Genomic DNA, 255162 nt, shown 5'->3' with positions numbered 1-255162 from the left:
AAGGAAAAAATAAAAATATTTTCTCAAAATTTTTGATTTTGCCGAATATCTCCAAAAGTCATCACAATTTTTCAAATTTTTAAGCAGCTCATTTTTGAACTCCAAATAGCGCAATTTGCTCCAATTTAACTGACATCGTTCTTTTATGATTACCGAGATCCTCATGATTGAACCCCAAAGGCCAGCACGCTGTATATCATTGAACGCCATCGGCAAAAGAACTGTGGCAGTTCTGATGAGGACGAACTATTTCCATTGAAATATGAAAATGCAAGTCCATGTAAGATTGTTTCAAGGAGGTTTAGGATCAAATTATTAATATCCTGCCAACTTTAACTGCAAGCCAACTTCCACATACAGAGAAATATTAAAATACAGTCTGCGTATGGGCGAGATTCCTGGTAATACCTGAAGGTGAACGCTAATACCACATTGTTAATTCAGTTTTAAACGAAAATCCGATTTGCTGAAAATTTGAACATCGATTACTTTATCATATCACCAATTTATCATTGTGCTGCCAAGAGCGATGGAAATCTGACAGAAATAGGGAAACACGTGAACTAATCGGGAGGTTCCAGATAAGCTTATTAAAAGTGGACAAAAGGGGCATTAGCCATGGTGGATTGGCCCCTCATATGGTTGGGATATGCTCTAAAATAGGGCGGTAAAGCGTGTGTAAATGGGATTAAAGTCGAATTAAATTGTTTTGGACACTTGAGATATATCTAGAGATCAACCAAATATGCCAAGTTTCACTGTTAAGTTACTATTGAAATCTAAATTAGACCTTCATTGAATGAAGTCCTAAATTTAAGCAAAAGTCCGTGTTGAAGCACGTATCAGCTTAGTTCTAACAGGAATTCTGGATAGTCAGAAAAACTCAGAAATATGGGCAAAAAGTCAAGAGCGATGTATTACGCATATTTCTGACCGTTTCTGATAGTCCGGAAGCCGTTTACCTCTCTGTTGGATCGACGTGCGTTGTAGTAGACGGAGCTTCTGACGTCAAGATAATATTTTGTGAGCCACATTTAAATTTCATTGGGGTTTGGGGTTTTTTAAACCGACAGTGATCGGGCCAGTCAAGGTTAGGTCAGGTATTAAATATACAGCGTGTCTTGCATGCCCACAATTGCTCTGAAACGACAGGAGTTACAAAAATCGATTAAGGGGAAAAAAGTTGCAATTTTTGGAAACTTTTAATATCCATAAACAAAGTTGACAAATTCATTTTAATTTCCGAGATTTTAGAAAAAAATGAGAAATTTACTGGAAGTATTTTTAATCGAAAACATTAAAAAAAACTATTAATTGGTCAATAAAAATTTTAAACATATTTTGGAAAAATCCATTAGTATCATGTCGGGATTATTAGCCGGCCAACTAAAAAGAAGTGCATAAATAATATTTTAATACCCTGCAAATACAAGAAAAGCTCCAAATTGAACCCAAATTGAACTCTCCAATTTATCTCCGTAATTGTTAAAATATTTTCTAATTGTTTTTCAGTTTTTCTCATAAGTAATAATGTAATCGGATCAAAATGCATTATGATGTAAAAATCACGTAATTTTTAACGTTAATACGATTGAGCTGACTTTTAAATTAGAACGGGTTTCTATTCGAAACCACATATCACATGTTTACAATAAGAACTTTTTCCACTATTATCATATTTACTTTCGGTTGGTACTGAAATACACTTGAGGTACAGAAATCAACTTGTCATTGAATGAATCACTATTCTATATTCTGTACGGAAAGTTCTAAGACGTACTTAACTAAATTACCGCATTACTAATTTACGAATCTTAATTATTCGGATTTTCGAAGAAATAAGTTTGAAATCAAAAAGTAAGTTACACAATGCAACAGGAATCTTTTGAAGGAAGGTTGAAAGTACACGAGAACTAAGAAACATAAAACTTCTAATGACAAGAATTAACAAAATTTGTTTATTATGAATGGAAGGTTTTGGTAGAAGGTACCACATGTCACTTAAGTACAGATCTCTATTTATTGGATTAGGTTTGGTCAAAAAGTGTTAATAGGTTTAATTCTATTGACAAAATGGTGAACAGATATTTAAAAATAAATTACATTGGTGAGTGTTTTGAATTATGTTTACTTTTAGATTTGCATCCTTAAACTTAATTTAAGTTTGAATCTCTCCCCAAAAGGCCTCAAAGTCGCCTCTATCTATAGCTCTCGTTGGCTAACACCTGTTGACATCACGACGGAGGTAATGCGTAATCCGTCTCATGATGATCTATAAGATTGTTCATACGTACACAAAAGGTATTCAATAAGAATATTAATCTCTTACACTTGTTGAGGTGTGCCAAACTCAAAAATTCATAAAAAAATCGACTAAGGTTAAAAAATTGAATTTTTTTAATGAGGAAAAAATCAGAAATTGGCCGTGTTCAGTGAACTTTGTGCGCATCCCCGACTGATGTCAACAAGACATCCTTTTCCTGAAGTAATCAGAAAAAGAACTAGATAGCATTTCTGATGTTTTAACTGCATTCTTCCAAACTGATGACCTGCAAGGGAGACAGCCGACGAAGAAAAAAGCATTCATGACGCCAGAACAGCCCCATATCGGAGAATGAAATGCAAGCTAGACACTCGACCTAGATTCTCGAGAGACTGAACTAAGGGTGAAAAAAGGATAATTTTCCTGAAAAAGATCAATCTGGGTCTACAGTGATAGCAGAGTAAAAAATGGCAGTCCCACTTGTCTCTGTTGGCAGGCGCTAAAAATCCATTGAAGACAGATAGAGGATAAGGGGATCAGGCCCAAAATTCTCACAAAACTCAGATTTTATTAGTGGACAAAAATCTCACACAGACCGCTTTCGTGAGCTCTAATAACCTCCTACCGAGGTGATTCATTATCCCGGGAGTCGCGTTTCCCGTGCACCTATGTCAAACTTTTACGCATATTTGCACATAAAGTGTATTGCAATTTTACGCAAATACAGGGTTTTGGAAAAGTTGGTACAAAACTTGAGGAGCTGAATGTACAGCCAAAAATAATAAAAAAGTTCCTACAAATATTGGTCCGACGGAGCACCGTTACTGAGATATAGCCCTCCAAAGGGATCATTTGGATATTTTTTAATATAACTTTCTTTCTTATTAAAATAATGGATTGAAAATTGTAAGTAATAAGCATACCGTATCAGTTTTTTAACTACCCTTGACAGAAATTTTTCGATTTTTTTTAATTCCTTTGAATTATCGAGCAGATAATATTATTTTTTAATGAATTAGACTTTTTTGAAGAAAAAATGTTTCTACTTTTTTAAAAATTTTGTGTAGTTTAATCAGAAATAATAATTTTTTAAATAATGTATGACTCAGAACAGTAACATTTTTTAAATATTTTCACATAGTAGGTATCTTTTACGGTTTTCATTGCAGCGATTGTCACTTTCATGTGCTATCATTTAAATTCTTATGTTTCTTTAATTTCTTAGTTGTGATCTTTGTGTTTGACTTTGCATTACATTTGATTTTTTTACGACCATCGACTATTATACTTTTACTAGCCGTGAGTACAGTTGTAATATATTTGTTAAAAATGTGAAAGCGACAATTACTATAATGACAATTACTATAATGAGTATGAGAGATGCCTGATATGTGAAAATGTTAAAAAGTATTACGGTTCTGAGTTATACATTATTTTGAAAATAATTATTTCGGATTAAACTACGCAAAATTCGAAAAAAAAGTAGAGAAATGACAGCAACATTTTTTTTCTTCAAAAAAGTCTAATTCGTTAAAAAATAGTATTATTTGCTTGATAGTTCAAAAGAATTTAAAAAAATCGAAAAATTTCTGTTAATGGTTGTTTATAATGGATTTTCATAAAACTTATGATAGTCAAAGACCCTTATGGTGTGATTATTATCTACAATTTTAATTCTGTTATCTTAATCAAAAATAATGTTATTTTAAAACATACCTAAATGATAGGACCTCTTTGGAGAGCTATATTTCAGTAACGGTACTCCGTCGGACCAATGTTTATAGGAACTTTTTTTACTATTTTTGACTCTACTTTCACCTCCTTAAGTTCTGTACCAACTTTTCCAAACACCCTGTATGCATAAGATCCTGACCAAAAACCGAAATGGTACGCCATTGCAAAAACCTTAGGCGGCACCGCTGGCATTTCTAATCTCTACATATCGAACATCGTTCAACCGTTTACGCTCAGGTATCCCCCACTACCCCTTCGGACTCGTGCAGAATGAAAATGTTTAAATTATTCGTTAACTGACCGCTTTATTTAGTCCTTAGAAGATTTTAGTGTACGTTGCACCCCGTGGGCACTACCAAACTCCTGCAGTCGCACTAAAATTTTCTAAAATTGGCAGTTTTCAACTAGTGTGGTGGTTTTGGGTGGAAGATCACTTTTCCTAAGAAAACGTAAGTTTTTTGTTTGTTTTCAATTTTAGTGAATGTTTACTAAAATTTCTCAAAAAGGTTTCAATCACCCTGTTGGTGATTGAAAATCGCCGTTTTATATTGACTTATTCGCATATTCGATTATTACCTATTCAAACACACTTTGAAATGCGCCGCTGGGCTTTATATTGTTATGCAAAAGAAACGGTACTTGTCCTATTTGCCAACCAACGGCATAATCATTACAAATCACATAAGCAAATTGTTTATAGCTTTCCAAATTTTGTTATGCAATCAGGAAGTGAGAAGACATCTTTCACTCTTGTAGTTATGTAGTGCTCGATAGTATATCTAAGAAATCTACAGCAAATTACGTCATAGTGAAAATGAGCAACCCAAATTTTAGGTTCATTTTAACTTGTGTTATGACATAAAACATTTTTTATTTCATGTACATTAAGAGCAGGTGTTGGGCTAAGTATAGTCCAATGTACAGAGTGTCCCTGAAATGACTATACAACGCTTGACCAAAAATTCTTTAATGAAAAATAAGGCGTTTTAGGCAAACTTACCTATATCCGATGTTGCTTCGTTTTGCCGCTACCGGACGCCAAAGTTCTCAAAACGATATCGTCTTTTTCGAAAATCGATGAAGCTAAACGCTTTCATCGATTTTCACTAATTTTAGAACTAAGTTAGAGAAGAGCTAATACATAAATCGGCTAAGCCTTACTTTTTATGCATAGTATTTTTTCTTCCATTTTCTCCGCTATTTATTTAATTTTAATTTTAAAATTGATAGCAAAACCATCGCCATCTTGGTTTCGAAAAGTCGAAAATATCGAAAAAGTGAAATTGGACTTTGATACAGATTTGCGGCAAAATCGAGTGAAGTAGTTTGGATTTTTCTGCATAATGAGTTAAAGCGCAATTAACTATAATTAATCATAATTGTCACTTATTTATTGCCAGACGTGTATCAATCATTCTTAAATATCTCGCCCAATAAGTAGAGAAAAGATAAAAACGCTTTTTCAAAGTTTCACTTTTTTTCGAGTATCTCCGAAATTTTTCGAATTTTATATTGGCACATTCTTGACCCCCACATTGCGCATTTTGCTTCGATTAACTGACTTCTAATCTTTTATGTTTACCAAAGTCCCCATGGCTGAACTTCACAAACAAACACTCTATATACAGGGTTTAACGCATCATCAAGGAGATATTTCAAGGAGTGATAGTACTCTGCAAAACAATAAAAAACTGCTAATAGACCCATTGTCAAAAAGACATCATTTTCCATATATAGGATGGTAAAGTTTCACATTTTTTGTCATATTTTGCGTTTTTTCTCCTGTATTTCTTTGAGCGAAATTTTTAAATTTTCATTCTCCTAGTTCCTATAAGACTCTCCACAATAAAATGTCAAAATTGTCGATAGCCATATACAGGGTATCATTTTTTTGAGTCACGTACTATTCTATGATTATATTTCTTTTTTGTAATACCCTGTATGAAGAATTCTAATGCCATATTAAAATTTCTTCTTCGATTCTTTAGCTTTTTGGTCTCTTACAGTATTTTCGTATTTTTAATCGTTTTCATAGAATTTGCAAAACTTTTCTTAATTTGTATCTATCGATACAAATTAAGAAAGTCCATTCTACATATCCCGGTTTGTAATCAAGGATGCCATGGCTGAAGTTCAGCCAATTTAATAATTTTGTTTTACATTTTCAAAACTTTAATTCAAGAAATACGTGAGAAAAATGCAAAATATGAGATAAAATGTGAAACTTTGCCACCCTATACATCGAAAATGGTGCCTTTATGACCATGGGTCTATTAGCATTTTTTTGTTATTTTGTAGAGCGCTATCACCCCCTGAAATATTTCCATAACGATATGTAACACCCTGTATATACCCAAAAATAAAAAAAGAATAACTATAGAAATTTGTCCCATGCACTGAAGTATTAAAAAAGTAGTTGATACTAACATTTCTGGTTTTCATTTTTTTTATGGCGGAAAAACGCTATTTGCGATTTGTTGCAAAGAAAATCGTGTAGTATGCAAGTTATAATAAAAGAATGTATTATAATTACACCAGGAAATTTAAGTTAACAAGTAATAAAGGTTACGTGATCGGTGTTATATCTGATTTCGATGTTTATATGGGTCGATGTTGGTGATAAGCTCAATAATAGTCCAATTATTGGGATTAAGTGTTACGTTGCTCGGTTCCATTTCACTAAATACTAAACAATATTTGCACATTTCGATGAATCGCACGTAAGATCCCGGCGAATGTGGCAAATTACTTCCTCAGGCCTCGCACATTCTTCAGTACGATTTTCGAACAAAAATCTTCTAAATATGGCATAGTTTAAAGTAGGTACTGCTTACATTATTCTCTACTTATCTTGTGCTAATTGGATGATTTCCGTTGGTCTCGTTAAAAGCCCGTGTCCGATCGTCAAATAAAAGTTTGATGTTGAAAATTCAAATTTAATCTGTGCTTAAACGGAACTTTGAAGAGGTAAGAGTTGTTAATTATTTACATACTGAAATTACACAATACAATATTACATATTACACAACTGAAAATGCCCTTAGTAGAAACAAGAAAAGGGCTCTAAGAGAACCTTCCCCTCCCCCCACCTTCCCCCCTAAGTCCCAATGGTGTTCGGAATTACAAGAGATAATTTAAAGTGTATTACCTACCCTCACGATAAGGTTGATGAGGGTCTAGAAGAACTATTCTTGTTTATACGGAATTTCCTATATGTTTGAGACTTTGGGACAATGGTGATTTTTGCTGTTAATAGAACAGTGACCCACCGACAATCGTCAGAAAACTGAAACTCCCCTAATTAAAATCCAATAAAATCTCGCGCAGAATACCAAAGTAGATGAATCAAAACACCTCGAGAATAATAAAAACAATCGTCCTCTACATATTTATTATTGTTGCACAAAATATCGGACATTGAGCACGTTTCAAGACACTTGGCAATGAAACACTAAATTTGACCTATATTCACCTGCATTTTTGGACAATAATAATACACCTCAAATAACAATAGACGATGGTATTGACCCAAAGGTGTATTTTTCTATTATGGGGACCAGGGGTTGAATAAAGTGATGTTCAGTATTTTTTATCGCTGCATAAAAATGAATATGCAGAAGTCAGGAGCTTTTAATGGAGAAAAGTGCTTGACTAAAAATGACGCATGAATGCACGTGCTATTAGATGCAGATACGCGTGATGATATTAGTACTGTACAGAATATTTTAACATAAAGTTTTGGGTTTTTTCCATTGTCAAGTAAAATTCTCATCGGACCTGAAGGTATTCGATTCTTTCCCAGCCTCATACGTGAAGCTATTTGACAAACAAGTCTGTTTTTGTCTTTTATAAGTATGAACAAGGCATACATAAATATTGCATGAATAAATTTACTTTGACAACGTGCTTTTTGCGCTTTTTTGCCTTTTACTTGACCATCCAACAAGCCGTTTCCCTATCTATTTAAATTTAAGAATTAGTAGTAATTTAATTACTTTCATGTCTTGAAAATAGCTAAAAAGTGTTGACGAAACGTCAAAAACATCGCACAGTCGGCTTTTTTGAAACATGCGCAGATCAGCACAGATGGAGTAGTGTCACATTTCGTCTTCAAATCCCGGTCGGGTAAACGTCTTCAATTAATTTCTAACAACAATTTTAAACAACTAAAATTTTTTGCGAGTTTCATTCAACAGTTTTTCTCCAAATCCAACAATTTGTGAAAAATAAAAGGAATTCACTGCTGTCAGGGCCGGCCTTAGCAAGTCTGGCGCCTTGAACGAAATTTTTAATCACTGTCCCCTGCCCCCAAGAAAAACCGTCGACCAGAAAAGTCTGCCGTCGCCCTCGTGGACCCCTACTGTTTACTGCAGGCATTTTGATATCAAATACCGACAAAAAGTTTCCACATGAACACATGCCACTTTGATTTGTGTTAAGTAAAAACTATTTACCGCAGGCGTGTGGTAAAGTGCTCCTTTCAACTCGCAAAACCAAGGGATAAAGCTCCTTTTTCGCAAACTCGTAGGAAACATAATGAAACTTCTTGCAAAAAAGTCATTTTGTATTTATAAAAGAACACAATTCTGTATAAGGGCATTCTCCCACTTTGAGCGGCATATCGCTGTCACACTCTAATAGCGAGTATTTAATATTATGAGTATTCAGTGATTTACGGATGCAAATCATGACACGTTCGAATCAATCATCATGATCATCAGAGATGTCCCTCACGCGTACACGACCAATAAAAATGCGTCAGAACTCTCCATATTTGTGACGCAATGTTCACCTTTGAGAGTTTGAAATTGGATGTAGTGCCTGAGCTAGTGTATTTATTAGTCAGATTTATTAAGTCAGGACACTTAATCCTCAAAAACTCAAATTTTGAACTTCGTGATGGTAGCGATTTCAAAGCAGTATGAAGGCATTAAAGTTTGGAATAGTTGCTGGGTTATATACAGGATGATCGGTTTTGTGTCTGCAAAAAAGAAATGTGTGAAACTACATCCTAAATGGAGTAAAACCCCATCAAGAGCATCAGTCTGTCTCAATCCGTTCCAGAGATACAATCTTTCCAAAGTTTTATCCAGAAAACCACGTCTTTTGTAATAAGAACACATATCGTCCATTTTAACCAAATGTTTCTCCACTTTGGACTACATTTTCGAAAGCAGGGTTAAATTTTCTATTAGATTAGTATATTTTCATGTTTCAAGAGTGCTAATTTACAGACCAAATTCTCAACGCAAAAATTAAAAATTTCAAAAAGTCAAAATTTACGATTATCTTTTATGGACGGAACTATTGTTGCTGTGGATATCATAGATATCAATAAACAAAGATTGTGTTTACACTTGTTGAAGCGTTTATAGTCAGAAAACTTAGTATTTTGATTTAATTTTCAATCACACAAGATGGCCTCTTTTATTACTCGGGAATACGTTGACATGCATTTCATTTATGGATTATGTAATGGGAATGCCCTTGCAGCTGAGTGGGAGTACAGAAATCGGTATCTAGGAGCTCCTCCGCATTATTCTGTTGCCGTTCGACAATGGATAAGTGAAAATTATCCTACTTAGATAGGTCGAAGAGGTGTAACCGCTTGGCCAGGAAGGTCCCCGGACCTAAGTCCAATGGACTTCTTTTTGTGGGACTTCGTGAAGCAACAAATATACTCTACTGCTATTAATACAGCAGAGGAATTATGCGAAAGAATTGAGGTGGCGGCAGCACGGGTTAGGCAGATTTTAACATTTGATGTAACTATTAAAGAAATGAGGAAACGTGCAAGAGCACGTGTGAGAAACAATGGGAGACATTTTCAACATTTACTGTAATGCTAATTTTTATTTATTTATTAAAAAAATGTAATTCAAGAAAATTGTAGTATTAAAAATATATTATATAATTAAATACAATGTCAATAAAATAGTTAATTTCTAAGTTTTAAAGTATGTTTTAATTAATTGACTTGCAATTTCTAATGTATTCCGCTATTAATTGAGTAAGCGATACCATGTTTTTGTTTAATTAATAATAGAAAATGAATGTTCAAAATAGATCTCTATTCACGAACTTTCTTATATCATCTCTTCAAAACTTTGGAAAGATTATATCTCTGGAACGGATTGAGATAGACCGATGCACTTGATGAAGTTTTATTCCATCTAGGATGTAGTTTCACACATTTTTTTTTTACAGACACAAAACTGACCACCCTGTATATAGAAGCCGTGTTAAGTAGTGGGCCATAAAAATTAAAAAACGACCGGAAACCATAACGAATTCGCCTAAATTGAGAAATTATTGACGTGATACCACATGATGAGAGGCTCCACATGTCGACATTTTATGATTTACCTACTTTTAATGGTCTTCAACCGAGTTCCCAACATTTCTTTCATAGTAATTTAGATGGATTTTTCCAGAATTTATACTTAGAATAACTTTTTAAAACAGCAGTAAAATTCGTGAATTTTCTGCTTCGAAATTATCATCTATTCTGGAGCCAGTTTATCTAGGACTTATCGAGAATGCAGGCTGAATTTTGCTTTTTAAAAAATTTTATGTGCCAAAATTTTTGCGAATGGAATACTGGACTGTATCACATGTTCCATCCGGAATACGAAGCTTCTTCACGGGCGCTACACATTTTAACTCATCTAGTTATCTGCCGAATTTTCTCCCTTCATGATTCAATGGCGTTCTTCTTAATAGAGAAAAATTATACGTTGATTATGAGTAGGATCGGTTTTAGCGAGTCTGGCGTCCTGGGTAAACTTCACCCGCCCTCGTACTCCCAAGAAAAATATTGTAGCTGACCAGGAAAGTTCACCGCCCTGAGCCGTCGCCTAACCTTGCCCTCCTCTCCCCTCCTACCCTTAAGGCCGGTACCGGTTATGAGCTATGGAAGTTACTTATCAAGTGATTTGCATGGGAAAGACCCTGCTGATTACATGGTTTGCACATTAAGCACTGCTAACATAAATACAACTATATCAATACCAATTATACGACCATTGATTGAGTCGTGCTTTGATTGTGGAACATATACGCTCATTAGTGCGTCAAACTACGACACCTCGGTAAATATGAGTTAAACAAATGTATCAAATCAAAATTTTTTATCATTAAGAGGTGCGTATTTTAAAATTATTTTCAAATGTACAGGGTGCGCCATAAAAGCGTGGTAGAACCAAATTATGTTTTTTTTGTGGAACCTCTCAATTTTTTTGCCATTTTCGGATTATCTTCAAATTTTAACGTTAATTTGTGTAAAGAGCCTTATGTCAAAAATTTATCGTTTCGTTATTCGGGAAAATTCGAAAATTTTAATTAGCAAGATTTCACAGAAATCGATGCTGTATTCTAACCACTGCGAATTTCAGAAACGATTTTATGAGGCTCCAAGAAAACCTAATAAGATACGTTTTGATGTTTTTTAATAAAAAAAAAAAGTTTTCCATAACACCTGAAAAGGCCTCCGAAGTTACATTACTTCAAACCTCAATAACTACTTTACTTCAAATGGAATACCCCAATTTCCTCGACAACGTCGTGTTTAAAATCCAAAAATTAACAACTTTTGTCAGCATTACCTTATCCATACAGTTCCCGAAAATGGTTCCTTTTTGGTTTCTAAATGTTTCAAAAGTCACAACGGTGACGTCATTATACGTAAATGTTGCGAGACACTCGGTAACGTCTGGCGTCATTTAGACATTTTTCATGACTATCAATTACCGTATTATTATTTTATTTCCGGAATCGCGCGTTAATTATATTGTATTTGTCGTTAATATTATCGTTAATATTTCGTTAATAATCGAAACGGCAACTGTGTTCTGATCAAAATGGCGGACAATCTTAGAATTTGTTATGAATAGCTCATTTGCATAAAAATAAAATATTTTCCTGTTGGTTTTCTCATTTTTGGGTTTTTAATACGATGTCGTTGAGAAAATTGGGGCATTTCATTTGAAATAAGCAAGTTATGGACGTTTGAGCTCATGCAACTTTGGAGGCGTATATCGGGGGTTATGGAAAACTGTTTTTTAAGTAAGACACGTCCAAACATAGCTTATTGAGTCTTCTTGTAGTCCCATAAGACTGATTCCGAAATTCACAGCAGTTAGAATAGAGCACTGATTTCTGTAAGACCTTGCAACTATCAAAATTTTCGAACCGTAAATTTTTGACATAAGACTTTTTACATAAACTGCCCTTAAGTTTTGATAATAAATCCGAAAATGGCTAAAAAAATTGAGGGGTTCTATTAAAAAAAATATAATAAATTGGTCCTGCCACATTTTTTTAGGGACCCTGTACATTTGAAAATAATTTTAAAATACGCACCTTTCAATAACCAAAAACTTTAGTATAAAACGTTTCCTTCTAAAACTCATATTTACTGAGATACCGCACCTTGACGCACTAATCGGTAACCCTGTATATGATATTTTAATACACCATCCCACTAATCTATGGAAGACGTATGTGTTGGATGCACCTTTTGGCCTGGATCGCGTTGAGTTCTCGCGTCCCAAAACTTCAGAACCAAACTTCAATTACTTCTAAATCTACCTTAAATGCTAATAATCGTTATGATAACTAAAACCAGAACCTTGAATTGACATAAGCATTATCCACGCTTTTTATAGAAATAAGAAAGTTAAACACAATAATAGTTAATAATTATTGTATAGCTTACATTCTCCATCGCTCAAATTACTAGTTATTACCCAACAGACCACTTATCTGTAAACAGTTGTTCCCCTTTGCAGACCAAAACCATGGAGAAGGTGCAGGGTAAGTCGGAGATTCAGGAGTTCTACAAGGGGACCAACGTCTTCGTAACTGGTGGAACTGGGTTCATGGGTAAAATCTTAATCGAGAAGCTGCTGAGGGACACTGAGATCGAAACCATTTACGTGCTGATTCGAGAAAAGAAGGGGAAGACTCCTCACATGAGGATAGACTCCTTGTTTGATGACGTGGTAGGTGTGAACAAAAAACTCCAAATTTTGCCGTTTATTAATCTAATTTTCTTAAGATATTTGATCGGGTTAAGGCGGAAAAACCAAAATGCCGGAATAAAATTGAAGCCATCCCTGGTGACTGTTCCTTAGCAGGTATGCATTCGTAATTATCCAGACTTATTTATGAGTTTAACACATATTCTCAGGACTCGGGATTTCAATAACAGACAGGCAGAAGCTCATCTCGAACATTAATGTCGTATTCCATGTAGCGGCAACAGTTAACTTTAACGAGCAAATAAAGTTGGCCTACAACATCAACGTAAACGGCACTAAAAATCTCTTGAATTTGGCCAGAGAAATGACGAGTCTCAAGGTAAAATGAAACAACAATTATGGTAGACAATTATCTAATAAAATTACAAAACCATTTAGTCAGTAATGCACGTATCGACTGCATTTTCCAACTGCACACGACTGGAAATCGATGAGCAAATCTACGACCATCCTTTACGATGTTCCGATGTTGAGGCTGTGTTAGAAAAAATGAGTGAGCACGAATCGGATTTGTGTACTTCTCAGTGAGTTGCCCCAAGAACCCACTACAGTAAATGTTTAAAGGTTTTATCTTTTTGACCAGGTTTCTAGGGAATTGGCCCAACACGTACACCTTCACCAAAGCGATGGCGGAATCGCTCATTAAAGACATATCCAATGGAATTCCTATAGGAATTTTTCGGCCAGGAATAGGTGAGTATACAGGGTGATTCGCAATGCAATGGATATGAGTGAAGAGTACCTCTAAAGAGGTGGATGTTTTATTAAATTATTTACTCAGCGATTGCTCAAATAATTGCCTCAAAAAATGTCTTCAAAAGTCCGAAAAAAAACCCGTATTTCGGTAATAGAACAACTAAATTGTTAAAATGCAGTAATCTTATTTGGTAGAAACGCGAAGTAACTGGCGCTCAAGAAGGGCTTAAGAGAGCGCCACCCCTAAAACATTAAGACTTTTTTAACCCTAATTTTATTCACAATTAAGGTATACCAGTTACATAATCATTTCATTTTACGCTTCTTGTTTTTGTCAATTTTTCCGTCCGTTATTAATTACGAATTCGTTTAAAGTCCGCCAGAGAAAAAGTCACACTGATTTAAATCTGGTGATCACAGTGGCCACTGTTAAGGGCAGTTATTTTCACGACCTATTCATCAGCTTGGAAATTATTAGTTTACTCTGCACGCACCCGTTCTGTGTCCACTACATTGCGAAGCACCCTGTATAGCAAAGTTATTCGTTTATTATTAACCTAATTATTGTAATTTTTTAAAAGTTGTATCAACATACAAAGAACCCTTCACTGGCTGGATAGACAACCTCTATGGGCCTACAGGGATGACGGTAGGCACAATTTCAGGGTTTCTCAGAGTTTCATTTGCCGATGAAATGCAACAGGCCGATATAGTGCCTGTAGACACATGTGTGGCTGGTCTGATTGCTGCTGCCTGGAATACTGCTCAAAGAAATATCGAAAGGTAGGACATTCTCATTGTTTGATAGTGAAGTGCTGATGATTTGCAACTCACCAGGAAAACGGAAAATATCCCGGTGTTCAACTATGTTTCCTCCCCGGAAAATCCCATTATATGGCGAGAGTTTAGGGACTTGAACATGATTTATGGAAATACCTACGCGTCTTGCAATGCCATTTGGTGCCCCTTTAATATTTCGACTGTCAATCCCTATGTGTATTCCATATTAGTTTTCTTTTTGCACATTTTGCCTGCAGCTGTGATGGACTTATTTTCTTTGTTAATTGGAAGGAAGCCAACGTAAGTCTCCATACACAATAGCTATACCAGATGAAATGTATTTTCTGGTTTTTTGCAGATTACTAAAAGTATACAAAAAAATCCACAAATTTTCGAATATCCTCCAGTTTTTCTGCACGAGAGAGTGGAAATTCAGCAACAAAAACACCCAAGCGTTGTGGCTGAAAATGAACAAAACGGATCAAGAGTTGTTTCCGTTTAGCATGAAACACGTGCTGTGGTCACAATTCTTCAAGAGATACTTGAAAGGAATCAGGAAGTACTTGCTGAAGGAACCGGAGAGTACTTTGAAGTCTGGGAAATTACGAATCGAAAGGTAAAAGCTGCTTATCTTCTAATAAGGAATAAATGTAATATGAGAATCTGCCATTCCAGGTTCATCATACTGCACCACATCATTAAGAACGTAACTGTGTATTTGGTAATATCATTAGCTTTATCTCTTCTTAAGAATACCTGGAACGTTATATTCGGTTGAACACTAATTTAAGGTAAAAATTAATTTTGTAAATCTGATGTAAATTGTACAGCGAAAGGTGCCGGTAAACATGAAAAACCCCCTAAGATTGACATCTTATCTTTAAGTCCTACTTGATCATCCTATCAACTGAGTTTTCTAACATTTTTTTGTTTATTTGTTAGTGACCAAACAGTCATATTAGTAGATGGCCATAAAACCTATTTGTACATAAAATACTTATTTATACCTACAATTAATCATTGTATTTTATGTAGGGGAATGTTATAATCATATTGTGATGAACGTATTTTAGATCCTTTAATATAATGATTTTATTTTATGTTTTATTTTATGCCAAGGCAGCGTTGCGCAACCGAGGCTTTCAGTTTGAATTTGTTCAAAAAAATGGAAAAAATCTAATAGTTCACATATGCAATTTCCCCAGATCTGGGGAAGAGTTGCGCAACTTCGCAACGTCGCACTAAAGGACGTCCCAAGCTCATATTCTCAAGAAAATCTCAATATTCTAGGCATTTACACGTTGCTTGTCATCTTAGATTTGCGTCGTATGTTTAAAAAGCACCCTGTATAATGTGCCAGATAAGGAAGAATTATTTAGGCAAGAGCTAGTGTGAACGAGACAGACGGGTAGGTTCATTCGCTTAAATACCCTTTTTCGTGAATATCCTTACTTTTTGACCGCATATGTAAAGTCTGTAGCTTTAAGAGGTCAAACAAAAACGAAATTCGGTAAAGGAAAAATACAGACTCTCATTTCAAAAATTAAGGTAATGAAGAAATCGCAAAGTAGAAACGTCGCATCTGGCACCTTAATTGAATGTATCCATGACAATTTTTTTAACATTATTTTCAAATAAAGCCTAAATGGAATGAAAACGGTGTTGTAATATATCATATATTTTCACAGATCTTAAGGACTCATGGGAATTTTCTTAATTTCAAAATTGCATGTGATTGAGCAAGCAATTACGCAACTCTGCCACGATTCAACCGACCCTAAATCTCATACAATTTTCGAGGTCCTAATGATCTCGCTTGAATTTGAGACACTTTGTATACTATTTTTCTATCATTTTTTCTATTTTCCATTCTTCAACATTAATTTATTTAAATAAATCTTTATAACCATGTCGCTTTGTTTTCGAGTAACAAGGGGATTAATAAGAAGCGCGTTTTCAACGCTTTTTAAAGGGAGTTTTAGCAACGATAGCTCCTTTAAAATCCAGAAACTACATTTTTCCCAAGTGATGTAGAGGAGAGCGGGATGGAGAAATTCTCTACTTGAATAAATAAAAACGACGAGTTTATACAAAATCACTCTATCATATATTTATTAAATCACAGAATCTATGTTAATACCTAAACGTCCCTTTCCTCACAGTCGCACATCCAACACGTTGTCTTTATCCGATTTAAAATACTCCTCGATTTCATGCAAAGTTTTCCCTCTGGTTTCCGGCAAAAACATGTAAACAAAAACAGTACCAAACAGCGTCATACTGCCGTAAATCGCAAAGGTACCATCGGTGCCCAGGCTCTCCACCATGGCCGGCATCGTCTTAACCACACTGAACATTGAAATGTACGCTACAAATGAAGCGACTCCACTGCCGAGGCTTTTCTTGGACATTGGAAGTAGTTCCCCCATTAAATTCCAAGGGAGAGTTACAAATCCGGTGGTTACGAAGAAAGTATAAGTTAAAAGGCAAGTTATAGGCACTGCAGCTAACGCTGGAGTTGAGGTCTGTATGTATAATTCTCTGGTAAAATAGATGAATGCGCTTAAAATGAAAAGAGGAAGGAAGGTCAATACTCCACCCATTAGAGCCAGCTGCCTTCTGCCGATTTTTTTTAAGAGAATGCACGCCACTACTGATCCTATCAGCCTTACGCAATCTATGATGAACGTGGCCAAATACTCATTTAGAGCATCTCCTAGGGTATTCTTCATAAAAGACACAGAATAGAAGCTCACAGCATTTACACCTGCCCACTGACTGGTAATAAAGAACACCAGTAAGATCAAAACGGGCTTCCAGAACTCTGGAGCAGAAACATCCTTAAACCACCTTTTCAATCCAGTTTCACTCTCACGTTGCTGCTGTTGTTGCTGAGTCTCTTTATGCCTGGCTAAAATCTGCTCTAATTCGTGTTTAGCCTCATCGGAGAACCCTCTGAGCCAAAAAAATGAATTTTGAGCGTTTTTCGTTAAGCCCTTTTGGGCTAGCCAAGCCGGCGATTCTGGGGTGAAAACCATTAATAGCCAACTAACCAAGGGAAACACGCTTATCACTAACGCCGCAGTTTGCCAAGTGAGGAATGTGCCCAAGAGGTGGCTGCCGAGGAGGCCGATAGAGACGCATAAAGGGATTCCTCCTGAAATGCAAATGAAACGCTTTGAGCGGTCATGTCACTAATGCTCAGTTGACATTTATATCATGTTATTTTGATGACGTAATTCGAAGAGAATGTCGCGTATTTGTGACGTGATGTGAATGTCAAAAAATTAAGTCACATCATATTAACGTAATGAAATCAAATGAACATCAAATTGATGTTGTTTAGATGGCGCCATATTCACGTGAGAATGTGGCCTAATCGATGTACAGATTTGGCCCTCATGTATACGACAATGCCGTGTCGTTATTAATTAATGTAAATATGTTTTCTTCATGCCTTACTCCCAACCCGATATCTGAATCAAAGTAATTCTTACCTAAAAGCACGCCTCTGTATTTAGGATCGCTAGTTTCTCCAACATACACTACGGTAGCAGGTCCTAGTACCCCAGATGAGAGTCCAGTTAGAAACCTCCCTGTCAAAAGCATCTCCAAATTCATGGCAAAATGCATCAGAATCCATCCCAGAAAATAAGGAACACAAGTGATAACCTGCGTTCTCTTGCGGCCGTATTTCTGTATGAAAAAACCCCCAATAAGGGTTCCCACTGCCATGGGGATGACCGCTAGGGATGCTGCGTTTAGCGAATAAAATTTATTTACGGCTGATGGCAAAGGAGGAAGACCTCTTACCTACCCATGATGCTTCTTCCTTGGTTATTCTTATAGACTGTGGTGTATTGGAGGGGTCTTGGAGCTGGGGTAGGAGCACCGCTGAATAGCCTAAAGTCATCCCCACGACGATTGTGAGGAGAAGGGGGCCTAGGGCTGCCACACTCTAAAGAAATGAAAATGACACGTTAAATACATCAGTGATTGGTAATGTAAATAATAAATGGTTAGGGGCAACATGAAGGCAATTATGCCAAATCTGTGAAACGAATAATAGCTGATGTCGTTCATAAAGCATTTTCAAGCTGCTTAACTATGATGTAGGTTAATTGCCCAGAAGTTCGTTACATTTTTTTGGAAATCAGCGTCCTTATCAAGACAAAAGTAATAAACCAATATTTAATGAAGGAAATGCTGAATTACAATAGATGAGTTTATCGTTGTCTTTATTAAGAATATACAAGGTGCAACATATCATCATGGAGATATTTCAGGAGGCGAGAGTATTCTGCAAAATAAAGAAACGCATCATTCTCGATATGGTGGCATGTTTATATACATATTTTTGCTCATATTTTAAGTTTTTCTGAGGTATTGTTTTGATTTTTGACGTTTTACATTTTCAAAAATTTAACTCAAGGAATACGTGAAAAAACGCAAAATATTTTTAAAAATGTAAAACTTTACCACCCTGTATATCAAAAAAACGGTACGTTTTTAACAATGGGTTTATTAGCATTTTTTATTGTTTTGCAGAATATTATCGCTCCTTAAAATATTTCCAAGATAATATGTTACACCCTGTATATACAGGGTGCCCTCGAATTGCGTGGCCAAAATGATACCGCAGATTATTTGAGTGAAAATAAGTCGATTTAACTAAACTTGCCTTAGTATAAAAGTTGATAATCACGGAGTTGCAGAGTTTTAAAGTTAAAAAAATAAATCACATTTTCTTTAATATCTTTCGATTTCTTTGAGCTAATCTTATGAAATTTCGTATCTGAGGGTGTTTTAGAATGCGAAATTCAAATTTATTAACGATTTAGTTATTTTTTCTAGACGGCGCTACAAACGACCATTAGGACACATTTAAACCTCTGCTTCTTTTTTGTGCCACGGTGTATATTATTTTGGCATTGAAAAATCTTTTTCCTTAACTTTTATACTTAGAAAAGGTATATCTTCTTGACGTCGCTAGAAGCAATGGTTTCTGAGAAAAATGCATCTAAAACTGATGATGCATACAAATTATCTTAAAATGATTTCCCGTTCAAAAAAAAGTGTTAAAGTTTTTCAAAAACAATTATTATTAAAGATAAAACAAAAATAATAATTAACAAAGAAACAACATGGGGGAACAAAATGAACTGAATTAATTAAATAAACATATGTGCATTTTTGGTTTAATTGTTTTTTTTATTTAGTTTGCCATCACAACAAATGTTCAAAATGTTCACCATTTTCCTATATGCATAAGTTAATTCTTTTTAACAAATTATATTGTACTCTAAACAATATTTCAGCAGCATTCTTCAATAATTCCGCTTCATGAATTATTCTTGCCTCCAATTCTTGTTGTGTACGAACTGGAGGTGCATTAACCTTTGCTTTCCAGTCACCCAAAAAAAAATCATAAGGTGTCAAGTCTGGTGATCAAATCGGCTAAATCACAATTGTATCACGTCTTCTAATCCAGCGTTGTAGGCATTTCTTATTTAAATGTTATCTTACATTTAAAGTAAAATGAGAAGGTGCGCCTTTTTGCATAAATCAAAAGTGACGACAAAGAAGTAAGGGTAAATCTTCTAATAAAATAGATAGATTTTATGCTAAAAAGTAGTTATGTATAAGTAATCAAGTAGTTATCATAATTCAACGTATCTGGTATTACAAAAGAATCAACAATAAAATTATCTATAACTTCATCCCAGACATTTACTTTAAATTAATGTTGATAATGAGTCACTGTTGCCTCTTGAAGATTTTCATAATCATAAACGTGTTCATTATGCACATTAAAAATACCGCTTCTAGTGAAAACAGCTTCATGTGTAAACAACATTTTCTTACTAAAATTTGGATTTTCGATTCTTCTGTGTATTATAAACCGACAAAAAGTTAAACGTTGAACAAGATCCACGGGCAATATGTCTTGGGCTTTTTGAATATGATAGGGGTGCAATAATTATTCTTGAAAACCTTTATGAACTAATGATTTCGAAACTCCCAAATGCAGTACTACACCTCGTGTACTGGCTTTTGGATTTCTTTAAACAGCATCCAAAATCTCTTCCATTTCTACCGTACTTATTGTTCGTCTGCGTTCAGAATTTATATGGCTAGGTTCAAACATGCCATTTTCGCGGAAACGCCTTTCGATATTAGCAAAAGTTCTCCGATTTGGAATTCTACGAAAAGGATATTTTTCCTTGTAAACTCATACACTTTTTTGACCATTACAATGGCAAAGTCCATAGACTAACAGCATATTCACTAGTTCAGAATAAGTGAAATTATTAGCCATAGTTATGGATATTTACCAACAGGAAGCGAAAGAACAAACTTACATTTGAGGAATTAATTCAAATGTCAACTAAAAAACATAGCCAACTAACAAGGGAAGGGACCCAAGTGTCCCATGATTTTAATAAAATTTTGCAGAGAAGTAGTTTAGACCTATCTAAAAATACTGATACATATTTTACGTGCCATTTTCAAGCATTAATGGGTAAAAACTACCCCTAAAGTTTCGCCAATTTTTCGGTTTTTGACAATAACTTTTGATCCAGATGAGTTAGAACAACAAAAAAAAAATGTTCCTTTTTCAATTCGCCATTAACATGTCAAGGTCCGGAAAATATTTCACTTTTAGTTTTATTTTTTGAAAATTGCACTTTTTTTTGGCACCGTTTTTACACGCGTGCAGCTGTTTCGTTCAATTTTTTTGCCATTTTATAGAGAAGACATTTCTCAATAGAATGGTATAAAGCAGAGCTCAATACCATGTTTCTAATAAAAGTTATAATTGTTTGTATAAAAGTGTGCATGTCATGTTCGACCGCTTATAACCGCAGGTCGCAGAGGAAAATTTCTCATAATAAAAAAGGCTTCATATAATGAATATTCAAAAATGATACTATCAAAAATATATTTTCAATTGAAAATTAGATTAACATTCCCTCTGTACTTAAAGTATTATGCGTTATGCATCAGAGTAGGACATTTTTCCATATATGAATAATATACAACTAAGAGAATATTTCATTGGTATCTATGGATTATATGTTTTACAGTAATGATGTTTATTGAAAAAATGTTTAAAACATATTTTTTTACACCATGAACATCTAAATACTGCAACTTGGTCACATAAATTATAAAAATATAAATAATAAAATTTATGTTCTATATATTTTTTCGATTATAACTTTTTTTTACAATTATAACTTTATATCATAATCAATATATCATAATAAAAAAATCAAAATATATCATATATCAAGCTCTGTTTTATACCATTCCATTTAGAAATTTTTTCTCTATAAAAATAGTAAAAAATTAAACGAGACAGTTGGACACATGTAAAAACGGAGCCAAAAAAAGTAAAATTTTCAAAAAATAAAACTAAAAGTGAAATATTTTCCGGACCTTGATATTGATGGCGAATTGAAGAAAAAACGTTTTGCTTTTTTTTGATATTCTAACTCATCTGGATCAAAAGTTATCGTCAAAAACCGAAAAATTGGCGAAACTTTAGGGGTAGTTTTTACCCATTAAAACTTGATGATGGCACGTAAAATATGGATCAGTATTTTTAGATAGGTCTAAACTACTTCTCTGCAAAATTTCATTACGATCAGGAGGGAATACATGGGTCTTTTCCCTTAGAAGTTATTTACTTAAAAGCGCTAACGCAAACGTGCGGCGCATTAGAATTATACGTTTTTTTCGGAAACTGTTGCTTCTAGCGATGTCAAGAAGATGCATCTTTTCTAAGCACAAAAGGTAGGGAAAAAGATCTTTGAATGCCAAAATAATATACACCGTGGCACAAAAAAGTTGCAGAGATTTAAATGTGTCCTAATGGTCGTTTGTGGCGCCCTCTAGAAGAAACAACTAAATCGTTAATAAATTTGAATTTCGCATTCTAAAACACCCTCAGATACGAAATTTCGTGAGATTAGCTCAAATAAAACGAAAGGTATTTAAAAAAAACGTGATTTATTTTTTCAACCCTGTGGCTCCATGATTATCAACTTTTGGACTGATGCAAGTTCAGTTAAATCGACTTATTTTTACTCAAATAATCTGCAGTATCATTTTGACCATGCAATTCGAGGGCACTCTGTAGAGTGAGTAATTTGTATGCATAACTAAGTGAAGACATTTTCAATCTCGTGTACAATAACGTTACGAAAGGTATACAACCAGGGCCGGCCTTAGCAAGTCGGGCTCCCTGGGCAAAGTTTTTAATCACCACCTTCTACCCCTAAGAAAAGCCATTAACCAGGAAAGTCCGAAGTCCTTTCTGGTCTACCACTCTGGGCTGTCGCCCAACTTCGCCCTTCATACGGTACTGTGCACAACCTAAATTTGAACACCTTGTACCCAATACCACTTTAAGGATGAATAATGACTGATAAGGGGGGGATAGGACCAGGTTTTTCTTGGAAATCTCCAAGAAAAAACCTGGACTACTACAATAAATCTTATTTCAAAATAATCATTTTCAAGAACAGAAGTACTCACTTGTCTAAGGTACGGTGGGAAAACCTCGACTGGGTGCGGTCCATTTGGGTCATCAGTCCTCCTCTTCTTGAACGCAGAGCGTATAATTGACGAAACATCAACTCTAAGACCACAAAACGTTTATTAACTTACAATAATTACACATAATTACTTACGTCAATAATTTCGGAGACAGTGAAAGCAATACCAAATATTATTTAATTTCACTTTCTTTCAATTATGCGTTACAACAAGGAAATGGTTTTGCGGCGTTACAGGACCAAATTCCGCAATAATATTATGCCGCCTAATGAGCGAGACATACTTTACATTAAAAAATTGTGTTACTGTTACTTATCTGCTCGCAAATTTCCTTTTAGTAACTTTCTTGGTTACTTCACGCTCCTGCGTAAATTACACCTTATGATGCATTCCTGTCCACGTAGAAAGCAACGTAATCGCCTTTAAATGCAATGACCAGCGCTGATTGGAAAAAATTGTTCTTTTGTAAGTGAATGATTAAACCTGGACTTGAGACCTTGCAGAATTAAGTAGCAGTGATTACTATCACGTACATTCAATAATGTTGGGCAACACTTAACAGGTGATAATTGAGAAAACATCGCAGAAGAAGGTGAACCGTAAACGTAGGGTGGTGATTGCTGTTTGCCACAATGCCCATTGGCCTTTGCTGCTTGGCACAGAGTAATAGATGAGTTTATCAAAGACATTCCTCTGATGCTTTAAGGTTTTTTAACGATTTATACAATATGCGAAAGTTTTAATGCGCGTTCAAGCCTTTACGGAGATCTTAAGTGTCAGGCTCCGTGACTCATGATATGCGTAAACTCCCCAATAATCTGTTTGACGTTTGTCAAATTTTTGATTACATTCGTAATTGATCATCGAGCGTAACAAATCTGCGGTTTTTCAGTTAATAGACAAATTCATTTTATGCGTAAATTTTGAGTAACAATAAACCAAAAGAGAAATTAAGATTGTGGAACGTTAAACCCACATTTTGTCTCGCAGAGCGGAAAAAATGCTCCACTTTTCGGTAATTATCTGCTACGACAAATTATGGATTTCTCGACACGTGATGCGACCTACAAATTATCTACACGAAGTAATAATCTTAAACAAGTTCAATGTCCAAGAGTCAGTTAAAACCAAATCCAAACTAAACGGCTCAACAACACTACTTCAGACAAAACCAAACACTCACATTACAATTAATTTCTTACCTGGTCATTTTGGCCCAAACACGCTATTAGCAATAAAATGAATAATTACAAACAATTCGAATTAACCCGCCACTTCAGCATAGTGGCACTAAATTGAGATAAAACGATTTCCTATTATTATTATTATTATTATTATTATTATTATTATTATTATTACGTACTATAAGAACCGTCTATACTATCGCCCATCAACGCGTCACGACTGTACCATTCGCGAAAGTTTAACGACTCAATCGTGGCTGAAGGTGATCAGGAGAAGGAGAACCCATAACGATGATTTTTGGTTGTTTAACACGATTTTTAAATCAAGAAATTCGTTGTAAAACAGCGCTACTGGGGTCATCGGAGGTGAGCAAAAAGTTGCCCCCTAATACACGATCACACCTTGAAGGATGCCATCATTTGGGAAAATACACAGACGAGCACATGTCCGAATATAGTGAGAAAAAGGAGCTTTGGAAACAAAATGTAATTGGTTCGTTTTACTACTGACCTAACTGCACTTCAAATCCACTGAACATATTGAGAGAAAGATAAGTTTATGCGATATGGATTATATATGCTAATTAACGCAATGGACACCACAGTTTAAGAGATGTTTAACTTTAAACAAATTTACAATAGCGGGGAGAACTGTTATAATACACAATCGACTATTGAATATTATAGTAAAGAACTAACCTCAGAGAGTTATTAGGGATAGCGATATTTTAAGTAGTCTGAGTGTTTTTGAAATTTCTGGAATGAAACTACAGAAAATGCTAAGAAATAAAGTATATTTTCAACTTAATAACATTAATATTTCTATTTTTAAACTGTTGAACTGTACATGATATTAAACCCAATGAACACTTTATGGTTTAAGAACAATTATCTCTAAATATCTAAATCATCATCTGGATCCTCCTCATCCCAGTCATCAACTTCATCAAACTGATAAAATATATGGCCTTCAATTGAAGGCTCCTCTTTGTTAGCACTAAAAAAAACACCACTGTTTATCTAGTAAAAATATTGCTTCTATAGCACCTACCTGGGTAAATATGGCAAAACCACTCTATCTCTAGAAAGCTTCTCCTCATCAGTCAACCCTATTTTAAATGTAGTTAAATCTTCAGGATTCATTGAATTAGGAGTTATTTTAGCCAATAACTTATCAGCATCTGGCTTGGCCACTTTGCTAGTTATCAAACTTTCCCCTTCAAACTTGTATTCTTCAATCTACGATAATTGTGTTGCAGAGCTGTAGTTCCTATTTTATGCTAACAAACCTCAGAAATTATCCTACCTCCTGATTTTTTGTACTGATAACACAATCGGAGAGAATCTGTCATAAACTTTGCTTGGACATCTATGTTCAATGTAACCAAATTGTTGAAATATAAATTTGCTTGAGATAAATCACTTAAGAGGAGGTCCTTGTGTAGAACTGTGATTATTTGTTTTAATGCTACAACATGAAATGGTGTTTGCAACCTTTTTAAATTATTACTCGGGTTAAAAATACCTTTATTATTTTTTAAAAAATTAAAAATCTTGTAACACGGTGAGAGGCCATACTGCAATATTACATTTGCCAATGAGTCAATAATGACTACCTCATTATTAAGGAAGCCTGAACACAACTCCTCAAAAGCTTGATGATCCCTCAATTTATCACCACTCGATACAAAGTTGTGAAGTGTGATATTTGTACTGGATTGAAACTTATCTTGGGCCTTTTTAAAAACTCCTTCGAACACACATAAGTGTATTTTATGGTTTTGAGCCAAATGTCCTTTCACTAAACAGTCAAGCAGCTTAACGTCTCGATTTTCGAGTGAATCTAAAAAGTAATAATGCAGATATTAGTAATTGGAGTCCTAAAAGGGCATTATTTGATCAAATATGCAATTCTGTTACTATAAAATTTACTACTAAAGTTTACTCTCAAAGTACCTGTTAGCAGAATAAACTTGGTACAAGGAACTGCACTAATATATGACCTTAACATACTAATTCCCAAATATATTGTCTCTAAAATAAAATCTCTAAGAGAGAATTTTGGAGAAAATCAAGATAATCTTCAAATGTTGAAAACATAAACATCAAACCCCTCTAACAAACACGCGGCAAATTGAGGTTATGTTGTTATATTTTTTTGGGAATGTTTGACGTTTAAATGTCCAAACATTGAGTTTTGTTCGCACGACCTAGAATGTTTTCTTTCCTCTAGTTACGTATGATAGTAAAAGACAGAAAACTCTTGATACGTTGAGAGTAGGATCCACTTTCCTAGAACAAGATGTCAGTGTCAGGTAAATTGTCATTTGTGTATTTGTATTTATGATTCTTCTCAAATTAATTTTTGCATGTTTTTTAACTAAAAGAGAAAATTTGACAGAATTTTCTCAATAAAAAGTTATCCTCAGAGCTAATTCCCACTTAGTATAAGTCTTACCTATAGTTATGTACGATTCGTTTGATTTGAATACCATTCTAAATTTTTACTTCTCAATTGAATAACAGGGAAAAGACATTTTGATTTTTTTCACCATGTCTTTGTCTGGAAGCACAGGAAGTCCATCAAAGGATTCCGGTACTTCTGCAAATAGCAGTATGGCTGGCAGTGACCCCCATTTACCAAGAGATTTTAGCCGGTAAGAATCTTTTTCACTTCTATTAAGCTCTACTACTGGTCTACAAAACATAGTCTTTGCTAAAGTTTTCAGTTTTTGCCTGGAAAATGTCCTTTATGGCTATTTTTAAATAAAAGTATTGAAAATCAAGAATGCACCATTTGTGTTTTAGGGTATTTTTAGAATAGAGTGAGATTTGTACTTGTATTTTAGACATACATTCATCCATTAGATTCTCCTATCTACTTAATAACATGATTTACTTTATGAACTTTAATTTTAGATTGTCATTGTTTTCCTCTGGATCTGCAACATCTCAAGATGAACATTTCAGTTGTGTGGGACATGCAGAGCACAGCTTATCATGTATGAAGAAATATTTACAGGCAGGCAAATTGTGCGATGTTGTACTGATAGCAGGTCAAAATGGCCGCAGAGTGTCTGCCCACAGGTTCGTTTAATTTCCTTTTTTGATTTTAACACCAATTCAAACCACTATAGGTTGGTTCTATCTGCTGCCAGTGAATATTTTGCAACAATGTTCACTGGCAGCCTCAGCAATGATGATCAAAGAGAAATTACGTTAGTTGATATTAATGGAGATGTTTTGCAAACAGTGGTCAATTACTGCTACACTGGAACTATTGAAATCAGGTTTGTTAATAATTCTCAGTCATCTAAAAACATTTCATTCTAAATTCACTCTTTGCAGAGAGGACAATGTAGAAACTTTATTGGCAACTGCCTGTCTTATGCTTTTACATGAGGTAGTTGAGGCCTGCTCAAGATTTCTAGGGCATCAATTACACCCAAGCAATTGTTTGGGAATTGCAATTTTTGCTGAACATCAATCATGTACAAGTTTGCTCAATGAGGCCAATGCCTATACTCATCAGCATTTTATGCAGGTAGTTATGATTGATCTGGTTTGTTAGTAGAGAGACTGAGGACCTTTTTTAGGTGATTTTAAATCAAGAATTTCTTCAATTAAATGTGGATCAGATGGGTAATTTGTTGAATAGTGATGATCTTAATGTTAGCACTGAAGAGCAGGTCTTTAATGCTTTAATGAGTTGGATTCAACATGATCCAGTGAAAAGGTAAGATATGTGGTCAATAAAATAGATTGTAAACATTGAATATTTGGGCAGAAAAGAGAGGTCTCTTCGCCATTTAGTCAGGAAATTGAGCTTTGAGTATTCCTGTAAATGTATAAAAACTTTATATGTAATAAGAAGACACAACAGCTAGAGTTATTTAAATATAACCAAAAAGTGTGAACTTTTCAGAATTTTTCTTTAAAACCATTCTGCGGTTTTAAGGTGGAACCTAGTGACCCGTAGCTGGCAGTACGTAGTTCCAATGCAAAATCAGCGCTGTTCGGCAGGAGTAACTGTGCTCAGAGCAATTATTTTAAATTCGTTTTTCATACATTCTACTTTCTTTAATTCATATATGTGATCTTTTAGAATATCTACTACTAAATTATTATCTTGATTCTTCCTCACAGTATCACAAAAATAGAAATTGTTATTGTTTGTGATTAATACAGACAAATTAATTTACTATGTGGTCAAACTTGCAATGTAAACTTTTAACAAAAGGATACTTCTTGGGGTGGGAGACTTATTTTGTTTCAATTCTGGCATTTCATATTAAAATTTAATAAATATTCCAACTAAATAGATATTTTTGATTTTTAAGAAAGAAACATGTCGGTCGGCTACTAGCGTTAGTGAAACTGCCATTTTTGACTCCTGCATTTCTCTCGGACCAAGTCGAACCGGCCATCGGTGTTGACACCACTTGTCAGAAACTCATAATGGAAGCCATGAAGTGGCATCTGCTTCCAGAGAGGCGCTTACAAATGGCCTGTGCTAGAAGTAGGCCGCGAAAAGCCACTATTGGAAGATTGATGGTTGTTGGTGAGTAGATAGTTTGTAGAAAATTGATTGATTTTTAGCTATGTAATGCAAGATTAAATACATTTAATAACAAAATATTCGCAAACGTATCATTTTTATAATACAACTTGAAGTGTAACATAATCATATTAATACCTTGTATATATACACATAAATATAAAAGTTTTTTTTGTTTAAGGGGGTATGGACAATAGCAAAGGTGCAACAACAATAGAAAGTTATGATCCGAGATCTGATACCTGGATTGTAGCTCATCATATGAGTGGAAGAAGACTACAGTTCGGCATAGCTCTAATGTACGACAAGTTGCTTGTTGTTGGAGGTAATTTCTCCTTGCAAACGCTCCCAATAACTTTGCGAACATTAATTTTTTTAGGCCGTGATGGTTTGAAAACTCTGAACACCATGGAATGTCTGGATTTGGAGAGTGGCGCCTGGACTCAACTCTCCCCCATGAACACACACCGTCATGGATTAGGTGTAGCGGTCTTGGGAGGAACTTTATATGCAGTAGGAGGACATGACGGCTGGAGTTATTTGAATACAGTCGAAAGGTGTGAGCTTTTCAGAGTGTTTCTTTAAAACCATTCTGCGGTTTTAAGGTGGGACCCAGCAACCCGTAGCTGGCAGTACGTAGCTCCAATGCAAAATCAGCGCTGTTCGGCAGGAGTAGCCGTGCTCAAAGGACGTTTATATGCAGTGGGAGGCCGTGATGGAGCAAGTTGCCTGCGCACAGTAGAATGCTATGATCCCTATACGAATAAATGGACTTTAGCTGCCCCATTAGCGAGACGTAAAGGATGTGTAGGAGTAGCTACCGCTGATGGTTACTTGTATGTAATGGGGGGCCAAGATGCTCCTGCCAACAACCCCACTGCTTCAAGGTGAGTTTTAGTTTCTTTGCAATTATTTGTCTATGTTTGGAGTCATTTTTAGGTTTGACTGCGTGGAACGATACGATCCCACTACAGATACCTGGACTACTGTAAGCACTCTTTCGAGCAAACGTGACGCCATCGCTTGTACCCTCTTTGGGGATAAGCTGTACTCTGTGGGGGGTTACGACGGAAATATGTACCTCAGAAATGTGGAGGCTTATGATCCCATTGCCAACGAATGGGCGGTTTTGTCCCCACTCAAAACAGGAAGAGCAGGTGCATGTGCAATTGCTGTCTCAAATCAAGTGTTCGAAAGAGGAGAATAACGACGGGCTGAGGGCAGGTACTTCAAGTTGGAAAGTATCTGATCATTAGTAAAGGTACTCTCCAACTTGAAGGATGGTTGCTAATGGTGAGTATTAATAGTGCCAACAATTACTGTTCAGTGGTGCCTATTTTTAGTTTTTGTTATGTAATAGCAGTTTTAAACTATAACACTGCATTTTAATTCATTGCAATTCAATTTTTTACTGAAGACTGAAAACATCAAACAGCATTTATTTTTTTCTAAAAGTTTTCCAATGTTTTGAGACTGAATTTTGTGTTTAATGTGGTGCAGGATTTATCACTGATGATCGTCAATCACAATGATATTTCAATTTTATGTTAGAATTTAAGGGGCGTATTTTTTATTTATTATAGTTCTGTGTTTTTTAAGTAGGCACAAAGTTTGAACTAAACATAAAATATTCTCTTTAGTAGATATTTAAGTTTAGAAACGTACTGTTAAGATAATGCTTTAATTAAAAGGTTCTTTAATTCGATCGTGAATGATCATGCAAAATTTCCTGTGATAATCTTGTAGTAATTCAGTAATTTGAGATTTAGATTTATTTTAAATAACTATTTTAATATGTTTAGTTGATCGAAATATACTTTTTCAGTAATTATTAAAAATAAACAAACATCTTCATAAACACGTACATATTTGTGTTTTAATTTTATTCCTGTTCTAATAATGAATTTAAAAAATATGTTATGTTAACTAGAATTTTAGCATCTGAATTATGTCATAGATATTTCTCAATTTTTATTGGTCAAAATTGTTTGTCAACGTCAAGCGTCGTTTACGTCTACATGATTCTAATATCACTTTAACAATTTACGGTTATGTTCCGTTGGGTGTTGTTTATTTGTATCTTATTTTTATTTATAATTTTATAGGAATACATTACTGTTTACAAAACTAGAAAACTGTAAATTAAATAATAATTATGGGCTTTCAATGATCATCCTCCTACATCTGTTGATATCAGAGAATGTCAGCTGCGAACATGGGTGGAGCAGGCGTTTGTTGTATATGCCTTCAGGAGTATATGCTCCTTCAAAACCTTACTGAAAGTGACCCTGGAAGGGTGAAAACTATAGAAAAACTTTGCCTATGTTTTCCTAATCATGTGAGTATAGCAACTAGCACCTATTATTATGACAGCAACCTGACAAAAATAAATTCCTTATGGGTATTCATACTTAAGAGTTGGGTTAAGCAGACCTCAGCTTAAGACATGATTTGGTAACTTAATCCTTGTTCTATATTTATTGTTATGCCTGAATGAAATTCCCTTCTAGAGTTAAATATATGCTTACTATAGTCCTATTAATTTCTCAATTTTAATATCTTTTGGCCAGGATAGTTTAATTGATTGTAGTTGTCTTAAATATTTTGTCATGAACATTATTTTAAACCAATAAAATTATTTAATGTCTACTTAAAATGGTTGCATCAAAAACAGTCTAAATATGAGGCAACATGCTGTCATATTACCTACCCATTATATACCCATATACCTTATATTATTTAGTCTCTCTTATTACATTTTCAGCAATGGCATGATACATTTACAATCTGTTCAGAATGTTTGGAAAAATTAGAAAGCACATACCAGTTTATACAACTATGCATAAAAAGTGAACATTACCGAAAAGAGCAATTGAAGAGCTTTGATCCAACACCCTTAGATGATCATGAGTTGAAAGCTTGCTTTACATGTTTCGACTGTAACAAATCATTCAGGTTTAACTTCTTTTTTACCCTACAATATTAAATCAAATAATATTTAATAATAATTTTAGATTAAAGCGCACTTTGATCCTTCATATTACAAGGATACATATCAAACCCAAAAGACATTCCAGAGAAAAGCATTCCGAATTAGATGATGTGTTTGGTCTCCAGGACAGTGGAAAACTTCAAGCTAAAGAGGAACTTAAAGTTGATATAGATGAGGTGAAAAATGAGTTACTTTTAGATTCCAAAAATGAACATCTGCATTTAAAATCTGAGGAAAATTACTGTAGTGAACAGGAAGGTGGTAATGATGAGATTAATGGAAGTGGATCTTCTAGGTGAGGTAGTATTTAGTAGTAAAATTAAAGTTATAAAGAAGTTTATTTAGTGATGATGAAATTCTGAAAGAAAAAGAATGCAACAAAGGCAAGAAACGTGGACCAAAACTAAAATCTCTTCAAAAATGTCCCTATTGTACCTTAGAGTTTAATCGAACAGACAGATATGTTCACCATGTCCGCTCAAAACACACATTTGAGAAACCTTTCAGGTGCAGTCTTTGTGAAGCCAAGTGAGAGACTTCGTGAGATTCGTGTAGGTTATCTCTCAGTTATTTTGTATTTGCAGATATTGCAGCCAACACAACTTAAACATACACATGCGGAAGCATCGGAATGAAAAACCATTTGTTTGTTCCACGTGTGGTAAGTGCTTTACTTCCTCCAACGATTTGTGGCAGCACAATAAGATCCATGACCAAGTGAGGCAGTATGGTTGTGATGAATGCGAGAGGTGCTTCAAGACTCATAGTAACTTAAGGTTGTTTTTGTTTGCATTATGAATTAGGGATTAGACAAGATTTCTGGTTTCAGAACTCATAAGCTGCAGATGCACCAAGACCCGAGCGTATGGAAATTCGTATGTACAGTTTGCGGCAAAAAGTTTCCTCTTAATAATAATCTCGTTAAACACATGCGTCGTCATGAAGGTGCGTTTTATACAATTTTTTTTGCGTCATCTTTTTTACACTAATTTTTCAGGTATAAAGGACTTCTTATGTCACTTATGTGACAAGAAGTTCGTTGAGAAAATAGACCTACAGTCCCACCTTCTCAGCCATTCTAACGAAAGACATTTTAAGTGCGAATTGTGTTACAAAGAGTACAAGAAGAAAGAGACTTTGAGGCGTCATATGAAGATCGAACATGGTCTGGGCAATTTCGTGGTCAAAAAACCGGAAAAGAAGTTGCAGTGTCCTATGTGTCCCAAAATATTTGCGTTTAACAATAAGTTGCAACGACACATTTTGACGCATACTGGAGAAAAACCCTACAAATGCGAATATTGCGACAAGAGATTTAGGGATAGTTACGATAGAAATAGTCATATCAGGCAAGCGCATAACTTTGAACCGAAAAATTCTTTGTAACTTGAGCCAGCCTCGTGTACAAATTTGTTTATTGTCCATTCCAGTATGTAAGTTTTTCTAGTAAATATTTACCTTTATTAGATTGATTTCTGTTTAACACAAATTTCCGAAATTGTTCCCTTTACTTTCCTTATATCCATAACTTGACTACTTAGATAATTTCTATACCCGGAAAAGAGGCCCCATGCAGACATGTCATAAAGTATGAGATGTACAGAGGTATTTAAATTAGAATAAATCCCTTATTGAACTATGTTTTAAAATTTAAAAAATCAATTAATTTTTGTCAAGAAATTCGGATTTTTTTCGTTTGTCCGAAAAAGTGGCGTTCTAGTGTAAGTCAATTTTTTTCTTTGGCTCTATGATCTAAGGAATCTATATAGAGCGCAGTCTTATTTTTCGGATTCTTTTTCACTATAGACTGGGAAGAGAAAAGTTCTCAGGTCTTCATACTTTGCTTCGTGAGTATAAAGTTCAAATTTCATATTATTAAAGCCTATCACTACACAAATAGCCTTTCTTCCGACATTCTCTCGATTTGAAGTAATGCTTTTGATAACCATCGCGATAAATAGTATAGTTGTTAATTTAGTCTATGAACGGAAAATTGGGAAGAGTTCTGAGTGAAAAAAAACAGAATTTATCATAATTTATTTGTGTATAATCTTTACAGAATAATGTTAAAAGTCTGTACAAAAAAGCCTGTTCTCACACATTCCAAACCTATCCGACCTCCCACAGTTCACACATTATTTACAGCAAAACCCAGAGGCGTAAGGAGTACCTAACTACTTGATAAGTATATTGTAGAGAATCAACAAAATCTTCACAATACACAATGAGGCTTATTTCACAGATCACGTGACGTTAATTTCTTCGTCACTATCATTGGAACTATCATACTCTATGCCATCATATGCTGCGTTCTGGTATCCTGGCGACATAACGTGGGGGTGACTAGTCTCTGGAACACTTAAGTCTTGGTTAGACAGATGGCGGTCTTCGGAGGGTGAGTTTGCTGGAGATATGTCCTGCAAAGACCGATTCTGTAATTTTAATATTTTCTAGAACCAAATCTTAGAAATTTTAATGAATTTGGACTCACCTGGACGTCAGACAAGTCAAGCTTGGGCCTGTCCCCATCGGCATCGCTTAAATCTGGATGAGGGTTGTTTTTGTTGGGCAGGGTTTGTTCGCGTGAGCCCCCTGAAGCCAACAATTCGCGCTCTTTGGAGTTTCTCCACTTCATTCTACGGTTTTGGAACCAGATTTTCACCTAAAAACCATGAAAAATTCAATATTATAAAATTGAATGAATTTATTAACGTTTGGTCCGATAAAATTATCAGCATTCCTCCATAGTCCATGAACTGGCCCGTTTTTCAAACCCCACTCCCCCCTCCCAGAAGAGGGCGCACTCAACCACCCGCTCGTACCGGGGAGGGGCGAACGTCCTCCTGCCATTGGCCGCTTCGTTTTCTTACATTGTCTTAAACCCCGCCCCTCTCTGTTCAGGGTCTGGGGGTGATCAGATCGCAACCCCCGTCGAGCTCCTTAAATACTCGTTTAAATAGGCGCCTTTGCGATTAAAATCTAATTTAATAGTAGTTTAGCCAGATTGCGACTGAGTTGATTGTTTAATACGATTGAAATTAGGGTGGTGGGGGCAAGACGGGGGGAGGATCACGTTTATGACGTCTTGCGAACGGGAAATGCACGGTGATTTCGCGAAAATGGGTATTGTGATGACGATTGTAGGATTCTGAAAGGGCTGGCGTCGATTTTGGGGGTGATTTATTTGCAGTTCAAGTGGGTTTTGATGGCACATAGAGAGATGTTTATTGTTTCATGTAAAATACGTCACTAAACCAGTCACGCATTGAATGAGGGTGGCAATAGCGATGACTATAAAAGAAAACTGCGAATCTAAAATTGTCTTTCCCTGAGAAATATCTGCACTTTATCGATCTTTATAAGGGTCGGCCACGACAATTTCCCTTTAAGGGCGCATAATAATTTCTATTGGGTGCACGTGTCTCTTTGAAGTGGAGCCTTTGTAATGTAGAGCTGTGCCAGTGACAGTAAATTCATGGTCTTAAGTTCTATTAGCGAATCAGATCCGCAGATTACGGTCGTAAAGGACAGTTATTGCATGGTTTTTAGAGGTTTTAGAGTAAATATGCTCAGTTTTTTGTCGATGAGAAGAAAAGTGCTCTTAATTTTGAGGTAATGTGATTTGTTTTATATTAATTCGACTACTGATTTTAAAGTTCCAAATAAATTTGTATCGATAACCACCACTAATATGTCAAAAATCAATGACATCTGAAACGATGACAAATATCAACTGGGTGATGATCGTTCTTGTCATGGTAACTTAAGGCAAAACGTCAACTAGTTTTTATTAATTACTTTTTATATAGTTTCACCGTCATTTTGTTTGTCGCACTCCGGGGGATGATCGTTCTTGTCGTAGCAACATAGGACGAAATGGTAATTAATTTTTATTCATTATTTTTTGTAGTTTCGCCGCCATTTCCTTTGTAGCACCCCGGGGATGATCGTTCTTGTCTTGGTAGCATGGGACGAAATGGTAATTCATTTTTATGAATTATTTTTTGTGAAGTTCCGTCGCCATTTCCTTGTGCGCGACATTTCATCAGATTTAAATTGAATTTTGTCGGAAAACTAATCGTGGTATGTATCTCATGTATGATAGAATTCCTTAATCTTTTAATTTGTGGTCCACAATAAATTCACATTTAAAATTCGCTTTTTGGGGCCAATTTTCCATCGAGTGATCAGCAGTGGCTCTCTGAATTTGGAGGCATTCAGTAACCGGTAGTGAACAGAGTATATGTATAGAGAGAGCTCTATTTTCTCTCTAAAAATACTCTCAATAGAAGGCTATTTTTGTCCCTAAGGTTCAATTTGTTAATGAACTGACATTTTTATCATGAAAATAATTTCTGTAGAATTTAAGACTAACTGGGGTAAATCGTCATTTCCTCGGTTCATGTCTACTGGACGGCAAGTAATTTGCCCCTCAAATATTTGTTTCTCGAAACAAAAATAATAAAATACGGGTAAATGAAGAAAAATCTGATCATATAAATAAGAAAATATCATCTGCTGTGCCTCCCCTCGCAGATAATATAATTTATTTGACCGAAATCGGCGACTTCTGGCGTTGACGTTTCTTTTATTCCCGACAATATAATCGGGCCTGCGATTTTACGGCAATTTACAAGTGTGTTTGTGATTTGTATACTAAACACAAAGTAATATATCTTGAGCCGTTTAACTCCCGAGGGGTGCCCGATATTGGGCCTACGCTTTCCCATCGCAGGCCAGAAGTTTACATCCCTTGATGCTTTCAAAAACCACTGATTATGCCTCATTTATAAACCTTCAAACATTTCAACTTTTTTTTGTTTGCTTTTTTGAACGATCAATTATTGAGGTTTAAAAATCCATAAATTATTAAATAATTGAGGGTATGCAGTTTATCCACATTCAAACTACATTATGATATCTCCAATTTTTACCATCAAATCTCTAATAGTTCTTTAACGGGACCAGTTAATATCCGGAGTAACCGAACGCGAAAAGTATTTTTCCGTGTCGAAAGATAGAGACCAAAGCGAACGAAAGACGGCAAACCCACACCCTCGTTAGTGCCTATCAAAAACATATGTTGCCTATCTAACGCACTGGATAATAACGGAGCAGAGACTTTTGGGGAGGCATTCCGGAGCCAAAGAGCCATTCCGAGTGACGCGCAATCGATCAGAGCCCAGAAATCTGATACACCGCTTTATTGTACCCCGTATTATTTTCGCTGATGCTTTTTGTAAACGATGGAGTGAATGGGGGATGATTTGAATCCCTTTTGTTGCCTATGAGAGCGATACTAACCTGACTGTCTTTGAGGCCCAATTTCTCAGCCAGCTTCTTCCTATCGGGCTTACTGATGTATTTCTGTATTTGAAACCGACGTTCCAAGCCTTTTCGTTGCAAATCGCTGAAGACAGCCCTGCGCATCATACCACGTCGAGGTTTTCCCCGACCGCTGTGTGCCCATGGGAACGTACCGGGCAGTGGGAACACAGCCGATTGAGCTCCAGACACTGGAGTTGAAACTATAAATAATACGTCGGCGATGAAATTGTTCAAAAATTTCATTAAAATCTGAGATATTTGCTCAACGAATCGATGTTATAAAATCTTACCTGTGAGATAAGGCTGAGGTCTACAATGAGCTAGAAGGAGGTGAGGGTTAAATTGGGGGGGTCTGCTTGGTACTGGTTTTGCTATCGAGGGTGAATGGCCGGGGGTTCCTCCATTGCCGAGGTACGATTGCAAGCCCAGGAGATTGGGGTGTGCTACGTGGATGAAGTTTTCTGGAAAATGGACTGTCTCTTTATGAAGTATCAATCAAAGGAAAGATTTGAGTTTGAAAATATCTCTTCAGGGAAAATATTCGGTTGTAAAATTCAATACATAGAAATTTTCTTCAAGTTTGTTCTGTGCTGCCAAGGAGATTTGGTTGTCGTTAGATCATAATCAATTACTATAGTTTTTCTTTACATCATATTAAAAACTACTGGTATATTTTCAAAGTCCATTACGTCACGTCTCAGTGACTTCTCCGTATTTTCACGCTTCTCCCACAAGTGTTAGAGCGCTCCCGCTGGCAGCACCCAAGGAGGAAATGACGTCACACACCTCAACACCTCCGTCAAGTGCTGCGACGCCTCGGTTTCGCTTTCGGCTTTGTTGTACGTCCGTCTCGCTTTATTCTCCACAAAGCGCCCTTTTGGGGGTTTATCCAGAGAATTTATGTTGTTTTCTATGAAGTCCACGTTTTGTGGAAGCTGATAAATATTGCCTATTAGATATTTCAAGTTTCAAGAATGCTCTCTACAGCTATTTTTAAACCGGAATAAAATATCTCACCTACGTTTCTCCCTCGAAAAGGAAAACGATCCGTTTCAAAAGCCAGACGTCAAGAAATTGAAGGAAAATCTCTATAATAATCATATCAGACGAAACCTCAATAAAGTGAAAATTCCCGCAATTTTCCCTTGATATCGTATGTATGGAAATCATCGAAAATGGGAAAGGAGAAGAAAATAAAATGGAAATATCCAGGCGGGTTTTATCCCCACAGTGAATGTCAATTCGTTTGTTGTTTCCAGATTTAGCATACTGAACGCCATGGAATTTGAATTAATGCGAATTATTACGGATCTGGAATGTCGACTTTTCGGCATTTGGATGTAGGGCACGGAGTCTGTTGGTGACGTAGGGCTGTAATATGATTACTTGTATATTACGTATTGTGTGCTGTAAGAAGCTACGACCCCAAACAAACGTAATCATGTCAAACATAAATAGGATTCGGGATAATAAATGTTCACACATGCACAGAAATTCTTAACACACACGTGTTTTGGGAAAAACAAATGAATGCTAGACACTGCGCAACGCATTTCCGTAATAATATAAAAAATGTTAAAATCATCGTCTAGTCGACCATTATGAAAATGCTCATGCGCAGTTACGTTGAAATTTAAAATTGCAGCATTTGTTTGAAGTGGCCCACTCGCTCTTGGTTGTACCGTTTGTAATCACGACCACCTTGACCACTATCACAATGTATGTTTGGTTTACCGTGCCTAAGGACATCCCTTTGAAGGAACTCTATAATTGTGCCCTAAGATTCGGCGTTTGAGACCTCAATTTCAAGAAAAGAGGAATGTTGCAATATTATGGTGCCTTTGAAATTCTATATCTAAATCTACCTGTCTGGGGTATTCGATGGTTGTTGGATTTTGAGGGTTATTTCGGAAAATGGCTCATTTCAAAATCCCATACCAAAATCCTAATAACAGTTTTCCTACCCAAACAAAGAACTCCATGCACATAAAAATTATCTCCCAATATTTTTCCAAGGAATTAAATAAACCCTCCGGGACAAACCACCCAGATTCGAAACTCCCCATTTTATAACACCTTATAAAAACATCCCATTATGTATCTATCTATTAACAATGCGTTACAAACCACCAAGCACAGAAGGGCAAACAAAGGGCTTTTTTAAGGCTAATCCTCGGCCACTATTTACCATGAGGCTTAAGAAACCCCTGCCTTCGATACTGTTAAATGGGCGTGTTATTTTTATAGCCTAACCATGTATTTTCATTATTAAAGGGATTGCTCTTTTTAATACCCCGTGTATTCACGGCCATAAAACCTGGCCCTGAATGATTCAGAGATATTTTTTTATCCGTGATAGGCGTACATAATAAAAAAAAATCCGTTTTGATATAAAGGGAAATTGTATCGTTTTGTTCAAACAGAATTATGTATATGTTTCTCAAGGTTTTGAGCCCTTGATTAATGCAATATTTAATAATAATTTTCAAAATATCCTGTTAGGCAACCAATAATGCATCAAAATACATTGCTTTGAAAATAATAACAAAAATAAAGAGTGCCATGAACATTGTTTCCATGGCCACGTGACAGGAAATGTCAAACAATTTTTGTTGATACGCCTCCATTTAGTGGATTTAATAGAGTAAAATTTAGTCTTTGTATGAACTGTAAAGTGATTTTTTTCAAGAAAATAATCATGACAGGTAAATAATTGTTGAATAATAACAGGCTCCCAATGTTCACATTTATGTACCTACAAAAATTGGCATCCAAATCTCGTTTTTTTGAGTAATTTTTCTATTATTAAATTCCGCTCAAAAACCTTTTTAGGTTGCCAAACATTTCGTCTATAAATTATGGAGTATTGAATTTCTCTTGAGCTCATGTTTCGCATCGAATATTTAGTGAAAATGAGAGCTGAAACTGGGATAATACTAGAATTTGAACTGGATTGCATTTCATCACTTCAACCTCAAGGAAACGGTTGTAAACCTCCATGAAAATATTGTGTGTGTCTGATTACTGCGCTCTTCGTTTATCTCATTTCATTATTGCTTCATAAATAAAGATTTTCTTTGAAAAAATTAAAGAAAATAAAAAAGCAACATAATCGAAGTAAAAACTTGATTTAGCCTGTCAGTTGCTGACAAAATACGCTGTACAGGGTGTCTCAAATCGGATGGTTTATCGAAGTGTCTCAGTTATCACTGACGTTAGAACATGACTCTCGCAATCGTCTACTCGATTTTTATGAAACGACAATTGACAGAAATGTCGCCATCTTAGTTTTGTAGTTACGAAGTGTTTTCCCTTTAAGGCTGAGTTGTTGAATCAGATCGTGGTGCACCTAAACTCAAGCCTAAACTCGTTATTTTGATATCCAACTGAAATGAATTGCTGTCACAATAACAACAATCTGAGCAATTTGACAGAAATAAATTCCTTTATTCAACGGCACTATAAACATTAATAATGAAAATTACGATATCATTTTGACATTTTCAAAAAGCGTGTTTGCTGCCGTTTTCAATCCAAATATCAACTTAAAAATTTTATGTTAATGGTACCAAACATCATAATAAAACAAAGCCGACCATATTGGCGCACTGAGCGCGCTCTCATGCGGGTGCCGGTATTTGCCATTGTACATATTTAAAATAGTAAAGCTGAAGTCACTCTCTGTTAAACCGAAAGTCACAAATAAGTGTCACATACGTCAAAAATGGTAAATTGTGAATGAAGGTAGCCATTTTACAGAAACAACCGACATACGAAAACGAGAGTTAGGTTTGGCAGAACTAAGGTCATAATGAGCATGATTGAACCGCTTAGCCCTGAAAGTAATAATTTAGGGTTTTCACATAATTCTAGTGCGAATCATCTAGGTACAGAGTGATTCACAAATACTGCGAAAAATTCAGGGGTACATTCCTTACATTAAAGTAATAGTTGTTTTGTGATTTGTGAGGTCATAGTGTGAATATCCTTAAGATCAATACTCAACTACAATATGATAAATGAGGAAAAATACAGTATATTTGAATACTTCAGCGTTTACGAATCACCCTGTATTTATCCGAATCTCCCTGACGACGTATCCAGTGTTAATGTTTCATACATAAGTTTAATTAATTCTTTACTCATTTCTATCGTCTTTCAGCACAACTTAATTCGTAAAATCAATATTTTAATCTAAAATACTACTCAATATATAATTATCTGAAACTTCTGCATCTGCCCTCCCCAACAACTTAATTCTCTCTCTCTTCTTCTCAATCGGGAGTTTGCCAGTTGCAAACTCTAATTTCAGTCGATAATTTCGACAAATGGCTGAGAACTTTCTGACATGTTATTGTGGAATTGAAATTGCCCTAATTCGTGCCAATCTGAATAATAAACTGTCTGTTTCTCTACTTGATGTTTCTATTCCAATTTTATGACGATAATGAGCCCTTTAGGGTAAAAGTACCCTTAATACTCACCACTACATCCATTCCTCTGCACCTCCCTCTTCTCGTCCCCAAGTATTGCACTAACACTAAATTTCAATACAGGTTTGTTGTCCTTGATTAAAGTGTCACTATTAAGTCTGCATTGTAAATAATTACAGTCAAAACGTCCACAGTTGGAGCAAATTCTATTCCGAAGACAATTAAATCTACTAAAGAAATCTCCATGGTTGGGAGATAGCCTTTCTTCAGTGTGGTCGCTGAGTTCGTCTTCCTGTTTCGGAGAGCTTGGGCTGTAGCTGCTTCTTTTGAAGTCCGAGTCGGTAAGGTCTTCTGCACGATTGGACTCACATTCCAGCTCCATTTCGGGGGAGATTTTACCATTAGAGAGGAGGTTGTCCATGGAGAAGGGGTTTTGGTTGTTATTCAGACTTTTTAGCATTTTGGTCCGATGGCCGACGAATTGCAAGGTGTTTTGGAACATCTAGAATGAAAGTTGGTGTGATTTTGTGAAAATAATCACTATATTCTTTGTTAGTAAAGTTAGAGCCAAGTATTAATGTTTAATTAACTTTAACATCAAGGTTAGTTTCCAGAGACACCAGGACTATTCTCGCCGATACCCAGGCTGTGTTTCAAAATTTCGATAGAAATTTGTTAATAGTTAAAGTTAAGCAAAATAAATAATCATTCAACACTTCAGAAGACTAAAATTTCTCTTCTATTTGTCTTTTAATCTTCTTCTCTTTCTCTCTTTCTCTCTGAATTCAAACAGTTTGCAAAAAATTTAATTTGTGGTTTTAGAGTGGTCATTACTCTCTAACGAGAATACAATTAAATTTCTCAAATGGAGAAACTCCAGAAAGGGGACATTAAAGTGAATTAAAATTAAAAATTTTAAATGCAACGTAAAAACACAACAGTTAATTTGTAGAGTTTTAATTTAGCATCGATCATTAGACTGCATTACTCATTAGTGACATACTTAGGCATACCAAGAAAATGTTTTGGGGCGAAACAATGGGATTGGATCCTAAAATTTATCTGACAAATATCTCAAAAACTGTACGAGAAAACATTAAATTTCTACACCAACATAATGTATGTTTATAAAACTTTCTTGTATATTTATAAAACTCTGAAGTCACATTTCAGTTTCTTAATAATTATATTATGATCAATAACAGTTCACCTTTATAAACCTTTACTCAAATTAAATTTCTCCTTAATGGCGATCCACCGTCTCAGCACTGTCTACTTTTGAGCAACACAAACCTCCTAAGAGCATTGTTTCTTCGAATTCAATAATAAAGTGATAAATTTTTTCTAAACTTATGTTATTAATAATAAGCCAGCCAGCCGCCTGATGGGCCACCTGTAACGTGACGTCCCCAAAAGCAGGCGTCGCGACGCACTGTATCTCGCGCCGTCCACCGATCACTCTGTACACGACTGATATATTTGCCGGCTGTTCAAAACCACCCTTAACGTTTAAAAAGGGGCAGGCCCAGCGCTATTTTCGAGGGGTGGAGTTTTCTTCTCTATCTTTCCCGTCGAATTGTGCCTCTGACGCGCGGACTCCCTTTTCCTCCGATTTTTGTTTTATTGCGTTATATGAGATGATGATGGGGGTTAGGATTTGAATGTAGCGTGTAGCAATAATTATTATTGCGATACGGGGGCCCCGCTACAGGGTTCATGCAATAGGAAGTGTCTATGTACGAGAGAAAAAGGCCTAGTGAGTATACTGCGTTCTTTACTGCAAACCTGAGCAATGATGTTAGGCGCAAAAGCTTAACTACCGAAAATGATCCATCGTTAAAAAAATTATATTTTCTGCTCAAGTTATCAAGTACTGGTCAAAAAAACTTCAGTTCCATTCGTGGGCAATAGATGGCTGTGTGCGAACGCCATCTCTGAGCCACACGCACAACTCCCTAAGCCATAATACTCCATGGGCAATTCTCGAGAACCTACAGAAGTTCCTCGAAAGCCAGATCTCCTAAGGGGCACGAGGCTTCCGCCCATCGCTCCCAATACCGAATCTCCCCGTCATGCTTTATTTATAATACGTAAACTACGACGGTTTGCTATTATTCTTCTTGCGCCCGGCCTGCTGCGGTAGCAGGGGCAATAAAACTCGAATAAAAGACGAAATAAAAACATAAGAGGCATATTTACAAAGGCGGGCCCGCTCGTGATGCATCGCCATTGGCCGGCAGCCAGAGGGCCCCCGGGCCTCCCCTGGCGCCCCCTGCAACTGCCAAGTCTTGCACTAAATCAATGATTTTTTATAATGCCCTGGAATGAATTTCATTTTTGCCCGGGAATTGGGAAGCGGACGAATTCGACCTGTACTTACCACCAATCAAAAATTTTTGCCCCATTGGTAGCTTGAATATATACAACTGTCCTTTTTAAGTTGGTCCATTCATTTCGATTGTAAATTTAGATCGTGTCGAATAGTATCGGTAGTATCGAATTCATGGAGAAGAAATTTTAGGCTCTTCAGAGTAAATCATCTCTTCAATGTAATCTTCCCTGGTTCCTGGGATATAAGACAAAATAAGAATTGAAAATAGCGATTATTTTCGTTATTTAGGTGTTAAATTTCAAAGTGATGGAAGGCAGTTTAGTATTTGAAATTTTAATACATTTTAGAAACGATAAACATTCCAGAAAATTCTATAATAGGAATAAGGTTTAGGCAATCAGTATTGACAATGATATCGCAGGTTTTCATCTTTCTTAACATATAGATCATAGTCAGTCATAGTTAGTCCTTATTTTCTAAACAATAAATTAAAATTTGTTTGTACTAGAACGCATTGATTCGAGATGCGGCGGTTAGGTAACGAATTAAATCTGAACTACGTGTATTATTGGTTGCATAACATGCCCATTCCTTAAAGTTTACGCGTTACTTACCCACAACACACTTATCCCTTAAAACTCATTATATTTCTTGTAATAACAAAATGGGATGAAAAGTCACATTAGTGAAAATTGTCACTTAAGGATTTCGGTGGGCGCAAAACACACCTGTAAAACTGACCTTTCAATTATGTTATTTCCAAATGAGTTAAAAATGAGAACTCCTTTTATTATATATGTTTTTATTGCGATGTTTCAGGTCAATTTTGATACCATTGTATGAAGGTATATTTTACCATAACAATTTGTTTTGCATATATTCAATAAAAAAACAATAAACTGATTTTCATTCAGAGGTCATCAATGTTACATATGCGCTATTATATTATTTTTTAAAATTATTGGCAGCATTTTAAATGTTGGCAGTAAAAAATCCTGCATGGAAAGTGCTTTTTTGCATGCAAAATAGGGTTGGTTTAGGGGAGTTCGCTCACATCCCCCCATTATTTTAACTCGACTGTTTTACCCTTTTTTTGGTTCAATCTATGTAAGCAAATCGAAAATTAGTCAACCGTTATAATGTTCGAAAAACGCGATCTCGCCTGCGTTTGATTTAATTTGTGATCAAAAAAGTTGTTCGCTCTTTTACGTTGCAAAACGAGTCTCAAAATAGTTTTTCATCCCCTGAAGACTGAAACAATCCTCTAAAAAGACGAAGACGAGAAATGTTTTTTGAACAAACCTTCTCACGTGTGGGTTTCCTAACATCAAGGGATAAATTGCCGTACAAACACACTTAAAAAATTCCCTTTGGATCGAGAAAATAATGATAAATGCGCATTGTTGCCGACTGAAAAAAGACTACAAAACAAACAATTTGTCAAACAAAACGTTGAAAAGAGCTAATCGCTCTCAACGCCCTTTTAAAACCTTTTGAAACCGGTGCGAGCCCAGAGGGTTAAAATTAGACCACCCTGGGTTTGATGGTGCTTAAAGGTAGATAGCCCTATTCTAAACCTCATCAATATCTCAAAAATGCGCCCTAGAACCATTAGACTGTCATCAAGTTTTTTCAGTTTGGTTTCAAGTCAGCTTAGAACCGATCAAGTTCAATTAATTGCGTTGTTTGTTAAGTTGTTAAGGGTTTTGTTAAGTTCAATAAATAGTTTTTCACACTTCTATGAAATTTGAAGACTATAATGGGTCGTGAGAACTCCACCAAGTGGTAGCAAGATACATTACGGAGGTAGACGTAAATATTTGCCGACATATGTTTCGCAAAGTCCTGAAGGATGCGCAAATATTTGGTGCACTTTTGCACAGGGCTCCGGTTACAAATGGATCCTCCCTCATCTAATAGCCTAATAGATTAGAAGGGATTTCCTTTATTTCTGTTGCAAGCTTCATTATTCTCGTGGCTTTGCTTAATTTAAATATTAGAAGGATACATGAATCGATTCGAATCAAAACAATACAAAGCCGTATGATTGCAAAGGGTAAATATTAGTACAAGGACTGGAGGGTCACGTGCGATGTTCTCCATAACAGGAGCTGGTTTCTGAATTTGCATATTTGAATATGGCCCAGAAATATGTAACAAAGCCACTGTGTTTAAAATAAACATGAAGGATTTTTTCACTTTTTATCCGCATGGATTGTTATTGAAATCGACTGTGTGAGTTTTTAAGCCAAACGTGACCCCAAGACAAACCTTTTCAAAAATTCATCCCCGACATTAAAATTCGTTTCACTTTTTACCCATTGCTGCAAAGCACAATTGCGACACAGCTCCCATTCGTAAACTTTCTATCAATCATCTTAATCGAAACTGATTTGTCATCATTTCTATTGTGAGCCCAGTTTTGCGACAAAAGAGGCAACAATACGCAGTCAGACCGATACAATGCGACAAACGAAAAGGCTCTATCCATCATTTTTCTTTTTATCGTTGATAATGATACGCTTGTTAAAAGTGTATCAATTCATTTACAGATTTCCAGCCACTGGCTTGGCAATTACATCTGCAGTCACTTTTGCGAGGATACACATTTACTAATTACTGCTGAAAAGTTTATAACCAATTGGGAAACATCATAATAATTAATAAACCCAGAACAATCAACCGAACGCGAAAATAATGAAAGGACGCTGCTATGGGACGTATTCGTGTTGGCCGCTACATTTTAATGAAACAGTATCTGTCTCTATAAATTTATTATTTATATACCGAAAATCAACAATTAAAATGGTTCATTAATGGGCTGATTGACGGGCGAGAGATGAAATCGCATCGCCATTTTAATTCTGGGGTGGAATTTGAATTTGTTGTTTTGGTCCATGCAGTAGCGTTACCATTGAATACAAATTCAGCAACGAAAACGTTCAATTTCATTTTATTACAAGTTAAAAACGTCATCAATATTACAAGTTAATTTCTGTTTCTGTTGAAGATTAATCAAACGGGAAGATTAACCGAACTAACTTGGACTTTTTTGTCACGAAGAAAATCTTCAAAAGACTCCTGGCCTGGTGCTCTGGCGGTCGGGTAATGTGGGATTTCCCGAAACGCCTACTCTCTGCAAACTTCGGGATAATTCGCCGAATCTGGAACTGTCCCTGAGGGATATATCTTCAGAGTCAGAGGGAACTGCGAGTAGCTAGTATTTATTCCACTTGTCTTCTGCTAGTTGGTTCCGCGCTCTCCTCATCTGTTGTATTTTTAGGACATCTATTGTCTCTTTGGGTCATTTCAGTCTTGTTATACTTCTTTTCGACTTTCATGTAATCGAGAGGACTTTTATGATGGTTTCGCGGCTCCCTATGTTCAGATTGTGTCCTTTCAAGTCACGAAGCAACATCAATCTTCCTTTTTCCAAACACTTTGTCCATGCATGTGAGAGGAATTTTTGCTTTTTCCTTTGAAAATGAAAATTGTTCTTACATGTTTGCATTTGCCCCTGAGATGCTTCGCTTTGCGTTGTGGCATCCATGTCTGTATGGTCATCCTTGGGTGTTTGGTCCTTTCCCCTTGACGTTCTATAACCTTTCCTATCATGTTTGCCCCAAGGGTTGGTTTCTGATAGTGCAATAGGTCGTTCTTTCAGCTGGCTCGTATCCTGGCCCTTCCCGGTTTTACACTTTGAACGTCCATACTTTTGCCGTTCGCGCCTGTTAGCTCTCTTTCCCTTCTTCAAATTTGGTTACCTAGTCTCGGGAGAAGAGGCATCCAGGGATCACCACGTGGATTTGCCGATTGATCTTTGACCCCCAACTAACCAAAACTAATCTTTTCTAATCAACAATGTGGGACAATCTATTTTACTATGTTCGTCAGGTTAATTTAAGTTAGTCAACCCTCATTGGAAAATCCTCTATGGATAATGGAAGAACATTTTTTTTCCACAACTCCTCTCTTTAAATGGAAATCGATATCACAGTCCAGTGTACGCATACAGGGTGGTCAGATTTGAACTCCTTTTCCAGAACGGGTAAACGAAACAACAAAACCAGTATCGTAAATGTAGTACTCTTAAAAAGTGCCTTAAGAAATAGTTAATGAAATTTTACTCTTATATGAAATAAGAGAATAATAAGCGTTTTTCAGAATTAGCTCAAATCTAAGGACACTCTGTATCTTAACAAGTATTTCGTTAAAAATAGAACAATGACATTTTCACCGATTCATACATTTTTTTACGGTTATACGTTACTGCACTCGAGTCATTATTTTGAATAGAACCACCTACATATTTTGATAGAAAAATGTCTCTTTCAGTCTAATTTTTTCAACTCACTTTTTTAATACGGCCCTGGCATTTTATTTCATATTTTGAAAGTGTTGTTGTAAATGTGTAAATGTATGGAAAAAAATTTCAGGTCCGTATTAAAAAAAAAGGTGAATTAGTATTGATATCCTGAACGCCTAACACCATATAGGTATGATAATGAATATGATAACGAAAAAAATATTAAACTTTTTTGATAAACATGTTTATGAAATATTTTTAATTCACCATTTAACCGATTTTCTAACTTTCATTAAAAAGAGACTCCCTGTATAGTGTGTTCTATTTGGCGAAAGGCCAGTTTTGATATGACACGGCCATGAATGAATGAAAGTACCCCGCATAGGCATATTTTGTATTTAACATTTTTTCGAAAATCTGCGAGGTATCCGAAGAAGAGCGTTGGAAATTTTATTTCGGACACCGTGCAGTCGTTTCATGATGAAAATTAGAGAAAATTTGATTATCTGCATTCTTCTTTCTCTCTTGATTAGAGAAGATGTCCTTGGTACTTAGTTTTCAAGTGGTTGTTCATTAGGTTACCCATGTGTTTCTTCTTTACATGGCAAATTTTTTCTTTGGCGTGGGATACAACTTGACATGGGATCGCAATTTTCCTGCTGCGCCCATGAAATTCATTTCTCAATTCCCCTAAAACACAATGGAACAATAAAATATCATCCGCTTTAAGTATTTGAATGGCACCTGCCAGTTGCATCCAGTTAAGCATTCATGGAATAACAAAAACATTAAAAGTTTGTACCAAAAAACTGTAAGTTATGAACTTGTACATTCGCGATTTAATAAACAGTATACAATAGATATGATTCAGATAAATTAATATCGAAAATCACAATTAGTCGTGGAAAGAGGCAATGAAAGCGATTCGACTTGGCGATGCCAAAATGAAATCATAATAAGGTCCCGGATGGCCGTCGCCGCTTTTTGCCGTCTGCGCCATGTGCCTTTATAATCTTATATTAATAATTCAATGTTCCCTCCATTATAGTAATAAAGTAATATGTCATAAAGAAGCCCCGAACTCCGAAAGACCAGATGTTGAAGATTTAATATCACTGACGGACCTTCTATACTCCGATACGGCCAGACGTTCCTTCAACAAATATTCAACCCTGAAAACCATAGATTCGCCAAGTCATTTTCTCATGATCAAAAATCTAACCGAAATATACTTTAATGTTAATTCTTATGTCCAATCAGGATGGTTATAGCGATGCTTTGAGCTGCCCACAGCATCCACTTGTCGTATTAGTGGGTCTTTACTAAAGTCCATTTAGGGGCGATTATCGTCGGCTATCATCGCAATCCTTCGTGTACGTCCGCCACCCCCGCAGGCAATAATATTTGACAAAGATAATAGGGAATTTATTAAAATCCCCGTCGAAGATTATAACTCCATTTCCGGGATTTGAAAGGATTTATGCCGGGAGAAAAACCGGAACTGATTTATAAATCGGCGCGACGGACCGGGAGGAAGGAAAATTTTAATTAAATCTGGATTTGAATTTAAAAATCAAGTTATGGAAAAAGAAGGCGAAGAGGTTGGATAAAAATGCGGAGTGAAATCGGAGGAGAGGGCGAATGTGATCGGTTCCTGATAGGCGTAATTGTGGTCTAAGTGGTTATCGATGGGAAATTAATTCGATTCGTTGCGGGCAGCGCCTAATTAGGCGCCTTAGGAATTTTAAATTAAAACCCCATTTCAGATGGGGATTAAACTTTTTATGTGAGAAATTGGGATGCTTTCAATTTCACTTGTGTTTCTTAACAAAATGGTGTAGAATTTTCTTTCTATAAAAATTGTGTCTTTTTTAACAATTGCCTTGACAGTATCTCCAAATTCCTTTTTTAGTTTTTCTCATAAAGTGTTAAACATGCACCCTAATTGGGGCGGTAAATTGACGTCAATTACATAGGCATAAAAGTCTTTACTTTAGGAATTTTTATGTACCAATTGCACAAAGCTAGAGCGCAGACAATTAGGCTCGCTTTTCTTGATAAAATAGTGAAATCTATTTGCATAAAAAAATAATTTTTGTGGCTTGAAAGTATCACCGCCTCCCTTTACTTTCCTATAGGCTGTCACGCACCCTAAATGGGGTGGACAAGAAGAGCACCCACGTATAAAGCTTTACGGCCACATCTAATGATCTTTTATTAAAATGTTTTGAGGATAATTAAAAGGGCGCTACGCCCTATTAGACGGTTTAAATTTGCATACGCTTAATTTGGAACCTTCCGGGCACATATGCCCTTAACGTCCACCTCTAATCCCGTATTAGAACGTTTGATGCGCCTCTTCTGGCCCATTTACCGTAAATCAAAAATTCTTTAAGGAAGCATCGAAGCAGAGCACACAACAAATAAATCAGCCCCAACACGAATCCAATATATGGCGGCGCTTTTTTCGTATACAAGGGGGGCCATATTTCAGAAATGTAAGCAACATACACTTGTGAAAGGCCATATATCACTTCGCCGCTTTACAATTTTTTGTCCACATAAATTTAAAACCCTTTCTTCCGATACAGACTCGATTTGGTCGCCGATTCCGGACCAATAAATACTGATTTACGCACTAATAGCCGGGGAAAAAAGTGTTTTATTTTGCTATAAAGCGTCATAAATCCCGGAGGACAAATTTAGGGACTGTCGAACGTATCTGTTGAATATTAAGGGATGCTTGTTTCGACGATCACGTATATCACGGGAAAAATTATGTACTGCAAAAGATTCGTAGGTATTTAAATAAACCCGTCTACTCACTTTTAAGGGGATGAACGTGTTCAGTTTCACGCGGTACAGAGGCGTAGCAAATAGGTTTAAAAATATAAATTAATAAGTATCAAAACAACAATGACACGCGTCCTCACACGTGCCCTTTCCTCACTTATTGCCTCGCATTTAATATCTACGATGTCAGTCTTTTTATTGGATTTTATCCGGTGGTTGGCATCCCTTTATTTCAACCCCTTTACGCTAATTCGATGCGTATTTAGGATTTTGTTAAAAAAGAGCTGATTGGTTACAGTGAAAAAACAATTCGTTACGGCGAGGGCTTTAAACTTTTCAAAGGGATGTTCATTGTGGGGGATGTTACCGTTTATAATTGCCAGATGCTGCTGATATCGGTGCGGCCTTTTTTATTATCTATATGGAAAGGAGATGGGTGATTTGCGGAATTTTTTAAATTATAATTAAATCTGGAAAGTGTTTAATAATTTATTTTTGAAGTTTGAGGAAGTGCAGCTTAAACCCCTCGCTAATTTGAGGAGATTCGAATACGCTTCGGGCACTCTTTTAATGAGCCTTTTTTGCTATTTTAATTATAATATAAACAAGCTTGAAGGCTTTCGCCTGGATTGTGCTGAAGCCTAATTTAATCAAACGTTTTAATTAAGAAAAATTGCCACCCATCCTTTGAATAAAGAGTTTAAAAAAGCAATTAAATAAGGGCCACGAATTTAAAAATTAAGACATGCAGGACCGGATTAAGTTTCAATGAGAGCCACCCAATCACGTTTCCATATTTAAAAGTTGTTTGTGCACAGATTTTTAGTTTCGCACGTTGCCCTGACCAGTTCTACAGGAGGATTTTTCAAGGGAGTTTTAGCGAGCTTCAGCCCGGCCCTGTAATCCAAAAAACTCGTGCCTCGCCCCTCGAACGGCTTAAAGAACGAGGGCAAAAAGAAAAAGATTAATTTAGTAAATGAGGAATAATTAAACACAGCCCTATACAATTTTTTACTTGTCAAATGCAACCGATTCGCTCGCTCAAGATCCGCTCTCGGACTCTTGATGAGGAAATACGGGGAAACACAAATGATCCTCTTGCCTAATGGAAAAAAGGAAATGGCCCCGGGCCCGGAATTAAGAAAAAGTTTTCTTTGTTAATCAAGGGTGGTTGCTATCTATCGTGCGTTTTTCCACTTTTTTTTGTTCCTCAGAGGCAGAATACTCTACGTAAAACCGTAACAGTACCCGAGAATCAAATATCTCCATGCCTACCTTAGTAACAGCTTTCAGACCAGGAAAAACCCTTAATGTTTTGGCAATTCTAAACGCATTATTAGGGGTAGCTAGAATTATTCGGAATCGCTGGGGCGAAAAATGGAATCGCAACGACAAAGGATCGCGTCAAAAAGGGCTTAAGTCAAGCGGCTAATTGTTGATTAATTGACGTGTTTATATGCAAAACGTTTACGGCGTGCATCGTCGGCTATTATAAGAGTTCAGGTTTCAAATCGCACGTTACCGGTTTAACGAAACAGAGGTACTCCAATTAATATGTCAACCATCAAAGGAGTGAGTTTATTTATGGCTTAAAGGTACAGTCAACAAAAACGCTGAGAAAAAGTTATATAAACGTCGATTCAACTGAACCAGAATTGCCACTTGAACTATCCCATAAAGACATCATTGCAGTCAAATTAGTTTACTTTGCCATTCTTTAAAATTAAGAAGTCGTGAGTAGGAGAACTGGCAACACTTCGTACAGCAACATACAGGGTATTCCATAAAATATGTCAAAAATTGAAGAGATGAATTTGTGGATAATTTTAAGAAAAAAGTTGACTTGAATATGGGTCTATTTTCGCTTCGTGTCTGATATATAGGATGATAAATAATTAAGTTTTTAAAATTTTTTGCTTAATAAGTCCGTTTCTGGGCTACATATTTTGTGTACTACCTTGAATTGGTAACAATGCGTGTAATAACACGCGTATGGTAAGGTGGGTTACCTACGTATTACCCGATAGGCATCGTGGAATTCAAGAAGCGCCGTTGCCGTTGTTCATTTTAATTAAGAAATTCCCCGATTTTATGTGAATTTGGTTATGATAGTGATAGCAATAGGACCTACTTACGGGTTAAGTATTTTTCCAGCAAATTATTTTTATCCGTGGTCACGCTGTTGTCAGTTCTCGTAATTGTAGGTAGAGAAATTACGAGTGCTGAGAGAGAAAGATGGTGGTGAAATGTGTTTTTATTCTTCCCTCGTTTTCATATACCATGCAAAGAATTGAAAATACATGTATTATCCAGTTATGTAATCAAAAAAGACCAGCGATACATTCCGAGTTCCTCCCCCCGCGCAAAAAAACCGTAACGATGGGCCTAATCTTCCGTGAACCCCCATGATTAATCTCGTCCAGTCAAAAACAATACTGAATGCATTGCTTGCGGTAAAAATCAATCAAGACCCGTTGGCGGCCTGCAAAAACTCACAACAAGCAGGAGGCGATAATCGTATTACTAATAGTCCGCCTGCGATAATATTATAAGGGATCGCAGGACCGCCAGCAGGTCGCGCGATCCTGCTAGTGACAGCTTTTGTAAGGGTGCTGGAGCCCCGCTGCTGCCTCAAACCCAGCGGCGTCCCTCCTTATGGGGTGCTGAGACGGAAAAGTAGCCCTTTGGCGCTTGACCTGAAACTGCAAATAATCCGCGAAGCAAAGGCTTCAACAACAAGGATAACGTGTAGTTCTGACTCTTCTTTGTATGTGAAAAGATTCGATTTCAACAACACGTAGGCCTTTAAATGTTTCCTACGGAGTTCATTTGCTGCCCTAAAACTTTTTATTTCTGTGTATAAAAGTTAAATCGCCAATAAACGGGAGCCGACGTCACGTCAATAAAGTAAAACGAAGAAAATAAAAACGTGTTTCGCGGAATGGAAACTGGACTATTCCGGGAGAAATGTATTTCCATCGGGAAAGCGTGTAGCGAGTGTACGTGACGGTGCGATTTTTCACTTTGATATTTTGACAGGGGTGTAAAGTGACCAAAGGAAACGGCCCCTTTATACAGCCAGACCCCCGGTCAAGGCGCGATACATTTGTGTATCCTGGGAGTTTTCACGCTTTTTGGAGTTACAGCAAAATTACTTATTAATATAATGTATAGTTGAATATTTTATTCCAAAATAACATTGAACGTATCCACATAAGCGTAGGGACGAGGGGAAAAAGAAGGGGGGGGGGGAGGGAAATGGGAAATAATCGCTTGAGAAAATACTCTTAAAGTGTATCCATAATTTCAAGAATTAAAGTGAATAAAGGCAACGGCGCTCTTCCTAGGCCAGTTCCGGAGTCCGAGGCAGCTTTGCGGTAGTATCGTATGTTATTGCAAACATTGTTGCCAATGCTTACACCGCTTTTCCCTTAATTTTAAAGTAGCATGTTTTTATTTAAGATTCAGTTTTCAAAAATTTCAAAAATCTGGAATAAATATAGATTTTGAGATTCTAATTGCTAGTTCAAAACATCAAAAATTCTCCAATTTGAGTGAGAATTCCAAATCTTTGCTGCTTCATTTCGCAGATAAAATCTACAAACCTTAAAATTCCTTTGGAAAACAAAATTTAGTACTTCCAATTTCTGGTACAAAAATCCAAAAATCTTTTAAAAATGGAAAATTACAGTCAAAGTTACGTGCTTTTTGTTTTTGCTTTGTGCTTTAAATGGCTAAAGATTTGGAAACTTAGTGAAAAACTAAATTTTATTATTCCAATCGGACACTTACAATAAGGAAATTAGTGGTGCGGGAACTGGCAACAATGCGCTTAAAAGACGTACGGCAACGTTGTCACATATTACAGTAAAACTGTTATAGAATTAAAAGAGCCTCATTGTCGTCAATTACTTTCCACGTAAAAAATCCAGAATTTAAATCAACTTGAATATGACGATAGTACCGGCATTATGGATGAAGGAAGGGGAGGTGAGGTTGGGCAACGGATTTGCCTGGTCAGCGGTTTTTCTTGACCAAGAAGGCGGTGAGTAAAAATTTCTCCCAGTGCTCCAAATTTTGTAAGGCCGGCCCTGGTGCTAAATTATAGTTTTCACCAACTCTTAGATTGCCCATTTCCCGATCTATTTGTATTTCCGTGCCTCCATTTTCTCGCTATCGAAATGATTTTAGCAATCAGTCTTTCATCCATATTTACTAACATGCATGTCTAGATGAAGATCAAATCTAAATTTCGTCAGTCTCTCCCTGACTGATCATCACTATGTCGTCTGCAAAATTAGTTCCAGTTCTCTGCCTTGCTTCTTTGTCCTGCAAAGTGAACTTATTTTCGTTCTTTTTTCATGGAGAATTTTAAATTTTCCTTCCCATAAAGTTACGTTCCTATCTGTCGGGAAACTGAATGCTGACTTAATGGGCATACAAACCCAACTGTGAAGAGGAGCACTAAAGAGAAATAATAGGATACAATAGCATCGCTTCAATAATTACAAAGCTGTTAATTAACGGCGGGAAAACAATAAAAGCAGGAAGCGAACTGAGCGGCTGGCTTTATCCTGAGCCCGTTTTTCTCCTCAGTTATAATATCCAATATAATATACATCAACCGCAGAAGTAGGAAGATTAATATCATACTAAGGCGGAAGCTGGAGCGTCGATTTTCGACGACTGCGTCCCAAAATGACGGCGAATAGCTCTATTATCCCTTCAACCCCTTAGTACTATTACTACTGTTACTATGTTATTTCGCGTTTTCTCTAATAAAGAACATAATAATTTAAAAAAAGCTACAAGTAAACGTTGAAGTATCAGAGGGGCGTCATGTGTTGTCAGATAATTAATTGTCAGATAACTTATTGTCAGATAACAGATTGTCAGGTGTTTGATGGTAAATAACAAATGGCGACGTTTACGGTTCACCACCTGCTGCGAATTTTTAAAAAATAATCACCAATTAGTTTGGATTAAACATTTTAGATACGGGAAGTTACTCATGGGCACTATGGAGGGTTGGAGTATAACGAACCTGTAACATGATGAGAGGCAACAACCGCTATAAATACTTCAGGCACACACTCAGATAGAGAAAACATCATCGCGTAACTTTTTTGCAATATGACATTATATATGCATTATAATGCGGTCCAGAAAATGCCGATGGATCCAAGCTCGCCTGTCTAAAGAAAGAACGAACAGGGCGGCTGCAGAGCGCGCGGGTAAAGTTAGAGCATTCATATTATATAGAGAGTTAACGTTCAAATATGCCACGAACAGAAATTGAAGCGAATCCGATGTATGTTTTAGTTTTTTGCCTCCGGGGCCTTCCGGCCGGAGCCGCCTCGACTCCTGGAAATGGTTATAGTTCCGCTATGTTGAATTTATCTCTCTGTTGTTGAATTATTTTTCTTGCTTCTTTAGTTTCCAAACTGTATACAGGGTGTCCCAGAAACAATAGTACTAATGAGGGTTGAGAGCTAAAGGGTAAAAAAATAGAGCGTTTCTAAAAACTACACTAAAAAACCTTAAACAGAAGTTGCAGGTTTCCATTATACAGGACGACAAAAATAAATTAACAACCAGTAAAATGAAAACAAGCAACTTCTGTTTAAGACTGTTTAATTTAGCTGAATTGCTCTATTTTTTAACCCTCTAGCAATCAAATTCTCACTGGTCCTATTGCGTCTGATACACTCTGTACAAATAAATCAGGTTGACAAATACATGATATTCAAAGTGGACCTTGTGAACATGAAAGCAAAGCAAATCCGGGTACTAAATGAGGTTTTTAATCTAAGAGCCACGTGGCCAAGCGACCGCGGACATAAATGTCAGAGGCACGTCTTCTCGGGGCATTAAACGCGTCGCGACGCCTTCGGGTAATCGCCGCCATCGTTAATGGGCTGCGTGCGACGGACAGCGTCGACCAAAGCTGTTATGGACACGATAATGAGCTTTCCGGGTCTGCTCTTCTAATATTAACCATTTACTTAGTTGGGTATTCGACGCGAAACTACGTTATTTACTTCACTGCTTGAAGGGCAAAAATATCCATAGCTAAAGCCTGAGAAAAGCAGAAAAGCGAGCCATTTCTAAATTTTCAGAAAAAATTCTATTATGAATCACAAAAGGTTTATTTGCTCCGGACAGGCAAAATGTTTGCGATTTTTAAGCTTTTTTACGAAACAAATTTTTGCCTATACTCCCTGAAAAGACAATTTTCAAAATTTTTAAGAGATGCTTAACAGAACGTAGGAAGGCAACGTTTGAGGATTTTCATTAAATCTGACTAGTCAAGCGGAATTCTTGGGATTTTCGTCAACTCAGACTAACTCAAATGAAAGCTTCTCGCGATTTTCCAATAGATTTTTTTTAAAGAGTCGTAATTGGATTTTCAGAGTCTGTTTTAGCGTGATAAACGCAGTCAAATTTAATAAAACATCCCCTAATTGCAGGTAACCACAACAATGTTATTTAAATCTCTACTCTTCTATTATTATAATATTATATATTATAATATATACAATGTGGATATTTTAGACGGAACAGTCCATATAACTAAGATGCCGAACATATACGACCAAAATCCTCGGACATGTCGATTTTTATTTTTCCTTGCGGTTTTTTTTATAGTAAATTCATGTATACAGGGTAGTCAAAAAATCAGGTACGACCACCAACTTTGTTTTTTCAAATGGAAACACCTATTTATTATTTTATTTTTGAATTCTACGCAAAATTCTAAGTGTTTCATATACCATGTCTTATACCTAAACGCAACAGGTCTTGAGAAATTTACAATTGAACATATCAAAAACTAAAACTTTTGATTTATTTTAAACTTTCTTTGGCCTAAAAAGGACCGATTTAATACAAAATAAAATAACAAGCAACAATTAAATTAAATGTTCAAATTGGATCCCACCTACTTCTTGACAATAAGCAAGACGATGAATGAACTCCTGTGTGCCATTTTGAAGCATTTCTGGGGTAATTGTTCTTATTTCATTACGGATTCTTTCTTTTAAGGCTTCGATAATTATTGGTTGATTAAACTATATTTAAGATAACCCCATAGGAAGTAATCTAAAAGCGTGAGGTCAGGTGATCGTGCCGGCCATTTAACTACCCCTCGTCTCCCAATCCAACGTTCATAAAAAATGTCATTTAAATAAACCTTAACATCAATGTGGTAATGAGGGGGTTCTCCATCATATTAAAACCATAAAGTATCACTGGAAACATCAGGATGATGCTCATTTGGATATAGTTCAACAAGAGCAGCAACAACATCTATGAGCAATTCTAAATAGTTTTCACTCGTTAATGTTCCGTTAATGAAATGGGGTCCTAAAATTCTGTTGTCAACTATTTCGGTTCTAACATTTACTTTTTTTGGAAATTGTGTGTGGGTCTCCATCAACCACTGAGGATTCTGGTGCGCCTAATAGCAACAGTAGAGTATAGACCTGTTGCATTTAGGTATAAGACATGGTACATGAAACACACTTAGAATTTTGCGTAGAATTCAAAAATGAAATAAAAAATAAGTGTTTCCATTTGAAAAAACAAAGTTGGTGGTCGTACTCGATTTTTTGACTACCCTGTATACATGAATTTACTATGAAAAAAAAACGCAAAAAAAATAAAAAATCGACGTGTCCGAGGATTTTAGCCGCATATGTTCGTCATCTTAGTTATATGGATTGTTCCATCAACACTTCTACACTGTATAATGTCTGTTGAACATCACGTGATGAAATGAGTACGGTTGCGTTTTTTGTGGAATATTCTGAAATATCAAATCAGATATAGAAATGAATTAAGTACGTATAGACATAGAATCTGTTGCAACGGAGTAAACGCAGACAAATAAATGTAGTATAACCAGAGATATAGAGATTATATTGGGTCATTTCGGTTTTTTTTTGGGTCTTCGCTCCTATTTCCATTAAAGTGTTGGCTCTTTTTCGCTTAATGCTCGATCTACATTCCATATTGTGCCTAAATACCTCTATTGAGAGCCACAGTCCTACACACCAGAATTAAAGCAATCACTTCCTTTTGAGACATTGGTAAAATCACGAAAATCCAACGAAACTTTACTGGAATGGATCATTTTAGGGTAATCTGCAAGCTCAACCAAATTCGAACACTAACAAAAAACTTTTTGCCCTTTTGACGTAAACTTCGTGCGAAAGGCGTGACCCCATGATGAATGACTATAATTTCGCCCTGAAACGCCCCATATTCAGTAAATTTATATCCCCGTGGACGAGGAATAATTGAATGATTATGTTTAAATGTGACTTTTTTTATGGCGAATCCCGGTTTTTACCCCAAAAAAGAGTCAAATTGCTTATTTAATCATGCGGTACAATGGGGGTCAACCCTGAATAGTTACAATAGAGTCGATGACGGGGTTTGCGTAAACGCGATTGGTAAAAGCGAAAAAAGCGTGGAAAATGCACCACTGAAAGTTTTAATTATTTCAGGAAAAGTGCTGGATGGGTGCGGAAATACGCTTTTCATTTGTGATTAAATTTAAAAGTAAATGACAGGTCGGGTGCGACACAAAAAGGTCGGCGGCGCCTGGGGGCACTGGAAATGCGCAAATCGTATTTTTTTCGCAGTCTGAAACGTTGACAACCGATGGAGCTGAAGGGCTATTAATTTGATATTTCCGAACAAGGGATTTTTTGACTCATTATAACAAGCCGAAATTACTTGGAATTACCATGTCAGCTCAAAAAGGACATTTGGAATTCGCTGCAAAAATCACTATTGGGGGTGCAATTAAAATATCTTATGAAAACATAGGGATGGCTGTTTTTCTTTTACTGATCAACCACAAACACGGGTGCTCCCTAAAAATATTTCTAGCAACTGAGGGCTCCGAATCGGTAATACACGATTCTAAGAAAATGGTTGTAACACTCTGAAAGCAGAAATAAATCAGAAAAACAGCACAATTTTCATGAATTTTGTATACGTTTGCAATAAATCTCTCCATAGCTTTCATGTACTTTTTTGATGTTCAGGGACCTATTGCAGCAGTTATACATGAAACAGCTCGTGTGATACGCCCCTGACGAAACCAGTGTCTTTTCAGTCCCATACACCTATTTGATTATCTAATAATAAAAATAAACTAAACTATTGACAAATATTTACCTTTTGATTGCACCTATTGCAGCAAACCGTACATTGATCCCTAATTTGAGATATTTTGGGTTTTGATTGGGAATTTTGATTCTCGCCTATACAGTATTTCAAGGTTTGACAAGTACGAAATGCAGGAGGGCTTTTTCTACCATTTCGTAGAGTCTTCTTGAAAATTGCAAAATGAAATTAGCCAGTGGATAGCTGAGCTATACTCAGGCACTCAGATTACAATGAGAATTTAGCGTCAATAAATGGTTAAAGTTATTGATGAACGTCAATAAACGCATATTACATGACCAATATGAAATGGCAATAGTACGACCAATATTTGACTTGAGAAACATCACGTTTTATTAACGTCAAATTGTCGTATTACTTTGACAGCCCCATTGCCAGGCACTTATGTATATCAAACGTCTGTGCGTGCAACGCTTGTTCTTTGATAGTGAGATGATGTTGCGAAACCAACGATTCCTTATAAAAATAATTCAAACGTTGAAAGAGTACGAATAACTGAAATTTTACAAAACGTACTGTTATTTCGTACCTCAATTTTCAGATTTTGATACAAATTTCATTCAAATTCCTGAACCTGAAGACAAAATAGAAAGTCAACTAAACTTATCGTAGCTTCGAAATTCAGTGATCGTAAAAAGTGGTTTTGCTGATTTTGACGAATAATGTAATCAAAATGGATGACTAAACTTAGTTTTAAGTACCAATGTGATGGAAATGATGTCATTCAAAGATGTCATTATTTGATCATATTTATATTATCAAATGTGAACCAGGTGTCCCAAGAAAGTGGCTTACATTAAGGTGGCCATGATAGTAAATAATGTAGTTTTAAAACCTAAACCTGCTCTGGAAATTTGGTTTTAAAAAATAGTAAAAATGTATAAACCCGAGACCCTTACTTGGGACACCCGTGCGTTGCGTGGTTGCCTGGGCTGTCACACCAAGAAATTACTTACCTGCTCATAGCAACCTTTAATTCTCCCAGGACAACATTTGGGAGGGAGTGAAAGTGCCTTTGCAAGGAGCGCAATTAGATAGGACTCCTCCAGTCGTTGGAGGACACTTTGGTTGGCAGCATTCGACAGGCACACAATTTTTGGAGACAACTCTAAGGTGTCGGTCGGCATTTCGGTGTGCAGCATCTTATTTGGTCGCGGTGGCATTGAAGGAGAAGAGAACATGATGGTGGAGCACACCAAAAATATTAATTTATTTTCTGATGGGTTTAGTGGAAGGGTTCGTAAGACATAATTACCGCACAAGGTAGGATTCTATATAGTTATCTTCAACCTCACAACAGTGAGCACATCCTTTAGTGACAACAGTACTACATGGTGGAGGATGGGGTTTAGGGCAGCAAATTTCCTCTGGTGAACTAACAAATAAAAATATATATCAATTTTTCTATCTGCTGATACAATTTTTATGTTCTCTACCTGCCTTTTGGTGCACAGGAATTGCAACAACACTGCGGTTTTAAAGTGGGAATCTGAATCGGGCACCTGGCCGCTGCATAACTGCAACATTTCCTGCAAGAGCACGCAGGGCATCCTGACTGAATGCAGAATTTAGCAGAACCTCTGAAATATTCAGATGTAGCGCAATTTAAGCTCAGGATAGAAAGAAAGTAAGTTTACTTGGCTTTTGTCTGCATGCGTGATCGGTTATTATAATTTGCTACTTTTCTTAGAATGGGAAAAACATAGCAGTGCATATTCTTAGGGCGGTATTCGTTGGAAATACAGTTGCATGACTGTACGTTCCTTGGAGGGCAACTCTGGAATTTAAACATTTTTTTACTTTAAACTTTAGCAAAACTGTGTTACGATTTTTAGGGTAAGGGAACAATAATCGGTAGTCTTGCCGTATGCAGGACTTTCCTGGATAAGGCTGCACGACTGTTTCAAGATCTCAATGCAGTTCTTGTTCACAGAGCAACTGAGAGTGGATGTGACCGTACTAGACTTGTGAACTCCTGACGTGGAAACCACCTTTAAGGTAATGATACTCATACTTCCCTTGTTTGATAATTGGCTTCGTTCTAAAAGACGCCTTTACTTCGAAAAATGTTTCAATTACGCAACTATAGCAGCACTAGCAAAAGAGCTCTCCTTGGAAAACTTTCGTGATGTTTTTATTGAGACGCGCGTTGCACTGATCTAGGAAGGAAACGAGGAATTCTTTTAGCGGTACGGAAAATGACACAAAGTTTAGAATTAAATTAAAACAGTTCAAACGTGGTGTTCAATTCAGAAAATTTTGAAAAAGGCAGATCTTTAGAACCGTTAGCACCAAAAGAAATTTTTAAATACACGTAAAGGGGCCCTTGATCATAAGACTCCTCTTAACTTAAGGTATATCTATAGCGTTTTTTAGCGACAGAACTAGTGTTGTATTTCTGTAAAATGCGTGGTCTATTTACAGTTCAAATGCGAAAAATTATTGCCTCCAGATTTTAAATTTGAAAATTTAGTATAACCACACCACCATCTGGCGGGCAACGTTGTAAATAACGCCACCTATCATAAAGCTCTTTCTAGCGCTGCTTACATTAATGTATAATTAAGCTACTAATTTACAGATGTCGCACTAGTAAATTTTAAGGAAAACTTATATATCATTAAAATGTGCTTTTCTAACATAAAATTTTATTATAATTGATAAGTAAACTATGTTAATGGCACTGATTTATCTATTATGTCAAAAACGTACTTACAATAAGTGAAACAATTGGTGTGCTACATTTTATTCAGCGATATGAAATTTTCAGTTTTATAAACCTTGCATCCATATCGAGCGCACGACATTGTTCTTCAATTCATAAACCAGAAAAAACATTTATCTCCCTTTTTATTCCTAAAATTACGTATACCAATTATCAAAACTGAAAATTTTGCAAATTTTTAACCAGGCAATAAATACTTTACTTATCACGAAGATGTACATGCCATTTTGAAATTTGGCGCTAATCAGGAGTGTCAAATGCGCATCAACCCTCTTGCCATCTGGCGTTGACGTTTAGAATAGGATTTGATGCTTGTAAAGTGACATTATTCGGTCATAACCAAAAATATTTTAATGGCAAAGCAAAAGGTGAATAAATAAAAGGAAAAGTTTATTAAAAGTGTGTTAATTTGAAGATTCTTTTAAGTAAAAGTGCCTACTTTTGATGATAAAAGGTAAGTGTTTCCTGTTGTTCTGCGAAAAAGATAAATCGTACGTGGGTGTTTCATGGCCTCAAACTCACAGATAATTTTATCTCGATTTTACCCAAAAATAATAAATTAATCAATATAAACAATTTATTTATTTGGAACCTGCTTCAAAATAGTTATGAAAATAAATCAATAGCACATTAGAACTGCATCTCCAACTTTTTTTACAAGGCAGCTCCCTAATTATCATCTACTTCAATTAGTAATGCCCTGCTTTCCATGAAGATTTTTCTTCCAAGAATGCACTTCCTCCCTTTCCTTCAATACCTACATTAAAACAGTTTTTTTAGCTCTTTCCATTGCTATAAGTGCTAAATGTTTTACACTCTCCTTTTTTGATCAGACATGAGTCATTCCATTGACCTTAAAAATTAAATTTGCATCCATGTGAACTAGTCTTGAATAGTTTAATAAATAATTATGTTCAATCCCAATTTGTCTTAATTAATCCTAGTAGGCTCATGCACCGTCCTTACCACATAAAAGAGTAGGTTTGAGATTTATTGTTTAATTGGAAGCTTAACTACAATTGTGTGTGTAATAGTTGTGAAGTATGGTTGTGGAAAAATTGGATAGTGGATAGATTATATGCTAAATTTAGTGGAAAAGGGGATTGTTAATCTTGGAACTTTAGTAGTTCATTGAGCTGTAGGTTTCCCCAACTAAATATTAAAAAAGTAGCTATATTTTTATCACTGACAATCAGGAATAGGCACAACAGATTACATTAGTAACAAAATTAATAATATGAGTATCAAAAGTTAACAATAAAAATAAAAAATTCCTCTCTAACATCTACTTTAATCTGCACTGCCAAGTAGTACAATTGCATGGTTTACATGATATGAGCTACTCACATAACAGAGACATTAGGTAGCTCCTTTGCGAGTTACTTGCACCATATAAGCTCCTCAAAGCAGAGAAAGGAACTCTAAACTTTATGAGTGTCTTTATTTCCATCTGAATTTAACGTCATATTATTATCTAGATTCAATATAAAAATAAATTGGGATGGTCCCCAAAAATCATGGAGTCCTTGCACTCAAAAGGTTTGAAGTTGGGAATCTCCATGGACATAGAAGGATTAATTTCCTAATTTCATTGTTTCAACAATCCCCAGTAGTGTGTTAAGTATTAATGCTAAAAAATTTAAGAAAGAACAAACAATTCACGTCAAATTTGTAGCATATATGTATACATATTTGATTTTTTCTTGTGCTTGTTATTTTAATATTTAAAAAAGAAAATTAAAAAACAGTGTGAAAATATGTTCAAAAATTTTTAAATAAAATAATGCACTGCGTCAAGTTGTGCTTGGCAATTGAGCTGGGTTTATGAGGTCAGGATAAAAGTTATGCATTTGAAAATACAGGAGTATTTCACGGTTTAATAACAAACACAGTAGGTAGATACATTGATTGAGATATCTTTAATTAATGTGATTTAAATGAATGCGTTTTTCAGCATTTTGCCGAAACGAAAAAAGTGCGAATCGACTTAAAATATAAGACCATTTAATTTTAATAAAATGCGAAACAAGCATGTGCTTAATGCTCTTGCTCAAATGACCCCATCGTGGCAACGACTACGAACCGCTACTGTTGGTACATACAGAGTAGCAAATGGCTTAATCAACGCCTTAGTTTCACTGCCTACGGCGAGGTATTTTTTAATGACTATCCGTTACAATGATCTTAAGAAAAGGGAAGGGAAACTGAGCTCAAGTGATATTTTGGAGGTTCTTGTGTCCTATTGGGGTCCTGTGGTTATCCTTCTAGTATTAATGTTGGAACACCTTATTCATTGTTATTTGTATTTGTATTCATATCCAATAGGCATTTTCCCACATTAAGTTCTTATGTAGATGTTAATCATACTAATAGTGCTTATAATAAATTCCCAAGTATGTAATTAAGTTTTATACGGGGTGTAACATATTATCATGGAGATATTTCAGCGAGCGATAGTATTCTGCAAAATAAAAAAAAACTGTTAATAGACCTATGGTCCAGTACAGAGTGGCAAAGTTTCAAATTTTTTCTCATATTTTGCGTTTTTCTCACGTATATCTTGAATTAAATTTTTGAAATTTTCTCATTCAGAACATCTATTTCCTTAGACTCTCTAGGACAAAATGTCAAAATCATGGGTAACCATATACAGGGTGTTGTGTTTTTTTAAGTCATGTATTATTTTATGCTTTTTATCTTTTTTGGAACACCCAGTATAAATTCTGATACTAAATTTAAATTTCTTCTTCAACTCTTTAGGTTTTTGGTTTCTTGTAGTACTTTTGTTTTTTTCATCGTTTTTGTAGAATTAGAAAATATGTCTCAATGCAAATTAAGAATGTAAAGTAAGGAAAAAAATTATCATCCGGCTCAGTTATCAACTATCTGAAACAATTCATAATATTTTATCAATTTTTTTAATATAAAAATAAATCTAAACGAAAACAGAATTATAAAAACTGTTGAAAATGTCCTACTAAAATGCAAGACTCCACTATTTGCCTCATAGCCCAACGGACTCTCTCAAATATTCCAGGAGTACTGTAGATGATGTTGCATGAATCCACTATTCTGTATTGCAATTTATTTTCTGTTTCAATTGGGGTTTTATACACTATTGATTTCAGGTGTTCCTAAAAAAAAGGTCCAGACTATTCAGATCGGGGAATTTAAGAGGCCATGACTAGGGCCCCCTTGACTTATCCAATAGTAGTTAAATTGTTGGTTTAGGAACTCCCTCACTTCCATATTGAAATTGATGCCCATACTGAATTTTTTTTAGAACACCCTGTATGAAAATGTTTTAAAATTATTTTGCAGAATACTATCACTCCCTGAAATATCTCCATGCTGATATATTACGCCGTGTATAAATTCGGCCATGTATGCTTTCTTGAGTACTAAGCTCTTTGATAGATGGGTTCAGTGATTATTTATTTAAGTTGTGCAGGTACACACAATTCAGGACATAGGACTCTACTGCACATTTTGCACATACCGCAGTATATTATTTTCTTATGAATTTGTCCACGAATAATCAGTGTTAATTTACTTTTCGCGTTGCATTGAATTCATGTTATTCACAACTTACTTGAAAAAACGCATTTCGCTACCTGACGACAACCGTTTATACAACTATTAATAAATCAGTTTGTTATCAACGACATCAAACATCACCAACTGAAATGTTTACATTTTTTTAGCGAATTCACTGGCTACTATGGCAGACGTCCAAATAGTCCCAATAAACTTTGTAAACATCCACGTACTTACTTGAGAGAAGGTAATTTGCACAGATCGGCATGATGTAGTAAGGCTCTTTCAACACCTCCGCAAAACATATAAGACTGGAGTTTAATGAAATTGCAAAGCGTCCTATTGACAAATAAGTTTAGATTTATATATTGAGTCGATTCATGATGGCAGAGGACAGGAAGAAGTTTTACTGCAGAGAGTGGGCTTTCCAGAAGCTCTTGCATTGCTTGGATCAGCGGCCTGTATCCAAAACCTGTGGAGCCTTGCTGCTTGGAAGTTCGGGTTGTGGTAAAACTACGTTTTGTTCAGAGCTTTGTTGGCCCTCGCAAGGACCTTCGGGCAGGCAACAAAGGGCTCTGAACCGTAGACTGTTGGGCTACCATTTTTTGCAAGGGCACAATGAGAAGAGTTTATCATTAAGTGAGTTTGTGCGTTCACTGGTCACTCAGATTTTGAACCACTCGACTGAAAGTCACAGAGAGAGAAGCATGAGGCGAAGATTAGCGCAAGCCAAAGAAAAGGGGAAGGCTGTAAGTCCCAAAAGCACTTACGAGCAAGCTCTGCCAGAAAACTGCAACTTACCTCAGGAAAGTCTGTATAGCAATGTGTATTCAGAGAATTTGTTGTCACCTACCTTGGAAGCGAAACGAGTGCCTGAGCCGGCTCCAGTTCCTAATATGCCCGTGAATCCTCGGACTATGATCGCTGACGCGTACCTAGAGAAACTCAAGTCTGACCCGGAAATCCAAATAGCCCTTCGAGCCAAGAACATTGAAAACAACCCTGACGATTGCCTGAAGCGGGCATTGCTGTTTCCGCTACTGGAAATCGACCCCCCTAAGACCTCTCTCTTTATAATCATAGATTCAATAGACGAGCACTCTTTTATATACTCAAACTCCACTTTGACACGCTCCAAACCTCGAGAGAGGAGCTCACAATCTCGCACTATTGCCGAACTCCTTGCAAATCATCACCATTTATTCCCTCAATGGCTACTTTTAGTGTGCACGGCTAAAAAGCAATCCAAAAGTATTGCAAAAATGTTCACGGGATTCAGGAAATTGAGTTTGGATGACTTAAGGAAAACCCAAGTTGTGCGGGATGTTCAGCAATATATTTTAGCAAGATTGGATCAGGAAAATAGCCTTCGTCAGCACATCAGCAGAGATACTGCGGAGATGTTGAATCAACTACATATAAAGAGCAATGGATGTTTCCTGTACCTTGAGAAGGTTCTGGATGGGGTAGCCGAGAATTTTATTGTTTTAAGGGAGGTTAGAGAGATTCCGGGAACCTTGAATGGACTGTATTTGTGGCTGTGTCAGAGGTTATTCAATAGGAGGCAATTTGCTAAGGTGCAGCCTTTGTTAAATGTAATACTGGCTGCAAAATGTGCTTTAAATGACGCTTTGCTTTTCGACATAATCAAAGTTAATAACTCTAAGATTACCATTGAGGACTTTAGGAAAAGGTTCAATTTGCTGAAAAAGGTGTTGGTAATGTCTAAAAATGGAACCATAAGACTCTTTCACCATTCCTTTGCTGAATGGCTGCTAGATATAAAGCACTGCACCCAAAAGTATTTGTGCAACATATTCCATGGGCATTGCATTCTTGCCATGTATTATACTCTACATGCACAAGTGCTCAATAATCAGGAGATCTACGACTATGCCTTCCACTTGACGAGAATGGAGCAGTTTTTAAGCGAGAAACCTAATCAAAAGTGCCCTACTTTAATGTACAAATTATCCCAAGAGAAAGCCAATTCCTTGGGGGGTAACTCACTCGAGAAGACTTCTACGGAGATTTATTCTGATTTAAAGGCTTTGCAGGTGAGACGTTTGAAGTTTAACGGGAGGATGAGGAGAATTGAGGGGATGTTTCAGGAACTTACTAAAACCTACGAGAAGGAGTTGGCTTTTGAAATTAACAACGTGGAGACTTTGGAGAGCAGTTTTGCAGACACCGAGGCCAGTCAGAATAATTTGGATAGCACCAGCTTTGAAGCGAAACTGGAGACTAACTTTGAGAATATCAATTTAAAGAGTCCGGTTTCTGAGAAGGATCCTATTTATGCCGAAGTCAACAAGTTGAAGAAGAAGTCCAATCAGGTGAGTTTAACCCCAAAAACAGATTTTTTCTACGGCTTTTCGTACTTTTTTCCAACAAACTCTTCTACAGCTGAATGTTTTGTTTCCAGCCCAAAGATACCGACATGACAACCAGCTGTGAGAACAACCTCCTGGTAGCCGACTACACCAATACCGCCTCATCCCTCAACAATACGGCCACTTCTTGCACCATGCTGGAGGGGGTCCTGAACAGCAAAACCAACCAACACCCCATCTTGGATCTGCACACTTTAACTGTGTTGTGGCTGGTTAATAGCGGTTGTAACGTCGAGGAATGTCTGTTGGAGGGCAATGAAATGGCTGGTGTCAATTTCGGAGCTTTCCTACCTACGGATCAGAAGGTTCTAAAGCTGCTATTGGAGGCCGGAGCTGTGGAGCAGCAGGACGTTGCTGGCTGCGAGTATGAGAGTCAGGTGAGTGGGTTTTATTTTCATGGCAGGCAGGTCAGATGTGTGTTTGATCGGTTTTTATAGTCGCATTAAACTCAAACAATGTATAAAGCGGGGCGTGGGAGATTAATTTTAGTCAGTTGACGATAATTTCCAACAACTTACCAGTTGTTTTAGGTCGCATTAGGGCCGGTTATTTTGAATTTATCACAATTTTTCTTGTGTCATTTGTGCTGCGTTATATTGGGACTGCCATTAGGTGTAAACATTGATTACTCGCCCAATACATAGAAATTGTGAAAATCCACTACCAGTACAGTGAGAATTTCCCGAAGACGATTCGAAAATGTGGATTTTCCAGTCATATTAACGCACCTTTTTGCAGTACAGTGGTGCGATCAATCGAAAAGTTTGAAACGATTGGGTCAGTTCAAACCCAGAAGAGACCCGTCCGTGATTGTCCATCTCGGTCTAATGAAAACATTGCGGCATTTAGGGAGAGTTTTGAACAGAATCCTTTCACCTCGATTCGCTATCGTTCTCAACAGTTGAGAGTCTCTTGCAGCAGTTTATAACGAATTTTGACTGAAGATCTGCATGTGCAAGCCTAGAATGTTCAATTGACACAACATTTAAAGCCAGCACAACGCCGAACATTCACAGAATGGATGTTACGATAACAAGTGAATGGTGCAAGTATAAAATAGTGCATCACCTGAAAAAATATAACATCTTCTATATGACTACCGACGATCGTGACATTTTATTGTAGAGCGTCTTCAAGAAAATAGGTGCACGAAATTTCAAGAAATGACATGCATATGCAAGTTAGACGCAAAATATGAGAAAAATATGAAACTTTGCCATCATGTATATCGAAAACGGTGTGGTTTTCACCATGGGTCTATTAATATTTTTTTTATTATCTTGCAGAGTACTGTCACGACCTGAAATATCTCCATGATAATATGTTACACTCTGTATAAGTGTTTTTGTTATAATACGTAGTTCATACGTGGGATTTTCTGCCTATGACGCAGCCAAATGAGTGCTCCTTAAGTCGCAATTAACTGCAACTTGTTTGTAACATCTTCGAAGAGAAAAATACCCAAATGTAACACTTAATAACATGTCTGCTGCAGTTATTTCCGTCGTCTTAAGGGGCCCATATCTATTTTTACTGCATAAAATGCGGAAACACCTAAAGTCAAAGACTGATTCTGAGATGCACTCATTTATTGCCATAATGAATTGATGACACTTCAAAGTGTTTCGTTTCTGCTCGGTGATTTGTAGTCATAAGTTTTTTTCTACAGGGAAAAATCTTAACAAGAAAGTAGCAGTCATTAGTCATGATTGCGTATTATACCTTGATTGGAGGCGAAAATACTTTGTAGTCCGCAGTTCTCGGTGAGCGGTAACGGTAGGTATTTGCGTCGCGTGTTAGTTCTTAGGCGTATTAATAAGTTAACTTAAACTTCCAAGGTGTTTATAATACCATAAATATGCCGGTACATCGCCAACAGCAAACCGCTTTACGACATATTTGTTTATGGGCTGGGCGGATCTAATAGTTTGTTTTTAGGCGGATCAGAGCGATTTCGTTATCTCGCGGGAACGGTGAAAGGACTAGCATTGTGTGTCGTGCAAAAAAAAAAACATTTCGTGAGTGCGGTGAAATATGAAAAATCCATCGTAAGTTATTCTTGGATTAACACTTAATCGCCTACGAAACTGGGGAAAAAATCGAACAATAAGACACCCACATCGAAGCGTGGCGTTACATAAACGCAACAATTATTTAACCAGATGACACGAATGCACATACATCAAACCGCTTTCATTGGAACACTCGAAGCAATATTTAGCATTCTTGTAAGATACTTAATTGCGCGATTTCAATGGTGCTTGTCGAGTTCTTTGCATTGTGGCCTGCCACTCTTGATGGTTTTTTTTACATGAATGGTAAATTTGTTTTGATTTGCGGGTAATTAGGAAGAATTGACAGTGAGATTTATTGTTATTAAAATTTTTTCTCAATTAGGCCGTCTGAGAAGACTCGGCGGAACACTTCCCGGAGATAACTTCCTGAATCTCGTTGATAGGAAGGTCTTGACTTTAATAGTTTCTGTGTTTTTGCGCAAAAATTGTTTTTTTTTTGCAAAATAATTATGCTTTGTGTTTGAGTGCTGCAAAAGTGGCAACTTCAATGTGAGTTACTCAAGGGGTAAACGACTTATTGTGATGTTTCCTTTTACCGTTTTGAAGATAACTCCGTATGCAGGGTGTCCAAAAAACGCCCATATTGGCCCGGGAAATATTAGAATGATCTGAATAGAATTCGACGCTTTTACCGGTTTCATTGGTGAACCATGACTGGGAATTCAACAGGGAAATCCAACGATGAGTGTTTAAACGACGAGACGACTGACTTCCCTATTTTCAACAGAATACCAATTAATTTTAAAAGTGTGTTTGTTTATGGGTGGGCCTCTCAACAGTTGGCAACAACATCATTACTACCTAATTTAAAATATGGTTTGACCCATAAATACAAAATTTTTCCCAAATGGTTCCTGCGTTGTCTGAGATAGTGACCGATCATTTACATTTTTTTTAAATAACTTCATTGTATTTTAAATTTGTTGGTAATTAATTGCAGTCATGACAAGTTCCCTTACAGAGGTCATTTCTTTCTAAATAGAAAAATCTACAAGATTGATTTTTGCCAGGGACATACTAATATACAGAGTACTCTTGAATGTGGCATAGTAATACATCTTTTTGACATTAGTTACAGCAAAAAAATAAATAATTGTAAAAATTATAAAGTAGCGGAAACGATCAACCATACAGTATTTTCAAATATACAAGGAGGCTCAATAAAGTTTAAAAAGTAATTTTTGCGGGATTCCTTCTATTTACACAGGGTGTTTGGAAAACTTGATACAGAACTTAAGGAGGTGAAAGTAGAGCCAAAAATAGTAAAAAAGTTCCTATAAACATTGATTTAACGGAGCACCGTTACTGAGATATAGCTTTCCAAAGGGGTATTATCATTTGGATATTTTTTAAAGTAACTTTCTGACTAAGATAATTGAATGAAAATTATAGATAATAATCATATGATAAAGGTCTTTAATTATCATAAGTTTCGTCAAAATTGTTTATAAATAAGGGTAGTTTTCTATATAACTATCATTGATAGAAATTTTTCGATTTTTTTAAATTCCTTTGAATTATCGAGCAGATGATATTATTTTTTAATGAATTAGAGTTTTAAAGAAAAAAATTGTATATATTTTTTTCGAATTCTGCGTAGTTTAGTCCGGAAGAATTACTTTTTAAATGATGTATGACTTGGAACAGTAACATTTCTTAACATTTTCATTTAGTAGACCTCTTTCATGGTGACAGTTTCATTATAGTAATTGCCACTTTCACATTTTTAATAAATATTTCATATTTTATATTCATATTCAGGGTTAATAAAAGCATGAGAGTCGATGGTTGTAAAAAATTTAATGTGATGCAAAGTCAAGCACAAAGATCACAACTAAAAATCTAAAGAAATGTAAGAATTTAAATGATAGCACACAAAAGTGACAATCACTACAAAGAAAACTGTGAAAGATACCTACTATGTGAAACATAGTAAAACATTGTTGTGCTGTAGATTTTTTAAAAAATAATTATTTCTGTCCAAACTACGCAAAATTCGAAAAAAAATTAGAGACACTTTGTCTTCAGAAAAGTCTAATTCATTAAAAAATAATATTATTTGCTTGATAATTTAAATGAATAAAAAAATTCGAAAAATTTTTGTTGATGGTAGTTAGGAAACTACCTTTATTTATAATCGATTTTGATGAAACTTATGAAAGTTAAAAACCATTATAGTATGATTATTATCTACGATGTTCTTTCTATTATTTTAATGAGAAAGAATGTTATTTTAAAAAATACCAAATTGTTGCGTCCGATAAAGGGAGTTGCAATAGAAAAAGACCACAGGAAATACTGTTCATTCGTAAGAAGAGTATTTACAAATATGTACAAGATAACTGCTCACTCAATAATGACCGCATATTGGTTCCTGCATGTATTTATATATTATTCCAGGCTTCAAGATCTAAGGCACTGAAATATTCCTGAACACAGTTGTAGAACGCCTCAACGTCCAGATTACGACTGAGGAGTTTTCGCATGCCCGTTAGTTATTATTTGTAACACGAATAATAAAACTTCATTGGAAAGCCATGTCTCAGTAATGGTGCTCCGTTGGATCAATGTTTATAGGAACTTTATTCACTATTTTTGGCTCTACATTCACTTTCTTAAGTTTTGTACCAACTTACTCCAAGCACCCTGTATTATAAGATGAAGTATTTCAATTTTTGAATTTTACCGGAAATTGAAAGATTGTCAGCATGGGGATCTTGTCAACGGTAATAGATACAGACTTTGTTAAATGGAAGAAAAGTTGCGCTTTCAAGGGAGTAGTGTCGCGATGCAAGTAAACCTACAAGATTATTGTTTATTTTCAGTTGTTTCAAAAAAACTGAAATTTTCAAATATTTTTATTATTTTTTCCCGAATTATGACAAAAAATAGATGAAAACTAAAATCACTTTTCTATTGCAGTTTTCTATAAGCTTCAGCAAGACAGTCTTGATTTCATTCTTTGGTATTTTGTTTGTCAAGAACGATCGTGAATTTTTTTCCTAATTACTACCTTTGTAAATGTTTTATCGATTTTATGACAAGAAACGCACCACTTTTCTCTTATTTATCAAAATCTGTAGGTATTTATTGCCATTTACGAGATCGTCATGCTGGACATTTTTTTTTTGGACACACTGTATTTAAACCTCCCCAAGGTCCTGGATTGTATAATTGTATTTTCACAAATATAGCTGCATTCTTGAAACATATTTACATAATTCCAACTAAATATTTTATTTTCCTGACATCGATTCTCACGCTCACATAAAACATGTAACTGCCAGGAACGCGATAAACTTTGTTGCCAACTAATATCAGCATTTTTACAGAGTACTCCATTGTGGGTGACTATTTTTCCTCGAGTAGAGACAATGCGTCATTTTTCCATTTAGACAAAGCTGCGGATTAATCGCAGATGCTAATTAAGATAGGCTCAATTAAATATGTATGTCGGCACGAAAAATGGCCTTACAATTAACATTCCGTTGTCGGACAACCACACGTTGCGTAACGAAATACTTAGCGGTCATCTAGCGATATCAGCTTATTGCACATATGAAGTGAATGTCATGTTTGAGATAGGCGAGTAGCCAGGATAGTTTTTATCTCTCAATTGATAAAAGAGTGGACCGAGTTGAACAACAATTAGAATTTATGTCATTGTAAACGATATCGGTCTGGTGCACAGCTGTTCTGCACTCGTAGTGGCAATAATAGGGAAAAAAGGCTTCGATGAACGACTGGTTGATTTATTCGCAGGAAGCCAAAATGGGTTGTGTCTTTTCTGTTGCGTGTCTGGGTATTTTGTGTATGTTTATAAATGGCTAAAACCCAGGTCAAGAAAAGTCGGTTTCGTGTACGTATCGTCCCTGAAATCCCTGATCGGAGAGGTTTTTTTCTAAATCACCTCTAATGGATTAATTTTTGTAACTAGTGTGAGTGCGACAATAATCGGCCTATTTAAATAATTGAATCACTCGAATACTTCCTATAATTGAATGGTTTTTGAATTCTCTATTCGAATGAGATCATCGCTATTTTGTTGTCTATTTCATTTTTCATGCCATTGCGTGCAGAGGACAGATCTTTTTTATACTCAAATTTCAATATATAGTTCAACTATTCAAAATTTCTTAAAATTACTTATTTTGCCCTTAAATGGTTTGAGGAATTTAGGTTTGTTAACGGGTAGTTATTATTCAAAATAGAAAAATATACGTCGACTATACCAAGTAAAAATTCTCACTTATAATCCTACTAGCGTCTGAATTATTTCCGGACATATGTGGTGTCTGTGAGAACGCGAATTTTATGACAATCTGTTCGAGCCGAACGCGAGAGAAAATTTTACTAAATATTCTTGTTACAAAAAAAATTTCAGGTTACTTTTTCTTCAAGAGTTCAAACACGCGTGGTGCTCGGTCAGAAAATATATTTTTTAGTGATCGTTTTGAAAATCTTAAAAGAACGTCATATACAGTAATGGACAAAAGTATATAGACAAATAAGATTCTTTATAAAAATGTACCAAATAATTGAATTTGAACTTCCTTTTTTGGTAAAAAATATGGGTAGCTACAAGGAATAATATTTTTAAAATGTTTATATTTTTTTGCATAGCAATAAATATTTAATAAAATAATATAGTGTTTTGCTTGGACAAAAGTATATAGACTGGCAGTTCATATCGTTTATTTGTTGAATATACAATATTAGAATTGTTTCATTTTTTCAAAAAATTAAGTTCTACAATGCCCCGCGGTGCTCAAGTATCTTTTGAAATCAGAACAAAAATTATAGAGCTGTATAATAGTGGTTTACGACAAGTAGACATCGCAAAAAGTTTAAATTTGAAGCGGAAGACAGTTTGGGCTATTATCAGTCAATTTAAAAAAAAAAGGCTCCGTGGAAGTTGCTCACCGAACTGGTCGACCTAGAAAACTTCAAGCTAGGACCCTTCGTTTGATTAAGACAATTTCTTCCAAAGATCCATTTAAAACGCCAAGACAAATTAAAAATGAGATTACCGCTGAGGGCGTTCCCAGTGTTTCAACTAAGACCATAAAACGAAGGCTGGATGATCTTAATTTATTTGCACGTCGTCCCATCAAAAAGCCATTGCTTAGTAAGAAGAACAGGAAGGCCCGACTAGAATTTGCACGCAACCATCTGCACTGGACCTTTAACGATTGGAAAAGAGTGTGTTTTTCGGATGAATCGAAATTTAATCTGCATGGAACTGACGGGATCAATTATGTGCGACGTCCATGTGGCAAAAGAATGGATCCCAAGTACATGTTGTCCACCGTTAAACATGGAGGTGGGTCTGTGATGGTGTGGGGATGTTTCTCGGGATTTGGAATGGGTTCGTTACATCGTATTGAAGGAATTATGGACAGATTGACGTATAGGGATATACTAAGAGATGTCTTGTTACCTTATATGGAAGATCATATGCCCCTACGATCCACCTTTCAACAAGATAATGACCCAAAACACACTTCTAGGCTGGCAAAACAATACCTGTTAGATGAAAAAATTCGCATTTTACAGTGGCCATCGCAGTCACCGGATTTAAATCCGATTGAAAATATGTCGGAACATCTCAAAAGACTAGTTGAAACCAAACACTGCTCCAATAAAGATGAACTCTATAATCAATTGGAAGAAACATGGAAGAAAATCGATCTGGATTACATCAACAAGCTTTTAGAGTCCATGCCTAGGCGATGCCAAGCAGTAATTGACAATAATGGGTACTCCACTAAGTATTAGAATAGAATTTCATAAAAAATAATATTTTGTTAATATATTAATTCATGATAACCTTTTATTTTAGAAATTTCTGATTTGTCTATATAATTTTGTCCAACCAAAATTGATTAAATAAAACTTATTTTTTTAAATTGAAATGTTTGAAAATTGGGGTTTCTGTCTCAACACGCACCCATTGCCAGGCAACTTTATAAATAACCATCTTTTAAAAAAATCTCTGGAAATAAGAATTTTTCCCAAAATTTATTTGTCTATATACTTTTGTCCATTACTGTATGTAGTATCGGGTTTTGATACTACTGTAGATATAGGATGGTGTTTATATCTTATAATAAAATCACAGATAGGAAAGGACTATAAGTATGCGTTTATTAATGTAAAGTGAACAAAAGAGAGTATAAAGTAACTTGTGAGTTTAGCGAGCGCGGACGCGACTTCTGAGTTACCAACGACAACCGAACCCAGAAGAAAAGAGGGCTTGTACATGCCCTGCAAAATCTTAAATACTAAAACTCATGGTGATAAACCATGGGCGTACCCTGGCTAGGGTGCCGTCTGCACCACCCGCCGCATCAAACCGTTACATCTTAAGCTGGGAATTGGAACTGCCACTATAGGGCCAACGAAATTTATCAAGGGCAATTCAAATGCCGACAAAGTATATTACAAGCAGTTCCAATGCCGACCCGGTTTATTGCGGGGATTTCCAACACCGACAAGGCATGGCATGGGAAGTTCTCATGCCCCAACTAATGCCCACCAGAGTCGTACCCCAGGGGTATAACAATCTTACAGTTAATTCTTACTATCTAATATGTATCTAACTTAACAGTAACACCTATCTACAAGGGACGCGATCCTACATATAGTCGTAATCTTTTGAGACTTCTTTCTTTGATTTTGTTGTTAACTAAAAATAACATTCACACTTTACTAAGAGTTCGAAGGGAAACCCTTGTTAAAGTTTTCAGAAACAAGGGACCGCTAACACGTTGTCGATTAATATTTGATTTCGTATGACAATTTTGTTTGTTGCCGTGCTAGCACTCGGCTGAATCAATTAAAAATTTATATCGATTCAAAACATGCAAAAAACTTTACAGCCCACTTTCCGCAAAGGTGCAGCTCATCGGTCGTATCGCATATAAAGGACGATATTTCCGCCTAATGATAATATGGAAAGTTAATTCGAGAAATGAAATTACACTTGAAAAGGGACAAAAAAACACAATTTGGGGCTTTCTTTGAACACCCTACTGGAAAATAACAAATAGTTTAATGACACTTTGATAAGACAATAATTGAGGTTTCTGAGCTACAGCGAATAAGGAATTGAAGTCATAACAATTAAATTCCTTTCATAATAGTTAATTTTTTGTTAAACGTTGTGGCACCAGCAGTCTAAAAATTTAATTTGCCAATATAGTTGACGACAAATTTATATTATCGGCATAGGACTCGTGTCAGTTGTTTCAGGTGGCCGCGTTCGAAATTACACTTTCGATACTACATTTGCAAAATCAAATTTTATAAATTACAAAACTTTTTAATACCATACATAGCAGCTATATCGGATCAAAATGTTTACAGAATTAAAAAAATTACTTCAACTATATGGAGAATAAAAACAAGTAATTTTTATATAAAACAAGTTTAGCCAAATCGCTCTATTTTCTATCCTCTAGCATTCAATACTCATTTGTGCCATTGTTGGGACACCTTGTATTTTAAAACCGGAGCACTTTGGGACCTATGTTTATATAAACTTTCATTCTTATCTTGACCCAGATAATCACCTCCTTAAATATCGGAATGTGCTTAGGGACCACCCCGTATAAGGCGTTACTCCTTAACAAAATAAATGAAAAAATGAACGTATGCAACATCTTTTGAAATATCAAAAAATGTTCACCCATTAACGTCGCCTATAGTACGGACTTAAAAATTTCCGGAAATGTTGCTGGTTGTCCCGTTAACAGCATGGAAAACAAACTTCTTATTAACCTTCAAATGTAATCATTCAATTTTCAACAAAATCATCCAATATCGTGCTAAAAATTTTAAAAAAACCTCCGATTTTGCCTGTTTAAATTCTTATTTGCCACCACTGTTCCCATCGATGACTCTATTCGCGAGTCAAAGTGAACCCTTAGTATCTTGTGTCGAAATTCGATATTGATCCTAGCAACTTGGCAGTGCTCAGCTGGGCATTAAATATGCCTAAGCTTAGGAGCAATTTGGTTTTAAATTAATGATGAATTTTAAAGAATCAATTAAAAACCTTAATTCTATTAACCGGTAATTACTTTATAAGGCCTAGGAACTCCAAATTGCAATCAATATTTCGCTGAACTGGTAGGTGTTACCCATTAAAGCGTGTTAAACGCACAGTTAAACCGTGTTAAACACATGTAACGCAATAAGAGGTCTCCCTGTATTTCAATATTTTCGCGACATTTCATGAGAAATTGGAGAACATTCAGAAGATATAACAAAATTGCACACGAAACTGTTATAAAAGTCGAAGAAATGCGAAATTAATGTGAGGTTTTGATTTTTTATGACTACAATTAGTTCACATGTCAAGATAAACGATTCCAGCTTAATGTGAATCGCGTATAGTCGATTTTTCTAGATAACCGCATTGATTAATGTTTTCAGACCACATTTGAACTCCAACGTTACTATTCCGCTCCACGAAAACGTGGAGTTTTGAAAAGAACTTATTGATTTGCCAGTTCGCATTGGTTTTGTTCTCACCTGGTTCAAACACGTGTCATGGCTGTTTTTGAAAACGGTTTAAACGAACATGTACGGCGTTACGTAAACGACATGACGTCGTGTATGACGTCAACGGTACGATGTTTTTAAACCAGTTCAAATCAGTTTAAACGTAGTAGCATATAACCATCCTTTTCTGGTGCACGTTCTTAAATGAAGACCAAGGATGCAACGTATGTGTCAAATGCATCCAGAGCCGGCTTTGCTACTCAGGATAGCAGGGTCGATACTTTATGATACGGAATAGATAACGTTCAATATGATTTGAGGGCATTTGCACAGTGGTTGCAAATGAGAAATTTAACCGTAAAAGAAACAATTTTTCTTATTTAGGGTGCAGAAATGTACCGGGATCTCGAAAACGGTTAAAGATACGATATTAGAATGAAAATTCCTGCATTCTATTACTTGAGTTTGAATACATATTGATATTAAAAAGCTCCCAGAGATGGTAATTAAACAAATTGCCATGACTGACTTTGCTGCCAAGAATTCACTCGTTTCAACAAAATAAATTTGATAGGCAAGTCGTGTAGACACATTACTTAAAAAGATACTTAGATTAAGACTTTCTCTGAAACTCTAAGTTTCCTCTAAGTGGTAAAATTTCAGCTTCTTTACGTCTTAACACTCTTTTTCAGATGTCTTTGGCAAGCACCTCGAGCGAACAATCCCCAGAGCCGCTCTTTGATATGCAGGATTTGCACGGCCAGGCCGCCCTGCACGTAGCCGCCAGACTAGGTCAAGCACAAGTTGTTAAGGTAAGTGTTTGACCGTTACTAAAGACACCTTATCATCCGTGTAACTTTTTCCTGTCTGATTTTTAATGTCACGAACGCTCCCAGGCCTATAAATTGACACTAATTAGTAGATTTTTTGAATAACTGCCTCATAACACTAATGTTAATCCCTAATTAGAAACTCCTTGTGTTATCTAGAAACCCAGTAAAAATGTCCTCTTGGGAGCGGCCGCTGTTGATAAAAGACTGTTAAAATACAGTTTAGTCAATTTGCTTTGTAAGGTAACAGGCTTATGTTTGGAAAATTGAGAATAATGGGTTTTTGCTTCGAGCTAATATGGAGAGAATTTCCAATTTTGGCAATAGGGCAAAGCTTTTGGTCTCAGACAAGCTTTGTTGTGGTTTTGAACAAATGCGAACAATGCGAAATCTAGGATTCTAGAACAGTTGCATTCGATGTTGGATTGGATTTTTATGTGGTTTTGCGTAATGTTTGATGCTTTTTTAAGTAATTTAGAGTTTTGTAAAGAATCCAGGAAGTGACGCAACACTTTATCTTGTCACGCGGAGTCGTAAACCTCTAGCACAGGAGACACTTTTGTTAGCCGAGCGCCAACAGTGAGATTTATTTGGGCACTATGTTCATTATCCCACGTTTTTAATTCGACATCCTCTAGTGGGCTTGCACAGGCTTTTAACCGGTGATGCGATAATTAGGTGGAAAAGGGGTCATTAAGAATTTTTCAAAATGCTCAGCAATTTTCCAACGGTTATTAAGGAATTTTCACCTTAAGAGAAATGAAAAATACATCTATGTAACAAATAGGATTTTTTCCCCTGTAAAAAACTGTATTTTCCCCAAAAATTCAACTAAATCAAGAGTGATAATAATACTGTCAAAACCGATTCCTACGAGTGATCTTCGAATCAAGTATGGTCTGGCCCTGGTTGGTATGCACCTGTTATGTTCTTAGGTTCATCATAAGGTGCATAGATGCCCTTTGCCATCCAAACCCATGTGTCCTTAAGTAAACATAAATTATTGCATGCACTAGGTACATTCAGACGTGGCAGCATTTTTGGAACTTTTTAATATTATTATAAGGGGTTTGTGATGTTTCAAAAAGCGGCCCGCAACCACTTGGTGGTATCCGCAAATTGTCGTGATGGTGAGCTGAGCATCTGCTCCATATCACAAACTCTACAATCGTTTAAATTAAAAACATCTCTCAATAATTATGCATGGTTAATTGGCATAAGGTCTTCTGGCCCCCATTAGGCCAAATGCCCTCCCCACGCTAACAGCATGCGAGTGTTTTGTGTATTCTCATCAAGATGCCAATCAGCGTCGAAATGTTTTACAAATATGTTGAACATGTTTTGAAGAATTTTGTTTCTCATTACCCAAAGGACCACGACCCAAGAACCAATCTCTATAATTACGGTATAGAGGTATCGACACGTCCGTTAGCATTATCGATGGTCGCGTATCGGATTCCACTGCGTGTGATCCAAGGAAACGGTAATAGAGAATCATAAAGAGTTTAACGAGTAATTTCTTTGTTTCTTATGCTTTATGAGCTTTTGGAAGTTGCCATAAATAGAAAATACATATTTTCGAAATTCTATAATCATTTCTATTAGGTCAATTCACTCGGGTTTTTGGGTTGGTACTTCTAGTAAGTTTAGGAGATTCAATTTTTCATCAATATTCGAGTTCGTTGTGGTTAGTTTAGAATAATCAACATTTCATAAATATTTCATGAAATTCCTAGTCAAGGAATTTCGATTCCCTAAGATTTTCAAGTTACTTCTAGTGATTTCAGAAAATTTGAAATTTTCGTAAAAACTTTATTTGGGAAAATAATTCCCGATTAGTGGACGTTCGATTTGCATGGATTTTCGAACTTTTTTTGGAAATTCTGTCAAATCCTCTCTTAATTCTTGCTTAAAATGTTGCCTAAAACATTCACCATTTAACCTATTTCGAACTCTTATAACTTCCAAAAAAATTGCCATTTACTGTGAAAATAAGTAGCCGACAATCTTTGTCTATATGAAAGGGACAATATTGTGTGAATCGATTAGTAAGAGCAGTATAAAGATTTTGATTTGGTCATTAGGTATTGTTGGACTCTGGAGCAAATGTCGACCAAGCCGACATAGATGGTTGGACACCGTTAAGAGCCGCAGCTTGGGGTGGACATACAGAAGTAAGTTGTACATCAAGCATAATTAAAGTAAATATAATTTTGCCGGTTTCGTGGTCTTACTGAGTTTGGGCACTTTTAGGAGAAATTGTCTAATTTCGACTAATTTTAGTACCAAAACTCGTTTTAGATCATAATTGTGGAGTACCAGCTTTAAACAATTTCCGGAAGAATTGTCAGGAGTTTGCACTAAATTTGATCTTGGTGAATGTCCAGAACAAACGTAGCCACACAACCCAGCAAAATAAATTGAACTTTATCGCTCTATATCTTAGTGATAAACTTTTTTTAAAAAATTTTTTAGACCACCCTATGTATTGAATGGATATTCAGGGTGATCCGGATATGAACGCATTACCTCATAATTGTCCCCTTGCAAGGGGAAAGTAATTTTGTATTAACTGTCTTCTATAGGTGGTAGATCTTCTCGTACAACACGGCTGTCAACTTGACAGTGTGGATGCCGAGAACAGAACCGCTCTGAGAGCTGCAGCTTGGAGTGGTCACGAGGAAATAGTTAGAATTCTGCTGCAACACGGAGCAAATGTCAATCTTACGGACCATGAAGTACGCTTTTATTCATTAATCATCAAATGACATGTTTCTAAGACTCATAAAATTGTCTTAGGGTCGAACGGCCTTAATCGCAGCCGCATACATGGGACACAGCGAAATCGTAGATCATCTCTTGGATTACGGCGCCGATATTAATCATGCAGATGCAGATGGGCGTACTGCTTTGTCTGTAGCTGCATTGTGTGCTCCAAGAACTCCAGGTACTGTTTCAGTTCATTACCAAGCACTGAATCATCATAACCAACTTGAAATTCCACCGATACAGCGCGTTGATTTTGAGTTTTTGAGAAAGACGGAGAAAATGCGGCAACTTATTGTTCGACCGCAAATTCCCCCCAAGGTGCAATAAAAATTGCTGCAATTTTTAGGCAAACTGCTAAATGTAAAAAGGTGTTACAAAATGATTCTCATAGGTGTGAGTGTCGTTTCAACTCTTCTGGAAAGGGGGGCCACTGTTGACCATAAAGACAAAGAAGGCATGACTCCACTGTTGGTTGCTTCTTTCGAGGGACACAGGTAAATAAATTTTCTTTCCTGTTGACAAAATTTAACCTGACTTTCATCTTCAGAGACGTGTGTGAACTTCTCCTGGAAAACGAGGCCGATGTGGATCATTGCGATAACAGCGGCAGATCTCCGCTGTGGGCGGCCGCCAGTATGGGCCATGCCCCGGTGGTGGCTTTGCTGCTTTTCTGGGGCTGTGCTATCGATTCCATGGACTCGGAAGGGAGGACTGTGTTATCCGTAGCAGCTGCACAAGGCAAGAAAATTCCCTTATATTTTATTAGCTCTCAATTAGCTGAAATTATTAATAAAAATCCTAAAATCATTAGGTTGCGTAGAAGTCGTGCGTCAGCTACTCGACAGAGGACTGGACGAGCAACATAGGGATAATTCTGGATGGACGCCGCTGCATTATGCAGCATTCGAAGGTATGGATTGTTAGTAAATCCATAGACATTACTGATTTTTTCGAAAATTTTGTATTTTGGGGGTTAACATACTTTCAAATTTCATCAAGGCAGCTTTATTTGAAATCGTCTTGGCTTTCAATAATTAATGCATCGATCTTTACATTATTTTCTTTAGGTCACCAGGAAGTATGTGAAGCATTATTGGAAGCTGGAGCGAGAATCGACGAGACTGACAATGAAGGCAAAGCGGCGCTCACTTTAACGTCGCAAGGCGGTCATACAAGTTTAGTGAACATGTTTCTGAATAAATACAACGCGCCCGTGGATCAGAGACCCCATGACGGCAAAACAGCCTTAAGGTCCGGTTTTACCTACAATCTCAAACTTCATTGCAAATTGAGCTTTTAGGTTGGCTGCCCTGGAGGGTCACTATGACATCGTGCAGATCCTAATTGCAAGCAGCGCCGATATGGACTCCAAGGACGCAGATGGCAGGAGCACTCTCTATGTTTTAGCACTGGATAATCGGCTGGCCATGTCCAAGTATTTTATACAGCAAGGTGCGGACGTTGAAACGAGGGATTTGGAGGTAAAGCTGATCCTAAAAAAATTAGTCGCCTCGAAGTTTTTTGCCTAGGGTCGAACTCCGTTGCATGTGTCAGCTTGGCAGGGACACACCGAGATGGTATCCCTCCTCTTAACCTACGGGAAAGCACAAGTAGATGCTTGCGATTTAGAAAATAGGACGGCCTTGCATTCGGCTAGTTGGCAAGGACATAGTGATATTGTCAAGTTGATGTTGGAGCATGGAGCTTTGCCCGATCACACGTGCAATCAAGGAGCCACAGCATTGGGTACGTTGATAAGAGCAACGAAAATTATTGATAATTTTTGAAAAGTTCCAAAAATATTGATTTGTTGAAAGTTAAAATTTGACAAATGTTTGAAATTAACTACATTAATTATTCTTTTTAGGAATCGCTGCCCAAGAAGGTCATGAACAATGTGTGATAGCCCTTTTGGATCATGGAGCTGATCCCAACCATTCTGATGCATGTGGAAGGAACGCTTTAAGGGTTGCCGCTAAATCAGGGCATAGAGGGGTCGTTCGGTTATTGGAAGAATACAACGCAAAGTCCCATAAGGTCAACTTGTCCACCGCACATACCAGCAGTAGTGCCAATTCGATAGCTTCAAGTAAGTATATGAAATATGTAAGATTTTTTAAAATAATTTTTAAGTTTATGAAATGTGTGGAAAACACAAAAAAAAATAAATTTCGTTCTTTGTAGCGTCGACCGCAGAAACAAAACCCTCTTCAGCAATACTGTATCCTGTAGGTGGTGGAGATTGGACGGACCAACAAAGGAGATCTATGGTTTCTTTAGGAAATCACAGCTCCAATTCCAAGTCGAGTTCGAACTTGACGGGATCAAGTCATTCCAGTAGGCACGGCGATAGGCAAAGAGAAACTCCTCAAAACTCACAGGTACCTAAACTTTAATTATCACTGCTTATTATCTTCAATTAAATAACAAATTATCACTTGCCAGCCGATGTCATTCACACAACAATTGCAACAATGCACGAGAGGCGGCAAAACGCGACCTCTCAGCAAACTCCTCTCGCCTCTTCAAAGCGAACCTCAAAGCCCAATCTACGCATCCCCGCCGTTAAGTCCGGTTCATGACAGTTCGAATAACGCTTTTGGTAAACGTTTAATTTTAAATTTATGAGAGTTTATTTTCAACTGATTTTTTTTAGGCGCTATGAATATTTATCAGCCAGTATTGAGGCACAATAACTTCAGCAAAGCTCCCGACACACATTTCGCTCGAGACACGCATATGCGGATTATTTTAGGCAATTCTGGGAGTTCGGTTTTTGGGAAAGATAAAGAAAAGCACGAGAAGGAAACCAATAATAAACAAAGGTAAAAATCGTTCCAATAATGAACGAAAGTAAAAAAAAACTTATAACTTTAACTTTCGTCTCAGAGACGAAAATTTGACGGTGATGCGAGAACGCTGCCCGCCATTCGTAGGAGTATGGTTGAAAGTTAATTACTGATCTTTTTGTTAATTTGATGTATGCTTAGCTGCCCATAATAAGATCGTGTACTGTGAAAGCAGAGCGTGTGCGATTGGCGATACTCATTGAAAATCATATTTTGTAATTCGAAAAGATCATCAAACTCGCCTCGGTTTCGCCTCGTTTGGTAAACTGTTCTTTCAGAGTGACAGAAAGTGTTATTTTCGTTATTCGTGAAACAATGTACCATTTTGGGTTTCAGTTGTGGGTGTATTTGAAAGGAAAATTGTTTTAGCAATCAAAAATCGAAACGTAATGGAATAGTAACAAATCCAGCACTTCGATTAGTCGCCAATGTAAAAAACGGGCTAGATTCGGCAGCTGCCAATTTAAGAAAGTCAGCCTCCGGCGCGAATCCGGCTTCAAAGACGAACAGTTTTCACTGGCGGAAGGAAACTCCCTTGTAATATACGAAAAAGAGCAATGCGCTTGTGAATTTTACTAGTCAATCAAATGGTAAGTTTGACACCCATTATATTCCAGTATTAACCTTTTTAGTTTTTCAGGATTTTTAATTTCAGACAATTTTAATAATTAAAAAATTCTACCGCTAACAGCACCCCACCTAGTCTTAATTATATCAAAGAAAAATAGACTTCTTTTTTATTAAGTAAGTTTGTAGATTTTTTATAATTTGTGGCCTAAGTTTTAACGAGAATGAGGCCTATGTTAAAAATAATTTTTTAGTATTGTGATAGCCGTAGGTTAATTTTATTTAGAACTTATCGCCTAAGTACGTAATAATAATAATAGTCAGTAGGCAGAAGTTACTCATGGAATTTGGCTGAAATTTACTGGATTTTCATTATTTTCCTTGTGTCCTTTGCGTGATATTGGTAAGTAAAAAAACGCCCCTCAGCAACGAAAAGAGTCAGACAACTAATTTCAATTCACAGATGAAATCAAGTTCAAACACTTTAAATCCAGGAAAATCTCTACTTCTCAGGTTTCGAAGTGTCTTCTTGACTAATCTAGCATCTATTCAATTAATCCTTAAGCCCATTTTTGCAGACCAATCCCTTAAAATACTTCCTTACTAGTATGACGCAAATTTACACAAAACTCTAGACTTAAGTGAGAATTAATATAAAACTTTGCAATAGTTAACGTTTTTGCCAGTTAACAATTATCGCAAACGCCTCATCTATAAATCGAAACGATGAACTCTGTCAATTACTATTTTCTAAAAAAAAAAATCTCTCTAAAAGCCATTAGCATAAAAATAAGCACATTAGAATCTGTAAAAATCCTCCTATTAAATGAATTTCTTGGATGAGGCGTCTGCGATTATTTAACTGTTAACCGTAAGGATCTCATGGTGTTCTAAGAGTGTAACGAAATATTTTTGTATTTCCAATATTAGTTCGTAAGGAAGCGTTCGAATTTCGATGTGTAAAGTTTTCGTGTGTTTAATGTTTGTGTTTTCGTTTTCTTTGAAATAATGGGGATTAAAAACCAGCAAATCATTAATTTCTTCAATGGAAACTGCAGTTTAGTATAAGATCGTAGATAAGTGCTTTTTCTTATACGATTAAATTATTTGATGGTACTTGAACAATATTTGAAACTTTTTTTTATCTTTTTATGCATTTTCAATTGTAAAAAATTTTAAACTTTGACATTTTTTGATGTACCCTTAATGTGACCATATGTTGGAAATATGTTGCAGCTTGACAGATACATTTCTTACATCGACGAACTGCAATTGAGAAGAATTGGGCAAATTGAAGAAAAAAAACAATTATATAAAATTTCAAATAAAAAATCTGAAAACTTGTTAAAAAAAATATGAATCGATGCTCCGAATTCAACAGTTGCTGAGATATTAATCTATGACAGCTTTTACGGAATGGTGCAGAAAAGGTTTTTAACCCTCCCAAAACCCCTTTTAATTTTGCTAATTTATTAATTTAAACCAACCAACAGCGCCTTTAATGATTTGAAGGTTTTAACCTTGTAAATTAGCGTGTTTTGTATTTATGTTTGAAAGCTTTAGTTTTCTACGACAATTAAGATAAAACCTGCACTGTATATGTTGAATCAGTATTAAGAGTATTAAAGATATATTCAAGCAATATATATCCAGGAGTTTTAATTCGATTAAAGACACTTCTGCTGCGTTTAAGGAAGTTTGATCAGTAATGTGTCAGAAACTAGACTAATCCTTGATTTAAATCTAATCATATCCTTTTATTATCTGCTCAGACATGACTTATTTCTACTTAGTTTTAAAATAAGCGATCATAATAAAAAGACGATATCCTTTCAACATATTTCGATATCTTCAAATTACCTAAACGTAAAAAAATAGATAACCTTACGTAAATATTGAAGACGATGTTCCCAAGACGCTGCTAAAAACATATATATTTTCGCGGCTGGGAATGGCTGCAAGACCGATTTGCTCTCGCATATGAAACAAATTGAATACCTACAAATATGATTTTTTAAATCAGATTATACCTCCTTGAATCGTCTCGGGGAGAGCACATCGGGCTTTGAATATCTATTAATAAAATAATATTAAGTTTACGTTATTTAACCAATGAAATCACATTTCTTTCATATATCTACATAAAGCCAATCGAAAAAAAAACACATAATAAAACATAGTAACACAGGGTTGCGTTAATTTAAAATTATTTTTATAAAGGATCCCATGTATATGACTTCAAGAAGACTTTCAAGATCATTTTTGGTTATGCAGGGCAGAAATAAAGAAATTATGACCATTCAAGTAAAATTATAATTCGAACAAATTACCGCCGCACCCGTACTTCTTGGTATAGATATTTTCCTATCCGGAAAAGTTTGATACTAATGCGGAAAGTGATACTTTCCCTCACACAGTTGCAGTTGCCGGAACAACACTAGGCGGAAGTCAGGCAAGTAGCCGAGTGCAAGAAAGACACTTTTTGCGCAAGTTCAGAACAGTATTTTTTCTACTATCAACAAACATTTTTAAATGATTACAAAAGTTCTAAACGAGAAAATACTAGTTCCCTCACGCCAATACGTGTGGGAAAGCGTCAATTAAGCAGGGCAGTAGACAAACATTTAACATAAGTGTCTCTTTGTTTTCACTCATATCAAACCTGATTTAAACCGGCATGTTCTTACAAATCATGCGAATAAAAACAACATAATCTAGTTGAATGGAAAACATATTTTTCGAATCCCTGTTCCGATCCGGTGACACGACACCAAAACCTCAAATAGGTGCGTAGTAACATGAATCACTCCGTAGAAATTATCAATCTGCATTCCTTCAAGACTGGTCAAGCCTTTAGGGAGAAACCATTACATAACTTGAAAACATATTTTATGGGACCTTTGGCTGGAATTAAAACTGCTTTGCTTTGCAACGAAAACTTACACTTAGATAACTCCCATAAATTAAAATGGCGAGGTTCCAATTAATGTCACTCTCAAGGAACGATTGATAAATTCTAGTTCCCAAAATTTTTTTTTGCAAAAAAAACAAGGTCAGTTTAAATCAACATTTGGCAGCAAATCGTATCCGATTTGTTGCCAAAATCCAACAAACCTAACAGAAACTTTCCATAACCATTGTCATCCTTCAATCACAATATTAAAACCAAATTTTGTAATAAAAACATCGCGAACAGCACAGCAACTGTAACCCTATACAGAAGGTGTTCCGATGCGAAACACCTTGTATATAGTAATCTCCAGAAAGCTAAAACCGCTTAGCCTTAACCAATAAAATCAGTTAATGAATATGATGTACGTCTACGAAATATTTTTCTAGCGTGGCCTTCTTATCCACAGTCAGTAGCTTAAACCTATCGGCGTGTTTCCTGAAAATCTCCGAAGAGATCCCCTCTAAGGGTACTGGTACCTTGCTGACACTTTCCGCATGTTTTGCCCAAGATATGAGGAAATTTGTCCAGTCATTGTGCTGCTTTTCTGTGGGATCTACGGTGGAGAATATGGTTTCGGCTCTAAGGAACAGACACACCATGGCTGACACTCCAAACTATGAAAATTATCACAAAATTATCAGGATATTATAGTAAAAACCCTCATAGCTTACTCTATTAAGCACGACGAAGTAAAGCGGAGCCTTCCCGGCGTGGCTCAGAGGCGTGCTCCTGTTGTTTTCCTGTTTCACTTCTTCAACTAAACCGGTTATCATGTCTATAATGTCTGACATTGTGCACGTTTGAACGAATCTGAAATAGGGAAAAAGCAAATATAAAATGAGGTTAATTCTCATAGATACATATATAAAAATAGATAGCTAATTTTCAGCAAAATTGCAGTGATGTAGAGCGTTTTCTATACAAGACCCCCACATCTCCCAGCAAACAGTTATTCCCATATTCATAACTTCTTATCGAATCTTGACCCCTATTCCCTATTACAAAGCAGTTAACTTACAGTTATAACAGATGGGGGCTTATTTGCCGCGATTACTAAACGACCTTAGTTTTCTGTGAACACTGCAATGTTCGAACTATATGCGCTCACTGCCGGGGTTTTGCTGCCCACAGGCATCTTCACTTTTCTTTACTTTTTACATAAATCTAAGACCAGTTTAAAAAGCACCAACTTATGGACCCTGATTTTTGAGAGTTTAGCCACAATTTTGCTCGGAGTGTTCTATTTGTGCAGTGCGGTAATTTTATCCCGGAGTTATAATCGAGCAGATGAAGTAGGATTTGTGAATAATATCGAAGATCTTGCAATTATTAATGAGACTTTGATGAGAGATGTGGAAACACCTGTGTTTTATTCAGTAGAGGTAAGTTCCATTTATTGAGTTTAATCCACTTAATAATGTTAAATATGTAGACTGAAGATCCGCCTCTGTCGGAACACAGTAATGAAATTGAGGGAACGAGAAATAACAAGATCAAAGTCCAGGAATTTCTTCAAAACTATCATGAATTAGTGAAAAACACTTTCAAAAAAATGCAGGAATATGAGGGAGAAGAAGCCAGAAACATTCATCGAAAGAGGTTTAAAAATTTAGTTGAGAAAGACGTGTTGGAAAATCAAAATTGTTTTTTAAGAACGTTCTTGTATCAGGCACTATTAGGTAAACTAATAAACAAAAAGGAGTTTGGGATGAAGCAAGCAACTTTGTTCAACTTTTAAGTAATAACAATGTGCAAAATGCTTAGAGCTCCATCCCAAACTAATCGTCAGTTTTGGTGACACACGAAACAGTTCAATCCTCTTTCAGTGTACTCCTTCATCACAAGCGCTCTCTCGCTGATCAACACTTGCCACATGTGTGAACAACCCCTTGAAGAGACCCCCAAACCTGAGCCTGAAACCTCTAACAAACCTGAACCTGAAACTTCTAACAAACCTGAGTCTGAGTCTCAGGCATCCGCCTCATTTGGAGAAAAAATTGTTGATGATAATTCCAGCCAAAATGCTGTCCCTGTGGGACCTCTGTTTGATGCAGAGAGCATCGGCAGTTCTTCCCCAAACATCGACGTTTTTACCGTGAAAAAAACTTCTTCGCAACGCGAATGGAACTGTCAAGAAAATAATGTTGTCAAATTTCAGCCAATACTAACGACAGCAGGAAAATGCTCAAGTATGCTGCTGTTACCCGCACTATTGGTCGGTTTATTGTATCTTGCAATGCAACCTCAGACTTTGCCCAATGAAACGAAGGTGGAGGCGGATTTGTCCATGTTTCTAGACTTTAATAACACTAGATCCAACATTAAGCCAGAGCTCTTCAATAAAAACCAAGAAACTGAAATTGATCGCATATTACACAATGTTTATAGCGTGATTAATAAGTTTCAAGACGAGCATAAAGACTCTAATATGCCTATATTAAGAAAGCAATACTTATATAACTCCAAAACAACCAATATGACTACTCAGTGCCAGGTCAATGAAACTTCCACAAAAATATTCGACGTTTTCGTGCTAATATTATCATTTTTTGCCGTCCTGTTCTATTCAAAGATTAAAGAAGTTAAAATGCCAAAAGACAACTGGAGCCTGAATATGAATAAGTGTATCGTAGCCTTTTTCGTGTTTTGGGTTCCCGAAATTGTGGAAACTTCAATGTTGAGATTGATCGTTCCGAGAGAACCAAATATTTTGTCTGCTATTTTGCTTTTTATCGGTAATTTGGACAGGGTGTATGCGGCTAAGAGGAATATTAGTATGTTTAAACATAACTTTCAGAAAATGAATGCTTTTGTTAATCCGGTCGCGGCTTAGTGTTATGGTATATGTTTTGAGTAATAATGTGTTTTGAAATGAAAAGTTTTTTTTAACAGTTTACATTTTCCTTTAGTTTCCCATTTTCCCAAAAAACCCTCTGCAGGACACATCTAATCATTCCGTTGGTCTTTGTAACCCCCAGCCTAGAGTAAATCAGTAAAATCTTTAAAAAACTTACTACTACCTACTTACTTTTTAAAATGCGGATAGAGCTTGGGCAACAGCGTATCCCCAGCCGTATCCCTGCGACCAGTTAAAGGCAAACTCAACAATACCTTACTCCATATATCTAAAAGTTGTGTCCCGAAGTTTTCCAAAGACAAATAGGGTAACAGCCTTAATAACAACATCTAGAAACCACAATCCACATCAGGAACATGCAATTTTAATCACTGCATAAATACCTTTCCTTTCCTTATATTAAGGAAGCTAGAGAACTTGTCCTCTTGAACAAATCCACTTAAAATTCTATTAATGTAGTCCAGTTCGTTTTCCACCACTGGCTCGCTTTCCAACTTAAACAGTCTAAGAACTTCCTGTTTTTGTTCTGGAGTTGTAGCTTGTTCCAACTCTCTTAACCTAAGAAAATTCAGCCAGTTTCAAGCAATTTAGACGCCAGAAAGTAAGGTATTCAAAAATTACCTTTGTTTCTGCTTCATTTCCCTCAACTTCTCCATGTTACTTAGATACAGAGGATTGTTGATATCTTCAGCTTTCAACAAGAGTGAGTACAAAGCTTCAAGTTCCAAAAGATACTGTTTTGTCTTCTTAGAGTCTCTTGAAGGAGGGGGCAATTCTTGTTCTTTATCGGGCTGAACTACGTCCATATCAATTATCTTCCTCGGAGCAGTCACTGAGCCGCACTAGATTTTTCGCCCATATAAAATGAACTTTACACACATAGTAACTCACCTGTAATTTCCCTAAAGAATTCTCAAACTGCAACGGTGTATACACCCTGGGAGTTAAATTGTTTTCTTGTCTCTCACTATTCCTCCTCTGCCTTTGGAATTTATTATTCCTGTCATTGTTGTGGATATTTTCTTTGTTACTTTTCGATTTCCGCTCCTTGTAGATCTGCATTAAGTTGAAATATAATGGAAAAAGTTGTTTATAAATGATTAGGACATACAGTATAATAATAATCGTCGAAATACGGAGTTCCAGTATTTAGCTGAATCATCTGAATGTTCAGAAGCCATTGCTTGTCTTTGGGCGTCATCAGACCTGCGTATTCGTCTCTGTTTAGTTGCTCGTGTTGGTCTCTATTGCTATACCTAGATTTCGGATTACTGAACATTTTTGGACCAGAAAATAAACTTTCAAATTTAAGAAAAAATATACAATTGCTTACCTACTGCTTCCGCTATCATGTCGCACTCTCTGGCCGAGATTGAGCTGATATTGTTGTTGTTGCTGCTTTTGAGGCGAATATTGCTGCTGTTGCATAGGATGAGGTCTAGACGGTCCCATTATTTGCTGTCCCACGATCCCATGGGGAGGCGGAGGGGGATAATTAAACGGGTGATTTACCTGAATTGAAAAAAAATAGTGCGTATTAGTATGTCATTATCCAAAGACCTATGGTCACATGGTCATTTTGCGTTGTTACAGGATACTTTTTATAGTGGCAACAAATTTGTGTAAAATAACAAAACTTATGCCTTAACCTACAAACTTTGAGGCGGGTGTCACCAAGATGACCGCCGGCCTAGTGATGTTTATGTGTTTTGGTTCCTTGCTATGGACATTTGAATAAAGATATAGGTATACAGGATGTCCCAAAAATGACGGAATACCTCCGCACTACGTCTTGAAAGACTTTCCAAGGAATAAGGAAAAAATACCGAAAAAAATTATTTCATTGAATTATTAAGTGTTTGATAAATTTGGTAACACTGCCAGCGATTAAAAGGTTTTATGATGTCATTTTAATTACGTATTCGTTATCCGCAAATCCAGCCGTCGTATAACGGAGGACGGATGTTTTCGGTTTGGGGCTTTTTCTGCATAAAGTCGTGGTGCAGCAGCAGCTGCATTGTTATGGTTTTCGCCCAGCAAATGTCGGCATATTCGCGATTTGAATACATAATTTTTTTTATTACTGCCATTTTAGTATTTGAATTGACATTTTACAATCAGTAAACGTTAAACGCGTATTATATTGTTGCCAAGTGTTTTTTTAAGGTATTTTGATCAAATTTTTAAATTTTAGTTTTTTCATTATTTGAGTACTCAAATGCGATTTTTTTATAGGAATTTTTAAAAGATCCTTGTATCGTCAGAATAAAAGAGGCAGGGCTGAAAAATACCGTTTAACAAAGAAGTTACATCTTCAACTTTTCACACTTATATCTGAAGAATATGGTCTCAATAAATTTTTTTTGTATTTTTCCCGTATTGCTTGAAAGGTTTTTTAAGACGTAATACAAGAACTATTCCGCAATTTATGGGACACCCTGTATAATATCAATTAATTAAATCTATCTGGTTAGCATTGAAGTCTTAATATTTCTTCTCTTTCGCTTATTCAAATTTCAAGAAAATATAAGAAAAAAAAGAACAAGCTTCCTTATCACGCATGTTCATGGTGTAGTTAATGAATAATACAGCAAATGAGGAGCTTTCAATGTCATTTCTAAGGCTCTAATAGTATATGTGGTGCCACAAGGTACTACTAGTGAAAAGTAAAAAAATGTGATAAAGATGAGTCAAATTATAAGCCCATATTGATAACTGTTTTCGATACTCACCGGTAGTGGATAGGGATACCCCGGAGGACCGTTAGGATGCATCATATGATGATGGGGAGGCATCATTCTAAATCCAGGGTGCATCATTGGATGATTCATAGGGGGCAAATGCCGCATATTAGGAGGCGGTAGATCTATTAATAAAACCATAAATTTATTTAATTTGACCTATTTTTAAAGCTTCCTGAAAAACTAAAAAATTTCCAAACAATTGTTCAAAAATCCCTGAAGTGTATTTTTTTGCAAGGAACATACTCACTGAAACTTATAATTACACCTTCTTTCTTTAACTACTTACTTAAAGGTGGTAAACCCGGAGGTGGCAATCTAGCACCAGGATGCTAAAATTGGAATTTTATCTATGAAAAATAAAATTAGGTATTAGAGCAAGTTTACCTGTAACATGGGATGGTAAGGATGAACGCCATGAGGAGGCATAGACAACAAAGGCCTCTGCTGTCCCTGAGCATGTTGTAGATTAATCTGATTCAGTGGAACATGATTTTGTTGCTGACTGTGTAAATCTGGAAATATGATAACCAGGACATGCAGCTTTTTAATCAATTTTGGTAATATTATTACAAAAATCACCTTAACAAATTATTAAGTATTGCGAAACTTTTTAGATATTGAAGGATTTTCCTTGAACTTTCATCAAACAAAACTATCCATTAAATCTATTCCCTTTCACACTCACCTATTCCTTTCAAATCTACAGGCAATTTCTGTTGTTGTGAGCTTTTGATCAAATTCTTTTCCAATTCCTCCACAGTACAAATTTTACCCGGTTGCAGTTGAAAATTCATTGGGGGCACACTGTTGCCAGAACTACCTTTTGCATGGCTGTTTAAGTAGGAAAGAACAGGATTTTGGGCCGTTTGTGTCTCAATCTGAACCACATAATTTGCATGTTAAAACATGGTAATACAAAACTGATAACTTACAAAGGATTTTGAAGCCTTTTGCAACGATGACAGCACAGAATTATTGAAAACATCCCCATTTTTTTGGGGAGGATTGTAGGTCCAAACAGATGAATCTTTGGGAAATGTTAATTCTGTGGGACTCTCATCATCATCATCATCATCATCTGATAAGTCTTCTAAACCCAATCGAGAGAGAGACACATCTGAAAATAATGTCCAATTTAAAATTACATAGGAGATTCAAGAAATATGGGAAGTAATTATAGGACTAAAAAAATTATCTATTTGGAGTCAAAAACATCTCGAGAACCAGTTGGGTACAGAAAATTACTCCTAACCAGTCATTTGAAATACTTAAGAGCGCAATTTATTAAATCCACACTGGGAAGCATTTTGCTTTGAAAGAGAAATGTGTGCCATTGCAAACCTCTCTGTATTTATTTACCACACATACATAAATATAACAATTAAAACCTCATGAAACATTCACATAAAATATTAACTTACCCAGAGAATCACTGTGCTTTGAACTCTCATTGATCGCAAACTGCTCATGTTGCTTCTCCCAATCATCATCATTTACACAAGCACCAAAAGTCTCGTCATTTAAGGCATCATACTCTTCTTCATTTTCAAAACCATCATCGTCTTCCGGTAAAAGTGGTTCACCATTCTGTGATAAATATTGGTTAAATGTATAAAAGTATTGCTGCCAAAATTGTATTTGTTAGTTCAGATATCTCATCTAGTAGTATAAATGCCAAAAGGAAATAGGAATTATCTTGGGAATTTTTCTGGTACGGCATCTGAATATTGATAAATTTCTTATCTTATAAAAGATATTTTTTATGCACCCAACTAACCACCAGAATTTATATGGTGATACATTGCAATAATTCTATATAATCTATCAGTAATTAGGTTTATTCCAACAAACCCTAAAACATCTATTATATGACATAGTATTTAAATCATAAGTGGGACTTCGCCCATATCTCATAGGTACAGCAAGTGCGGTAATAAGTTTATCCCAATACCTTCCTGTACTTTTTTTAAAATGACAAGGCAATTTGTAAGAAAACCAACTCTTTAATAATTAGTGTACTTCTCACATTATTGAGCACAAACCTACAGAAATTTTGATAACAAAATGATAATGATCCACAGTGCTACACAAGTACTGTAGGTACCTGGAAGAAAATTTCAGTTAGGGGCCTCTCCCCTCTCTGGGCATTTCTTGAGTGCTTTTAAACTCTGTATTAATAACAGAAACTCCATTATCAGATCTGTATAGGAAATAGTTAGGAGAAGAACTTTAATTTCTGGACCTTTTAGACAAAATTTGGCAACGAACGGGATACGCTCTGGACTCAATTTTGAACCTTAAAGGGCTCCAATACTATTCCTGGCTTACCTTGGGGTCCAAATCTCCTTTCAGCGAAGTATCGAAATCAAAAAATGAATTTGCCATTGGATTTTCTTGTAATTTTCAACATTCTCATTTTACACAAAACAGAAAAACAATTTTCTCTTTTCTACTACGATAAGGATCTGTCAAGTGTTGATTATGAAGAACGTCAAATACGTCATTTTCCATATGGTCCCATGGAATTAATTTCTATCCTCGTTTAACGCCCAATACAAAATTGAAACACATAGTTTCTTCTTTCTGCGCAAAAGAAAACGAAGTTCATCAAAGGGCCTTGAGGTGTCACCTGTGACTTTGGTTGACTTGTAAATTTGAGGTTATACGACAAACAACAAAAATGGTAGACGAAACTACACGTAAAACTTTGAGCAGTATTCCGCTTTTGAAAACGAAAGCTGGACCCAGAGAAAAGGAATTGTGGGTCGAAAGACTCAAGGAAGAATACCAGTCTCTAATTAAGGTAATTCAAGAGGATCTCATTATTTCTTCGAAAAATTACACCTTAATGAACCCATATGTTGGCAAAGTCTCTTTGTCTCACAAACCCCATGAAGCATATTGCACTTGAATTTGATTCCAGTATGTCCAGAATAATAAAACTGCAGATAATGACTGGTTTCGCCTAGAATCTAATAAAGAGGGAACCAGATGGTTTGGCAAATGCTGGTTCTTCCATGACCAACTTAAATATGAGTTTGATGTAGAGTTTGATGTATGTAAACTAACAGTCATGTGCCCCATTAGGAGATTTGATGGTTTTTAACAGATTCCAGTAACATATCCAACTACAGCCCCAGAAATAGCCCTTCCAGAGTTGGATGGAAAGACTGCTAAAATGTATCGAGGAGGAAAGATTTGTCTTAGTGATCATTTTAAACCTTTATGGGCAAGGAATGTGCCTAAATTCGGAATAGGCCATGCAATGGCTTTGGGAGTAAGTGATTATTGGTTATTAAAAATGGTAAATGTTTCCAGGATAAAACAGTTGCTTTGATGAAATTTTAAATTTCTGATCAATACTAAAAATATATTTAAAAATTGGAAGCACCATACTCATCTCAGAAATAATTAAGTACAAATCAATTGGTCACATTGGTTACATTGTAGCTTCAATAATTAAACCATTAATCCTTCACATTTTGGTATCTTTATGGTTTTATTGAATGAGTTAGTGTAAAGTTGTAAATATTCACAGGCAAATGTGTATGCAATAATAAAATGTTAATTGACGTTTATGATTAAGTGAATAATTTCTTAACAACCTTGGCTGGTATACCTATTTGGTCTATAGTATGTATAGAAGGATTCTTTTTTCAGCTCGGTCCCTGGTTAGCAGTTGAAATTCCAGATCTAATTGCCAAAAGGGTTATACACTATAAAGAAAAATCGGAGAAAGAAACCTAATTATTAATTTTTTTATCATTGTTTTGAATATGAATTATATATAAGTTTAATTTTTTAATAAATATGTAGTTTATTTCATCTTGTTTCACTTTCTTTAAATGCCTCAAGTGCTCAATAATAGTTTTCGTGTTGATTATCAAGCCAATCCAACAAAAATGACCCTCAAAACCTTTATTTAATACGAAATGTGGTCAAATTCAATGCTTAGCAAGTGATTGACAATTCATCTGAAATGCTAATGTAATTGAATATCTATAACAAGATGCTCCTCCCAGCTCAACGTTCTAATACACTCCGCTTAACTCGCCCTTTGTGCATTTTGCGTTGAATTCTAATAACTACTTATGTCCACTTACTAAATGATAGAGAAATTACGTGTAGAAATGTATCCTGTTGAGAGTCTTTGCGTAATGAAGTTTTTTGATTTAACGAAAGAGGTGTTTCATTTATTATAAAAGTCTCTTCGTCATCTTCAAGAGCAGTAAAAAGCGTCGTGAGAACGCACCCACGGCAAGGACAATAATCATTTGTTTTACGTGCCTCCAAGAAGAGAAACTGTTGATTTAAATTGAATGGTAATTGCAATAATTACTGCACCGAATTAAATAATCATGTTCCTAGGAGGTTGTTTTCTTTTAATGCCTTTTCAAACGTCCTATTATTTAGAGATTTATTTGATTTACTACCTATAATAAAACGATATGATGGTGAAATTCTGCAGAGATTAATAAAATAGTGCCTTAAATATAAAGGCCGAAAAAGGATATTGGTTGTGCAATATAATATGATATGTGATGCACCTACGATATATTGATTCATGATGCACGCGAACTTCTCTTCGCACTTTAGCATCTTACTCTAATATAAACGGCCTCAGGTTATCATTTAATATCTATGCTTCCTTTCATTTTCCATCCATGGTGCCATGTTCGGCTAAATGGAAGATTGTAGATATTCACACAATATTCGTGAATTATGTCGAAACTGATGTTGCTTTATACTGTAATTATTACACCACCCGCGCTGCTGTCGTGATATTTTAGCAAACACTAAACACAAATTGATTTTTTTATTAGAAGGTACCTTTCGAAGACCATGAATTATGGTATCTTGTTGCGTCAAGCATTTTTCTTCAATGATTTCTTTGTAAATGATATCCTACAGAGATCATTTTATTAATACCAAGGTAAAATCTAACAAACATTGAGTTGGAGAAGTTTCGTTAAGACTGCGAGATTTCGACGAAAGAAGAATTGCCACACAAAATTTGATGAGCGATGTGAGCACTCGACCGCAACATATTCGATTTCTTTATTGAACTTGAATGCAATACGTAAGTAATAAAAATTCCAAAGTGAAGAATTCTCCAAAATAAGATTGATTTGGATCCATGACTTAATACCGTTCCAGTTATTAACCCACAAATTATGGTGAACTTATGGGCAAGAAGAATATCGAACACATTATATGTATATTGCACTCACATCACGCAATCCAATATACAAACTACATATACGAAAACACATATCATCATGATATACTGTGTTCCAAATCTATATATGTATGTGTTATAACAATACGCCAGAATGTTCTGTGTGTAGACTTGGTAAAAACGGAACATTTACTCTCTTGAAACATGTGAATGCACTTTACAATTTCTCATAAATAGTTTAAATAGCAAAACGCGGTTCAATTCCGAAATTCAGACCTTTATTAGCCTAAATTGCCGAAGTTTCAGCCAATAGGTCCCGTTTACTCATATATCTTCGCCATCACTCTGACATTAAGAAAAACGTATCGCTATTGAAATCTCGCGTAAAAGCCCCGAAATGCCAATTACCTATAAATTTCCGAGGCATGAATTTGAATTTCAATTAAACCGCGAAGGATATACCCATCACTTATTCATCTCGCATAATCTAAACATTACGAAATGCAGTTTAGCATAATACAACTTGCATTTTCGTTTGGTCACTGAGCCATGTGAAAGTACCTAAGATTGCAGTCGTGATCAGTACCTAAGTGATTAGATGAGGAAAATCTATCTCCTAAATGGGCGGTATTGTCAAATATGTCCAAAAAACACACGAATACATTAATATCTGAATTTCGAGGTACAGCAATTAAAAGGCAAATCAAATTGCCCGTGTCGAGCAACGACCGCTTAACTACGTCAGGAAGTACCTAATCTGGGCGAACAGAACTCTTTGACAAACTAATAGAATTACAGTTCAGTGTTTTTTGATTTATACGCATTCGTCGAAATTGATGACTCAGAGTCCATAATTACGCACCAACTGGCCCGTGAAAGTACATCATCACTCTTAAGAAAGTGTATACTCCTTTGACCTATTGCCTAGGAGGATAATTGAGCGCGGCTCAAACATGTGGTGATTTACTGGTGTTCCTGCTTCTATTTTTGATGTTTATAAGGCACAAAATATTGTTGTTATTGCCAAATATTATACGACTTGTCACAGAAGATCACCGTGTGGTAATAACTCGCCATTCTCTTTTAAAAACTGTGGTTTTGTAATGTCGAAGCTTAGATATTAGATGTAAAAGTAGTTTGAAAATGTACATATGTAAATAAGGATTTTTCCTTATAAGTCCATGCAAGTAAAGGTATGGGCATTTCAAAACTACTCTACTGGAGCAAAACCAGACAGAAGCTTACAAGGCATTTTGAACGGTAAAAATGTAGAACATAAAAAGCAGATGTTAAAGATAAAATTACAATATGCTCAGATTAGATCAAACAAAGAGTTGTTACATAAACTACCACAGGCAATTACCACATACCAAAAAAATTACATTTTATCTCGTATAACCCTTTGTTTCGCTTTTCAAATCAAACTCACGATTCCATTAAATTGTCGAGCCAAACTCTCTAAAAATTGCCCCCTAAGGGGCTTCTAGAGCTACTTTATAATGTACGCATAATGGCGCCTAATCGTTTCCACTAATTTTCAGTGGAATAATACCTGAGAAATAATCGTTCGAATCGATGGAATGGAATTCATTATTTATTTCTCTATGCTGCGTTTCATGGGAGGTGGTGGAGCTTTTCGATAACTGGAGAAGTTCGTAAAAACTTCTGAGGAACATAAAATCCAATAACTTCTCGAAATTAGAACGAAACTGATGAAACCCTTTCAGTGGACTTTAAAACTTTCTTCCACTGAGAGTTGAATCGTTGTCTAGTTCTTTTTCGAAAACTTCCGGTAAAATACGCACATCGCAAATGTCTAAGGATATTTTATAAGTTTAAAAAAAGAATTAATTAAGAATTCTGAAACTGATTACTTTTAGTACATTAATAAAGGATATTTATTTCTTTATTAGTTAAAACAATAAAACTTAGATTCATTAGTGCCCCAAAGAAATACAAGGCGAAACAAAAAGTAGGTTGCTTTCATATAAAAATAATTCAATAGTATTCGTTTGAAATATTGTAAAAAAACTCAAGAAATTAAAACTAATAATTCGTCTGTGCCCCTCTGGCAGTTACTACTACCCCACACCTTCTGGACATACTTAAAATTAAAGTATCCAATATATCCCTGCCTTATCAGTTATTTGGAATTTACCATGATACATATCAACAATAAAATATTTTAATACTGTGGTTTGTAAAAATTTGTTTATAAAAAATTGTTGTTTTGGTTTTAAAGTGTTTTATCTTATATTGCAAGCCACAATTTATTATTTTTAATTTTAAGAAAATACGTTACAAAGTAGTATCCCTAGACATTTGCGTAATATATATCTTGAATTTTCCAGTTTTTTCAACGCTTCCAAAAATTCTTCGGGTCATACAATTGGGAAACTTTACTAAAAGCTCTCAGAATTTTCCAGTTCAGGCCACATTTTCGAAAATTCCAGCATTTTCACACAAAACTTTCCTTTGCAACTTTTGAGGAATGATCTATGATCTTATCTTTCTTGTATCAGTTAATGGCTTGGTATTGGTATTCAGCCAGTTCCAAGTCGTAATTGTACGTGGCACCTTAAGTACATCTGGGAATTATTCCTATTTCCATATTTATCGAGATTAAAAATCTAATCTAGCTCGTGTTCTATGGCAATTATGACCGGTTTTTTCGTACACTGGATAAGACCGTCGCTGTCGAGGCCTCAAATCATTTTCTAGTGATCTATACCTTCAGTCATATCTTGACATTCCCCTCAGTGCAGCCCCAAAAATCAGTCCTGTGGAAATTACCGCCAACCTAAAGGGGCTATTTATCGCTTGAGTCCCTCTGGCCCACAAATTCGTTTCCAACAAGTGGAATATGTGTTTATTACTAAAATAACGTTAACACGTATCGTTACTTAAATGTAGAAAAATCCTCAAAACCAACTGAGCGTTTGAGTAAAAATAGAAAAAAGATATTGGAGACATGTCAGGAAATTTTTAAACTAATTGAAAGGCCGTTTTTTGGTCTAATCGACGGATCTAGCATAACGTGGCAGTCCAAGCTGTCCTGCTCATTGAGTTGGTGAGTTTAATGAGAAACCTCACTTACACCATTCCGCTGCATGTGAAATCTGTCATTAAACTATTCATGTTTCGGCCGAAGAAATGGTGCTGTTTGGATGGTCATTGTGTATGAAGGAAACGGCGCAAAGACTTCCAAAAATCTATTGAAACTTGAAAATCAAAAAATTTCTAAAATTCCGAATTCACTCTGGAAATTCCTCAAATTTTTTAAATAACAACTTAGGGGCTCAGGGTGGAAGATCTCGCGTTAAGGACGAAATTACTTAGAAAAAACCACGAACTTCCCTCCGATAGAAAAGCTCTCTATAATTCCAAATTTAACCCTCAGGGGCATAAAAATTCTAGGGGGAGTCCCTGAGAAATCATGTCAACAAACGTTCAAAGGCCCCGTCCGGTGGCGTTAAATGTATGTTGCGCATACATTAACCCACTGTTTAAATAAAATTCCTCACCATAATGGCTTTTTCCTCTATTGCGTCTAAAGACACTACAGAATTACTATATTAGTCTTAAGAATATTTAAATAAATAAGTGTCACTTACTGAAAGAGAAACTTGATAATCACACAACAAATATTCGACACGCTAATTGAGCGTTTTTTGCCCACAGAAGCCGTCATCATCGATTGCATACGTAATTATTAGATTTCTTGGGGAAAATTCGTTTATTTGGAGAAATTGGTTTGCTTATACTTTTTGCAAGAGGTTCGTTAAATTCGAGGAAGTTTTCTAAATTGCGCTATTAAGTAAGTACTAGGTACCTACCATCAAGGAAGATCCTGTATCGTCCATGTGGTCCAACTACGGACTAAGAACAAGTGAGCTGAATTAAAAGTACTTTCTATTCTATACAGTGTGTGGTGTTACGCAGATCGACCGACACAGGCTGTCGGCCATAAGATTGTGGGAAAATCGTCGTTTTGAACCAGGAAACAAAAAGGATGATGTCCGCCCGCATATCAGACATTATTTGCTGTTACCTAATAATGAAACATATTATGCCCGCTTACAATTGAACAATTCTTTTGCTCAGTTACCCTGTCTCAATATGGAATTAAACCGTATAATTAAGATTACCAGCACAATGTTATTGCCATTTGCTTGTGCATACCTGAATTAAATTTTCACATCTCCGCAAGTCGGCAATTAACAGAACCAGACTAATTGCGACTTGAGTAATTCCTGTCTAAACTCTAATTTGTTTTGTGCACACAGCTTTTGAAACTTTGTACATGAAACTCGTTCTATTTGCATAAATTCTAAGTGTGTCAAAGCCTTATTTATATGAGAAAAATATGATGTTCGTGATGGTGGCGTTGCTTGGGCAATTTTGGTTGATGGGTGGAGTTGGAGGGATGCAGTTAGGATTGATAGAGCGATCCTAAGAGATGACTCAAGTGCATAGTGAAAGTGTGTAATGAATAAGATGAATGATAGTTGAGATTATGGTGCCATGAATGGATATAAAGGAAGTGGAAGCTGCATTATATTGGGAAAGAAATTAAAAGAATATTAAAGCTCTGGGTATTTGGGTTAAGTACATGGCCAGCGAATTGTAACAAGAAAATCTGGGATGTCTGACGCTATGCGAGGGTTCTATGAGGGGATTGAAAGTTTATCCTCACAAGAACTAAAATCATAAAATTTCGAACGAAAAAACTAGTTTTTCCACGATTATGTAAAAAAATAACTTTTATCATGCTTTACACCAATCAAAACATCGTTTCCATTTATAGGCGTTGAACCTTGAGGGGACTTTGAAATGAGTTCTACCGGGAAATATTTCAGGAAAACTCGGAATACTTTGTAATGAACATGAGTAACACCTGTAGATTGCAAAAAGGAATTTATAGAATTTAGACAAAAATTCGTTTGTATTGAAAATTTTAACCAGTTTCTATGAGCGTTAGATGAAAAGAGGCTGTGCAAATTCAGAGGCAGTGCAAGAGGTTTAGTAATTTAAAAACATGAATATGCCAGTTTTATGGTCTTTTTTTAAATTTATTTACTTAACTCGTTATATCAATACAGGGTATAATATATCATCAGGGAGGTCTTTCAAGGAGTGATAGTACTTTGCAAAATTAAACAAAATACTAATAAAGCTATGGTCAAAAACGTATCATTTTCGGTATACATGGCCACAAAATTTCACATTTTTAAAAGAACATTTCAGCATTTTTTACAATTTTGCTTTCGTTCAAATTTATTTTTATTTTAAGAAGTTTGATAAAATGATGAAATAGCTTTAGATAGTTGATAATTTAGTTGGATGATTATTTTTTCCTGACTTCCTTTACATTCTTAATTTGCATTTCGCAAATTCTACGAAAACGGTGAAACATACGAAAATACTACAAGAGATCAAAAACTAAAGAATTGAAGAAGGAATTTAAATTTGGTATCAGAATACATACATGGTGTTCCAAAAAAATACAAAACATAAAATAATCTTAAAACCATGACACCCTAAATATGGCTATCAATGATTTGATGAAATAGTAAATATGAAAATAAGTGCACGAAGTTTCAAAAATTTAACTCAAGGCATGCAAGGCAAAATATGAAAAAAAAATGTGAAACTTTGCCACCCTGTATATCGAAAATGGTGCGTTTTTTACCATGGGTCTATTACCATTTTTTTATGATTTTGCAGAGTACTATCGTCACCTGAAATATCTCTATCATGGTATGTTACACCCTGTATATGTATAAGGCCTTATCATAAATCTTCGGCCGAAAGTAAAGGATCCAGAGATTAACACCAGACGTATTTTTAAAGCGACAAGACACACATAATGGTTGCAAAAAGCTTGACACTTCCTAGACACACTTCTGATTACATAGTCAATGGTATTTTGATAGGTATTTTGCCATTTCCCACGCAAACAGTTTAAGAGATCTTCTCTTATTGAAATGCTATGCACGGCTTAAAACGCATCTCTTAAGTATGTGTATATCAAACGTGTTCTATTGAGTTTAAATAGGGGGATTGACCATGTTCTGCTCTAGAAATTCTAGAACAGATCACGCAACGTGTAGACGATCGACTACAAGATTAGACAAGATTATCACGCATCAGTAAGATTTGTTTGCCCATTCGTTCTTTCTGTGGCAAGACGGCAGGAAGTAGATTTGTGTTTCGATATGCGTTTGCATTTAAGCAACTGTCCACAAAAACAAAATCAGTGTTAAGAGCAATTTCAATTATCGCCAAAATCATAATCTTTCTCTATTGGTATCGATCCATTTCCCAGATGGTTGCTAAATGATTTTTGTTTCCGAATCTTCTCCACATCTTAATTCCTCGGGTCGGGTCGGGTTTGAAACCAAACCTCGATTCGTTAGCAAAAAGAACATTAACAAGAACGTAAGCTAAGATATGTTGTTGTGCCATTCTGATTTAATCGAATAGTAATAATTTTGAAAATTATATTTAAAACAATATGCGGTTTTTTATTGATTTTCATACAAGTCAGCACCTATGCAGGGTGTTTCTTTTTGGTGTGCCTAACATTGCTATCTCCGAAATGGTGAGAGTTACAACTTCGATTAAATTAGACTAAATTGGCTCCTTGTGGAGCTGATTAAGAAAACCGCCACAACGTTGCCACATTTTCAATGGTTTCTTAGATATTTGGAAAAATATGAAAATGGCCCAAAATTTCAGTCCCTCATATTTCATATGCTGTTTGTAACAGAAAAGAAATTTAAATTACGAAGTTTCACAACTTTTTACTATCTACAAAACGACATATCGAACGTCATTGTACAGCTTTTAATGACTAAGTAATTGTTACCAACTTCATTATTTTAAATACGGACTTGGAATTTTCATTTCATATTTCGAAAGCGCTTTTTATTTCTGGCAGATCCATGTATAATATGTTTACATTTATTAACGTTTCAACCCGAATAATTCACCATTAGACTATTTTTATTTTTTTATTTAAAATAATGAAGTTGATAACGATTAGTTAGCCCTTAAAAGCTGCACAATGACGTTCGATATGTCGTTTTGTAGGGAGTAAAAAATTGTGAAACTTTGTAATTTAAACTTCTTTTCTATTGCAAACAGTACACGAAATACAAAGGATTGAAGTTTTGGGTCATTTTCATATTTTTCCAAATATCTAGCAAACCACTGAAAATGTGGCATCATTGTGGCGGTTTCCTTAATCAGCTCCACAAGGGGCCAATTTAGTCTAACTTAATCGAAGTTGTAACTCTCACCGTTTCGGAGATAGCAATGCTAGGCACACCAAAAAAACACCCTGTGTAAGAGTGTCTTTCTTAAGTACTATCTTCGAATTGATTGCATTTACAGATTCAGGATAATTACAAAAAAATGATTTTGCAGGACTTATTTCGGAACCGCGTACAATGTTGCCAGACCATAAAATTTCGCCATATTTTGTTACTCCTTACAAAATATTACTTCAATAGAAAAGTTATGAAATCTGCTTCCTGTGGCAACACTGCATCTGAACTCGCCATTTTCCGAAACTACCGATGGGAAATAAATAGAAATAGGGATATGAAATTCAAAAAAGCATACCTGTCATATTTATCCACGAAATGTAAGCACAATTGCGGAAAAAACGGCAATATTTCAGCAAAAAATTTAATAAAGTTGGAGACTCACCTGCACTCTCAGACAGAAGGCGGCAATCTTGCCATTGCAGCTTTTTTGTTTTACAGCTGTCAGTGTAGCCAATAAGAGCGCACCAGATGAATGTTGGGATATGAAGTCAGTTGTAATTGACAAATGGCTTTAATACAGCTTTGCAGTTCAACACAATTTTTAAACTTCGAAATAATAAATTTTTACGTGCTTTAGGTGCTAAGGTCTGTATTTCAGTCTAATAATCCAATTTTTGCAACATATTTTAAGTTTAACGTGAACATTTCAAATCTATTTTTATCCCACGAAGACATTAACTAGAGCCTTGCGGTTTCGGTTACGCTACTCCTAGCCATCGCTAATAAAGGTCCTCATAATTATCTAGACTAACGACTCATCTTCATCTTCAGGTTATGCTCACTTACATGTAACTTTTTATCCGGCGGTGATTTGTTGTAATCGATGTCGAAATAATCTGGTAAACAAAAACAGGCCTGCTAAGCCCGTGCGTGGACTTCTCTCTGACATAACATCTGTAATGAAGTCAATTAAAAGCGAATTTGCAAGCTAAATGGATGTTAACCGGTTAAAGCTGCCCGTTACAACATTTTTTACCTACAATAGAATGTTAACCAAGATTATCAGATCAGTGAAACTATTTAGATTAGTATCTTCAGTGGATGTGGAAGAAGATTAAGTAGTTGGGATGTTTGAGGGGAAAACGTATATTATTGTCATCGCATAAAACCAGTAATTACCCTCATAAATAAAGGAAGTAACACTTGAGTACTAATTTATAACGCCGGCATTAATGCAAAGCGAACGCCTAAGTATCTCTGCCTTTTCAAAACGTGCGTGGAAGCAATAAAATTATACCCCTAATTAACATGCAAATAATATGTATAGATATTAGCAATTAACAATTACAATTATTTAAATAATTTTTGAGCATGTTAACACACAATAAACACACCTCCGCAATGTTTATTTTATATCTTGTTCCTGCCCAAAAAGCGTGAAAAATCGTCCAAAATGAACTTTTCTCGGTGCAAACGCTTTCATCATATCACCGGTAGTTTGACAAAACATTGCCATAAAAACTTTAACAGAGGGCAATAAAGAAGTAAAAGCCAGTGATGAATGTTAAGACATAAAAGATGTTTTATGTTTTCTATCAAATTGCGATAACTGGTTATTTGTAAAGGAATAGTTGTTGAAATAAGGAAGGTGTACGAGATGAGACTAAGCTGGTCATGGATTTGAATGTGCAAGTTGTGCAATAATCAACTATACTGTAATGTATTTCTTGATTTGTGCAGATTAGAACGGCATTGCCCAATATAAATGTAAAAGAAAATTAATTATTACCTATTTTCTCGTATCTTCTTATTAATTATAATTTTAATTTTATTCGAGTTTAAATTGGTCAAAACACATTTGAATAATCTCACATAATGCACTTTTGGTTCCTTTCCCTAAACGTTATAGCAAAGCCTCGGAAAAACAAAATAAAAATAATAAACAAGGGCGCACTGGCTATGGTTCCAAAACAAAGAAAAACATTTATTTTTCTCTTAATGTTCATATTAAAAGGAGCTCTCTACGCCAATGATTGTACTACATTCTGGAACCTTCAAATTCATTTTTTAAAGTATTTATACCATTGAAAAGGATATACAGATTGTAACATATCATCATGGAGATATTTCAAAGAGCGATAGTACTCTGCAAAATAATTTTAAAAAACTGTTAATAGACCTATGGTCAAATATAAGATGGCAAAGTTTCACATTTTTTTTCATATTTTGCGTTTTTTCCACGTATGCCTTGAATGAAATTTTTGAGGTTTCGTATACCTATTTTCTTAGAGACTCCCTACAACAAAATGTCAAAATCATGGATAGCCATATACAGGGTGTTGTCTTTTCAGTCATGTATTATTTTATGCTTTGTAACTTTTTTTGGAAGATCCAATATAAATTCTAATACCAAATTTAAATTCCTTTTTCAATTTTTAAAATGTTTGATCTTTTACAGTATTTTTGTATATTTCACTGTTGTCGTGGAATTTATAAAAATATCTATCGATGCAAATTAAGAATGTAGAGAAAGTAAGGAAAAAAATATTCGTCTGGCTCAGCTACCAACTGTCTGAAGCAATTTGTAAAGTTTAATCAAACTTCTTAAAATTAAAATAAATCTAAGCAAAAACAAAATTATAAAAACTGTTGAAAATATCCAATTAAGGTGCAGGACTTCACTCTTTGCTTCATAGACCAATGGACTGTCTCAAATATTTCAGGAGTATTGCAGATAAGATTGCATCAACCTACTATTCTATTTCGCAATACTTTTTTGTTTCATTTGGAGGTCTGAAACACTACTGATTTCAGGTGTCCCAAAAAAAAAGTCCAGATTATTCAGATCGGGGAATCTAGAAGGTAATGAATGAGGTTCCTCTTTACCTATTCAACAGTTGTTAAAACATTTATTGAGGAATTCCCTCACTTTCATACTGAAATGGGCTTACGCACCATCATGCATAAATTACTTCTGCCAAGAATTGGTATCTCTTCTAATAGGACTGGAAATTTCACTTTTTAAAAATATAAGGTATCCCATTTAAAAAACATTAAATTAGTATTTTTTAAAATAATCTGCGATGCTCGCTGGTTTTATAACTGATGAATCCAGGTCAGGGAAAGTACTTTAAATTTGGTAATTTTTGTTTTTAGTTTTTTTAACAATGAATAAACGCGCTAAAAGTGCTCCAAAATATACAGAAAAAAGGTTTACAAAAGTCAACGAAAACAACTCGATTTGGTGTTTTTTTCCGAACTATGCAGAAATTGCAGGTACTTCGCTAACAATTACGCAATTTCTGCGATGACCAAATTAGGCTTTCATCTGAACGTTGGCGCATCTTCCTCATGCTAACGATTTCTTCGCAAATAACCTGTTTTTGTAATTAGAGAATCTGTAAATGTTTGGATTATTAACAGGCATTAATTACACTCATTTTAGACATGATGCCATAAACAGAGAGAAGCAAGGCGGATTCAAAAATAAACCTTTTAGGGGAAAATTTGCTGGTACAAAAATGCAGATTGGAAAATAAATCTGTTGCGTCAACGTTCCAAAAAGAAAGAAAAACATATTAAAACAAATATAGATTTTGAAAGTTTCTCTACTGAATCAGAAGAATTTTGAGAATTTCTCTGATGAAACGTACGTTATATCTTGTCTCCATTTCAAAGCATATACCTGAAAAGGACGGTTATATGATATGCAACCATCAGCTTCAATTTGAGTCATAGGTCGATGGGGATAGTGATGGCAAATGAGAGCTTACATGGATATAATTAGAGATTTTTCTTTAATTTTTATGATTTGACATCACATGATTTTTGAGGTTCATAGAAATTTAAAGGTGCTAAAAACTTCCTTGGAAAATTCGAGGTATTTCATACAGGTGCGTAACACTTGAGCAGATTAAAACTTATAAAAAATGCGAGTCGAAATTAAAATATTTAAAAAGAAAAGTAAATTACTTGACGAGTAGGTTTTAGATTTCTTATATTCTTAGTGTCCAAAAATCAATGTAGGAATAAATTTACCAGAGAGGTAGATTCCAAAAACAATTTCTTGGTTTCCATATAAGGTACCTTCCAGATAAAATCACACACACGCACGTTGACCTAATGGCCCTAATTACTTGGCCTAAAAGCAGGACCAAAAAACAAAATTTATACCTCGATTTTATCATCATGATTGAAAATAACATACATGATCATCTTCTTTTTCAAATGTTCACCATTTAACCCAATCAGCAGTAATTACGGCATAATTTCTAATGAAAAGTCAATAGCCATAATCACTACAGAGATGGTTATTGCGTCAACGATTCACAATGAGGAAGCGACCATCCAGCACCGGCATGACCCGATAGAACTTTTCGGACTCCGGATAAATTCCCATTATTACGCGCAAATCGACCAGATAGTAAAAGTAATAATTTTTCTTTGAATGGTGAATGTACCGAGATGCGCCGCTCGTACGGTATGACGGTATGGATCCTCCATCATGCATGATGGCTCAGGTGGGAGTTTTCGCTATTTAAGTACTCGGAGGACCATCTTCAAGACATCATTTGATCAAAGTTAGTGTCTAGCCATCATGAAACCATTTATGGTACGTAGATTCACCCTTTGGTTTGGTCTGGTTCTGTGCATGATGAAGGGCGGTTCGTGTGTTTTTGTGTCCCTTTGTGTTGAGTGTTCTTTGTGTGGATGTATTTAGATGACAATAATCGAGTAAAAAATATGGGTTTTGATAATATTCTAATTTGAGCCATTTTTGTATTTTTATGAATTACCCAAATTTTCTTTTTATGATGTTTTTAATATTTACTTTTCTGCCTTTGCATCAAGATAAATAAGCCGACGGAAGAAAATTCCGCACATGAAAGAAATTTTAAATTTTGATTTTCCTCATTTTTCAAATAATGCCTAAAGAGTATATACATACATATGTAAATTACTATTTTGCTATACGATTCTATATACTACAAAAATGTTAAGTTCGAATATTTCAAACAGTGTTCATGGCTTAATCTGTACGTACAAATATGGAGGAATTTTTCTAATGCTATTGTCCAATCTCCTTTTTGAAAATATAATTAAAAGAATCCTGCCCTATTTTCAATTCTTTTCAAATGCTCCAAAGTGTCGTGTAGATCAGTTATTCTCTCCTTTCTTCTCCTATCTCTCATGAACACATACCTATGGTAGATTGGATGATTATATATTTTTTATACACCTGAACTTACGTAATGATCAAATATATAAAGTGTCCCAAAAATAAGTGTCATATTGTTGTACAAATAACAGAAATCATCAAAAGCAACAAGTGTTGTCGGTTAAATTTTTTTCAAACTCACATTTACTTCCGGTATTTTTACCTTTTAAAACCATTCTATGGAACCGTCTACGAATTTTAAAAAATCAAAGTCACACTATATTGTGGGTGTTTTGTTACAGTAAATTTTTTTACTAACCGTGATTTAAGCTAAATGCACAATGAGAGTTGTATTGTTTGCGATTGATATTTGTCGTGTCTATTAATTCGATAGCGTTTGAAACTATTGAGAAATTTTGGTGAAAAATGACAGGTTTTACAAATAATGAGCACACTGATATGATACTGGTATATGGGTTAGCTTAACTTTACTGAAGGTGGAAGACAATAACACCATATACAATTATGCTTTGGTAACAATAGAATACATTTTGAACACTTAATGTAACCTTTTTTGTAACTAAGTCAAAAATGTATATTATTTTAATAGCAAATACCGTAACACACCAATAACCAGTACTTCTCCTACTTAGTTCCATGCGTTTATTGACTATTTGAAAAAAAGACATCTACATCAGGAACCAGGAAAAAAAATCAGTATATAGGTATCAATGTGAAGGATCCGAAATAGGATGAATAATATTAGATACCATAAGCGTGTAGTGAAATTGTAATAAATCTTTTAAAAAATTTAACTAGAAAAACTATACCTTTTATACAAAAAATGTACTTGAAAAAGTTATTTTTTACGTTTTCTATTGTTGGTTCAAATTATAGCATTTATTTCTAGGGCACCTTGTATAATTGCACTTCTCAATTTCCTGCTTTGTCACCATATTTTCTCCAATAAAAAAAATCAGTAATATCAATCACCTTTGATTTTGTTATTGCTGGTATTGGAGGCATTTGATTTCCAGTAATACAATTCGTGTCTCTAATCGTTTTCAAGACTTTCGTACTCAAACATGACCTTATGACACTGTGTGCAAACAAATTTTTGATTTTACTATTAAACTTTTCATTTGCCACCACTGTTCCAATATCATCAAATCGTATTCAGCGCCACCTACACCGCATCACAGTAGACGAAGACCCTATCTATGGTATTGATCTTATTGCCCTAAATGGTAAAGTAGGCTCAGGACGTTATTGAAACGTACGTTATATCTTCTGTCTTCATTTAAGAGCGTGTATTTGAAGAGGACTGTTATATGATATAGCGTTAAATGTTAAATATGAGTCATGGGTCAGTACGGACAGTAGTAGAAAATGAGAGTTTAAAAGTAAAAAATTAGAAACGTTTATTAATTTTTATGTTTTGTTATCGAATGTTTTGTTGATAATCTTTAAGTTTTTGGAAGTGTTTCTGTAAAATTAAGTATTGTTTTTTACGCTTGAGATATTTATTACACAATGCTTTTATTCATATTTTTTTCATAAAAAAAACATAGAGAAAACTGATTTTAAATTTGCGAATAAATGACTATAGAACTTTCCTCGCAAAACAAATAGAATGAAATAGACAGGATACAAAATGACAGAAAGTACTGTTCAAGTATCGCATTTTCTCACTTCAATTCCAGGCCAAAAAATGTATTACCACAAATTATTATGCGTTTCAAGTAATACTCCTCCCCTTCCCAAGTAAACAAGAGACAAGACAATGAAATTTGCCCAATAGAAGATTCCTCGGAAATCAAAAATAATGTCAAAATAACATTGAAAGTAGGTCATACTGACGTCATTCCCGGAAATCTTCCAATATTTTCACTCCAGGAATACAGATGAAGGCACTTTTCTTTGTAAATGTTTGTTCGATGTATAATTTGCGCGTTGATTAATGAACATTTCCCAAACGTGAAAACTTTCCTCGTATCTAAAATATATCCTCAGGTACACTGCCTTCCTGACACAAATCTTTAAAAAACAGTATCACTAGAGTATCATCTCTCGACTCACTTCTTCAAACAACTTTCCATGTTTCCTCACTTAACGCTTAATTAATTAAACAGTCATAAACGAACCAGTTTTAATATAGATCATTCACTGAATAGCTTTTCAATCACGGTCCGAATCATTATAAGTGGCATATTGAAATAATCGTGAGAATATTGGGCCATAGCTTGAGAAAAATTCAATGTTTTGTTGTTGCGGATGGTCTATGTGAGACTTTTCGTGAATTATTTAAATTGGTAAACAAAAATATGTAGTCTAAGAAATCGTGTGACAAAGCAATGCAAGCAGGCATTTGAATTGCAAAACAATGAACAAAAACGAATTATAAAATTCTTGCAAAACGGGGGATTTACCACTATTTCTCAGTACACAATTAATTAACGTGAGAAAATGATTACTCAACTGAAGGAAATGTGTACCTTTCCTTTAATTTCCCACTTATCTTAAATCATCAATCAAAATTAATTAGGGAGTAGACTAATCTATCAACTAGTGAAAAAAGCTAATTTGCACGTTGCGGTGTCCTAATCAAGCCCACCAAAGCAATTTCGAATTTCATATGTCACTCGGTAAACACTTAAACCATCATGGTTAATTTCTATTCTTCGTTTAATGGACTTTCTTTGCATTGAAGATTCAAGAATAATTTTCACCTTTTGATCGTGACCTTAGCTTTTACTCTTCGTTGACGACCTTTCGGGTTTCGCTATTCAAGTTGTTCCTTGTTATCGGTTTCATATAGAAAGTGGCGATTTACCGTTGGTTCTTTGTTTCGAAATGATATAATGTTAGTTAAAGAGGAAGTATTGTGATTTATTGACTGCTGCGAGGCTTTGGAGAAAGGTTGTATGTAATTTTGTGATGATGGCTTGCGTTATTTGGTGGTATGTGGGAGACCACTATTGATTTTGAATCCTCCGAAAAGTCCTTTCAACTCTTTAATTTGGGGCTTGATGTTCTTTGTAGCTGTTATCAGCGCTCGTAGCGCTAGCTAGTGCCCGTCCTGAGGCCGGCTACAGCTACAGCCCTCCAAGCACTTCGTACGGAACTCCATCAGCTGGAGGAGGCGGTTTCAGCTCTTCAGGAGGAGGATTCTCTGGAGGTACTTTTTTTTTAACCACCTTTACATTTCTCAAATCACAATTTTTCAGGAGGCGGAGGTGGATTTGGAGGTGGCGGCGGTGGAGGTTTTGGAGGCGGCCATGGAGGTGGATTTGGAGGTGGAGCCGGAGGAGGCTTCGGAGGTGGAGCCGGAGGAGGCTTCGGAGGTGGAGCCGGAGGTGGATTCGGAGGAGGTTTGTTGAAAAATCTATTTGAGTGAAGTTCTTGATAATTTTAACATAATTTTAGGAGTTGGAGGTGGTTTCGGAGGCGGCGGCGGTGGTGGATTCGGAGGAGGTTTCGGAGGTGGTTTCGGCGGAGGTACCACGGTTCAAAAGCACATCTACGTCCATGTCCCACCACCAGAGCCTGAAGAATTTAGGCCCCAAAGACCTATCCCTGTAGCCCAAGCTCAAAAGCATTACAAAATCATCTTCATTAAGGTAGTTTCTTAAAAAAGACATTCTCACATCATCCTCCATATCGGAACTTTCAGGCACCAAGCGCCCCAACTCCAACTGCCCCAGTAATTCCAGTTCAACCTCAAAACGAAGAAAAGACCTTGGTGTACGTTTTGGTTAAGAAGCCAGAAGAAGCTCCAGAAATCAGCATCCCGACCCCCGCTCCAACTCAGCCAAGCAAACCGGAAGTTTACTTCATCAGATACAAGACTCAGGTGCGCTTTCATGATTCATTAAGCTTTCACCATTAGAATAGCACCATCTTACCCAAGTTTTACAAGATGCAATAAGAAATCCTAACACGGAAAATAAGCAATTGCCATCTTATGTCACGACAGATTTCATGACAATGGTCCGCATTCCAAGTTTAGTATCTTCCTAAGTTTATGACGAAAAGAAAGCGTCGGGAAAATATTTTGCAGTTAATCGATATGCATCAGAGCTTTATTTGTAGATACTTTCACTATGTTTGTTATTGTCGGTCGTATCTAAAGGTTAATTGTTTTTTATGGGATTTTTTTGTCGGTATTATTAGCAACATGAAAGAAAAATTAGGAAAGTCGAGTCTTCTATTGTGAGAGCTGTTAGGAACGCCAACAAAACAAATGAATTTAAATATCTATCTATCACTGATAAATCGTTATAATTTTACTTAAAATTACACAACTCTCAATTTCTTTAGACTTCTTCATCTGGAGGAGGATTCGGAGGCGGATTCGGCGGTGGAGCTGGTGGTGGAGGTGGATTTGGTGGAGGAATTGGCGGAGGAATCGGTGGAGGCATTGGAGGTGGAATCGGAGGAGGACATGGAGGTGGAATCGGAGGAGGACATGGAGGTGGTGACATCATCAGCGGAGGAGGTAAGTTTATATTAATCTTACAATAACTCTTCAACTCACATAACACCAATTTATAGGAAGTGGAGGAGGCGTATCCAGCAGCTACGGCCCTCCAGGCAAATCCGGCCCATACTAAAATCCCAAGTTACCTCAAGCGTTATTTTGCCTGCAGAAAAACCCGCTTCACGACGTTTCTTCAGCAGCATCACTCATTATCAGTCATTTAGCTTAGCACATGACCCGTATTCGTCGTGAAGCTGACGTTTTTCCGTGGCCAAACATTCGCCTACGACTTCTAATAGTGATCTTGTATGCTTGATGTTTTTTCGTTTAGAAATTATATCACAGTTTAAGTGTCGTCTTGTTTCTGGGCAAAAACCCGCTTCCCACGTGTTTAAAAGACTAAAAAAAGTCGCCGTATGTAGAATTTTGTGGGAAGACGTAGTTTTTGTTCGGCAATCGCTGATGACTTTGTAAATATTGGTGCAATATATGTTTTTATGTTATTATGTATATTTTATATTTTTGTATATTATTATTTCGTGATGAAAATACGGTGACAAATAAATATATTTAAATGATTAGGTAGGAGAAAATGCAGTGTTTTATTAGGTTTATGAATTGAGAAAACCAAAAAAGATCATATTAGAGGACGGCTAGTCTATTTTTAATACAAAATATGCATATATCAAAAAAATATATTTTCGAAAAACTAAGAATATGCTATAATACTTTTTTATATATTCAATAATATATTATCGGTAATACCTACAGTGGAGTGCATGGAGTAAATGATACATAAAACAATAATTATATTCTAATAATAAAAATATTCACAACTCTCAAGAGATTCATATTCGTATTAAAGCAGCCAATATCAGGTAACTTCGGAAATTTCAAAATAACAAATTGTTTTACCCTTTATCCTCGTTGCAAAAAAAATTATCCTGGTCAAAATTAAGGTAAAACTTTTATTCAGGTTTATCATACCTAAACCGAGTTCATTATTATAAGTACCAAACAAGAAACTCTGTGCTAATATTACTTGAGAATAGTCAAAAGTAACTAAACTTTCATCGTTCTATGCATGTTTACATAAATTGTAACAATGAACAATCTCTAGGACGTTTCGTCTTCATTTACTATACATTGAAATAAGAAATTTCCAACATAAAAACCGCTACAAAATGACAAGTGAAACTGAGAAAAAGTATTAAGTAAATTAACAAATTTATTATTAGGCAACTAATAGTCCAACAGTCTTGAAAAATATCTTATTATTTAAACACTACACAAAGTTGATTAAAACTGAGAATTTTTAAACAAATCTTTTTTTCAAAATACATAAAATTTCGTTATTTTTGGCTACCCCTATCCCTGTATGCTGCACATTTTAACATTTTCAGCAAATAATAACACTATAAAAATAAATTAGTTAAAAAATTCCTGGTTTCTTACTGAACCTAAATATAATACATAAAATGGAAACATAATAAATAAATACTTTTCATTAGATCTAAAATCAATAATTTCAAGTAACTAATAAAACAAAATTGAAATACTGTGAAAATACTTAACTACTCTTCTTGTTTGTCTTATTTGAATTAAAGTAGTTTTCTACCCAATACCTATGGTCCTCATAAGGGTCCTTGGGGAAGTAATCAGGCCAGGCCAAGTTCCATATGATGCACACAGCCATCAGGCTTGAGAAAAGCATGATTGAAATCCACCATATCAACCTCTCTGGTTTAGTCACTGAAAGGTTTCTTAAGATGTTGATTCCTACTAGAAGACCTGCCACTGCACCTATGAATTATATTATTGGAAACAACACAACAAAATATAGAGAAATAGTTTTTACCCCCAAAATGTGCAACATATCCTATACTCTGTACTTTATCCAACACATATCGATGATATATTGCAGTCCCAATATCAACTCCTCCAACAAGAACAAATATCAATAACTGCACCAAAGGAAAAGACATTTCTTTCCAGTTCTGCAACCAAGTAACAGCTGTAGTTATAGGCTTAAGTGCAACTTAATATCTACCATTATAATTGAAGCCACATGAGCCGTGATCAGAGAATACACCCCACCACTGGCTCCTGCTAATTTCACATAAGGGTCTGTGACAGAGGTAGCCAGAGACCCCGCTAAAACACCAGCAAAATAAACAATCAATACCCTCCACCATTTGTGCACCATTTCCAAGGGAACCCCCAACATTATTTGTACTGCCAGATTCACAAATAAATGAAATATTCTAAAATATAAATGTTGTATTTTGAAGTAAAATATGGTTTTTTTTTTACATACCCAATGTGGACAAACATATAAGTCAAATAGCGCCATGCTTCATGTCTCTTGTAAGGTTCATAAATGAAAAGTGTGGCTGTAGGACCTGAAGCAATTTTGGTGGAATCTTTCTCTGTGAACTCATCCACACAAAATAAAATTATTTCTATCAAAGATATTATGATCATGCCAACTGCAGGGGGGTAACAAGAGTATTCTTCCTCATATATGCCATCTGTGGCTGTGTGGCTGGGATGTGGGGCCTTCCTTGGAATTATTAAATTGATGTATCTAAAAACACAGTGATTATATGACTGTGACCCCATTTGTTTGTGTCCTACCGTGTAAAATAGTGACCAAATATTTGACTTAGCTCAGGATTGTGTATCATTTCAATAAATTCCTCAAAGTTTAGTTTTCTGTCTAAGTTGGTATCATGTAGTTCATGAATTTTTTGGACGCAATGTGCAGGGATGTCTTGTTCATATTCGCGGCTTTCAATCATGTCATTCAGCTCGGTGACTGTAATGAAACCATCTCCATCTCTATCAAACTTAAAGAGAAAGAAAAAATATTATTTTGTTCAAAGCAAACACTATTTGACTCCAGACAAATTAGATAGACTTACCTTATTGAATATACTTCGAAAATAGTCGTCAGTTCTATTGAATTTTCTTGTGCTTTTCAATGGAATTTCCACAGAATGAGAGTTGTGGGTCATTTTAACTGGAAAGTATCACTAAATACCTCTATAATTGATAAACTGCAGCAACTAAAAAAAGTTACACAAAGACGACAAATTATGCTTCGTTGCATGTAATATTAATGTTAATTTTTAGTCACAAATTTGTGTAAATTAGCACCGTTTTGTTATGATTATTCATGAAATAAAAATAAAACTACCGTTGTTTTGACAAACGTCATTACAAAGAAGAAACCTAACCAAAGATTCCAGCATAGAATTTCATTGGACCATCATTTTCTGTTAATCCAATCTGGAGCACTTAACTCTTTCGTCATAGAGGTGGTGGAATCGTCAGTTTTTTATATAAGAAAGAGACAAAGCATGACTAGCTGCAACCGCTAACATAGAATGAAAACGGTATATTGGTTACACTTGAATGCTGGCAACCAGGAATATATCTAAAGCGCACAATACAAACAAATAGAATTTTGAAAGCAATTTCTAAATTAATAAATACTTAGAGGACAATATCAATAATATATCATCTAAACATGGAATATATAAAGGATAACTTGGTCAAATCCAATGGAGTTTATATATGTCCAGACAACATTAACAACTTAAAAATCAGGTGAGTTATGATGCTTTCCACCTACATACTTACACAAATGTTGAAAAGTCAAAATTGGTTATTTATGACTTTCAAATTTTTTATTGCAGCAATAAGTATAAATCTGTATAGCTTTAGATTTTTAACATTTTTTTATACATTTCAATCATCATTGAACCTCATTAAATTCATTAAAATTGAAAATCTTTTTAGACGTTCTTGACAATATGGTGATATCTAATTACTTGCCTTTTTCAGACTACGGATTAAAGAATTTTTACAAAATAACAAAAAGGCGCAACCTCAGTACTTTATCGAGAAAGAACTCTACTGGCAGGAAAAACTATTCAACAGGAATCAGAAAGAGTATTATAGCGATGAAAGAAACTGCTTTACTGACAGAGAACGAGAGTATAACAGGATTATATGGGAAGAATCTGGGGCAGATGACAATAATTTATTGTCTACTTATTGCGATGATGATAAGTTTTGTCCGGAAAATCAGGCATAACAAACTTACTTGATTATTCCCCAAGTTTATCTGCTAAAAAGTAATTTTTTAGCTTATAGAGAATAATGTAAATTATCTCGAACGAGCCCTTCATAATTTAAACATAACTTTACCTTCCTCAAATTCAAAAGAATACGATTTAGTCACCAGTATTAGAAACTCTATACAATACCCAATAATTAAAGAACACTGGGAATTTATGTATGTTATGGGGGATTTCGGGTAGGAAATAATTTTAATAATATTTCATGAATTTATCAGTAATGGAAATTGTGTTTCAGGGATTATATTGAGGAGACTTGGGTAAAAAATGAAATTCTGCTCTGTACCTTAAAATACAACCATGCAAGTAAAACGCTCCAAATATTCCCAGACTTTACAAATTCAACCCCCTACGTTTTAAAAATACAAGGCGACAGAGAAAGAGTGTTTAGCTATTTCATAGAAAATTGTTCCAACATTATACCAGAATCGATCGAAGCTAACGAGAAAACTTTAATTAAAAAAGTAAGTGGTTTGTGGTATGGCGTAATTGCTTCCCTCTAAACTATGTAAACTTTGTGTGTTATTTTGAAGCGCTTAGCTTCTTTATACATAATTAAAGAGGGCTCCAATTGCGTCAAATACCTCATAATAACACACTTTAGATTCACAACCTCAGGGCTGACACTAAAGCTCCAAACCTGGACAGCACCTTTGAACTTCCTCCTAAAAATAAACTTTACATTTTCGTGTTCATGGAAATTTGTTCTGGAAGACGCTTTGAATATCCAGATGTGTACGTGGAATATTCTTTCCATCTTCCGGAAGGATGGTCTACTTCGACAGAAGAAAGGTTAGAAGGGCGAACTAACTTTTGCAGAGCCAGTTATGACAATGGTTTAGTGCATTTCGGGTATTGCATGGAAGTTAACTTAGAATACAGCATTATGGATTTGGAAAGAACTGGTAATAAACCTAATTAAAATTATTCGGAGAGTTGAAATAAACCCTCTGGCTGACGATTAATTTGCAGAATACACCAAATCTCCTTCAATTTACTTTGAAGTGATATCAAAGGATTCTTGGGACCGATATAGAACGGAAGGCTTGTGTTACGTAAACTTGCCTATTTCCCAATCCGGAACATTTAATTATAATTTGAGGTGTTTGAGGTTTACTGGTGTCGGCCCTATAAATGAAATGAGGCGCTTTTTTATTGGAGATTGTCGCAATTATACCAACGTGGATTGGATTGGTATACCCAACTCGCATCAAGTAGGAATATGCCATTTGCAATGTTTTTCTAAAATTTTTATTGCACCAAATACCTATAGGATAATTCGTTAAGTAAATTTGGGGCCCACACGGTAAATACAGGAGAACTGACCGTCAAATTCCACTTACTGCATCAGTCCCAAGAGTTCATGGAAGGTGTGGTCAAGGAAGTAGCTCAAATGAGGAAAAACATATTCGACAGACTCGGGTCTTCCACATTGGTAAAAAGTGTCGAAGAAGTCATCCTGGAGTTGAAGAAAGCCCGGAAGGAAATGTTGGAAGCTCGCAAAAATGTTTAGTTCACTTATCGTGCCGGAATAAATTCGTGCTTTTTTCTCTTTTATTTGAACCACTTTCCAATAAAAACGCCACCATATTTTTCGCCATCATCCATTTGGGAATCCTTACTCATTCATGAAGAATAATGCAACTTTTTCGACGCCTTTTGTGAGCCCAGGCCGAAATGACATTCCTCGAAAAATTACGAGCGCTTTCTAAAATGCGGGTCAAGCCAACTGGCCCCTCATTCCTTTATGATCGCGGCGATTCAGCAAAAAGTACCTGCTCGGCATAAAGATATCTCTTCTCTGTTTAAAAATCAAGTGTTTGCATGAGAGAGGCGAGGACGAAGGAGGAACCTGTTATGTGTAATAACGTAGGTATATTTTGGGTTTTGGATACTTGCTGCTGCAAAGGTGGTACCTGGTACATTGCATCTGTTTTCTTACCTGTGGAGAGCTAAAAGAGAGTTTACATTGTAGTAGTTGCGTTTACATTGTATGCACATTTGGCAACATTGGGAATTTAGGTGTTTCCAGTGGTGCAAAATTCAAAGGACAGAAATCATCAATATAATTCTCTATGGATTTTTAAATTGATTTGATTAACGTGTTAAAGACGGTTGGATGGTTGTAAAAACTTCTGATTGGTTGATTAATAATGTTGAAGGATGGAATTACAGAACGTACACACATCGATACAGAACTGAACGTCTCATGAACGAAAAAGTTTCTAGGCCTTAAAGAGATTCATTAAAAATGCTGTCTATAACAATGTCACAATCGATTATTTTCTTACACGTCCATTTTTCATCTCTAAGATGTATTTATTTTCTTTTTTTCTTCACTCTTTATTAAGGCACTTACATGAAATCGAATCCAAAAATTATTTTTTATTTTTGCCTACATTTCTGAGATATTAAACACTGTAAAACATTATCAATCTGGCACGCATTGTTGCCAGATTGGACATTCGTTCTTAAGCGGTGGAAGATGATTTAAGTTTATGTCAATTCACAGAAGAAAACGTTGAAAGATCATGCGAAATATTTCTACTAGAAATTCGAAGAATTCGAGGTGATGTTTTTAGGAAGAAACACAAAATGGAAGTTTTCTTTGGTATGTGGGTGACCCGGGATTTCAAGTGGGTGCGTCTGATAATGGAGGCAGTTTTCAGACAGCCTCCAGAACAATTGATGCTGCCACTTAAAATTGTGGACCAGGCTGCGAACTAGATTAAGTTTCCTCCTGGAAGAAAGAAATAGACCTTGGTGGCAAAGCAGCAATCGATTGCAAACATCTGCTAGTAGAAGAACACAAATTCACTGCGATGAATGGGAAAAAAAAAGTCTTCAAGCAACCTGCAATTCATAAGAAGAATTTACAAGTACGAGTTTATCTGGGTCCGTTCATGACAGCAGGATTTTAAGAAACAGTGATATTCACCCCACTTGAACTGAGCAGCTGGCTGAGAATAATGGGCAACGGTGACGCCAAACAGGAGTTCTCGGAGTACCCTAGAAAATTACTTCAATGTCAGATTATTACCGGATCAAATCCTGTAATAATCCGGCATTGAAAGATGCTTTAGACAACCGAGGAGAAGGTTCCCTTTATCGGCCATAAAATAGGTTTATTCTTTGACAAAATAAATCGTTCAGCATTGTGTTACTTTGTTTTACACAATATTTCCAAGCACTTCAATGATTTCGAGGAATTTCCGCTGTTTTTTGCGATGTAAATGGACATGACATTGATCATCTCCGAATTTTTTGGAAATCTAAAAACGCAAAGATATGGGACACACTCTCTTGCATTTTTGGGAAAATGGGTTTATTCAATTTTCCATTTAATGTGAGGGCTATTCAATATTTGAGAGAGATCTCATCAAATGTTATTTGTAAACATTTTATATGGACATTTATTCATTAGTGCTATTCGTCAACGTCACGGCCACTATTATTACTGTTACGACTGATTTTAACTCATCGATTTTACTGAAATATGGAAAACGAAAAATTATGTGAAATTTCCTTTGAAATACTTAAACATTTTTTTCGTTATGTCTTTGTACTTAATTCGTCACAATAGACTCGTTCAGTTGTGGAAAAAACAGATTTAATACTGAAACATTTAAATCGAAAAACAATGTAAAATTTGCTTTGAGCCACTTAAAGCCTTTTTATTTTCTGTCTCGCTATTTTTTTATATTTAATTAATCGTAATAGACCTGTTCAGATACGGGAAAAAATCGATTTAAAACTGACACATACAAAAAACGAAAAATTATATGAAATTTCCTTTGAAATACTTAAAGAATCTTTTATTTTCTTTCTTATTTTTCCATTGGTCTTTTTGTTTCCAAAATTATCAAACGAATTCCACTTATAAGTGAAAGATTATTTACGTGAAGGAAAGTATTAACTTGTACCTACTAATAGATTCTACTTGACATTAAATGCTTTGACTTTCAAATTTTACTTATAGGTAAATGTTACTTGTTATGCTTACGACTCATTAACGTTTTCTGGACACAAATTTCGAAATTTCCAAGGTCCGGCTTAAACGTTAAAACAAAAAATTGTCTTAAAGCTGAAATGTAATTTCAAGCACAACCTCTAGGTCTATCCCCTTTAAAATAACAGTCGTCGCTTCGTCTCTCTTGAGCCCCGTTTCGACAAGCCTGCGGAAAAGAGATGGAACAACCTACTCGTTGGATTCCACATTTCCACTGTGCGGCAGATAGCCGTTCCTCGACATACGTTCCCTCTATCTTCTTCTTGCAGTCGGCGCTATTATTTTGAAATATCCATTTTACATCTGCAAAAATATCAGGATAGGCAAATGTTGGAAGGTAGATTTGGCAGAGACATCATTAAAATTGCAAAATATTGGAGATTTTCGTCTGAATTTCCAATAGGATGAATTTGCGCAGGGCGTAGCTAGCGCGTTAACGCACGCTTGGCGTGCATCGTTGCCAAAGTGCCAATTTGGAAATGAAGATGCTTAATATTGAAAGATTCCACGTAATAAATTCGGGATTGTTTTATATGTATTTGCTGGGCGGCACGGGAACTTCCTAATTGGGTTTCTAATGTTGGAAATAATTTTGAACTAGTCTTTGTTATTAATTTCAGGGGAATTTACCCGAATTGGCAACGCTGATGCTCCGTCCTTTTCTGTCGGCAAGCGTCCTCCCCTGCTCCAAAGAAGATAGATCGATCCGGACCTGTTTCATGGTTTTACGTAGAAGTTGAACCAAGATGTCGACGAAATGGCGCTTTTCGGGATGTAGTATTTGTATTTTTCGTGTTTAAATTAATTCCCCGCCAAAATAGACGCGAAAAAAACTATTTTTTGATGGATTTTTGCGTAGAAACTTGGTGAAATAGTGTCCAGCTAGTTATCGACCCTCCAACGGCGCATAACGGTTAATAGCTCACCACGTTTTCCGTGGCCCCACACGTTTTTTCAGTCCAGGGAATTTGCGGAAAAATCGCGTTTTCTCGTTTCCAAACAAGTTTAAACTCGAAGCGGCGTTGTGCCACTTTGGGAAAGCATGCAGTCCGAAGCGAGGCAAGTTTGAACTTCCCATCTGGCATCTGGCGGTTTTCAAACTGGAGATTAATGGAAATGTGTTTGTGACGCATTTACGCGCAGTGATGTGAAGTCTCGTGGAGAAATTGTGTTCAATGTGTATGCTATGGAAGTACGCTCCATGAGATTAGATCATGGGCCTATACAGACTAATAACATGTCCTATCCTCCGAGACAACCACCAACCATTAGGTAAGCCTTTTATACACAATTCTTTCAAGTAGAGCTTTCTGAACACTAGTAGATACTCATTTTAACGTCGAAAGTACGATTTTGCTGGCGTTTTAACGCAAGCTGTATTGATTATATTGCACAACGAAAATGGGCATATGGCAGCGTAGTTTTGTTTCATTTATTTCATAAGACAATCGCGTCCGTTTCCTTGATGACCAGGCAAAATTTGCCCGAAAGTTGCGAACACTTTTTTAGTATAAAATTAATTTAACTTTGCCTCTTTATTAACTAAAAGCAATGCGTATTTTCTGAGGTTTTCGTTCATCGTACGTTTTAGCCATGCGACGGATAGCAATTTCACAGTAAAATTCCGATTTGTACTTCACTATTCCGACGCAGTAGATCATGGAAATTTGACTTTCACATTTCTTCTATGTCGTGCAAACCTGGAAAAAAGATAAATGTCTAGAGAAACAATTCAAAATTCCATAGCCCATTTATAGGTTCCTCTTTTTCTAATAAAAAGAAAATAAATAAAGAATACGCTTATTCACTTACTTATCCAGTTACATACCCCTGACTCTCGACTCAGCCTTCTCTGCATTGTAGAATATTACCAAGATTCCATGAAGTATTAAATTCGATTCCAGCCCTGTTTCCCTATTTGAGGATGAATTCTCAATACCCATAAAAAAAACAAGGCCTTAAAGCTCCCCCATCCCTTTTTCAGTTTTACCAAGGGGTGTAGTAGTGAGTACAATAAAATGAGCAGTAAACAGCACTGCCTACAGAATATTCCTTATAAAAGAATAGTCACAATTAGGCAGGCATGCAGTGAGAAATAGCAATTTCATAATATGTTTTACTGAAACAGCAAATAGTAATTTCTCAGTAAAATAAAATTTTTTTACTTTATTAATGTGATTCAGAAGACTATGGAAATTTTATTTTAAGGTTTTCTCTATAGCCTTAAATACTTTCCCCATGTTCAAACATGTGAAAAAGATAAATGAATAGAGAAAAAAACGAACATTTCATGAGTTACCTGTATATATCTCTTTTTTAAATAAAACAATGGAGAATACTCTTGGTCATCTATCTATCCAGTAACTTACCCCTTGCCCTTGACTTAGCTCCCTCTACAGTATAAAATATTATCAAGTTTTCATGGAGTATTGAATTCGTTTTGAGGCTTGTCTTCCTATTTAATGATCGTTCATCCCCAATGGTTAATCAATAGTCAAAACTGTGGATTGCTATGGATATCTCTTTCTATCTCTAAGAGATAGTCCTCATTTGAAATCCTACTGGGACGTCCCTGTAAGCTTTTGCCGATCGATACATTTTTTTTAGTTTGTTCGCCTGAACTGACTCTATAGTGTTTGAAGTTATTAGATGAGTAATTTGGGCCTGTAATTACTAATGACTGTCTTATCCCAGTTTATGAACACGGGTTTAACAGGACCTAATTTGAGTCTATCTGGAAACGTTCCCAATTTAAAAAATTTATTTAGCGATGTGGCAAAAACACTCCGATAATCTATATTTTAAGATTTTTTGAATATTCTATTAGAAAAGCCAAAAATGTTAGTTGCTCCGCTGTCGAAAACACCACTAATAATGTTCTCAAGACCAGTCGAGTTCTCTGGTGCAAGAAATATGCTTTCTTCGTAGGTTATATATTACAAAGATGCTAAAATAGTGCGACCTAATCATTCCCTTTGCTCCATGTTTTTCGGTGACCCAGACAATAACCAGCAATAAAAAAACTTTAAAAAATTTATTTTCAGTCATTTCCATGCCTAATAAATATACTGAGGTGACTCCTCCTGATGACTCGCCAGTTTACTTAATTTATTGAGTACTTATCTTTTTATTTTAGTGCATGGTGTGTCATCGAAATTTACGGTATTTGATTATGTTCTTCACCAGATGTTTTATTCACAAACATTTGAATTTCCTCATGCCTCAATTCAACAGTGATTAATATTGTTTGAGTAAAAGCTCTTCAATATATACCGTAGGCGAATTAATTCAAGCAGACCCGTCCTTGATCTTTGAATAGATCACATGACTATTAAAAAAGCAAACGTAGGTACCATGATAATTATTCATTCACGTACGCACCAAGTATAAATGAACTGACGTGGAATTCTAGTCTAAAAACTGTATAATACTAAGTCCATAATTTAGAATTAAATGTACTCAAATCCTGTGAACTGTGTCTGTACTACCAAATTTTACCCAGCAAAATTCTTCAATTTATCGCAATAGTTTGATAGGCATTTCCATTGAAATCAAAATCAGTGGGAGATCCTGGTTCGACTAATCCAAATCAAACGTTCTTGAACGTGAATCGAGATGCATTGTTCGATTTTTGCATAGTCCCAATTTCATGCAGAATCATCAATCTTGATTTGACGGTTCATTAGGAACTTGGCCATGTATCCCGGACGAAATGCTAAAAAGTATTCAGCAGGAATAAATAAAATTTTAATTTATCTCTGGGTACCATTAATATTCGCAGCAACCAAGAGTTGGCCCGGGCACAAAAGTTCTAAATTCGGCCCGTTCTTGAAAAAGTTTGCTAATTTTCTCTCAAATTCAGTTCTATTGTTGTTTTGTATTCTGTTTGGAAAAACGTAAAAAAATATCGCTTTTGTTATGTAACAAATCTGAAATGGCTCCATTTGTCTCACTCACCGTTCCAAGATATTAACACATTCTGGATATAACAATGATATTAATAGTGGCTGTGGTAGATTTCTCAGTGATCTAAACTTAGACTAGAAAAAACTGAGGAAAAGTCTATTTTCGATTTTCTGAAAGAGCAATCAAAACAACATTTAAAAATAGTTATTTCGACTTGAGACAATCACGTGTGGTCGGGCCTGCAAGTGGATATTTTTAAATTGGCTTAATTAAAGTTTTTGACGTTCTCTATGCAATAATTAATACCCATTGTGAGCTGCTATTTTAAAACTTGGAGTAGTTAAATTTTCATTAAGTCATCCTGGGTGTCCATTAAAACTTTAAATAATATATGGCATTCAACTAACCCTGCGATATTTATAGGTACACATGTTATCATCCTTCTCCATTTAACTGCTGAATCTGCAAATTAGAATTTCACATTTTCCTTATATCTTGAAGTTCAAGTGAAACGAGCCAAAACTGCCTACAGTTTTTTTCCCATAAACTTATTAACTTTCACCGCACATATGCTAGCTCTGTCGTGACCAAGTGTCGGTACTGTCGAGAAAAAGACATTTTCTTGAAGGGTACTGACCTTGCGCCTTGAACAAGCGTTAATTTCAGTAATCAACGATTCAGGCTGAACTTTCTGTATGCATATGGTACATGGGGGCTGGTGGGTGATGGGAGACATGGTAATTGTATGGTGCGTGTACTAGCACCGAAAACTCTGAATGATTATGTATGGGGAGATATAATTATTCAGAATTTGTACTTTAAAATTTCGGTTAAAATAGGTACAAAATTATTGCTGCTGTGTGCACACCCTGGAAATGTTCGGGGAATTTTAGGTGACAGCAGAAAACGCGGGAAGAACAAATTATCATTAAAAATTCTTGTCATGTAAGTCCGAGTAAATCATTAATTCTGGGCGTTGTCGAGTGCACTAAATCCTATCGATGTCACTCCTAAATATACATCTATTTCTAGCTTCGGTATCATTTTTCATTTAATTTCCAATAAAATGTTCCATTAAAGTTGCCCCCATTAACATTAATAAATAAAAAATAACAGCATTACTCAGCATTTTTGTCGCACTTTTAGATCCCCTAATTCGTTATTGAATTTCACTAATATTCTAACTTTGGAAATGCACTGGACCAGGCGCAGTCGCAGAAGTGTCAAATATCAATGGATTCAATTATTCGTAAATTAGCGTCATGTAGGAAATTCATTCTGTGTATTTGGAAAGTACACTGGATACTAGATGAATCTCAGAAAAAGCGACAAAAAAAAGTTCGAGAATAATTGAAAAAAGGGCGTCAAGTAGAACTGACTAGAAGCCCTTCAAAAATCATAGAAGTTACATGAAGTCAGGTTAGTTCAGGTTGCTTTCAGGTTCTTTGGGTTTCGAAGGTGCCAACCGCTAAAGATGGGAAAACCCAGTTGTAAAAATTAAAAAAATTGTCATTTTTTCGCTAAAATCAATTAAGATCTAAATTATTGCAGCTATGCTATCTTTAGCCGGAACATAAACTCTTCGTTAACTTGAAACTGAAACGGAGCCTTGTCATGTCATGGGTTGTTTCAGTAGTAACTAAAGAAACTATCCTGTGATAAAATTATCATCGAGTCATAAATTTGGCCCTTATAGGTTATTGCCCCATTTTTAACTCTGTCATATCCTATTAAATGCTGGTATCTATTCGCTTCCATTTAAATGGAGTCTTCCAATTCAACTCTATGCAAATCTTGCGCTTGACGTTTTGAATTATTGGAAGTCGCAGACACTTGAAAATTTAAATTGTCATTTATTGACCGTGCACAACATGGACAAGTAAACAATTCGATGAATTATCGGTATCTGACACAATACATTGTGCATGTCCGAACGGAACATGCCCATTTTATGCCGTTCTCTTGTATAGAGATGGCCTAGTCGTATACATTTCGCACTATAAAGCGATTTATTGACCTCCCTGTTTGTTGCTAAATTTATGAAACTGTAAACCCAGTTTTATTGATACAGCAGGTAATGTTTAAATTACCGCGAATCTTCTGTGAAATGTGCTCAAGAGAATTTATTCATTCTCTTTGTGATTGGGTGAAATCGATCTTCTCACATTGAGGTGTGCCACTTGAGATGTGACTTCTGGAAGAGCTCCTAAAACACTTGATTGGTTAAATAAATATTTTGGGCATAACGCCCCGAAATTAATGGTTGTTGAGAGCGATTAACCGGGAAATTTAACATCGGAGAGGCAGAACAAACGGTTCCAAATTAATGAAATTCCCATTACAACAATTAAGTACATGTAGGAAATTTATAGTTGTTTTGAGAGGATGCTTGATGCCCGTGCAAATTGCGCATTAATGTGCAATAATGCACCGTCACCAATAAATTTTAACGTTTGATTTTCGCAGGATCATTAGTTAAGTTGTGGGGAAAACTCTTCCTAAAAGGACTATTGGATAAACTGCCTGTAAACAGAATAATCAAGACATATAGCGTCCGCTGAATTGACCGCAACGTAAACTGCAAGCTTTCTAGAGACTTTCTTATCGCTTTATTTCTTATCGATTTCCGAGTCTTAGCACGATCAAAAGATGAGTATATTATTGCGAAACATTATAAAGCTATCCTCACCTCACATAGTAGTTGAAAACTCGCTTAGAAGTAGATCTGACCAGCTTGTGTCGTCTTGAGGTAATCCAATATAATTAATATTAAAAATCGGCTTCAAGGATTACCTGTCTTTTGCCTCATGTTGAATAATTTATCTTGTTTAAAAATAAAGCAGAAATATCGGTTTTGTGAGTTGTTAGGAGCGTCTGTTAAATTGTATTACGTTGAGGATGAAAAGTGGGACGCCTACACGAGGTCTGGTGGTCTGGTTCTCAATGCTGTCAGGACGATCCCAAATCTGAAAGTTAGTTAGCTAATTTTCAAAAAAAAGAACAAATTCAGAGTTTTTTCCAGAAATTGAATTAAGTTCATTATTGTTTCATGGTATAAAAGACATCTCTTGGGGCCATGAAATAAGTGAACCGAAGCATGTTCCAATTAGCAATTTAGGTCAATATGACCAAGTTTTGACTTGTAATGAAGTTGAAAATTGTTAATGCTCTGACTTCGGCAGGGAAAGATTACTTATATTTGTTTGCCTTTTGCCCAAGCTGGGAAAAGAAACCAAAGTAACTTCTAAATAAAAAAATAGGTCAGGTGTTTTCAGCGAGTTGAATAGCCAAAAAGTTGGACTTCTTTCGGATGAAAAAGTGGGCAAATAGATGTATAATTCGCCTTGTTTTACCAAAGTCTTAACGTACAAAAATTACACATAGTTATTCAGAATCGGTAGAAAAGGAATACAAATTAATAGACACAACTCCAACCACCAACAAATGTGTGTTTGTTACTAATACGCACTCAGACATATTCTATAATGCTTCTATTGTGGATATGGGATGCGATTACACGTTATCAGATACCAAAATTTGGTTGTGAATTTTGTTTTACTCTTGAATATATGATGAGTCCCTAAAACTTGCGTGCCTTTGAAATACTTATTTGAATCACTTTTCATTTTTTTATTTCATTATTTAACGTACTTTTTTTTAATACCATCGTAATCTAATTTTATGACCAAAAAACATTAGTTATTTAACAACAAAGGAATATATTAGGTTTTTTGGTTTGATTTTGATTTCCTTTTTTTCTGGTTGCCTAATTTTCCTAATATTCTAGTTGTGGTTTCAATGTATCTGACGGTGACGGTAGTAGAATTTGTCAAATGGGTGAGGTTAGAATTTTTATAAACGTCTGATTAGACGTTTCTAACCTCACTCAATTGTCAAAAAAAATTATAATTTTATTTTATAAATTGAGAAATGTAATAAGTCAGGTGCAAGTAGCTACGTATTTAACATAAATATTTGCGTTACCTGTACTACTTTCCAGCGTTCGGAAATAAAATATCGATTTTCTGGATTATTTTTAGACATAAGCTTCCTGGAGGTATCCAGACACTCTTTCAACGTAGACAAGTATTTCGCAAGATTTTTTTACGGAAAAACAAACATCAAGGGTGAAAATATCGCCCTCTAAATCTTGCGGGTAGTAAATCGGCAATATTCTTCTCCTTAAAGTGACCAAGTTCCATTTTTTCTCCTTGAGCAGCCAATTCCAGATGATGCTTTAAACACTTTCAAATGTTCAACATGTGGTTACTGGTGACGTAGTGGGGCCGGGTACCGCGAACTTCATGTGGCGAACGTTTGAAACTCGCCATGTTCGGGACGAATACACTCATGTCGGCATTTTTGACCTGAGTCAAAAGATTTTTCAAACGTTTGAAGCGACGCTCTAGATGTTCGATGGTGTTCAGTTGTGAAGTTGCTAATGGTGGGTGCGACTTCGACCCTTTTCCTGGCAATTCATTTCATTTTCTGTTTTGTTTCTAATAATATTGTGCTTGACAAAACTACTACGCCACCAGCAATGCCAGTAGACGTTATATCATTTACTTCTATTTTTATTTTGCCTTTGTTAGTTGTGTAAAGCCGACACTGACGCTGATAAACGAACATTGGCTCTTCTAGCTATTCCTTGCAGTGCTAAGTCAGGCGTTCGCCTCATTATGTAGTCGAAACGTTTGTTCACAGCTAATGTACCGAATTCTGAATATGAATTCTGTCGAACATTGGACCGAACGTTGGGTCAAACGTTCGACGCATCGTATGGCGCCGGCTTTAGGGACAAAGATATGATTCCGGAAACTAATTTAACGAACAAGCAAACAAACCGAGCGAAACCAATATAGAAACTATAGGGAAGGCAATTTTGAAAACTATTTACATAAATAGAGCGCTTACTCATCTGGTTATGGCAGCCATTTGGCTGGATAGTTTTCGTTTATACTCTCTTTTCCATGAACAAGTCCACTAATTTCGTTTTATGGAGGTATTTATCATGTTTAGTTAGAAACCAAAAAGGAGGGATGATTTTTTTTGTGATCTTGAAAGAGAAGTCTAGTAAGTAAGATAGTCTAAGTATATATAAAATATGTCATTTATGCCTCAATTGGAGGAGGGACAAGGTCGCACCAAAGCCCAACTCAAAGTGGTAAGCAAAAAGATATGTAGTACATATTTGGGAGAACTTAGATATTGTTGCTTATACTCATAGAAACCAGAACTTCTAAATTCCTCAACTCCACGTCGTTTTAGAAATTTCCGAGTTTTCTCTACAAAATGTGTCATCCTTGTTTCGATTTGTGGAGTAACAGTTCCGTACCCAAAAGCAGAGATATTCTACAAATACTGTAACGGATAGCAGAAAACTCAAAATTCCTCAATTTTGCGTCTATTAATGAAAAGCTTTCATTTTTACAAAATATGTAATTTTTGTCCCAAATTGATAAGTACGAACCCTGTTCACATTGTTCATGAAAAGAGCAGCTACTGAAGAAAGAAAAAGAGGAGGACAAACAGATAGACAGAGAGAAAGAGAAACAAATTGTAGCTCATAGACAACGAAAAATTCGTCAATTCATCATCAAAAATCGATAGTAGGGATCGTTCACGTAGGGACTTCGATGCTTCAAAATTGCAAATATTTAATAATAGCACTGCACTTGGATATGTCCATATTTTTCCATATGTCTGATGATGTTCAAAGATGTCTTATCTCGATACCTATAAACTTAAGTGAGTCTTCATGCGTTGCCATTAAATCGTGCCACTCCTCAGCCCTCAAACTCGAAACCACCCCGTTTCTCAACCCCCCAAATGATCCCTCAAACTTTCCAAACTCACAACTCCTTAATCATTTTTCTCATCAGCGCTAGACGAAATCGTTAAAACCACGTCTGAACGTCGTTGAACAGCAAAACATCGTTCTAAAATAAATTCTCCAACTCCGTCCAAGTATCGATTTCGGGAGTTGCCCTTGTGGAAATAAGTTAAGTGAAGGTATTTCCTCGGGAATTCCTCCCGGTCTCCCGGGAGTTTCGTAACTTCGCCCGTAATAGCGAACTTGGGCTATAGGTTATTCGCGATACTAATGCTAAATTGCACCAGTGCAATAATAGTTCGAATGTCACGTAGGAATATTAATGATGTATTGAAATGGTCGGTTTGGATATTGCTGGGAGGTCGTTATATAGGGAAAAATTATTACCTTGAGGAAACGGTCTTTGCGCCTTATTGAATTGACATTATGAGTCATTAAAAGAGAATTGTGTGTTAGTTTAGTATAGTTATGGATACGAATTGTATAAATTACCCAAAAAACCAACAATTTAAATTTATAAAAATTAAAAAAACTAATTTTGATCGTTTAAACGCCCATGTGTTACCACTGTTTGTGTCGCCTTTGACTGAAATCGAATTCTTAACACTGCGTAGCATATAATCGTCCTTTTCTAATACACGTTTTTAAATTACGATATAACGTTGTAAAGTATGTGTCAATTATATTCGGGGCCTACTACTACTACTTGGCTAGTATCAAAGTTATATTTTTCGTCTTCGTCTTAGATCAAGTAATAAACAAAGATAATTATATTGCGCCGGTTAGGCGGAGCTGGATAATATTATTTGATGACTCACAGTGGTGACAAACGAATGTTTGAACGGTAAAAACTTGCAACAAACATTAGGTTTCCAGAAAGGTTTGATTTTAAGAGAAAGCAAAAACACATATTTGAGAACAAGAGAATTAATTAAGTATAAGCAGAAGATGAAAGAATGACGGACAGAGAATTTGCTTTTTTAGGTGCTTTTTCTCAAGTTCTCATTTATCGCTCATGAGACTTTCAGGGATATTTTGAGACTTGTAGAGATTTTTAAAAATTATGTATTGAGAGGAGAGTCTCCAGTAGCGTATAAAGTCATACATTTTTCCTGAATATTGAACTCTCAAACAAGTTTAAATCTTGGTGTTTTTAGGAACTTTGAGTCGATTTCTAACAGTCGTGAGGATATAAGGGAAGAGATAACATCAAGTACTGAATTTCTTATCAATCTTTGCACCTTCCTAGTCTTTTCTCGACTCTCATTTTCCATTCACATAATTTTTTACATTTAAATATTTGTTTTCCTTCACTAACATTTAAAATATGCAAAAAGGGGCAATTAATCGTTGTGTTGTTCTAAATATAAAAATTTCATAGCTAATTTTAAAGTCCACTGGGAGTATCATAAAGTCACAATTATTAATGTTTAATTTTTCTTTTCAGGTAAGACTAATCCGATTGCCTCCACCCAACTCACGTAAGTGAATTCAACGATGCCACATAGTTATGACTTTATGTACCATGCGTTATTGTTGTTCTGGTAACTTGCCACGCCGTGTTCTAAAGCAAAAAACCATTATTGCCCTCCCACGTTCCTGCGCCACTGGAGCACGCTATCTCGTGGGCTTATCATCTGGTCGGATTTTCGCAATGACAAAGGCCCGATTTATTTTCGGATGGCACGCAGTCAAATAGCCTTATCATTTTTTATTGCATACATGCCGAGTCAGTTTGTTTTGTGATTTCCATAAGAATTCAGGGTTTCGGTCTAAAAATTTGCCTATAGTATTAAAAATTTGAGCCGGCTGGAAAAGCATATGTATAAATAATTGATGGTAACAAGGGCGTGTGTGACACATGAGTGAGGCTAAAAATTCTGTAAATGCCAAAGGTAATTTGTTCTAACCTCACTCATTCAGCGAAATATTCAGAAATTTAGTACATGTTTAATAAAATTTGTCAAATTTCTAATCTCACTCATGTGTCAAATTCAACAACTGTCATTGTCATTTATACCTACAGGAGAACCATTCTCATTTAAAATTCAGACTTTTCAGTCTTCAGGTTGAAAAGGTGGTTGTGGTGAATCAGACCATAATGGTTGACATTTCCTTAAAAACTTCCTTCATTTGTCCGGAAGATTAATGGTCGGGAACGGCGTCAGGAAACAAAGAGGAGCGACTAACCCGGTAGAGGGGACACCGGATAAATGAGGTCGGCGTAATTGTCTTGTCTGCAGTTTTATTTTGAATTATTATTGTTGTAGCAGAGGTACATTCAAAGGCATTGTCTTCAAGTTTGTTTCAGCTCTCTCAGGTGTAATAAAGGCGTGGGGACAAGGGGCTTATTTAGAAAAACTGCAGTACGAGAGAATCCCACGCTTTCGGTACCCAGAAGAGGATAGTTTTCCAAGTAATGTTTTTGTGGGTTTACAATTTTTCTTAGATCACTCGGGATGTCCAAATCGAGTTAAACCTGCCCAACGCAGTTACGTGTTTCTTTCGACTTGGGTTTATTTTAGCCGGGTTTCATTGAAAGTTACTGACACGCTCGCTGAATTAGACTCCAAATTCTGAAATTTTGCAAAAATTAATCACCAAAATCTTGTCTATAAACAACTTGCCTGGTTTCTACCACAGAAAAATGTACATTTCTATCTCTTATCTCACACAGTAAAAATAAGATTTCAGCTTCTCTAATTTCTATGACCGTGCAAGATAGGTGGGCATGCTTTTCAGGAATTACCCATTGAATAGTCCATGGAAAGTATTCCTCTGTGAATACGCCTTAGAAACTTTGAAAGGGAAAAGTAATTGTTTTCTTAAAAACCACTCAAATCAAACATTTACTCTCATTTGACCTTATGAATACTAAGTGAAAAAATCTGTAGATGACGTGTATATGATTATTATTGACCTATGCATATTGACCTATGGGCTCATTTGAAAAAGTATCAAAAAGTCGTAAAAAAAGAATTAAATTTGATGTTAAATAGCTTTGAGAACATACTACGTTCAAAACTCACCAAAACAAACCCACAGAACGGAAATAAACCCATAAAAAGCATCATGTATGAAATTCCTTGTGAATGTGAGTTTTATATTGGCGAAACTTCTAGACCTTTTAAAAGGAGAATTAAAGAATACCAAAATTGAATGATACGAAACAGAGAATTTCATAGGCCAAACATATATATAGTATGCCTTTGACAAAGGTCAGAAATTTAAATGAAACTAATCGATCATTATCAAATAAGCATAAAATCAAAGAAAGTGCATATAATTTACTTAATAAAAATCGATGTGTGGGCTCTTGTTCAGTAAGCATGGATAACACTTGGTTAGTTAAGCTTGAGCATGAGATCAACCTCGGACATATAAAAAGAAAGTAAATATACTAACAAATACCACTTAGAGTAATCATCATCAGAGATAATAAAATTATACATAAGACAGGTTGAATTAGGTGTAATGATGAAATACCGATCGCTTACACACCATGCAATTCACGTTACTGACATTCCGTACTTTAGTTTTGTTATTTTTCGTTTTTTTCTTGATTTTTTGCTTCTGAAGATGGTGACACCTTTGCCACCGTTCGCTTGACACTAACGGCTATGTTTCGAGCCCTTAGTTAAGTTATTCTTGGTTAGTTTTAACTGAGAATAGTGCGCTTCAACAATCCCTACTTGCGTATGAGGCGCTATTCCCAAACAAAAGTGAACAATCCGCTCCAAACGCATAGAGAATTTACTAATCGTTTGAAAATCGAATACCTTCACGAGCAAAAGGTCAACTTTTTCTCGCCTTAAACACACCTTAAGAACACCTCACGCACCACAACCTCAAACAATAGACCCCCTAGGACACGGTCGCTTTGCCTTTGCTCACCGGCAACAATAAACAATCCTCAGATTCTAGTTCGGTAAAATGTGTGCATTTGCAGAATCATCTTGCTGCTGCCGCCCGGCATAAAACGTAAATTTATCTCTCAAGGCCTGCATGTGCGGCAACGCCGCTGCAACCGGCAACAGCGCAACGTTGAAGATAAAAACAAAACAAGCTTCCTGTGGAACACAACAACGCGCGGTGCGGCAACGCCGCTACGGGCTCCGTTGTTCTGCCAGCTAGGTCAGTCCTTTATGGCGCTGTTGCCGGCACATGATTGTTTTAATGTTGATGTTATATGGAAAAAGTGTTATTATGCGAAATTATTATTTGACCCAGTTGGGTGGAAAACGCAATAATAATAATTGTAGTTTGCGTGTCATAAAACCGTCATGTGAATTTTTTTATGGCGCAGAGGCGAGTTTTTGTTCTGTGATTTTAATGGAAATTCGACAGTTCAGTGGCTCAGAAAATTTAAGAGTAAAACGAAAACTGTTGCCTGTGATGTAATTATTAGATTAGTGAGGACTGGCTCACATGGAGGAGTGTCAGTGTTCGCGTTATACCATTTAATCGCATCCCAAATTGCCCTAATTATGCGGCAGACTTTAGACCGGCCTGTCACGAAACCTGCAAGCCGAGGGTAAATCGGTGAGGTATTTTGGAGTACATGCTCGAGGTATTTCGAGGCATTTCCGAAGTCTTTTCAAGGTATTTCCAAGGTAATGTTTTGAGGTTTTAGACCGACCCGTCACGAAAACCTATAGACCGACGGCAAATCGGCAAGGTATTTTGGTATACACACCCAAGGTATTTCGTGGTATTTCCGACGTATTTTCAAGCCAATTCGAGGTGTTTTGAGGTATATTAAGGCATTTCCTAGGTATTTTGGTGTACGGACGTTTCGCCAGCGATATATCCCTCGCTAAATATGTTGTAAATAATGTAAACAACAACAAGGTCGACATTTTTTCTATCGTATGATGTCTGCTTGCTCCTTTGTTACAATCACGTTTTTCCATAACAATACCCAGAAGGATGAGGAATAAGAATAGATCAACGTCCTGAGGATTTTAGAGGGACTCAGCTAATTGGTCAAATTTAATTAAGATCGTGTTTACCCAAGTACAAAAAAGTAGTATTTCATGTGTGGCATAAACGTAAACAAATACCTTTTTCTCACAATTTTGTTTGGTTTATTATTAATATGTTTCCCTGCGTAATTAGTATATTGAACACGAGACCAACGTGTGAAACGCAGCTTCTTCACGACTAATCTCACTGCGCTTAGACGGTAAAAATCACGTTTTATCTTCGAACTTCAAGTGACTCAGTTTAAAAAATATATATTTATAGATAATAATGAATGTCGGATTAGAATACGGAGATAATGAGTAAACAGTCATGTAATATTTTATTATAATAGTAGATAGTCCATTGCTATCATGACCTAATTTGGGATTTCGTGAAGGATTTTCAGATATTTGATAAGGGGAGTTTCAAGTTTTCGATGCGATATCGATGGACATTTTGCAGGATGTTGGATTTAAGCTCTTGTACTGGTTAACGTTTGTTTGTATTGCCAAAGTTCTTCGTTCTAAATACATAATCCAGCTACGGAAAATTAAGTCGGCTCATATTAATACACAGTTTACAACTCAGGCATTCATTTTTACGAACAATTTACGTGGAGACATTCAAAAGCATCCTTCATATTTAATGTTTTCCATACAATAGCTGCCATCAGTGGAATAAAATAATTTAGAACGAATTTTGCTGGGCAATAACTAATATAACAAACAATAATTCATTCAGTTTATGCCGGCTAAATGGCTTTATTTTTCGACTTTTCCGTGCCAGTGGTAGATCCGCATAAAATGCGCAGAAATGTCTCTGAAATGTGCTCCATTAAAATTTAAATTTAGTTCGGTTTAATTAACGTTTTATAAAATATTGATGAAGCCTAAAATAGTGTACTAATTAAAAATTCGAGAGTGTCATTGCTAAAATATAGGTAAATTTTTAAAAGACCTATTGAATAGTAAAACAAAACCCACATATACCCGGGGGGCCTTACAAACTACAGTTATATAGAACTAGAGTTGCCTATCTGAGAATCGCCATAAAACAAGAACCGGCTCCACTGGCCGCACCGTCGAAGATAAATTTCCATTTTCGATTTTTACAAAAAAAAAAACAAGGTTAAAAATATCATTAAATAAGGACCATTTTTTCATTCGCTTAAAAATTATGATCTACTGTAATAGGAATTCCTCTGCGACTACCTTCTTTGTAAGAATCTGGTAGGTCCCCTTTAAGGCATAATTCCCAGGACTTATAGATAGTGCGGCAACTGCGCAGTGAATACCACGCTGGGCAAACCCAAAAGGGGCGTGCGCGGTTGCCGATGCCCTCAGGGGCCCGCATGTATTGCAACGTTGCCGCGCAATACAGGCCTCCCGCAGGGGCAGTTAGTTCAAAGGAACAGAGACAGATATAGGATGGAGTAGGGCAAAATGTTGAATGTGAAGTGTTTTTGTTTGTCATTCTCCATCTCCGTCTTACTTTGCGAGTGCCTTGGACTCGAATGGAAAGTGGAAGGCTGGTCCTTGTTGGTTCAGTCAGTTGCTTATTTGCCTTCAAATGTTGTTGCTGGAAAAAGGATGAAGTACAGGTTTTTGAAGAGCTTACAAAATAAGAAAATCGCACTGGTAGATTACATATCTAGGTGAAAAGTGTGTTTTTTCTATTAGGAGGAAAAGATAGAGAACCAGCGATAGCAACAAAGAATCCTTTTGACTACACTCCAACCACATATTTATTTATGTGGATGACTCTGCGTTAATCCGTTATGAAGTTTAAAGAGTGTCATATGTGAAATGTCAATATTTCGAAAACAGTTGAAAATTGAAATTATGTATTAAAAAAGATAAGATAATAATGAAAATCGAGTAATAATCGTAAAATCGAATTAACAGTACTCTTAACGATACGCTAGCTTGAGGAACCGACGTTGCGACTTATCATTTCAATATGCCTGGCCCAGCAAATGTAGCATTGAAGGCAGTTTTAAGGATCTTTTTCCGCGTTTTGAGTGTGCATTTTCCAAGATAGAGGTTTAATTTAGTGGGAAGTTGTTGGAAAAGGGACGATTTGGGCGTTTATGGATCAGAACCCCTGAAATTAGACTTTCGTGTATGACATATATACCCAGAGGCTATAGTTCACAATAGGTTGAGGAGAAAATTGGAGCTCCATCGATTATATAAGATTTAGTCATTGAGGTTTGCCGACTGAAAACCTTGTAGAATTGTCGAAACATTGAAAATTTGACTGGAAAGTCAGCAATTAAGGACATATACAGCTGAAAAAATTCAATTCATAAACACCTTGAATATAGTAACGTAATATCAGGTTTTCTATATTACTTTGCTTACAACTATTCCTAAATTTCATACAATTAGGAATTATTCCCCATCCCTGCACTTTGCCAACGCGACTTTTGACCGACCCAAATATCCGTCTAAAGCATCTTCATTAAACGTTATCCCGTTAGTTTTGGCATCGGATGCTCACAGTGGGAACCGGTCCAAGAGGCCTTCGGTCTCGTTTCCAGAACAAATGCCAAATCCCCGTTTCCAGCGATTCCTTCGTTCCCAAGAAATTTATCATAAATTTCGCGCTTCGAACCAAACCGGAGGTACATGGCTGGCTAAACGCTCTTGTTCTTCCAATTCGTTGGAAACTTGCCACGCAACCGCGTCTTGAACATGAGATTTATGTGCCGACGTATTTGCCTCCCCCTCAAAGAGAGAAGCATCGAAAATTCATAACCTCGTGACTTATTTCACGATATATTTTCCTTGATTTTGGGCTTATTTTCATACTTTTTTTAATGGAGGAATCTATTATTGGTCCAATGTTACCCGCACCACAGATTTCAAAACTCATTTCTTAAGTAAAATTCTCCTCTAATTCTCTATTCTAAGACATTTTTGTAAGTCTTCAAATAAGGAGCATATACATTAATCGTATGAAGATCTTGGCATCTAGCAAGAAATGTGTTTTTACTCCCAGTGTGACCCAAGGGGTTCTGCAGTAAAGTAAGAAGGCTTAATGTTTTTTTTCAATACTTTCGGCCGCAGGTACCATTGTGCTTTATAATTGAATAGCTAGTTGAAAAACGCCGAAAAGGCACTAGGCCTTTTTGCTCCTGACTCTGAAAAAAGTAGAAATGAATAGTACACCTCGGGTCCACAAAAAAATTAACTTAAAAACAGTGTTTTGGCTTCTTTCTGGAGGCTTTAGGCACAGATTTTGTTTGAAAACTATCTTTTTGTCTTCATTGGTGTCTTGCAACGTTTGGGCCTCTTTTGGACGTCGGGTTTGCACTGCAATAATAATTTCCTTGAAATTAGCCATAAATTATACGGTTCCGCCGAAAACGGAAACATGTTTTTTTCCTATTTTCTCTTTGTTGGCACAAATACATTCTGAGTAAAAGTTGGAGAAGTAACAATTCTTTTGTAACGTAAACAGAGTTGGATTTGTATTTGGAATTGGAAATTCATTGAAACCGATAGGAAATTCATGTTTTGACTGGTTTTAATCAGTGCCATATTGGAAGTTTTGAGCACGTGCAACAGAAAGTTCTATAGTCCAGAAAGTTCTTTTTACATATTATTTCCATATGTATATTATGAAACTCATCTAATATTCTCTAATTTCTATTTCTAAAAGGAAAATCGAATTTCTCCCCAATTTTCCACCGAATTAGCATTAAACCTTGCCAGAAACCCTTCGAATTAAGACTTTCACAGGTATATAGAATTCGATAATTTCGGGGCCGACCTTTCGGTCCAACCCCCGCCAAAAGACGACGAGGGTTGACACTGCAAGTGTCACATAATCTACCCATATCAAACTTGATGGGTCCGATCTTGGTACAATTTCTTTGGCGCAATGAGACCTGATATTATTTTTGTGTCACCTCGTGCACTCACATGACGAAATTTAATTCGGAAAGAGCATTTTGAAAAATTAGTACTCGACAGGTACTAATTACTGTCTAGAAAAAAACCACTGGTAACATCGGAGCCCATTAATTTTAAATTGTATCGAGGTTGCCTTAGAATTTATGGCTGTTTTAGAAATTTGCCCGGAAGCCCCGCGTGAATTTGGCAACGTCGCTTATGGCCGAAAAATGCATAACCGGTAACGGTCTTTGTCAATCCGGTTTCATTAAAGGCAGCATTATCGTGCCAGTTTCAAGAGCTTTTGTTGCATCTTCATTATGCAAATTATGGAGATTTTTCTTAGAGATGAAAGAAAATGGAAAATAGTTTGTTTTTCTGGGGGAGATTTGGCAACAGGGGCATTATGGCTCCGATCAAATGCCCGTTCTGGGTTCTCCGAAAAAAGGCCCAGTGAGGCAAAACGGCTGTGTGGCCGCAACGTTGCCGGTGCAACTATGCACTTGCTGGTTGAATCCATGGCAACGTTGCAAAGGGAAATTCCATGTTGTTGTGTTGGGTCACAGTAGGGTATTGCGTGCATGGGTGGGTGTAAACTGGCGGGTGTGAGTGGTAGCATTAAATTTTTGATTAGGGACGGTTTCGAGGCTTTTTGCTTTTAACCGGAAAGGTTTCTAAAGAAACTGGCACTACGATATGAGTAGTTTAACTGGAATATGCAATTCTATATTTAATATAATAAAATTCTCATCAACTTCTAGTATAATCGTAAATGATGCCAACTTGAAAATATTTTAGTGGCATCGCCCCATTCGACAATCTCATACTGCCGAATTTGCAGTTTTCCAAATTATAGTTTTTCCATATATAATCAACACAGTTTTCGGTGGCGCAATCTGTATATTCTGACTTAGCAAAGAATTATTTCTTCCCATTGACCTAACACTAATCGAGTAAAGTGTAGTAAAGTATTAAAAATGAAATTACCCACCAAATACCAATTATAAAGTTACTTACAATATTTTCCTTTTTTTTGGATTATTACTTGACATTGAAACTTCACTTGTCATATTTTTCCTTTTTTTCAAAAAATTGCTCCACATTGAAACTTGTCAGTCCAACGAAAAGAGTAATTCGATAATGCGACGATCGTGCATGCCATTTCGAGGTTTCCCAGTTTATTAATTTGCCTTTTCAAGCGTTTTAATCGTTTGCAAATTTCTATTTGAAACTCCCCTATATCGTTTGATCGCGTAATTTTCGATAGTCTACATTCATTTAACCGCACGATGAGCGTATGACAATACCAAGAATGAGGGTCATAATGGTAATCATTATTTACTATGACAATTCTGCAAGTTAATCACGCGGATGATGATGGCGAATGTCCATTAGGTGTTCACTTTACCTGTTTGAAATTTGACCACAAGTCTGATTTGCTGAAGTAAGCCGATCCATGGACAAGATGCCATGACACAGTAACCATTCTTCTTAATTAAAAAGTTGTCGTGTCCGTGACAAATCGCCGTTATTGTTTTGTTTTTCATTCATCAATCACGGTTTCGTGTGATAGCGCAAAACGATTTCGCCAATTGATTCGACCGGAATCGCTCTTCGATCTGAATCAAATTTATGAAATTCCAATATCAATTTTTGACATCAAGAGAGAAATATCCCATTTGTTAGTTGGTATCAAATGAAGCTTCCCCTTTACTACGAAGTAATCTCAGAAGTTTTTATTTTGTTATTTATGCATCCTGAAAAACATATATGTAATTGGTTATGTATTCATATATTCAACATATTTCTAATTAGCAGCATTATTTTTTCCTTTATTCCGTTTAGCAGGCACGACTTTTCTCCCAATAAAACCGGATATTCTGGAGCAATTTACAGTTTGCGAAACTGAAATTTCAGGTGAAAACATTGCGAGCTCACAATAGGATTAATAAGCATAAATCAACCGAAGTACTGCTTCTAATCTGGGGACAAAGCAACGAGCGATAACGCAATAATGAAACAGCACGTTGAATGCGTTAATTTAATAAAATTGTTCCAAATCGGCTATTGTCCCGAAATGTAGACCGAAATCACTGAGCCGGGCAAGGTTTCACTATAAAATATGTAATAATCAAGCCTCAATGTCAAGTTTTTGTGCAATTAATTTATTTGTTAATTATCGCCGCACCCTAGAAGTTTTAAATAGAATCTCGGTGGATACGCCCCTGAACCCTGATTCGACCCGAAATGAGAGTTGCCGGTTAATTCCGCCCTTAAAATGCACCTGTTTCGAGACCCATATCTTTTAAAAGGCTTTGTGTTCAGGTTGTAGGGGGTTGAGACGCATTTTTAATTAAAAAAAAAGGAATGAAAAATTTCAAGGGCAGTGGGTGTGGTGCTATTCAGTCTTAAGGGTGGGCTTAGTTTAGTCGATTTTTCATTTTGAAGGCCGAGACAGAAATAAATTCCCTATGTATGAAGGGTGGTCCAAATAAACTTGAGACTCCACCATTCGGATCTTAGAAACCACTATTATTAGTGATTTGTGGCAAAGTTGCGCAATTAGCTGCTAACTATTTGCGATTTTTTAAATTCTAATGCAGGAGTTCAGAATTTGTAGTTTTGTCTCAAAGTTTTTTTTTTTCGTCTGTCCCGAATTGAAACCAGAGAATTTGGTTTTCTGTCTAAAATTTTGAGAGAATTCATCTTTTTGATGAGGACCACCACAAAATTTGTAACTGTTACTAAATCTGAGTATTTTTGAGATCTGCACCTACAATTAAAAACCCAGATTTTCTTCCGGCTTATTTTAGACATTTTTAAGTCACTCAAACAGAACGTGTAATTCTCTTTTTAGCTTTGTATCAATTGAAATGAGTTAGCTGCAATGCTTCCATCGAAAAGGCCTGTGTTGTAGAAAAACGAAAATTAAAATTTCCTCGTTAGAATCCATTTTCTTCTCGGCTAAACTGGATTTGGCCTCCGTCTACGAATATCTTCCTTCAATCCCCTTCCACTTGAACCGCTGATTTAGTCACTGAACTGTACTTCGTCATGTGGCGTTAGCGCGACAAAATCATTGATACAAGCGACCGACTGATACTACTCAGTGGCGCAACAAAGTGTCCTTCTTCAGGGCCCCAATGTACTACACAACTTGCTCCTTTTTAGCTGATGCAGTATGTCTTATAATTTCTGAGATCCCTAGAATCTCAAACCTGCTCTATACAGAATTCAAATTCGAATCGAATCAGGATTTTGGAAACGGTAAGAGATACGTCTTGTCAAATGGAGGCAAGATTGCTCTTTTGTGGTGTAAAGAAAATTGGTTTATTTTCTAAAATAACGAAATTATGAAAAATCGTCTTTGTTTTTATAATTTTAGTGTAGGTGCGATAAGACTATTTATAAGATTTTAACTCTTTTTGTCCGTCACATTATTTCATTTTTGATTTCATCATGTGTTCATCTTACCAATTCAGTGTAAGCAATCAATTCCTTCAAGTGAAGGTGATAATGAAGTCACACACTGTATACCAATTAAGTACTGACAAAATTGAAAAAATATGTATGTAAATTGAATTGTTTTTTATCTACCGATTACATTAAAAACAGTTTTATAGAGCAAAAAATTAACATAAATGGCGCAGACACCTTCAATTCGATTGAAATAATGAACATTGATTTTTAGGATCAATATTTCTAAGGACCGGTTCTGTAATGTCCAGTTAGGGACGGTAGCTAACTGACAGATCAAGTGTTTTTTAAACTGAAGTTAAGGTTGACTAATAGTTACAGTAAGGGCAGCTATACGAGACATTTTGACTGACGGTTAACTTTGATTGCGAGTCACATCACATACATTCAGTTCAACCGAAAATTGAGAATTCGGCTATTTTTCTTTGCGTTTAAAATTTTTGGTATATCAGTATTAGGGACAAAAACATATCTCTAGACTCGCGTTATTAATAACATGGGATTGCTGCACGGAATGCACGTCTGACAAGACAGACGTTATTCCTTGCATTCATTCCTGCGGCAGTATCGTAGAAGTCCCTGATGTTTGTCCCACAGTGCCGTAGAGACATAAGTGTTATTGTTTGTTGTGTAATATGCAAATGCACCTTTTGCCGTTTTAATATTCCTGTCGAGTGCGTCCTGAATAGCGAAGCATTGACCTTTCGTGCGGCAGATGCGCGGCACCCGAGGCAAAAACCCCGCTTTTAAGGTTAAAACTTGTGGTTAAAACCGCTAATAAGGCTTATTTTGCGCAATCCTTACTATGTTTAATTGGCGATCGGGGGAACGAGTTTTACGGAAAAAAAACTCATAAACAACTTTCCAAGGGGCCTCTTTTGGAACCGGACACATAACGTTTTAAAAACGGTTTCTGCGAGGTCATTTCCACCGGTTTCTTGAGACCGGAGCAACTTCTAGAAACCAACCACAAAAAACCGGGCACATTTTAACCTATATTGAACCATTTCTTTATGGGTGTGGTGGAATAGCGCTCAGAGACCATCATCATACCAAGATAAAAACATTTGACACATATTGGGAAGGCCTTAAAAGCCGTTTAATGACGCTTGTCCGCTTTTAGGTACCACAGCGGTGGCCTTTGATCATCTATATACGGCTCACAAAAGTGGAAAGTTCAAAACATGTAGTATAACTAGTTCTTTAGAAGAGTTCAAGGAACCGATCGTTTATCACTGGGGTTATTGTTGAGCGTTGCTTGAAATGGTAATGGAACTGGAGAATGGATAAATTTCGCAAAAATGCGCTATAGGCGTAAAACCAAATTGGACGGAGACACGACGAAGGTATATAGGAAAAATTGCTCAGATTTGCCAAGAAACTAAATTCTCATGGATGCTTAAATAATACATTAAAACTACTCAAAGACAGTTAGAATATAACTAAGTGACACCTGCTGAGTGCTGGCTAAGTTACGTATGAAGAATATGTACTTAAGAGGGTGGGAATTTTAAAATTACAGCAATGCTATATCGCAAATGAATGGCACAGACAACGATGCAGAGTAAATCGCTTAGGGTGGTTAATAAAGTCCCTCAGTGATAGGGGGAAATTCGCTTCGTCTTCTGGGGAAACTCGACGACTAGTCTGCATTACAATAGAGATGGATATTCTGAATATAGGATATAATGACATAGTTCACATTAATTTCAAGCAAAGTACATACGTATATCGAGATATTCTGTAATACACAATACAGGGTTTGTAAAATCCAAGCCGTACCATTGAGATCTCAAAAATAGCAACTCATACATGTTTTTTTTAAATAGAGGCAAAGTTTGCTCGTTTCTTTTTTATTTTAAATTTCTTTGGGCAGTTCTTTTTCAATATTCACTACTACATAGTATACAGCGGCACATCGGTACATCGGTACCCTTCTTTAGCTAAACGCCTTACACATATTTTATTTATCTAGAACGAAGTTTTCTACCTAGTAGCCTTCTTTAAGACTTTAAATACTTTTAAGTCTCTTGAGGTGTTGCCATGTGCTTTCTCAAAATAATTAAAATGCCTATAATTAACAAAACGTATTATAGAAGCGATGAATACTGGCTAACGAAGGTCCTAATATAGTGGCTAAACGAGTTATAGAAGAATGACCGATTCTTAGTGATTCGGGGCCTAGTTTATTCCAACCAAATCTGATTCGTTATCCGAATACAGGATGAAATAATCCCTCAATATTATCAATCAATCATGGTTCTATTGATTGCTTTTTAAGTCTTCCTAAAACATGTCGGGCTGCGATCCTTGTTTTTGTGTAACTGGAAGCGACTTAAAACAGTTTAAGGTTGGAATTTTTAGTGTTAAAGCAGAAGTAATACGAAGTAAATAATAAAAGGACAAAATGAAAATTTGAAAGTAAATCTACTCTGCGGCAATTCCATTGCTTACAATTGACTATTATAGATCGATAGAGAATCAAATTGAGTATAAATGGTCACAAAGTAAAGTAGATAATTGAAGATTTTTGTGGATGTTTACGCTCAATTTCTTTCCGTATTTGCCTGTAATAATTAATTGCCATCGATGGAATATCGGCATTTAGTAATTTTATTACTTAGTTCATATTCATTGTGTCTACTTCTGCGTATTCGCTAAAAAGTATTCTATTCAGTTAGACCCAGATTGGGTTTATTTTTGGAAATGCATTAATCGAAACGTAAACGTAAATACGAACAATTAATATTATTTATTTAGCGAGGCTGGTCCATTTGGGCAAAGTCCAACAAACGTCCGTATTTGCTAATTCTATCTAGAGAGACCTTGATTTTTGTCACTTCAGGTTTATTTATCTTCAGGTGAATAATCCCAGACGATTTTGAATATCCCAGACATATTATGATTGAATGGCATATTTCACTAAAAACGATATTGTCTCTAGTAATTCAAGGCATATTACTGAGAAATTCGTTTATAATTGCAACAAAAACACTTCAACGTCGGCGCCATTATATTCTCATTAGGGCAAAAGTCTCCTAGACGGGGTGTATATGTGTGAACTTAATGGATTTATAAAAAAATATACAAAAACATTCGATGATTACCATTTTTTCTTTCAAATAAATCTGTAAATTTCAAAACCAAGAGGTTGGTACTACATTATGTAAAGCGCAAGAATTAATTGCTTTCTCAATGATGTTGATGTTTCAGTCTTGGCAACATCTGCAATTGCCGCAAATCACATTCGTAATTCCCAAATCCCTTTGCAATCAGATAGAAGTAATTTACTCAATTACATCAGCAGTTAGTTGTTGCTTTATGTCACCCAAAGTGAGTTAGTTATCTTCATAATTCATAGCGTGGTGAACATTTATTATGCAGATTGTTCTAGAATGTAGATGAAGGCTGGCAACAGTGCTGTGAAGGAGATGACTGGAATGTTCTAGAACTTTTGAGATCCTTCTGGTATGTCATGACGACAAATTAAATGTTATCTCATTAGTTTTGAAATCTTCAGTACGTTGTTGTTCTGACCGTCTGGTGTTTGTACGGGTAAACAAGAGATATGAGGAAAATTACAAAGTCAAATTTTCAGACCATTCGAATCGAATAAGAGAGATCAAGAAATTTTCAAGAGAGACATCAAGAAACCCGAAATAATCTTTGTTTTTCTTTGAAAACTGAAGTTGAAGTCGTAGAACTTTTGATATATCTGAAGTAATTGGCTGACAATCTGAAACAATTCACCGAAAACGACCAAAGTAGAGAAAATGATCTAATTTTGTCTGTTTACCGATCTATGACACAAAGTTGATTTTAATAGCTACGTATTTTTTCTGGATTTTGATGAACTCTCGTCACATTAGCAACGTTCAGCCAATTAACTATTGGTTTAAATTAAATATGATTAACTAAAAATTATTTGCTCTTAGCCTGTGTCCAATAAATCACCCCAGAGGGTTTTGAGTACACTGAAGGTCTGTTCCTCAAGTGTACTCCCTCAGGCACACATCCACATCAGGACCTTCTTAGGAATTACCCTGACCTGATGAAGACAATTACCAATCCGTTCTTCAGTAGATGAACTCCTGTTCCAATAGCCAAAAAGAATGATCGTATTTCTAAATCATTTAACCATTATTTTCCGCGCATGCTCTTAATGAAGTCATATAATGTGTGTGTCAACCGCGCATCCAGCGTCTACTTTATTACTTCTGGTAGGAGGATCAATATTACTCGTCTAGCTTTTGTTTCCGTTTGTGACGACCGTTTCATGCAGAGCTGACGGTTTAATACAGGAAATTGGATCGGGTAATAAGTATACACCTAAAATACTACGTGTAGAGCGTAATTTGCACCAACAAGCTCTCACTTGCACCAAAAAGTTAGAGGCAACTTAAAAAATTTTTGAGTATTAATTGGTTATTTTGTTCAGACTAGGTAGTGTTTTCTGATAAGAATAGGTTTCCTTTATCGCTTTTTGTGAAATTATTCGAGTTGTTTTTTTTCTTTTAATTTTTTTGGTACGAGATAGGGGCAACCATAAAGTTATCGATTTAATATACAATTTGCGTAAAACATGGCCAGTAACATATCTAAAGGTGCATTCTTTCGTTGCAAATTTAACTACTTAGCAAGGCAAAACGGCAGTTTTAAAAAACAAATTTGTGCTCCTCAAATCTAAAAAAAAATTGGACTCGCGCCTCTGTCTTCCGACAAGGTCCTCAATTATGATTTTGAGTGCGTCTTGGAGGCACCAAAATTGTCCCATTTTCACGCAATATGCTCCTGTATGTATTTGAAACGTTTCGAATTCCATAAACTCCATCACCTGCCTTTTCAAAACATACATCTGCATGTAGGTGGCGTTGAAACGACCGTATCGCTGAACGCAGATGTTTTTCGTATCCAAATAGCACTGTTATTGCTCTTTGAATTCGACACTGGCCGCATGAGCGTATAAAACACCCTATAACCATCTCCCAGAACGACTCTAAAACTTGAGAAAATGACAGCTGCAAGGGATTATAAAAATTCAACTTTCGTGGGGGAAAGTATGACTTTTTCCGTTCGTTTCCGAAATAGGACGAAAATAACATTACTAACCATGACCATGAAGCAACCCATTATATTACAATTAGAAAATTGTACGAATTACGTTATTATTTAATGACGCAAGACCGAAATCATTGCTTTTATTTCATTTAAGGACGTGTTGTGTTTCGTTATCCTGTTTGCGCTCCACTTAGTCTATTTTTATCGGTACCAATCAATCATAACTGCTCTCATGCTAAAACGTGTGATTCGGCAACGTTGCCTCCGAAGGAGCGTTGGCCTGAGAGAGATGGACGTCGGTTATCTTCCTTGCTCCAAAGAATTTCTAGAGGTGGGGGAATGCTTCTCCCGTTTCCCCTCACCTCGCCGCAGTCATTCCAGTGTTTTGTTTCCCTCTTTTTATGGAAACTTTGCGTTTCCCAAACTTTCCGTGTAGTGTTCTCCTCGGGTGATTTACGAAAAACTTTTTGGTAATTTATTTGGGAAACTTTTGCCGGAAAAACTGTAAACACGGTTGGTCAATATACAGGAACGTCTTTTCAAGCTTTTTTAATGTGTGGAAAAGTAGGATGTTTTGAGTTTTTTTTAAAGATGTTTTGCTAATAAATGTTATTTGCTTCCAAATAAACAAGAATGCCGAATCATGCTCCTTTCATTGAAGCCATGAGAATGCCCAAGTTAATCCGTAAGCTTTTTTACAGTTTTACCTTGAAGGCCGTTCCGTTTACCTGAATTTGTCCGTGTGACTCACAATTTTCGGTTTAGGTATAAAAATGGTGTTAAGTAACGAATACAAACTTTCTGTTTGTTACGCAGCTGCAAAAATGAATATATAGGAATGTCGGTTGGAGATACAGTCTTGCGCAATTTACTTTAAAACAAAATTCAAGCTTGTACTCTTGATTTTCTGAATATTTAAATTTCTTTTCAGCATATGATTCAGCATTAAAATATGCAAAATTGCCTTCAGTTCCCAAAGGAAATAGCATTTCGTTAGTAAGTAGTTCTTTCCAAGAAGGTGAAAATTCATATAGAAAAACATGTTTTCTCACTTTTTAGTCAGTTGAATAACAGGTTAGAACTAACACGTATATGGCGCATAATTTACCTAGCGAGGTAATATGTGACAATTTTATCATTCCTTGCTGTTTTATTTATGGTTGTCATGGAAATGAATGTCACATGAAACGTCACAATTGATGTTATGATTCAAGACGCGCTGTGTTTCAGATTTAATTCAGCCTTAATTTAGGTAAATTTATTGTAATGAAAATGTTTAATGTATTGGAAGAAATCGTATATACACCACGGTTGTGTGAAATACTTAGTTCTCTCATATCTTAGATCCGTCAACACTGCACTGAAAAAGGGATTAAAATCTGAACATTCTGTTCATAATAGTGTACTTTACAGCCTTGAAATATATATAGCATTGTGAATTTTAAGGAAATATAGAAAAGCTGATCATAATGTTTAAAACTCTCTTAAAATACTCATCAAATATTGGTCCATATGAATCAGTCATCACACAAAAAGAGAAATCAAAAAGCTAAAAATTTTATTTTTCTCGTAAATAAATATCTGTTCTGCAAAAATAATAAGTCAGACGAAGAACAGATCCATCATCGAAACAGTGCGTGTCTAACTCATTATTCTTATGAAACAAATATTCGTCATTTGTGAGAAAATAGTTAGTGTCAAGATTAGAAAACCCTATATTTTTAAATTAAGAAGAGTCCTATCGAACAAAGTAAGAATATAATGGGTGTCCCATTTTAAAAAGCACAAGTTTGGTCTGCAGTCGTTTTTTGAGAAATCCGGTATAATCAAAATATATATGTACTGGAGTATCAGTAACAGATTTCTGGATTATAGAATGAAAATTGCGATATATCAGGATTTTAATGTGGTGTTTTTGTGGAGATTTGTAAAGGAATAACACTAAAAATACTAACTTGAATCAAATTGATAATCTTGCCACAAGAAAGGAGAACTCCATTTTGGCTGATCAAAAAGTCAAGAAATTAAAGAGCTAAAAATCGTGTTTTCCAAGAGTTTGTAGACATAGAAGTTGAGGTGAAAAAAGGACAATAAACGAGGAATTTGTACAGTTTGAAGAAAAAAAAAATTAAGACATATTAAAATTTTGTGAATAAGCTCTCAAATCCCTCAGGCTTCAGTGTAGATTTCATATTAAGCACTCAAAGGATATTGATGGCATGCACCTTCCAGCAAGTATATTCTTGAAACAATTTGATCTTAAGAGCGTTGCGTTTCTGCAGAACTTCAGGGCATGTCCGCACTAGGCACCACGAATTACCAATCCAATATTACCAAGACATTTTGTTACTCTGCGAATTTCCACTAATTGCCCCAAAGTAACACACCAATTGAGTCCGGATCACTAGCCTGATAACCTCCAGACGTAGTTGGAACAAGTGTTCCATTAACATTAAACAAAATTGGCAGTCGAAATTTGAACACATTGTACAGCAGGAATCTAATTGCCTCATTACGTTCAACTGAAACAAATTTAACAAATTGAGTCAATTATTCATACCGCACTCGGTTCCCCCTTAAATAAGGGTTAGGTTTCATGGAAAATTTTCAATAATTTAACGTGTGTTTGTTGGTACTTACACTCACACACGTGTCTACCTACCATCATACCATTGCGATTGCACATCGTTATGAATTTGGCGCAACACATTGGTGTTTAATTAATCTAATAAGGGGAACAAATGTTAGAGACGGTGTCTGCCACATGGCATATCACGAATTTTCTTGGAAATATCTGCCTAACAAGGCGATTAAAAATTCCCACATCATTTGCCGCCCATCGGATAATTATTTACCTAGGAATACGTATACGAACAAGATTTTCTTGGAAAAATTATATAGGTAAAAGCGTATTTTTTCCCTGCAGCTGGTATTTTTCAGCCTCTATCCAAAAATCATCGAGGGCAGCTACCTAACAGTATCATCCTCAGATTAGATAAGATAGGGAAACATCGTGATGCAGGTATGTCGAAGATAATAATGATGTTTTGGAAATTTCCTAGGAAAATTGAGTGCGATAATAAACCATGAAGATTTAGCGGAAAAGAAGCAAATGGAACTAAATAAATTCCAGGAAAGCCGTGGCAAATCGGGAAATTGCACGTTGATTGGTAATATTTTGTGGGGACAAAACCACACGGAGAGAAATTTTGTTGTTCACCAGGAGCTTTGGATGTCCACCTCATATATAAACTTCCAGTTCTTTCCGCAACACTGAGTCTACAAATCGTCAAGGAAGTGATGCAACTGCTACCAAAAAAAAAGTCACTACCAACGAAAATCGAACGCAATCCGCATTAACGGTATTGCGTTGTTGCACAAGTTCATTATACTTGAACCCAGCTGACGTGTACATAACACTCGGTAAATAACGACTTTTATGCGACTTTTATACATGGTAAATTGAATAAAGTAATTCTATGCCGCCCACAATACCACCAGTCATCAATAGAAGTGACGCATCAAGATTTTTTTATTATTAGAAAGGCTTTCAAGGCCAGAATTGTAAACACGAATGTAATGACATACCCCAGGTTCTCGATTCCATTACCGTAATAATTCTGAAAATTGAAGCCTGTCGGAGCGATTTATATTGTTTTTAAATATTTATGGTGCAAATTTTTAAACAGGCTTAAACGTTGAGACGTGGAACTTCACAAAAATTTACATACGTGAAATGCGCAGATTGACGTTGAATAATGGACATAGATACTATCGCATTGATTGACCTAGAAATTTCGTGTTAAATCTCCTTTATTTCGTGCCTTGAAAATCGCTCATAATAATCCACTCCGTCGAATCGAATAATCAGCAGTTTTATAGTTAATAGCCAAGAATAATCGGATCTCCTGAACGGTTAGAGTTTCAGACATGATTCTGTTAAGAACGAAACGGAAGTTGACTTTGCTACAGCCCATTGTGAAATAATTAATTTTTTTAGTTTACCTAATCACCCGTTTCACCGTATTTCAAAAACTGTAAATTCTCTATTTTTCCTAAAAATCGTCATTAAACAAGTAATTAATTAGCTAAGCGCTTCAAAAACCTAATGCGTAAATATGTGCTAAAAACGTTAAAACTCTCATAAATAATAAAGTGGAAAAAGGGCAAAAAGGGAGTCAAGAGAAAGAGGCCAGGGAGAGAAATTAGAAAGTCAAATAATATTGACCCATAATAGTTGCTTCTTTTCGCCACCTGGGAAATCATGATCAAGAGGCTGATGGTGCAAGGAGTAAGGGGCCTTCGGACCCCCGGTGAACAATAATGATGCATCGATATTTTGGTACAGAACCGCAGCTGGTGATTTATATTTATGTATATACAGGATGTAACATATCATTGTCATGGAAATATTTCAGGAGGCGATAGTAAAAATGCCAATAGATTTTCTGTCAAAAACACGCCAGTTTCTATATAAAAGGTAGCAAAGCTTCTTATTTTCTCACATATGCCTTGAGTTAAATTTTTAAAACTTTGTACACCTATTTTCTTTAAGATTCTACAACAAAATATCAAAATCGTCGGTAACCATATACAGAGTGTTATGTTTTTTTGGATCATTACTATTTTGTGCTTTGTATTTTTTTAAACAACTCTGTATGGAAACTGATATCAAATTTTTAAATTTCTTCTTCAATTCTTTAGCTTTTTGGTCTCTTGGATTATTTTCGTATCTTTTACTATTTTTGTAGAATTTTCTAAAATATCTATTGATGTAAATTAAGAAAGTAAAGGCGGTAAGAAACAAAAATAATCCAGTTTAGTTATCAATAAGCAATCCGTAATATTTAATCAAAAATAAAATAAAATAAAATGTAAACGAAAACAAAATTACAAAAACTATTGGAAGTATTCTTTAAAAAAATGTGAAATTTTGCCACCCTGTATATCAGAAATACATTTTTGACCTTTTGGCATTTTTTACTATTTCGCAGAGTACTATCGCCCCCTGGAATATTCCCATTATCATATGTTAATATTACACCCTGTATATTGCATAATACTTACTGTGGAATAATCTTCTTTGTGGACGCTACCGGAATTGATTTTTACTGATTAGCGGTGCTAGGCTGGAAAAGTATCAAAGTGTTAGTTTTCTTGATATCACAAAAATGAAAAACAAAAAGTTTCAAGGTCTGTGAATTTCCATGAAATCCCAACTTTAAACCTAAAGAAACGAAGATATTTAAAAAATATTTTATTAAAAAAACTGTATTTCATATTTTTTCCTTGCTTGATTGGAATATGTATCATTCTTCAAGGACTTTTACAAAACAGATACCACGAAATACCAGAGAGAGACTTCCGTATAAATTTTTATTAAAAGCTAATGGAATTTCATGAAATACCCATGACGTGTAGTCTAAATACCATAGAACTCGCACAACTTTTTCTATATGTAGCCTCATTTCAAGTAGATCAAGTGAATACCCAGGTATCTTTTAACAATTTTTAGGCCACTTAACAGTAACGTAACTTTTGTTCTTATTCCTGAACCAACTCATTTCTGAGTCAGGCGATTCTGTTTAACAATGCCGACTAGTTTTTTCTCAAACACGCAATATGTATTTTTTCAGCAGGAAATTCCCGCTAATTGCAAGGTTCATAAATTTTTCAGTTTGATGTTTATCGGGCATCAATTCAGGAAGTTCAGGCGTTGGAACTAATCGAAAGAGCATATTTCTTTGTTAAAACCCTATATGAGTTCGTGTTAGTATCTACACGAAAACCCGGAGTAGTAAGTTTTTAACCACGACGATTAAAGGCGAAAGGTCCTTTTTCTAGACTATAGAAAATCGATACAGCTCCAACTACTTTAGGGACGGCGATGCCCTCCCTTAGAAGACCTTCACCTTTAAATGTGGGTGCACATCGATAATGTCCCGAAATAGATGCGACAAAGTTATACTTATTTGTGGCTCAGAAGAAGTTCATGACAATATACAAAAAGGGATGAGGTAGTTCTTTTTGTGGGGACTCACCCTAACTCAAACCCCTCCACTCACACCGCAGCCAAAATTCGATTACGCTACACGTCATGAAGATCGCACAAGCCTATCTCCCATATCGCAGCAGCAGTAATCGAGTTCCAAACTAAACGGGGTCGAGCCACTATATTGCTGCTATCAGGACATTTTCAAGCCCATGTTTCCCCTACCAAATCTGAGATATCAATGACCTCTAGCAGGAAATCACCTCTTGACGGGCGGGGCTAAGGAGAGTCCTGCGCACAACTCAGGAATCTATTGGCCGCGTCTGCGGCGGCCATCATGGAAACCGGCTTGTTTATTACGGGGATGGACGACCTTGATGACGAAAGCAGACAACACGTTATCAGACTTGTTTTGTCAGACAAGGACGGGCGCGCGGAGGGGATAACTGCTGATTGAGAAACTTTTCAGAAGTTTTCGAATTGAAAGGAAAAACGGAGGCCTGGCCGCAGCAGGAAAACTGTTTGCTGCATCGGCTAAACGAATTTCGTGAGGCTGACGAATGGAATTTTTGGAAACTTAAAGATTGACTCAGATTTTCCGAATAAGGGCGACTTTTAAGGCTGCCAATGGAAGTATAGAAATGCATAAATGAGGAGTAAACCACTAGCGGAAATACAACTTGTCTGACATTCGACTCTTAACATGGGGGCTCGAAAACCATTAGAGGGACAAAGTTGGTTAAAAGTAGGCAAAGGTGTCCTTTATATGAGCAGGATTTTGACTTTTTTGAATCAAAAACGTTCAAAATTCGGAAAAATCGAAAATTTAAGGTATCTTATTATTTTACTTGGCTTAAATTGAAGCACAAACCCATGGAGATCACTTTTTTAATGCACGTTCTTCATATGTAAATTATCATGGCATGCTTTAATGAATTCTCGTTAAAAAAATCCCTATGGATCAGTTTTGTTCGTCAAAACAAGCTAATTTTAATAAAAGATTCTATTATAAAAATTTGCTTTATGATTTGAGTTGTACACAAAATGTATTCAATGAATTCAATTAACCCTAGGCGTCACACACTATCCCACGCCCGATTCGACTTGAAAGAAAATGTCTGTGTGATTTTGCTTGACTTTTGCTAGATTACTAAAAATATAGTTTCTAAAATACTTATATCCAAGAATTTGTATTGATTTTGTTTATACTAAAAACTAAGAAGCATTCTATAGTGTACAAAATTTGAGATAGTAGGGGTACCCCTCGGGCATAAAGGAAACCATATGGTGTGGAATCAAGGTCGCGCGAACACTGATAAAACACAAGCGTGATTCTTATTACTGTTGGTACCGTCTAGAGTAGAACGTTCGGGTTCCGTAAATGACCTGGTTTTTCTTGGAATATGTAGGCAATTGCAATTGCAGCTCTCATTTGTTATATGAACGGTTAATCGGGCATTTTTTAAGGCCAAGCTGAGGTTAAACAACCAAGCTCATCGGCTCTAATAATAATGTAGGTCGTGTGTTTTTTGGTGATAAGGAAGCGTGCATATGTATGAGCGGTAGCATTATTTATATGGCTTTTTTAAGAGAAATTTGGACTTTTTTCATCCCCGTTCGTATTACGAAATAAAATACTTATTTTCATTACTACTTTTTTTTTAATGCAAAATATATTTTCCCGCATTTGCGTGGAAAAGTTACTTGTATGTTCTTACTGGAAAGTGATCGGTTTCTCAGGCGAGTAGAAAATGTGACTTCTCTCGGCCTCCAAGATGGCCAAACTTTAACCCGCGCGACATTGTTGCTCTGTCTTTGTGGCCACACACAACTTTCTTCATTATATACAACAATCCCGTTGTATTGCATTTTAATGGGATTAATGCACAAAACAACATTGTTTAATTGTGTGGGATAATTATAATACACTATGGTTTGCTCCTTATCTATATGTTAATGATATTTAATTACTGTTATTACGAGATGAGAGCGTTTTTTTGGGAATTTTTAATAAGATATATATATCGTGTGTGGGTGTGTGTGTGTTTGTGTGTATGTATGTATATGTATATTTATTTTATACTTGTTTGTCAATTTTTTTTAGTCACATTCACTTCTTTGCCTTGAAATCTTCCCAGAGATCATTAATATTTTCATAATTGGGTCAATTTTAGCAAAGAAAAAGCGTTCACATTGGAATTACTCTATTTGAATGGATGCAAAAAAATAACATCACAGATTTCCCCTTTAGGGAGGGACACGACCAACTGAAAATCGTGAAGGGACAAATTTGCACCTTCGCAACTTCACAACTTTTTTTACCTTCACATTAATGAAATTTGATATTTAAAATTTCAAACATATGAATATGTATCTCCAAAAATTGAGAGAATTGTGGAGAAAAAAATTGTGAAATTTTAGTGCGCCGTTTCTTGGAAGTGAAGCATTTCTTGTGTAATTTTTATATAGATATTTTCGTTTTTTTCACTGAGGAGCTTCGTCATAGTGCTTGCTCTGCAAACAACTTTTAATTTAAATTTCTTTCCAAGCGATTATACAAGTAAGTACAAAAAATTGATCAGGGATATTCGACATGGAGTTTCGCAAGGTTCAGACCTCTCTTATTTTTGGTCTATATTAATGATGTTGAGGTGGAGGTTCGGGGTATCGACACTGTATTTTTTGCCGATGACACAACTTTTATAACATCTGAGAGGGAGTTGAACTTGTCTCCGAGAGATTTGCCCCTTCGGGTGCCAAATGTATAGTCTGAGGTGTCAGTCTGGTTTTCGTCAAACATTTTTTATTTGTCAATGAGGAAAAAATATGATCTTTGGTACACTCAAAATCGATATTTTTGCTTATCAGTATTTTACATTAGGGACATAGCGTAAACGCTAAAAGAGTTGTTGCTTTGTTGAGGACAGCACAAAAAATATACATACAGAGATATACAGAGTGTAACGTATTATCAGGGAAATATTTCAGGTTGCGATAGTACTCTGCAAAATAATAAAAAATACTAATAGATTCATGGTCAAAAACGTACCATTTTTAATATACAGCGTAATAAAGTTTCATATTTTTTCTTATATTTTGTTTTTTTTTTACGTATGTCTCGAAATAATTTTTTTTAATTTCGTACACTTATTTTCTTTAAGACCCTTTTATAACAAAATGCCAAAATCATTGATAGCCATGTTCAGGATATTATATTTTTTCGGGTTTATGTACTATTTTATGTTTTATATCTTTTTTTTGGAATACTCTGTATGAATTCTAATGCCAAATTTTAATTACTTCTTAAACTTTATAGTCTCTTGCAGTATTTTCGTATCTTTCATCGTTGTAGAATTTACATCAATATTCATCCATCCATGCAGATTACGTAAATTCAGCCTACATATTTCGGTTTATAATTTAGAATGTCATAACTGAGTTTCAGCCATTTTGATAATTTTGTTATGATTTTTTCAAAGTAAATTTAAAAAATTTAATTCAAGCATACGTGAGAAAAATATAAAAACGTAAAATATAAAAAAAATGTGTAACTTTGCCATCCTGTATATCCTATCCTGCAGATGCTGTGTTTTTGGTCATGGGTCTATTGGCGTTTTTTTAATTATTTTACAGAGTGCTATAGCTCCTCAAAATATCTCCATGATGACATGTTAAACCCTGTATATTTACATTATGTGCGCTAAAATTACGTGGTTACTAGACAAGTCTGGAATTTCAGCATTGCCCTACTCGAGATGCGGACGATGTTAGGGGTAAATATGAGAGTAACGACAAGTAGATACAACACTAATTACTTTGGGCCTCAGTTTTACCACAAGTTACCACATTTGTGGACGATTCTCCTTGAGAATTAAAAACTGGATAATGAGAAACGTCTGTTATTATGATGGCCAACACATTTCATACAGTTTAACGTGCTGAGGTGTAATCCTCTTGCTTGCCCTTTTCTGTGGTAAAGCGTTTTCATGCATTTACTAATTTATTTTTTACTTTTTACGTAGTTTAGTATGCATAATAATGTACACTGATGGCTCGCGAACCTTTTTTTCACCCTGAATATTTTGCTCTGGCTCCGGACTCAACTTCAACTCATGAAAATTCGGCGACTCAAGAGTTTTCGATTAAGCCGGGGAGCTATTGGCTTCGATTTTCAAGCCTTCCAAAGGGCCTCTCGAAGGTCAAGGCTGTCACCCATCACACCAAAATAGTCTTGATCTCTTAATGTGACCATCCATTCAAACTAAACCAACAAACTTCGTTCCATTGTTTCACGTTTAATGTCCTAATGTCCGCAACCTGACCTTAATCGCATTAAAAGCAAACGAACCGTTTAATATTGTTTTTCCAGATATCCCATTAAATCCGGAGTTCACAAAGCAAAGCCCATTTAATGCGAGTCGGCGAAGAAGCGAATCATCGCACAATGAGGTCCCACACAATGGTCTCCTGGTTGTTATATTGTTATTATAGGGAACAACAAACAGCCGCTGAATAAACAATATTTTCGGTGTCGGCCGGATGGAATGGAAAACATGCAGTAACTGCACGCTGCTGCCGCACTCGTTTTTCAAAGTCCGTTGAACCGATCGTCACAGGGTTAAAATTGAGGTTAAATAAAATAGAAGTGTGATTGTTTGGTTTACCAATTTATACTACCGAGTCAGTTTACTTTTATAGCAGTTTCTCAGCCGCGAATAATTTAAAAAGCAAAGTTCAGCCAGAGTCGTCATCGTCGAAAACGCATTAATTCTTAACGCTAAAAACTAAACCACACATTACTTCAGCCTTTGGCATCGTGGAAACGATAATTGGCTTCATCCACAACGCCCCGTTACTGGCAGACAATGATGCTCCTCTGAAATTAGTCCATAATTTAGAGCGTTGAAAATGCCAAACTGGTCATTTCGAACCGAATCGATATGTAGGTTATTCTAGACTGTTCCGCATTTAAATTATTCCCCCCCCCCCCCCCCCCCCCATGAAATATTGAGTGGTAACATGAAAGGAGTGTTGATAATTTCCTTCTGATCGCGTGAGCCGCTCCAGGAATGTGGTGTAGGATAGAAAAAGCGTCCTGTGCACGGATTTTGATTATGATGTATGTTTTTTTTCTCCAGAACGAACCACAATAGTCAAGCAACCGCCCATGTGTCGCCGGCGGAGTTCTACAAAGCCTCGCGGTCGCCCCTACCCAACAGCAGCCGATGCACATATCCTGCTCCACCCGCCCAGCTACAGTCAGCTACACCGAATATCACTCAAGTACAGGTAAAGGCATTTCACTTAAGAAAATAATAATAAATAGAATTAAAAAAAATAACAGAGAGCCTCAATAGAAATTAGTATGTGACTTTAAAGATGTAGAATTTGGCTACATTCACATTTGTTATTCGCAACATCGCAGTGTCTCTGGCCAATCAAAGTATTTTCGCTAACAACAATTCCTCTCTAGGTTCCTCAGAGGTATCCCTCACAAGGGCCGACCTCCTCCGTCGCAGCCCCCACCCCGTCGACCCTTCATACCTCCCCAGTGGTCTACCACCGTCCTCAACCGGATTACCGCCATCCAAACAGAATTACCTTGTTGCATCCAGATTACGGCCTTGGAGCAAGACGGGACGCGTCTGGGGGCGGAATGGGGGGTCAATCCTTTCACCAAGCGTCCGGCGAACAGCCGATGAAAAAAATTCGCTTGACTGATAAAGAGCAACCCTTAAGGATTGATACAAGGGTAAGGACTATTGGATGCAGGCTCGTTTTTGTTTCAGTCGTAATAAAGTAAATCTATCTGATCATGGAATATTTAAATCAGACCAAGCCGAATAAAATGAGGATAAATGAGAGCGAGTAATTAGTATATAGTTTTTGAAAAATTTTTAATTAAACAAACAGCAAAAGTTTAAGTATGAGTGAAATTGTTGGCAATCTTTTTGTAGCCTGGAACGTACAATCCTCAAGTTGAAGCAATTTCACCGATTCCTGATTCTGAGGCCTTCAAGGCAACGAAAGATGAGCTGATTCAACAGATCAGCAAGGTTGACCGGGAAATCCTGAAGGCGGAACAGCAGATCGTTATTTTGAAGAAGAAGCAAGCGGAATTGGAGGAGATTGCGAACAAGCCCACGGTGAAGAGCGAAGTAGAGGAGGACGCTCAGCCGAAACACCAAAGTCTGCCTCAGGTAAATTTTGGCTATGAATTCATGTATATTTAAATGATACAAATTGAAATTTTGCCAACGTTTTGTTTGCGTGAAAGGTCCTTGACCAGAAAATAGAAATTTTAAATATTTACTATTGGAAGGTTTAAGTGATTAAAACGACTTATTTAGCTGCATTCGATTATGCCAATCAAAGTCCCCAGTCAAATATTCACCATCCAATTAAGTCGTAGTAGCTAAGGTATGAATGTCGAAATTAATTTGTTAGCGTCTCGAATTTTTCCTGAAGGTTATTTTTTCTCTTTTTTAGCAAATATATGCAGAAAACCGCAAAAGGGCTCAAAGCGCGCACGCATTGCTGGACACTGTAGGACCGAAGGTGGAATGGCCCCTGTACAATCAACCGACTGATACTACCGTGTTCCACGAAAATAACCGTCGAAATGTGATGTTTAAAAAACGCTTATTAGAATATTTTAAGAGAAGACATGCGGAAAGGCATGAAAGGTAAGGATTTATTGCTGTTTTACTAGTAGAGAAACTGCACTATTTTGCACCTTTACATAAACTACAAGTAATATAAATAATATCAGAATTAACTGCTTTATAATTTGAAATAAAGTTCAGAATGTCTTGGAAAATACACAAAAAAAGGAAAAAAACACAACTCAATCGACTTTTAAAACATCCTGTGAAAGAAACCTTTGGAGGAATATGCATAAAGTTTAAACTAGAACGCTATAAGTTATCCTTGTCATGTTTTTTCTTATAAGAAATCGAACTATTGTTTTTTGAATTTGTTTGCATTTTACCACTAGAAGCTAATGTTTATCAATCGCTGATTATTTCCAGAAATAATCATTTATCGGCGACATACAGCAAATTGATGCAAGAGTGGGTGCGGAAGTGTGACAAAATCGAATCTAGCGCGAAGAGGAAGATCAAAGAGGCTAAAAACAGGGAATTCTTTGAGAAGATATTCCCGGAAGTCAGAAGACAGCGAGAAAATAAAGAGAGGTAAGTAGTAGACAGTCGTCTTACTCTCAAGCTTCACAAAAATCTGCTAAGGGTCCTTCATCACCCCTTATTTATTCCGAAAAAATGTGTCGACTCTTCTAAAACACCAAGTCTCATTTTTAGAGGATTACCACTTTGAGTTTTCAACAATTCCGTTCAAATGTCATATTATTGCTGGCTATGCATATACTAATATTCATTTCATCCACGTCCATTTGTTCCAATTTGTTAAAAATCAGAAGGTGTCATGGAGTATTATTGTTTTGCGCCTGTATAAGTAGTGAACAGTGACAATAGCCGAATTAAACATATGAGAGAGGATATAAATCTAAGATATGTCAAATTTTAGGCATGTACTGAATTTCTATGTCAAATATAAGAGCGGACAGGTAACGTCAAAATTAGCTGTTTAATCAGCCTTGAGATAATTTCTACATGAGAGTTATAGACAAAATTTTATGGTTCTTTATTAATTTTTTAAAGCTTTTCATTATTTTACGCAATTTTTTTGTACTTGATGCATATTCAGCTTCATAATTTACGAAACCAGACGAATAAAGTAGATCTTGATACATGAAAATCTTTTTTATGAGTCAGCTCGTATAATTCCAAAAGAGTCATAAAGGGAGGTGTGACCTTTTTGTTGGGTCACCTTTTATTTAAACAACAATTTTCTTTACATTTCAATTAAACCGTTTCTATTTTTCTTACACTCACAATCTCGTCTTTTTTCAGGTTTAACAGGGTAGGTTCCCGAGTGAAATCGGAAGCCGATATGGAAGAAATCATGGATAATCTCCAAGAACAGGCCTTGGAAGACAAGAAAATGCGTAGCTATGCCGTGATACCTCCCATATTACTAGATTCCAAGGAAAGGCGAATAAAATATACCAATAATAACAACTTTGTTGACGACATGGAAGCGATCTATAAGGTTTATATATTTTCTTAAAATGTTTTCCCTTTGTTCAATGTAAACTGTTATAGAGTCGACAATACCTAAATATATGGACGAATGGCGAGAAGGAGACCTTCAAGGAAAAGTACCTCCAGCATCCGAAGAACTTCTACCAAATCAGCCAAACTTTGGGGGAAAAGAAGACCGTTTCCGAGTGTGTTCAATACTATTATCTCAGCAAGAAAACCGAGAATTATAAACAGTTATTGAGGAAAAATAAACGGGATAAGTTGAGAGAGAAACTGCGTCAGACGAGGAATTCGGGGAAAGTTAACAATAACGCCAATTTGTCCGTTGTGGATACTTTAACCACAGGTTAGTAGATTTCTCTAAATCCACTTCCTTTAGGGTCATTGTGACTAATTTCTCTGCCATTTACGTAAATGAGTATCAATGTGGTCATCACGGAACAAGATTTTTCGAAACGGTGACGTTATGGGACGTGGGCGAAAGCACCAGTTTCAAATGTCCGCGTTTATTTATGAAAATGTATGCAAAAATCGAGGTGAAGAGTATCGTATTGAAAGCATATATTGATGTCATGGCTGTTAATTATTATTAATTATTATATTGTACCACAGTTACTTTAAGGCGTCGTTTTTCCGTTATTTTTTATGCGTGTTTCATATTCAGACACCGAGGATTTTAGGCGAATACGAACGGTCCAAAAGGCTTGAAAAAAATTGGTGTTTTTGATGAAAAAATTAGGTAAATCGTTGTTTGATATAGTCAGGTAAACGAATCTTTGCATGCATTTAGAAAATGTGTGAATCTAGTAAGCACCTCCTTTGACTATTTTTGCTCCGTTTTTCAGTAGTGCTGGATGCACGTACGTAGCTAAAACATATTTCTTATAAGTTTAAGACGTACATCTTGCAAACAAAATCGACCAACATTTGGAAGAAAGCAGCATATTGACTGAAGAACAGAAGTATGTAGAATGGAAGAAGAGAGAAACGTAAAAAACAATCTACATTGATGCGAAAATGATGAAAAATGTTTATTAAAGAAACTGTGTATTCACGTTCCTGGAGTTATTCATAAGAAAGAATTCGACACGGTCTCATGTAGCTGATTCAAGAAGATATTAGAAAGACTGTAGTGTTCGGTTTACTGACCGAAAATCAACTCACGGTGAATACATCTACACGGGTAAAATCTACCCGTTTTACAGTCTTTTAGTGTATAGTTATGTGTGTGTTCGCCAAATCATACAGAAATTCAACTACTTTTAGATAGTGAAAAAAGATCATGATTGTAGAAAACGCATGCATGAAAATAGTTTTTTATATCTTTTTGTATTACATGGTAAACACTTATTGGAAAGTAATTTCTTTCCTTAAAGTCTTTTAACATAAACCTCTTCCTCGGCATCTCATTTTCTGCGCATTTGTCTCAAATTATAAAGAATTTCTAGTATGTGCGTGTCTTATGGTGAAGATGTCATGAATGTAAAGCATGCTGGTAGACGTTTTTCTGATCTACAACCTACTAAAGGAATTACTGTTTCTATATAATAACATTGATTGTTGGTTTGACATTGTAGAGGTAATTCATGAAGGATAGTTCCCATGCAATCAAAGAAATTGATCTGATGGCTGACACTGCCGGGTTTCTTCAATGTTTTATCTATTATCGACTTCTTGTCTTTACATAGTAGTAATCTAAAGTAACTAGAATTTCCCGTGCAAGAGTTGAGAGAATAGTGCAAATATTGATGGTTTTTAAATACTGACAAGAATGGAACTTTTGGAATACACTCCCATTTTTCTATCTTTCTAATTGTCATCAAGCCAATATAAAAAAGTCAATATAAAATTTAGTTCGATCTACAGTTCATTATAAACGAGAGAAAGGTTGGCAAATCAATGAAATGAGAGCTAGAGGAATAGTACAGATGCGTTTTTAATTTTATGGTAATAAAGCATGAAAACATTTTTTCCATGGTAATAGTTTTAACATTTTAATCAGATTCGATAATAAAAAGTGGCCCATCAATAACAACAAATTTTCCCGTTTCAAATTAGGAGGTATGCCACATGACTTGGCAAGTGTGTAAACGAGCCTACGGCAGCGTAAAGTGGGTTGCCTGCTTGTAACCTTTACTTTACAGCTTTGCTAAAACGACAGCATTGCCGATATTGACTTTTAGTTTAAAATATTACTATAAGGTGTACAAATAAGTTTCCGCCGTTTGAAAAAACATGGCCACACCAGAAGATTATCTTGAAATTGTCAGATGTAAAACGTGCTATCGTAAGTTTGGTCACCTAGTAACAACATAACATTGAAATATTAGTGACTCCTTATCAGCATCACATAGTTTATTTTGTTCAATAACGTCAGGTTTTGCGCCGAATAAGCATCATTTATGGGAACTTTTAATTTACTTTAATTTGAAGAAATCTGCAACTAAGGCGCATCGATTGCTTGTAGAAGCATATGGTGAGGCTGCTTTAAGTGAGAGAAGTTGTCGCGAGTGGTTTCACAAATTTAAAAACGGTCAATTTCACGTGAAAGAACTAAAGTGTACAAAGGTACGGAATTGGAAGTACAGTAGACACTCGATACCGTGAACAATATAAAAGAACGCACGTTCACGTTAGCGATTTATTTATGTAATCGGAGTTTAATCTAAGTAGAGTGGAAAACAGATTATTGGGTGACAAAAAAGTCTGAAATTTTAGTTTGCTTCTTAGGATTTGTAATTTTTTGCACAAGGGCTGTTTCTCTTAGCCTTTTTAAAACTATGAGGTCTGTGAAGTCCACACCACTATATTCTGCCCACTGGATTGCAGTATTTAATGCAGTTATAGCGCTGTCCAGTGACACTTTACTTGACATTTCTTCAAAATTCTCGACTACATTAACTTCACATTCTTTGTCAGCATCATTCCATTCCAATGCATCAGTTTCCTTGAATGTGGCCTACAAATATACATAAATTACATATGTAATAACAGATTTAAATTGTAAAGATAAATCCCTTACTTGTGGTGCTAGTGTATTGAGAAGATCACAGGATTTGGAGATTAAGCCTGCCTTATCATCGTCCCATCGACGTTTTAAAACAGAAAGAGGTAATTCATCATCGTCATCCTCGGTCATTTTAGTGTTCTCTAAAATATTTCTCCAACATTTTGCAATAATTTATGAATCGAATCGATTCCACAGCCGTTAAGTTGACAACAGCTTCCTTAATAGTCAAGTTTTTCAATGTATCAGTTATGTTTGAATTACTTGCTATAACATCGGCAAGAAGGCCATTCCTGTAATATAATTTTGATCCATAGGTTGGATAAGCGGCGTAACGTTAGGTGGAAGAAACATTGTTACTATCTGTCCATCTTCGCTCTTTAATTCTTCTTCATTTGAATGAGATGGCTCGTTATCTAGCAGAAGTAAGGCTTTTATCGGGAGCCCTTTATTTGACAAAAAACGTGTAACCTGTAAAGGAATACGTAAATTTATGCTACGATTTCAAGAAAAATACACAACAAAATTTACCTGAGGTACAAAGGAATGATGGAACCATTTTTAAAAAATTCACACACAGCAGTCATCCACGCTGTCTTGGAGTGTTCATAATCAAGAGGGCAAGTAAAGTTTTTAAATGACCTTGGATTGGCAGCCTTACCGATAACTAATGGTTTCACTTTATGTCTTCCAGTAACATTTGTGCAAACTAGTAATGTTATTCGTTGTTTTTCAGTCTTTCAATGTTTTGTCCGGTAGAAGTTTCCAGTATAAGTCTGTTTCGTCAGCATTATAAAGTTGATCTAATGTAATTCCAAGTTTCTGCATTTTATTTTTTAACTGCTTTTTGAAAGGGTCAATAAGTTCCGGTTGGGAAGAAAGTTTTTCCCCGGAAATTTTTAAAAACCGAATTCCAAATCTTTTTTTAAACCTCTGTAGCCATCCCTCACTAGCCGTAAATTCCTTATCACTTTCCTTTATTTCAGAATGTATGGATTTGGCTTTTTGCTTTATCATTTCTCCGCTTACAACAAAATTTTTATTTCGTTGATTTAGAAACCATTTGTATAGCTGTTTTTCCATTTGTGGTAATCCAGACCCTTTAAGTGTTTTTCTTTTACTTGATCCAACATATGTATCTGTTATTACTCTTAAAATGGTTTCTTTTCTTTGCTTTATTTTGCAAATCGTAGATTTAGCTATATTGTATTTTCTGGATAAATTTAAAACACTTGCATCTTTACTTAGCTCTTGAATTACAAGAGATTTTTCATGAAGAGTTAAACACTTTGGTTTTTTCAGCGACATTACATATAACAACGCGTATTCACTAAACCTTTCGACAACCGTTCAAAAGCAACAGGCAAATGTTGCAATGCAAAAAATGAAACAATAGGGGAAAGTAAAACTGGGGAAATACCGGGCACGACCCGGGGTCGGGCAACCCCATATTGAGCACGACTGCCAGGGAATCCCCAGAAGTAGTTCCCCCGGTAACGGAAATCATTTGTTCACGTTATACGGTGGTTAATGTGATAGAAAGATGATTCACGTTATCCGGAGGTTTACGTTATCCGATGTTCATAGTATCGAGTGTTTACTGTATTATTAGAGACCGAATACAACCATTACTGGAACTCTTTACCGAACATAATTGATGAGATTGAGCCGAGCACTCAAGGAAAAACGCATCCATTACTACTCCAGACACGACAAAATTATTCTCCTACATAATAATGCTCCTCTGCATGTTGCAGTACCGGTCAAAACTTATTTGGAAACACTTAATTGAGAAGTCCTATCTCACTCTCCATATTCACCAGACCTTGCCCCATCCGACTATCACTTATTCTAGTCGATGGCACATGCTGTTTGAGTAGCGCTTTACATGGTATGAAGATATCAAAGATTGAATTGATTCATGGATAGCCTCAAAAAAAGAAGAGTTCTTCCGACGTGGTATTCGAATGCTGCTAGAAAGATGGGAAAAAGTAGTGGCTAACGATGGACAATACTTTGAATAAAACATAATGCACCGTTCTTTCACAATAAATTCCTAATTTTTGATATCCAACGGCGGAAATTTATTTGTACCCCTTACAATTTTAAGGAAATTTTAATTCAATGATCTTGCTAGTGGTGTTATTTGATGATATTTTATAGTGATAGATAAATTGTTAGTGTTAAATTAGTGATATACCGTAGTAATAATAAACGTGGCTATTCTGCCAAGGTTCCAGCAGTTTCCTAGTGCAACTTAGAAACTGTATGAGACGATTTCCTGAGGTTCATCCGTAAACTTCATGTGCTCGCCATCCTGAGCGTCACCTCTTGTACCGTTTGTTTGTTTTTGCTAGTTCTAAGAATAGTTTTTTTAAATATTGATAATTTTAATAAACTATAAATATGTTTTATTCATCAGGCGTTACTACGAGACTGCAGCGCGAACAACAGCAGCGCACTGAGGGTACTTCGAGATCGTCTGATGCGTCTGCTGCTGCAGCTACAGCAGTCACCGCGGAAACAGTGACCAATTCTTCGCCTCCTCCTCCTGCAGTTGGTACCAGTGCCACACCCAGTCCATTAAATGCTGGAGCGGCCACCACGAGCACTGCGTCCACTACAGCGAGCAGTTCGGAGTGGACGGGGACTGCTAACACGTCCACGACGCAGGTAAATATAATAAAAGAGCCTTCAGATTTTATTGAATTACATGAAAAAAGCGGTATCTAGTAGAGGGCAACAATAAAACTCTTGTCAGGCAGAAGTGCTAAAGTTTCGGCCGAAATTTCTGTGATTATCTAAACAGCTTTTTCCATCTCTCGTGTCAATGAGAGATTGAGTTTCTCACTATCATAAATCGGAATTCCTAGTTGTGGGCAGTGTTTCTAAATTGACCCACCCGTTTTAAGGTTTCGGAAGGCATTGATAAATTGCCTGAAATCAAGGTCTGAACATTGGCGATTCTTCCTTACAAGATATGGTTGATATCATCACATTTATTTTCAGACTAATTAATAATTAATATTATGATCAAATAATTCATGTTTTCTAGGCTCCCTCTCAGCCCTCAACAAGCAGCACCCTGCCTACAACCTCTTCGTCTGTGATTCTTTCCCCATCTGCCTCCCCAGTCCCTTCGACCAGTTTGACCACCACTTTGACCACCTCGGCACCGGTGGCAATGACCGGAGTCTCGAATTCTACGCCTATGGAAGCTAACGGCGGTGATGATCCTACGAAAGACGGTAGTCAAAACGATAGCAAATTCAGCGATTTTAATTTATTCGAAGATTATAACAATCGGTAAGAGCATAATAATTGAGCTATAAAAAATGTTATCTTTTCATCCCCTCTTTATTTATTACGTTTGAAGTCTTTGAATTTATTTATTTGCTATTTAATTTCGCATAATATGATTTCAGGAAAAAAGGCGGTAGTGACGACTGCACTAGTGAAGAAAAGGAAGGTGAATCGAACAGCCTAGAACAAAAAGATCAATCTCATCAAGGAAAGAAAGATGGCGAGATGCCATCGGCTTTAAGCGAGGCTGTGTGGTGAGTTTTCAGTAGAAAATAAACTTTGCTAATTAGAGTCTAAAACTCCGATTAAAGAAATTGAGATTTCATTGCGTTATTGCTGTTCTCGATTGAAAATTTTATCGAGGTAACTGAAAAGCGCATTTCAGAACTGCGAGGCAATCTTTTCGATTGAATCTACCGATTGATTTTGACAAACATAATTTTCATTATGATCTGCCGGTAAGTGGAATACCAGAGAGAATTTACATTTCAGTCAGGGGCGTATTAAGGTATCTGTAACGTAGCACCGGTTGTGATTTAGGCGCCAGTATAGGTTAATTCCAATTGATTCAGGTCATACTTTGAACGTCACATTGATTAGGGGTAGGAGTACTGAAATGTTATACTATTTTTATTAAAATAACTTTCGTTGCCTACAATTTTTACCATAAATCGTAAAGGGTTTTCCAAGCCATTCCTGGATTCTGAGATACGTTTCCCCTTTAGTCCTCCGGGGATTTCCCTCGGCAACATTAATGCTGAGCGCACAATTATTGGAATAAACTTACATATCAATTTTGCAAATTGATACTTTGATTAAGCTGAAATTGTTTGAAAATGGACCGCGGCGCGGAGTTTGCATCGGGCTTTTTAAGTTTTCATAATTCCGACCGATGTTTCTCAAATTCGAAATTGCACTTTCAATAACGCATCGAGGCGTAATTTTTAACTGGATTTGGTTGATCTCTGGTGAACAAGTGGGGGAGTTTTTATTCCGTTTTATGCATCAGGAAAATGTCCGGAAATTGTAACGTATGGAAATGTTGGGGTCTTCAGAGAGTCTTTATTGCCATAAATAAATGAGTTTTACGATGCCCACGTAAACAAAATCAATAGTGTCCTGAAAGTTTAGGAAATTCTCAAGATTTTAGGTGACTCGAGAACACTCTTTAGACCCCATCCCTTTAGACATTCAGTTAATATCAGACAACTCCATTCATGGATATTACGAAAACCAAGGTAGGAAATGAATACTCAAATACAGACTTTTTGCCTCAAAGGTAGACCCTACCCACAGCGTCACCCTTGTTTATTGCCAAACGCTTATCTACAGTATATACAGATGGTGCCATTGGTAGTCTCAACGCTTAGGGCAATAAGTTTCTGTTTGATTAGGTATTTTCTCCAGTTGTTTTTATTGTTTCGATGGCAATTCAAAATCAGAAATTAGAAAGGGATATGCTAATTTGCGATTTTAAAGATAACATAATTTTTCAGAAATTTTGGAAAACAATTTTTCCTTTGGATAAATTTCGAAGAGATGTAGCAAAAAGAGAATTGTTGATACACCTGTTCGAACTAGCCACTTTAAGTTGGCCCGCAAAAAATAATACGGAAGCTTCATATCAGGTGATTTGCGAGGCCGTGCGTGCGGTTGTGCTCATCTAACTATCCAATAAAAAAATATTAGAGTAATCTTCGGTGTTGTAGACTACGCTGACGTCCTTGATGAAACGTGGACTTGTCCATATTGAGAAACCATGGTCAAGGAAAAAACTCGTTTTTTGGTGGAGGCTTCTCCCTGTACGAAAGCGTTTTAAGATTATTATGAAATTTAAAACATAAATCAGCTTTGCGATCCCGCTCCTGCGTATCATCTTTGGAATTATTCTACTAGTTTTCCTTATTTTGTTCTAGTGATCGAACTTCTTCTGCTTCGACGCCAATCCCGGAAAATAAAAAGAAAAAAGAGCGGCGGAAAGAAAATCCGTCTATGGAATCGAGCGATGAGGAAGCCGGTTCTTTGCAAGGTAGGTCCTTTTCATCTAGCGGAAATTCATTTTTAAATTCCAATTTTCGCCGAAATGTTCATAAAAAAAGCGATTTCGTAGATGTGATCGTTCTCATTTGAAGAGCTTTCTATTGATTTGTATGTCAACACCATGGTATTTTATTAGAAAATATGTTATCATTACGCTTCAATTTCATTTCGGTTGAACTAATAAATGCCATAGAGAATTAACCAAAATTGATCATTCAATGACGTAGGGATGGAGGTATTTATTATAAAAAAATAATTAACTCGAACAGGTCTTACGTATGTGGGTATACAATGACGAAGACATTACACCTAGCTCCAGCGTCCATTTGTACCTATCAAGAGGGCATTAAAATTGTAAGGTGGATGCTCGAAGTTATAGAATGTCACTATACTTTTTTTTGGTATTGCTTAGTACTGCTTAAATACTTAATTTACTGAGCTTCACTAACATTTATGTGTCTAATCGTGGATTGTCTTTGACTGAAAATCTCCAAAAAAAGGAAAACAATTCCCATAAAACTCTAAATGCCATAATATATTTCATGCTTAATACATTATCGTTCAATAAAGTCAAACCGCTTATACCTTTTAGAGTGATATGTCATGTGAGCACAATAATAATAGTTCGTTTTCTAGCAGTTACGTATACCCTGTCAATTACAATTACCCATTAAGTGTCATTAGTAGAAATGTGTACATATTTTTATCTCTATATCTATATTACACTCCCTCTATTAGAGGATTTTACTTATTAACAGCGGAACTTTAATAAATTTCTACGTAATGTACCCAACTGATATTAACCCGCAACTTGTCCTTAATAATCACAAAAAATTGTATTTGTACCATTTTTGTGTTACCAGAGCAGCAGCTTCCTTAAGTCACCTCTTGCTCGTTCTCGTTTTGAACGGCCACTACGTCAATGGCACTGCAGCTGCTGCTCTCCTCCCCGTTCGTAGTCCCTGTCTCCACCACAATCTCATTGTTTTTGTGATTTTTATCCGCCACCTCTTCCGCATGACACATCTTCCGATGTTTATGCACGAAATAATAACTTGGAAACTTGCTCCCGCAAGTCTTGCAGGGATAATACTGGACATTCATGTCCAGGAGCTTGACTTCTCTTTTGATCTCTGCTTGGGCGATCTTGTCCACGCTGACAGGGTATAGGTGGCGCCTCGCGTGTTTCTGGTAGCAGTACTGCGACTTGAAGGTGTGATTGCAGTACACGCAGGTGAAAACTTCGTTGGACTGCTGTTGGTCGTCAGCGCTGTTGAGTTTCTCCATTATATTTTCGCTCATTGCCTTGTTCATTGCACTGCTCCTGCTGAAGTCTGAAGCGCTAAAGACCTGCTGATCATAATTTTCCGTGTCCTGCATTCCATAGTTCTTATTGACGACCCTGTGAAAGCGCACAGGGCCGTCGCAGCAAGCCACATCCACGATTACTTTATCTTTCCCGCTACAGTTGTTTATAGTACCCGCTCTTTTAGTACCAGGTTTACTAGGTTTTTTATCCACTACGGGGTCTTTGGCTTTGCTACATGAAGCCTCAGACATCTCCTTCCGGAATATCACCACTTCCTCACTCTTCTTGGGCGCAGCATCATAGCAAGCCCTGTTAAAGAACTCTTGCATGGAAGGCGTCATTTCTCTGCTAGCAATAGGTTTTACTATGTTGATTTTTGGGGCTGCCTGGTCCTCGGGGGTGCGTTGTCCTTGCTGCATTAGGAAGGTTCTGCAGAGCTCCAAGGCTCGAGGCATGTGCAGGATGTGAGTAGCCAAGAGGATACTGTAGATGTTGGTGATGTTGAGGTCAAGATAGCCCGTGTACATGAAAGTAAGAAGGGAGGAGAATTCATCCACGTTGATGTTGGGGACCGAGAGGGGGGTAAGGCCTGTGAAAGAAAGGAACAAATTCCTATTTTCTTAATTTATAATTTAGAGACTTTGGCGTTTTAAAAGAAAGAAATTGAAGAAATGCAAGACTTCAAAATAAGATTTTTTAAGAGCTTCGAAAGAAAGAATGGATCTGATGGTTAATTTTGAAAAAGTCCTGTTTTATTTAGCGTTAATTTAAGAGTTTCAAAACTTCATAAAAAATGCGAGACTTAACAAAAGGACTCTTGAATCAATTCGAGACTTGACTTTCACTGAAGTTATCCAAGATCGTGAAAAAATATTTAAAAAATTTGAAAAGAAAAATTATTATTTAGTCATTATCAGATTACTCTGATCCGGATACGGTTTTTTGATCCGCCACGTTAAAAAGCGTCATACATTTGCACAGTTTAACTTAGCGTGTTATTTTACATTTTTGTTAGATGAATGCGTAAACGTTTTTACCTGCATGATTAGCCAAGGCCGCTTTAAAAAACCCACTATGTGCGGACAAAACTCCCCTGTGGGCAGAGAAATGAGTCATCGAAGGTCCTATTTGAAGGGTCACATCTGGAACTTCCGGGGTTTGTCCAGGACCCGGCAGGGACAGGTTCAGTGGTACGTGTGGTACTGGAAGCGCCGGCAAAGCTGCACATGGGTTCAGCGACAACCACGCTCTGTATAGGGAGTACATCTTCGAATGTTAACTCGACACTAATTTTCCGTGACAAATATGAGATCGCGTGTAGAGCAAACACCTGTTTGGCAGGAATCGCAGCCCTCAGTTTCACCACGGGGGATGGACGGCACGCGACTGAAAGGCGCCTTGATAAAGTGCCGCCACTTTATAACAACCCCAATTTGGAGTCGGCCGCACGATCAACCGCCAACACGCCGCCCCTGACGGGTGGGGGTGATGTTCGCGAATTCTGCTAAATTAAAGGTATCTCACAAGACCCTTTCGTTGACTCCATTGAATGGGACATTTGACAAGATTAGTGTCACTTAAAGATTAGGTTTGATGAATAGTACTTGATTTTTTTCCGGCATGAATTCGTTTATGGTAAAGACCGCTAATGAGGAACTTCGGTTTTCAAATTAACACTGAGATGTGCGATTATATGTAAAAAAGGAGAGCCGCGATGGGGAATCAATAAAATGAAATTTACCTCTCTGTATCTTGGTAGCGAGACGTTTTCGACTCTTTTTTACATGAATTTTTTGTCACTTGTTTCGACAGAAAAACGCTGTTCAGTTTTTGTGCATTAATTTCGGAATACCCTGTACATTTAAGAGTATTATATTCTTAAATTAAAATAAAAATTCACTCTTAACAACGGACCCTGTATTTTGGTAACAAATCCTTGCCGGATCTATGTTCGTAGGCTATTTTTTCATATTTTTGCATGTAAAAGTTGAACATTTTGCAACACCCTGTATCCAGGCATCTGATTTATATCTAGAGACAAAAACAAATTTCAGCAAAATATGTAAATATTAAATATTACCTTTTTTATTTTTGTGGCCTATACCGGGTGAACACACAAAACGGGCACAGTGGATAAATTTGAAGTGTTTCTGACTTTATATTCAGAGTGATTTTAACTAGGAAAATTTAACAAGCGATAAAACTTATAGAAATGTAAAGAACTAGTTTAAAATTCTATGATTCAGAGCTTCGTTCTCCAAATACAGTGTTGTACTCTCAAAATAATTCTGGTTTTTTGTTTATAGCTCTTGCAATTTTTGAGATATTTACTTTAAATTTTGAACAGATATGTAGCGTGCATTACGCGTTACAAATTATGGTGACAATTCACAGAGTGATTGTTATATGATTATACAGTGTGTTTATATGAAAACTTACCACTTCAAATATTGTAAAAACGGAAATACATATGAAAGTATTGAGCAAGATGGTGTTTCAGGTTGTGAGGGGGAATACCTTTGACATTTCCTGCGTAAACCTAATTGTCACCCATTACTATCCCTCTATCCCCACTTGAAAATGTTAAACAGTACCCCCTACCAAGTTGTACCTCGTAGTAAACGTAATTAAAAGTACAAAATGTTGATGGATTAAGAAACTTGATTTGTCAAAGTGTTTTCGAAAAATTAAGGAAAAACTGATACCACGATTTCAAGTACATGTTATCAATTTTCAAACTTCTTAGATTTTTCTGCATTCCTTTCTGTCCTACAAGTAAATAAATAAATGTTTTCCATGAAATGAGGTACATTCCATTCATAATTTTTGTACCGGAATTCGTTTTATAAAGACTTTGCCATTTAGGATTTGTTAAATGGTGTGCGATAGTATAACATTAACATCTCGATAAACGTGGTCTATTCTGTAGAAGAAACAGTGGAAATTGTTTTAATGTATGGTGTGAATAACCAATCTCCTCGGCAGACTGCTAGGATTTTCAACGAGAAATATTCTCACGAAAATATTTCTCATGTTTACGTACATCTACTTCTAGAAAAATGTACAAGGACAGGATCAGTAGCCAATTTAAAATGAAATCAAACGAAAGCATTAAATAAGGCTGCCACAAATGCCAAACAAAGTGTTAGGGCAATTTGTGGCTGAACTAACCACATCAATTAGAAAAGTCTCATCAAACTGGAATTTCAATTGGTTCTATTGTAAAAGTAACGAAAATACCCAAGTTCCGCCTATGCAAAATACAAACTCATCAGGTACCGGCTGAGGATGAACCCGAATCCGCAATTGAGTTTTGTGGGAGCATAACAGCACACATTACCACTCTCCCAAATCTTGTTAAAAAGATCTGTTCCTCCGATGAGTGCATATTTTATTTAAATGGTTTTGTTAACAAGCAGAATTGTCGTTATTGATGCGACCCAAATCCTCATATTTTTCGGCAAGGCTCTATTCAGTGGCGTCAAAACATTAATGAATGGACTGGAATATTGCGAGATACCATAATTGGATCATTATTCGTCCACGCTAACCTTGATAATGAAGTATACCTCAATATATTACAATTATAGTCAATTAATCATCTTATAACAGAGACGGTAGCTACGCAAGTAGATCTCAACTGCCATTATCTTCTCAGCGAAAATATTCAGCACTTTCAACAAGGCGGGGTATCGCTACATTATGTCATGTCAATGCGACAATGGCTTGATGGTCGTTTTCTAGGTAGATGGATTGGCAGAAGAGGAGCAATTGGAGGACCTCCAAGGTCTCCCGGTTTAACGCTTTTTGATTTTTTTCTTTGGGGTCATCTTAAATCCAGGTGTTCATAAATTAGATTCTGAAGATATTGATGAACTAGAAAATCGTGTAACCGCAAAATGTCGGGCCATTACTATTTGCACTTTTCAAAGGGTCCGACAGGAATTCAAAAGCAGATTGTATTTGTGTTTAGCATTAAATGGAAGTTATTTTGAATATCTAGTGACTTAAATGTGACAAAATTACAAATCTAAAAACGTTTTTCCTACACATTTGCTACGGGTAAGTTGATGTTTTTACCTTATTGATAAATAACATTATATTGACCCCTCTTTCGTTTTTCCTTGAATTTTCGAAAATGTTTTGCCAAATCGAGTTCCTTAATGCACCAAAATTTTATACTTTTAACTATCTTTATTATTTTAATATGAGATGCAATTCGGTGGGGGTCTCACTTAAAATATTCAAGTGGAGGTAGCGAGCTGACAATTAGGTTTACGCAGATAATGTGAAAAGTGTTCCTCCTCGTAACCTAGAACGCCACCTCATTCAGTACTCTTATATGTATTTTCGTTTCTACAATATTTAGGCTGGTAAGTTTTCAAATGAACACGCTGTAAAATGTGATAAGTTCAGATCTCCTTCGACCGCCCCGAAGTTTCTTCTTTCGATCAATCTCCAGTTCCTTTCTTCTGAAGCCTGGAAACTTAATAATAAATATAACAAACAACAAACAAACTATACACAACATAATAACAAACATAACAATAACAAAATAAATAAAATAAGTATGAATAATAAAGTAATAATTTAAGTTAAATTAATTAATAACTAACTTAATAAAATTATACTATTAAGGTTAACTGTTAGAATCGTTTTCAGTATGTTTCGAAACAGTCCCACAAAACAAATTGCTATTCTGCTCTTTCTTCTGTAGCCTCGAAAACCTCCAACTGCTGAGGACTGATGTTTCGAGTTTCCCCAATCAGTTTCTTCTGAAGTCTCCATTCTTATGTGTCGAGCTGTCGAAAAAAGTTGACAAAGTGTGTGACATATCCCCCTGTATAGATAATCCTGATCTCGCAGTTGTCGGACTCCGAACCGAAGTTTGGCAAACGCGAGATGAGATCGATTAAGTAACCTGACGAGGCGAGTGGAGAGTCGGAGTTTTTAGAAAAGTCAACATCCGCCATAACCCGTCGACAAAGTTTAAACAGAAGCGAATAAGATCCGCGAAGCGAGCGGTAATTGGAGAGAACACGCTACATAATCCTCCCTAATTAGTCGAGAAAATCAACACGGGAATTACCGGTTACATGAAGAAAAGCCGGCCCGGTTAATTGGTCTGGGAAACGGCGCACTTAGGATCGAAGTTATTAAGGGTTGTTCTATTGAAATGGAGGAATGGAGAAACTCTTCCAGAGGTCGGAGGTTCGCCTTATTAAATTTTTGGGAACGCATTGCGTACTAATCGTCCAACACGCGGAAATTTTGCTAATTTGTAAATTCGGACCTCAATAATCCCACCGTCTGATAATTAGTGTTATTAATTCCGATATGTTTGATTTCGGGTTTTGATTACCCGGCATTTTAGCGTTATTACTATCCCTGGGTTACCGAGTTTGCTGATGGTATTGCCGGTGGGGATTGCATTTTTACGTACATCGGCATTTTCCTAATTTGCCTAATGCCGATATGGGGGCATAGGTAAAAATATTGCCGAGTGAACAAAAATGGAAATAATCATATCAGAGAAGAAGAATCATATTAAAAAATAAATACTTCGCTTCTTCAAGCAAAGGCCTGAATTACATGCCGTTGAAGTAGAGGTACATAGAGTGTCCGTTTCTGAAGCTCAACCTTGAGGATTTCGGCAACCCTAAAAGATGTGAGGTTGGTTAAACTAACACAAAGCAAGGCTTCACCCTCTGCTATCAAAAACGTTCTTATTCATTATTTTGGTTTTTAATTTTGTGATAATCATCTTTCGCAGCTCGTTAATATCTCTAGGTACAGATTTATAAATGAATCTTCCATAGTTTCCTATAAGAAAAATAATCCAGTAGGACAAAATCTGGCAAACATGCTGGCCAACGTATGTCTCCAGTGCTCGAAATGACTACCAGCAAATATTTCGGACTCGAGTGGTATGAATTTTAAACGGATAATACTCGTGCGTTTTCAAGGCTCTCCACGCTGCCTGATGAAATATTTAAGTGGTTTTTTGAACAATGGAAACAACTGATTTGTTGGCATTTGCAAAACGAAACAGGCCGAAAATCGGTAATTTCTCAAATGACTCACTCATTGCACGCACCTCCGCCCCCCTTTAACTTAACATGACTAATAGCCATTGGAACAGATTTTCCGAATGACAATCAGAGGTTGTGGTGGATATGTCCCGAGAGGAAAACCAGTTCCAAAGCAGCGACAATTAGCGTTATTGCGCCCGTTTGACGGCGGATAAAGCGACAATTCTCACCGCAGCATTGCAAATTCGATAATTTTCCTAATTGGCCGTGTGTGACGCCGGATTATGATTTCAGTTGATTAATTATTGTGTTTCCAATAAAGTTGATGTCCGTTTTGTCAGACACAAATCCAGAACAGACACGTCAGTCAGCGTTTTAATTTCTGCACATCAGTTGTTAATCAGCACTTATTGAGACCGGATTAATTTTAGACTCAAATATTTGATGAGGGTTTAGGGTAAATAGGGGCTGTTGTTGTTCTGGGAACAATGGACTCTTAACTGAGCACAGAAGATTTTCGTTCAAATAGAGGGGATCGATTTACAGGTTCGTTTTGAAAAATATCAATTTTTGCCTGTTTGCAGCTCACGTTTCGGATTCGCATCTGCCATTGGCGTCAGTCATGCAAAATGCAACTGATTTGCTCATTAAACATTCAATTGAGTATTGATCACCTAATTTATTTGAAAGTTTGATTAAGCGAATTGTTTGTGTGTTGCGGCAACTTTTACCGTTTCCAATTTCCCAAATCGTATTTATTTTGCGGCCGTTTGAAAATTTAATTCGAATTCCTGCCCGTTTGCAATTTGTATAATAACCAAATTTAATAACGCGATATCAATGCAGTTTACCTTTTCGTTATTAAATTATGGGGATATTGCGAATTTGTCAAAATCGGAAAAGAACGGAGAGATGATTCGCCTCGGGCTCCGGGACGATGAAAATATCATTCCCAAGAGCAATTAAAAATAAAAGCAACGATCTTGGCCTTTCATTTGCGAAATTGGATAAACGGTAAACAAATGGGCGATGATTTTAAATATTCATACAGCACTCTTTGTACGTCGCCGTATGGCCGCGGGCGAGGGCTTGAAAATATCATGGAGGCCCCGTATAAAGGGAAGATGAGATGATTAATAAAAACGAGGCTGCATATCGGACAGGAAATGTGTTTTAGAAAGATTAAACGCCATTCTGTTGTATTGCCGTCTCAAAGTACCTACGCACACCTCCCTGAGGCTCAAAATTGCACTGGCGAGCGAGTTAAACAGTACAACACGTAAACTTCTATAACTTCAGTTACACTTTTTCAATTAAAACCGGGGAAAATTCAGATCAGTCTATAACTTCCGTTTCCTCCTGGATGTATCGTTGGTCGACTACCCTCACCCTCACCAGCAACATCTAACTTGATTCAAAATATGGGGGATCCACCAATAGAAATCCAGACGCACAGAGTGGTCCAATTTGGGGATGTACATACGTATTGGGATCTTGAAAAGTGAAAAGATACAGAGATGGTTGAATGAGTAAAGCTTTAGAAAATTTAATAAGAAACTCATGTCCGGTTTAAAAATTGTTTCAACTCGTATCGTTTTCCCGAAAAATGGGAAAATTCCTCGAAAAAAGTGAAAAATACTGATTAGTTCTCGTCGCTCAATAATTATCAACTTCTTAACTTTCCAAATAATAATCTTAACGAATTAATAATTAAATTTTTTTAATTTCACGACCTGTGACCAAGAGCGTTGCGCGTGCGTTATTGTAACTTTACAGGCAGTTGCCAAGAGGAAAAATGTCGCTTTATTTGTTAAAATTAGAAAAGAAAATTGTGTCTAAAAGGAAACGTAAAAGCGTGTTGATTTCCCCAGTAGACTCAAGAGTATACGATTGAAATTAGCCGCTCGTTATTTGCTTTAATTTCGCGCTAACTATTTAATTTTAACGTTTCCTCTGGCGAAACACGCTCTCGCAAGCGAGGCGTCTCACTCTGCAAACAATATTAATTAACCCAAGTGACATTTATTAAGTGAAGAGAAGGTTAACGTTATTTGCCTTAAGTTTATTAAAATATATGCCGATACCGAGTGGATGTTTGCCCAATCTCCGCTCTTATTACGGTATAATAAATTAAGTGAGCAAACAGAAACGATTGGAAATTGTGGAAGTGAAGGTCGGAAAAAAGGGTCGTATTAGGAGGACTGAGATATGTTTTAAAGTAGTTAATTTGGCGTTCCCGTGTAGTAGTGTAAACCCGCCAATTTCATTCCACTCCAGAGAAATAACAATCAGCCTAAAGCGTCCCCAAGGAAATAAAACACAACAATGTCAAAATTCATGCAGAAAATCTTTTAAATCGAAGCTTTCTCATCCGCGATGTTTTAACAAGCCGTTATGTTTGATTTTTCAGTCTCGGGAGAGATCTTGACAAAGAGATATTATGCGAATCCCTCTTAAATTAAGGAACAAAATTTAACCTAAAGATTATGCTAATAGGGGATGACTTCAGGGCCACTGCATTAAGTACTTGGGAAAAATTTATAGTTTTTTAACAGAACTATAGCTTCATTTGTACATTAATGCGAACATAACGTCATGTGTCAATTCTGCCGCTTGTCATGGAGACAATTGTTAACGTTTGTTAAATAAGGCTGATGTTGTCCTTGTTCTCTTTGCACAAAAAAAAGGTGGTCGTTTTTAGAAACAATTGACTTGCAGGTGAAAATGACAATGATGTTTAATTCTTTGAGCAAATGTGCGCAGCGAACAAGCGTCGATGCTGTGTTGCCAAGTAGACTTCCTGCAATGTTTACTAAAATGTCGAGATTTTTTAACTTCACCGACGTAATCTCTTACGATTAGTACAATCGGATTATTGTGTAAATTAGTTAGGAGCAACTTGAAGTTCGGCGAATTCTGGCTACAACTAATCCACTTCTTGACCCTCTCACGAACTGCGTCAGTCAACGGATGAATTTTTTTAATAACCTTAAAACCTATCGAAAACCCCTTTTCCAGGGGCTGCTATCCAAACACTGCGAAATCAAGCGCGCAGCATCAGGCTGCTCTTCGCCGGCGGCCTGTATACATTAAGAGAATACACACTTTTCTCCTAATTAAATTAAATATTAATATTCAATTTTGAACGGGGGCACGTAATGGGACGCTTAACTTTGAGAATTCTCTATTATATTAAGTGTTTCGGACATAATTGAGCTTCGGCCTCTGGGCTCTGTTTTCGTGCAAATTTGATTCGACGGCGAAAAGGAACTATGAATGTGAAAATGTCAAGTATGAATAAGGTTTATACGCAAATTCTTTTTAAAAAAGTTTAACACGCATAAAGTAAATTACGAAAAATTGAAAACGAAGGATTATTACTTCCATGTTTTTTGAAAGGCGATATTACTTTACATAATTTGTCTGATATTGACTTAGATAAGATACCAATCGTATTAAGCTAACGTGTCACTTACGGCACGAAATTGCACTAATAACATTACATTTTTCGTTTTATTTTTTGTGGGGACAGTTTGAAATAATTAACTAAACACCGTGAATTTTCTGGAATATTATACAAGTGACGAATTAATTAATCGATCTTTAGCTTGGTCGAGAGAGAGTGAGAGCGAGATAGAAAAAGAGAGCGAGGTAAAGAAAAGGAGAGAGATGCTCGTGCAAAAAAATTTAATGGTAAAAGTCTCTATAATCAAGAGAAATTTTCCTTAAGTTTTGGTTTTAGATTAATTTAAACATTCAGATTGTTCTATCCCAACTCTCAGGGTGGTTTCAAGTTAGTCAAAAGTCCAGTTCCGTTGGGCTAGTTAATTGATTCAACAGAGAGAAAGAGAGAGAGTTTAACCGGAGATCAGTTCGAGTTTAAACTCAAGCTACACATCCGGGCGTTAGTGCCTTGGGTAACGTTTAAGTTGATTCTTACCAGTAAAATTTGTTTCAGATAAAACAATTCAAGGCACCTGCGCAGTCTGCAACTCGCAACTGGGCCCCCAGCTGCACTCTCGACCTCTGCAGCCGAGCCAAGCAACGCAATACGGCCTGCACGAAGATCAAGTGGCCCCCAATTCCCGGGTTTGCAACACTTGCAGGTGCAAATGCGTCCGGTCCCGCTACACCCATTGTCCACTACCCACCTGCCCCAATGCTCGAGGGCGAGTGAAGCGTCTTCGTTCTTTTCCTTATCGCCTGCAAGATCTCCCTCCAGACGTGCGCGATCCCATTTTGGTAGAATTCCGCATCCCCAGTGGGGTCACCAAGTGCTGTTCCGCCTGCTTCAATAGAATACAGCGGAGACTGGGGCCTGTAGAAGAGTGGCCCGATGAAGAAGTTTCTCAGCTGAAGTCTGCCCTTACGGAGTTGGGAGCTAATTGGCAGCTAGTGGGGGAGAGGATTAATAAAATGCCCCATCAAGTACGGAACTTTTATGCTGCCAATCGCAAACGTTTAAATCTTGAAAGTTGCTTGGGCGATCGTAAACCCACACTAACAGATGAGGAGGAATCGGGTTCAAGCACGTCTAGCTGTGAGGAGCCGATGAGAGATCGTGAAAGACATTCCAGTGATACTACCAGCGCGGCAGAGAGCCCTCCGGTGATGCAAGGAGGGGGCCAAAACGCGGTTAAAAAGGAAGATTATGATTCGAGTGCGACTGAGACCGCTGACGAGGCGCAAACAGACCATTATCCAACCACCACGATAACTCCAGTGGCCAATGACTATCAGCCGCGCCCTGCCCAAAGCCCTCTTAGCGTGAAAGAGTTGGTGATGAACGTGATCGAAATTTCGTTGAACAAAAATGCGGGTGGGCAGCAGCCCGGAGGAGGAGTGCAAGGGCCAGGGATGGCCCCCACGATATCGTCTATATTGAATAACGATGCGAATGAAGTGACGATAGTGAGCGAGTACAATTTGAACAGTCTGCCCAATAGATCTCAGCCGCCCCACCAGTCCAGAGCGGATATTAGTTTGACGAAGTTGGCGAACACTATTGGGGCTACTATCACTCCAGTGTCTGTACCTTTACGTACCCAGCCGCAATCCGACTCAATTCCCAGTGGAAGGGACGATTTAGTGGTGGTGCAAGTGCCGGATAACCGAGATTCCATCCCTGAGACGTTGGACCTGAGCATTAAGAAACCTAGAGATCCAATGACGTCTTCACACCCTAAGCATTTGCAACCCCTGGTGCACAGGACTGACCCGTACATGTACCACCCCGAACGCAAAAGCCCTGCGTTTATCCGGACGTCCCAAGTAAAACTGCCTAGCCCCCAACCTGCTAATCCTAAAACTGGTTCTATTACCTTGGGAACCCCCATTATTAACCAACCAGCGCGGTACGCTGATGGAATTCTTCGACAAATTCCCGACAAAATGGGCTCGATCACTAAAGGAACCCCCATACATCCCTCGCATAATCTGCAACAAGACAAGAGAATGTTGGACTATTATGCGAAACAGCAGCGAATGCCCGCCCAACAGAACATGAACCAGCAGCCCCAGTATCACTACCCGCCTCAAAGAATCCCTTACGATCAAATCAGCTCCCAAAGACAGTTAATCTTTGACGATTACATGACGTCCCAGCAAATGCAAAACAGAAGGCAGGAGAAGCCCCAATATTACCCGACGAACAGTTCGCATAGAACGCCACCTCCTCAGCAAAGCCAACAGCGCCAGGGGGTGATTCAAAGACACACGAGGCCGCAGTACCATCCCACTCCTCCGGGACATGAAGCCTTGTCTACATTGGTGGAGTTGTCGGTTCAGCAACCGAGTCTGCCGGTGCCGAACGCCCCTCACGAGGGTTTGGGCAAGACCATGGCCGATAATATTATGGAACAGCCTCATAGGTTGCAGTTGTTGCAGCACCAGCAACAGATGAGGCAACAGCAGCAGCAGCAGCAGAGAATGGATGAACAGAGGAGGGTAGTTTATCAGCAACAGCCGAGACAGCAGGCCAGGAGTGATCCGAGCACCATGACCGCAGCTAGCCTTATCGATGCTATTATCACGCATCAGATCAATCAGACTGCAGAGGCTAGTCGAGGGGACGTCGTCCCTAATAGGTATGTTGTTGAAGTACAAATACATTCGTTAGCTTGGATTAATTCAATAGCCAGCGTTTGCTTGTTACTTAACCGTTAACCTAAAATTTTGCGTTGTACCACATTATTCAATTTCATGTTACTTTAATTGCTTCTCCATTCTAGGGAACCACCTAGAGCCGGAGATTTGCTGTTCCAGGGCTTCCAACGGGACCCTCCCATCAGTCAATCCCCTTCGATTATTAACGTTGACCTCGATGGCGAGGGAGCGAACAAGAACTTGACGGTTAAAGAGCTGACAGATTCGGTGATCAGCCATGATTTCAACACTAGAGCCGGGGCTTATTACCATCTACAGCAGCAGGAATCTGAGCAATGGAAACGACGATTGCAGGCGCAGCAGCAGCAGCAGCAGAAGGACGAGAGCAAACGGGCGGTCACACCGCACCAAACTGCACAACAGCCGCAGCAAGATGAGAGGCAGATAATACGGATTGCGCAATCGCAAAAGTATCACCACGAGCCGGTTTCACCGCCCGAGAACAATCACTGGTCGGATCAAAATTACCGGAGGTACCAACAGCCACCTTCACACATGTCTCCGCTGGATTACGTAAAGAATAGAATAGTGGAAGTGATGCGCACTGAGGACGATAAGAAGGACATTCAAGACGCTCACGCGCAAGATAAAGACCGCAGTGATAGTCCTGGGGACATGGTTATAGATGAAGAAAAGCACGAGAACGATTTTGGAACTCAGCAGTCTGCTGACAGTCAACGACATCCACAGGGGGGTTATCCGTACTCGTACGTGCACAAAGAGAATGACGGAGTGCGCAACAACGAGCCAAAACCATTACTGTCAGCGCAATATGAACCGCTCAGCGACGAAGATTAGCGGTTAAGGATGCGCGCCCTGACGCGCAATGGCGTTATTTTCTCATCGAAAGGGAGTTTGAAGTAGGGGCGATGGTTGGAAAGGGATTTGTAGGCGGCAAATGATGTATCCTGTGACTTTATTTGATGTAAATTTATTTGGTTGGTTAATGAACTTATACAGAGGCGAGCGCCATCTAATATCCAACAAAATAGATTCTAAAAATCACCTAGAAAAATTGCAACAATGCCACCTTCTTTTGTGTTAAGATAATAATGGGTGCTCATGTTAACTGGGTACTGGTAGGGGCACCGAAGCTCCCGGTGAAGCGTCCCGTCAAATTATCGGTTGGCAAAGACCTTAGACTGCATAAACCGATATATTTATTATTTTTTACTTATTGTAGAAAATGGCAGTTCAAAGGTCCTGGAGTCGCGTATCAAACCTTAAAAGGCTGAAAACCTTTCCAGATAAATCGAAAATAAACGTGTCAAAAAAGGGCTCACACGGAGCATCCGATTATTTGCGGACCCAAGGTAACTATGGGCAATTTACCGCAAAATGCGTGAGACGTGGTTTTTGTGCGTAACAGAAAGACAATGCGAACAGGTAAAAACCAAATTTCTCTGGTAATCTCTGATTCATTTGCGTGTTGTGGTGCCTGATTACAATCGCGCAAAGCGCTTTATGAAGTCGCACCACGGCGAGAGCCCTTCGCTTTTTCACGAGAATTTTGATTTTCTCTTGGGTTTTCCCCATAGAAAAACTGATTTTATTTTTTCGAAATTTTGTACGTATAATTATACGACAATTTCTGACATTTTTGTAAAGTTTTTCGTATCCCTTTTACCGAAAGGGGCTGATTTTTTTCGGAAAACCCTAATTACGTGGCTTCCCCTATCACAAGAAATTCGAACCATGTTCCCCAGGTGGTGGCATTTTCAACACATAAAAGTGACACGAAACAGCCTTTAAACGCCTAACGAGTTCTTGAGACCCTTCTCCCAAAATTTTTCTTATAATATATGTATATACAGGTCATATAAGTGATATTCTTAGGTTATATGGTATAAACCTTGTGTTTCGTTTAAGATGCCCCTAAGTGGTGATTGTAATTCGAGTCGAATGATTTACTTTTAAGGCTTAATATGTTCAAATTCAACGTTCGGGCGGGTTCTTTATTAATAAACAAATTTCGTCGAAAGGCCCGTTAGTGCTTCATTGACAGAAGTTGTTACAACTATGGGGTTGCGGCACGCGTCTAACGTCCATATATTGGTTTTTGTCGACTTGTAAATAGTTTGCAAATTTGGAGTAAAAGTACGTTTAAGTCGGAACTAGTTCTAGTTGAAAGGTATATTATATTATACGGTAAATTGTCTAATTTATTATAAGAACATTTTGGTTCGTATGCGGAAAGTAGTTTTTTGCATTTCCATAAGAAGTGCTAGTTAGATTGACGATTGTTTTGTACACGATGACCTAGAGAGCCCTGTTTATGTTGCGCTAAGTGCAATTTTTCATACCTTCTCTTTAAGTTCAGTTGGGTCAACTTCTGTAACCATCTCGGGGTTCTAAACGTGATGAAAGCACACTCAAAAACTAATTTCGCCCGGGGTCCCAGAGAAATTGATTCAACGGAGAGTCAAAAGACTTCGACATAACCGTAAGATGTAAATTTTCTTTTGCGTTTAGTCTGTATATGTGTTTTTTGCGGTATAACTAAGGAGAACTTGGGAATGTATATAACTAAGTCTTAAGATATTATAAATAATTCTAAGCGTAAACAAAGGGTTTCCCCGATTGTAAATATTTGTGAATTTTTTAATTTTTATCTGTTTTACAAGGTACATAATTTAAGTCTGCGCTTTGGCGTCTAACGTTTAGACGAACTGATAATTTTTCTACACTATAAAACAAAATGCTTCCAGATTTAATGTACACTGTACACGTCAATTTTCTTGGTTTGTAACTACCTTTCAGATAACGAATTGTTATTTTGTTGAAATAAATGAATATCAGTTGGATTTATGATCTTTCATTGCTAGAGCAGCATGTTTTACGGTGCTATCATTCACAACGTCACGCAGGACAAGTGCTTAATATTTGCTCAACTTCTCTCCTGAAGCTCATTATTCTCAGGGGTGCTTGTGCTGAAGCAAATAAAAAAATTAGAAGATTGTTAAGCCCTTTTTCGCAGGTTACTTCTCGTATAATACTAGATCATGGAAAACGCTGTTGGATCGCCCAATGCGAGTTTATGTGGGTAAAGTGAAAAACAATACAATACTGCAAAAAGATTAGGCAAGCAATTTGGTACTGAATCGAGGACAAGTATGTTAATTCAGGATTTAGTAGTAGAGGTGGCAGTAAACTGTAATTTTAAATCACAATTCGATATCCAGGTGATTTCATGTAGGAGTGGAGTGAACGCTCCGTATTTTCTTTTTCAAAAACTAAATATAGCCTTTTCAAGTGACCTGCGCCATCTACCTCTATATTAACAAGAGACTCAGTTAGAAAGCTCAATATCAAATCCTTCATCGACTTTAGTCTATTATACGCAATTTACAGGCATCTTTCAAGCTAAAAGTAAAATCAATACATTTCCCACGTGTTGCATAATAATTGTTCATGAATTACCCAGACTCAGTAGTGAACAAAAACCTTGGCAATCTACTGTCTTTGGACATCGATTCCTCGCAAATGTTCAGTTAATTTCATGCTTTAAAAATTCGTATCGCAATAATTACAGTGCTTCAGATTATGAAAATCTCTTCAATTACCACCAACTGTTAATCTTCAAATATTTATTGCGCCAAAGAATTATGGCTGAAGGTACGTACGAGTACGAGTGCATGAGGGCTGAACTCTTGGGCATCGAAAAGCCGGATTATGAAGATTTTATGAAGAAAAAGGCAGACGAACTGAGTACAAACGAAGAACATTTTGAAGCCGAAAACATGAAGGTTCAAGAGTTTAGATACTGCCAAACGTTGAATTCGTTATAAAAAATTTTCAGGAAGAGTACGCACAAAACGAAAAACTGTTCCATGCAACTGGAAAATTGGACGAATTGAATACCATTTTAAAGTCAACTCAGAGGAGAATCAACAATTTTACTGTTAATAAAATCCACGTAATAACCCACTATAGTAAAATACTTTAATTAAGGCGTTTTAGGCTCCATTTTCAAGATTTGTGAGATCGAAAATTGGCAGACCAAACGATGGGACGGCTCAGATGGAAGAATCCAATGACATGACGAACTGTGAAAAGATCGAGTCTTCTTCAACAAGCAGAAGAGATCCTAGTCAAAATCTAAGCACGATTGACAATATGATTGATAAATGTGAAAAAGCGCAGCTTGGCATGGAGCGCCAGAGTAAGCAAATGAAAAGATTCATGTAATGATGATTTAGCTGATTATTAGTGCTTAAGTAATCTACTTGTTTTTTGACAAAGAGTTTATGAGAAATTTTATTCTACAAACCTGTGGTTGTGTGCAATTGACTTTAAGCACTATTTTAAGTGTGAACGTATATTAACTTAAAACGAATAAACTCTAAAACGTGGGCAATAATCTTTTATGTGTGTGAAAGTCTTCCATATGCTAATTTTGAAGTTAAAAAAATGCCCAATGTATCAAGTATTGAAAGAAAAAATGTTAATATTTAGCATTATAGTAGATTGTTATTAAAAGGTAGTACACCACTTATCCAATTGATAAAGCAATACCCTAAAATTTATTATTCCTAACTAACACAGCAATGTTAAACGGTTTTTTATAACACAACCGTTAAAATATAAATTTCAGTGCCAATCTCTTCTTTTATTCCAACAATTCCCACTCGAAGAGCACCGACAAGTGAAGACCGAGTTAAGTACCAAATTCGGTCATTATCAATTCCCTGCTTAGATGTGCAGCTCTTCAATCCGCGACTCACCGCAATTTTTTCGGAACAAAAACCAACTTTAACATTTATGTACTTCTTTATTTAGACATAAATTTATTGTCTGAACATTTTCCTTAACGACACATCAATAAACATTAGGTAAGACGATTTCGGCCTAATTCATCTGTTGAAGTGCAATACTTAAATTAAACCGAAACCGGCCACAAGCGTATTTAACAAACATTAAATAAAAATCACAATAATTTCAATGAAATTTATTCAAATCACACCAGAAAAAAAAACATTTTTAAAAAATACTAAATGATAATAGGGGACTATTAACCGATAATTAACCTATTAAATCACAGGCTAAAAACTATCGATAACGTTCGCGATTAATCGAAAAAGGGTTTGGATAACTAGATAATATCATCATGACTTCAACAAAAAAACGGAATTTCAGTTTAGTATTTATTTGCAGCCCAGTAGTAATGCATTCAAGGAGGAGACCCATCTCTTTATCGGCAGGTGCACTTGGAGGCTTTGCATTTCACCTTCAACTAATAAATAATAAACCGACGAATCATTTTCAAAAAAACCTAAATTTCCACTTAAAACTTACAAAAAAAATAATTTAAAGATCATATACACCAATAACATTCATACACAAGTTACGCTGTACAATTTTTATAAGATATTTTAAGCGAAAAACACTATCTATCAACTGCACAGTTTGCGTGAAGCCAGGAATAAGCACTACATAAAAACCTCTCAAAACGACGCCTAATCCCTTAATGGTAATTGACTGTACGCATTAACCTTCATTGAAGTAGTTATACCTCCTATCCCCTAATAATCTCACTTTAATACATTTTTCTTTATCAGAAAACTAATGAGGATTAATACTACATAACCAGATTTTAGGCTCGCTTCACGCAGACAGGAGTTCCGTCTTAAAATTGAGAAAATGTGGGCTTTAATTCGACTTTTACCTACTTATTAATATCTACAAACAAGTTATGTCGTGGATGCGTGTGTGGCCGGACTACGTGGGGTGCGGCCCTTGAAGTACATATGATCGAGTCAGGGTCTTCTGAGGAAGGAACCTTGAAATTAAAATCAAGGAGAATTTTTTTAAATTTAATTCATTAAGGATATATGAGGCAGAAACAACTAACTTGTGGTTGAAAAATGCCTTCAACTACCTCACTTCTGTGATTAAAAAATACTTACATTTTACATCTTTGACGAATTTTTTCTTAAACTGGCACATAGTTGCCTTTCGGCGTGTACCAAATCTGACCAGTGGCCATGCGCCTCAAAATCTCCTTAGCTAGCAGTCTCTTCTCTTTCTTGATCTTCTTCAAAACACCTTTATTCTCGTGGGCTCTCCTAGAGAGGTAAGGGAGTACCTCGTTGACCGGCCCGTAGGGGATGTATTTGTAAGCAGAGTAGCCCGATTGGCCTGAAATTTAATGTGACACATGTACTCAAAGGTCTTGATCTTCATTTAACGTGTGAGGACATATAGTATGTATGCCTACATATTATATTATGTCCAACATTAAAAGTTCCTCAATGATGGGAGCACTGTACTCAGTCTTCTTGTAAATTTGCCTGGATGCTATCATCAATATATGATGCCTTATAGAGATTGAATTCATCCACTGGTTATTTGATATCTGTATTCCCCTCATGAAGAGTGGGCTCATAACAGATTTAAACGCCATAAAACTGCATAGACTACCAATCAACAGAAGGGTTTACCCCCTTAATCCTGAACTAAATGACTGAATGTATCCCAGAGTGATGAAACTTATAACCCTACTAACTGAAATAGTAACTAAATTTGTTATTCTATCTTACCTAACGGGAAGGTAATATAATCACACATGGCCAACAACTGGCCGAAGCAAATGACTTTATCCGATGGCTCGATTCCGAACTCCTTCATCTTTTCAATGGCAAATCGAACGGTATCTTCGTTGTGCGAGGCCACCATTATGGCGATTTTCTTGTCCTCGCCCTTGTCTTTGAACGCCTTAATTCTCCTCAGACACTCGGTGAGGGTCTTGTGGTACATCTCGGTGGTAGCTTCGAAGTTGGGATTAGTTGGGTCCGGATAGCCCATGGCCGCAGCTCGAGCTCTTTCCTTTACAGGCAAAAATCATTAACGTACGATCATTAATGTGCTCGGGCATCTTACCTGTTCCAAGTAAGCCCCTCGCACTAGCTTCGCACCAAAATAAAAGTTCTGACGTTTGGCCTGCTCCAAGTCGGTGGTGACTTCAGTCAAGGCATTCCTCAAGTAGCACTGGTAAGTATTAAACACTATGGCTTTTTCTTTGTTGTATTTCCGCATGAATTCCAGAGTTATGCGGGTAATGGCCGGCTGGAAATAGGTCTGTTCCGCATCAACCATAATGCGGACATCCATTTCTTGCGCTGCCTAAAAGTCAAGAAAACATTAACGGCATAAAGCACTTTTTAAATAATGTTTGAAATACCTTGACAATAGTATTTATCCTCCTAATCATGTTCCTAAACATCTCTTCTTCCTTGACGGACAGTTGGGTGATCAAGCGAGCCATGCGACCTGTCTTCAGGTCGGGAACGCGGAACGTGTTGCTCAGCTCTTGATTTTCGTCAATAATGCCCGACCAGGGGAACAAATGGAGAATGCTGTGTAAAACAAAGACAAAAACTTTATGTTTTCTTAAAATATAACAGAAATAATGTTTAATTCGTTATTAGCCTACGTTTGTATTAGTTATACAGGGCAAGGGACTAGCGAGTATTACCAGGAGCGTCAGACTTTTGGTTGGTAATAATGAGTAATCCTCTCAATAAACCTCTCAGTAGGCATTGAAGTGTGCACGTAGGGCGTTGATTAAGTCATGTACTATTAACTACCAAACATCTGACGTTGATATTAAATAGAAGGTGAATTTATCTAAGATATACTTCTGCTATTTCAACGCCTACTTAAGGTTTCTTTCATGATCACCCGTTACTTACTAACCTCTTCAAGCCAGTTTCACTAAAACATACGAAAATTCAATAGAGAGATTGATAACATTGAAAAATGCATGGTATGACGTAAGTTTGTTTTGGATTTGATAATTTGAGCAAAGCTTTAGATACCAAAAGAGAAGATGAATGAAACATCTGCTGACTAGCACGAAGATTCATAGTTAATAACTAATAATGCACAATTAGTGAATCTCTCAATTTCTTTTTTTTTTTGTTTTTGGGAGTGCAAAACTTCTCTTGAATTATCAAGACCGGAACTCTCTTCATTTTATTCTCGTCCCTAGAAGAGCAGCGGAAGTTCACGAAAGAAAATCGCCATTACTTATTACATTACATTAATTTCCATGAAATCCGCATTTATCATCCCCAAAAATTCCCTTCTTTTAATATGGTAACCTCTCCCGGTAACACTGCTTAATGCTTGCAGGTGTAGCCAGTAGACAACCAACCATACACTCAATGGTACTCCGCAGCTTCTTTTTTGGATTTAAATCGAAATATTTCAAAAAGTTCATGTATTTCCGTACTGCCAAAGCGTGCGTTAAATAATTTTGTAAAGTCTGATTTTTTTCTTATCTCCAAAACGCAGGATGTGATCCGAGACAGTTAAATTTGCGATTATATTCCTGTCTACTACTCGATTATGTAGACTCATTATTAATTAGGCCTTTATCTTATCAGCTACACACCCTAAAAATAACTAATCAAAGAGAAGATGCGTCAATGGCTCTTTACCTTATTAAACTAATCATCCTCGCGATCTAATATACGCCACATACGCCATTATTCTTTCAGGTAAAATAGAATGTCACCTATTGATAATTACGCTGATTTCCGGCATATGCATAAACATGTCGGAGGCACTTACCCATCAAGTGCATAAAACGATTAGTTACACGCCACTTGACGGCACAGCAGGAACCGCAATAATATTTACAAAGGATCATATGACAATGCACTTGAGCCTGAACGCGTGAAATTTTTTCTAATGAATCTTACCCTTCCTTATCGTAGGTGACTTGCGTCAAGAATTTCTTCAAAGATTCCTTATCCTGGATCTTATCGAATTTCGATTCTAGTTCCTCAGGTTTGGTGTGGTGTCTCAAGACATTGCCTTCACCACCAACAATTTCGGCCATGTACTGGCGAGTGCGCATAATTACCTCAGACAGTTGAAGCTAAAAAAAGCGTAATCTGAAAATGCTGTTCTGCATGAAATGAATAAATGAGACAACTGTAAACTATAAGAACGAGAGAAATACTTACCAGCAATTGAGGTCTGCCCAAAGCGGTAAGCTTTATCGCGGTAATGCCGGTGCCATAGGTAGCGCCTGAAACAGAAGAGATTTGGATTTATACAGCACCTTTGATTTGCTTGATCAGAGGACCGATAAGGCGCTACAAAAATTACAATCAGCCCCAAAGGGAGATCACAAACAACATTAAATAAAATCCTTGAAGAGATACAATTAGGCAAAAAGCGGCGGTTACCACAGCTTGGGTAACTAAGATTGCAGGGTTGGATTTACTCTAAAGAGATCTATAAATGGAGGTATGGATTTATTTCTTTTTCATCGCACGTGGAAGAAAAGCACATCATGTATATATAAGCTCAAAGGTAATGTGATATATGACAATTACATCAATGTCCTGTGAAGTGTAGTTGCTCAAACTTTAAGTGAAATTAATGTTTAATTAAAATTAATTAAATGAAACTAAATTAAATTAAATAAAAATGTGAAATTTCATTGACATCAATATAACCGGCTGCACAAGAATATAAAATGGCTCAACCATATCTTATTCACAAATAAGCGTTTGTGTTGCAGACGTGAGTGAGATTCAACGATACCTCAGACTTTTCAAAGACGTTTTTCATATTCGTGTCGGTTTAGTAGCTCTTTCCATGGAAATATTGCTGATTTTGCTACCATCATCGCTCATGCCTTTCTTTCATCAATAATGTTTTTATCTTCAGAAGATTCAACTAACATCCTTCCAAATGGGGAAAATTCACGAGGTCCCCATGTTGGAAGTGGAATTTGGAACAACATATACCTCAATAATCAGTAACGGGGACTGGTCTTCACATAGATAATATACCATATTTTTCAACGTAGAATAATAATAATCGAATTCTTTGCAAGTAACAATTTTGAGACATCCTATATATACTATAAATAACTGTCATCACAGTCAGGTAATTCCATATTTCTTTATCGTATTTACCTCATTTAATAACTTATCCCCATCAGTTCTGCTTCACAGTATTTCCTCAAAACATTTTCCGTCCATATGATAGCAAAATCAATTTCGGTTTTATTATACCAATTGTACGTATTTAAATGCAATGAGAACAGCGACACGTGTAACTACTAAACCGCAAAAATACGAAGGGAAATTCCCAAATAGAAAGCACTGTTTGTCCTCAAAGCCTTAATAAACTACACCGAATGGGGTTTAAAAATATGTAGATATTGCAGAAAGATTGGGAGTTCAGTACCTACTATCAACAATAGCTGCAGGGGAATGTTCAATGTCCTGGAGTGTGGGAGTTTATATCTCATGTTTTTGAGTAACAAGATCATGTTCAAAAAGGATTTTAGAAAATTTAGAGGATGTTACTGTCAAATTTCACTGACTTCTATAGGTCCGCTAAATTATGTGCTTGTTTATCTTCTTTTTAATAAAATCTTTCAGTAGTTAGTCATAAATTCCTAGATAAGTTGGTAGTTTGGTAAAATCCTAAAAACTATTTGTTCTGGATATTAAAAAAATGATTTATGAAATAACTATACACTTAAGCTCAATTTCGATTACAAAATGTTCTTAGAAGACATGAAAAGTCATCAAATACATTTTTCCGAGCATAATGACCTGAGCAAAGACAGACTTATGTATATGTGTTTTTATGCGTAAGAGAGAGATAGATTGATGGATTCACACTTACTGGAAGTTTTCCAAAACATTTTTTGCCGTTCAAATTGGTGAGGGTTCATCAGAAGCAAAACATCTGTCATGAAAAGTTGCACAATTTCGAAAATACCTATTCAAATAGAGCTTAAAGCTGATAAAACAGACTTTTTAAATAAGTTTGTGATAGGCGTAAGTCACATTTCTGAAGATTAAATCGCGCATTTGCTCCACTAATAAAACCCTATTTTTTAGGCATAAAAAATTGAGGGACAAAGATGTTTGCCAAAAATCGCGAATATTTAAGTATAACAAAGAGAGAAGCGAAAAACCTCCACACACAAGAATATCGAACATCCTCCTAAAGCGTAAACTAAAACATTATCTAAACATCTTTTTTTCGTAATTTTACTGACTTATCTCAAACCAATATATGTTATTCACACTTAATAAAAATATTGGGTCGCTATGGATGGTTTTCCCTACGTATAAATATTGGGCAGTAACAGTGACCAAATTTGACAAATTAGTTCACTTAAAGATCACTGAGGGTGTTAAATACCACAAATGTCAATTTTTATTAGTAATGTCCCAAATTTCTGATTGCGCTATTGAATGAGGTAGGTTAGAAACTTAGCGCATTCCTAATAAAATTTGACATTTGATGGGTATCTTTAATGTCTCATTTTGCCACTGTCATTGTCTGCGTTTCTACAAGGAAAAACATCTCTTTTATAGCAACTCAAGATTTTTAATAACTTGGAATAACATATGAAATAAAACCTTAGTATGCACTGTTCTGCCCAACACCAACAACTACTAGAATGGAAAAAGGGGGCCCTACCAAAAACTTTCTACCTTATTTGAATACTTATCCTCATAGTTACAGCTGAAAATCGGGGTGTGCCAATTAAATCTCAACAATTTAGCCCGGCTTTTTGTAGGTACGAAATTTCGATTGCGCGTCTATCGATACGAGGGGTCTTGCTTTTTCTACATTACCTGGATTGCTCTTCTGGTAGTCTAGACAAAAAAAATAATGACAACATTATAATTTGGCTACAATCAGATGGACAAAATAATGATTATCTAAAGGATGCGGGTCGTGTGGGCACTTGAGTCGATCCGCTCATGTGATTAGATATGCTATTAGAGCGTAATTAACACCGTTTAGAGGCACGAGGTATTGTTTATCCAAACGTTTAGATAAAACGGTTAGTTATGAGTATTTCAGTAGACATTCCCCCGACTGATAAAATGGCAATAATAGTAGCAGGATAAGTAGTAGTTTCTGTATTTATTGCGAGTATAAGTAATTAGGATGAGCTATAAGTACTTGGGGCTATTGTTGAATGGCAAGCAAAAATAGAGAAACCAAATATGTATGTATAATGGTTTTCTAATACCATTTAAAAACCCGTAATATTTGTGTTTTTATTGATTTAGCATTCGGGCGGAAAACAACAGGACACGCTGTATTAATCACATTATGCACTAAAATGCACTTGTTTCATGCGGAAAACGGCCTGTAGGAATTTATGCGGTGTATTTACCAAAATCGTTCTATTCCTTTATCCGTTAGCACGTTATACTCATTTGTACCAATATTTTTGGGGACATCCTGTATGTGACGCATTTTGTGTGGGTATTTTCGTCTCGTGATTTTGTTTTTAGAGTTTTGAACGTAATGTGTTTTCTGTCCTAAAAATCGTTCTAAGACTCAATGTATGTTATTTCCTAACAGTTCGATTTGGCCTAATGTAGCTGCTAGGGATGGTATAAAAAAATCTTCTAATTTATAAAGTCTAACGTTAAGTTTAATAATTATAAAGTTAAAAAGTGTAATATAAAGAAAAATTTCGAACGCACTTTAATAAAACAATTGATATGAGCCCTATGCCGACAACGTAAATTTACCGTCAAATACGTTCGAAAATTAAAATTTGCAGACGAGTGGTCTTCGACTCTATTTCTGTAATTTGAAAACCTCAATTATTGTCTTATCGAACTATCATTAAACTATTTGTTATTTTTTAGTGAGCTGCTCAAAGGAGGTGTTGATTGATTTTGTTTTCTTTCGAGATTAATTTCATTTACCGAATTACTTTATCACATCTCCGATAAGTAAAAATTTTCAAATTCAGATACACTGTGCACAGGATGTTTCAATTTGGAGTGTATTGACAAGAAAAACCTATTTCCGGACTAGATAGAAGAAAACTGATTTAGGCGTCACGGTCTCGATTTTTGAGAAATATTTAATGTTATAAAACCGTTTCTCGATATCGTCACAATCCACTAAGATATAGAAAGTTTTTCCATTTTCAGCCTTTTTGAAAATCGCCAATAACTTTCTTAATTATTAAAATATTGGAATTGCGTAAAAAGATTATGGCACTTTTTTGAGAAGAATCTAAGGGAATACTCGAATTTTCACCGTTTTCCTACAAATTGCTACAACTTCATTTTTTCAAATATAAATCATACATGCCATAGCTTAACTAAATAATCAATTTTAAACCCTTTTTAACGATATATACAGGGTGATTCACGTAACTGTTTCATTAGAAACTTTTGTACTTGTAACTAATCTAAATTTTTCATATTTGGGGATTAAACTAATATAGATACACTCTACTTTTTTAAAATATTTTGAAGGTTATATCACTTCCGGTTATACCGGAAATCGAGGTCAACTTCCTTATTTCAAATGGAACACCCAGCATATTTTTGCATTTTTGGAATCTAGTGATTAAGCTGATTAAATTCTTATTAGGTACTCCTATACCTAAACCTAACTGTTTTAAAGATATTTTAGTTTAAAAGAAAAATCTTTCTAAAACACCATTTCTATAAAATTTAAAATTCTCAGCTATTATTGAAGCTGGTTTTACGAAAATTTGTTGACATGTTAACTAGATATGGTAGACTAGGTTAATGTGAAAAGTTTTTATAAATATCATACAGGGTATCCAAAAAACCACGTCATATTTAAAGAACTTTGATAGCAAAAAAGTCGCTTATTTCAAATGGAACACCCCATATATTTTTATATGTCTAGAATCTAAATTTAATTCTGAATCGATTATTATTAAGCATCCCTATACCTTAAATGAACGCTTTTGCTCTAATTTGCGATTTTCTAATATTGTACAATAATAATTCTAGGTATCTTAGTTGGCTTTGAAAAGAACATGGCTGCTTCCTGTAACATGCATTAATGTAATTATTAATTTAATAAGTTCGCTCAGCAGTTTAGAATCATGAACTTTAATAATACTTATTCAAATAGTGATATTTTTAATTTATTCTTTATTCATGGAGAGTGTAACAAAGTTTTGGAGAGCACTTGCCGTACATTCAACGAAAGATATCCGCCGAAATTTTCCGAAAATCACAAACAACAAATTTAGGATATTGGAATCAAATTTTTTAAGACATGGAAAAGTCGAAACTTAGAAAAACACTTAGAATTTTATGTAGAATTCAAAAATAAAATGAAAAATAGGTGTTTCCATTTGAAAAAACAAAGATGGTGGTTGTACCTGATTTTTGGACTACCCTGTATACATGAATTTACCTTAAAAAAAAACCGCAAGAAAGAATAAAAATTGACGTGTTCTAGGATTTTGGCCACATATGTTCGGAATCTTAGTTATATGGACTGTTCCATTCAAAACTCGCACAATGTATATATTATTTTATACTATATTTATATATTATAAATATTTATTATTTATATTGTTATACATGGTCTCAACGCCTTTGACAGCAATTTTCATAGCCAACTAATGTAAAAAAATTAATACGTTGTATTTTCGTCATTTTCGTTAATAAATATTAAATTTATATGTATCGTTGAAAAGGGTTTAAAATTGTCTATTTGTTATGCCATGGCCACGTATGATTTATATTTGAAAAAATTAAGTTGTAGCAATTTGTAGGCAAACAGTAAACAGCAGAAAAAATTTAAGCACTCCATTAAATTTCTTTCAAAAAAGTACAATAATAGTGTTTTTACGCAATTCCAATATCTAAATAAATAAAAAATTTATTGGCGATTTTCAATTTCGCCAAAAATCGAAAAACCTTCTATACCTCAGTAGATTGTGACGATGTCAGGAAACGGTTTTTAACATTAAACATTTCTCAAAAATTGAGCCCGTGACATCTAAATCAGTTTTCTTCTATTTGGTCAAAAAATAGGTTTTCATGTCAAAACACTCCAAATTAAAACGCCCTGTACAAGATAAGGATGTCCAGCATGAGGATAAAATGAAATTATCATTTACAGAATTAACTCTCCAATAGGTAAAGTTATTTAAATTCAAATATACAAGGACCGTTTGATAAGTCAGTGACTTTTTGAATGAAAGATATTTTTTTCGGCCAAAAAATGTTTTATTTCTTAACAGAGCCTCCTTTTAGCTCAATACACTTAGTTCAGCGTTTTTCCAATTTTTTTATCCCTTCCAAATAATGGGTTTTATCAAAGTCCCCAAAATAGACGTTTGTTTCAGTGATGACTTCTTCATTCGATCCAGATCTCTTACCGCCCAGCCATTTCTTCAGATTTGGAAATAGCAAATAGTCGCAGGGGGTTGAATCTGAAGGATATGCTGAGTGGGATAGCAATTTGTAGCCTAATTTATGAATTTTTGCCATAGCGACTACACACGTGTGCATCCGTACATTGTCTTGATGGAACAGCATTTTTTTTCGCCAAATACGGTGGTTTTTGCTTCAATTCGATATCTGTCCGAATGCTCTGAATAATAGTCACCAGTGATCGTTTTACCATTTTTAAGGTAATCGATGTGAGTGACACCGCGTGTATCCCAAAAAACTCTGGTCATCACTTTGTTGACCGATAGACCCATCTTGGTCTTCTTTGGTGCACGTTCATCTGGAGAAACCCACTGTTTCGATTGTTTCTTAGTCTCTGGTGTGTTATGACGGATCCACGTTTCGTTAACGGTTACGAAACGGCGCAAAAACCCATTTGAATTGCGGCTGAACATCACTAAACACTCTTTTGAAATGGTCATAAGGGAACACTTATGGTCAAGTGTAAACAATTGTGGCACCCATCGCGTGGATAACTTTTTCATATCCAAATGTTCATGTAAAATGTAATGTACCCACTTAGTTGAGATGCCTACAGCCTCAACCACCTCACATACTTTCATTCTCCGATCGTCCAATATCGTTCCATGGATTTTATTGACAATTTCTGGCGTGAAGACCTCTTTTGGACGATCTAAACGTTCTGCGTCACTTGTGCTGCTACGACCACAACGAAACTCAGCAAACCACTTCTTAATCATTGAAATTGATGGTATAGAGTCCCCATAGTATTTATCAAACCTTTCCTTGATTTCGGTGATGGTTTTTTTACGTAAAAAATAATGCTTGATCAGCATACGAAATTCACTTTTTTCCGTTTTTGTCAAAATTCACGAGGTCGTCTGCTTTCAATAGTTGTTAAACACAGACTAAATGACGTAGCTTGCTCAACATTTGACAGTAGTCTACCAACAGATGACAGTTGACGAGAGTGATGTTGCATTTAAAGTTATTACGCGAGAAATTCAAAACGTCATTGACCTATCAAACGGCCCTCGTATATATACATATGTATATTATTTCGTGTTGTGCATAGTTATCGTGATTTGACCGATGAGCTGTATGTTTGCAAAAAAGGCTGAAGAAATTTTTGAATGTTTGGAGGCCATTGTATCGTTGTTATCGTTCAACCTATGATTAGTACCTTTGAAAAAGGCAGACTGTAGAGTTTTTTTGTATATGTGAGCTTTCATAAAGAAAGCCATATGGGGTTACTTATCAACTTATTTAATGTAAATGCAAAAAACATGTTGTCCCATAATATTGTAACTTATCCTTGGACATGTGCGGAATGTCACAGGCACCTACTGGTGCCCCATTGTAAATTAGAAATGGACTAAACTTGTACTAGTCAAAATAGATCATTCGTGGTAAAGATAAAGGTCTGTTTATCATCTCGCCTAAAAACATATGGAGGTGCGAATAAGATGATTAAAGGATGTAAGCGTGGGAAGAATGTGGAAGGTATGGTGACAGGCTTTTTGGAAGAAAAGCAGATGCACCCGGGGTGACCCTCACGCATCAAAAAGGGATTCATTCGATTCCCGATTCTAGAGAAATAAAGAAGTACCACCTAAACTTGTGTTTTTGTTTCTCTACGAGTTTGGAAGATCTGACATATATTTTCATACCGATATCGTTTCTTAGATGATTCAGACGAGTGTTAGCGCGGCGACACAAGATGTTTGTAATCCGAATCTATTAATTAGGATTGTATAAACTCTAGAACCGATAGATCTTACGGCTCTCGTATATTTTTTCAAATCCCATAAATTTCTGGATATTTGTTAATTGATATTATTTAAGACCGCGGGTGTATTTCGGTTCACCCGGCGAAATTGGGCACTGTCTCCTCCTTGTTTGTTTTTCTTATTTTTTCTCTACTTAGGCTCGACCCAAGTTGCATTCATTCCATCTTAACGAGGTGTCCGAGTCAGGGCCTTATTACTAAGCAATTATAATATATCTTTTCATTAAAAACTTTAAAATCATTCCTGCCAGTGTTTTCTTATAAAAGGAAAACTCGCGCGCACATTGGTCCTTCGAGCCGGATTTCGAAATCCGAAAGCCTTTATCGAAAACTTCTTCTTGGTGAATTGTCGCGAAATCTTAAACGCGAATGCTAAGAAAAACTGCAAGTGTATCGTGACAACGAAGTCTAAAGTGAAGATCACAGCATTGCAACGACGGATCCGTAACAGCACTATACTCAATGTGGGAGACTCCCTACCCCCCAACGAATCATCACCTGGTAAGTGGGCTTCCTATCTTCATTGATCCCTTAACCAAAGTCATATCTCTTCAGTGTTACATAGCGTTCATTATCTTCCGCTTCAATTGACTAACGTATCGCAAAATGTCGCTGGCAGATCTGAAGAGACTGTTGATTATAAAGAATCGCCTTAAGTCTAAATTGACAAATACGAGACATTTGTAAAACAATTAATGGTAGGTTCTGATACCAACGAAGTTGAAAATCGAATCGCAGAGATGCATAGAATTCATCAAGAATTCGAAAAAGTAAGCGTAGATATTATGTGCTGTACACTGTGTGAGAGTACATCAGCTTCGGCAGATGGGACCTCAAATGATTCCAAAATCGATCTTTCTGAGGCGAATGCATTCGATGAGCTATGGTATAAGACTTTAAGCGCATTACAATCTTTTCTTGAGCACTCCCCCCCCATCGCCGCTACTAGCCAGTCGGGATCCCTTCCGTTGGCGACTCAACTAAATATAAAATTACCAGTAATAAATTTACCATTTTTCGCGGGAAAACATACCGAATGGCTACCTTTCTATGACACGTTTCAAAGTCTGGTACATAATAATAATTCATTGGATAACTGTCAAAAGTTTCACTACCTAAAATCATGTCTAAAGAATGAGGCTGCACGCGCCGTTGAAACCTTATCAGTATCAAGCGATAACTATCAATCGGCTTGGTCAATTCTCCAGAAACGTTACAAAAATATGCGGTTAATTATACAAGGACACGTCCAAGCTATTCTAAGCTCTCCAGAGTTAAATAAATGCTCGTCAGAAACATTGCAAAAGCTGATTGAAGACATAACCAATAATTCAACCGCTTTAAGAGTGCTTAACGTACCGGTAGATAACTGGGATGCGATCCTGGTTATGGTAGTATTAAATAAGCTAGATTATCAGACGAGGAGAGAATTTGAAAATACCTTGGACGTAAATCCAGTTACATTAGCGCAACTAATGGAATTTTTCGAAAGAAAGCGAAACGTTCTTGAATCACTCAATCAAAATATGAAGCCAAAATTGAATGATAAATCGAATAATCAATCCTCTAACAACCATAAAAGAGTCACCTTTAATCGTATTTCTAATATGGCATCGCTCTCGAGGGTCTCTTGTTATTTCTGCAAAGGGGACCATCTCATCAACCAATGTGAGAATTTTTTGAGTTTGGGCGTTAACGAGCGTATAATCGAAGGGAAAAAACGAAACCTTCGCCTGAATTGTCTAAGATCCAACTATAAGCTACCTGATTGCAAGGCCTCAGGTTGCCTGACTTGTCAATCACGTCAGCATCATACGCTAATTCATGCACTTAAGCCACCAGTTGAGCAGTCACCAAATCTCAACTCAAATTATGGTGGATCACCTTCGAGGGTGCACGTATTATCTACAGCAGTTGTGTGGATTAAGGATTCCGCAGGTAATTATCACGAATGCAGGGCTTTGCTAGATGTGGGATCTCAAATAACTTTATTATCGGAATACATGGCCAAACGGGTAAATCTAAAAACGAAACAACAGAATATACAGTGACTCGCATTAATATTCGGACACTATGGTATTTGTGGAAATATTAAGTTTTTTGCTAACTTATTATTAAGTAACAGTATTTATTGTGCAATCATTAGTTACAACCATGTTTCTAGTATATGTAAATACATTTTTGATCTTTGAAATTAAATTATATACAAAGATATTATCGAACAAAGAAAACAAGGCATAATTTTACTGTCGCAAAAATATTCGGACACGGAATGCGGTGCGGTGCAATGCAGGTAAAAAATAATAGAAAAACACCGTATACAGACTTTTTTATGATCGTAAAAGATTAGAGATGCATCCAAGACTCAATTTTCTTGTTAGTTCAGGTTAGAAGTTAGCGTTGAAGGCAAACTTATAACTTACTAAAATTCATATTATGAGGCGAAAAGGCAAAAATATTTCTTTTGACGTACGACAATTAATTATTTTTCATCACGCTAAAGGCAGATCTTATCGAGAAATCGGTAATTTGTTAAGTGTAAGTAAAAGTACAGTTGGTGATATAATTAGAAGATTTGTTCAAGAAGATCGTATTGAATCAATTCCGCAAAAAGGACGACCGAAACTTATTGATGAACGTGAAAGGCGTAAAATTATTAAACAAATTAAAATAAACCCTGGACTGAGTGCTCCTAAATTGACAGCTGATTTACTAGAGTACAGTAGCAAAAAAGTGCATCCTGACACAATTCGGAGATTATTAAAAAAAGACGGGTACAACGGAAGAGTAGCCCGAAGAAAGCCATACATATCGGAAGTCAATCGCAAGAAACGTCTCGTCTTTGCTCATGAATTCGTTGTGAAACAGAAAACATACTGGGAAAGCGTTATATTTGCTGACGAAAAAAAATTCAACATTTTTGGATCCGATGATCGCAAAATGGTATGGCGCAAAAAGAATGAAGAGCTAAAAATTAATAATCTCAGGCCTACTGTGAAACACGGCGGAGGGAGTATAATGGTTTGGGGCTGCATCTCAGCTGCAGGAGTAGGCGAATTAGTATTTATTGAAGGAAATTTAAATAAAGTTATGTACTTGGATCTTTTAAAACAAAATTTACTAAAAAGTGCTGAAAAATTAGGTATACGCGACAATTTTAAATTTTACCAGGACAACGATCCAAAACATAAGTCGCGTTTAGTCCAAGAGTATTTATTATATAATTGTCCTGAAGTATTAAATCCTCCTGCACAATCACCTGATCTCAACCCCATAGAAAATCTATGGGAATTTTTAGACCGCAAAGTCCATAGTAAGCCAATCAACTCCAAAAACGAGTTAAAACAACGATTAGTTGAAGAATGGCATCGCATACCTGAAGATTACATAAAAAAAAAAAATTGAAAACATGCCAAAACGGCTAGAACAAGTTATACAATATAAAGGCAATCATACGAAGTATTAATTTGTTTATATGTTTTTTGTTTATATTAATTTTCCTCACAAATATTATGTTCCTGGTATGTGTCCGAATATTTTTGCGACAGTAAAATTATGCCTTGTTTTCTTTGTTCGATAGTATCTTTGTATATAATTTAATTTCAAAGATCAAAAATGTATTTACATATACTAGAAACATGGTTGTAACTAATGATTGCGCAATAAATACTGTTACTTAATAATAAGTTAGCAAAAAACTTAATATTTCCACAAATACCATAGTGTCCGAATATTAATGCGAGTCACTGTAACTACAGTGAGTCTCATGAGTATTCGTACCCTATTGATTCCAGATTTAAAAATAAAAATACTTTTTTATAAGTAATTTTCAACAATTTTTTTTTTAGTAGAAATATTTTATGGGCGTGTAAAAAGCCCAATTCCTATAAACTTTATTGAAGATAAACAGTATTATTAACAAAATATAATTTTAAGTATAATAAGTAACAAAATCACACCCACAAGAGTATTCGTACCTACTAAAACTATACTAAAAGATCAGTTTATTTTCTATTATTTAATATTTTGTTGGACCTCCCCGGGATTTTATAATTTTTTAATTAACTTTTAAGCCGATTAGGCATACTACTAACTAATTTTTTCGTATATGTTGGTTCAATTTTATTCCAAATATCCAAAAGTTTTACTTTTAATGTTTTTTTGCTATCAATTTCGTAGTTTTTTAATCTTCTTTTCATTTCTGACCATAAATGTTCTATAGGATTGATATCGGGACTTTGGGGTGGTGTTGCCAAGGTATGTGGCGTATTATATAAGATCCATTCTTTCACAATATGAGCCGTGTGTTTTGGATCATTATCTTGCTGGAAATAATAATTATGTTGTAACTCTAATTTTGTAGCACTTGATGCCAAGTGATTCCGTAAAATATTTAGGTAATATGTTTTGTCCATGATTCCTTCAATAAAAACCAAATCACCAACACCATTTGCGGACATACAACCCCACACCATGACGGAACCACCTCCATGCTTTACGGTTCCTTTTAAATTTTTTAATTCGTACTCTGAATTTGATTTTCTCCACACCATTGTTCGTCCATCTGAATTGAACAAATTGAATTTACTTTCGTCAGTAAAAATTACTTGTTCCCAAAAATTAATATCCTTGTCGACATATTTTTTTGCAAATTCTAAACGTTTCATTCGATTCCTTTTATTAATAAATGGCTTCTTTCTGGCAATTCTCCCATTGTAGTCGTTCTTTCTCAAAATTCTTCTACATGTTTCTGCTGATACTTCTTTTTTGAAGTATTTTAAGACGAATACTGCTAACTTGGGTCCACTAATTTGTGGATTCTTCTTTATTTCCTTAATAACTGCTTTTTCCTCGTAAGGAGTAAGTTTCTTCGGGCCTCCTTTACGTTGTTTATTGCAAATATCTCCACTTGACTTAACGTTTTTTATAACATATTGTACCGTAGATTTACTTCTGCCCACTAAATTCGCAATTTCTAAATAACTTTTACCTTCAGTGTGCCATTTAAGAATTAACTTCCTATCACTTAATGAAACTTCACTACTTTTTCTCCCCATTTTTACTAGTATCTCCTAAAGACTAACAAATCGATATGTCTATATTGGTAATCGTTCGTATTATGCCGCAAACAAGTTAAGACAGGCTAAATTTCTTATCATCTTGATTTAACCCATAACAGACAGTTGCAGTACAAATACTCTTGTGAGCCTCATTTTGTTCTTATTTCCTTAAAATTACGTTTTCGCCATATAAACATTTGAATTTGCAAGAAAGTACATATGAGTTTAAAAGCCCTTTAATTGGAAAGTAGGTTTGTGATGGTACCAGTTTCAAATCGTTCATTGTAAATTAATAACAGTAATTTAAAATAGAGAAGCAATAGAGTACGAATACTCATGAGACTAACTGTATATCGGGCATAAGCAATACGTGCAGTAGTACCACGAGATCAGCAAATATTGTCATAAGATCATTTAACCAAGACTTTGAAACGTCAATAGAATGCTACGTTTTGGATCGAGTAACGTCTAACCTCCCTACAGAGTCGTTCGATAAGGGTGCCCTTGCGATTCCTAAAGATGTGCAGTTAGCCGATCCGCACTTTAATAAGCACGGACCCATCGAACTACTGTTAGGAGCGGAAGTTTTCTGGACGCTCTTATGTAGCGAAAAGATTTAGTTGTCGAATCCCCGTTTATATCTATCGAAAACATTATTAGGCTGGATTGTAGGGGGTGCATTCGCAGCAAAACGTAAAACGTTCGCCCCTTGTAATGTAGCCACCGATCAAACGAGTGATTTAAGCGACTTGCCAGAACGATTTTGGGTCCAGGAAAACGTCAGTCCCGCATCAAACAGCTAGACTAAGGAAGAAAATGAATGCGAGAATCAGTTCATTGGCTCCTACCAGCGCGACCAAAGTGATGAACGATTTGTTATAAAACTGCCTTTTAAGGATAACTGTGTCAATTTGGGCAACTCAGACAAAAATGCGTTGAAAAGATTTACTGCTCTATAGAGGAGGTTCAGAAAGTTTGAGGATTTTAAGACAACCTATTCAAACGCGATAAGTGATCTATTAGAAAGCGGTTATTTAGAGGAGGTAAATCCTCGCGAAATCGAGAATATGCTCAATCGTTTTTATTTACCGCATTCCGGTGTATTTAACCCTAGAATACTAACGTTATTTTAGCATACGTAGTTACTAAGGACACGTAAATTTTACGTACTGTGTCAAAATCTGCTGTTATGGACCGTTATGGATGGTTATATTGCCGAATTTTTTGGTAAAAGGCATTTTTTCAAAACTTAGGTCTTTTATTATTTAAATATTGCATATAGTAATATAAAATATAAAAAAAACGTAACTGAAATTAGAACTTTTGAAAAATAACAACAATGATTATAAAAATTTAACTATTTTTATGAACAACGATAAAATTATTCTTCACATTATCAAAAAGAATGACATTATTAGATACACCCGTCACATATTTTTATTTGATGCTCTCCGCATAAAGCGCGATTGCACTTATAACAATATGTAGTCGTCATTCTTTTCTTTACTGTTGGACACAGGCTGCAATAACTTCTCTTTCCTTTATTTTGTGTATGTTCTTGGTTTTGAATCGGTTGATCTAGTTGGAGGATTTCGGAAATACTCTCACTCAATTTTCTTGGTAGGGTAGTAACGTTTTGAAGCCTTATTTCCTGCCACTCTCTGGTCAATTCTTCATGGAGCTTCAAAACAAACTGTAGCCGGGATAATGGTGTCTGTTCTTGATTAGTTTTGTTATGATGATATATAACGTAACTATTTACGGATGCAATATTCATCATATTGTAAAATATGCAGAGAGGCCAACGTCGGGTCTTTCTGTTGCAGCAAATATTTTGAGCCATTTGATCAAAGGTATCCACAGCTCCCTTTATTGAATTATATGCATAGATAATCTCGGGTTTTTTAGTAACTTCATTCAAACTATCAGTAAAATGCATTGTAGATAGCAGAAGAACTGTCTTGTTTTTCTTAGGTTTATAAGATACTAGGGTAATTTTTTGGTCAAATGCAAACATACTTGTACCATGTTGCCAAGTCTTATTACCCAATAACTCTTGTGGAATTTCTGGTTTATTCGACCGAAGCGTACCAATTATCGTCATTTTGAAAGGAGGATTTAGTAGTTTTTTGGCAAGAGGAACGCTCGTAAACCAATTATCCATTGTTATATTACGATTGCTGCCATGTAAAGGAGTCGTTAGGCTTTCAACAAAATGATTTGCTAATCCAACTCCGCTAGTTGTCGTAGATTTACCTAGGTAAGGGCTGGCATTTGTGACATATTTCGTAGCGTTATCGCAGAGCATTACAATTTTTATGCCATATTTGTTTGGTTTATTTGGCATGTACATACGGAACGGGCGTCGGCCACGAAAACCTACAAGCTGTTCGTCGATGGTAACATAGGAACTGGGTTTGTAAGTTTGGGAACAGTTGGCAATGAAAGCATTCCAAATATTTGATATTGGAGCAAACTTATTATCCTGTTTACGGTTTTCTCTTGTCACAAGATCATCAAAACGCAAAGCGTTTATGAGGAAATTAAATCTCTCTTTGCTCATGGTTGCTCTATATCTGTTCCCTGAATAGTTAATGTCAAACAACTCATCAGCTGACAGGTGATTATTTTTAAGAGCAGCAGATAAAAATAATAACCCAAGTAAGGCTTTTAATTCAGGTAGTGTTGTGTCTGAAATAGTTGCACTCTTGAACTTGTACTTCTCTCGCAGTTCAGAAATTTTTTCATTTGTATGCAATAAAATTTCACCCATGATATAATCATTAAAAAATAGATTAAAACAATCTTTTGGCGAAATAGCTTTCTTGGCAAAATTTGTTGGACCTGGTCGAATATACATATAACATTCCGAGCTGGAGTCTTGCCATTTTTGCCTACTGGAGAAGAGGACCATTCATAACCATTCTTGACGGATAAAATGCTTTTTTCATTTGGTGGTTTTTGGGTATTCTTACTTGCTGCTAAACTAGGTGTAATCTTTATTTTCTTACTACTACTAGCCTCCATTGATTTGCTGGACTCTTTAACTGTTGAAGAAGGTGTCCAAATTGCTGATAGTTTTTTATATATTTCCTCTTCAACTTCATCAGGAACGTAATCATGATCTTGAATGCTATCATTGCTATCAAAGGGTTCTTCAATTGCAAGATCCTCCTCAACGTCACTTATATCACTAAAATCACTTTGATTTATTAGATCTTCAAGTTCTTTTTGAGTTAAGTTACGTTTTGAATACATTTTATTTTTTGAGACATGATTTATAGCCGGAAACAATAACTATACATCAAACTTACATACACATTTTTAATCATTAATACTAAACACACGTAAGAATGACGTACACCAACACCGATCAACCCTTGCCGCCACCAGACGACAATGAATTTTATACTAAAAGTGTCTTGGCCTTAACAACAAATATGTGGTGCTAGCACTTCATAAGCGATAAGGTGTTGCAGTGTTTTGCTGATTTGCAGCGACGGTTTAATTAAAGCTAACACGTCAAAATTACGTGTGTCAGTATTCCAGGGTTAAACACGATGTAAACGGTCCGAAAATCCGCATCGTCTATGATGGTTCGGCAAAGTCGAGTAACGGTTTAAGCCTCAATGACAATTTAATGACTGGTCCAAACCTACAAAACGATTCGTTTGCGATTCTACTACGTTTCCGTACTCACCCAGTAGTGATATCATGCGATATGGGAAAAATGTTTTTACAGATAAAGATCAATCCCGATGATACAAATTTTCAACTATTGTTTTGGCGATTCAACGAGAATGAACCCGTTAAAACATATAGGCTTACTAGACTTGTGTTTGGATTAACGAATTCTCCGTATACAGCCATGCGTTGTGTACGGCAATTAGCCTCAGAGGCTGAAAACGAATTTCCCGTGGCAAGTCGAGTATTGATAAGGGACCGATTCATGGATGACATCTTAAGCGGGTCAAATAACGTGGACGACGGTGTTAAATTACGAGATCAATTGATTGAAATAGTGGACCGCGGGGGTTGTAGTTTATCGAAATGGAATAGTAATATTCCTCAAATTATCCCGAACAATGCTTCACCTAATCAGGGAAAAATGGTAGATCTTAACAAGGGAGAGTCCGCCAAAGTGCTCGGCTTGTGGTGGGATCCGTCAAGTGATACATTCAACTATCGTATTCAGTCGCACCACTCTACAGAAAATATTTCGAAAAGAACCATCCTCAGTTCGATTGCGAAAATATATGACCCCATAGGAATTATTTCCCCGGTAATTATACGGGGTAAAATATTAATACAAAGATTATGGTCGTTGAAGCTCGAATGGGATGAACCAGTTCCCCCGGCTATTCGCAAGGATTGGATCATTTTTGTCAAAGACCTTGAATGTCTAAACCAAGTGAACATTCCACGATTAATAGTTTTAAATTCGGATGCAAAAATCGACCTGGTGATGTTCTGCGATGCTTCGCTCCGTGCGTACGGAGCCGCGATATATGCTAGGTCTAAAATTGGGAACGATACCTTTTCTACTAAGTTAATCTGTACCAAATCTCGGGTCAGCCCCATCAAAACGATTTCCCTGCCGCGATTAGAGTTATCCGCAGCTCTACTGGGAACTGAATTGATGGACCGTGTTTCCGGGGAGTTAGGTTTAAACGTTGATGGAAAATATTACTTTACCGACTCCATGATCGTGCTTTACTACCTGAATGCCAATGCTAATAGTTGGCAGGTATTTGTGGCAAATCGGGTATCCAAAATACAAGTTCTTAGCAGTATAGATAGTTGGTTTCATATAGAAGGGGTTGAAAACCCAGCCGATATTATTTCAAGGGGCACTGGTTCCGAGAAGATGAACTGCAGATTATACTGGGAGGGTCATGAATTCCTGTCAATCCAGGTTTCAAACTGGCCCGGCAAACACTTCAAAACAGCAACGGGATTAGATTTACTCCTTGAAAAACGAAAAAACGTCTTATTAACTTCAGTCACTTCTCACTTTTCATTACTGACCATGTTCTCATCCTTTACGAAATTACTACGCGTTACAGCTTACTGTCTAAGATTTATATACAATCAGAGGAACAAAGGTAACAAACGTACGGGCATTTTGACCTCCCGAGAACTTATCGAGTCTCATAACGTCATCATTAAAATCGTCCAAACACACGAGTTCTCCGATGAACGGATAGCATTTCTAAATCGTCAATCGTGCCCAAAAAATAGTAAGCTTCTTCGTTTAGACCCCTTTATCGATGACAATGGATTGATTAGGCTTGGGGGTAGGCTGCGCCAATCCTCGTTCAATTTTGACCAGAAATTTCCTATTCTATTACCGGTTAAACATCATCTTACGCAACTAATTATACGAAAAGAACACATTTGTTTATTACATGCAGGGGCCACCCAAACTTTGACCTCATTGAGGGCAAAATACTGGCCTCTGAGAGATCGTAGCGAGGTAAGAAAAATAATTCGCTCGTGTATTGTATGTTTTCGTATATCTCCACGTTTGCTGGAACAGAAAATGGGTGATTTGCCAAAGGAAAGGTTAGTGCCTTGTAGACCGTTTAGAAAGATCGGTTTGGATTATTTTGGTCCGATATCCCTTAAATCGCGGAGTAAACGAAAGTCAAAGATAACGAAGGCTTGGGTCGCGCTTTTCGGATGTCTCGTAACGAGAGCAATTCATTTAGAAGTAGTTAGTGATTTAACCACGGAATGTTTCTTGAATGCTCTCAAAAGGTTTTGCTCTAGGCGGGGTTTGGTCTCTCATATCTACTGCGACAACGCAAAAACCTTTATTGGAGCTAACCGTCACCTTGCTGCAATTTTCAAAATTTTCAATAATAGCGGTTTTCAATCCCATTTGGCGCAAAATAATATAACGTGGAAGTTCATACCACCTAGGTCTCCCAATTTTGGAGGTTTATGGGAGAGGTTAGTTAGATCAACTAAACATCACCTAAAAAGGGTTATTATGAATGCTAATGTAACGTTTGAAGAGGCAGTAACACTAATGGCTCAAATCGAAGCCGTAATAAATTCCCGCCCGTTAGCGCCTATACCCAACGACCAGTCCGACTTTCAAGCCTTAACCCCAGCCCACTTCTTGATTGGAGAAAACCTCACATCTCTTCCGGAGCATGACGTAATGGACATCCCTGAGTCACGATTAAATCGCTGGGAACGGGTCCAAAAACTAAAGCAACATTTTTGGAAACGCTGAAGCTTGGAGGTGATTTCTCAGGCTCCAATCAAGATCGAAATGGCTCCATCCCGCGCCATCGCTGGACGTAGGCACCCTGGTGCTTGTCGCCGAAGACAATGCGCCGTCTATGACGTGGAGATTAGGGCGAGTTGAAGTACTGCATCCAGGACCAGATGGACTTGTTCGTGTAGCCACTGTCCGAACCAACCAGGGAGAGTACACCCGCTCAGTGCGTAAGCTGGCCGCTCTTCCCATCAATGCCAACGGAGGGTAGTGCTAGTATGCCCGTGTTAGTGCGAGACAATGTATAAGGTGACTGCGAGTAAACTCGTCACGAACTAGCTATTGTTGCCTTAGTTCATAGATTTAAGTCGTGTAATTATTATCCTGGTTAACATCATTATGTCAACGGGGGGTGGAAAAGTATAAACTCTAGAACCGATAGATCTTACGGCTCTCGTATATTTTTTCAAATCCCATAAATTTTTGAATGTTTGTTGATTGATATTATTTAAGACCGTGGGTGTATTTCGGTTCACCCGGCGAAATTGGGCACTGTCTCCTCCTTGTTTGTTTTTCTTATTTTTTCTCTCCTTAGGCTCAACCCAAGTTGCATTCATTCCATCTTAACGAGGTGTCCGAGTCAGGACCTTATTACTAAGCAATTATTATACAGGGTGTCCCAGATCAAAGTGCAAATATTTTAACCATAGATTCTACTAATGAAATTAACAAATACGTATTTTTTGTTTTTGTCCAAAAGTCTGTCGTTTCAGCTCGAAGGCTCTTTGAATATGGGGCCTTATTTGGATAAAATAATTTATTTTGGAAATACCCTTTAACGGATTATTATGAAATTTGGTGTACCAACATTTTTTGATCGTACTAATTCAAAAATAAAAAAATTAAAATTACAGCTTTGGCATAACATAGGTATAAGGGCTGGAGTATGAGTATAGGGGCCCCTATTTATTTAACAGTTAAATGTTTTAATCAAGCGGATACATTACTGGGTTTTATCTTTCATTTAGAACCTTTTTTGTCTCTTGGTGATTTTTCGTAGAATGTGTCGCTTTCTCGTAGTAGTTACTTTAATGTATTTATTACATATCTTACTCGAGTTACATTGTGTCTGTCTAAAGTTATTTATTTTCATTATTTAAAACAAAATACCATAGAAACGAAGAATGAAATTGTACACTATAAAAATTGTTCAAAGTGACCACCATGTTGTTCAATACATTGATGAAGACGTATCTCCAAGTGATTAACAGCTGCACGTGAAACATGGGGTAAGTTTTTAACTCTTGTGCAGTTAAAAAGTGGTCACTTTGAACAATTTTTATAGTGTACAATTTCATTCTTCGTTTCTATGGTATTTTGTTTTAAATAATGAAAATAAATAACTTTAGACAGACACAATGTAACTCGAGTAAGATATGTAATAAATACATTAAAGTAACTACTACGAGAAAGCGACACATTCTACGAAAAATCACCAAGAGACAAAAAAGGTTCTAAATGAAAGGTAAAACCAAGTAATGTATCCGCTTGATTAAAACATTTAACTGTTAAATAAATAGGGACCCCTATACTCATACTCCGGCCCTTATACCTATATTATGCCAAAGCTGTAATTTTAATTTTTTTATTTTTGAATTAGTACGATCAAAAAATGTTGGTACACCAAATTTCATAATAATCCGTTAAAGGGTATTTCCAAAATAAATTATTTTATCCAAATAAGGCCCCATATTCAAAGAACTTTCGAGCTGAAACGACAGACTTTTGGACAAAAACAAAAAATACGTATTTGTTAATTTCATTAGTAGAATCTATGGTTAAAATATTTGCACTTTGATCTGGGACACCCTGTATATCTTTTCATTAAAAACTTTAAAATAATTCCTGCCAGTGTTTTCTTATAAAAGGGAAAACTCGCGCGCACAAGGATAATTAGTTGTTCTTTTGTTTCAAAGATTCATGATATACGTCACTAGTGTAGCTGACCTTTTGTGAGTGACAGTTCATGTCGTGTAGTTGACATTTAATAAGTGAAAGTGGGATGAAGGTATAAAGCAACAGATCGGGATAAGATGAATTGTGATTTAATTTAAAAAAGAAAACTTTGATTGTTGTTTTTTTGGGATTTACAAGTAAATTGTGGCAAGTCAACAAGAATAAAGTTTTAAATAATGTTCTATGCGGCTGTTGTCTTCCCGGATATAACTCAAAATACATTTGAACTGTTTTTGTGCTGTTCCTATCAAATTTGTAATAAAGTCTTAACATGTGTCGTTTCTCTACATTTCTGAAGCTCTTTTTCATTGGAAATCTGCACACGCTCTAATCTCGTTGAAGGAGTTCTGTCATATATCGCGAACAAAAAGAAAATCTTTCGATAGAGTCAAAGCCAACTATGTAATATGTCTTTTTATTTAAATATTTCGGCTTTAAAAAAAGTAAATTATAAGAAGTTTTATATCATTGAAATCAGAATGAAACGCACTATTTTTCTGTCGAAAAATTCAGTATGGCCTCCATAAAAAAGAATAAAGTTGATAATGGTAGCCGAAAGACGAAACGTCGGATGGCAAATCTGAATATGTCATCGTGTAGCTGAGAAAAAGTGGCAATGAAAATGTGCTTATGGATTTAACCTTCCTTGTCAAATAACGCTATAAAAAATAAAAATTGATTCTCCAATTTTTAGTTTTTCTCGGATATCTTCGGAAGTACTCGGAAAATTAAAATTTTGAAAATGGTATTCGATCAAGCGCTAGATTACGCAACTTTGCCCCCATTTAATCTTTTTCGTATCTCTTCTAGTTTCCGAAATCCCAATGGTGAGGGTCGAATTTGAAATACCCTGTATATATATTACTAAAACCCGTGGCCGTTTTTGAGGAAAAAATAATTTCTCATTCATGTGCCTAGCAAAAACCGGTGTAGGTTTTGTGTGTGATTTTTTTTAAGGAGAAATTAATGTAATTTTCTTTTAATAGAGGTAGTAGACATGAAGACAAACGGTGTATTTAGAAATTATTTTTTTCTCGAAAACGGCCACTTGGTGAATAAAATACTAAGAGGCCTTTTTTGTTAAGAATTGATGGAATACGAAGAAAAAAATATTCATATTAAAAAAAAGTCATTGGCGTGTAATTTTTTTAATTAAAAACATCCTATTGAATGGCCGCACGGACGCCACTGGTGTAGGTGGAAATGATCTGCATACTCCAGAACATGCACATTTATCCCGCCATAGCATGTCCCGAATTTCATGTCCGCATCTCAAACCGTTTTTGAAATATTAAAAAAAAGGAATTAAACACTCTGTATCTTGGAAACGAAGCCATTTCGGATCTAACTTTATTTGTTCTAAATATTTGTTTTTATAAGCTCTACAACCCCTGAAAGTTTGTCGGTATATTTATGAAACACCCTGTATATATATTACTAATTTACGTTAATAATTTTGAAGAAGTTAATACTTTGTAGCACCTCCTTTAGCTTGAGTTATAGCCGTCAACGACGTGGCATAGATTGCACTAACTTTGTTGTTAAAGTCTGCAGAAATATTTTGCCATGCAGTAAAGACAGCTTTTCTGAGTTCTTCTAGATTACTGCATTTACTGTTTTGAACCTCGTTTTTTTAAATTCTCCACAGATTCTCAATCGGGTTGAGATCTGGCGATTGAGACGGAGAATTCAATAATTTTGGTACATTATGTATCAACCATTGGTTTGTGATCACAGCAGCGTGCTTGGGATCGTTGTTCTGTTGGAAATAAAAAACTCTAGGCATGTTCAATTTTTTGGCAGAAGGTCTCAAATTGGTTTTTAGAATATCAAAGTAAACATTTTAGTCCATTATTCCTTTAATTTCGTGCAGATTCCCTGTACCACTACTTCCCATAGCACCCCATAACATTAAAGATCCTCCTCCATGCTTGATTGTTTTAACAAGATGTTTCATTATGAAGCTCGGTGTTTAGTTTTCTCCATACGATTTGTCCCCCATCTGATCCGAATAATTTCATTTTTGTTTCATCAGTGAAAATCACGGTGTTCCAGAATTCAACAGGTTCATTAACATATTTTTTTGCGAATTCAAGGCGCTTCTGTCCATTAATTTTTGATCCGTGCTATTCTACCGTTGTAACTGCTTTTCCTGAGAACTCTTCGCACTATTTCAGTTGACATGAGCTTGTTTACTCTTTGGGACATTTGTTTCGTTAATTTTAGAACACTTTTTTTCAGATTCATTCTCATTTCACGTAAAATGAATCTTTCATCCTTTTCAGACAATAATTTTTTCGCCCTCTTTCAGGCTTATTTTGTATTAATCCCTCATAGCGATACTTGTTTATAATCCATTGCACTGTGGAATGGGCCTTGCCTATTAATGCAGCAATTTTTCTCATTGTGCTTCCTATAGAATAAAGTTTTATTACTAATTTACGTGTCGCAAGATCAGTTTACGTTCTTTTATTTGCCATAGTTATAATATCTGCCAAAATTAATGCAGTATACTCAACTGAACGAGTTATGACTAAACTTATCAGTCGTTAACAGAATTGAGCCAAAAAACTTGCTTTGATAAATTCTTACAGGCTATAAAAATGAATCACATGTTTTGTACGGTTAACTTTGTGTCTACATTTATGGTTGATTATTATTTGTTACTTATTATTTTTGAACTGAAACTACTTTGTAATTTCTTTTGTAGCATATTCCATTCTATACCCATTTATTGCAGATGTATGTTCGTTAAAACGATTAAAAAAATTTAGAAACATTTATTTGCAACAGATTTAGTAACTTTTACGTTATGTATGGTCAATTTTGTGAGTAACTATATACTTACACATGTGTGTATATATACAGTTATATAGATAATTATACAATTTATATAGATAATTTTGATGCACAATATATTATTCAAGCCCATTTAAAAAAGTGGTTACTCGGTATATCTAATTTAGTAATTTCACTCGCACAGATAACACAGAAATAAACTTATTTACTCAAACTATAAGTATTTTTTAATTACAATAAAACTTGTACATGGTGGTCCAAATTCAATAGAGCTGCACAAAAAGCCTTTTTCACAGAAATTAAACATTTTCCTTGCGGTCGACACATATACACAAATATATGAAAATTCTATGAAATTCTATGGAAAAAACATCATTTTTGCATAGAGCCATTTTGTAAACATGAATATAAAAACTAAAAAATGGTCTAAGTCGACCAACTTGTCAATGATTGATATCGATGAACATTGGTCCAACGGAGATCTTAACAGAATTATTTATCAAGATATTTAATGATGAAAGCAAGGAATCTGATGAGGAGTGGACGTACGTATCAAATATAGAAAATTGAAAAATAATTAGAGAATAAGAGACTTTTAGAACTCTATTTAGGAATGTACACTGCCTTTTACGGTTCACGCAAGGCCATACTTAGTGTGGTCAAAACACTGAAAAATATTTTTATTTTTATTTACCCAAATTCCTTGAAAATATTAAAACGAAATAACAAATAACTGGTCCAACAAAGCTCAATCTCCGTCTAAATTTTACGCGATGAGACAAACATACGTGAAAACTGAAAAATTACATAACGCGTAGATACTGGATATTAACAATAACCATTTGGCAGAGAAACTTCTGCCATTGGGTTTTTGGCCAACAATTCGAAAGTTGCATTTGCTCTACCTGCGATTATCACTGAAAACGCCCTTGGAAATTTCCGTCATAAACCAATAAATATTCACTTCTTAGAATCTACGCACTTGAAGCGACTTTCGATCTGGACAGTATATAATCGATATTCTATATGAAATTTTAATGCAGCTAGAGCACTAATTGATTGGTTTTTAAACACGAGACTTTGATCCGCCTGAAAAAATTCTTATCGTAAAGGATTTTGAACATTTGCAGGAGACAAAAGTGCGGCTCGCCTATAAATAAAGCAACTGAAAATGTCTCATCTAATTATATCCAGTTTAGTTACATAAAAGTGCATCTGATTCAAGTGCGACTTGTCGAATGAATATATTAATAGTTATGACCTTCACCATTTCTGATTCCCTTTTTCTTCGGAGAAATGTCATGAAATACTGTACGCCTCTAAACGGTTAAATGCATAGAAAATTCCATTAATAGAGTTAATACCTGCGATAGCCTCCAGACATCTAATGAATGTCTCCATGTTCCTCTCACAAGTGGCCTCGTTGAGGTAGAAATAGGTCCTGGCCGACTGAACTTTGAAACGCCGATCTGCGAAGCTTTTATCTACGTGGTACTGTTTCAAAGAGCCGTCCTCAAGTTGGTCGCCGGCTGCGGGCACTGAGGCTCTAAAATGTTATTTGAATTAAGAAATTGACAAATTTTTAACGTATGAACATTTTATGTCTGAGTTAATGGTAAAGAAAAAATTGTGACGAAAATGAAACACTTACTCAACTTCTCGTTTCTCGGCCTCCTCCTGCGTAATATCCTCCTCAACAGAATAGTCAAGAATTGGCTTCACTCCGAATGATCGTAGTCTTTCGAGTTTCGGTCGGATCTTGAATTCGTCCTCTCCAGCCACAAAGTGTCCGTAGAAGGTGGCTTTCATCAGCAAAATGAACAATTTTTCTCCAAGAATGGCTTTAAATATTTTCATCAGCTGAAAAAGGATTCTGTGTGAAGAACTGATAAATTATACATGCTATAATTTGAATGAGTTTCGATGTGTGGGGTGGCTGTGATAAGAATGCATTCAAGAGGATTTTTTTTCCAATTCTATTTCAAGAAATTGTGCATTTATGTTATGACTCGAACATCAAGTTTAAACTCCGAAGCGCATAGCGCTAAGATGTCTTACAACGGAAGGGACCCAAGTGTCCCATGATTTTAACAAAATTTTGCAAAGAAGTAGTTTAGACTTATCTAAGAATAATGATAGATATTTTACGTGCCATCTTCAAGATTTAAGGGGTGAAAACTACTCCGAAAGTTTCGCCAATTTTTCGTTTTTTGACGATAACTTTGGATCCAGATGAGATAGAACAACAAAAATAAAAGCGAAATGTTCTTTTTTCAATTTGCCATCGACCTATTATAAGGTCCGGAAAAAATATTACTTTTAGTTTTTTTTTGAAAATTTCACTTTTTTTGGCCTCATTTTTACACACCTCCAGCTGTCTCGTTCAATTTTTTTACCATTTTATAGAGAAAACATTTCTCAATAGAATAGTATAAAGCAAAGCTCGATACTATGTTTCTAACAAGTTATAATTATTTGTATAAAAGTGTGCACGCCATGTTCGACCGCTTATAACCGCAGGTCGCAGAAGAAAATTTCTCATAATAAAAAAGGCTTTATATAATGAATATTCAAAAATGATACTATCAAAAATATATTTTCAATTGAAAATTAGATCAACATTCCCTCTGTACTTAACAAGTATTATGCGTTGTGCATCAGAGTAGGGAATTTTTCCATATATGAATAACATATAAGTAAGAGAATATTTTATAGGGAACTATGGATTATATGTTTTGCAGTAATGATATTCATTGAAAAAATGTTTATAACTCCTTAAAGCTTGAAGATGACACGTAAAATATACATTAATATTCTAAAATAGGTCTAAACTTCTTCTCTGCAAAATTTAATTAAAATTGGGGCAAGTGTACCCCCCCGAGACATCAGAGTTGTAAATACTCGACAACCGCGGTGCACATGCGATTTTTCAACTACTTAGTTTTAGCCTATAAAATTATAATAAACTTATCTAAATTCATCGTGAATTCAATCCGAAATACACAGGCACACACATCTTGAATCCTAAAATCAACGGTGACGTTTTGTTTAACAATCATTTCCATGGAAACCATAACTAAAGCATCAATGGAATGTGTGATAAGTTGCCTAAGTAAATAATTAACCATATAGGTGTTATTATCAACTTGTTATTCAAATGTTTTAGAAAAAAATGGGATAAAACGAACTTCACAGTCACCTAATACATCCAATAATGGTGTTTCTTATTGCTAATATCAAAAAAAAAAAAAAATACATTATCATCTTTATTAATTCGGCATACAACCCAGCTCACAACCTCTTTATAGTACGACATTAATAGCTAACATAAACAGAGTTGTAATTTTTGTGTAAACAAAGATTTTTGAAGGCGCGTTAGATTTAATTTTATTTATAACAAAACTAGTTGAATCCGGAGAATGAAACTGGCTTTTGAATGTAGAAGTAAGTTTTTTTCATAGTAATTACATGATAAATACAGACAAAATATGTAGAAATTGGGAACGTGAATCTAAATATTTGTGATTCCTATTAAAACTGACTCGATGTACAATCACATTCGAAAAAAATGGCAATAAAGATGTGATTTTACAGAAACATGAATTAATGTTTTTGTTCCTTAGTCGAGTGAGTAATTAGTCCTGTAAATCAACTTAAATTACTTTGATGAAAATGAGAAAATTAGAATAAAAGAATAAAGGGAACTCTTTTCGGTTTCTTCTGTTTGGAAGTTTACGGCAACGTGGCAGCAGTTTCAAGTGACGTGCTACTTTCCATTCATTTTATTTCGCTTAGTCTCCGCACATTAGAACCCCTATTCATGTTTCAAGCATTTGAGCAACATCGCATTAAAATTTAAAAACTCCATTTGTCGACGGATGGATCTCATAACGGCATTGTAAATAACTTTGCATGCAAATCTCCATTTAATATGAAAACGATTGTATTAAATGACGATAGTCTGACGTGTTATTATGCTCAACCGCCTCATAGAAAACGTTTAATAATTGCAAAAAGAGCAATACACAAATTTGGCAACTTGCCACAAATATCGTCATGAATCGATTTTCCCTTAATGGGGGTGTGCTTCCTAGAGTTATTCCTATTGGCCCTTTCAGTGGCGCTATTGCCGGCTCCTTTTAGATATAAACTGGAGCAGCAGGTATATTCGATGACGCAATTTTCGGCAACTATGTCTAGGGATTTAAACAGATAATTTTCGGGTATTTTAGAGATTACACAATGAACCTTGGAACATAAGCATTTTAAACTTAAATAATGTACTCAACACCATAAAATTTCGTTTATTTGTGAAGGGGATTAGGAAAAACTCATTTAATAGGTCAATGGTCTTATCGACTTCCTAAAATTATCCACCCACGTCATATTTCAAAAGAAGGTACATTTGCTGAAAATTACTTCGAAACCTATATGAACAGGGTAATTGAATTGCATTCATAACACCACGATCTATACTGTATAGAGCTAATAGGTTTACAAGAGGTTCACAAATGCCTCATCAAGTGGTGATCAAATTACACACAAATTAGCAACAATTTTTCGATTGCTCCTTTCACTGTAAAATAAAAAAACACCTCTGCGATTGAAACTGAAATAATTAAAGGTCGATTGTTTAAAAGCAGGAACGAGCTTTAAATTAGTGAAGTTTATGAAAAATATATTTGAACACCAGTAGGTATTATATAAGAATGTATTATGAGAAAAATTATTGCTTTTTACCACTTAAAGTCTCATTTGGCACCGCTGTGCGAAAGTCATCAAATGCCATTTAGCACCACCTACCCCGTATCATATAGTCATCTTTGTTTATTATATAAGCTTAAAGAAAAACGAAAGCTGGCATTAGAAAAAAACGAAACGTGACGTTAAACCTACTCGAAATACTACTATAAAGGATAGTTATTTGTCTCGAAGCATTTAACATAGGTTTGAGTCGTAGGTCGAACCGAACAGTGGTGGCAAATAAGAATTTAAACAGACGAAAATGTCAACTCCATATGTGTTGACCATGTGTAACAGTAAATAAAACTTTGTCGTTTTGTAAAACAAATAAATAATCTTAATTCAAAGACCTACATATAATTTTGCGAATGTATGAATGCAAGGACACTCAATAGGACATATTCAAGCACGTATTTTTCCCTGTGTTCAGCTAGAAGAAAATAAACAGGAAATAAATCGCAGCGGACATGAGGAAATACTGAATTCGAAACACCATTCAATTATTTTAACTTTCATTTGCCTTCGAAATCCCTCCAAATACGTTCGATTTGAGTCGGTTACATCCGAATGCTAATTACCTGTACTTGAACTTGCACGCGCAACACGAAACAATTTGAAATTGATTATGCGAGTGTAGGCAGATGACGACAATACCGGTTAAAGTGAAATATTAGATAATAAGCCAAACCTCATGACAGACAAACCAACTACAGCCAATATTTTCATCTGATTCGTAACTGTTGGCCTCGCTTTTAGCCTTTTCATGATCACCTGGATGAATGATCCAGCCAAAGGCATGAAGGTAATATTAGGAATGAAATACGTTTATTAATAAGGTTAGAGAGATGTTGCTATTTATATTTGCTGTGGAGTTTCTGCTTAAATTACCATTTAAAAAAGCTATTAATTTATTAATGGGATAGGTCTTCGATTATTGATTTAAACTCGCCCAAGTATGGGAAAAGTAATTTGAAATATTCTCTTTGTTCTACTTTTTCTACTAATAACAATAATAACATTAATAGTCGTGTTAATAATTTAAAGTTTAAACTACAACCGTTGGTTTATCAATTTTATTGTATCCCATTTATTATGTATTAATTGAGTTATACAGCGGTAATTGCGGATGTATCACGCTCTTGAAGGAATACAGAAATAAATCAGAAAAGAAGCTATCGAGTATGGGTTTGATTCATATTTCAGATCTATTTTATTAAAGGTTGTCATAGACAGCAAGTTAAAAAACATAGACCAGAAACGAACATAAAGGGAGTAAAATCTGCGAAACGGAAATAGTTATAATGTTATATTATACATAATAAAAAATTTTATTATTTAGATTTAGTCAGAAAAAGGATCCTGATGAAGCAGGAGCACTTAAGCACCTGCAGAAAGTGATTTTGCAGCCACTCCAATTGTCTAAAAATTTCCTGCCTATGCATACTTTGGGGGTTAAAGACCTATGCGCACCCTTTACGTTATGACTCCTGGATGCTTCTTCCTCTGCGCCCAGATAACCAACCCCGGAGGGGAGAGAGAGGTAACAGACACGGAAAACAGAAGGATGGATGTTGAGTGAGTAAAACTGGAGTGTTTGGATTCGGGCCAGCTGAAGGAACGGACCTATTGCATCACCAGAAACCAGTCCTTGGGGTAAACACGTCAAAAAAAAACCATATAAAGTCAAGACGAAGGGGCCAAATACGCAAGGACGATCATAGACGTATGGATACCACAAAGCGAACAGAAGCATTTCAAGAGAAAACGTAAATATGCAGGAACAATTTCCATTGACGAAGAAAAAAGTAAACATTTCTGTTGGGAATATACATTAGGACTGGTAACAACACAATACCGGACCAGAAGAGCATAGACAAAGCGATTGGAAACAGGAATAGTGGCGTTGCCTCGCGACTTCAAAGGACACACATCAAACATGGGGACACACTAAGTCATCAAGAAGACTATCTCGATTACATGAAGGGCGAAAAGAAGTTTAACAAGACCGATATGACCCGATATGGAAGAGGCAGTAGATGTTCTAGAAACACAATAAATGAAGAGAGCGCAGAATCAACTAGTAGAAAATGCATAGAGATATAGTAGCTATTCGCAATTCTCTTCAAACCTAACGATATATATTCGTCAGAAACTATTCGGAGTCGGAGAAGGTTCTTTCAACCTGACATTTTTAGGAAGTAGTCGTTTTGGGGAATTCCACACTGCTGGACTGCCAGAATACCAGGCTGGGTGTCTTTTGAAGATTTTCCTCGTGACAAAAAAAATTGTCCTAAAATGAGCAAGTTTTTTATCCATTTATTCCATATGTTGGCTTTGGGTCACATTGCAAAACAAAATAACATTTTTGCCTAATTTCTCCAATTAATTGTTTTATTTTGTCACAATTTATGCCTAATTTCATTATCTATCTATCTATGATAATCAGATGCAACCAATGGAATGTTTAATTACTTATTTTGTATTCGTTGTACCTACTTCTGCCTAAATATTGAAAATCTCAAACTTAAACTATTTTATTCATAAATTTCATTTATTCCATAAACAATTAATTCAATAAACATTCAATTAAGAAAAAAAATACAAAAGGTCCAATATGATAAAAAAAATTAATTGGACACAACATATTACACTGCAACAAAATTATTTGAAACTACAGAAAAATGCCATTACAGATTTTGTCGATCAAAAACAGCTAAGAATAGACTATCTACAAAATATCTTAAGTGAAAAAAAAAATCATTGTTTTCAATTTCCGATCAATCTTCGGCACCTTAAACTATAGTAAGAAACACAAATAAAGTCCACGAATAACGATTGGGGACAACCCGCTAGGACAACCAATAATAACCCATTACGTATCTGTATTTATAAAAAAAGAAAATACACATCAGAGCGGGTTTTCAACACACGTAGAATGTAAAGAAATGACGTGTATGATTCAGTTGATATTAACGGGTCAATATTTGGCAGGTATAGCTGTGTGTGTTGGCAAAATGTATATTGTTTTTCAACCTGATAAAACTAAAGCTAAGCAGAAACGTATTGATTGTTGATTGTAAACAAAAATCGTAGAATTTGGAAAAAATGACAGAGAAAACATCAAAGTTTTCAACGAAGATTTTATTTTAACGTTGAGTGGATGATACTGCTCAAACTTGTTCACAATTTCAGTAGATTTTCAGTAAGTCCTAAATGCAGAGAAAAATGTTTTTAATTTAGCTATAACAAAAATAAATAATGGACATATCAAGAAAGTAAACAAGTAAGAACAGTACAGAGCATAAATACCTGATGTTTTGTCATAGTATGTTAAAAATTCAGTGGGTGAATATGTGGGTGATTTTAAGAAAAAAAGTTAATATGATTATAGGTCCGTTTTCACTTCCTGTCTGAAATATTTAATATTTTTATAAAAATTGGGGAGCGTAAAATAGGTGTAAAGTCACATCTAAATTTAAACTATTTAAATCAGGCGATCGAGAAAACTAACCATCTATTATTGAAGACTTTGTTTAAATGATCTCTGGCTTGCAGACTAAAGTATGGTGATGCTACAAAAGATTGCCATTTTGAAGTTACGACTTACCCGTTGCATTAAAAATCATGGCTTTAAATTCAGGAAAATGCAGATAATCGCCTTTTATTTTTTTCGATGAAAACAATTAACGTTATGTAAAATATTCAAAAGACCGTCTTTTCACAGAAATGCGGAGCATTCAGAAAATCATTTCTATTTTTCAAAACTGTTTAAAATATTCAGGGCCACATCAATGGGAACCCCACTGGTTAAATTAAAATCATTATTTTCCCCTTAAAACTTGCGTATCTACATCTATTTTAGGTTCCAAAATTTTCATACAAATACTTAATGCCGGAACAAACTTATTAGGAAAATCCTGTATTTCATACAGGAAGCAAAAATGGACCCATGTTCAAATGACCTGTTTTTTTATATATAAGTTTTATAAGTTATATACAGGGTGGCGCACTTCACCTCCCGTCTCCTATAGCTCGGTTATCATTGACAGTAGGATTTCGATATTTTGTATACTTTACCTGTGTCTTAGGACGTACTCCAGGAAAATATTTCTAATTATGCAGGGTGTCCCAAAAAAGTATGACGATACCGAACTTTTTTTTTCACATTTAAATGCTTTCTATGATTGTCTACATATTATATATATTTTCCTGGAGTACGTCCTAAGACACAGGTAAAATATACAAAATATCGAAATCCTACTGTCAATGATAACCGAGCTATAGAAGACGGGAGGTGAAGTGCGCCACCCTGTATATATATATATATATATATATATATATATATATTATATATATTATATATATTATATAAGTTATATAAGTCATTGACAGATTCACTCCGACGCATTCCTGCATTTTGGACATACTATTATGAAATACGCTGTATAGAGGTTTTCCCTGAAAGGGGGAAATTCCTGAAGAACTGTTTTAGGATCAAATGTAGTAATTACACATGTATCAAAATGTGCAGGCAATTTCAGGAATTTTCAACGATAAATAAACGATTGTTAGTAGCTCAAAAATGTAACCGAATTCGTCACGCAATCAAATCAACACAGACGTCGCTTCCTGTACTTAACTAACGATTTTTATAATCAGTTTGGGAAAATACTTAAAAAATGAATGACAGCCTATTAATGAAATCCTCCACTGCGAAATAATCATAAATTGCCAAAAATTATGCAATAGATTTGAGAGTTGATTAGAGGCCGGATAATTTAATTATTATAATAAACATAATTATTATAATAATAACAACGATATCGTATACATGATTTTATGGTTAACGCCAACAATGTAAACATAGCTGTAAAAGGAGATTTATTACTATAAACAGTATGTAAATACTGACTAGTAACCATGGAAGAAAGATGACAGAAATACCCAAGAACCAATTTTTTCAACTCCTACATAAGCCCATTTGAATCCCTAAACAAATGGAAATAATCCAAATTTTCCTGAAAAAACCACATGCACGCAAACGGGTCATTATTCACATGCAACTCCAGGGGGTCAAGTCCTTTTAAAATAGCCACAACTCTGGACACGCCTTGCAAACGCAATGATCGAAGTCCAGACAATCACCTGCAACTTCAGCCCGGCCTATTCTACGATAATAAACATATGCCCGCTATTTTCGTACCAAATGAGTAAAATAACACGACAGTGACGTCAATGTGGGGCTCTGAAATCGTTGGCGAATTGGGAGTTATAAGAGGGCTCGGCAGGCGATGATAAACCGCTTCAAATAGGAACGCCCATCATCTTTAACGATTGATTTTCTTTGTCCCCTTTCTGAGGCTTTTAGCTTACTTTACTAAAAAAAGGAATGTTATCATATCAATAGGAATTCCTAGAAGATTGAACTCAATAATATCAGTCCTTGCAGCTGCCCTCAAGCAAAGGGACAATGCTCTGTTACCTGATGATGGATGAAGGTAAAAAGTAGTTTATCACACGGAATGGACAGCAGAAAGACGTCAGTCGACCAATCAGCAAATTTTATTAAGTAAAGTGAAACGAAATGATGTTGCAATTATTGAGCACATGATAATGGTTAAGGTTTTGGCCTCTATAATATTAATTACTGGTAGTTCATCTTAAAAAGCAGTGATTCTAGACTAGGCTTAGAGGTTGTGAAAGGGATTTGTTCAAAGAGAAGAAAGTATAGGTGACGTGACAACATGAGATTACTTCTTAACACTCTAAGCAATAAAGCAAGTTTTTCGCTGGTGTCTTCACTTTCGTGGTCCTTACTAAACTGCTTTATGATAAAAATATATATCCGGCAAAATATCCTAGCGCTTTATGCAAGGTGAATAAAGTAAAAATAAGGGGTTTTGAAAAGCTTGATCAGAATCTTTAAAATATCTAATAATATATTAGATATTCCATTAAAAAAAACATAATTATAGTCCATTCTAGCTAAATTGAAATCAATAGCTTCCAAAAAAGCAAAACAATATTTTTCTTATACGCAAATGTCAAATTTCGCATTGATTTAACATATTTATATGAAACGCCTCCCTATGTACAGAAAGCATGCTGAAAATTCCAAGAGGATTCCAAAAAAGGCCTAAATATAGACTGCTGTTTTCTAAAAAAATCATCCTGCTGATTTATTACTTTTTTCCTATGGGTGACATAACATTAGAAATACAGTTTTTTTTCTTTATTCAGTAGTAAAATTTCAATATGAAGTCTCTAAGAAAAGTTTAAATCAATTGTTAATGTAAAAAATTTAGAAGCCATATACAAGAAGTGTCAATAAGCCAAGTTTCAGAGCGACAATTTTCGCAGTATAGTAATTCATTAATTTAATCAATTATGTTTTGACTTCATTTACTATGACAGGCAAATCTATCTTTAAAGCCTTTATGAGCATTAAAATGCATACCTTTTTCCTAGCTCAGACCCACTTGTAACTGTCACTCTTTCAATTCACCCTGTCATTTTAGTCATCTGACACCTTAGTCACCTTTTGATTATCAAGTACTATAAGAGACCACCAAGTAAAAAAGCCAAGAATCTACCCAGTGATTTATCCAGTTTAAGGTCTCCATACCACCCAGTGTCCAGAGGTTGAGTATTAATTCTAGCTTCATCTCTTTTCACAAATAAATTTTAAATAAAACCAGTCATCACAAACAATCAATGCTATTGAAAGAAATATACCAGGGAATTTAATTGAATCTACTACCACTTGGAAGTTGGCCCTCCCTTATGGAATTCTTATAACTTAGGAATTACTGGAGTGTGCTAAATTTATAATTTAACATAGCAATAAAGACTTTTGTTTTCACCTACAATAAAGTTACAGCATTTCTTATAAGTAGGTAAGAAATATGGAGTACATCGAAAGTACTTTTCCTCTCACCCTGAAGCAAACTTGAACAAAAGTAGGGTCAATTTTTAGTTAAAACCTGCATTTTATAATCCTTTAGTTATAACCTCACCAGTGATGCAATATAGATACTCATATAGACATCTTAATCTAAAAACAGTCTCTTTCGATACTCTTAAGAATCATGGAATGCCTAAAGAAATATTTTGGAGAACTTTTCAAATAAGTTAACCATAAGCAAGTCTTGAGTGCCTACTTATCTAGAAACATGGAAATCATTCAGAGCAAACTAACTTTAAGATATTGATTCTTCTTTTCACATTTTCTGCCTACTGATATTAAAATTTCCAGATACGCTCTGAAGGACATTTGACCTTGTCCAAGACTACTTCCTAATTTATCTTTACCCATCACATCTTGATCCAGTCCTGAGCCCTCTGGAGACCCCAATTTCAACCTCATCAGGTGATTACTAGCTCAAAATCAAGAGTCCAAACCTTGTTAATAATGCTAATTAATGAAAACTGTTACTTAACAATTCGCAGTGCGCCAAATACTACGTAAAATCCTAACTGTCTAGGCAAGTGTGACTGGCCAAGGCCGTCACACAACTGCCTTTACCTTGAATTGCAAAAAGGCTGTTCTAATAGATTGTAGGTCATTAACCCTCTCTCTCATTGAAGCAAAATTTTTGGTATTCTGAAATGGACACTTACCTTCATGTTATTTGTAACAATAGTTTCGTATGAGCACATCTGGTAAACGATGAGAGCTCGCAAGAGCTCCCAATTCGTCTTGCTCTTGAAGGCAGCTTTGGCATCTTCAAAACTTAAATCTAGGGGGTCTTTGGGTGTCTGGATCGCCTGCTTCTGCTGGTCTTGGATCAGGCTAGCCGCCGCTGCAGTAGATTTTCGCACGGCCTGATTAACATCGATTTTACCACCGAAACCGCTGTTTAAATTATCGATCAGTAATCCGTACTTTTTGGGAACACTACACCTGCTCACTGTACGAAGAAAAGCCATTTAAGTGAAGTATTACGTCGAAAGAGAAGCCTGTCGATCCGAGAAGGAAATTTCGAGGGGACCTTTTCGTTGCTATTCTGCTTTACACCTGCCGATCGAAAAATGACTAAATTTCGATGAAATGTGCTCACGGTTCTCCTCGGACGCGACTGAAAACTGAAATGAAATCTGAAATCGACTCGTCTGACGTTTATTTTTAACACGCCGGTCACGGTAGTTGCGCAATGGAAACCGACCGCCGGCAGCCAGCCAGACGGAGGTTTATTGAAAAATCCCTATTTACCTACAAAACACAGATAAGCTCAGTGTCTATACTACTTACAAGTAATAAGTGATTATTACATGTAAACACTTAAATTAAATGAAAAAAAAATTAACGCGCGATTTTAATTTGTATTATGGGCGTAAGTAAACGTAGGGCGTTGATTCAGCCGTTTGCTATTTACCATTAAACACTGACAATAGGTATCAGATGGATTTATCCAAGACATGCCTCTGATATATCAACGCCAGTTGAATTTTCTTTAGACCCCCTATATAAAGTTCTCTGGCAAACTTCAATTTCGAAACATGTGACTTGCATTTCCAAACGTTAAATCGAGCGACGCTGCTCTCAAATTTGTACCCTCTCTTTCTATTTATGAAACTTACGAGATATGACAAAGATAAATATATTCTGGTAGCAATTGTTTAAAAAAATTATAATCCTTGCTTCTGCGTTAATACTTGGTTGCCTATCTGCTAAATAATATTGAGCGAAATTCAAATATTGGGATATGCAAAGAAACAATATTAAAAAATACAACTTACAAATTAATTCAATAAATTTAAAATGCAAAGAATGAATAAAGTACCTAAACAAAGGTCTTGCATTGACTCTTGTATACCTCTTTTGAGGGCTAAAAGCATTTTAATTAATGTAAAAATGATTAAAAAAATTGGAAAATTACTGCCAGGTCCTAAATAATGAAAAATAAAATTTTAGTTTGTTTTTTGAGAAGACTTAAACATATACGTGTAAATTACCGTAAATGACATCATCGGCAAATTGACAAAATATAAATGTTCCCCTTTGCAAAGTAACAGGAAATTTTATTGTATTTTGGCTTTCCCGAGGGTTTTGCAACCCAAATTAATAAGTTTTAGCACATCATGAGAGTTACCGATTTCTTTTGGAACACCTCCAATTTTCAAAAAATGTCTATTAATTCAAGGAGATTTTATAAACTATTCTCGCTTGCTACAACTTATGACAGTTTACATAGGTACAAGTAACCCCAACTAACCTGCGTTATATGTATGCGTTACCTACTATTCTCTATTCAGATACTTCAGGAAATTTTCGTGAATACAAAGAACAGAAGAGAATTAAAACTTTTATCCCTTAAAAAAAAAAAATGAAACCTTTAAGCCATTGGAAAATGAGTTTCAGGAACCCATCATCCTGAGGCCAATTAGTTCAAAACTCTAGTAATTTTAAACTAAACAGCAGGTCCCAATACTATACTTTCATTAAAACATCTCATTAAAAACTTACGCGCATTAAAACACATTATGACAGTAAACACAATTTTTTTCATATGAAATTTATGAGACCTAAACATATTAATTCCAACTTAAAGTAAAGGATAGTTGAGCATGACATCCTGCCGCGCTAGTTCAAGCAACATAGGATCATCAAAGAACTTGTTGATGGATACGTCTTGGCTCAAACCCTTTCTTCTTCGTGTTTTGATCATAAATTCACGAGCTAGATGTGTTGCAGGTTGAGGTTCTAAAGGCCTAATTATGATGGATTTGTCTAGGGGGTCACCAGGTACAATCTGGAAATTATTATTTGAAATATAAAAATCCTGTTTCACTTTAGAAACTTTTAAAATACATTGGGGAAAAATTATTTAAATTATTAAGATATGCTTCCTACTATAGTATGTAAGTAATTTTGTCCTGAGATCTCCATTTCTTACCTGCCAATGGTGAAACACCGATAAACAAAATGCCTGTCCTTGGGTGTGGGTCCTCAAATCTGTTTCAAAGCCAAAACTGTCAATTGCTGGAATGAAAGCCTTGATGGTGTACAGAGGAGAACCGGGAACTGGAGCATCTTGAGTCACGTGACCACTATAAAAAGAGAGAGAAAATTATTATTCAGGCCAAAACTTTTGTTAACTTTTTAAAATTCACTTGAACGCTAATGTGGTACGCGCTGATATGGTACACGACGATAATTTGGTATGCATAAAATCTTGGCACACCATTCTTCGATGTCTTTGATTCGTAACTGGAAAATAGTAACGAACGATGTTGCGATACGATATTCTATTGCATGTCTGTACGCGGCTTATTATTGCTTTGGGCATATCTAATTTGCACTTACCGCCTTTTGGCCAATACTGTATAAACTGCTGAAACACAATCAGCAGGGGCTTGTACTTCCACGAATAGATAGGGTTCCATTAACCTGGGCGTGGCCATTAAGAAAGCAGAATACACAACCCTTCTGGCAGTTGGGATAATTTGGCCACCGCCCCTGTGAAGTGGTTCTTGAGCGATTACTGCGTCCAAAATTTTAAATTTGCTATTTCGAATCGGTTCCTCGCATAGTGGTCCTTCCCTGGTGCCCCATTGGAAGCCCTGAACGATGGAATCTTTGACTGAACTTAACAGAGCTTTGTCTACTTCTGACGGTAAGGTGTCGTCTACAAGAATATTGGGACCTACAAAAATAGATGTGACATATAGGTATCTCCTCTTCAAAATTTCAGGTTGATGCATCATACTGACATTGGTACAGGGCAAGTTAGGGGTTCGCAAAAGGTTCAGTATCAGGAACATGCTTTTTAAAACTAACATAGATAACAACGGTAATTTTCTTACTTCCGAGAAAACAACTTCACATGTTACACATTTCAAACCTATTGCTAAAGTAGATTGGCAAGAAAAAAGGAAATTTTCAACCCTAGATAGAATTTACTCATTCTTTTCCATCAAGGACCGTTGATTACCGGCTTACCAGTATTGTCCGGTCCAAACGCCCATATACTCCTGGCTGCTAACAAATCCCAATCGTACTTAGTCTGAAAGAACTCTCCTAACTTCTTCTTATTCCACCCGATCTGAACGTTCTCATTTTCAATATCTTCCGCAAGACCTTTCTCCAAGGGCTCCGCAATCATGGTCAACTTGTTCTTCTTATTAGGTGTTTCCGCGAAACATTTTAAACTAGAAGTTTCGACCACCGTCTCACAGAACGCCACTACCGGGTCTGCCACTTTTATATCAATTTCCGAGTACATTTTCCTTAAATCGTGCATCACACAATCTAGATATAATTCCCCAGTACCTAAAACGACATGTTCTCCGGATTCCTCAACTCTTGTGGTTAATAGCGGATAGGATTTGTTTACTTTTCTGAGACCATCTAACATTTTCGGGAGTTCTGACGGATTTACAGGCTCCACTGTAGACAAAAGATAATGCATTTATAAATCTAAATGCTGCTCAATATGGGTACCTACCAGCAATTTTAATAATGCTCTGAGTGTTGAATTTTAACGGTCTGAAAATGTACAAATCCTCATTTATTGCCAGGTCGGTGATAGTTGCGGTTTTGACTATGGACTGATCAATGCCTTCTATTAGAACCCAGTTGCCAGCAGGCACTCTGTTGAGCTCCACTTTGTATCTACAGAATATATTAACTCAAATATGATTTATTTCAATTTTCAATTAATTGAAATGAACCTTGACTCGTAAATCCATAGGCGACCAACTGTCAGAACCCGAGAGTCTTCCTCATCTTGCAAGGTGTAGTTTTCTCCTAAAATACGCACATCGGTGCCTGCATGGAGAGTTCCGCTCATGACTCTACCCAAAACTTGAAAAAAGGTACAGTCTTCTGTTGGGTACATTTTAGAACTATGGACCTGAAATATTATTTTAAGATATATATAAATTTTGTCAGGTTAGTTCAGGTTAACTGTAGCACCTCAAATATTCTAATTCCAAACTTACCATTAAAACACCCTCTTGATCGCAGTTAACCATATCATTATAGATTTTGCTAGTGTTAGGTCCGGTATAAATATGGTCAATTTTGGTTTTGGAATTGTCCAGCGGCGATTTAATGTGTTCCACACACATGTTAACAAATCCTAAATAAGAGAAATTACCTTATTTAATCACAGAATAAAATTTGGACAATTTAGAACTAATTTATTAAATTTTGAACGCACCAATATTTTGGATGAAACTTACCATTAAAATCTCCAAGGAACTTGCTACACACCAACCGTAGCAAAGGCCGAATATTCAATTTCATCTCGTTTTTAGTCAACTTAATCCCCAATTCATCCAAGACTTTGGGTAAAGTTGAATCAACATCACCCACAACCTGAGCAAAAACCTTGTAAAGGGGCTCTAAAATAAATTCCACAAAACTTCGTTGAGCTGAATTGTGGGGAGCTTTTTTAGTGAATTTTCGACTAAAAAAACATCAAAGTGAATACATTTTTTTTATCATAAGAATCAATAAATTAGTTACTTCTTAGGATTAAAATAAATGTCACCCCAAAGCCTCTTAGAAAACTCTTCAACATTCACTTCTCCATAGTAGAGATTGTATATGTTAGCGAAAGATTTCAATGTAAAGCAGACACTGTATTGGGAGCTAGCAAAACAAACATTTCCAAGCACTGGAGATACAATTTGTGGGTTAGCATCCACAGAGTACAACCTGCAATAAAACTTCTTTCTCATTAATTTAAATAGCAAAAAAAGCGTCGACAACTCACGTTAACAATCCGTTAATTTCCTCGACAATATGCCTAAGCTTGTAATAGGCATCTTGAGGAGGCAATTTCAACTCCAACATAAGTCTATCAATTTTATTAATGCACACAGTAATCTGCATCTGTTCCTGAACTGCATGCTTCAACAATCTCTCAGTATTTAGCATAACTCCTTCCGCTGCATCTATGAAGAGTACTACGCCATCACACAAACGCATAGCTGCAGTTACTTCATCAGAAAAATTCACATGCCCTAAAATCATTATTCAAACCATAGTTTAAGACAATGATAATACCTAAAGTTTTACCAGGAGTGTCAAAAATATTCATCAGATAACTCTTATTTTTTATATCTTGGAGAAGTAGGGTGACAGGAACGGACTTCATGGAACAGCCCCTTTCCTGCTCAGTAAAAAGTAAATCAGTATAGCGCAGATTTTTTTCTTCATTATCTTGATATCCGGGATGAGTTTGCCTTACAAGACAATCTACAAAAGTAGTTTTTCCATGATGCAAATGCCCTATTAAGGCCACATTGCGAATCAATGAAGTGTTGTCCATCATATCAGCTAAAAATCTATAAAATGCGCTAGTAAATATCTAATTTTTTGAGACCTAAGGATATTACTCCATGCTATAAGTAGTTTCAGGAAGCTCCTGCTCTTTTAACTGGAACTTTTTTTTCTTAACAGGTTCTATTAGAGGTACGTCCAAGGCCTGTGTGTCTTCCTCTTGTACTATGGTTTCAACATCAGGACCATACACTTGGAGAGCTGATGGATAATATTGTTTGTCTTCATGAAGCACAATGGCCATTGGCTGCGGTTCATCTTCCATGTGTTCATCCTAATGTAAATTGTACATACATATATACTATAGTGTCATTATGGACCAAATTAAATTGGGGGAAAAAAGTTAGTAAAATCTATTCTTAAAAATTGCATTTCATTTAAATTGTATAGAACTAAAAGCTGTATTAATCCTCGAAGTTTTCAAGCAATTTTATAAATTTGAAGAATATTGACATTTTTAAAGGAGTCAAAAATTTTATGTTGAAATATTTTACTAAAATGTTACATAACCAAAATACATTACATCATATTCCCGTTGTTCATCTTCATCTTGCTGCTCAGGTTCCTCTTCCTCTTCTTCATCACTATCTAATTCTGGCCCAATATAATTGCCAAATTCATCATATAAATCAGCATCCATTATGAGCTTGACCTAAAGGAATCATCAATTTAAGATATTTTAAATCTTCTCTGTTCCAAGATTATGATTCTCGGAATAACTATATAGGGAAATTACGGTAAAAATTATGATTTAAATAAATGCATAACAACCCTTCTCTAATCAGAACTCAATTGTTGTAATAATTTAGGTCTTAATTCTTTTTTTAAATTATTAAAACATGGACAGATGAGAAAATTAGAGTTGAAAATGTTTGTACATTCTAAAGACGAGTTACAAACCAATAGCCTTTTAGTAGCTCGATCAATCTCCAGTTGGTAATACTAATAGTTGAGCAAAAAGTGGAGTAAAAACAAAAATGATAATAGTGATAATTTTTAAATTAACGAACAGTGGTTATAGCTATTCCTTTCAAGGAAGGAAAACAATTTAAAAAAATTTTCTTAACCACCTGAATAATGTCCAGGTGGAAATAACTAACTTATGATGTAACTTTACTAGATGGTCCATCCTTCTGCTACCCCAACCTCTGAACATTGCTAATTTGAACAAATTTCCCTACCAAACTGGGTTACTCAAATCTACTGTATTAAGTGTTCTGGTATAGTACTTCTATGTAATTAAACGCCAAAACTTACCTAAATATTATTAAATACTCTTTGTGATATTTATGTGCAAAATAATTGCGGTTTAGATATGAAAATTTGTAAAATCGGCTTTGGTTTGAAATTGTACCGTGCTTGTGAAACAAGCTTGTTTATTTTCAGTAAATTTTGAGGTTAAGTAGAAACTTCATTTTGAAAATGAAGATAACGACAAAAACGAGCGCAGCTGCAGATGTCGATTTTTCGTTATTGGTTCTGAAGTTCAAATGCTTTCCGTGGGATGGCACTAGGAAATTGCAATGACGAAATTAAATTTCCTTTTTTCATTAAGTCTGTTTTGTTAAATAAGAATTTGGCGAAGAAGATTCGAGAGGTATTTATATAACGGAACAAAATGTTGATTTCTATTAAATCTCTAGTACCTTGAATATTTGGTTAAAAAGGATATATATGTATACATATATATATTTAATAAAATAAAATCGACATCAATTCGAGACTTCAAGAATTGTAACGGGCTACAGTGTTGAGTTTAAGTAATTAATTGATTAAAAGTTTCCCTTGAGTTATAAATGAACAAATAATTTAATTATATTCACATTAAAATCATTCGATTAAATGTGATTAAATTTAAGAATTCACATTTTCCCGCTTTTTTTTTATATGGCCGCCTACTCTGCACCAATCGAATTCGCAATTAGAAAGTATGTTGTCAACTATCAATCAAGCGCAAACTCAAACATCAGAGGCTCTTTTGTTTGTCGTATAGGCCAAACGCGCCATTTTGTTGAAAATTTCCATCCATGAATATTTCCTTCGGTTTTCGGCCCAAGTTTTAAGTTTATATTGAGCAGTAGTGATTGATGTACTGTAAGGTTAGTTAACATAATTTATCAAACGAGTTAAACGAGTTTTGTCATTGAAGAAGTACATATTTCATACTTCCTCGGCCATTAGACCGTCAGTGCCTAGTGGCTTCGGTTTTACAATTTGAGGTCTGAGAACTCAGATGCTCAGACTGAATATCTTTTTCTTGTTGATACAGACTTAAACGTTTCCCTGAACAACAAGCAATCAGCGGCGTCTCGTGTAATCTTATGTAATTCTTACGTAAAGCTTCCTATATTCCCAAACGATTTGATTTGGAGACCTGCTTGCAAGTCCTCCTGCTTATAGTCTAAATTCTATAATGTCCGATGTTCAAAAATACTCCTCTTCCTTTCCTTCTCACAAGTTCATTAATATAATCAACGCTCATTCTACAAACATAAACAAGTTCTTAATTGATCATAATTTTAGTTGCTATGTGATTTATATAGAGTGATTCAAAATTCAGTACAAAGAATTCGGGGGGTATTTTTAAGATCAAAATAAGACCTTTTTTCTTATAAACGTGGGCCCGCAAATGGTTAGTTTTCCATGCATAGGGTGTTAAAGTATTATTAAAGTATATCAAAATTTATAGTAAGCTATGACTGCCTAGTTTGCAAATTCTACTCTTTTTTTTGTCGAATTTGTTAAACCCTAAGATTTTTAGGACTGATGCAGGCAGAAAACGATTATTATAAAAAATACCAAATTTATTGAAACTTCCCGAGGTCTGCCAGCATCGTTCGTAGAACTCGTAAAGCTGTCATGTTCTCAGAGATGTTAATGAGTTTGGTCGTTGGGGCCCTGATGATTCAGAAATCCTCTGTATTTGCGAGCCTACGGTAATAGAAAAAATAGTTTTATTTTGACCGTAAAAATACGTCCTTAAATTTTTTGTACTCAATTTTAAATCACTCTGTATAGGTATTTCTTTTCGTCTTCCTCTCTGTATGCAGGATGACTCATTAACAATGGGACAACCGAAAGTTGAAGATATTACATGTCAAATGGTGACAACTACAGAAAATATTCTTTATCCGAAAGTTGATAGTTTCGGATATATACAGGGTATTTCAAATTCGACCCTCACCATTGGGATCTCGGAAACTAGAGGAGATACGAAAAAGTTTAAATGGGGGCAAAGTTGCGCAATCTAGTGCATGATCGAATACCGTTTTCAAAATTTTAATTTTCCGAGTACTTCCGAAGATATCCGAGAAAAACTAAAAATTGGAGAATTCATTTTTATTTTTTTTTAGCGTTATTTGACAAGAAAGGTTAAATCCGTAAGCACATTTTCATTGTCACTTTTTCTCAGCTACACAATGACATATTCAAATTTGCGATCCGACGTTTCGTCTTTCGGCTACCATCATCAACTTTATTTTTTCTTATGGGCCCCATATTGGATTTTTCGACAAAAAAATAGTGCGTTTCATTCTGAATTCATTGATATAGAACTTCTTATAATTTACTTTTTTAAAAGCCGAAATATTTAAATAAAAAGAAATATTACATAGTTGGCCTTGACTCCATCGAAAGACTTTCTTTTGTTCGCGTTAATGACAGAACTTCTCAAACGAATTTAGAGCGTGTACAGATTTCCAATGAAAATAAGTTTCCGAAGTGAAGAAAAACGAGATATGTTAAGACTTTATTACAAATTTTATAGGAACACTACGAAAACAGCTTAAATGTATTTTGAGTTATATCGGGAAAGACAACAGCCGCATAGAACATTATTTAAAACTTTGGACGAACATTTAGCTGACTTTGGTGCTTTTGAAAAATCTAGGATGAAGTATGGAAGCAGAATGAAAGAAGATACTAGAAATAACCTACTGGCAGAGACAAAACTAAATTATTATTAAATGATACAACAAGTGTTCAGATTGACGACCTTCCTCCTGCATACATAAACGAACACGTCTATTTAAATTAGTGACAGCCCTAATAATATTTCTCCTTCTGATTACTCTACATTGTGTAATGATGTTTTCTCTAAGTTCTTCTATTGTGTTATAATCTCGATTCTCATATATTCTATTTTTCAAAGTGCCCCACAAAAAAGTCGTCAATTTGAGCACTTGTTGTAACATTTAATAATAATTTAGTTTTGTCTCTGCCAGTAGGTTATTTCTAGTATCTTCTTTCATTCTGCTTCCATACTTCATCTTAGGTTTTTCAAAAGCACCAAACTCAGCTAAATGTTCGTCCAAAGTTTTAAATAATGTTCTATGCGGCTGTTGTCTTTCCCGATATAACTCAAAATACATTTGAGCTGTTTTCGTACTGTTCCTATCAAATTTGTAATAAAGTCTTAACATATCTCGTTTTTCTTCACTTCGGAAACTCATTTTCATTGGAAATCTGCACACGCTCTAAATTCGTTTGAGAAGTTCTGTCATATAACGCGAACAAAAGAAAGTCTTTCGATGGAGTCAAGGCCAACTATGTAATATTTCTTTTTATTTAAATATTTCGGCTTTTAGAAAAGTAAATTATAAGAAGTTCTATATCAATGAAATCAGAATGAAACGCACTATTTTTTTGTCGAAAAATCCAATATGGCGCCCATAAGAAAAAATAAAGTTGATGATGTTAGCCGAAAGACGAAACGTCGGATCGCAAATTTGAATATGTCATTGTGTAGCTGAGAAAAAGTGACAATGAAAATGTGCTTACGGATTTAACCTTTCTTGTCAAATAACGCTAAAAAAAAAATAAAAATGGATTCTCCAATTTTTAGTTTTTCTCGGATATCTTCGGAAGTACTCGGAAAATTAAAATTTTGAAAACGGTATTCGATCAAGCACTAGATTGCGCAACTTTGCCCCCATTTAAACTTTTTCGTATCTCCTCTAGTTTCCGAGATCCCAATGGTGAGGGTCGAATTTGAAATACCCTGTATAGGGTGTTGAAAGTTAAAATTTTAATTCATTTTTTGCCAATATTCTGAAAATATCCAGGTTAGATACTTGAAAATTTATAAAGTTAAGGTTTTTTAGGTGACGATTAAAATATTTTACGTTTTGTGATTTCCGCGTTGTTAATAAAGGGTGCCACTTACAGTCAATTTTAGAGAATTTATAGTTTATAACTTTTTGCCCTGTATGTCCAACATGAAATTTGATTCACAGTTTGAGAGAGCAATCATTTTTCCATCAATTACGTGTTCTTATTTTATTTTAATGTTTCGATTCATTTTTGAGAAAAATATACTATGTAACGAACACTACGTTTAAATTTGATAATACGAGAAATTAAAAGCGAAAGAAATCAAGTATATTTTCATTTTCTAGAAAACATAAAAAGCATAACTTTACATATTTTCAAGTGTCTAACTTAGATATTTTCAGAACAATGGAAAGAAATGAATTAAAATTTTAACTTTCAACACCCTTTATATATCCGAAACTATCAACTTTCGAATAAGGTATATTTTCTCCAATCCTCACCATTTGACATGTAGTATTTCCAGCTTTTGGTTGCCGCATTGTTAATGAATCACCCTGGCTAAGTGATTTTATTCATTCCTAAATGCAATATAATTGCCAATCAAGAATTTTCAAAAAGTTCCCTCCAAGTTTAAACTCATTAAACATCCTTCTCATTTTTACCCTCTCTTTCAATGCCAGTTTTAACTGCTGTTTTTTATCTTTTCACGATTGACCAACTGACTGAACTCACGGAACTGGACTTCTGACTAACCGTTGACTATTCTAAGAATCGGGGTGGATCTATTTGAATTTCCCACTAAACAAAATTACCCTTAGAGAAAACTTCTCATAGTTATGAAGGGATATTTTATTTACTGAAACCAATTACACTTGGGGAGAATTTATTTCGATTATGGTGCAACTAAACTTGTTTTCAAGAGACTCTTCAAAATTTTTTAATTACCTGTGTTGTGGTTTTGTGTGATTGGTGAAAATAGCCAAAATAGTAAATTCGTAAAGTTGAGTATTTAATTTAAAAGGGTAAACAAAAACATTAGCTAGAATTTAAGACCAACGCTAAAACACTACTGATCTAAGAGCCGGTCCAGAAAAGCCGTCGAAACGCTGCATCATCTTAATCGGCTTTCCGTTACCAAAATAAAACGAAAAAAACTCAGCGTCAACCAAATCTTACAAACTACGCAATCAGTCAATATTACTTTTATTACTTTAACAATCTGAAATGATTTTAGGAGGGAGAGTTGCTCTTAAATTAACTTCATTTATGGCGGAAAGGTATTATTATAGTCTCCTTCTCTAATTAACTTCCTCCCTCCTTGATGATTGTACTTGGAGAGTATAAGGCTTTTTCGGAAACAATGGTCTTGATGAGATTGATCCCTACATCTATATTTCAATTAATCGGATTGGCCGGCTATCACCGGGGAACAATCCGATTGGTTGAAAGTCATCTAATAGGTATCAATCCGATCCAGATCATCGTTTCCAAAAAGGAGATACAGGATTAAGGTTTCTCGCTGGACAAGACAAATATCTGACGTAAAAGTCAATTACGAGTGTGTTTTTTCGGACATTGGAAATCGTCATGAGACTCCGCCTCTAGTATTTTATTCGCCGTTCGGCTCGTTGTATTGTTCGTCTAAATGTTCAGGTCTATAAGAAGCTTAAGGCAAATCTTATTCGGCGACACGAACATGCTGCGAAGTTTACCTCGAAGAGATCAATCCGGTCTTTCAATCAGTTTACATGTAGAACAGGAAAAAATTCGTGACAGGAGTCGATTTTTTTGCAATATTTTTATTAGGTCCATATCAGTTTAGCTCAATAAACATTAATCATTTCTTTTTTGAAAAAATGATTTCTTTGATATTGCAATGCGTGATTCTTTGCAAAAAATTGCGGATTTTTTCTTTTTTTTTTCATTATTTTTCATATAAGTATCTGCGTATCTGCAAGCTTTTGGGCCCGTAGAGCGAATTGGAGTGCTGGGTGGGGTAAAATAAATCAAAAACATAGTTGGATAATAAATAAATCATGTAATGAAACTAACCTAACCTAACCTAATCGTAACCAAACCCATCAAACCCTAAACTAACCTAACCAAGCTAATCTTACTCAAATAAAAATAACTATCATAATTGAAAAAGGGTTAAAATACATATTTTTCAGCAATTTGTTGGACTTGGTGGAGACATGTTTTAAAGGTCGAGAATCATAAAACCATAATAACCCCAAAAAATATTGTGTATTATAAATGTTTTTTAATAAATTTCAAACTTTTTCACTCTTTAAACTCTGCAAGTGGTAATACATTTCACCAGCACTACCATTGTGAATTTTTATAACCTATTTTGTTCCTTGAGGATCCGGGATGAGTACGACCTTAAATTGCGAATATTATCTGTTTACAATGTAAACTGTCCTTTGTATTTCCCAAATATTGCGGTTCACCTTGTTAGCATAAATTCATGTTTATTGGTGTTCTGTTCTGCCACACATTTTAAAATAAACTATAATAAACATAAGGCACATGTGACATAAGTATAAATAATTATTGAATATTGAATGATGATTAAACATATTTTTTTCATTTTTTATTGTTTTCATTTGTGCAAGAATGGTTTGGTTGGGTTAGTTTAGGGTTTGGTGGGTTTGGTTAGGTTAGGTTAGTTTCATTACATGATTTATTCATTATCCAAAACTACGTTTTTGATTTATTTTACCCCACCCAACATTCCAGTTCACTCCATGGTCTCGAAAGCTTGCAGATACTGTAGATACTTACATGAAAAATAATGAAAATAAAAAAATAATAAAAAATCCGCAATTTTTTGCAAAGAATCGCGCATTACAATATCAAGGAAGTCATTTTTTCAAAAAAGAAATTATTCATTTTTGTTGTACTAAAGTGATATAGACCTTCCTTTTTTTATTAACTGAAAAAATAATCAAAAAGTACGCTGTTGCCAGTAAGAAAAAAAACGGAAATATTAAAATAGAACTGTAACACAATAACATTACACGAATATCGCCAACCGATTTGGTTTTTTTACTCATGTAAATATATTAATAAACCCAAAAATTGTAAAATCTCATATCATTATAAGCCCTGCAATTTCAAATTAAGTTTTCCATAAACCTTACACAAGTCTAAAATATTTGTTCAAGTTAGTTGGAAACATTTGTTCAGAGTTTTAAATTAATCAATTTCTTGAATTGTTCCAGAAGTTTGTCCAGCAATAAATGAGGCTTCAAGAGAGGTAAGTCTCATAAAATATTTAAATGTTGTTATGACCTTTCTCTTCTGCATAGAAATGATCAAAATTATAATTTGTTTGTAAAGGGGGTGTAGGATTTGTACGCAAAATGTGCCCCAAGAGATATCATGTTGAATTTTTCACCAAAGGTTCCTATGTTTACGAAAACCTACCTGCCAAAATTCCAATCCCCTAGGCCTCACGTTTGGGGTTGAGAAGGGGTTAAAAGCAAAAACTTTAAATTGCGATATCTCTGGAACCGCTTATCGTACAACGTGGATTCAAATATATGTTTCTAACATACCCTCTGTCCACGTTACCATTTTTTTTCAGATTTTTCAAGAAAGGGCAAAGGACTGAAAATTAAAAAAATAAAAGTTTTTTATTACTTTTGTCTACTTATTAGTCTGGTACACCAATCATAATTTTACACCGCGTAGAGGACATTTCGAAGCACCTACTCAATTTTTTTCAGATTTCTAAAAAGGGTACTTGGCACCTAAAACCGAGAAAACCCGCCAACGAACCCTTGCATTTGAGTTTGATAATTTTCATAACATTAGCAATTTTATTAAAGGAGTTATAAGTTCCCCCTACAATAGATATAACAATTATATAAGCATATAAATGAAAAAAATGACCGACACACCAGATTGAAATCAACCTATTTTTGACTTCCGAGGGAAGTTAGCGACATTCGGTTTCTGAAAGTAGAGTATGAATGAAATTAAGTCGGATCCTAAGAAATTGTCGAAGACTTTAGTTATTCTATGTCACTGTCCTCTTGGACACCTACAAAACCGTTACTCTTATACATTTTATTTAAAAATTCGGCAGGTTTGATCATTCTGGCTAAATATCGGCCATGTGATAGATAATATATAATCGCGGCTACATGGGAACAGCAACCGACAGTTCGTTTACCATTTGCACAATTACAGCAATATCTGCTTATACCAGATACTTTATTTTGTTCTGGAATATACTCTATAAAACAAATATACGACTTCCTATTGACATGTCGAGAATGACATTGCATTTTCAAAATATTGTTGCTTTCTTTTAAATAATTAATATTGATTAAACCATCTTCATTTATTACTTCTGCTAGGTAAGACACAGCTTGTGATAACTGATAAGACACAGTCAATAGAATTTTAAGTTCAGATTCTGTCAGCTGAGGGAAATTCTCTAAAACGTTCGAGGTTATCTGAACAAAAGGAACTTTTTTGCGAGCCCATCCCTCATTTTCAACTTCTATGGATAACATATTTTCAGTATCCACAAGAGATTTCATCCTTATCATTATTGCTTCGCTTGTATCTATATCAGATGTTAATCGTTTTCCAAACTGATTTTGCAAGAAAGAAGCAATTCTGAAGTAATCACCAATTTTGGGAATGATTTTATTATATATCTTACGGTCCAGTAAATGATACTTTTGTTTTAAGATTCCGTGTACGGCTTCAACTACCCATCGACATTTAGTCACCAATCTGGATTGATTCGATTCGACACTGGTTAATTGCTTCTGTTTTCCTTTCAGAGCTGGCATAGATACTACATAACCCATATAACATAGAATAACTAAAGTCTTCGACAATTTCTTAGAATCCGACTTAATTTCATTCATACTCTACTTTCAGAAACCGAATGTCGCTGACTTCCCTCGGAAGTCAAAAATAGGTTGATTTCAATCTGGTGTGTCGGTCATTTTTTTCATTTATATGCTTATATAATTGTTATATCTATTGTAGGGGGAACTTATAACTCCTTTAATAAAATTGATAATGTTATGAAAATTATCAAACTCAAATGCAAGGGTTCGTTGGCGGGTTTTCTCGGTTTTAGGTGCCAAGTACCCTTTTTAGAAATCTGAAAAAAATTGAGTAGGTGCTTCGAAATGTCCTCTACGCGGTGTAAAATTATGATTGGTGTACCAGACCAATAAGTAGACAAAAGTAATAAAAAACTTTTATTTTTTAAATTTTCAGTCCTTTACCCTTGCTTGAAAAATCTGAAAAAAAATGATAACGTGGACAGAGGGTATGTTAGAAACATATTCCACGTTGTATGATAAGCGGTTCCAGAGATATCGCAATTTAAAGTTTTTGCTTTTAACCCCTTCTCAACCCCAAACGGTGAGGCCTAGGGGATTGAAATTTTTTGTAAACATAGAAACCTTTGGTGAAAAATTCAACATGATATCTCTTGGGGCACATTTTGCGTACAAATCCTTACACCCCCTTTTGTCTCTGATGCTGATAGCAATTATCTTAACATTAGAAAAAGACTGGCAAGTGAGTCCGCTTTAAATATTATTTTCATGTTGTCTGGTTTACACTATTTGTAATATCTGGAACGGAGTTTGCGCTTTCTCGCTCAATGCTGCCAACACCTCAGTAGTTGGGTCCTTTGCTAGTATTGAGAGTAGGGAGCTTAGGGATATACAGGGTGTTATAGTCATCATCTGATTCTAGAAAATCTGCTTCAGATAAAATTTATCCGTTGAAGAGTTCATCACTTATTAATTTAGATCTGTTCCTGGAAAGAACTGCGATTTAAGAGGCGGTGTAAACGTATTTAATCTATGCGTAACAGTACAGAGATAACGACGCGCAAAACCTTCTATAGTTTTACTTTAAGAAATACAGAATCTGTGGAATTTGTATGACGATATATGTACATAGGTACCATATATTCGATCCGTCGTTTCCTCTATCACTTCCTCTTTGTTCAAAAACACAATCGCATCCATTAGCCCGAAAATGCGATCTGTCTGCCGATATCCCGCGGGCGCCTCATTCGGGGGATGAGTCACGGGGGTGGCACCCCTCTTTCCGTTCGTTTTAATCTCGCCGAAATACAAATTAAATTGCACGAAACTCACGGGGTGTTGGTTATTGTTGCATCGGGGCGATGCCGGAGTTGCTTTTTGGGCTCAGGCTGTTTTCGACACGTACATTTTATTAGGCGAGCAATTTCGCCCCTTTTCCATTAAAGGTTAAGTCACATAAAATCTTTAGTATAGATAGTTAACTACTTGTTATTATTAATTTTTCGTTCTTGTTCACATTTTTCCCAGAATTGATAAAAATCGTTAATAACCAGTTCTCAATAAGATTTATATTATATTTAGCAATTTAAAAAGTTCATATTAACAATAATTGACAGGTTATTAAATTATTTTTGCCTCGAATGATGTCTATCCTCAGTTACAAACGCATTGTGTTAGCTAATCCTGTGTTTATTTATTCCACTTTTTTAATTTTCATAAATAAGTTTTCTTATAGATAATTTTGTGTGTTTTTTTTAATATAGGATATTATTAGTCACGAAAAATAGGGCAGAAAAACATGAAAATTGGAACTGAAATTACAATTTTGAAATTAAGGAACAACTACCTACGCTATTTTCTAAATTCGTAATTTTATATTTTATAAAATTTTCTTATTTTTTGTTCCATAATGCTCAGTTTTATATTTATTTATAATTTATACTGATCACGTGCGGAACAGGACACATTTTATTTAAGTTGGAAGTTGTCACCGAAATAAACAGCCTTTCCACGCCACTGCTGAAAGCAATAGCAATAAGCACAAGGCACTCACGCAGACACAACGCGTCGCTCAGGGTTACCAATAATTAATTACGCAAACGCAGGCCCATGCCGGCAAACGAGGCCAGTAAGTGACACCAGACAGATTTCCAACTCGGGAGACCTCTGGCGTATGGCCTAACAACAAACAGTTGAATAACATTCGAACAGTTTCCGATTTCACCTATCAGGAGCCCAGAACCACTGAGCTGGTTAGGTAAAGCGTCGCTGACGCACGAGCTTGATAGAGGAGAAGAAGACCCGAAGGAGCTTCACTCATTGGATGGGAGAGTGAAAGGAGAATGGGTAAGCCGCGCCCCCAGCCAGCCCACCGCGGATGGGGATTGGTGGACGTGTGGCAGATGTTTTGAGAAAGTCCTGGTTCTCTCAGTATTTTTTATTGACCAAATGGCTAATTCGATGGTGGAATGGAGGTGGGCGAATGGTTGCTGGCAAAAAGGACCATACAGTTAAGGATATAAGCTTGGTTTATTCAGCAAGTTTTTGGGAAATCTATATTTTTGCTTTGAATTGCTTTGATGCTATGAATAGAAACAAATAATGCAGAAGATGAAGCATTTTCTTAATGACAGTTAACAAAGTGATTAATGGTTAAATTTGTAAAACCACAATTGCAGTATATAGCAGCAAGAAAATATACAATATGTCGCACCTACACATGCGGTGATTGGTCGTTATTCGAAAATATGCATAAGACTGTTAAATGAGAAAGTAAGAGACCAATTTTCTCAATGACACAGTATGACCCTAATTCATAGTAGCAAAATCGAAGGAAGTGACGTTACTGTGGCTTCTTTCGTGTTACTTGCGCCGGCGCATAAAGCATATTTGACGACAAAATAAGGTCATAGAGACAGACACTAATACGTGGCGCTTTCCCAGTCAAAAACTTCCTTCACTTGCCGCCAGAATGTCGGCATTTGCTTGTTACGTCTGAGTTTCTTTGCAGCCAGTATCTCTATAAAAACACAAAGGTTAATTTTTCGGTTATAACTTTTAAAATTGTGCCGACAAGCCTCGCTCGAATACGTTATTTGACAATTTCGACATATAAAATAAAAATTATCTTCAATCTCTATCACAGGTCTCCAGCAACTTACATACGATTGAGTAACCGTTAAGGTAACGAAATCCAGTAAATCAAACCACATTATCAATTTTTGAACGTAATGTTAAGTAATGTCACATAAATAAACTGACTCGGCTAATAATGTAAACAACATGCATTGCGGTAAAGGTTACTGCAACCTATAACGGGCGAAACCAAAACTATTTCGTGATCTGTTGCTTAACGATTATGTGAATGTTTAAGTTAATAGAAAGTTCTCGAGCATGTCGTCTGAAAAATGTTGTAATGTTAATTGATATATACGCATGCGCAGTGCACGAGTGAAAAATGTGGATTCTAATGATGTTAACATTTTCGTCATCTAAGGGGAGCTAGCGAGGTTTTACCGTAAACACGTTTCATCCGGCATAATTCCAATGCCAGCTGGTGACAGTTGCTTATAGTACGGGAATATTGTCAGAGAATTGTTAATGTAGAGTGTACGAGAAATGTCTGATTTTCGCTTGTGGTTAAATTTGTGAATTGCATCGAAAACTGTCTAATATAATATAGTCCACTATAAAGACAATTTTATATGTTATGTTTACCTACGGGATTTCGATAAAACTATAATTTAATAACCATACTGCGTCGTTTTACGCTTTACCATTACTGATAATGTAAGTATGTAGTAAAACGTCAGTTGTACAGTTTATTGACGAAATTAATAGTTGCAAGCGCAACGGTCTAACTTTTAGCGATCAGTCCTCGAGGCTTTAGAACCCGATTCTGTAAGAACACGTGAGGAGGAATATATGGTTCAGAAAATGCAATTTTATTAGAAAATATTGAGAAGGGCTAAAAATATGTATGTAAATAAAGGGATTTATTTCTATTTGAAAAAAATAACTTTCTGGTCATAACTTTTTTTTGACCATCCTGTGTAATATGAAAAGTGTTAAAATGTGCCCCCCTAGCTTCAAATATGTATGTGTTAAATTTCATCAACACACTATAAACCGATTTCAAGTAATTACCTTGTTTCATTTTAAAAAAACCACCCTGAATAAGACGTAAGGTATTATGGTGACTCTCCTTCCTCGGATTTCGACCTCATGAATTAGCGTCTAATTGTCATTTCTTCTAGATTGTTGTTCTGTACAGTCGATAGTTGTTGTGTTGTGAATTTTTGATAAGGATCAAAACACTTAAAGTTAGCTTTTCTATTTTATTTGTCAATTATTCTAGTAAATTTCTCATATTCAGAAGGTAAAATTTGCCTCAACTTCTTGAAGACGTGAAGAAAGCGCTTTTTCCGCTCTGCCGCCGACGTTGTGCGAGGCCCCAGAAACTTTTTTGTAGCTCTTGTGATATTGTTCTTGGCCAGTCTTAGCTTTTCTGCTATTTCTTGTAGTGTGAAATTTCTTATGTGCTGGTTATGGTAATTCTCAATTTTTAGAGAATAGAGGCATGTATTCTTCACCCATCTTAATTAGTATTGAAATTTGGTTTTTAGTCCGCGTCGCCTCTATTCAGCATTCAATTAGAATTAAACTTTAACTTTTACAATAAAAATAAAAATAAACAACCGGCTTAGATAGTCCGAACGAGTGTAAAAATGTAGTTAATTTTGAATATACGGCGATGCAATTTCTCCGTTGTTACATTTTTTGTTACGTTTATTTAATGGTTGTTTACATATAAAAATCTCTTTGAATTTCTCGATCAATTTTCGAAAATTCATTTTATCCAACAAAGAATAAAATAGTATATTACGCACTAGTTTGCCATCTGGTGCAACAAGAAACTACTACGCAAACTATCATTTAGTAAATGTATGACATTTAGCATCCCAAACCATGCATGAATAAATTATACGTAGACAAACGACGAATGACTAGTAAATTTTTGCGTCCTCAAAACCACCATGAACTTCATAAATATAAAAAACGGATCAAGGCACCAGAAATTGCAGTGAAATCTGTTCGAACTTAACGAATAATAACCACACGCATGTGGGCCATAACAAATGGCAAACGCAAACAAACCGATACGATAAGTTCCAAACAGAACCGCAGCCTGTTTCGTGTTTCTCGTTTCGTTTTAGACGGCATGTTTTATCGGCCTGTGTGAATCGGGCCTCATTGAACTTCGGGTGCGATCGGGATAGATCGGGGTTTACGCATTGCAGACGATGCCGCACGTAGTCGAGCGAGAGAGCTTCTTCTCAAGTCGAATCTAGTTTTTGGGTTAGTTTCTTGTTTTTCCGAGAAATTAATTATGATTGTTATTTTTTTTCTTAATTGCTTATGAGCAATTTTTCTGACTCCTTCATTTAGATTTCGATTGCAAAGGTCCAATAAATATAGACTGTCTCACATTTGAATTATTAAATCTAGACTTATATTATATGGTATTAGACGCATTAACATAGGACTCGCTTATAATCGACCTTAACAGATGTATTAGTAATGCTGAAGTAGTAAAGACATTATTTCGTCCTCGACTTCGTAAAATTGGAATAATGGCTATCATAAAAAAAACTCATGTATGAATATACTAATAAAGAATGCGTTGAGATGCAACATACAAGTTATGTATGTATATGATAAGAGAGCACTTATCTCATTGATTCTCGTTTTGCAAACTTGTGAGCTGTTTCGTAAATGTGGTTGTTTACTTTAGAT

At 35.9% G+C, this 255162-nt stretch overlaps 19 protein-coding genes and 1 pseudogene across 27 annotated transcripts; 10 read left to right on the top strand and 10 right to left on the bottom strand.

The window, feature by feature from the left end:
* Positions 1-4316: 4316 nt before the first annotated feature.
* LOC136416448 (fatty acyl-CoA reductase wat-like) lies at positions 4317-15553 on the top strand. The gene is made up of 10 exons (XM_066401621.1): positions 4317-4446; positions 12787-12999; positions 13056-13134; positions 13188-13357; positions 13417-13562; positions 13622-13731; positions 14316-14517; positions 14572-14814; positions 14873-15130; positions 15190-15553. The coding sequence occupies exons 2-10, from the start codon at positions 12796-12798 to the stop codon at positions 15290-15292; spliced, it is 1515 nt and encodes a 504-aa protein (XP_066257718.1). The 5' UTR covers positions 4317-4446; positions 12787-12795; the 3' UTR covers positions 15293-15553.
* Positions 15554-16607: 1054 nt separating this feature from the next.
* LOC136416458 (facilitated trehalose transporter Tret1-like) lies at positions 16608-24402 on the bottom strand. Its single transcript, XM_066401635.1, has 5 exons — positions 24282-24402; positions 23059-23161; positions 18328-18472; positions 18012-18269; positions 16608-17671 (listed from the first exon to the last, which is right to left on the bottom strand). The coding sequence occupies exons 1-5, from the start codon at positions 24287-24289 to the stop codon at positions 16671-16673; spliced, it is 1515 nt and encodes a 504-aa protein (XP_066257732.1). The 5' UTR covers positions 24290-24402; the 3' UTR covers positions 16608-16670.
* Positions 24403-25040: 638 nt separating this feature from the next.
* Elp5 (Elongator complex protein 5) lies at positions 25041-26365 on the bottom strand. The gene is made up of 5 exons (XM_066401515.1): positions 26220-26365; positions 25789-26106; positions 25553-25731; positions 25315-25502; positions 25041-25260 (listed from the first exon to the last, which is right to left on the bottom strand). The coding sequence occupies exons 1-5, from the start codon at positions 26272-26274 to the stop codon at positions 25158-25160; spliced, it is 843 nt and encodes a 280-aa protein (XP_066257612.1). The 5' UTR covers positions 26275-26365; the 3' UTR covers positions 25041-25157.
* A 344-nt stretch (positions 26366-26709) lies between these two features.
* LOC136416583 (kelch-like protein 5) lies at positions 26710-30671 on the top strand. The gene is made up of 10 exons (XM_066401837.1): positions 26710-26920; positions 27183-27350; positions 27401-27553; positions 27612-27807; positions 27860-27999; positions 28604-28824; positions 29003-29146; positions 29201-29378; positions 29427-29708; positions 29761-30671. The coding sequence occupies exons 1-10, from the start codon at positions 26817-26819 to the stop codon at positions 30026-30028; spliced, it is 1854 nt and encodes a 617-aa protein (XP_066257934.1). The 5' UTR covers positions 26710-26816; the 3' UTR covers positions 30029-30671.
* A 203-nt stretch (positions 30672-30874) lies between these two features.
* Positions 30875-33283, top strand: LOC136416454 (gastrula zinc finger protein XlCGF26.1-like). The gene is made up of 7 exons (XM_066401628.1): positions 30875-31159; positions 31586-31776; positions 31836-32108; positions 32159-32341; positions 32398-32589; positions 32643-32758; positions 32811-33283. Exons 1-7 carry the CDS (start codon positions 31022-31024, stop codon positions 33197-33199), a joined length of 1482 nt encoding a protein of 493 aa, XP_066257725.1. The 5' UTR covers positions 30875-31021; the 3' UTR covers positions 33200-33283.
* A 553-nt stretch (positions 33284-33836) lies between these two features.
* Dbx lies at positions 33837-44659 on the bottom strand. Of its 6 annotated transcripts, XM_066401847.1 has the most exons (7): positions 44521-44659; positions 43955-44140; positions 41626-42076; positions 37432-37614; positions 37118-37341; positions 34305-34475; positions 33837-34245 (listed from the first exon to the last, which is right to left on the bottom strand). In XM_066401847.1, exons 3-7 carry the CDS (start codon positions 42074-42076, stop codon positions 34057-34059), a joined length of 1218 nt encoding a protein of 405 aa, XP_066257944.1. In that variant the 5' UTR covers positions 43955-44140; positions 44521-44659; the 3' UTR covers positions 33837-34056. The 6 variants fall into 6 exon arrangements, with proteins under 6 accessions (XP_066257944.1, XP_066257946.1, XP_066257943.1 ...); XM_066401849.1 differs by lacking the exons at positions 43955-44140; positions 44521-44659 and adding an exon at positions 42785-43094 and having other exon boundaries at positions 37118-37329; XM_066401846.1 differs by lacking the exons at positions 43955-44140; positions 44521-44659 and adding an exon at positions 42785-43088.
* A 15240-nt stretch (positions 44660-59899) lies between these two features.
* Positions 59900-63010, bottom strand: LOC136416507 (uncharacterized; annotated as a pseudogene).
* A 238-nt stretch (positions 63011-63248) lies between these two features.
* Positions 63249-88102, top strand: LOC136416576 (ankyrin repeat domain-containing protein 50). Of its 2 annotated transcripts, XM_066401824.1 has the most exons (21): positions 63249-63382; positions 66633-68522; positions 68577-68801; positions 68891-69235; positions 80134-80253; positions 80431-80514; positions 82356-82445; positions 82857-83009; positions 83071-83218; positions 83432-83534; positions 83588-83778; positions 83852-83950; positions 84108-84291; positions 84341-84521; positions 84570-84786; positions 84908-85129; positions 85225-85421; positions 85486-85642; positions 85697-85865; positions 86259-86479; positions 86530-88102. In XM_066401824.1, exons 2-20 carry the CDS (start codon positions 66846-66848, stop codon positions 86428-86430), a joined length of 4734 nt encoding a protein of 1577 aa, XP_066257921.1. In that variant the 5' UTR covers positions 63249-63382; positions 66633-66845; the 3' UTR covers positions 86431-86479; positions 86530-88102. The 2 variants fall into 2 exon arrangements, with proteins under 2 accessions (XP_066257921.1, XP_066257922.1); XM_066401825.1 differs by lacking the exon at positions 80431-80514.
* A 90-nt stretch (positions 88103-88192) lies between these two features.
* Positions 88193-97477, bottom strand: Patr-1 (Protein associated with topo II related - 1). Its single transcript, XM_066401833.1, has 15 exons — positions 97339-97477; positions 96432-96597; positions 95943-96127; positions 95696-95888; positions 95395-95522; positions 95297-95339; positions 94999-95132; positions 93600-93778; positions 93378-93522; positions 93158-93322; positions 92888-93108; positions 92650-92824; positions 92438-92595; positions 90081-90219; positions 88193-90023 (listed from the first exon to the last, which is right to left on the bottom strand). The coding sequence occupies exons 1-15, from the start codon at positions 97393-97395 to the stop codon at positions 89757-89759; spliced, it is 2355 nt and encodes a 784-aa protein (XP_066257930.1). The 5' UTR covers positions 97396-97477; the 3' UTR covers positions 88193-89756.
* LOC136416414 (uncharacterized) lies at positions 90461-92263 on the top strand. The gene is made up of 3 exons (XM_066401570.1): positions 90461-90791; positions 90842-91088; positions 91236-92263. The coding sequence occupies exons 1-3, from the start codon at positions 90495-90497 to the stop codon at positions 92240-92242; spliced, it is 1551 nt and encodes a 516-aa protein (XP_066257667.1). The 5' UTR covers positions 90461-90494; the 3' UTR covers positions 92243-92263.
* Positions 97478-97655: 178 nt separating the features above from the next.
* On the top strand, positions 97656-98766 carry Ufc1 (Ubiquitin-fold modifier conjugating enzyme 1). The gene is made up of 4 exons (XM_066401517.1): positions 97656-97813; positions 97934-98065; positions 98120-98287; positions 98671-98766. Exons 1-4 carry the CDS (start codon positions 97691-97693, stop codon positions 98755-98757), a joined length of 510 nt encoding a protein of 169 aa, XP_066257614.1. The 5' UTR covers positions 97656-97690; the 3' UTR covers positions 98758-98766.
* A 13162-nt stretch (positions 98767-111928) lies between these two features.
* LOC136416592 (uncharacterized) lies at positions 111929-117391 on the top strand. Of its 2 annotated transcripts, none has more exons than XM_066401854.1 (7): positions 111929-112075; positions 115664-115799; positions 115849-115992; positions 116057-116241; positions 116295-116474; positions 116942-117119; positions 117176-117391. In XM_066401854.1, the coding sequence occupies exons 1-7, from the start codon at positions 112061-112063 to the stop codon at positions 117232-117234; spliced, it is 897 nt and encodes a 298-aa protein (XP_066257951.1). In that variant the 5' UTR covers positions 111929-112060; the 3' UTR covers positions 117235-117391. The 2 variants fall into 2 exon arrangements, with proteins under 2 accessions (XP_066257951.1, XP_066257950.1); XM_066401853.1 differs by having other exon boundaries at positions 116048-116241.
* Positions 117392-117488: 97 nt separating this feature from the next.
* Positions 117489-120300, bottom strand: LOC136416590 (rhomboid-related protein 2-like). The gene is made up of 6 exons (XM_066401852.1): positions 120026-120300; positions 119739-119950; positions 119419-119688; positions 119152-119365; positions 118960-119098; positions 117489-118904 (listed from the first exon to the last, which is right to left on the bottom strand). The coding sequence occupies exons 1-6, from the start codon at positions 120116-120118 to the stop codon at positions 118672-118674; spliced, it is 1161 nt and encodes a 386-aa protein (XP_066257949.1). The 5' UTR covers positions 120119-120300; the 3' UTR covers positions 117489-118671.
* A 246-nt stretch (positions 120301-120546) lies between these two features.
* Positions 120547-122894, top strand: Mks1 (Meckel syndrome, type 1). The gene is given in 7 exon segments (XM_066401858.1): positions 120547-120713; positions 120951-121183; positions 121245-121425; positions 121485-121710; positions 121851-122151; positions 122219-122460; positions 122520-122894. Coding segments are annotated over 7 exon segments (1503 nt in total). The 5' UTR covers positions 120547-120633; the 3' UTR covers positions 122760-122894.
* A 3063-nt stretch (positions 122895-125957) lies between these two features.
* Positions 125958-191168, top strand: Smr (Smrter). Its single transcript, XM_066401823.1, has 14 exons — positions 125958-126527; positions 163524-163674; positions 163859-164137; positions 164343-164585; positions 164875-165071; positions 165417-165581; positions 166317-166515; positions 166569-166854; positions 171938-172188; positions 172571-172821; positions 172941-173072; positions 174735-174847; positions 186158-188285; positions 188430-191168. The coding sequence occupies exons 1-14, from the start codon at positions 126442-126444 to the stop codon at positions 189160-189162; spliced, it is 5214 nt and encodes a 1737-aa protein (XP_066257920.1). The 5' UTR covers positions 125958-126441; the 3' UTR covers positions 189163-191168.
* On the bottom strand, positions 175373-177540 carry LOC136416588 (telomere zinc finger-associated protein). Its single transcript, XM_066401845.1, has 2 exons — positions 177205-177540; positions 175373-176756 (listed from the first exon to the last, which is right to left on the bottom strand). Exons 1-2 carry the CDS (start codon positions 177431-177433, stop codon positions 175735-175737), a joined length of 1251 nt encoding a protein of 416 aa, XP_066257942.1. The 5' UTR covers positions 177434-177540; the 3' UTR covers positions 175373-175734.
* A 482-nt stretch (positions 191169-191650) lies between the features above and the next one.
* Positions 191651-192901, top strand: LOC136416594 (uncharacterized). The gene is made up of 3 exons (XM_066401857.1): positions 191651-192110; positions 192164-192265; positions 192325-192901. Exons 1-3 carry the CDS (start codon positions 191970-191972, stop codon positions 192550-192552), a joined length of 471 nt encoding a protein of 156 aa, XP_066257954.1. The 5' UTR covers positions 191651-191969; the 3' UTR covers positions 192553-192901.
* Positions 192902-193115: 214 nt separating this feature from the next.
* slgA (proline dehydrogenase slgA) lies at positions 193116-234305 on the bottom strand. 2 transcript variants are annotated; one of them, XM_066401835.1, is made up of 11 exons: positions 233827-234305; positions 223115-223323; positions 222828-223009; positions 199986-200006; positions 197337-197401; positions 197070-197248; positions 195545-195719; positions 195244-195486; positions 194904-195189; positions 194271-194502; positions 193116-194143 (listed from the first exon to the last, which is right to left on the bottom strand). In XM_066401835.1, the coding sequence occupies exons 1-10, from the start codon at positions 234133-234135 to the stop codon at positions 194297-194299; spliced, it is 1875 nt and encodes a 624-aa protein (XP_066257932.1). In that variant the 5' UTR covers positions 234136-234305; the 3' UTR covers positions 193116-194143; positions 194271-194296. The 2 variants fall into 2 exon arrangements, with proteins under 2 accessions (XP_066257932.1, XP_066257933.1); XM_066401836.1 differs by lacking the exon at positions 199986-200006.
* LOC136416500 (piggyBac transposable element-derived protein 4-like) lies at positions 211834-212772 on the bottom strand. The gene has a single exon (XM_066401696.1). It carries the CDS (start codon positions 212770-212772, stop codon positions 211834-211836), a length of 939 nt encoding a protein of 312 aa, XP_066257793.1.
* A 1379-nt stretch (positions 234306-235684) lies between the features above and the next one.
* LOC136416395 (116 kDa U5 small nuclear ribonucleoprotein component) lies at positions 235685-240873 on the bottom strand. The gene is made up of 14 exons (XM_066401535.1): positions 240755-240873; positions 240021-240149; positions 239554-239771; positions 239234-239502; positions 238929-239178; positions 238679-238870; positions 238393-238619; positions 238150-238289; positions 237880-238061; positions 237654-237820; positions 237149-237595; positions 236513-236852; positions 236103-236256; positions 235685-235958 (listed from the first exon to the last, which is right to left on the bottom strand). Exons 2-14 carry the CDS (start codon positions 240135-240137, stop codon positions 235752-235754), a joined length of 2910 nt encoding a protein of 969 aa, XP_066257632.1. The 5' UTR covers positions 240138-240149; positions 240755-240873; the 3' UTR covers positions 235685-235751.
* Positions 240874-255162: the final 14289 nt, after the last annotated feature.

Source organism: Euwallacea similis, chromosome 23 (genome assembly GCF_039881205.1).
Source record: "Euwallacea similis isolate ESF13 chromosome 23, ESF131.1, whole genome shotgun sequence".
NCBI classification, from domain to species: Eukaryota; Metazoa; Arthropoda; class Insecta; order Coleoptera; family Curculionidae; genus Euwallacea; species Euwallacea similis.
The sequence above is the reverse complement of the archived record's forward strand: the minus strand, read 5'-3'. Positions and strand labels throughout refer to the sequence as shown.

Excerpts from the sequence above, each read along its gene's own strand:
- LOC136416448 (XM_066401621.1), top strand. The coding sequence starts at position 12,796 with ATGGAGAAGGTGCAGGGTAAGTCGGAGATTCAGGAGTTCTACAAGGGG. Across the intron at positions 13,358-13,416 it reads GAGAAATGACGAGTCTCAAG|TCAGTAATGCACGTATCGAC; the intron begins GTAAAATGAAAC and ends AAAACCATTTAG. Across the intron at positions 13,732-14,315 it reads AATTTTTCGGCCAGGAATAG|TTGTATCAACATACAAAGAA; the intron begins GTGAGTATACAG and ends ATTTTTTAAAAG.
- LOC136416458 (XM_066401635.1), bottom strand. Across the intron at positions 18,270-18,327 it reads GGAAGAAGCATCATGGGTAG|CATCCCTAGCGGTCATCCCC; the intron begins GTAAGAGGTCTT and ends CGCTAAACGCAG. Across the intron at positions 17,672-18,011 it reads ATACAGAGGCGTGCTTTTAG|GAGGAATCCCTTTATGCGTC; the intron begins GTAAGAATTACT and ends TTTGCATTTCAG.
- Elp5 (XM_066401515.1), bottom strand. The coding sequence starts at position 26,274 with ATGTTAAGGTCATATATTAGTGCAGTTCCTTGTACCAAGTTTATTCTG. Across the intron at positions 25,503-25,552 it reads GAGGTAGGATAATTTCTGAG|ATTGAAGAATACAAGTTTGA; the intron begins GTTTGTTAGCAT and ends CAATTATCGTAG. Across the intron at positions 25,261-25,314 it reads GTTTTGCCATATTTACCCAG|TGCTAACAAAGAGGAGCCTT; the intron begins GTAGGTGCTATA and ends TGTTTTTTTTAG.
- LOC136416583 (XM_066401837.1), top strand. The coding sequence starts at position 26,817 with ATGTCTTTGTCTGGAAGCACAGGAAGTCCATCAAAGGATTCCGGTACT. Across the intron at positions 27,808-27,859 it reads CTCATCAGCATTTTATGCAG|GTGATTTTAAATCAAGAATT; the intron begins GTAGTTATGATT and ends GACCTTTTTTAG. Across the intron at positions 28,000-28,603 it reads CAACATGATCCAGTGAAAAG|AAAGAAACATGTCGGTCGGC; the intron begins GTAAGATATGTG and ends TTGATTTTTAAG.
- LOC136416454 (XM_066401628.1), top strand. The coding sequence starts at position 31,022 with ATGTCAGCTGCGAACATGGGTGGAGCAGGCGTTTGTTGTATATGCCTT. Across the intron at positions 31,777-31,835 it reads GACTGTAACAAATCATTCAG|ATTAAAGCGCACTTTGATCC; the intron begins GTTTAACTTCTT and ends TAATAATTTTAG. Across the intron at positions 32,342-32,397 it reads TGCAGTCTTTGTGAAGCCAA|ATATTGCAGCCAACACAACT; the intron begins GTGAGAGACTTC and ends TTGTATTTGCAG.
- Dbx (XM_066401847.1), bottom strand. The coding sequence starts at position 42,076 with ATGTTCCAAAACACCTTGCAATTCGTCGGCCATCGGACCAAAATGCTA. Across the intron at positions 37,342-37,431 it reads ACCTCAGCCTTATCTCACAG|TTTCAACTCCAGTGTCTGGA; the intron begins GTAAGATTTTAT and ends TATTATTTATAG. Across the intron at positions 34,246-34,304 it reads TTGACTTGTCTGACGTCCAG|AATCGGTCTTTGCAGGACAT; the intron begins GTGAGTCCAAAT and ends TTAAAATTACAG.
- LOC136416576 (XM_066401824.1), top strand. The coding sequence starts at position 66,846 with ATGATGGCAGAGGACAGGAAGAAGTTTTACTGCAGAGAGTGGGCTTTC. Across the intron at positions 68,802-68,890 it reads TGAAGAAGAAGTCCAATCAG|CCCAAAGATACCGACATGAC; the intron begins GTGAGTTTAACC and ends TTTTGTTTCCAG. Across the intron at positions 83,535-83,587 it reads GCTTCTTTCGAGGGACACAG|AGACGTGTGTGAACTTCTCC; the intron begins GTAAATAAATTT and ends TTTCATCTTCAG.
- LOC136416414 (XM_066401570.1), top strand. The coding sequence starts at position 90,495 with ATGTTCGAACTATATGCGCTCACTGCCGGGGTTTTGCTGCCCACAGGC. Across the intron at positions 90,792-90,841 it reads CTGTGTTTTATTCAGTAGAG|ACTGAAGATCCGCCTCTGTC; the intron begins GTAAGTTCCATT and ends TTAAATATGTAG. Across the intron at positions 91,089-91,235 it reads CTTGTATCAGGCACTATTAG|TGTACTCCTTCATCACAAGC; the intron begins GTAAACTAATAA and ends ATCCTCTTTCAG.
- Patr-1 (XM_066401833.1), bottom strand. The coding sequence starts at position 97,395 with ATGGCAAATTCATTTTTTGATTTCGATACTTCGCTGAAAGGAGATTTG. Across the intron at positions 95,133-95,296 it reads TCCGGGTTTACCACCTTTAA|ATCTACCGCCTCCTAATATG; the intron begins GTAAGTAGTTAA and ends TTTTATTAATAG. Across the intron at positions 93,109-93,157 it reads ATTCTTTAGGGAAATTACAG|TGCGGCTCAGTGACTGCTCC; the intron begins GTGAGTTACTAT and ends CGAAAAATCTAG.
- Ufc1 (XM_066401517.1), top strand. The coding sequence starts at position 97,691 with ATGGTAGACGAAACTACACGTAAAACTTTGAGCAGTATTCCGCTTTTG. Across the intron at positions 98,066-98,119 it reads AGTTTGATGTAGAGTTTGAT|ATTCCAGTAACATATCCAAC; the intron begins GTATGTAAACTA and ends GGTTTTTAACAG. Across the intron at positions 98,288-98,670 it reads GCCATGCAATGGCTTTGGGA|CTCGGTCCCTGGTTAGCAGT; the intron begins GTAAGTGATTAT and ends TTCTTTTTTCAG.
- LOC136416592 (XM_066401853.1), top strand. Across the intron at positions 115,993-116,047 it reads CGGAGGTGGATTCGGAGGAG|GAGTTGGAGGTGGTTTCGGA; the intron begins GTTTGTTGAAAA and ends ACATAATTTTAG. Across the intron at positions 116,242-116,294 it reads ACAAAATCATCTTCATTAAG|GCACCAAGCGCCCCAACTCC; the intron begins GTAGTTTCTTAA and ends CGGAACTTTCAG.
- LOC136416590 (XM_066401852.1), bottom strand. The coding sequence starts at position 120,118 with ATGACCCACAACTCTCATTCTGTGGAAATTCCATTGAAAAGCACAAGA. Across the intron at positions 119,689-119,738 it reads TTTGGTCACTATTTTACACG|ATACATCAATTTAATAATTC; the intron begins GTAGGACACAAA and ends CTGTGTTTTTAG. Across the intron at positions 119,366-119,418 it reads TATATGTTTGTCCACATTGG|AATATTTCATTTATTTGTGA; the intron begins GTATGTAAAAAA and ends TTTATATTTTAG.
- Smr (XM_066401823.1), top strand. The coding sequence starts at position 126,442 with ATGGAAGTACGCTCCATGAGATTAGATCATGGGCCTATACAGACTAAT. Across the intron at positions 165,582-166,316 it reads CAGCGAGAAAATAAAGAGAG|GTTTAACAGGGTAGGTTCCC; the intron begins GTAAGTAGTAGA and ends GTCTTTTTTCAG. Across the intron at positions 172,822-172,940 it reads TTCGAAGATTATAACAATCG|GAAAAAAGGCGGTAGTGACG; the intron begins GTAAGAGCATAA and ends ATATGATTTCAG.
- LOC136416588 (XM_066401845.1), bottom strand. The coding sequence starts at position 177,433 with ATGTACTCCCTATACAGAGCGTGGTTGTCGCTGAACCCATGTGCAGCT. Across the intron at positions 176,757-177,204 it reads GGCCTTGGCTAATCATGCAG|GCCTTACCCCCCTCTCGGTC; the intron begins GTAAAAACGTTT and ends TTTCTTTCACAG.
- LOC136416594 (XM_066401857.1), top strand. The coding sequence starts at position 191,970 with ATGGCTGAAGGTACGTACGAGTACGAGTGCATGAGGGCTGAACTCTTG. Across the intron at positions 192,111-192,163 it reads TTGAAGCCGAAAACATGAAG|GAAGAGTACGCACAAAACGA; the intron begins GTTCAAGAGTTT and ends AAAAATTTTCAG. Across the intron at positions 192,266-192,324 it reads GGAGAATCAACAATTTTACT|GCTCCATTTTCAAGATTTGT; the intron begins GTTAATAAAATC and ends AAGGCGTTTTAG.
- LOC136416500 (XM_066401696.1), bottom strand. The coding sequence starts at position 212,772 with ATGTACATGCCAAATAAACCAAACAAATATGGCATAAAAATTGTAATG.
- slgA (XM_066401835.1), bottom strand. The coding sequence starts at position 234,135 with ATGGCTTTTCTTCGTACAGTGAGCAGGTGTAGTGTTCCCAAAAAGTAC. Across the intron at positions 223,010-223,114 it reads GCCGAGAAACGAGAAGTTGA|AGCCTCAGTGCCCGCAGCCG; the intron begins GTAAGTGTTTCA and ends ATAACATTTTAG. Across the intron at positions 195,720-197,069 it reads GTCACCTACGATAAGGAAGG|CATTCTCCATTTGTTCCCCT; the intron begins GTAAGATTCATT and ends TGTTTTACACAG.
- LOC136416395 (XM_066401535.1), bottom strand. The coding sequence starts at position 240,137 with ATGGATGCTGATTTATATGATGAATTTGGCAATTATATTGGGCCAGAA. Across the intron at positions 238,290-238,392 it reads GTTCCTTGGAGATTTTAATG|GATTTGTTAACATGTGTGTG; the intron begins GTAAGTTTCATC and ends TCTCTTATTTAG. Across the intron at positions 237,821-237,879 it reads CTATGGATTTACGAGTCAAG|ATACAAAGTGGAGCTCAACA; the intron begins GTTCATTTCAAT and ends TATATTCTGTAG.